Source organism: Dermacentor andersoni, chromosome 3 (genome assembly GCF_023375885.2).
Source record: "Dermacentor andersoni chromosome 3, qqDerAnde1_hic_scaffold, whole genome shotgun sequence".
Lineage (NCBI taxonomy): Eukaryota > Metazoa > Arthropoda > Arachnida > Ixodida > Ixodidae > Dermacentor > Dermacentor andersoni.
In genome coordinates this window covers 43,934,026-44,222,383 of record NC_092816.1, presented here as the reverse complement: position 1 = coordinate 44,222,383, position 288,358 = coordinate 43,934,026, and the positions used below count along the sequence as shown (strand labels likewise).

At 46.1% G+C, this 288,358-nt stretch overlaps 6 protein-coding genes across 7 annotated transcripts; 2 read left to right on the top strand and 4 right to left on the bottom strand.

Annotated features, from left to right (window-relative positions):
• Window positions 1-33,099: 33,099 nt before the first annotated feature.
• LOC126516651 (uncharacterized) lies at window positions 33,100-43,121 on the bottom strand. The gene is made up of 2 exons (XM_050166757.3): window positions 42,977-43,121; window positions 33,100-38,825 (listed from the first exon to the last, which is right to left on the bottom strand). The coding sequence occupies exon 2, from the start codon at window positions 38,794-38,796 to the stop codon at window positions 36,067-36,069; it is 2,730 nt and encodes a 909-aa protein (XP_050022714.1). The 5' UTR covers window positions 38,797-38,825; window positions 42,977-43,121; the 3' UTR covers window positions 33,100-36,066.
• Window positions 43,122-53,662: 10,541 nt separating this feature from the next.
• Window positions 53,663-120,937, bottom strand: Klp3A (kinesin-like protein 3A). Of its 2 annotated transcripts, none has more exons than XM_055064223.2 (26): window positions 120,664-120,937; window positions 117,637-117,880; window positions 114,620-114,810; window positions 114,155-114,244; window positions 107,468-107,729; window positions 106,420-106,530; window positions 105,832-106,007; window positions 104,108-104,332; window positions 103,563-103,621; window positions 102,278-102,359; window positions 100,887-100,931; window positions 93,054-93,329; window positions 87,972-88,066; window positions 86,098-86,257; window positions 84,233-84,526; window positions 82,838-82,975; window positions 79,582-79,693; window positions 77,750-77,829; window positions 75,661-75,831; window positions 73,690-73,779; window positions 72,123-72,200; window positions 68,598-68,684; window positions 65,154-65,276; window positions 62,586-62,636; window positions 56,425-56,556; window positions 53,663-54,472 (listed from the first exon to the last, which is right to left on the bottom strand). In XM_055064223.2, exons 2-26 carry the CDS (start codon window positions 117,866-117,868, stop codon window positions 54,392-54,394), a joined length of 3,441 nt encoding a protein of 1,146 aa, XP_054920198.1. In that variant the 5' UTR covers window positions 117,869-117,880; window positions 120,664-120,937; the 3' UTR covers window positions 53,663-54,391. The 2 variants fall into 2 exon arrangements, with proteins under 2 accessions (XP_054920198.1, XP_054920193.1); XM_055064218.2 differs by having other exon boundaries at window positions 120,673-120,937.
• Window positions 120,938-124,323: 3,386 nt separating this feature from the next.
• On the bottom strand, window positions 124,324-149,330 carry LOC126516679 (uncharacterized). Its single transcript, XM_050166779.3, has 9 exons — window positions 148,505-149,330; window positions 146,987-147,083; window positions 144,024-144,140; window positions 142,532-142,735; window positions 140,428-140,649; window positions 133,242-133,313; window positions 130,853-130,951; window positions 128,472-128,583; window positions 124,324-126,215 (listed from the first exon to the last, which is right to left on the bottom strand). Exons 1-9 carry the CDS (start codon window positions 148,700-148,702, stop codon window positions 125,672-125,674), a joined length of 1,665 nt encoding a protein of 554 aa, XP_050022736.1. The 5' UTR covers window positions 148,703-149,330; the 3' UTR covers window positions 124,324-125,671.
• A 165-nt stretch (window positions 149,331-149,495) lies between these two features.
• On the top strand, window positions 149,496-151,102 carry LOC126516689 (macrophage migration inhibitory factor homolog). The gene is made up of 3 exons (XM_050166788.3): window positions 149,496-149,691; window positions 150,316-150,488; window positions 150,963-151,102. Exons 1-3 carry the CDS (start codon window positions 149,584-149,586, stop codon window positions 151,030-151,032), a joined length of 351 nt encoding a protein of 116 aa, XP_050022745.1. The 5' UTR covers window positions 149,496-149,583; the 3' UTR covers window positions 151,033-151,102.
• A 516-nt stretch (window positions 151,103-151,618) lies between these two features.
• Window positions 151,619-175,752, top strand: LOC126516699 (ubiquitin-conjugating enzyme E2 G1). Its single transcript, XM_050166800.3, has 6 exons — window positions 151,619-151,743; window positions 152,999-153,101; window positions 154,543-154,640; window positions 160,459-160,637; window positions 171,762-171,867; window positions 173,320-175,752. Exons 1-5 carry the CDS (start codon window positions 151,698-151,700, stop codon window positions 171,843-171,845), a joined length of 510 nt encoding a protein of 169 aa, XP_050022757.1. The 5' UTR covers window positions 151,619-151,697; the 3' UTR covers window positions 171,846-171,867; window positions 173,320-175,752.
• A 26,571-nt stretch (window positions 175,753-202,323) lies between these two features.
• LOC126542881 (carbonic anhydrase 2-like) lies at window positions 202,324-211,985 on the bottom strand. The gene is made up of 7 exons (XM_055078242.2): window positions 211,837-211,985; window positions 210,726-210,803; window positions 208,874-209,035; window positions 207,839-207,987; window positions 207,125-207,214; window positions 205,527-205,772; window positions 202,324-203,321 (listed from the first exon to the last, which is right to left on the bottom strand). Exons 1-7 carry the CDS (start codon window positions 211,925-211,927, stop codon window positions 203,061-203,063), a joined length of 1,077 nt encoding a protein of 358 aa, XP_054934217.1. The 5' UTR covers window positions 211,928-211,985; the 3' UTR covers window positions 202,324-203,060.
• Between the last annotated feature and the right edge of the window lie 76,373 nt (window positions 211,986-288,358).

The window sequence follows — 288,358 nt, the reverse complement described above, 5'->3', positions numbered from 1 at the left end:
GTGAAGAAAAAAAAAAATGAAATCAGCCGATCCCACGCACCGTGGGAATCAATATAAGCGAAGCTTTTTATGCTCTTTGCTTTGATTGGCGATAATAAGCGGTGACGTTGGCGGCGAATGTGCAATTTCTTCAACGTTTAGTCCAATACAAGAGTGACGAGTTGATGGTTCACTTTACCTTGCGTGCACCACTGCTGTTTTGTCTGCGTAGTCCACAGAACGCACAGGGAGACGTGCTTGCTTGAGGCGTTGTTGTGCCTCATTGTTCATGATGTCCGAGAGGGTTGAGCATTATCACTGCCTCACATGGCACATCGCAAAGTGGCGGAAGTGTTGAATTTTAATTGAATCATGTGGCCGTACATTATTCAGTTATTATCATTCGTATGTCTATATTGTACACACACATTCGCGGACTGCACCACGCTTCGCTGCGCAGCGATGACGCTCCTGTTCCGCGCTACGCTTCTGTCGGGCCTGCATGTCCTCGACGCTGAGTGCACGCTTGGGAGCCATTTTGCTGGTGCGGGTTTACGCGCTCCTCCAGCATGCGTGTCCAGCACGCTACACAGAAGCCAGCTACAAACACTCTCTTCAGGCTATGGACGATTGTCATGTCTGCACTATATCACAGCCCACCAGCCGACCTCCACAGCCCAGCACTTGCATTTTTGTCGCGTAGGAAAGCAAATACAGCACGTGCAATACGCGCAATCTACGCATATGTCGGCCCGCCACGGCGCTGTTCGCGGATGGATGGATGGATGTTATGAGCGTCCCCTTTGGAACGGGGCGGTGGCTTGCGCCACCAAGCTCTTGCTACTATGCTGCCTAATATCCTACCTAGGTTAACCAATGAAGAAAAAAAAAAACACTATGAACTACCACGTCCAAATTTTCTGATCCCCTATTGCGAACTGTGCTTTTGTACGTCTCCGTCTTTTGTAGTTTCCCTACTTTTCTTCCACCAATCCTCCAATCGCTTCTTACTGATGTCTATTGCGGACCTGTTTGCTTTACCACTGCTCCCGCTGAACCCAAGTGCTTCAAGGAGGCCAGTGGTGCCTAAATCGACCGCTGGGTACACGTCTTCACATTCTAATAAAATATGCTCCGTCGTTTCCCTAGCTTTACCGCAGCAAGCACATGCTTCTTCTTCCTTCTTATATCTCGCTTTATAGGTGCGTGTTCTAAGGCATCCCGATCTCGCTTCGAAAAGTAATGAGCTTCCCTTTGAGTTATCATAAATGGTTTCTTTCCTGATTTCGTTTTTTCCACTTAAGTAGTTACTCATGGCAGGTTTCTTTTCCATTGCCGCCACCCATGAGATTAATTCAGCCTCTCTGACTTTCCGCTTGACCTTTGTTGCTGTGTTGCCCACCCCACAGGCCGCATACTTGCTGGTAAGCTTCCTAGTTCTTTTCCGCCACTGTGAATCAATGTTTTGCCTGTACAGATACCTGAACACTGGATGGATGGATGGATGGATGGATGGATGGATGGATGGATGGATGGATGGATGGATGGATGTTATGAGCGTCCCCTTTGGAACGGGGCGGTGGCTTGCGCCACCAAGCTCTTGCTACTATGCTGCCTAATATCCTACCTAGGTTAACAAAAAAAAAATACCACTATGAACTACCACGTCCAAATTTTCTGATACCCTATTGCGAACTGTGCTTTTGTACGTCTCCGTCTTTTGTCGTTTCCCTACTTTTCTTCCACCAATCCTCCAATCGCCTCTTACTGATGTCTATTGCGGACCTGTTTGCTTTACCACTGCTCCCGCTGAACCCAAGGGCTTCAAGGAGGCCAGTGGTGCCTAAATTGACCGCTGGATAGAAGTCTTCACATTCTAATAAAATATGCTCCGTCGTTTCCCTAGCTTTACCGCAGCAAGCACATGCTTCTTCTTCCTTCTTATATCTCGCTTTATAGGTGCGTGTTCTAAGGCATCCCGATCTCGCTTCGAAAAGTAATGAGCTTCCCTTTGAGTTATCATAAATGGTTTCTTTCCTAATTTCGTTTTTTCCCCTTAAGTAGTTACTCATGGCAGGTTTCTTTTCCATTGCCGCCACCCATGCGATTATTTCAGCCTCTCTGACTTTCCGCTTGACCGTCTTTGCTGCTGTGTTGCCCACCCCACAGGCAGCATACTTGCTGGTAAGCTTCCTAGTTCTTTTCCTCCACTGTGAATCAATGTTTTGCCTGTACAGATACCTGAACACTCTCCCAGCCCATTTACTTTCCTCCATATTCCTCAGCCGTTCTTCATACTCAATTTTACTGCGAGCTTCCCTCACTTCAAAACTAGTCCAGCCCATATCCCCTTGCACAGCTTCATTTGTAGTCTTCCCGTGAGCGCCCAATGCGAGGCGACCCACTGACCTTTGGTTCCCGTCGAGTCCTGATTGTACCCCTGATTTAAAGCAAACAACCGCGTTTCCAAAAGCAAGTCCTGGAACCATTACACCTTTCCACATATATCCCGGAGCACCTCTTACCTATTGTATCTCCATAGCGCTCGGTGCTTCATTATGGCTGCATCTATCTTCCCCTTGACTGTTATGGTTTTTTCCTGTGTTTCCATATATCCGTCGCCTTCGTTTATCCATATTCCAAGGTATTTATATTCTGTTACCCGAGGTATTTCTTGGCCCTGTATCTCCACTGTCTGTTCACTGTTTTCATTGAATACAATAACACCTGATTTTCTAACACTAAATTTCAAACCTAAATTGTTGCCTTCCTGTCCACAGATATTAGCCAGACGTTGCAAATCACTTTGCTTGTTTGCGAGCAACACAATGTCGTCCGCATAAAATAAACCTGGGAGTTGCTGCTCTATTACTGTACCTGCCTGTTTGTATGAGAGATTAAACCCGATATTACTTCCTTCTAGCGCCCTCTCCATCCTCACCATGTACATCATAAACAGCAGCGGGGATAAAGGGCACCCCTGCCTCAGTCCCTTGTTGATATGAACTTTCTCCGCGCTCCTCATCCCTTCCCATTCAACGCAAACAGTATTTTCTAGGTAAATCTCTCTCAAAAGCTGCATACAATCGTTACCTAAGCCTTCCCCTTCCAGAATATCCCACAAAATGCTGCGGTCTAAGTTGTCGTATGCTCCTGTAATGTCCAAAAAGGCCACATACAACGATCTGCTTTCTGCTTTTGATATTTCAATACACTGAGTAAGAACAAACAAGTTATCATCCAAACGCCTACCTATTCTAAAGCCATTCTGAAGCTCTCCCAAAATGCCATTCTTTTCTGCCCATGCTTGAAGCTTTAATTTGATTGCCTGCATTGCTAGCCTGTATATTACCGATGTAATGGTCAACGGTCTATACGAGTGAATTCTGTCTTTCTCCCCCTTACCTTTATAAATTAAATTTATTCTACTTTGTCGCCAACTGTCTGGTATTCGTCTATTTTTTAAAGTTTTTCAACTGCTTTCACGAGAGCTTCCTTACTTTTTGGTCCCAGTTCATTTATCAGCCTAACGGGAACCTCGTCGAGCCCTGTGGCTGTGCGCTTAGGAATTTTCTCTTCCGCTTTCTTCCAGTTTAAATTTGTAAGCACTAGCTCCTTTCCCCCTTGGGTCTCTTTCATGCTCTTTTTTTCTTCAAATACAACCTCGTCCTTGCCTTGGAAAGATTCGGCTGTTACTTTTTGGATGTAATTTATTGCTGCTTCTCCTTCCAGTCTGTTTTCATCTTCGTCTAGGATATGTTGTTGTATTGTTGTTGACTTCCTGCCTAATAATTTTATGTGATTCCAAAATATTCTAGGTGCGGCCTTCTTTTTCTCACGTATTTCTGACAACCAACTTTCACTTTCACCTTTTAATTTTGCTTGCACCAGTATTTGAACCATAGACTTTTTCTCCCGGTATATTTCCCATTTACTGGTTACGTCATCCTGTGGCAACTGCGCCTTCTTTGCCTGCCTGTGCTCTCGAGATGCTTTCCGTCGTTCGGCGATCGCTTCTCGTATCTCCTTGTTCCACCAGCTTTTCGGTTTCTTTTTTCCTTTCCAATGAACATGTTGTTTCTCTTTCCGTATTTCTGTCGTTACTACACTTAGAAGCTCACCATATTCCCACCCCTTACTTGGCGACTTGCCAATTTCTTCCTCCACTCTAGTGACTATATTTGCTATTTGTTCAGCGTTCAAATTTGGACTGGCCATTTTGCTTTCGTTGCTCTCTTTCCCAACTACATATACCATTTTCAAAATGATGCGTTTATGGTCCCTCCCTATGCTGCTAAACCCTTCCTCATCGATGACCATTCCTCTCAACTTATCATGAATTCCTTCTGTCATCAGACAGTAACCAATGGTCGATTGCCGGTTTCGCACTTCCTACGTGATCTGCCCTTCACACTTAGACCCTGTATTCACGACAACGAGGTTATGTTGCTCAGAAAGGTCTAGCATTGACTTTGCGTTATTTTCGGTATAGCGATCTAAATGCCGTATGTGGGCATTCATGTCACCTAATAGGACAATTAATTTCAGCACCATTCCCGAAACCCTTAATATCAGCGCTTATGCATTCCACTAACTCTTTATTCTTCTCTGTGCAATTTATTCCGCTCCACAAATACGTAACTCCAAGCCAAGTTTCTTTCCCACTCATTGTACCTGATAACCAAAGATGCTCTTGACATTGTGAATTTACTCTTTTCCATTTGGCTCCCTGATGGATGAGCATTCCGACTCCCCCTCCCTTTCTTTCCGACTTAGTTCTGTTGCACCCTTCCCATACATAATTCTCAATAACTGGCGGCTCTTCCGAGTCTCTAAGGTGCGTTTCTGTAACCGCATACACCCCTATTTGTTCTCTATGTAACTGCTCCTCAATCTCTGCCCACTTTTCCTTTCTTCTGCCGCCCTGCATGTTTATGTAGCCTATTGCATGGCGAGCTCTTGTTCTTGCTTTCCTCCTTTTTCTGTTATCGACGGCGATGCTCTTCTGATGTTCCCCTAGGGGACCTTCTTCATTACTATCTACTCTGGCCTCCTGAGCGCCTGCGGGCCCCCTAAAAAAGCAAAAGCGCAACCACCAAGTCGGCAGCCCACTTTTCGTGCCAGCCTTTAATTGAAGTGGATCCCGTCTCGTTTAAAACCACCGCAACTTCTTACTTCCCTGTTTACTTCGACAACCTCGAAGGCTTTCTCTCGGCTCATTTTCCATATTGCCTCATTAGCAGCCACTACGGCTCTTTGTACGTGACTGTCACGTACAGGCACCTCCGGCACCGTGCACACCACGATCTGCACCTGGGGGGATAGCTCGCGCAAGTCGTCCACCCCCTTCGCCAAGCGCTGGGCTAGTCCAGTCCCTTGCCTGTTTAGGAAGTCATTTAGCCCACCTGCTACTATGAAAAGGTTGCGCACGTGGGCATTTTTCGTGAGCTTTTCTTTTGCTCGCTCCATGACAGAACCCAGTGTGTGCCCTGGAAATGTCCCTACCGCCACTCTTTTGTCGCCTTTCACCCTCTCCACAATTGCTTTTGAGCACCCAGCCATGTTTGAGTCGCCAGCGATAATCACCCTTTCACTCTCTCCTACCTCTCCCTGCTTCCCGGCTTCCTGTGGCTGCAGCGTCGCCTCACTCGGGGCGTGTTGCGCTGCTTCGCTATAGCTACGCCGATTCACCGGCGGCGAGCTGGCGACCGCTTGCTTTGGCTCCCTGCCTCCCACTTCGCCCTCGCTTTGGTGTCCTGACCCGACATTATCCGCTGCCCGAGTCTCAAGAGCGTCGAGCCGCCTTTGCAGTTCGGCGCTCCTTTCTTTCGCCTCCCCAAGCTCGGCCACAGTTCTCACCAACTGCGCGACCTGGGCCGCCTCCACCTTGACGAAATTTTCAACCTTCGCCTGCAGTGCTACCCGCTTCTCCTGCTCCTCCCTCAGGTTTGCCTTAAGCTCTTCAAACTTAGCCGCCTAATTCCCTTCCAGTTTTTGGACGGCTTCCCTGACGCCCTCGCACGACCTGCACGTGAAGCTAGACCCCACCGCGTCTGCTAAATTCTGGAATTTAGTCTCGTCGAGGAAGCACCAGCGCAGGCACTCGTCGCACTGCACTTGCTCCCCGTCCCCCGCGGCCTTCACGTTTTTCGATTTCATCGCTAGGCCTACGTCCCTAGGCCCAACGAGCAAGTTCGCCAAATCACTCACGCAAACCCGACCTCGACCGCTATCCCAAACAAAAACAAAGAATTATCACTCCCTACTCCATGTAAGAATCCGATGAGCTAGCTGAAAGAACTACCCCCTAGGCCTAACGGGGGAGCCGCCAGACCTAGACAAAGCCGGTACGTTTCCTACTCCTACCAAAAATTCAAAATTTGCGCCCCTACTCCATGCAAAAGAAAACACTTCAAAACACTAGCTAATAAAGATAAAAGAGTACTTAGCTATGAACGAAGTCGCTGAAGCCTCGTCCACAGGAGCGTCCGCGAGCCACGACCAACCACCACACTCTGCGCGAAGCCATCTGGTGGCGTCGCATGAAACCCAGTGGCACGCGCGATAAGACCATAGCAGCAGCAGCGCCCGGAAAGCCGGGAGAAGAGGCAGAGAAAGCTTCACTTTAGTAAAGACGTATGCGTGTCAGTTAGCATTCCTAGGCGCTCAAGACGTGCATGTACTTTTCCTTAGATGGCGTTTTAGCAAGCGACCCCCCCCCATGCTGACCACAATGACAGACGTATTGCATCAAAAGAGACGGTTTCAGGCATATTTACCTTGCTTGCTGATTTGTTATTTTAAAGGATATGAAGTAATCATGAAAATTGATGTCACTAACTTATTTTCATTAACTTTGCTTGCACTGAAAATTAGGCATGAAGAAGAAATTTGCAGACCAGCCAGAGCAGGTCCGGGGCCTTTTCAAGATGTCGTATATTTGCAGTCTGCGTATATTCGGCTCCATTGTAGAGAAGTTCTGCAGAGCTAGAAGTCCAGGGACAGTCCCTTTGTGTGTGACGTGTTAGGAATGGCCGTAGGGGGTGGCAACGTGCCAGCTTTCAGCCCGCTGCACGTGTTCCAAGCCCACCAGACAGGGAGCCCTTCCGAGAACTGCGGATGACCGGCAGCCACGCGGCGCGCGGTCAGCTCAGGAATGTGGTACTCCGCCGCGCCACCCGAGACGGAGCACAGTTCTACGAAGCCCTCGGTCGTCGACTCCGGAGCCTTCGTGTGTATGGGCTCGAACTTGTGTGCATTAGTGTGTGTGAGCCATACTGCGGGGCGGCGGCAAGTTTACAATGATTGGACGAACATTCCCGACCATTCGTGCTCCGTCCACGCCGAACGATGACGTCGAACTATGACGTCAAGCGGAGAGCTTATAATCAGCGTTTGCCGGCTGCTAGAGTGTGCTCGTGTCGTGCTCGCTGTCGGGAGCTGAGTGCTCTTTGCAATGCTAGAAACGTAAGTGAGCTGTGTGCTCGTAAGCTGTTTCCTGTATGTTAGTCTTGCGGGCTCCATATGGGAGTCGCGCTAGACTGCCAATGTATCTTGCTTAAACTGTTAATATGTAAATAAATCCTGTTCACCGAGTTCCTGTCTACGTCCTTCATCTCCTTCAAATGGTGGCAGCGGCGAGATAGTCCGACGACTCCTACATCTGGTTGACAGCGGTAGGATCGTCCGCCAAATCTAATAAGCGCGGCATTTTTATTAACTTCCTTGTTAATAAGCGAAAAAAGCACGAGTTGCGCACCTTACTCGTACGTACAGGTGTTTGTGTTGCGATAGTTGGTGAACCAGGATAGTGCGGGGAACCCCCGAACGCAGGAATGCCTGGACAAAAATCTATCGCTCCACACGTCAGACACATGAAAGCGAAGCTGTATAAGAGACTTCCCAGGCTCTTCACAGGTACTATGTTTGTTATCAGTTCTGATTACGTTTCAACAACCGACTACGACTGCGCGCTATCTCCGTGGTCGTTTCGTGGCTCCCACGCGGACGGCATTGCTGAATAACGCCACGATCGTTCACTGCCGCAGCCGCATGCAGTCTCCCAGACGACCTCTAATGTGGAGCCGGCGAAATGCGACGGGAGAAGCCACAATTACGCATTGCTGGAAAAAAAAAGGGAAAAAAATGGTACGCGACCCTAATCCTTGACTTGGGTGTCTCTCGGTGGCACCCGCACCTCGCCGTTGGTGTTCTTTAGATTAAATTTAGGCAAACGCAACGCACGAACCGAACTCGGAAGCTTTCCATTAAATGCCCGGTTAAATATCACGCCACCCCTCGTGTGTGACGTCATTAATTTCTACTCCCCGGTTTCCAGGAATTTCGCCAAAGTCGTGCTCACGTGGTGGGGCTCCAAAGTCTAGGATTCAGTGTTTTGGTCTGCGGTAATCATCGTCATCATGAGCCTGGTTACGCCCACTGTAGGGCAAAGGCCTCTCTCTCCCATGCTTCTCCAACTACCCCGGTCATGTACTAATTGTGGCGATGTCGTCCCTGCAAACTTCTTAATCAACCTCTGCAAACCTCTGTTATTAAATGCGTAAGCACTGCTATGCCTACCCAACAAGACATTTGTTCGTCACGCAAGATAATGAATGGCTCATACCCCCGTTAAAGAAAGGAAAGACACGGCCTCACCATTACGGCGACAGTCAGTCTACTGAACTGTTTTGAACTTTGCTCGCTTCAATTTATGCGACAAAATTATAGAGGCAAGCCGTGCACCTAGGAAGCTAAGTGATCAGTCTGCATGGCAATGCGTAAAAATACACCCATGTTCGTAATCGCATTTAACTTAGGGAAGTGCCGGTGAGTGCGGCTGTCAGCTTTCCGTCGAAAACGGCAACGTATCGACATCGATACTACTCCGGATTGTCACTTCTCGCTTTTTGTGTGTTCACTGTACGAAATGAGCAATTGTTTACTTCAAATCCGTGTGGTCAAAACTGAACCACAGAAGCAGTTTTCTTCATCCTGATGGCTTAATTAGCTTCAGGTCAGTCGCTCAGGTCCGCCAGCAGTAGACGCACGAACTCCGCGACTGTGACATATATAGGCTTAACCTCGGCTGAACGCGATCGGCATCGGCTCAAACTGTGTGTGCAGATTGCGAGGGCTGAAGTTCGTGCAGCCAACAACGTGACTCCGATTGCCAGCCCCCATCACTTGGCCGTTTACAATGAACGCAACTTCTCGCGACAGCAACTTCTCACGCCATGCACGAGCTCACCAACGTCTCCTCGACGCTCTCATCGCTGTCGTCTGCATGATCCCGGCATGCTATGCATGAAACACTCCTGACGTCGTACACAATGTAGTTTGTAAATGAGGAGGAGGTAAGGCAGGGTGTTTGAGGTAATAAATAAACTTATTTGTCAAAAATCTGTGCAACTCTCAAACCTGCTTTTCTGATAATTCTAGTCAGGGAGATGGATTACTCAGATAGGCGGGCATTACTTGCACGAGTAATAAAACACATTGAACTAAATACAAATGACTAAATAACTTCCTTATTAAGTAGTTTACGGCACACGTTGCAATTTACGAACTGCAGCTGGCGAGTTTGCAACGCGTATCCACTTCAAACGCAATTCCCGAATGACACCGGATTGGATACGTGCATCATCAAACTCGCCGTAAAAATGCACTGTTGTTCCGCTTACCTTTTTATCGAAATTATATTCTATGAATTGAATCACAGAAGTATACTGGAACGCCTATGTATTTTGTCCCATACTTCGGGAAATATATCGAAACTGGTGTCATCCTTGAGATTCAAGTGGATACATTTTGCAATCTAACTGGCAATATGCAATATGTGCCGCAAGATAATTCATTACCAACCTAATTAGCGAATCTTAATTTCGAATCTTAATCTGATTTCTCATGCTCTTATTGTTCGCCCTTCGTATATAAGAGAGCAAGGACAAGAAGTATGCTATCGGCCCCTGGCGACTGTTAAAAATACCGGAAAACTTGGGTATAGCTGTCACTTCAGCAAAAGCAGAGGAGGACAACCCTAAAACAGAAATGTAGTTCAAGGTACCTCGCCAACACATTCATGCTGTCTGAAGCCACAGAAGGCCATGCGCACAAACTCGAGGGCACGAAGTTCCAAGTTTATATGCTTATAAACATCACAACAGATTCGTTCAAGTTTACACCTTTGGCGGTTTTACTTCCAATCTCCTCCTCCCTCATTACATCTGGCTGATACAATCAGTACAAACGCTCAGCCGCAACAATACAAACTCCTCTAGAAAATTTTCTTAACATTTGGATGCCCTGCATGGAATTGTTGGAAATGACACATTGAGTTTGAACAGCCTTCTCCTCAGCTCCAGTAAATTATTTAGATGGCAAACGTCTAATGCATCAGAAAATTTCCTAATGGCCGTTTCACATGAAGACACAAATTTAAGAAATATGGCTAGATGAACAAGGTTCTTGTAGACTTTTCCCTGCGTTCTGGGTTGCTGGCAAATAAAAGACATCGGTGTCGTTTTTCCGTTGAGCTGGTGCACAAAGTGCGCAGCAAACGGGTATGACGGAGTATTTTTTGCGATAACATCGTCAAGCACCTTTCATCGCATCTTGTGAGCCTAAAAAAAAATCAACTTAGTGAACGCGTGCGCAGCATCGTTGAAATAACAAATACCAGGCAAGAGGACCGCGCCGCGCGGACCAATTAATGCACTCGCATGTACAGCCACTTCAACAGTTCCGACACAATATGGCGGACGTGCGGGGCAGGCATGAAGAAAGGGCGTCACCACCCTGAACCGAAGTAACGTTGACCCTGAACGGCGGGAGGTGGCGCTGACATCCAGGCGCCGTTAAGGTCTTTAGGCGCCGTTAGTGTTCCTGTATATGCTATTCGCCAAACGCTATCACGTGGCGCAAAATGACGTCAAATGATCAACTGCGCCGCTGCGAAGCCAACTTTACGGATACGGCGCCGACTAGTTTCCGGCAGTGCCACCTAAATTGCAACCAGCGGAAAGTCGAGCGTGCGTAGCAACGATCGGCTCCGGGTTGCAGGTGCGGTATTCGACGATTAAGTTAATTAGTTTGGTCAAGTGCTACGAAGCACATAATTTTGACACTTGTATTGCAGTATGACGGGTTGCAGCGCACCAAACTGCACAAATCGCGCGGAAGGTGGCAAATCTTTTTACGCGCGGTGACGCGTGCGGACGGAGGAGACCGGCCGGCTCCGAAAGGGACCAGAATATGCGAGGTGCGTTCGCCTTGTTTACAGAGGCGAGTTCGGCTTGTTTGCTCTAAAGCAGCATTTATCTCAAGTAACACTCCTGTGCACGCTGAAATGCGTATACGCCTGGTATGAGAGATTGTTCACTTGTGCAATTTTTGGTGTATATGTGCATCGCGACGCAGCATAAAGAAAGGACGACACGCCTGTGTTGCGCTGCGCATATACGCCAAGAATGTTAACTTACCAACTTACCCAATTTGCTTTGTTGCTATTACGATATTGTTCTGACTGTGCGGCTCTACAACAGCGTGTTCAAAAACAAAGTAAAGACTAGCAGATAGAATTTTCCCGCTGCACCCTGGCTTTCTCTACTCTGTTATATTTTTAATTTTTTTGTCGGCCTTCTGATTTTTCATGTAAGGTCGATTGTGTTGGCAGGCCGGCGATTCGGTAACGAAAACGGTTTATTCATGGGAGGGAGCGATTTAAGTAACAGTAACAATATAAGTAGCAGTGGTTGAATGGAATCATCTAACCAATGACCAAGTTTCAAAATCATCACTTTCGGCGTTGGTTTCAAGTATTGAGTAACAATTTGTTATCTTGCTGTGCCACTGCTATGTTCAAGCTCTGTTAAATTGATTTGTATTGTTTTCGATGCCTATGCTATAGTGTTCTTTATATATGTATTGTTTCCCACCCGGCTAAAATCCCCAATGGGGATTGCAGTATTGATAAATAAATAAGTACACTTGGAAATGGGTGACGCAGACGTCACGTCATGTGTCCCAAGTAGCGAACCTCCGCCTGCAGGAAGGTGCATTTTTTTCAGGTAAAGTCGCAGATTGTACTCACGGCAGCGCGTCAGTAAGAGTGTCGGGTTGCAGTCATGCTCATCTGTTGTCTTGCCCCAGACTATCGTCCATTACAACTGCGACACCGGGTAGACCGTCTAACAAGCGATGCATTGCAGCTCGAAAAATTTCTGGGGCTGACGATATTCCAAAGGGCAATCGGAGGAAGCGATAGCGCCCGTGTGGCGTACTCATAGTGCAGATTTTTTGAACTTTCTTCCGTTAGTTTAATCTGCCAAAATACCGATGCTGCATCAAGCGTAGAAAAAAAAAAAATCTTGCTCCGGACAGCCGCGGAACTGTCTTCTAAAGTTGGCATGGGGTAATTTTCTCGAAGCAACTGTTCTGGGCAGTTGGATCGAGGCAAATACGCACTTTTTCTTTTTTCACCACGGTCACCATGTGGCTAGACCCTTCGGTTGGGTCAATTACCTTTGTAATGAAGCCCTGCTGCTCCATGCGCTGCAGTTCTACCAGAACTTTGTCTTGCAGTGCCACAGGGACCCTCCTAGCAGGCACGATGGTTCCCGCGCTGCCGGGTTTCAACTTCATGGAGCGCTCCACGCCTTTCAGTTGTCCTAGTCCACTGAAAACATCTGCGAAAGGTTGGGCTGGGGGATATAGTTCTTCACTGGCGATTTTCTGTATGCGGTACATAAACCCCAGGCGTTCTGCGACTGCCCCGCTGAGCGTGACGAACATCGTGCTCGACGACGAAAAATTGTTCTTCGCATTTTTTGTTGTTAGCGTAAAGCAGAAGCTTGATTTTTGCTTGTGACGTAGTCCTGTGACCAAAGAACGCTGTTAGAGTCACCTTGCAGGCTTCCTTTGGTTTAGCAGGTAATCTTTCCAGCTCGTTTTTGGAGATAACGCAAGAGTTTGCTCCTGTGTCCAGTTTGCACGTGAAAGGTTGGCCTTCGATGTAAACTGTTGCTGTCCATTTATGAACTTCAAACGAGTTCATCGCTAGTCCCGCAAGAAAGAAATCGTCTGTCTCGGCCCGTACCTCCCGCAGCTCTTTTCCTTGACGGCTGGCGTTATGCGTGGCCCCGACTGATTTGCAAACCTGGGCAAACTGGTTCTGTGCGCCGCACTTCCTGCAATTGTTTCCTCTCGCTGGACAATTTCCACCACGATGCATCTGGTAGCCGCACCTAATGCACAGCTTCCTTTCTGTCGCAACCGAGGCTACAAGAAGCATTACGCCGCACGGACCAGGCGGAGCAGCTCTGGGCTGTCCAGCCAGCCCTGCGGCCAGGTATAGTTACGACTCCCGGTCCCAACGTGGGAGTAGCCCGCTCTATGGGACCTTGCGCCCCGTAGCTCGCAGGACCTTTCACTGAAGTTATTCGATCCATCCAAGCGATTTCACTATCGTAGTGTGCACCCCGCCCGTTGCTGCGATTATATCTTGGAATGCTGCTTTCCTTGCTCTTCAATGCGGCAAACTTTTACCGGTGTTTGGTAAGAAGGATTTTCCGCTAACAGTTTCTGCTGCAAACGCTTGTCGCGGACACCTAGAACGATACGGCTGCGTAGCATGCGGTCTTATAGAAGTCCAAATTCACAGTTCTTGGCTAAAGTTTTCAATTCGATCAACCAGTCATCAAATGGTTCGCCTTCTTTCTGGTCCCTTGAACCAAAGCGGAATTCGTGGAGGGTTAAGTTGCTTGCTGGCTTGTATTAGTCCTCGAATTTCTTGATCAAGACTTTGACGACATGTCTGTCCTCGTCTGCCTCAAACTTGAAAGTGCTGAATGCTTTCCTGCCTTCTTCGCCTATGCTCACGAGAAATGTTGCTGCCTGCACATTGGTTGGCTGCTTGGTCAATTGAGTAACAGTGGCAAACATTTAGAACTCACTCTTCCATGTTCTCCAACCAAGCCAGGCGTCGTCTGACGTATCCAGGGGTTTCGGCGCCGGCATTAGAGTCGATGGAACTGGCAGCGTCGTAGGTGGGGGCGGTGTCGTCGACATCTCAACTGGGCACCGCTGCCACCATGTTGGCAAGCCGGTGATCCGGTAACGAAAACGCTTTATTCATGGGAGGGAGCGATATAAGTACACTTGGAAATGGGTGAAGTAGACGTCACGTGTTAGCAGTCGGGGCGCTATCAGGATGACAGCGTGATATGGCCACAGATTGATGTACTGGTGTTCATTGTTTTGTATTAAGCGAAAACATCGTGTGCTCCCTTTGATGAGACACTTGTGATAGCTTCAGCATTTACCGCCCGCAATATGTTGCTTGTTCGATCAGCCTTAATTAGTCGACGTGAGGAATGTGAAATTATTTTTGTACGTTTAATAAGCGCTGCGTTATAGTAAGTTAACCTGAGTAGTATGAATAGATAAAGAAAGATGTGTTGTCATATTACAGTCTGCAACGTTCGAATAATTTCTTTACAAGTTTGCCGTCTTATGTGATTAGTTCAATAAAAATAACCTGTTGTTACTCTTAAAAACTTGTTGCCTTTTTAGTGGCTTTGAATTCTGCCCCTTAAGGCTCCGAGAACCGGCACTCAACCTCTGCTGCCACCAGCCATTGCTCATCCATTATCTTTTGCGAAATAAATTTGATCTAAAAGCTCCTGCATGCATCTTGAATCTTTTTCCACTTGCAGATTTGCTGCTACGAAGCTGCTGTTAAGCTTGCGGTATGAATCGTAAAAGTAAGCGTTGCGTAAAATGTGCGCATGTGACCATTTGAAATACGTATAATCTACGTGTCTGTAGCGCATGTGCCGAAAACGTGCAGCAGCTTAACGGTCACTGACATAACTGCAGGCATGATGGTTCTCTTGGCGACGATCATTATTCGTCTGGTTTCGGCAGCCAACATGTGCTCACATAATTGTCCACATAATTGTGTGTGAAGTTTTCTTTAACCACCCTTTAAAATGTTTCTTGCCTTCCGGCCTCCGCGAGAAAACTTAATGTGCATGCTGAAAAACATTGCACCGCTTTTTGTTGCAAGGTAATGCGCGTTTTTACGCGAATTTTCGAGCTGGTCGAGCCACGGGCGTGCTGAGGATTTTATTTCGAGGGATCGAGGGGGGCCCTACTCCTATATGTACGTTCGTGCGCGTGTTTGTATATGTGCGTGTATCTAACAAACTACACACAAACTAAAGATTTCGGGAGGTTGGCACCCTTCCGTCTACGCCATTCGTTCGAGCGTAGCCTGCATTAAAAAGTTTCATCTTCCTCAGCGCTTGCGAACAATTGCATATGTATGCTTATGAGCTGCTGCTGATTTTGTTTTACTTCCTCGTGGCTTCCCATGAAACAGCGTCCTAAACTTCCGCTCTTTACTGTCATTGCACAAAAGAGGCCTCAGCTGCAGGCGGCCCTTACCATCGGCGACCGCACTTGGTTGCTGCCTGCCCTTGGCATTATTTGCATTGGCTTCATGTCTAATAGTGGAGTAGACACAGTTCCATGAGCTAAATGTCGGGTCATTAAAAGTATTTTTCCCGGTTTTAGAGGTCAATGAACAGTGAGCGACTTTGAACAGTGAACAATGGACGATTAGCGACAATGAATGAGTGACTTTCATGAGATATGTAAACCTACAGCGCAAAAACCTAAGATGGACCACAAAAGGAAGATACGACACACACTGGCGCCACTGTGTGTCGTATCTTCCTTTTGTGGTCCATCTTAGGTGTTTGCGCTGTAAGTTTAAGTTCAGAATTATGTACGAACAAGGCCCAAATGAAGTTTTACTGAAATTCATGAGATATATTTGCGGTTTCGCTTATTTTTCGTCTGTAGTTTCAGCCTGTGAGGATTATTTACGCAATCATGTTTTAATACATTGCATGCATTGTGATGAATACAGTATCGCAGCCGCACATTGAGTCGGTAACGGAATTAAGCAGCTCCCATCGTAGCCTCAAAGCCAGTATCGTATTCAAGTTGCAAAGAGGCAAAAGGAAAAAAATATTGCTAACAAACCTAAAAACTAGTCAATAACTGCATGAACGCGACAATCCGAAACGTTAACGAATCCAAAACGTTCATGTCGTCCAAATCGTGCAACAAGATTTCAAGCTAAGTAGAAACCCTTCAATCATATAATGAAATCACTTGCCGAGCCGAAATAAAGTGGTGTTGTTGCTGCTGTTGTTGCAAACACGATCCGAAGTTCACCACTCGGAAACTATCATCACTTTAGAGGGACACTAAAGGTTACCATGAAGTCAAGTTAAAGTGATAAAGCAACGCTCTAGAAAGTCCAAGGCGTCAATATAATCGCGAACAGAGCTTTAGTAACCGAGAAATTGAGGTAAATGCATGACACGATTTGAGACCCCCCAGCGACATTCCGCGGGTACTAGCCCGATGACGAAGGCACTCCTCATCATAATTTATGTCACTAGTACTCAACTACTCGTATTAAAAAGATCATTTCATTAGGCTATAAGACGGAAGAAAATGCTACTTGTCTACTTCTGTTCGAGTCTAAGAAAAAATAAATTTTATACGTTACCTTTCAGTAGTGTGGGTGGTCGAAAAGTTTCGTTTTCGCTCGACTCTGCGCCGCGCGCGCTTAGTTGTTTCGTTATCGCGTCGTGCTGCTCTGGCTCTGCTGGCTAGCCACACTTGCATTTGGAACAAGCAGCGAGAATGCCACGTCCATGTGATGTCATGGGATGCGCGAACGGTCCGCGGAACTTGGTGAAAAGCAGTTGCAGCGGCGAATGCAACGTTACTTATCACTGTGTGCCAACGAGTGAACCTCTCCGTTCGAAGTGGTGAAGTGCCGTACCTCTGTCACAGCGCGTTGGTAAAGAGCCGAAAAATCGCATAGTGTGCTCGCTGCACGTTCGTCCAGAGGATTACGAGTTCAACGCCGACTAACTGAAGTCGTGTGGAGTGCCTTTCAAATGCTTTCCCGTAGCGCTGTTCCGTCGGTCTTGCCTGCATTCTCCGAAGCGCAAGAACAACTGCATGTCGCAGACGGGGCGGTGAGTGCGGCATTTGGTTTTCACGAAGGAAAAGCTGCAAATGTGCGAATATGTACAGCCATGACATACAGTTGCCGTCGTAGTACTACGCAACGATGCCGGCAGCGCGAGCCTCAGCAGCAGGTCACGTTCATCAATGCTTAAATCGCTGAAGTCGAGCCCAGCATCGCGAGCCAATGTGTCGTTGTCAGTGTCGTCCATTGCAACGAGCGTCAAAGTTGGCGTCATAAAATAAAGAACCAGCTTATTGTCGCGCGCTTTCCCTTCCGCTAGCCACCATAGTTCCGCTTTCGCGCTGCTGTCGGCTCTGTCTTGGCTCTGTTTCTGGCCGCGCGTTTGCGCTTTGCGCAGAAAAGCCGTAGCGCCGGCTGCGGGCGCCGTTTTACTCACCGACGGCGCAACGTCACTATGAGATCTTGACGTCACCACTCCTCCATCGGAGGGCGGGCGATTTGAACTGCGCTAGAGGTACGCGGACGCTTCAGAACGCATTTTCTCTTAAAATAAGTCTTCTTCGCGTGAAACAAGCGTTTCGAGGTTTCTGGGATGGTATTTCAACAGTCCATATTCACTTAATATTAACCTTTAGGGTCCCTTTAAGCAAGCGAACTGCTCGAACGAGCCGCCGTCACCGTTGCCGAAAGTTTCAATATCGGCAAAAAAGTGCGCGAAGCGGCACCATCGCATGCGGTGCCACCTTCGCTGCCGGCGGTACGCTTGAACAAAGCTGCGTAATCTTTTTTTCAAGCTTACACTTTTTCACTTTAAAACAACTTTAATGCACAGCTATGTTTTTAAACAGAATACATTTTATTTTATTACTCGCTCTTTATGTTCATCTTAAGTTGCGCGCCCACTTTGCGAGCTGCAGGTCGCAGCATGCTATCAATGTGGAGCCAAATTTGAACCTGCGAACATGTGCGCTTCAAAGCGTGCGTAGAAAATCTACGAAGAACCGCTTTCCGTGCGCTCCATTTGTGATAATTGTGCTACAAAGGGTTTCATATATGCCCTATCAACGCAAGTATCTCCTCACTTTTTCATAAGCATGCGGGCAACTTCCGCGCTTACAAAATTGACCGTGCCGCCTCCCCTCCCGCCCCACTCCGTTCACTTATAGGCGAGCTCCCCCTACACAATGCGTTGAGGCATCTCTGAATTCTCCTTGGCAATGCCTTCGAAATTTCGACACTTCTTAAGTAATTGTCTTCACAATGGATAGAAGTATATGGCTTGGAGACGTCAAGTGCTAGCCATCTTGAAGATGCTAAACTATGGCTTGACATAGCTATAGCTGCTTCTAAGAAGCCTGCCCAAGCTGTATGAAGCTAGCTAGTAGCCAACCTGTGCTTCCTGGGAGAACAATCTAAAACTACAAGAGAGGGAACAAGGAAATAGTCTATGATAACTCAATGTGCAGTGCTCACTCAGGCTAGGACAGGCTGTATGAGAACACAGCCAAAGGATTTAATGAGAAAGATTGCCTGAGCATACTATCCAAAAATACTGCATGCGGAGACAATGGCACGTTTCTTCGAACGTTAGTGTGTACATCTACAAATAAATGTAAATGGGATTAACTCTTTCCGTACCACGCCCACTGAACATCGTTAGCCTGCTAACGATGATTTCGAACGCCGTTTTCAAGACCTCTCGTGCTGCTCACGGCTCACTGCGGCATCGGAGGTGAAGTATAGGAGAAGAATATTTTTGCTTTCCAGTCTGTTCGCATTTTTCCCGCTTGGCGACGATTTTTTATCGCGCTCCGAAGTTTCGCGATCGTCGAAGCAGAAAGCCAGTATGGGCGCCTCCGGAAGCGGCGCGCGTGCGCTTCGAAATATCGCAGATCTCGCGATTCCACTGCGTCTGCGGCCGATATTATCGATGAATCGAGCAGCAGCGAGCCTGAGCATGGTGCTTTTCGTTGCACTTTGAATCGGAGAGCGACAAAGACGCAAACCAGCCTGGAACATGGGTGGCCGTATCCCGGTAAGTTTCACTTGTTGCTTCGGCCCGTCTTTGTTGTTGTTTGGAGTGCCTGATTTGTGTTCTTGATCTTATTTATCTCGTTGACAGAGTAGCCGCATCATTTGGGCACAACTCCTTGCCACCTGCGCAGCAGAGGGGGGCCGTTCTGCCCGGCAAGGGAACTAGGCATTAATTTCGGCATGCTACTCCGCAGCGGCCCTCGCCGTTTGCTTCGAGGGCTATGATGATATTTATATGCGTTCTTCTATGCATGGGAGTGGTTGCAATGAGCTGCCGCAGCTACACCTTCATTGGAGCGCATCAAGCTTGTTTCCTGGTCTGATTCCACAGAAAATACTGCCAAGAAGACGTCTCTGAGCACTGTTGGGGATGCTGCACGTATCTGACCCGGACAATGACGTACGACGCATCGGGACGAACTTCGACAAAATTTCGTGGTTGCTACAGCACATGAACGAACGATCAGCGGAGTTTTTGTAAATGAGTGGTGCCTGTGTGCTACGCGTATGCCTCGCAGATAATGAAGTGAACCATTATTGCGTGGGGTGGCTTGGCTCGCTATCATTTGACCACGTGGCCGCGGGATCGAATCCCGGCCACGGCGGCCGCATTTCGATGGGGGGGAAATGCGGAAACACCCGTGTACTTAGATTTAGGTGCACGTTAAAGACCCCAGATGGTCAAAATTTCCGGAGTCCTCCACTACGGCGTGCCTCATAATCAGAAAATGATTTTGGCATGTAAAATCCCATAATTTTTTTTTTCACTGTCATTTGACTCGCCCTCGTGCATTAGAAATGCGGAGATACAATGGAATATACAAATGCGAAGACACGGCTTGATAAAGGGCAAAAAGGTGTCACTGGAATTAAAGTTCACTGCAATGTTGTGATCGGCCGTTCGCCCCGCGACAGCCTTCGGTCACGGTTCGCACAATTATGGGGAACGGGCCGACGGCCTCGTCAAAATGGTTCTCGACACGGATGAATTATGGCCAGCGCGGGAATACCTCGTTCAGGCGAGGTTTGAGTAATTAGCGATGATGCGGCTGTCACCTGTCAGCAGCACAAACTGACGTGTCCAAGCCGAAGACACGCTCAGTGCGATGATCCGGCCATCACCTGTCACAGTACGATTGGAGTTGGCGAAAAGGGCAACCTACCTCCGGATTGGTGGAACCTGATGTCAGCGGCCTCCTGACACCGAATTGGGGAAAGTGACTAAACAATGATCACGCAAGGCATAAAAGGAGCTACGGATGGCGGAAGTGAGCAGCGACTACCACTTTATCATCAACCTTTCTGTATTGCTTTGCATTTTCTTGTACTTATGTAAATATGTACGTGTTTATCACACGTCCTGAATATCGGACCCAGCCTCCCGTTCACTCACCCCTTCATGAGGAAAGAGGATCCTACGTCTTCGAACCCCGAGTCGCAACAGCACGTGCACACAAAACCTGGCAACAAGATATTTAAATATACGCATAAGTGTCCAATAAATCTACGTATCTAAGAAAAAGTCACCATACACAAGGCGTCAAACATCCAAATAAGCATGTTACCAATCACACATTCACAGATCACAGAATCGTAAGGCCCGCCCCCTCACTCCCTCCGGAGGCGGGAAGGAGGGCGGCGCCCCGCTTTCACTCGCACATAGAGCATGCGGCGCGCGGTCACGATGTTATCGCCCTTGGTCTTTATACGGAACACGAGGGCGACGGCAGGAATGCGCCTGGAGTGTCCATATAATTGTCATCGCAATAATATGATAAGACTATCCGGCAGTTGAAGCTTCCCGTGGGCCACTACTTTCCGCGAAAGAAGAAGTAAAAAATCGCACTTTCACCATGCGACAATTCGCCTTTCACGACAAGGCGAGGTGACCTTAACAAACTTCCGTTGTAGAATTCCCCGCCTAAATTTTTGCCTCCATAGATCTGGTTTGTCCTTAATTAACCTCTGCTCTTTTTGCAATGAACCAAACCCTATGGACCATTCCTTTCTTTCTTGCCGCAGCTTCTCCGCCCTCCGCAAAATGTTCCTTGTTCCTCTTATTTCCAACTAGTAAGCTAGGCTTAGCGCTTACTACACCAAACGTCTTGTCCTTTGGCGCCTGTCAATTAGGTACAAGCCAAGGGTCAATTATTTCTGCCGTACACAAGTTCATTGAAGCGTCAGGAAGGTTTCGCTGCTAGGGCAGCGGCTGTGGGACGCTTTACTTTATTTTCATTTTATCCTAAATTTATGCATAGGCCCTCTATAAATTTCTGTTAGCGTTCTGTTGCCTATGGTGCTTCGTTTTCAATGTGTGCCTTTACCCCCTTTTGATACTTTATTAGATGCATTTTTCAATCAAACCAGTGTGGCCAATCCCCCCGGTGGGTACAAGCCATGTTTGAGGCAAAAACAACAATTAGGTGCGCCGCATCATGTCTCTTTTTGCGCACTGTTGCATGTTGCGTGCCCTCGCCGACTATCGTTCCTTCCTGTATTATTTCTTTCGTTTTTAATTCCTTTTTACCCTGGCACGCTTCTTCTTTTCCTCTTTCGCTTGTAGCACATCCCGTCAGATATTTTCAATTCAGAAAAATTCATATTTTTCGTTCGTGCGCGCCGCTTGTTCGTTATCGAATGCCTCGCTGGTGGAATATATTTCTCATTAGAGCCCCGCCGTGAAAGCATGCTGGCCAAAATCGACCACCTACTTTGGGCACCTATAATGTGGCTACCGGAGGGATATCGAAGACGTGAGACGTTTGGTCCACAGAGAAAGATACGCATGCTGCTCGGTATCCTATACACCGACGAGACAAGACTTTCCGGAGAGGTTGCACTCAAGCGAACGCATTGCAATCCGTTGAGTTCCCACGGTGATGCCGGCGAGCGACCATTGTTTCTTTTTCTCGTCCGCTAGCCAGAAAGCGCCCAAAACTGCACCAGGCGAAAATTCACGCGGCCAGAGAAAAGCGAACGCGCACTGAAGTGCGCCACGCGGTGGTCGGGTTAACACGAGAAAAGCGCATGCACTTTGGCTGGCTCTGGCAGTCCGCGGGTAACGAGAACAAGAAAAGTGAAGAAGCTCAATGAGTCCTCGCGAATAAAAGTCAAAGTAGAAAAATGAATAAGAGCGTAGTTACCTTTGTTGGCTTTAGCGTCTTGACACGGATGCTTTGGCGCATGTGAAAAAAAACATGTCGATATTTTTTCTGTGACATGACGGCACAAATGAACCGCCACAACGCTTCGTCTCATTGGACCTCGCTGCATTCTTTGTTAACTTGTCTGATAGTGTGTTGATTTGGCTTGTCTCGTTGTATGGTCCGATGTACGACTTTATAAAAGTCAATGCACTTTTGGCGTCAAATGTTCTAACAACATTTAACTCACAAAGTTCCGGAATTGAAAATTTAAAGCATGACTTTGGAAATGTCACTGCACCCCTTTCGAATCAAAAGTTTTTGAGAATTTAAAGTTCCATAAAGTTTCGGAATTGAAATTTATGCCCTTCGTAGATACCGCGGCCTCCGCGAGATTACGCGACGAGCCCGCTAGCCATCAAAACGCCCTTGAAACTTTGTGCTCGCATAGGGCTTCTTGCGTCATGCGACTCCCGGTGCATGGGTGTTGCCGCAAAATCCGGCCCGAGTTCGCAATGCTCGCGCTGAAATGTCGTTTCAAACGTGAAATAGGCGTTTTAGACAAAATTCAGAATGCTCTCCGGCGCTGAGGGTTGTTTTGGTCGGCGGTGCATGTCAGCACAACAAAATTTCGGGTGGGGAGGGGGGGGGGGGAGGGCTGAAGCCCCATAAGCCTCCCCCTCCCCTGGCTACGCCCCTGATGCTTCTACACACCGACCTCGCTGTTTCGGTACTTGCTTGAACGCAAGACAGTCCCGTGTGGAACGATACGTAAAGACCACCGTGGATTTCCAATAGAGTTGCAAGACACCAGCTGGGAAAAGAAGGCCAAACAAGGAGATGTGCGCTGGCTCCGAGACAGTGGTGCTCTTTACCTCAAATGGAAAGATCGACGGGTGGTGAACATGGTGAGCACTGCGCATACGGCAAACGAGCACATGCTTGCCAAACGACGAGAAAAAAAAAATAGATGAAACATGGGAGCAAATTTCTATGAAACGACCACAGTAGGTCAAACAGTACAATGCAGGAGTGATTGGCGTTAACAAGTCGGACCAGTTTATTAGTTCGTGCAATATGCTGCAGAAGTCTTTTTGTGGTGGAAAACCTCTTTTTTTTTTCGTGGTATTTACATTGCTTGTGTCAATAGCTTTATCATTTTTGAGGAACACAGGAAGCTACATCCTAAGATTGGCGAGCTCAAACGAATTGCCCGCTATGACCAACTTGGATTCAGAATGGAGCTATAGTAGGATACAACTTAAAAAGAAACAGCAGTTGGCAACCAAGGCACACGGACCGCGCGGCGTTGTGTTACTCCGCTAGCCAATCACAGAAGCAAACAGTCTTCATGCGACGTTTTCAAAATGGCGTCGTAGTTGATACCTCCGCAGCGTCTAACGTTCTTGAATAGTCTTTTCATTGGAGGAAGCGATGAGGTGTGCAACATACATGGATAAAGTGCATGGAGCCCGAGCATTTCACCCTTCAAAAGTCCTCGGTGCCGTTCATTTCATTGCTGAAATCGCAGTAAATAGTTGCAGCGAAGCAAGCGTTTTATTTCAGTTCAATAAACAATTAGGCTTTGCCGTTCCACTATAATAGACGAGTGAAAACGTATAAAATTACGCGCCGATAACTTTATTTTTGTGGTTACCGCCTTATTCAGGTGCAGGAAAAGCTTGAAGTACGAACTATTTGCAGCCTCGCGGAGGAACAGTGGCTGGCGGTTATGAGGGCGTGGGCGGGGCTTCACTGCAGACTTTAGTTTTATCCGACTATAGTGAAACAGCTCCTTGAACTTGAGGAAACGCCACCAGTTCGTTCACCCCCACCAGTGGCGTAGCCAGAAATTTCGTTCGGGGGGGGCTCAAGTTGCAGCTCGGCCTCCTCCTCATGAGGAAGCATTAGCTCGAGTGCTCCTATCTAAATACATGTAAAAGGAAAATTCGTTTTTCTCGGCAACCACAGCACCAAACTTGACGAAGTTTGTTGCATTTAAAAGAAAAACTTAAAATCTAGTGACTGTTGGTTTCGAATTTTTTAGTTAGGTCGTAAATTTTTTATTAAAAATTGGCAAAATCGAAAACTTTCAAGAAACGAAACTATCAAGTTTACAACTCTCTAACTCAACAACGAAAAAGGTTAATTCAATTCTCTAAATTGCATCTGATAGTACATCTAAAGCGGACAAAATTGATATGTTACACATGAATATAAAAAAAATTAATAATATGGCAATACAGCTTTTGCAGAACCCTTGTACCCAACGTAACAAATTCACGTAACATGCAAAATGACATATCGAATTTGTCCGCTTTGAATGATCTCATGGATGCCATTTACAGAACCGCGATATCTATTGTTGATGCAAAGCTATGAATTTGTAAACATCGTACTTCTATTTTTTTTTAAACGGTCGTATATTTGAAAATCTTTTTAACAAAATTCAGGCCCTAACTCGAAATTCCGCTTCCAGCAGTCGCTACAACTTAACTTTCTCTCTCAAATCCAACAAATTTGATTAAAATCTGTCCAGGGGTTATCTCAGAAAAACGTTTTTGCGTTTTTTATGTATTTGAATAGGCCGCGTCAAAGTTGGGCTCGAGCTAAAGCTTCCTCTTAAGAGGAAGCTTTAGCTCGGGTGCTCGTATTTAAATATATATAAAAGTGGAATTCCTTTTTCTCGGCAACCACTGCACCAAATTTGACGAGGTTTGTTGCATTTTAAAGAAAACTTTAGTTCTAGTGACGGCTGGTTTCGAATTTTTCATTTAGGTTGTCAATTCTTTATTGAAAATTGACCAAAATCGCACATTTTTTCGGAAACGAAACTACCAAGTTTAAAACTCTAACTCAAGAATGAAAAATGATATCACAATTTTGTGAATAGCACCTAATAGTACATCTACAGCGGACAAAATTGATTTGTTAAACTTGAATCTCAAAAAAAGCTAAGTAATATGGAAATGTGGCTTTTGCAGAACACTTGTACACAACGTGACCAATTGATGTAAGATACAAATTTACACGCCAAGTTTGTCCGCTTTGACTGTTATAATATATGCCGTTTACAGAGCCGCGATATCTGTTCTTGATGCAGAGCTATTAGTTTGTAAACCTCGCGCTTCTATTTTTTTTTTAACTTTCGATTTTTTCAACATATGTTAAACAAGATTCAGGCGGTAAATCGAAATTCCGCTTCCAAGAGACACTAGAATTTAACTTTCTCAAATGCAACAAATTTAATTAAAAGCGATTCAGGGGTTATCACAGAAAAGCATTTCTGCTTTTTTCATTTATTTGAATAGGCCGCGTCGGAGTTGGGCCCGAGCTAAAGCTTGCTCTTTGTCAACAATTTGTCAAGGGATCAAATACATGAATAACTGCACTGCCATCGCCAAAGATGCTGCAAACGAATTCTTGAACGCTACGCAATGTCAAAAAAGTAAAATATGTATTTTTTCATAAAAGAATATACTCGTATGTGCCAAAAATTGTGCCCAAAATAACTGATATCAATGCTCCATGTTTTTTGTCTATTTAATAAGTAAAGAAAATATCACACGAACTTTAGAACTATATCAGTTCGAAACCAGCAAAGCAGTGCATGTAGCTGATATGAAAAATGTAAAGGCCATGAAATGAACAAGTTGAGGACAAATATGTTAATGAAACTGTCGTTCAAGAACCGCGTGTTTACGTTCTTGTACATATGCAACGACCAGTGAAAAATCTCAATGACAACGTCATTTTTCCAATGTATTACGCAGGATTAGCTGTCACCGGTCGAGTATCGTAAGTAATTGCACCGAAATTATAGTCGCAACACAGAGCACGTATAAAAAGCAGGAGTTCTGCAAAATAAACGAGGGCGAGTCAAATGAAAGTGAGCCAATGCGAATATATGACAAGCGGGGTACTTCATTTAAAAGTAGTCTCCATGAGCATTTAGACAATTGTCCCATTGACTAACGAGTCGCGTGATTCCCGTCTCACAAAACGTGCTGGGTTGCTGCTTCAAAAAGTCTGCAACCGACTCTTTCACGTCATCGTCCGACACGAATTTGGTTCCCTTTAGCTGTTTTTTTCGGTTGGGCCATTATGTGGAAGTCGCAAGGCGACAAGGTCTGAGCTGTATGGCGGATGATGCAGCGTTTCCCACTTGAACTTTGCCACTTTTGTATTAACCATATCAGCGACGTGGGGACGGCCATTGTCGAGGAGCAAGATGACCTCCTTCGTCAATTTTTCACGTCGTTTGTTCTTGATTGCGACACGCAGCCGTTCCGGCCTTTCACAATGTCGGAAACATTTGATAGCCTCTCAAGATTTAGCAAATTCTATCAGTAATGGTCCCTGACGATCGAAAAAAAAAAAGTCAACAACACCTTCCCGGCGGAAATGACGGCCTTTGCTTTCTTTGGGCGCGGTGAATTCGAATGTTTCCACTGTAAGTTTTGCCGTTGTGTTTCAGGCTCGTAGTAGTGGCACCATGATTCGTCCCCAATCACAATTGCAGACAAGAAGTCGTCACCCTCATTGTATTACGGGATCAGATGAGCCAAGGCAGCGCCGAACTGCTCCGCCTTCTGGTGGTGGTTCAAAATCTTGGGCATCCGTTGCGCACACAAGAGCCGATAACCGCGATGTTCATTAATTATGTGACTTCCGGTACATGGGCCTTGGCACGAAATCTAGCCTGAGTTCGCAATGTTAGCGGTGAAATGTCTTTTCGAGCGTGAAAAAGACATTCTAGGCAAAATCCAGAACGATTTTCCGCGCCGGGGGTTGCTTTGGTCGGCGGTGCATGGACAGCACGAAAATATTTCGGGGGGGGGGGGGGGGGCTGAAGCCCCATAAGCCCCCCCCCCCCCCCTGGCTACGCCCCTGACCCCCACCATCTGAAGCTATTGAGCACCAGCCTGCCAAGATGGAGACATATAGAAGCTGTAAGTGCTACCAAGACAACACAAGCCAGCAGAATACAAGAGTTTACTGCAAGACATGCAACGTTCCGCTATGCTTTACATCGAGGAATACGGTTTGCAAAAATACTCTTGTGCATGCGCGAACACGGCTGTCACGAGTGCATGGCTAGACGCGAGAAGCAGACGAACAACCAACGCAGCCCTAGCGCGCCTCGAGACGCCGGTTTGGGGTGGTTTTGATCGCGGTATTCTCGTGAAAAGGCCGGCTAGTTGTGTTGCGTATTCTGCACAAATTGCTTCACTAGCAAACGGAGCGCGAGTTTATTTCGGTTCCCGTCGGAGACGAGCTATACGGCAAGGAAAGCAGCATGGACAAGCGATGGCCGGAGATTCCATCACATGCAGCACACAACTTGCTCGCTCCTCGCAGAGCCGGTTCTCATCGCGCTACTTGCGGCTACTGAATTGTCATATGCCAGCGCCGCGAGGTTATTTCGGCCTGCAAGCTTCGAGACGCCCTTAAACGCAGCCGCATTTTGCCGGAATGTGGAAAGCTCAAGATGGACGAAGACGGACAGCGCTTGCGAAAGCGCAGTGGTGTCACTGAACTGTCGCTGACATGTAATTATAGTAAATATTACGAAGTGCATGTCGAAAGTGCACCTAATGTGACAATCAGCGTCCAGTACTACGCCACTTAAGTGATCGAAACACACCATCCGAGGGCAGTTCGTGTCGCCGACGGGCAGCGCGGAGCGACCACCGTGCGACGGAGTTCGCCTGGTTTGCTCTTTTCTGCCGACGTTGTAGAGATATCCAAATGTATTTTTCATTTAGCCTCTTAATATTCATCTATGCGTTAAAGAATTCACACACACACAAAAAAAAACTATGCTTTCAATTGCTAGCAGAAGCTTCTTCGTAACCGGCGACACCCACGGCCACCGAGCAAGACCTACCGTTTTCATCGGTGGCATTTAGTGCATACAGTCGAGAGAACGGCGCGCCGTTTGAGACTTTTCCGTACGTACCATATACGCGAAAAAAGGACCGTCGTAATAAGGCAAACAGCTCCGTGATATTTTGCTTTGTTGCAGATGGGCCATATTAGTACGGTAAACTCTCCTAAGCTGAGCGAGCCGAGTTTGTCGGCAGCCGTAGATCGAGCCGGTAGGCCTAGCTCCCGGTCGTCGAAGCAGCAGCCTACAGCGCTTGCAATGAAAACGCCGCGAGTCATAAAGCGTTTATTTTCGTGAGCATTTTAGCGTCTGGACAATTATGTCGCGGTTAAATGAGCAGAGAGTTGGTTCTCTCTGTACTCTGTCGGAAGCAAAGAGCAAATAAGGCGAGCCGCCTTGCCCGGCGGTCTGCGAAACCAAGTGTGAACACTCGGCAACACACCGGCAGCGTGTTCGACGACGTGAACTCCGTTCTTTATTGAAGGAGTGCATGTCGCTCGCATCAGTCCCGTGCTGGCATCAGCGGCCTCCGAATATACGATATATTTAACGTAATCTTCTTCCTTCAGTGCCGATTCTCGATGAGCCTAGCGAATAGCGGCAGTTATAGAAAGCAGATACTGCCCCACGCGATCAGTTTGAATGGTACGCTTCGAGAATTCAGATGTCAATGTCACGTACGAAAACTGGAACGGAGCGACGGCGTCTTCAATTTTTTGCCGCTGTGAACATACGCGGTTGCCGCGGCAGAGTGTCAGCCAGAAGCCGAAAAACGAAACGCGCTTTTTAACCACATACTCTCGCACGCAGAGCGCTGCAGCTTTGCCTGTTGTGCGCCAAATGGCGCTCACTATTTTGCAAACCCACGGACGTGTTTTTCCGGGGCTTCGTGGCGGCGACGAAATCGTAAGTTTTCTGCGCATGCTTTGAGCTTGCTTCTGTTATTGATTTGCTGATTTATTTTTAGCCTTTAAATAATAATTGGATAGTTTTTTTTCTCTCTCTCTTTTTTCGTGTGCGCGGGTGTGTTTAGTGTATATTTGGTTCTGCAGGATAGTCAGTGCGTCCTCTCGCGGCACGTGCTTTAACACGTGCAACCGAGTGGTACGTTAAGTCTTTACAGCCTTTGGAAGTGGCAAGACTAACAGCGATTAGTGGTTTTACTGTGTGTGCTTTGGTAGGAAAGTGAGCGTGGCCGCGTGGTTGAACACGTGCGAAAACGTGTCATACCTTAAGTCTGTGCGGCATTGATTGCCTTTAAAAAATTCGTGGAAATTTGCGGCATTTCAAGGATTTAGATTCTGTGCGTATCGGTTTTTGCTAGAAGGCACGTGCTCTGCATTATTATAATATAGTATTTGCATTCGAAAAAGCAGTGCAATACATGGCAAGAAAGCCGGGAAAGCGTGCAATGTACGGGGGGTCCCTCAAGACGTACGAGGGGACGGATGAAAATGGAGAGTGAATCGAGTCAATCGGCACACACTGTGATGTCGATGCTAGGCTGAAGGAAATGGAGGCTTTCCAGGATGAGCTTGTCGAACAGGTCGAATAGCTCAAAAATGAGCAAAATATGAAGCGTGATGCATGGAAGGCAGTGGAAAAAAAGACTTCAAGCAGCCGAGGAAAAGCTGAACAGGGCCATTGTGAACGAAAATGGTAGTGACAATGGAACGCAGTCCTCCCACTTGAGAGGAGAGGGAACGTCAGCAAAGCACGTGGAATGCGTGCAACATGGGGAGGGGCTGGCTGGAAAGAGTGGTACCTACTTTGAGGCCGCCACACAAAAATAAAGCAGGAGCGCGAGGGTCAATGCCCCTTGTCAAGTCCGAATCACGCGGAAAAGGACAAAAGCAGGGAGGTGGGAGAGAGTGAAATTGTGATTATCGCCGGCGAATCAAACCTGGCTAGGTGCTCAGAAGCAATTGGGAAGAGGGTGAAAGGCGATAAAAGAGTGGTGGTAAGGACATGTCCAGGACAGACATTGGACGCTGTCATGGTGTGAACAAAAGCAAAGCTCGCGGAAAATGCCCACGTGCGCAACCTTGTCATAGTAGCAGCTAGGTGGGCTAAATGACATCCAAAACAGGAAAGGGACAGGACTAACCCAGCGCTTCGCGAAGGGGGTGGATGACTTGCGCGAGCTGTCCCCTCAGGTGCAGATCGGGTGCGCACGGTACTGGAGGTGCCTGTACGTGACAGTAACGTACAAAGAGCCGTAGTGGCTGCTAAGGAGGCTATATATGGACCATGAGACGAGAGAAAAGTTTCGAGGTTATAGAAGTAAACAGGGAAGTGAGAAGATGTGGTGGTTTCCAACAACACGGGATCCACTTCAATCATAGGCTTGGACGAGAAGTGGAGTGGCGACTTACTGGTCGCGCACGTTTGCTTTCTTGGGGGGCACCCGGGCGCTCAGGAGTCCAGAGTAGGTAGTGATGAAGAGGGTACCCTAGGGGAACCTCAGAATAGCATCGCCGTCAATAACAGAAAAATGAGGAAAACAAGAAAGAGAGCTCGCCATGCCTATCCTTGACGAAGATGGAAACTGGAAGGGGAAGCAGCGTCAAATTACATCTGAAATATAACAGCCGCATCTTTCCAAGGCAATGGCGAGGTTGTATTTGAAGAAAAACAGAGCATGAAAGAAAACCAGATGGAAAAGGAGCTCATGCTGACAAATTACAACTGGAAGAAAGCCAAAGAGGAAATTCCTAAGCGTACAGCCACAGGGCTAGACGAAGCTCCTGTTAGGCTGATTAATGAACTAGGACCAAAAAGTAAGGAAGCTGTGGTGAAAGCAGTGGAAAAAACTTCAAAAGATAGACGAATACCAGACAGTTGGCAGCAAAGTAGAATGAATTTAATTTATAAAGGTAAGGGGGAAAAAGATAGAATTCACTCATATAGACCGTTTGTCACTACATCGCTAATCTACAGGTTAGCAATGCAGGCAATCAAATTAAAGCTGCAAGCATGGGCAGAGAACAATGGCATTTCGGGAGAACTTCAGGATGGCTTTAGAATAGGTAGGCATTTGGACGATAACTGATTTGTTCTTACTTAGTGTATTAAAATATCAGGAGTAGAAAGGAGACCATTATATGTGGCCTTTTTAGACATTACAGGAGCATGTGACAACGTAGAACGCAACATTTTGGGGGATATTCTGGAAGGTGAAGGCTCGGACGAAGATTGTATCCAGCTTTTGAGAGAGATTTACTGAGAAAATGCCATTTGCGTTGAATGGAAAAGGATGAGGAGCACGGAGAAAGTTGATATCAACAAGCTACTGAGGCAGGGGCGCTCTTTATCTCCTTGGTTAAAACACGTTGGTAGGCTAGTTGGTTAGAATCCATGGTAGAGTGTATAAGCGCGACTGGACGAGGACATAGAAAGAAACAAATACACAGACACAGCGCTTCTCCACTGCTGTTTATGATGTAGATGGTGAGGATGGAGATGGCGCTAGAAGCAAGTAATATCGGGTTTAATCTCTCATACAAACAGGCGGGTACAGTAGTAGAGCAGCAGTTTCCAGGTTTATGCGGACGACATTGTGTTGCTAGCTAACAAGCAAAGTGATTTGCAACGTCTGGCTAATATCTGTGGACAGGAAGGCGAGAATTTAGGTTTGAAATTTAGCGTTAGGAAATCAGGTGTTATGGTATTCAATTAAAACAATGGACAGTGGCAATACAGGGCCAGGAAATGCCTTGAGTACACAAATATAAATATCTTGATATGTGGATAAACGAAGGCAATAGATATGTGGGAACACAGGAAAAAACAGTAACAGTAAAGGGGAAGATAAATGCAGCCATAATGAAGCACAGAGCGCTATGGAGATACAATAGGTAAGAGGTGCTCTGGGATATATGTGGAAAGGTGTAATGGTTCTAGGACTTGCTTTTGGAAATGCGGTTGTTTGCTTGACATCGGGGCTACAATCAGCACTTGATGGAAACCAAACGTCAGTGGGACGCCTCGCAGTGGGCGCTCATGGGAAGACTACAAATGAAGCTGTGCAGGGTGATATGCGCAGGACAAGTTTTGAAATGAGGGAAGCTCGCAGCAAAATTGATTATGAAGAACGATTGAGGAATATGGACGAAAGTAAGTGGGCTGGGAGAGTTGAGGTATTTGTACAGGAAAAACATTGACTCACAGTGGTGAAAAATAGCCAGGATACCAGCAATTATGCAGCTTGTCAAGCGGAAAGTCAGAGGTGCTGAAATAATGCCCTGGGTGGCGGCAATGGAAAAGAAACCTGCCATGAGTAACTACTTAAGCGAAAAAAAAAACGAAATCAGGAAAGAAACAATTTATAACTCAAAGGAAAGATCATTACTTTTCGAAGCGAGATCAGGATGCCTTAGAACACGCACCTATAAAGCGAGATACAAGTAGGAAGAAGCATGTTCTTGCTGCGGTAAAGCTAAGGAAACGATGGAGCATGTTGTATGTGAATATGAAGATATCTGCCCAGCAGTCGATTTAGGTACCACTGGCCTCCTTGAAGCCCTTGGATTCAGCGATAGCAGGGGGAAAGTAAATATATGTCCGCAATAGAGATTAGTATGAGGCGATCGGAAGATAGGCTAGAAGCAGGCAAACAACAAAAAACAGATACGTGTTCACAATAGGGGATCAGAAAATTTGTTTATGAGAATTCATTGTTTATTCTTTATTTTTCACCTAGGTAGGACAGTGGGCAGTATAATAGCAAGAGCTTGGTGGCACGACCCAACCACCCCATTCCAAAGGGGACATTTATAACACCCATCTATCCACCACCCATTGCTTCACCACATGGCACGGCCAACTGTAGTGTCTGCAGTTAAATTCTTGTAGTTGGAGACTTAGCCAATTAATTTTTTTTATCTCAGAGATACTGCCTATTAGACGGCACAACATATTGTATATTTGATTTTCGAAACGGTTTTTATTTGTAGATGCAAGCATGTCTCTACAAATTTTCAGTCTGGTAATTTGTATCTTTTTTACACACATCTTGTTAATAAAACCTTTGTGGATGAAAAGTGCATTCATTCTGCTTTTTATTTATGTATTACATAAAATATTGAGCGCAGTAGTTCCGACAGAAAAAAAATTTGGCATGACATACAAAAAACACCCATTTTCCCCATGCTGGGAAAGAGTTAATCTCCAGAAGGTCAAAAGTGTAATTACAGCAACGGGAGAATAAACATTGGCATAGTGAAAATAAGAGAAGTTTGAACAATTCGTGACACATACAGAAGTAGAGATGTAAGTTGGAACATGGCAGCAGGATGGTGATAGTGCAATTAGGAAGGATTGTAAATAAATTTAGGACACGAATGAGGATATTAAGGCACTGGAGTGTAGTGGCACATGCCACCTCATTGCACAGGAGAATCCACTTATAATTATCAGTATAGCTTCCACACCAGCACAAGACATTGCAAGACACTTCTTCATTAACTAGGCTCTTTTTACTTTTGAACCAACAAATAGGGTGCTTTCTTTTCCTTCTACGAGGGCGAATCACTCTGCCCCTATTTTCCATTAGCCAAGGTACATACAGGTAATTACAAATATACGCACTATTCTACATACCTTACACTATTTTCCGACGTAGTCCCCACATCGGTTCAAACTTTTGTCCCATTGCAGCACTAAATTTGTGGTCGAATTTGTCTGGCTGACTGTGAAACCACTGTTCCAATGCCGCCTTGGCTTCCTCGTTGCACTAAATAACGCTGTTCTGCCAGGAACTTCTTCAGCAGAATGAAAACATGGAAATCACTAGGGGCGAGGTCCGTACTGTATGGTGGGTGGTCCAGACTCTCCCATTAAAGTGACCGGAGTTTGTCGGCAGTTCTGACTGCCACAGTGACCTCGCATTGTCATAGAAGTTCACCACATTGTCCACATCGAGAATTTTTCAGCGTTTTTGCCTGATGGCAGCCACCAGACGTGACAGTGTATCCACGCCATGCTCTGCTGCTTCGATTCCAGCGTGAAATGTAGTATCCATGTTTCATTGGCAGTAACGATGTAGTCCAGGCAACTTTCACCCTCCTTGGCATACCATTGCAGATAATTCAGTGAAGCAATCATTCACTTGCCTTTCACCATGTCATGAAACTGCTTAGGCACCCCACCAACACGAAACCTTCTGGTATCCTAAGGACCCGTGAACAATGTCGTGAACACTCATTTGAAATGTGAAGCTCCCAGGAAATGTCCTTGAGGTGCACATGCTGACCTGCTTTCACCATTGCATCCACGTGGGAAATGTCAGCCAGCAATGCATGCGGTTTCCCCAAACGCTCATTGTCATGCAACTCTTCAATGTGTGACATGAACTTGCATTACCACCACTTCACACTTCTTAAAGTGAGACACCTTTCCCCATATGTGGGCTGCAATTCCCTGTGCACATCGATCAGCGTTCGTCCCTTGCCCCATAGAAAACTAATCACTCTTCATTGCTCGTACGCCATGGACGTGTGAAGCACAACCACTATCTTTAACACTGACAGCAGTGCCGTGCCGCAGAGCTACTGGCAGATAAGGTCAGGCTGGTTCAATAAAGGTTCACCACTGGGAGTGGATATGTTGACTTCACATTTACAGCAGTAATTTGGAATTAAAAAAAGAAAAGAACCAAGTGCAAAGACTTTCCGATTCGCCTTCGTAAATATGGCACACACCATATTAATATTTGAACAGGTTTCAAAGAAAACTTTATGGGTTTATAAACCATAATGCAAAAAGGGGTAAGGTGTACAGACACAGACACAAGAGGAGCGGACAACCTTACCAACTGAATCCTTACCAACTAGCTCAGCTTTCTGTCGTTCTAAATTACAAACCATGTTCACTTTTGTGGTGTTTCGAGCAAATGACCTATTAAAGTGTGGGACATCAGGGGACTTGCATTTTTATTTTGCAGCATCAGAACCAGTTTGTGCAGTTTTGATTGCAATTTACAAAGAAGAAATGAATTACCCATCTTTTTGCAGTCTCCCTCGCCTGCAACTTCACAGACTTCCAAAACAGCAACTCTACTTACACCAGATGTCTTCTTACAGCTCAAGCATTCCAAGACATGATACATGCGTTTTGGTCTTTTTTCATACAAATCTTTAATATACAATATACACTGCTTGCAGTGTGCAATGTGGTAAATGCCACACACCGGCGATATTCCATGCATTGATCATGAAAAGCTGCTGCTCTATTTCTCAGACAGCTAATAGTGCAAGAATAGTTTTGTTTTCCTCATGCTGAGACACCCAAGGTTCCCTTGTGGCTACTACTGTGTGAAACCACACCAGCAAGTCCGTCTTCCGACGCAATGTATATACATATGTGTATATATATATCTAGACACACACACCATCCGACGTGGGCTTATGGAGCTACTTAATTCGAGAATTCAAAGCTAAGAGCTTGGGACCTCCATGACTCATAAGGATAGTGAATGCGGGTTCACAGGATAGTTGAGAGAGATTGACACCCTTCAGTATATTTCATACTCAAATGTATGTCAGAGTGCAACATCTGGAGCAACAAGGGCAACACAAATTTTCACATATGGAAGCGTGCTGACATTACACACTAATCAAAGTAGTATTTCTCAGTGACTGGTATACAGTAAATTAAAAAGTGGAGTCATTTGGAAGTGCATATGCCCTTACGGGTACATCCAATTGCTTTCCTGAACATGTACACAGAAACCCACATAATGCAGCATCAAACTGGATTCGCTGTTTAAATTAACTGAATAATTTTAAAACTGCACAAACATGCTGACAGCATCTAAGCTATCTAGTTGTAAAGACTACAACACAAAGTGCTCAACAAAATAGGAACAGCACTTCATATGCATTTTGCTGGCCTGTGGCGCAATAAATTCAACACATTCGAATGTTGAATAAATGACAAGCATTCAACAAACAGTATGAGATTTGTTCAACACAATGATGTAACCAAGACAGCAAATGTTAAATTTACATTATGATTTCCTTGCGCACCAGCACAATAGGACAAACATTGACAATGCCTGCCAACTGGTAGTACACAATGCGAAAGTCACCATCGTAGAATCGGACATAAATATTTTCAAAGTCAATAGGTTCCACTGGTTTCCCATAGTAAGAAAATCCTTCACGACTACTAAGTTGGGAGGCACTACAGGCTTCGTCATCCTCAGATTCACTATACGCTAATTTAATGCGCCGCCATTTTTGTTTTACCTTGGGACTGGGACTTTTTTGACTTTCACAACTGCTCTGTTCAAAGTCAGCATCGTCAGCGTCATCACTGCTAGGCACTTTACAAACCTCCTCCCCAACTAAAATTGAGTCCCCTGGCTGGACATTTTTTGTAGTGGCCATGTCTCTGTACTTCTTGACTACATCATCATTTGTGATGTCTTCTAGCTTTTCCATGTGCAATTTCCTAATGGCAAATGGCAGTCCACAATGAACACTTTTTTGGTGTGTTATAAGAGGCTTCAACAATCTGTAACTTTTGAAGCAATGGCCACAAAAGAAGGATGGTTTGCAATCGCTTCTGGGTTGTCGAGCCTTTTCCGCATTTTCCTGTGATGGGCCTCTCCTGTGGTGGGCAGAGGCAGTGATAGGCGATTTCCTGGCTTCCATTTGTGGAACACTTGATCCACTGGCACATGGAGAGACAATGGCACTTCTGTTGTTTTCAGGCTTTGTCTGATCTGTCTGCCTAAACTCATCAGGATGTTTTTGTTGACCAACTATGAAGTAGCTTAAATGACCCTTGTCTTTTTTTTGCTGACTACAGGTGGCATCAATTTTCCCCAAAGGAATTGGCTGCAGAAGTCTGAATTTATCTAAATCATGTTTGGACCCCTCTGACGATGAGAGCAGAGTTTTTTTGTGAGTGCGGGCATAATGCAAAGCTGTCGACAGCGAAGAAATGTGACGCTTGCGAGGATAAATTCTTGTTGCAGACCTCGACGCTGTCATCCTGAAGCCACGTTTGGAGGGCTTCATGGCAACTATGCTTCTTGCTGTATTTCCGGCAATCTTTAGTTCTATATCCTTGCTTTTTGCCAATTTGTTCTCCACTCCACCCTGCCCTTCATTATTGCAGTCCGACTGCAATTCTGAAGTTACATCTTTCACCTTGTTTCTCTCAAAGCTCTTCACTGAAAGCTCCAACTCCGAGTGACAGCGGCTGTGGTGCATCATCATCTGTTTCCACAGTTTGTAGCCCTTTTTGCAATGACCACAGAAGAACTTAATGCCATGACCCAGTGACATGTGTCGAAAATAGTCTAATGGCTCCATTTCAGTCTGGCAACAGAGGCTGCAAGTATAAACAACACCCCTTTCTAGGAGGTGCTCATCTTTTTTTTCAGTACACTCAAGAGAATCCGGACATGCTATGCCACTTCCGGTGTGGGGGTAAGTTTCTTCATGATCAGCCTCTGTGGCTTCCTCTTGGGGCAAATCGAAATGCTGGTGTACTTGTATTACATGGTCGTCAATACCCTGCTGGCTCTCACCAAGAAAGACACAGCTCTTGTAGCAGCAACGAAGAAAGGCAGTGTGCAAGTCCACAAAGTGTGCAAACAAATCATCCACAGAGGCACATTTTAGGTGCACACACTTGGGACAGTCAAAACGATGTTCCAGCACATGTTTCTCAGTCAGGTGTTGAAAAAACATGGCAACATCATTGAAAATAGCACTGCATTTGCATTTGGTTTCTGACATAGCGAATACAGATTTAAGCCCGTCCTTTCCAGTGTTGCCATATTTCCTTAGCACATCATTTTTAACTGGTACTTTGACATCAACATCCAAGTCGAGATTGGGTTTCTTGTCTTGAGCACTTTGTTGCCATTCATCTTTGAGACTGTGAGGTGGCGAAAGGCTGCTGAAACTGGCAGGAATGCCATCGTTTATGTTTGACCTTTCTAGGTCTTTCAGTGTCCTGAAGGATGGTGGCAGCTCCTTTCCACGGCAGAAAATCTTGAAAGGTTTAGCTGGATGGCACATGGTCACATGGACAATCACATCCCAGTCAAATTGGCTCCCAAAGTCACAATAAAGGCAGTGAAATGCATGTATGTTGTGCATTTCTGTATAATGGTCAATGAGAGAGTTTGGACTGTCCATTTGTGCAGAACAAACATGACAAGGAATAGTAAAAAAACCTGAATGAATGACTGCAAGATGTTCAAAAAAGCGTTCCGTGCAGTGGCTCTTGAAGCTGCAGTCCTTGCACATGTAACCACCAATATGGTCTTTTTCATGGCCAGCGAGCTTAGGGTTGAGTGGTGCCTTCTCCTTGCACATGTACCAGAACACAGCCTTGGAGCTGTGCACCATTATGCCATGGACTCGCATGTGAGTCACTGTCTGTGACCTGTAAAAGCACAATGCACACTGGAATCTGCAAGAACCATGTTCTGTTACCATGTGCTCAACCAGCTGTTGCTCATTCACAGCAACCTCATTGCAGTAGGTGCAGTGTGCAAGGTCGACATGAACACGCAAATGATCCTTGAAGTTGTCTTCCTTATCAGTGCAAAAGTCACAAGAGCTTTCCATGCATTTGAAGAACCGCACAACATTTTGAGGGTCCAGTTGGCTTGCAAATGCGCTGAGGCTCTTGCTGAGTTGAGATGTTGTCAAAAGGTTGAGCATGAGAAGTTTGTCCTGCAGCGATTGCACATTCTCCAAAGAGCTCATCGTGGCTGAGGCTTGCCGATCACTGGCACCTTCAGCAGGAGAAAAGGGAGGGAAAAGTGATACATGCGCAGCTGTTACAAGTTTGCAAGTTACAAGTCAATGTTACTAGAGTCATACCAGAGACTATTTCAAGTCTGTGCACTGCATATCTTTAACCTAAAATGCATAATAAAGGAAGCAGAAACAAGATGTATTTTGCTTAGAACAAAAAAGCCCAACTGCCAGTAGCGACAGCCCACACTAAATACAGCATATCTACAGACCTTTAATACGATTTCTCTTTCCCCTGATTAGACCTCCAGTTTTACAATTTCTTCCCTCTTTTCATGCTCAAGATTACAAAAAGCGAGTACAAGGTCTATAAATGTTCTTGCAGAAATATCTAGCTATGTGCAAAATTTATAATATCAGAGCAGCTTCTGTCTGCATTACTACTAATGAGAACAATCACATGTATAGGCAGATAAAAAAAAGTTAATGTTCCACTAACAAAACAACTACCAGTAGGTACAAATCTCACCAGCAAAGTCTACCTCATATATACAATGTAATGATCCAAGCACAGGCTTCCTGTGGTTGGCATGCCAACACCACTGGATGATGAGAGGCAGAGTGCTAATGACAGCAAACTGGCTGTTCCTTTGTGACGACAATGTTTAGGAACACCTTTAAGATGCACAAGGGTGGCAACCAATGCACACCTTAAGAGATATAGAAAATAATGATATTCAATGATACAACCTAGCTGAGACACAATCTTGTGATGGCAAGTGGCACTGGCTCATGAAGCCTCTTAGCCTCTTGTATTAAACAAGAAGAAAGGGGGTTAACCAAGGGGCCCGATTTTTTATTAGTCATATTATAAGAAGCCAACAAACACTGACACCAAGGACAACAGTGGGGAAATTACTTGTGCTTAATAAGTGAAATAAAGAAACAATAAATTAATGGAAATTAAAGTGGATGAAAAAACAACTTGCCGCAGGTGGGGAACGATCCGACCTGGTAGAGCATCACACGCGAAATTACGAAGGTTGTGGGATCGTTCCCCACCTGCGGCAACTTGTTCTTTCATCCATTTTTATTTGCGTATTTATGCGTGATGCGTATTTATGCGTAATACATAATGCGTTTTTATGGTTCCTTAGATGAGGTGTATAACCCAAGAGAATAAAATCATCGCCCGAGAAATTGGTGTCTCCACCTCAGCAAGCTGCATTTCAAGCTGCATCTCATGCACGCAATGCCTGAGTGTCCATCAGCTCGCAGTCAGATATTTCGGCTGCTTCCAGTGATGACAGAAAACACAGGCGCTGCACAAAGAGCAGGCCTTTAGCAGGCTGAGAAAGGCCTGCCGCAGCGTTATGTTTCAGGGAACTTAGCTGGCGTGCTGCGTACGACTGCATCAGGGCAGAGCTGGCTCGGAACTTCCACACCACTATGGGCACCAGGCACTGGCTAGGTGGTGTTGTAGTTGTTCCAGCTTCCTGGATGATTTGCTGGCACTAGCCTCTTGAGCTATGAAGAAGACTACTTTATCCTGAACAGCACTGAATGCACGTCCGTTTCCTTGCCCGATTGAACTTGACAAGGGAAGCATTGCCCAATCCATGGCAGCATTCAAAATGCAAACGGTATGGTCCATTGCACACATTGCAGGAACACTTGATTGAGATCAACCATGGCTAGAGAGCATTGTGAACACGCAACATATCATACAAGATATGTTTGCTCACTAGGACATGTGATCTGGCGTTTCCTGTCAGAATGGAAAGCTTTCTACTTCATCACTGATTCCACATGAGAGCCAACGAACCAACATTTTTCAGTTTCACATCAATCATGCATATCTGTTCTTTGCAACAAGCATGGAAAGCACGTCCACATGAAGAAGCTCAGTCAAGAATTCAGATCTTTGTCTTTAGGAGTAAGCAATTATATGCTGATCGATGGAGGGCAAGCGTCCTGCAATCCGAACACAACCGTGATGGTGCAGCGCAATGTGACCACTTCTCATGCTTCCCGGCAACTGCAGCTTATGTAACCTTATGGCTCATTCACACCGGAGACTTGAGGAGGTCGTGCGAACATTTGCGACTCGTGACCAAAAAGCAACCGAAGGCGGCTGATGTTCACAGCGGCAAGCCCAGCTGAGCGCGTCGCAATCCCGGAGATTATTGTACTCAGCGAGAACTCTCGGAATCTATGCAAAATATGCCGCGACGTGGGAGGAGGCCGGATGTAAACACATGAAAGATCACTTCCGGTGCGCTGCTGATTGGTTTATCAGTTTTGCGACCACGGTTGCGCGACTGGCCTAAAATGGTAAAATGCAAATTGTGGACGGTGTGGCTATTGCAGAAAGGTTTATCAACCAAGATGCCCAGTGTGGGGCAAGTCTTGTACCTTATGCAAGGGAAAAAATAACTTTGCCTAGTGCTGCAATAATGCCAGTGTTGATGAAGTTAGAACTCCACACTCCTATGATTCAAAGCAAGCAGCAAACAACTCAGAGGAAGACTTCAATATTTTAACGGTGTGCATCAACAGTGTATCAGGTCAGCGAGATTGGATTGTGAACAGGTTCGTGGCTAGCGTCCCGACGTGGCTCAAGATGGACACAGGGCAAGGCCTGTGCAAGGCTGCTGATGTACTGGAGAGGAATGCATGCGGACATAGCGACATTGGTTAGTCAAGGTACAACTTGTCAGTTTGCATATTGACGACCAGCACTCTGACACTAAGAGAAGCCTCAAAGCTACCATGACAACGAATTTGCAGTTACCTTTGCGAGTACGGTAGGTGGAACTACCTGGTTCAATAACAAGCTTACTCGAGCTTCCCCGAAGTCAAGTGCTTGTCTCAGACAACAAGGCAGTAGTCACCAAAACTTTCTATGATGTTTGCCCACCATGGGATTCCGTTGGAAGTTTGCACAGATGGAGGTCTCCAGTTTGTCTCTCGTGACTTCAAAGCATTCGGAGACAAGAGCGACTTTGGCCATACAACAAGCAGCCCACAATTCCCCAGGTCCAATGGCTTGGCTGAAAAAGGAGTTCCAAGTAGTGAAACGATTGAAAAAAAGTGAGCAGGCAAACGAATATTTCTGGGTGGGACTGTTGAATTACCAAACCCCACTGGAGGATGGGTCAACGCCCTGTCAGCTACTCATGGGAAGACAGCTTCATGGAAGGCTGCCAGACTTTCCAGCCCCCACTGGAAACCTGTGATCAGGCACCCTCAGAACTTAACACGTGATCGACCTCTCCCAATGCTACATGAAGGAGATATTGTGAGGATACACCACGACGGGTGGTGAGGTCCAAAGGCTCAAGTGGAGGGCTCTGTGATACCAAGGTCCTACAGGGTTTGCACGGAAGAGATCAACAGTACTGAAGAAACCGACAACTAAGAACGAATGGGCACATTGAGCCGGAGGTGCTCCCGGGAGATGACCTTGTGCTAAGTGCAGGGCCTCGAGTGGTTCCATCGTGCCCTGCAAAGGCAATCTCCACAGGGCCCCGAACCTGCAGAGCCATCCCAGGAGCGACGACCCCACCTCTGCGGAGAGCACAGGAGAGCACAACCCTACCTCTGCGGTGTCGCCGAATACGAGCCCTACAACTCCGCCCCTGCGGCGCTCTACTCGAGTGTGAAGACCTCCAGGCCACCTGCGGGACTATGTGACCTCCATGCCTTGGGCAGCTTCTCCAGAGAAGGGAAGATGTACCGGTAGAGGACCGGGCGGCAAGGACGTCTGGCAACACAACCACTTGAGAACACTATATAACGGCGAGCGCCTAATAACGAAGGCTTTTCTCACAGTTGCAACGATGTGTGCGTGTCCCTGATTGATAGATACATTCACGACGACGTAGCGGCTAAACGAATATGCCAAGCACAAAAGTGTTCAATGACGCTAAATGCTTACGCGCTAGTATTGGACGATCATGAATAACCAACCAGCCCGAATTTCACCTCTATTTAACGGGTGAGCCACCTGTTACAAATCAACGATCGCATTCGAATAAACACAACCCGTGTAGTTGTTTCTCAAACACGAATTCGGCGTTCCCACTCGTCATATTGCTCACGACTGCACGCCCCGTCAAATCAGGCTGCACTGAGATCCCAGGCCGCGCAATACGATCCACAAGCAAGGGTGCTCTGTAGGTCTTACCGAAAAACGTTCACCAGTGGCAGAAGGCAAGGATTCTTGCAAAAGGATGTCCACAAATCAAGCATTCTTCCATAGATTCCGCCGCCACGCTCCACCAAAACGCCGTTCCGTAGCGCGCGCAATAGACACAGACGATGATGCTTACGAGATACGCCGCTAGGAGCACGAAAGCCAAGTAAAGCATACTTGTTTAAAACCGAAACTGTTGGCACCATAATGTTAGCACCGAATCTTAGCACCGAATACTTATTTGCTTGAGAGAGCGCTTTACATACGTATATATACAAACTTTCTATCACTAATGTTATGACGTGTTTTTGGCTTAAGTAGTCCATTCCGGCGCATACAGGTAACAAAAGCATAGCCTTCGAGATTTGTTTTTACTTGAAGAAAACGTTGCTAAGGCATGCATTTGAAGACTACATCGTGGGCCTCTTCGATTACGCATTCGATCCGAATATACATAGCAAGCTAAGTAAGTTGTGTATCGGATCCCGCAATTGCTTCCACCGCAAACAGCCAGCTAAAGCATAGCTTTTGAGATATTTATCTGTTACTCGGACAGGGAATCGCTGGGGCCGAGGTTACGCTGGAGCGTGGATTTGGACCACGACCTACTACAGTAGGTCGTGATTTGGACTCAAATGCCAGCTTGTCTCTAATGATTGGCCTAGAGCAGGCCCGGAGAGATGCTACGGTCTCTCCGATTGGTTCAATCCTTCAGGCGCGCAGTACACTGCGCGCCTGAAGTATTTGGTTGTTGCGCTTATTACAGTTCATAAATGAGTTACTCCAATAACTGCCGGGATCCACGTTGCACTGCTTTATCGAAGCTCTTTCCACAGCGAACACTTTGATTGCAGTGTCTACGGCGGAGGTGGTGTGCGCAAGCGAGCTAAAGGAGTTTTTTCTCGAATGGCGCCTTTTGATCAGCTTTTGATCAACGGCGCCTTCTTTTCATAAATTGGAATAGCATACACTTTGTATGTGGATATGAACCATATATGAACCGACGGTGGTGTACTGCTTCCATAATCTGTCAAAGGCGCGTTTGCTCGTACTACACGAAGGCCTGGTAATGCATTGGGCCTTAATTTCTTGATGCCGTAATGCCGAATGATTCGGCTTTCAAATTGGTCTTCGGTGAAGTGATCCTAAGAGGAATAGACTTGGTGTGGCACAACTTCTTGAGAAATGATACAAGGCACAAAAGAAAATACACACCTTGACATTTCAGGAATAATTTCGAAAATGAGAACTGTTGATATGTCAGCCCGCCGTGTGCGTGGCCATAACAATTTTATCAACGTCGAACGTTGAAAATGGTCTGGGTCATTGCGCGTCCCTTCGTTAGAGGTTTCTTCTACGTGACCTATCCGCGTTAAAAATGCTTCAACCGGCTTAGATTTGCACGACATCTTCGAACCCAATATAATTTCGGCTATGTTTAGCGGATGTCTGCGTTATGATTTATTATGCGCGCAGATATGGCGTACTAAGATATAGCTGCCGTTACTGTGCCTATATAGGCACAGTATAACTGCCGACTTTCATAACAACCCCGCAAATACAAATATAAGTGCACCAAAGCGCGCTACATAAAAGCTAGACCTGCACCACGAGTAGCATGAACAGTGGGGGCTCAAACGATGAGAACCGCCGTTTTAGTCTCGAGTTCGTCACCAGAGTCCAACTTCAAAAAAAAAAAAAAAAAAAAAAAAAAAACTCTAGCAATGCGCGTCACTTCAGTATGTAATACGCGTTACTGAACGGCGGGTTCCACTAATATATGAAGCGCAACTTTCGTGTCAGAGCCCAGCAATGGTTCCAACTACAACGAATCGAGTGCGCCATGCAATGTGCGCAACATCAATCATAATGTAGCCTGCCGAACCAGAAGCGTGAATGGCGATCGAGGCTCAGACAAATGGCTTTCGTAGCAGCGAGTGAACGTTTCCAACTACAACCGTGCCGAACGTTATTTAGTGCGAAAGGCTGCAGATGCTCGCGCTTCTCAACAAATCGTCCGAAAAGATACGAGTGACATCTGATTAACGGCTACTTTTCTCACAAAGGCACGGGTCCCGCGCATTTTCAAAGTTAGCCCAACCGATCCTGTGCAGCCAAATCTTTCGGCGAGCCGCGCGTTGCTTCTTCCGGATGGAATAACGAAAAGTATCTTCCCCTAGCCTCTTCGGTTGTTGCATCCATAGGCACAGTAAAGGCTAGGCAACGCCGCGATACGTAAACGGCGCCAGCGCTAGCGAAATGCTTCCCGCCAAAACTCCACCGCCCGAAAACAGCGGGCGGCGCGTTTTTCATGGCGCTCGACGTTTTGGCGTAGACGCGAGTAAAACCTGGGGCCTTTGCTTCTTGAATATGTGAGTCTGCCTAGGCACAGTTGAGGAGGTTTCTTAACGCGTGTTGTATGCGTTTGTCCCTAGGCATGCCGGCATTGCGGAGTGCGCTCGAGTTTGTCCCGCGCGGTGAGGCAGTGGGCACGGACAAGGGCAAGGTTCTGACTGGTGTTGTATAAGTCGCGGGTCGCTTTTTTAGTCGCGACGATAGATTGAATTCTTTACAAGCACTGCCCCAGGAGGGCACATGTAACCGGCAAACGGAGGCCTCAGAAGAGCGCACCTGATGTTATACTAAAGCAGGCGGCGCAGGATCTCCGGGGCACCCAAGCGGTAGCGGGGGGATCAAAGCTGGAAGCAAGGCGGCCCGTGGGTTGGGGCCGCGGCGGCCGAAGCGTGCCAGGGGCTGTTCGCATAAAAAATTGGCTGTCCGCCACACAGCCGATCTTATATTCCCCTTTCACGCAAAATGCCCTGGTACGCGAAATAATGACACGTCGTTTTAATTAGTAAAACACACGATTGAATAAATATAATTGCGTCGAGCCGCCAACTTGCGATGCTAAGTTCAGCACTACCGCGCCCCACGACTTCTGCCGGCACGCCCAGGGACAAACGCAAGGGGCCAGGGGGGGGGGGGGGGGGGGGGGGGGGGGGTGTCATATACGTCTGAAGACACCCCTCTTTCCGCGGGCTACACCCGGAGGGGAAGGGGGTGACAGAATACCTATGGGCCCCGGGTGCCAGACGACCTAGCGACGCCACTGGCACTGGCCGCAATTCTGAGCCCGCGCCCGGTCCGGCCCGACCTGCAATAAGGCGACGCCGACACAAAAAGAAACAATATCAGGAAAATCAGGAAAAAATGCGGCAAGTTGAAAAAGTTCACCCATTTCTAAGGTGCTGCTGAAAGAAAACAGCGACCTTTCTAGCATGGCCAGTGACGATGTGTGCTTCCTGTCGACTTCGGTCAACGACCAGTCTTCAAGGAATACCACTGCCCATTGGAAAAGTCCCCTATACGCCGCCGCTTGGCTACATTGTATGTGTGGCAAAGGCGACCCCGCGTGCGCCATACACAGGATTATCTTCGCTTCCCAAACGCTTCCCTTCTCAGCCTTTTTACTGGGAGGCACCTGCAAGCGGCGGCTTTTCCAAAGCGCCGGTACTTGGTAGAACCGAAAATGCATTCAGAGCCTCCGCCAGCTTTCGTTTGCCTTTTGTTAGCGTTTGTACTTTTCTCCCGTGCCTGTAGATTCCATTTTTGATGAATAAGTACATTGCACTTCCTGCTGTACCTACATGCGAGACGACAAGCATACTTTCGCATAAGGTATGCAGTCGAGAACGGGGAGCCCGACCGGTTCGTCCCGAGACATAGAAAGCCTGGCCCGGGCCCGGCTCGCGGGCCGGGCTGGGTCCGGGTTTTCGAGCCGGCCCGAGCCCGTGCACAGCTCTAAAGTGCATACAACACGCGCTAAGAAACTCCTCCATAGTGCTACAGTGCCCAGGCAGAGTCGTATATTCACGGAGCAAAAGTCCCCACATTTGCTCTCTCGCACCCGCTCTTAATCGCGCATGCGCGCAAACATCCGTCGTCTCCGCAAGTACCATGCCCCGCTGTAGCAATCGATCTCTTTCATTTTCCTGTGCTGCCCTCTGCCGCACGCCGCTGAAAATGTTCTGGAAGAGTCCCAGGGCTTTCGCCAGTTTTGTGTATCTGTGCCCACGTTGAGTGCGCGTCGGTTGTGCGTTTCGGTGATCGCGAATCATTATTAATGGCTTCTTCAGGACAGCATGTCGTTCCTGAAGCCATTTAGCACTCAATGACTACTGGGTGAGCAGGCCTGAATGCGCTGTTCTGCAAACAGTGCGGCCGATAAAGGCACGCTGAGTTCCGTTTGGAGGACGAATTTCAACCTGAGCCACAGGTAGCTTGAGGTGAAGCCACTTGCAGTTGTCTGTCCGGTGTTTTCCCCCTGTTGATAAAAACGTTCTGGCAAATATTTTATTTTTCTTGATTATGCTTATTCCCAATGTGTTTTATCGACTTAGGTAAAAAAAAACATTCTTTGGGGGCATTCATATGCATCATCATTAAAGGGTTAAGCAAACATGACATGATGTACACAGTTCACCAGCACTCTTCACGCACTTTCTAGGGGCTAACTGCCTACCCATTTATGCTTGTCTCCAATCGTTTTCGCGACCTGGGTCACTGGGTAGTCCATGGTTGAATGGTTAGCACATAGGGCTGCTGTGCTGAGGTAACAGGGTTCGAAACCAACCGTTGCACCAACTTGGGTCTGATTAAAGCGTTTAGCTTGTATCAGACCCAAGTTGGTGCAACAGTTGGTTTCGAACCCTGTTACCTCAGCACAGCAGCCCTATGCGCTAACCATTCAACCATGGACTACCCAGTGGCCCAGGTCGCGAGAACAATTGGAGACAAGCATAAATGGGTAGGCAGTAATCAGACGACTTATAAAGACTGCACTAGGACTTCCCATCAGCATGGCCAATGATAGCTTACTGCACCTAGGGCTGCATAACACACTAGAGGAGATAGCTGAGGCTCAAGAGGTGGCCCACCAGGAGAGACTAATGGGGACACGACCTAGGAGGGCGCTACTTGAAGAAATTGGCATAGAAATTAACAACCACACCAGCGAAGGAGAATTATTAACACAATTGCAAGCGGGACTAGGAGAAACAATAAAGACGACCCCGTTTCTTAGGAACATGCACCTGACACATAACCTTGAGAGACTGAAGGCAAGGGCGAAGGCACTCCTTCAAGACATAGATCAACATAAGCAGCAGTCGGTGTTCGTTGACGCGGCCTGGGTTAAAAATAAGGATGCGTATACCTCCGTTGTTGTAGACACTCAAGGTAACATATGGGACGCCATCACCGTCTATACCAAGGACCCAACAGTACCAGAACAAGTAGCAATCGCCTTAGCCATCCGGGCTAATCGGTGGACACATATTTACAGCGACTCTAGAACAGCCATACGCAACTTTACCAACGGATATGTGACACGGATAGCAACAAAATCACTAGAGAAGGTCAACAGTGAGAGGATTGAAATCCGCTGGTTTCCTGCACATCTGGGGGTGGTGGACGTACCTCAGATAAACCTCAATGAAGTGGCAAATGAAGCAGCACGAGGACTTTCTAGCCGTGCTCTTCAAGACCGAGCAACTTGCACTTCACCTGGGGAACACAGGGATCGATTATTAACATATAACGAAATCACGAAGCATTATTATTTAAACAGAAGGGAATACCCATTGCCACACGGTAAGCTTTGCAGAGCCCAAGCGGTCACATTACGTTTGCTGCAGACAAGAACATACCCAAGTCCAGATTTTATTAACAGGATCTATCCGGAGAGGGAAACTCAAACCAACTGTAATGTGCAATGGCATCATTACTCTTGACCACATGCTTTGGCAGTGCCCCGCGGTCTTCACAGACTGTGACAAGGAACAAGAATGGTGGCGGGAAATGCTACACAGTGAATCACTCTCTGACCAATTACGGGCAGTCCAGAAGGCCCACGATGTGGTTGAAGGGCTCGGCCTGACAGTCCCAACGTGGGAGCGGCCCGCGTCAACGTAGGGTTGACCTTCAGGACCCAATAAAGTTCTCCATACCATACCATACCAACTTGGGTCACTGAGTATGTGCCATTGTGTACATACGTGCCGCTCTTCAACAAACCACACCGACACGGGCACTGTGGATGTGGGACTTGGGAGGCACCGCTGTTCAAAAAAAACTCTGCATTCACTGAACACTGGTCAACTCCCACTAAAGTATTTTCAGCCTGCCCCAGGAAGATTTTAAAGCGAAAATACGTTACAGTGAATTATTACAGTATTAACCTGATGGTATCGAGCACCTTTTAAATTCAGTATAACTATTTTAAGGTGCCAAAGAACAACACACAGCACACATGAGAAGGCAATGAGACAGTGCGCCACTGTCTTGTTGCCTTCTCTTAGGTGCTGTGTGTTGTTCTTTGGCACCTTAAAATAGTTATAATGAATCGATACCAACTTGCCCACCAAGGTCCCTTAAGCCAAAGTTCTCTTGTGCTTTTTAAAGCTATCTTAGTGTACTTTTACAGGTTTGCCGTGGCTGCCTGGTTTTTGGGTTAGTTGCTATCTCGCCAGATGTATTTGTGGATGCACATACAAAAGTTATACGAAAGTAACCGCCAAGTGGCTTATATAACCCTACTATGCTTACCAAGTATGGCCACCTCTACGTTAAAAAAAAAAAAGGAGTCCTTTATAAAACCTGAACCTATAATAACGCCACTTACAGGCATTACAGGCACACCAATCTGTAAATGAAATGAATCATACTTAATGGATCCCTCAACATATTTTGATTTAGCCAATCAGTGTGTCACTGGATCTGCACCCGGTCTTGGACAATTCTCCAAAATGGGTATTTCCCATTATAACATAAGAAGTACAGAATCCCTAAATCTTACTTGATATATGTCATAGTTTTTCGTGCATATACCTGTCATCCCCATGCTTCCCTTGACAAGTCTCATAACCTTATGACATTGCTGCATAAGTGTTTCACACTGTGCAGCGATATGGTGCAATAACGTGCTAACTTGGGCTGGTTGGTACATGTCTGAAGAAAATGAGTAACAGCACTGGACAACGTGACGTGACTGAGACAGATAGACAGATGAAGCGCTGACTTTCAACCAATATATTATTGCGCACGCAGCAATATATCCCCTTCAGTCACGAATTATGTTCGACTGTCGACAAATGTGTAAAATTTACATAATTTTATGCCAAGGTGCTGGAGGCTCCATAGGAAGCAAGTCAAGGTGGGACGAGAATGATTGTGCATTTTATAGAGCTACCATAGTTACATCGTAATTATATATTCATTTATTGTACAGTTAGTAATGCTGAGTCTCTTCATTAAAAATCTCTTCATTGAATCACTCGCTCGAATTACATGCACATGTTAATTATTTGGCACAAGCATTGCAACAAGGGAAAAACATCTTTCGAAGTGACTAACGAAACGCCCTACTTCAGATGTCCCGTCAAACACGGTAGAGCCTTCACCAAAGCAATCGTCTAAAGCGATAAATTTCTCTCAGAAGCGAAGTGGGTGTGCTTTAGGAGAGCACAATGTTCTATTTACTCAATGCTTAATGTTCGTTGTCTATTCCTTGCAATCACAGCACAGTAATGGCAAAAATAAGTCGCGTCCACAAACATGTACGCGTGACTGAAGGCGATATACAGGGGCTTGAATAGGCACGAGGGAGAGGAGAACATATCATAGTAGGAATACACTGTCAGGAAGATAGAGATGATGGAGAACGTGAAAACAGCACAACAAAACAGTCACCATCATCCATGTGTATAAGATATGCGAGTTCCTTCGCGAGATAAGAAACACACAAAGAAAGCCTGTTGATTGCTCCCACAAGGTAGCGTACGAGAGCCCCCTCGAGTGCGGTCTTGGCTACATCAGCCAAACTGGCAGTTGTATTATTGACCGCCTCAGAGAACATTCAAATTTAATGAAGAGGTGTGTTGGCAACCACCTAGCCGTGCATAGCTCCCATTTTGGTTGTCAAGCACTGTTTGACAGATGCAAAATACTCTGGTGCTATGGTGACCAGCGTGCGCGAGGTATACGAGGCCTTTTGCATCGAGAAGAAAGGCAACATGTACACGAGTGTGCCTTCGGTATCGCTCCTCACGCAGGAACTTTCGTATCTTACACATGGATGATGGCGACCGTTTAGTTGTACGGTTTTCATGTTCTCCGTCGTCGCTGTTTTTCTCACAATGTATTCCTACTATATGTTCTCTCCCTCATGTCTATTCAAACCCCTGTATATATTGCTGTGTGTGCAATAAAATATTGGTTGAAAGTCAGCGCTTCGTCTGTCTCAGTCACGTCCTGTTGTCCAGCGCTATTACTCATTTTCTCCTGATATGGCGCTTACATTGGGCACAGCTTGTGAGCAATGCATAAAAATTGTATGCCAATAAAGTGTTGACCTTTGTGGTCTATAAACAAACCTATGACATTACATGCTGCATAACATGTAAGTAAACAAAATTTTACAATTTAACAAAACTTGCGAGCTAGTTGGTTCACGAGTTAAAAACAAAGGTTACGGTGCTATGCAGACAAGGACGAAGTGACACACAAACGACACATACGGGCACCAACTTCGAACTGTTTATTCACTCACTAGCATTAACTGACAAAGAAATGGCATTCATAAATTACAGCCTGTGATCACCGCTAAGATTATAATGTGCAACTGCCACACCTGGTTGGATGCTCGGATTAGGCCTGTAATGCGCGCGTGCTCATATGTACCTGCCGTAATTCAATACAGATCACTTGCCTACGAGCAGTGTTAATTCATATCACCCCTGCCTATCACTACAGCGATCAATTTTTACTTAAGTTTCTTGTATAAATTTGCATGGATTCTGGTGAATAAACAGTAGGAAGATGGCGCCCGTATGTGTCGCTTGTCTCACTTCGTCCTTGTCTGCTTCTCGTTTCTTACGAGTCAAAGCCTAACGAAAGAAATATTCGCGATGTCAGCGCCACCTATCGCTACAGGCGGGAAATAGCCGCAATGACGGCATATGGCCTCCGAGATCGGAAGATATCGCCGGCCAACTAAAACTGTTGAGAACGTGCGCTGCTTAGCGTATGCTACACATAGCGTATAGCGTAGGCTAAACTAAAGCTGTCTATTAACTAAAATAGTCGACATTCTCATTTGAATGCGTTGTTACTTCCTATTGTTTTCTGCCACCAAAGATAGAGAGTGCCACTCTCACCAAAGGTCGTGGGTTCGGATGGCTTAATTAACTCTTAAATGCACGCTAATCAATTTCACCTTATTAAACAGAAAGGTTGTGGGTTCGACCATCAATGGCAGCACCATCAATTTTGGTGACATTGAATTTCGATCCCACCAAAGGTCAAAGATTCCAGTGCCTTTGCCTTAACTCCCACGAATGGTCATGGGTTGAAATACCATCAATTGTCGTAGGTGGCACCATCAATTTAGGTGCCACCGAATTTTGGCGCCATAACGCCAGACAGTCAATTTTTATATAACGCTGGACAACGAATTTTTTCAATCCATGAGCCACTTCAGGCTTTTGCCTTAAGGGGAGGTTCTCCTCGAAAAATGATTTCTTTAATATTTGTACCAGAGATTTGAAAATACTCACTTATATAGCCTTTCAAGCAGATTTCAAATATGTCATTAGCTTTTGTGTAGACGCTGTAGTTCTTGAGTTATGTCCTACACAATGGCAAAATATAGAGATTTTCCGGGCACCTTATTGTGCAATAAATTTTACCAAAAGCTTTGTGCTTTAGCTTATTTAGTTCTTTGTAGACTGCAAAGTGCCGATATCTATCCAAACAGTACGTAAAATTACTGGAACTACAAAAAAAATTAGAACACTTCAACAAATTTTTTTCACAATCCCAAGAAAATAACTTTCTACACTTATAATTGTCTTATACTAACGAAATTTGGAATACATACTCTTAAAGATATGTACAGTACTGGTATCTACTTGAAATTGCAATATCTTTGTCCAGTAATATCTTTGTTGCAGTAGTTGCAAAAACGCGAGATTATATTTCAGGGAATTGAGAAAGAAATATAGTTGAAATGTTCTAATTTTTTTCCCTAGTTCCGGTAAGTGTGCATGCTGTTTGCCTAGATATCGGCACTTTGCGATCTACAAAGAGCTAAACAAGCTACAGTGCAATGCTTTTTTTTTTAACATTTAGAACACAACAAAGTGCCCAAAAAGATGACTATATTTTGCCCATGGGCATCAAATAACTCAAAAACTATAACAGCTACACAAACACTAATTACATATTTGAATTCTGTATCGAAAATTTTATAATTGGCTGAGTTTTGAAACCTCTAGAACAATAAAAAAAAAGAGTTGTTTTGAGGAGCGTCTCCCTTTAAATATGGAAGCTCGCCTCGCCATCCAAGAGGTAACCTGCCACCGTGATGTGGACTAAGGAAGTTCATACCAAGTAGGCAAGCAAAAATGTGAAGTGTTTTGCTGAACAAAGCAGGCAAAAAAAAAAAAAATGCTTGTTGCAAAATTTGTGATGACAAGGTGGCAGTAAATGCAACTCCTTTTAAGTCTGTTTGAGTAAAAATGCAGGCCAGGGCATACAAATGTGCTCCGTCATCATATCTGTTCACCCTTCGGCTTTAAGGGGTCAAGACTGCCGACACCATTTAGTCAGTGACTCTTTTGAATTTCTGAACACATTTATTCATTTGTACATCCACATATTAATCGCTAAAAAGAAGCCCCAAGAAGACGCCATCCAAGGCATAAAAGGACAATGTGCCCACACATATTTTTGGCAGGTTGTGTAACTTGTGTTTTGGAAGTACCTCCACGTAAGCCAACAATGGTCACTCTCCACACACACACGCAACATGTACAGGCATGCACGGCACAGAAGACGAATATTAGATGGTTTACTTGTCCCAGCACCTGCCTTCCTCTGAAAAACGCTGCATGGATCGAACCTAATCCATGCAGCTGAATGAATTATAGAAGGGACATAAGATGCCAACAGTTCCTGTGCAGGCCTCAACCACTGTAGTGCCCCTCAGTTCACTATGACACTTGTAGATTAAAGTTACCTTCTGGATGTCACTGCCATGCTGTCTTGGTGGCTGTCAAATGTTTGTCACAAAACACATCATAGGGTTGAGTTGTCAGACACAGAGCAATGTGATGAATGAAGTAGAAAGTGACAATAATTATGAAATTAAAACACTTAAAATGAGTGGAGACATTGAAATGGTCAAAATTAAAACAGCGAGTTCATTACGAGAGAGCGCTAGCTGTGTTCCTTCAGAGGCGGTAAAAGAAAGATGTAGAGCGGCCACACAAATTTACGTCATCCAATTCATGAAAAGTTCGTACAGACGCATATAAATATATAATATGTACACAATGTGTCACGTCACTGTTTGCTTCTAAGAGAGAGCTGCTTTTGTGGCAAGCTTTCGGTCAGTGTGTCCTCTGGAATGGCCAAATCGGATTCCTGAAAGAAGAATGCAGGGCAAAAGTAAAGAAATATAGTCGGAAGTCTAAGCCACTTTCAGTAACTACAAACAACTTGTTTGTATTATTTTTTAAATGAGCACCTCTGGATAAGCTGCAACACCTTTATAAAGTTGCTGCAGCTTATCACTCACTCAGGAGTGATAAGCACCCACTCAGGAAAAGAAGAATGGAAATTCTGGGGGTATTCATGCCAAAACCACAATCTGATTATGAGACACACCATAGTGGGTGGGATTCGGGATTAGTTTTGACCACCTGGGGTTCTTTAGTATACCTAAGAACAGGAGCGCTTTTGCATTTTGCCCCCCATTGAAATTCGGCCACCGCGGCTGCGATGAACCAGTAAACTTAGTAGCACAATGCCATAGCCGCTAGCTAAGCTACTACAGTGGGTACCACTCAGGAACAGTTAAAACCCAGACCACTTCGGCACTTTTATGAACATTCCCCTACAATATGTATTTTAATAGACAAAATAACAGAGGAGTTCTGCTGTTCTGAAGTGTACAGTGGCACAGGGTGTTTTGCAGCTGCCTCCTCACAGCATTGCTTAGCATTATACCATGTGGCTGCCAATGAAGCCTCATGGGGATGGATACGGGCTCCTGCAAGCACTTGAGCAGTGCTTGTCAAGTAATGAAGCGTAGATTTCTTTGGCTCTTTCTCGCACAGTGCGTGGATGGCTGTCTGGCTGGGTGGACGGTGCTGATCCCAGAGACAGCTTGAAGAGCCACTAAAGAGAAACCCTGAACGAGTTTAGGCTGGTGAATTTTGCGGTAACAGGTTTATTATTAGAAGAATGTGAATGTTAAAATTGAATTTCTTGAATTTTGAGCTCATACCAACCTGCCTTTAACACCGTCCATGTGGAGTCAGATTTCAAAGTACTTAATTCATATTTTGTGCAGTTTTGGCCCAGTAAAAGATCCTGAATCTTGGCAAGGTCAGTTTACGTTTTTTTTTTTTTTGTTTTAGAATGCAATGCAGTCTACGTTTCACCAATAACTTAACTAGGCCCAAGCAGGTGACATCACTGCGAGCTGGCGTCACCACCCACATTTCGTTTTGGTGTTTTTTTCTCACTTATGAACTTACAAAGACTCTTCTCATGGTAAGATCAATCAATTTTTCGGTATTGTAGAAGCAGTAATTTGCTAATGCAGCTCGAATAATTTTTCTTTTTAGTGTTCCTTTACTCTGAGGTGGTTAATTGTCGTGGCGATCCTGATACCAGCTCAAAATGTGCGTGCTCGCAAAGTTTTAAATGCGGTTTGTAGCACTCGCTGATGCTGGAGGCAGTGCAATGTACCCACGCATTCACAGCAATCACCAACAAAGCACCCACGCACCTCATAGCAATGACCAATAAAGCTGATGAATAAGCGTTCCCAGCTGAAATTTCAAGCAGAAGCCTGCCCGCCCTTCCTTTCAAGGGAGCCCTGCTTCCAGCCAGAGAGTCAGTCACACACACGAATGCCTCCACCCAAGATGCACTATCCACAACGTCACCTATTACAATACGTGAACTCGGTAAATCATCCAATGCAGAACATGCCACACCACCATTGAGGGTGTGCCACGCAGCAAAACAGGAAAGAAAAGGAAAACAAAAAGAGGTGGGGCTCGTGACATAAACGTGATGTGGCCTTACATCTTTGGTATGGGAGAAGGCAGGGAAGAGGTATCGCAGAGGCTAGCCGAGGCAGAAGTAGAGCGTGTCCGTACCGGCAGTGAAGCTTGCCATCTGGCAGCGTGGCAACGCAACATTTAAAATTTCTCCCGTCTCCACTAATAACGAAGCAAACTGAAAAATTCTTGTGGTAAAATACATAACCAAAATTTCTAATGGGGACCCGTGGGGGGGGGGGGGATTTAAGGCAATTGCTGCTACCACGGTGGCTCTTGCCACGAAACTGTATTACTACTTACGGGGTGCTGCGCCACGGGACACTCCCCCTTGCAGGAGCACAGGGAGGAGCAGCTCCTCTGCTTCCTGGAACATCCACAGCGTCCCGAGCGGCACAGTCCTCGGCACTTGCAGGCAGCCGCCGATGTAGAGCGCTTCAGTAAACAATAGCAAGCAATAGCACTTAAAGACCAACCGCAACAAAATTCAGGACATCCAGAACAAGCATGTCTAATCATGTATATAGCCCGAAACAACCTAAAAATGCAGTAGCAAGTACACCACTGTCACACTCAAACAGTACAAGTATAGATGTGCCAACCAATTCACCGTCATCATCAGCCTATTTATATTGCAGGATACAGGCCTCTCTTGAAGATCTTCAATTACCCCCGTCCGCTGCCAGTGAGCCCCTCTTATGCCTGAGCATTTCCAAATTTCATCGCATGAACTAATTCCCTGCCGTCCTCGACTGCAGCTCCCTTTCTTCTGGCACCCATTGTGTAACTCAACAGACCGGTGGTTATCTACGCTACGCATTACATGGCCTACCCAGCTCCATTTCTTTCCTAAATAATGTCAACCAGAATGTTGGCTAACTTTGTTTGCTCACTAATCCGCACCGTTGTTTTCCTGTTTATCAATGTTGTGCCTAACATTTTTCGTTCCATCAATCATTGCGCGGTACTCAACTTCATGTTTCCGTTGGTAAAATGCAATGATTGTGCACTTTTAAAGGATAGCAGTAAGCTGACTTGGTTGGAATGCATATGGCGGGCTTTACCCATTTCTGCTCTTCCAACCAATTACGTTGATTCATTTCTGTAATCTCACAGTGGCGACAAACTTCCTTCAACATTGCTCTCTCCTGCCAACTATGTTTTCCAGTACAGAGGGAAAGTTCCGTGCAGTTTTGTAGGCGGAGCCTGTGCTGAATTATGGAGTATAGATGTTTGGTATAGACGTGAAGCAGCCTTTGTGCTAATTTGACGTATGAGTGGACACGCCACATAAAGCTTGCGAAACTTAATGGTTTTGACAACACAACTCAAAGACCTAAACCATGAAATGTTGAGAACCAGCGCCTGCCTGGGCAGCCAGGTGTCCACAGCGTGACAGCATGCGTGCATGCAGTTCAGGGAGTTGTGCAATGCCCGTTTACTACCAGTTGTCCGTGTCATCTGCTAAGGTACTATTCAAAGGCCGTTATGCCAAGGTTATATAGATTGTTTATATTACTAACTCGTAAGCAATTTAACGAAAGCAAAATTTTGTTGCAGTTGCCCATCTAAGGCCCCTGGAGCAAGCCTTCACGTCCAGTTTAGAGCCCTAAGACTGTGTACTGCAAACAATATTTTTGTACAGCTCTATTCATTTCTTATACACTGCACTTACCGGCTTATCTTAGCAATAATAGCATCACACTGTCATGCAAGTTATTAATGAAGGACAAACAGAATGGAACAATTGATTGTTACAAAACATAGCTCTTGAGAGGCATTTCAAAGTGATGCCATCTTTATTTTGCTTCATTGTATGTGCTACTGCTGTCCACAACATTAGGATGAACTCCTCACTTTGATAAATTTTGGCAGTTTTAAGAAACCACATCTCAATATAATGAATGGCTGGAACTAAATTATACTTCTGGAACCAAACAAACAAACAAACCATAACATTGTCTTTATCACATTAAGAGGGTTCATTAAGACAAAGTATACTTCATTTGGCGTGGCCTTACATCTAAAAATCTACACAGGGAAGGACTTCATGCTTATTTTGAGCACCCGAGGCAGATGCATTTCTAAAGATCACACACAGCCATTTCTGCACTCTGCTTTCTTCAAAATGCAGTTACGACAGCTTGAAATCAAATCCACAACCTTTCGATCTTAAAATACCTGCACGTTCACTCGGGCAATAAAATATTTGCAATGACTTGCGCCCATTTATGCGGTAAGTTCTTGATTGTGGGTGCTCCTAAGCTTAACAGGAAATGTGTGACCACATCTGCTAACACCGGGACAGAGAGCTCAGAAAACAAAGTAGTTTTGAAATTCACACAGCCATTTTCTAGCCATTTCTTAGCCACAAATTTTAGCCGCTTGAAGGACAAACGGAGCAGGGACAGCTGAAATGAACGGCCATGATCGTTCAAAAACATGAATACCTAATTTTGTAATTTCTAGACAGTGTAGCAATCTTGCCTGTTTCAATACTGCGGTAGACTTTGTGAGGAACCTTGTATGTCAATGTGTTTTTTCTTAACTGCTGTTCAGCCTAACCAAAGTTCTAGATGTACAGGAAATGAGAAAGGCTTCAAAAATGTTTAGCTTAACATTAAGATGGCTTTTCTTAGAGTTCATCTACTGCATTAGTAACTTATGTATCAGTCTGTTGTATTAGTAACACTGATTAGTAACTAGTAAAAGATTAGATTAGTAATTCGTAACACAGAGACACCACCACTGGCCAATCCGGCATTCACTTTGGAAAAGCTTATGCCATTTTGTCAAAGTCTCTTCAAGCAAACATAATGCAGACTTATTTCATTTTGCTTAAAACAAAGCCAGTGGAATAATTAACAGAAATAAAAGTGTGCTGTTTACAGCCTGTCCATTCTGCACAAAAGAAAGTAGCATTTTACGTTAGGGCACGGCAGCAATTCAAGGTGGGCACATGTATGTTTCTGGACACTGATGCTACTGATAAACATTTTCTCTTGCATTGCATTGACTGAAGTTATTAAATGAGCAATACATACAGTCCAATTGAATTCTGGGGTCTTATGTGCCAAAAACATGATTTGGTTACGAGGCATGCCATAGTGAGGGACTCCCGATTAATTTTAACCACCCGAGGATTTTTTAACCTGCCCCCAATGCATGGAGCACAGGTGTTTTTGCATTTCGCCCCCGTCGAAATGCGGCCGCCATGGCTGGGACTTGATCTCGTGACCTCGTGCTTAGCAGCGCAACACCCCGGCTGCTAAGCAATCGCGGCCGGTATGCAGTCAAACCTTCTTTTAACAAGGACACATCCAATAAAAAAATACTTTCTTTTTAATCTAACATTCGCTTTAAGTTTACACACTAGTATCAGCAAGAAAAAGAAAATATATATATATATACATATATTGTAATCGAGTCTATTCAGAAGAAACGAACGTGTGATGTCTCCCATGGGCCAATTGTGATGGCCCATCAGTGGCTTGTCATGTAAATGCATGACAAGTGAGCAATGCTAACCCTTTGCATGGTCTTTAATAAGCAACCACGTGATCACTCAGGATTGGCATATGGGCTTCCCGACTAAGGGGCCAGCCAAGTGAAGCTTCTGGACATGCGTCCGGAATGTGTAGTTTTAAGTTGCACTTACTGCGTACTTCACATTCTTATCACCAGAATACATATTTTGAGCTGTTGGCTAACAAATATTCATTTCAATGCACCCAATACTGCCTTGGATCTTGAATTTTGATTTTATATACAGTAGTAGAATATTTCTTGCAATAAAGCATGGCCAAGGAAATTTTAAACTTACTTCGTTACATCCAAGTATTATATCTGTGTTCCTCATGTAAAAGTTTTACTATCTAAAGAACTGTCTTTTACACACAGCTGACTGCTGTCTACAACATGCCCTCCGGATATACAGTAGACTTCCTCTTATTTGACTCCAGTTAACTTTGTTTCTTGGCTAATTTGATCCTGACCAAAAGTCCCGGCTGGCGTCTATGCATATTTATGGGCCCAAATTTTTATTTCAATCCTAAAATTGGCTTTTGCCAAATAATTCGAACTTGGCCAGTACATATGCCTAACCTCTATGGTGACTCCAATAGCGACTCCCTTACTGGCAGCGTCTCTTGGCAGAGCTTCGGGGACAATCAATGCGTTAAATGAATGTCATCCTCCCATACAAAACGCTCACTTTTTACGTGCTATAGGAAAACTTTTCAAGCAATAATGGTAGCACAATGTCCGGTTACGATATTTGCCTTCTTTTCTATCCCAGGAAAATTGGGCCAAGAATTGCGTTAGCGATGCTCGTGTGCTTTGCTGCATAAAGGCCAACTTTCATGAAGGGATCTCTAGCACCGAATTTTGTGCAGCGAAAAATTCAGTGCGAAGCACCACCGCATATTTATCACCCCACACTCCATACAAGCTAGAGCGGGTTAATGCTGCCGACCATGTAGCTGACACAGCCCGCGAGGAGTTATTGTGGCCAGACTAGGTCTATTTGAGCATCAAATGGAAGCAAATGGCTGTGCTACTTTCTCATTGGTCCATACATTGGTCCAAATGAATCAGCGACGTTTTTTTTTACGTTTTTTTTCTGCATGTTGTTTAACTCGACTCGCTGGATAATTGGATTAATTTCGTTGTTCCTGGCAGGGTCGAATTAACGGAAGTCAACTGTAGTCGCTGCACATAAACAAGAGGAGGTGAGAGAAACAGCACAACATCCATACCACAAAGAAAATTGGAAAATCAAGAACAGCGATTTCATAAAACAATGAAATCATAATCTACAAATTTTTGCCAGTCCTCTTCTGAAAAGTGCCAGGTGTTGTGCAGGAGTTATCTATACACACATGCATGCCAAAAGCGATTTCCTTAACTCCATTAAAGGGCCCCTGAAACGGTTCAGACAAGTTTCATAGACGCGTAGGGTACAGCTTAAGTAGAACATTCGCACCACAATTTAAGTGAAGCTATTACAAGTTACCCTCCTCCCTAGCCATGCTTTTCCTCCACAACTCGTTCGCCGAGCGATCGGGGCTAAGCTCTGCCTTCACTGGTTCTGCGTCACGATGTGACGTCACATCGTCCACTTCCAGCTGCTTTGGAGCCCGCCCCCGCCCGCGCGAAACGTCTCCGCTAGCGACTTGGCTGTCAACCACAAGCAAGAGCTATCGAAGCAGCATGCATTGCGAGCATTCTGTCATAGCGCCGAACGTGTCTGGTATTCCGGTAATCACACACTAGCAGAACGTTTCGACGGAACGGTGAAGGCATAAACTCAAGCTGATGAAGGAACTTTAGCGTAGACGTACGTGAGCTGCCTGATCGGTCTCCACGGTCCAGCCACCCGTTGGCGTAGAGCTTAACCAGCCAAAGAAAGAGCTAATATTGCTCTAACCAAGTGTAAAACATTTTAAACATTTACGAAAACAACATGCCAACGATTACACTCCTGCGAAAAATTTACACCAGCAGCAAAGAAGAATACATTTTGTTACTGCTACTGTGTGTGGTTGAGCTCTATGCCACCAGGTGGCTGCACCGTGCAGACCATTCACATTTGCGCTTCTGTTCATCCCCTGAAACGACACGCAAGGGGACACCGCCAGGCCCTGTCCCCTTGCGCTTGCGTTTACCCTAATACTGGACTCGCTAAACGCTATTGCGTTAGTAATCTTCCGGTGTAAAGTGACGGCCACAATCGCGCAAATCCTGGCGCCCATCGGATAGCGGCTGTCCAATGCGCTGCAGCCAGTCCGCTCGTCTACTGGCTTGCACAAGGACACGATGTCGCAGCTTGACATCGCTATGTTTGCATTTCACAACGCAACAAAGTCGAATCATAGCAATCGCGAAAAGACAGACCGACACTGACGGCGGAGCTCTCGTCAAAGACGGTGCATGTTGTAACACAAGCAGACGACAGTTGCTGTGTGCCGTAACTGCTTAAGTGTACTGAAATAAAACACGTTGTGGGGCTAGTTGGTGCATAGTTTTCAATGCAAACTGGTGAAAAATTACTGAAAAATTGTTCTGGTGCATTCTTTTTATGTTATATTCTTTTTATAAAAGCAAATTAACATTCCAACTATTATGAATATCATTTGTTTACCATAAAGTTGGAAAAATTATCGATCACATGCCCTGGTCAGCCAGTCGGATAGCTCGCCTCACTGACGTCATATGGGTGATTTCTGTCACAGGGGTAGGGGCGGCTTAAAATTCCGCCGAGCAGTGTGCTGCGATCGGCAGCGATGTGCATTTTTAAAACCTTATAATAAATTACATGCATTACACGGAGCACTTAGATGTGTCAATTAATGATCAGAAGGACCTACTCCAACGATTCAGTGTGTTTGCAGAATATCGTCAAAATCGTTTCAGGGTCCCTTTAATGAAGTCCCCCTTCCTATGCACGGAAGAGCAACACATACCTTCATGGATTTAGGCTTCTCCTCCTCCTGCGACTTCCGCTTGCGGCTGGCCTAAAGGGAATAAAAGAAGAGTGATTCAATTCAACATCACAAACCAACACAAAGGCTACGAGAGGTGCTGAAGAGAAGGGCTCTGGAGTAATTTTCACCGCTTTGGGTCGCTTAATTTGCACCCAAAACATGATACACAAGCTTTTATCTTTTTCCCATCTTGTCCCCACCGAAATGTTAAAATTAGAATTAAATTCTGGAGTTTTACGTGCCAAAACCATGATACGATTATGAGGCACGCCGTAGCGGGGGGCTCTGGATTAATTTCGACCACCTGGGATTCTTTAACGTGCACCCAATGCACAGTACCCATCGAAATGCTGCCAGCGGCAATTGAACACGCGACTTCTGGTTAAGCAACAGAATGTCGTGGCCACCTTTCAACTGCAATGGCAACACCGATAGGCCTCATCCATGCTCAACCATCACAGCATCCAAGATTTCAATAAGAAAGCGCAATGCAGAGAGGCAGTGCAGTTTAGTTCAATCTGCGGAGACCACCATTGAAGGAGACCGCAGCCACATTTGGTGTGGCAGTGCCGGTGGTCCGGCATACCACTCGTCCTTGGCCGCAGACTAGCTGGTATTCTTCCTCGAGATTTCATCTTTCTTGTTATCTTGGGGTGCGGCTGATAGTGGCCCTCATCATAGGTGCCCTCCCTCTAATGCAACATGCAAAGTAGTTACATTATGTACAGTGTGCACAGAGGTATTACATGTGCATGCCCATGGTGAGGTGCGTAGAAAGAATGAAGTTGGCATGAAGAAGGAAGTGGGAATTGATGGACTGCTTACATGCAGTTGCAATGATTGGATTTTGGCCTTCAGCTCATCAGAAGGTGCACATTCAGAGTAAAGGAAGATGGATTCAGCCAGGAGATTATAACTCTGGGCCAACTCTCACTTTCGTATTTACGTGTGAAGTACTGCAATGCTCTTGTTAGACAACTGCCGAACGAGTATGAATGAAATTTGCTGCACATGAGAGAGCGGAATTCTACCAACCATAAGAAGCAAAATTTCACCCTAGGGCCTGAAACCTAAATTTCAAACTAGGGCCTCAATTTTTTGTAAATAGAAATTACAGAAGATCGATAAGTTGAGAAAGAATTGCATCTGTCATAGCATCTAAAGTGGACAATATATAGCAGCTGACATGAAATTGTTAATGATAGCGATGGTTTTGTGAAAGTACTTGTGAATTAGTGGAGTTTTTATAGTGCAGTACAAAACATCAATTTTGTCCACTTAAGATGTCTAACAAGTGCAGGCTACATAAGTTATGTTTCATTATGCTTAAGTTAGAGTTGCAAGCACAATGCTACAGTTATTAAATTATGTGATTTTCAACAATTTGTTTAAAAAGAAATGGTGTAAAATTATCTACTCCTTGCAGTTTGGCAGATTTTAACTTTCTTCCATATGCAACAAATCACATTAAATGTGGTGCAGTGCATGCTGAGCAAAATTATTTCTTCATTCCCATGTACCAGGATAGGAGCTTCTTGGGAGAAGCTTCCCCTTAACTCATACACACAACAGTGCTTTGAATGACACTTCTTACATGGCAGCTTACCATTTCTAAGGCCATTCACAGAGGTGAAAAAAATTCACTCACGATTACAATACTCCCCAATGCAAAATTTGAACGCAGCTCTATATGCATTTTCATTTCGCGAAATATTGAGGCAAGGGATTTGAGGGAGACGTGTAGCAGAGTCGGCAGTTATCGAAGATCTGTTCAGTGGGTCAGGCATGGACAGGGATGGTCCTCACCAGTTGTTCCCGTACCCCTGCTAAGTCTCTTGCTTTTATGAGAAACTTGCTGCCATACGATATGACGCATGCAAAAATAGCGGTGTGGTTGACTACGATTCTCATGTTTCACTCCTTTATCTGCGACTCAATGGAAACTGGTGCACTCTCACATGGTATACGACGCGACTCACGTGCCAATTGTCTCAAATGGTTTGTTCCGTGCTGTACGTCACAGGAGGCCAACAGTATAGTTGAGAGAAACTGATCCCATGGCTATCACCAGCTTCAATTTTTTTTTAGTCCTTTCTCAGGTATGAATCCTCAGTTCACAGTAAGGCCCAACCTATGAGCGATTCCATGTGAGGGCACCCTGGGCAAGGGTAATGGGAAGGATTGGGCATGCCAGTAGAGTAGGAAATGAATGGAGGTGAGACACGTCTTGCGTGTGTGTAGCTAGAAATGCACATGCGTGAATGTGATATTGTGGAACATTAATGTTTGGAGTTGGTGACGAATTTCCTTTGTCCATGGTGTGACACGAATGGCAAACTAGGCAAGTGACCCTGAATAACATCCGTAAATATAATCCAGCAATCTAGCCTCACCCATTCCTTTTTAGCGGCCCTGTAGTTGTGATGAAAGAGCCTCATAATTCTGTTTCACAACAACTGGTGCAAACATCTGAACATTGCATTTGTTGAGCACAGGGCAGATTATTGTGAACTTGCCCAGAGTGATGAAAGTGAAACGTGCGGTTACCTGGCGCAGTTCACTGCTGAGACACCAGTCCGGGTCGTTTTCAACATCGCTGTAGTGTTCGCTCTCGATGCTCGACTCCAGGTCTTGGAAAGTGAGGACTTGTGGCTTGATGCCCGTTTTCGTCTGCAACAACGCGCATGCCGCACAAGGTGTCACAACAAAACAAGGTGCTGTGATAGTGACATGGTGAGGTTTCATAAATGTGTGGATATTGTTGCTGGGTTAGTTGATTGGTATGTAGGCATTAAAACTGCGTAAATGTACACACCATGTAAAGAAAAACCTCCACATAATGAAGTTGGTAATATCAGCAAATTGCTTTGTTATCAAAATTATGTTCTATTGAACTTCAATATTTTACGCAAAATGAGTACAGTCACAGATGGACTTCTCTTACATGGAAGGGCCTGCAAAATTTTCCGAATTAGTACGGAATTGGCAAAAGCAAGTTTAAATGAGAAAAAAATTGTTTTGTTCACTTTGAGAGTCGGCAACGAAACATGCGGTTTCCTGCCGTGTTGACGGTATCGTCACATTGGCAGTACAAAGCAAAGCCAGCCATGCTTTTATGTACACTCTGCCCCCGCGGCTGATAGTGTTGGTCACAGTGGGGCGATGCCATCATGAAAAACGCCAGCAGCCGGGAGACAAATGCTTTATCTGCTTGTTGCTTAGATGCATCTTCAAAACTCGAGATTGCGCAACCTCCATCACTAAAAGAGGGAAGGCCCACTGCCATGCCATCTCAGCTCGCCCAGTCTTTGCATGTGCGGCAGGTTACCTCAGAAGCAGGGTACACAGGCTGTGCATGCGGTCAAGCCACACTGACGGCCATGCACTGCCACAGCTGCGCTAGAAAAGGAGACGCATGTTAACCCCTGTCCCACTCACTCACGCATTACTGGAAGCTCGCTCCTTTCCCCTTCCTCATGCGGGAAGACAGTGCTCATCAAGCGAGCATCCTTCTTGGCTCACCCTCTCAACTTTTCACTTGTACCTAGAGCACACAGTGCTCCAGGTACATGGGGCGTGATAGATCACCCATGGGGCGTGATAGAATCTCGTTACATTTTCACTTCATACGGAACGTGACACTGTACCGCTTTGGTGGCCGCTCTGGGTTGCACGATTGTAGAGGCAAGTTCTTAAGCAGCCACATGTATTTCAACCATTTGACCAACTGAGTCCTCAGAAATTTCTATTTACTGCCTCGGTATTCCTTCACAGTAGCAGTGAAATTTCGTTTTATTCAAATTGTGTATAAACACACTTCGTTATGCTGAGGTTCAATATACATAGTGTTCATGGACAAGAAATAATAGAATGTTAAATACTTCATTACATCTAGAATTTCATTATATTCAAGTTAGTTATATCGACATTTAACTGTATATTACTTTCGTTTTATTATTGGTTATAATGCAAGTACCGAGCAGAGAGACAGAATGATACACACTGATACACTAGCCATGGAATAAGCCAGGGGAGCAATACAGAAATAGCACAGTCGAACGCCGATTTAACAAGCAAAAATGTCAAATTATTGGATATAACAAAGCAACTCTAGAATGTTGTCAATATCAGTGTGTACCATATATATATATATGCCAACGAATATTGGATACAGGGTTTGCAATAGCTCTTGCGTACAAAATTAATAGGTTTTCATGGCCTTTAAGTACCCCAACAGTACATCTATAAGAAATAAAGCACCACATAATGCATGAAATCTTCAAAGCAAGACATTGTGTAAACAACAAGCAAACTTTTTTTTTATTGCTCACAAATGCTCATTAGGCCTTTTGCACATAAACCTCTGCCTACCACTACAAAGATGCTAATCAGGTTCAACTGCTTGAAATTACAGCTTACGAAAATCTCATGGTCAAATACACAAATAAAATTAACTAAGCTTTGCTGAAAGCAAAATTCAAGAATTTATAAGCACTTCGTAAAACTTAAAGGGACACCAAAGGCAAATAGTAAGTCGAGCTAAAGTGATAGATTAGTGCACGAGAATCTCTAAGGCGTTAAAAGTGTCACAAACAGAGAGCCTTAGTAATTCAGAAATTGCGGTAAATGCAGCAGACGATTAGACTCCACCGATGACGAAGGTACTGCTCATTTAATCTCTGTCACTAGTTCTCAACTACTCGTTATAAAAACACCATTGTATAGCTTTATAAGACAAAAGAAAATGCTACTTGCCCAGTTCATTTCATTATTTTTTAAAGAATTGATTGACATCACCCTTGACAACAACACAGGCGGTCGAAAGGTTTTGTTTTCGCTCGACTCTGCATTATAATAAACACTTTGAGCGCTAAAAACACACAGGAACTACAAAACGCTAAAAGCACGCGCCAACTAGCCCACTTATCCATCCTTTTGCTCGACTCTGCACTGCCCGTGCTTTCGTGTTTCAGCAGTTTCGTTATAGCGTAGTGCTGCACTGGTTTTGCTGGTTTGCGAAACTCGCACAAACTGCAAGTAGCACAGAACTCCCCTTCCATGTGATGTATCAGGAAGCCCGAACTGTCCACGCCACTTGACAAAAAGCAGCTGCAGCGGCAGATCCACCGCTCTGTCTTGGCTCGGTTTCTCCATGGCCGTGCATTTGCGTTCCATGCAAAAATTTGTACTGCCGTCTGTCGGGTGCCGTTTTACTCACTGAAGGCAGCAAAGGACGGTGATGGCACATGCAACATCACCACTCCCCGCTTGGGTGGCGGGATATTTGAAGTGCGATAGAGGTATTCGGACCCTTCAGATGCAATTTTCTCGTAAACTATGTCATTTCTTGACATGAAACAAGCCTTGCGAGGTGTCTCGAATAATATTTAAACAGTCCACGTCGACTAAGTATTCACCTTTAGTGTCCCTTTAAAAGCTTTGGAAGACTTAAACATGAGTCTCATTCCTTCTTTTTTTTTTAATTCTGGGGTTTCATTTGCCAAAACCACAATCTTATTATGAGGCACAGTGTATTAAGGGACTCTGGATTAATTTTGACCACCTGAAGAGCTTTATTGGCCACCCAATGCATGGCACATGGGCGTTCTTGCGTTTCACCTCTATCGTAATGTGGCTGCCATGGCAGGAATTTGATCCCACGACTTCATGTTTAGCATTGCAACATCATAGCTGCTAAGTCACTATGCCGGGTAAAACAGTTTCACTTTCAAGGAACACTACAAAACCTGCAGATAAACTATGACATTTTTCTATCGGATGAAACTGTTATAAGATGCTTGCATTATCTTCTGGGGTTAGTAATAAAGCACTGTCGAAAAGTGCAACAAGGTGCACTACAAAAAAGGGATGCCGCATTATGCGTTTCCCTGTCTTTTTGCACCGTTTACCAGCAATGAGCAGAAAAGCAATGCAAGGGAGGGTGGGGGGTGCACCAAATAAAATACCAACAGGATCACAAACAACCCTTACGGCTAGAGGCTTCCGCTTGTTGATCTTTTTGGCAGAACTGATGTCTTCGAAGAACTCGACGCGGCTGCCTTTGACGTTTGCGAGTGCCTGCAAGCAATGAACAATGCCTTCACTTTACCGCATCGGCAGTGGGTGAATTACCTCGTTCTTCTCACTGCTGCACCACTCTCAGCCTCACCCTAGTGATTCACGATCATTCCACTCTGTGACCCCTTATGAAAGAGGCTGAGCTTCAATTAACTTGCCCCCCACAAGACCTTGAAGTATGCGAGCTTTACACCAACGCAATAGCTTTTCTAAACTTTTCTCAGGCTCAAATTGGCATGCGACTTTGAATGTAACCAATGTAAATAGCAGATTTAAATACAGAAGAGAAATCATAACTATCTCAGGATTCTATTGATTGTGGGCCTATTATGTGCCAGCCAAGCGTGCTACTATGATTTAAAGCTACATTAGCTGCTACACAAATGCCACATAAAACTATATAAAACCGTTCCAATTTCTCAAAAGGTGCAATAATAAGATGATACCAATAGAGTTACTGTATAGTACAATGAGCGAAAATGCACATGAGCGAAGAACCGAAGCTACTGCAGACTCGCCAACCTTAAAATTTTAACAATGCTACATCCAAAGCAGTGAAATACTAAATTTTCATACAAACACTAAAAGTTATATTACTGTATCAGTTCAGTTTTCTTTTTTCTTATACCACAGACTGCTTCATAAGGACTTTGAACAGGTTCTCTGCTTTACAGCTGATGCCAGAACAGCAACAGAGACAAACAAAAGGACAATTTATAATGTATACTCATGAAACATACGTGTAATGGCAGCTGCAATTTAAGTTTCTGTTAAAGAATTGGTTCTATAACTCATCCAGCAGGGTTTCTAGCATATCCCAATAGAGATGCTAGAACCTTTCTCGTATGGAAGGAAAGTAAACGCAGTTACTGTATTTAGTGTTCATGCTTTTTTTTTATATGTCCAACTGTAACGCACACCGAATTCCTTACGACCAGAAACGAAATAGGCAGTTGCCCTCGATAAATGCACACCCGAATTTTCGTACTTCAGAAAATTAGTAACGCAATACCCTCGATCGTTCCCTCATCAGATTTTCACAATAAGAGACAGAAATAGCATTTTGCATTTCCAAGCCATCTCTCACTTGGAAAAATGGGATAATACTTGCACTCAATTGGCGGCCGCCATCATCGGCAAGCTCCAATTTCAAGACCGCGGCAGCACCGTCTGTATCAAGTGGTTCCCGGCGCACGCCGGCGAGTGTGCATCCTCACCGAACCACAACGAGACGGCCCATTCGGCGGCGCGAGCGCTTACCTTCCGCGCCCCCGAGAGTGACCGTTCCGTGTGGTGGTTCGAAACCAAGGACAGATTGACTAGTTATGCAGAAGTAACCAAGTGTTACCGCTTAGCTCGACGGACAATGCCGCCTCCCCACCCGGCACTCAGTCGGGAGGAGGCCGTAATCCTAAGACAAATACAGACCGCGTCACTCCTCGCCCCCGCAATGCTGCACGTGCTTCACCCAGAGCTCTATCCGAGTGGGCTGTGTGGTGTTTGTGCAGCGGGTCCGGCGGACCAATGGCACATCATGTGGGACTGTGCCAGGTTCCCGACGGCAGCTACCTCCAGGACTTACCCGCCAGAACTTCAAAGTGCACTGCAGTCTACAGACAAGGACTCACAACTATGGGCCGTCCAGCAGGCCCGGGGTGCGCTCGAAAAGCACAAGCCTCGTGACCCACTACAAACGGGCCCAACGGGGCTAGTGCAGAGTAGAGTATAACCCCGGGTCGACGCTTGGCCAGCGTCACGACTCGTTAAATCGTCGTTTGCCGGCACTTTATTAAAGTTATTCCTATCCTATCCTATCCTATGGAATGTATTGCATCCAAGCCACAGTGGACCGAACATCACTAGTGATCACTGTCCGAGCCTTTATGACTATTGACTGCCCTGAGACTGTTATCTACAGTGCCATACATGGCATTTGAGATCCATTATTTCTTTAACTGTGTTGCACACCATAGTAGACGGGATCTAAAATTGGGGGATGGGATGTGGACAGCACCTATTGTAGTTTTGGTTTCGTACTCGAATCTAATGAGTATGTCATATTTTATAGAACTTTTCTGGAAAGAAAAAAAGGTGCCCTTCGAATAAACAGTCAAAGTGGGAGGACAAATATATCGGGGTTAGTAAGGCTGCAGCTATTGGTACAAGTGTACGGCGACTTGCTCAGGAATGGTATAATATCCCCTTCAGGTGCTGCACACTTAATTGTGCATGTCTGCATAGTGCATCAACACTTTGATAATGTATTTCAGAGGTGTCCATGCATTTCGAACCAATTCTGATTGCACGTGTGCTGCAAATACGCCAGAAAAACGAGTTGGAAAGTAAACTGCTGGATGCTATCTCTTGGTGTCAGTGTGTGATCACGTAGTGGGTTCACTTGTTCCATCATATTTCTCAATGGTCTACATCAGGAATATCTTTCACGTGGCTGTACTACAGGTATTTTTCATGTATGTTCGAAATGAAATAGTTAATGTACGTGATACTCAGCATTCCTGTAGAGTTTTTGCATTGAATCCAGATTCTGTAAACTTGAAGGAACTCTAAGCATTAAGAATTCTTAATTCACTTAGCAGCTGTACACCTTTGATGGTTATGAAGATGCAAGAAATGTGGTAAAGCTAAATTCTTATGAAACAGAATTGGCACCTGAAGGGGACATACTTGAAAGTAGCAGCTGCACGTAAAAAAAGTGTGCGGTGCAAGAGCAATGTGAACAAAAATTTAGCTTACGTCCCCAATGACTATGGACAGAAGAAGAGCAATGAAATTAATCCAACATTCTTTCACCTGTGCCAATAGGCTAACTGCCATTGTATGTGATCAGTGTCAGGCACTCATATTCCTATCACGATTTACGTGCCACTTCAATAAAGCAAACCTTTCTTTCCAGAGTGGAGCGAGTTTTCATGCTTCAGTGGTTGGACTGTGAAGAGGAGGAGGAAAGCGTGGAGAGGAAGACAATGGACAAGATGCTGAGAGATGGAGAGGAGGAGAGGATGCACGGGGCACGAAGCCCGTTTGGTTGCAGCAGTAACAACGTCACTTCCATTGCAGTGAATGCACACCTGTGCTCGTTCGTGGAAGAAGGGTTACAACTCAGTGACGTAGGTTACACCAGTTCTCTGTGTTGGCATGCATGGCGAAATACTAGAGAAATGGCTGTAAATGAAGTATTATCCCATTGGTTAGTGCAGAGTGACACACCACACAAAGCTGCTTAAATCCAAAAGACTAAATGCTCGACGGCAGTGACAGGTTGCACAGACAGTCAAACTACGAGAAGCCTTGCGTAAATCAATCAGCTTCGAAGGTTTCTGCATGATTTCTTTAAACTTGCGTACGGCACCCTGTGCTACACAGGACTCGGACAGCTGGCGGTCAGCATGCAAAAGATAAATGAAAGTGGCATCCTACCCTTTCCAAGGTCTCCACTTCTTCAGTCTTTCTCTTCAGCTCGTCATGGACATATTGCAACCTAGACAGTTCCAGGACCTGCGTCAGATGCACCAGAAAATACCTTTCTCTTTTCCTTGCAACTGTACTTGTTTATCTCATGCAGAAATGCTGCACTCAAATGCCCGCTAGCCTTTATGTGGGCAAACTATTACCATGGGTTGCACAAATGTATGTGCGAACAGTAGCAGAGGCCAACTCATCCAACACCTGCTCTCTTTTAGGAACAAAACAATGGAAGGTTCAGCTTATGTATGAATGCCATTGCTTGTTACCAGGATCTTCAGAAAAGGTCAAATGAAGCGAAAAATTTAATTAACCAATGCGCAATGAATGAAAATTCCCCCAGATAACATGTTTGTTGCCTCTATAGTCCCTCTATAAAGATAGGCATATTTGATACGACCTGCATGCCTTCTGGCAGCTAATTGGTTCGATCTTGGCACATGCTTTCGCGCTTTCCATACACACTAGGGCAGCTTTCTCGGTTGATGACTTTCTGAGACCATTTCCTTTGCGCATTATGCCTGGCACTCTCTGCATGCATTGTGGGGAGCCCTAAGCAAGCTGTGAGCAGGTGAGTTGGTCTGTGACAGTCGAAAGTGCAACAACCTTCACTAAAAGATTTGCTTCTTTGCTTTTCTTGGTTGCTACTATGCTTCCAAATTAAAATTCAATTATCACCATCATCATTCAATTAATAGTCGCTTAAAGGTCCCCAATTGTAAAACTTAACGTCTTGGAATTGCAGTGGTTTACTAGGGATGCCTCAGTGGAGGGCTTCGGATTAATTGTTGCTTCCTTGTGTGGACCATCTGGAATTCTTTATATTGTGCACTTAAATCTAACTAAACGAGCATTTTCGCATTTCACCCCCATCGAAATGCAGCCTCTATGGCTGGGACTGAACTCTGCAACCTTGTGCTCGACAGCAGAACGCCACAGCGGCTGAGCAAATGCGGCTGGTGCTGTGCTCCAGCTGCCTTCGTGCAGACAGGGTCAGCAGTTCAGTGCTCTCTGCTGAATATTTCTGTAGCTTTTGCTTCTAGATAAACGACAAACACAGGGATCCTGGCAAAAGACCCCAAGCAAAACTGACTGCAGGCCTTATTAGTGCCGTCACATTCACTTCCAAGTTTACTTTCCCAGATAACATGGAGGGAGCAGCCACACAAAAGCTACCGAACTGAGCACCTTGACAGAGGTGGTGAGCCACTTCTTCGGTGGCAATGGGCCACTTAACTGCAAATATGCTTCAGAGAGGCATCGAATGATTAACGAAAAGGTAAATATTACCTTCTTACACGCACACATGTACCTATGCGTACAAAGTAGGTGTATGCAGACACTTACGTTCAAAGCAAACAACAGCTTCAGTAAGCACGAAGACAGGTTTGAAAACTAATAAGTTTAGTTGACTTTAGCACCAGACCACTGTAGCACCACTAGTAATATCTTTACATTCTCTCTCTCTCTCTCTTTTTTTTTTTTTTGCAGGCAGCATAATCAAAGCAGACCAAAGCAGTACCTGGCTTTGCAGTTTCTCCACGAGAGAAGCATCCATATCTGGATTCGATTGGAGCGTTGTGTTGGCGGAGTGCTTGAGCAGGACGAGTTTCTGGAATGAGTGCAGTAAGTTCTTAGTCTTTTTTGTTTAGTCAAACACACAATATGCTTCTCTTATACCTTGTTCTCAAGTAGGCCTTAGTACATAACAGAATACAGTTTGCTGAATGGTGTAAGCTAATGCTACTAAAAGTATCGTGAGGTGCCGCCGCCCATGAACACCTGGCACACTGGCTATTGGTATTGGCACACGCACGCTAAGACATGCATCCGCATAAAAGTCGATGCCTGCATGCCTAGGGGGTTGTCGTCTGGTCGCGCTATGCGCCAACTCGGGGGTTGTTCACCCCACGGTACGTACTACGAAAAACTGACAATCTGTTTCTCGACCTTTCTTTTATAGAGTTCACTTCACAAATGGAAAGCGTTATTGTTATGCATGTTTATACGACAACTTCAAAGACATCTGACAATTAGTGGGAACTGAAGTGTTCTCAAGTGCATAAAAAGTGCTCGTACAATCTCTAACTTTAATTGGTCTCCCTAATTCGATTAATCTGTTTCCTTGTATATAACAACCATTTTGTTCAAATACTGTTTCTGTCTTGATTATTTATTCACAAAATATTGTGCATAATACAGTGGAACTGCGATTAGACGACTTTCTTGGACCACACGAAAACGTCGTTTATTCTAACCAACTACAATTATGGCCATAATACAAGGCTTTGCACGAGAGAGTAGCAAGCGGCTTCAGTTTAAGCTTTATAGGCTAATACTTTGCAAGATTCAGAAACCAAAACCACTTTTTTTAGCATACTCTGTACTATGATCCGTGCCTGCCAGCATGCTAAAACATTCTTTTCTCATTTACAGACCTTTAATATTCAGTAAATTTATTATAGACTGTCTTTGAGTCACACAGCAAAAGTTGTTTTTCAAGAGCACCAACATCCGCAAGAGGGTCAACTACGGTATCGTCACATGCAGATGAATTTCCGAATGTTGCCAATGCTATTTAGCACATCTGCAAACTTAGGCAGAAGCACGGCAGCATCTGTGGTGTTGTCGTCATTCGAGGTGGCAGCCGGAAGTGTTGGCAGAAACCCAATGACAGATGCATGAGAAGTCTTGTGTTGTCGTGTAAACAAAGCTCTGAACTGCATACACAGGCACAGATGCATATCCGATACGATCTGCGTGTCTTCCGGTGGCTAATCGGTTCGATCTTTGCACACGTTTTCGTGCTTTCCCTACATGCTAGGGCAGTATTGTCTGGTGATCACTTTGGAGGTTGTTTCACTTGCGCAAGACTTGTCGATGGATGCGTCGAAATATGCAGCCGACAGCGCTCTTAGCATTGTATGAAGATAGCAAGCATGGCACAGCACCACAAACACTGTGGGCCGTATACCTGAATGCGTCCAGTGACTGGCGCAGGCACTGCTGAGAGAAAGAGCAAGGAGACAGCAACAAAGGGATGAAGGTGGGCACCAGTTGAGTGACGTGAGAAGGGGGAAGGGAGAGTGAGTCTAGGAGGAACCCCAAAAATCTGTCAGAGCTCTCCGCATGCACAGGGACGCTCTCTCCTTCCGGATGGTGGTATGAGGGAGCTGCCGAAAGCTGGAGGCACTTCTCGCGTGTCTGCCGTTGATTTCACAGTTTTGTGCGGGTTGTCATACGAGACAGGACGTGCACAATCTCACGTTGCATAATCGAGTTTTTTTTTTAATGCATTGTCTCTACAGGGAGTTCGCAGGGACTGCGTTAATCCATTGTAAAATCTCGGACATTACAGAATACGGGGACAAATAACCAGGGTTCATTGTACTTCCAGTGTTGCTTTCTTTTTGCCATTCGTACATATTCAAAAATTACACACGCATAGATCGCAGAGATTGAGAAAGAACAATAAATGCCAGGAGAAGCCAACCTCTTCCTGGTGTTGCTTGTTGAGGTCGGTTAGCCTCATGTCGAAGTCCCTTTCCATCTGCTGCACCATGGCCTCCAGTCGCTCGATCTGCTTTTGGCGCTCGTCCAGTGCCCGCTCCTTCTCGCTCAACTTTGACGTCACCATGTAAGCAGTCATGTTCTCGGACACAAGCTGCAGGGAAGTCAAGAGTCGCAGATCCGCACACACTTATTTTATTGAGACTTTGGAACCTCTGCGGTTTTCTCAGAACCAGAAGAAAATAGTGGGCAGGACACAGAAAGAACGGGACACGACAGCTCACATGAGAAACATGATGTCGAGCAGAATGTCCTATTTTCAGGTGCTTAAGAAAAAGATTTGCTGATCTAATCAATCTTTTGTCCATTTAATCATCCTTATTCACCCCCATCCCATACCCCTGTATGGCCTGAGGCATTTACCCTCGCATTAAAAAAAAAAAAAAAAAAAAAAAAAAAAAAACCATGGACAGGTGTGTACACACATGCACCTCTGATTGATTCAATTAATTATTTCGATTCAATTAAATTATGTTGTGTCCTTTGCTCTTGTGTTTGTTGCTGCTTTTTACTACTAGCCCTGTGCAATGCTTTCCCCTTCCCTTTTTGACCTGTATATTTTGCATTTCTTATAATATCCTTGTTCGTCCCCCTTATTCAATGGCCTCTGGGCCCTGTAAGGTACTGTAAATAAATAACAGCATCCGTATGGTCCCCATATCGAAACTACTAATAAACTTGCTAGGATCAGTACAAAATAGAGCTGCTCGCTTCATTACACGTAACTACAGTCCCCTTTCGAGCGCAACACAGATCAAACTTGATATATCTCTTGAACCATTACATATTCGTCGTTCCATCACTCTTTTATGCTTACTTCATAAATATCGCCACTGCACCAGGCAATCTGCATTACCTCTTGAAGAGCCGTCACGCATTTAGAGCCGTTTACCTAATCAGTACAGCATCAAGCACATATACGGAAGAACACAAGCCTTCAATTCATCAGCCCTTCCACGTGCCATCGTTCTTTGGGATGACCTTCCCGATAATATTGCATCCATATGCAACCATCAATCATTCCATGATCAGCTGCGCGAATACTTTCAAGTGACATCGCGATGTTAAACCTTGTATAAAATGTCGCGCTTTTTGGATATTGTGTTTTTGTTAACCCCTGCTTTATTTTTTCTCTTTAGTCATGTGTCAGACAGTTGTGCTGTATTTATGTACTTCAATGAAAGCAAACAAACTAGAGATTCTGCGAGAAAGATGCTTTTCTTCTCTGCCTGTGAAAACGTAACATGAAGACAAGCACTGCAGTCCAAACATAGTGCTGTGAACTTTACAATGCACTCGTCTATCTGAGTTTGTGCGTCTGAATTATGGAAGAACAGTTTTCTTAGCAAGCCTGCAATCTGTATACTTTTGCTCACGGGTGTACAGGCCACACACACATGCACATAATAGTAATGCAATACAATACAAACAGGATACAACATAGTGGAATTCCCCTCGATATCCTCTTAGAGCTTCACAGTGCAGCACAAGCAATAATGGATACCACATAGTAATGGATACACTATAGTAATTCTGGTTCCCCCTTCAACTTCGTCATAATGGCATACCATAAATATGAACTGGAAAATAGGCCACTTTTAATAAGAACAGGAGTCCAGTATGCTAGAACAAGCAACCTTTTGCTGAGACATCAGATATTACGGCAAAGAGTGGCTACGACAAGTTACTGTTCATTATCATTATTTTTTTTTATAAGTTCAAGCGAGAACATATCGTGGACTCTCTCAGATAGGGCACATACACATCAGAGCCAATATTTTCTAGTGAGAATTTCACAATGCTGAGGAGAGTTGGAAAAGACAAACCAAACAAAGTGATGAGAGTGCAGGAACTGATATTTTTTTACACCACTACAACAGCACAATATATAACAAACAAAAGTTATCTGCTGGTGAAAGTTTGCAAGCAGGACAGTAACTATCAAGAACGACCCTGAAGTGTAAGTTCCAATCAGCTGCATAATTATTCAAGGTGACCAAGGGCAGCCTCACCATTTCGAAGAGGCTCGTTGCAATAACCCTGCTCTCGACGATGTCCGTCACATTTGAGGCAAGGTTCTTTATATGTCGCTCTGTGAAGGAAAAAGAAAAACTTTCAACTTGCTGGTGGATTCGTGGAGGTTGATGGTATAAGAAACTCCAGGGTAATGAAAGATGCCATAGTCGAGGGCTCTGGATTAATTGATGACCACCTCAAGGTTCGTTAAAAGGGCATCTACTTAGTTTAGACTGACAAAGTATTCCTTTAACACTCCTTGCTAATTTTGCAGTAAAAGGTCAATTATTAGAAGAGAAAATGTGGGTCAAAGTTCTGTTCATTTGCATTTTGCACCGAAACCCCAGTGCCTGTATGTCAGTGTGATGTCACAGATTTCAAAGCACATTTTCGTACTTGGGCCACTGTGGCACAGTAAAGATTTTTGAAACTTGATGCCAAATTAAATTTTTGGCTGTCAAGTTTGATGCAGTTATTTCAACTGATAAAAAATTACTTATGCCTAGCAGATGGTGTCAAAACACACGGAGTCACAGTGAGCTGGTACTGGAATTTCAAGGTGGCATTGCCACTTGTATTGTTTCTACACCATTTTTAATTTACTGAGCTTCCTCCCATGACAACAATGAATTCTTGGTATTGTGAATGGGCAACTTACTCATACAGCTCTAAATTACTGTATATATGCTTGACTAAGGTGTTCACTCCTTTTGCACTAAGAAATCAGGAGTACTACATGGGGGAGTACCACACACACACACACACATGCACGCACGCACGCGCACACACACACACGCACACACACACGCACGGGCGCACACACACGCGCGCACACACACACACACGCACGCACGTACAAACACACACACACACACAGAGTATTTTCACTCTAGTGTTACTTTGCCTGCATCGAAACATGGCTGCAGTGCCCGGGAAATAAATCTGACCTCCAGCTAGGCAGGGGAATGCCACAGCCACCGAACCACCTAAGTGGCCAGCATCATTCATCAATGACTAAAGACCATCAGGATATTTTTCTGTTATGTATTTCGATACCAATCCTGTTCTTCTACGTCTGAATTGCTTTCTTGCTTATGAAAGCTGTTTCCCAGCCAAAGTGATGCCTCGGACATCTTGCGACACTCGTCTATCATGAACTTTGCTTTAAAGGTCTTTGATGTCTCTGTAAGGCCGTACAAGAAGTTGAAGAGGACTTGTGTCGTGTAACCTGAATTTGCAGATCTCTTTTCAACACTGCGCATGTAAAACGGTGGTATGCCGGACAAGTCTTTTGAACAGAGTGATTCATGTGAACAATGTGAGGAAATTTCACAGAATTAGGATCATAGCCCCTTGAGGTGCTGTGTACACAATTGTGCAAGCCAAGGTAGTGCCATCAAAAGTGCTAAATAATGGTATTTAAAATGTGTCACGTACATCTTAAACACACTTCTTGTTTGACATGTGCTGCAAGTTTGAAAAATATGTGTAAAGTGTTTCAATAAAATGAGTTCGACAGCAGATGGCTAAGTGTTTGCTTATGATGTCAGCTTGCAGTCATGTAGCGGGTTCATATTTTTGTTTTTCACAATGTTAAACCATCAGGCTTATTTTTCAAGAGTGGATTAGTAGTTCTTTCCAAGTACTAGACATGACATAGTTGATGTTCTCATATCTGATATACCTCTAGAGATCAAGATGTTATGTACTTTTGAATAAGCATAGCATAACATATTGTTACGCGTAACAATATCATCACATACTATTTTCAGTGTTTAAGTATACTGCAGATTTGGCATCAAAAGCTACGGGACTGTGCCCAACTCACCAGGCTCCACATCCAGGATTTTTCGCTGGATTTCAGCAATCTTGTCATTGTGCTCTTGCAGCGAGCGCTTCAGCTCTTGGAGACGTGCATTGCATTCGGCCTCGTGTTCAGCCTGAAGTGCAACAAAGGTATCTGACTGGCAAGCATGATGTGTTAAATAAGCAGTCAAGAGATCAGATGATTAACTAGAGCAGCGAGGTTGCGAAATTTGTAGGCATAGGATTTGTTGACAAGACATGGGTAGCTGATGATCCCTAGGATGCACCTCCGCCTTGTAGTGGACTTTGCGGAATAGCTTCCTTTAGAAAACACTTTTAGCATAAATAAGATTTTGCAGAAATATACATCAATGACCAGTGAAGTCGTCAGACTTCCTTGTCAAAGAGGATCATGCCACCACAATAAACTATGCTCTGTATGCTATTTCATTCCTGTTGATTGATTGATTCATGGAGTTTACTGTCCCAAAGCGACACTGGAACTTCGAGCGATGCCATAGTGGGAATGGCCTCAAAATAATTTTAACCACAAGTTGAGTTCCTTAATGTGCACCTTATTTTAGGCATATCAGTGTTATTGCATTTTCGCATTATCAGAATGCGGCTGTAGCAGCATGGAATTGGATCTGCAACTTCGTGTTCAGCAGCAGAACGCCACTGCCACTGAGCCAACATGGTGACCATATTTCAATTCTGTGACACGTGCTGCATACATGATGACGTCTGCTGTGCCACTAACACAGTTGAACATGTTCTCAATTTTGTAAAGCAACTTTTGTATCTACGTTGGCTCATAGAAGGATAAGACTACAGCCGACTCTCCTTACGAAATGTCAAGGGGCCAGAGAAATTCATTCCGTTTATCAGTAGTTCCATTTACTGAGAGACATTGCAGAGAGCATCGCATGAATACAAAACCAACCAAACGTGAGGGTGATGTTCCATTTAAGTGGCAGTTACGTTTAAGCAATTTCCGTTTATTGAGATTCCACTCTATATCTGTGCAAAGCTTCAGCTCTATACCTTCGTTTCCTTGCTGTTGTGTCACTGGTCCCGTGGACAGTGTATAAGGGCACTAGAAATTTCAGGCATCTTATGGCGCTCCATTCGATAATTCATGCCTGTACGAGAAACTTTAAACAGTGCCAGCATTGCCAAAGCGTAGTAATCAGCCATGTTGCAGGCATCTTCCCGAAACCAAAACTAGCGAAGTCTAGTTTATCCAGCACTGACGGCACCCAAAGTGCAGGACAAGTGAAGCCCAGCAAGCTTAACTGTAAAGCTGCATCGTTGTGCGAGTTCCACAGATGTTGGTTCTGCATGTCCAGCGTTTGTTCATTCACATGTTAAAGTTGGAGCCTTGTTAACCCCTTATAAGCGTTTCATTATGCTGACAAAAAGTGACCGTGCGTTTAGGAATGGGCGAACATTTGCATTTTCAAATACGAATAGTTAGTGTGTAGTATCTGATTCGGATTCTAAAATCTCAACTACTTGGTATTTTCGAATGCTCCAAACTGACCAGAACATTCGGAACAGCAGACTGTTTAAGCCTCGTTTCTGTTCTCCATCCGCTAAGCAAAATACAGTCGACTTCCGTTAATTTGACCTACATGGAACCGACAAAATTCATCGAATTATCCGGCGGGTCAAATTACACAAGATGCAGGAAAAACTCCAAAACACAACACTGGTTTATTTGCCATTATTTGCCCAATGTTAACACACCCCCGAATCAAATGGGCACCCATTTTCTATGTGTCCAAAGTAGAGAACACAAATGACATTAAAGCTCCTAAACACAGAATAAATCTAATGAGCACCAGATTTTCTAGCAATAAAAATATGTGTTGCACAATGGCGACCAGTTTCTTATCAGCTTCGCGGCAATACATCAGTGTTATGCGATAAAGCATATACACTCCGTGAAGGCGATTTTGGTTTCGTATCCGATAGCACCGCGCAGGCAGTTTTCAGCCCGATTTTATTTTAAGAAAAAAAAAGAAAAAAGAAAGGCGCGTATTAGAATCTGGTAAATACGATTATAAGATATTGTGAACTACTGTTATTGCTTGACGATCTCCCCAGGGCAAGTCAAAAATGGCCGTTTTCGGTGGGAGATAACATGTATTCAATGCATTTACTGTCTCCTAAACTCAGCCGAAACAGACGCTGCCACTAAAGAAGTCAATATTTGGGTCAATACAGGGGTCAGGCACATGCATGCTGAGTGGTAAAGTTCGAATGATCAGGTGAAGGCCAATTTTAGGGACAAAATAACAAAAGTTTGGGCCCATAGAAATGCAAGGCTGAGACTTTCGGTCAGGATCAGATTAATCAAAAAGATCAACTTAACTGGAGTCAAATAAATGTAAGTCAATTGTGTCATTAACCATAAGTGTGACGACAAAAGTTTTCGAAGCAATGCAGAAAAAGAAGGGTATTGCAAGTTCTGTATTCAGTTTTGCGGCAGAATTCTACATCACAATCTGCAATATTTGCTTGCAGTCTACCATTTAGTGTTGTCAGTCTAGCTATGTAGCAGTTTAATCTTGTTCGCTAGAGCCAGTGATGTCTTTGGTGCAATGGGCTCCTTTATGTGTCCATGGCCCACAAGTCCTTCAATAACTTTTTGCACAACTTGTCTTTTTTTCTTGGTAACAATTTTTTTCAGTGCTTTTGCAAAGCTAGTCAAACAGCAGTTATCCTTCCTTGGAGAGATTGTTTGCAACCAGGCTCTAATGTTGTTGAGAGGCTATCCACGCAGTTTCTTCTTTTTTTTAATGACAATTGGTGATCTTGTGTTTAAAACTGATCATTTGTAATTGATAGTTGTCTATTTTTGCACTAGTCAGTACAGGCATTGTACATAAATATACTGAAAAATAAATATTTTGCAACCACAGAACAGAGCACAAGGCATGGTCTTATCGCACTTAAACTTTATGTGGAACCTAGGCTTCTTTTCGCACAAGCCGCATGCTAATGAAGGAAAGATAAGGCGTATTCAATGTCAGCCTAGTGACTGTTTTCAATCGGCTCGATCAGGCGCTATACTTAAAGGGGCTCTCCTTAGTTCGAACTCCATTTATTCTAATAAATTTCTGGTCCCCTTGGAGCTCGAATTGACGAGATTTTACTGTACAGCTCAACTTATGTTTCTCTTTAAACAGCAGATTGCGTACTTTACATAGAGCTTCCGCTGCTGCCCGAGTGGCTAGCATGCCGGCTGGTGAAATATGTCGACAACGCCTTACCATGTCGGGGTCCTTCAGCTGCTTCTCGACCATGTGGGTTTCGATGGCAATGGCCTTGCGCTCCTCGATGAGCGAAGTCAGGTGTTGCTCCAGCTTCTTGCTCTCGGACACAACAAGAAGCTCGCTTCGCAGCCAGCTCTGCAGCGAAAGAGAGAAGAGAGCTTAGGAGCTAAACAGAAACAGCCAGAAGCTAAGCTGAACAGAACAAAAAAGTGGCTATTGTTGGTGAAAACCTAGGAATTACAGAGCAACTCCACCACTGTCCAACTTGTATAGATATGCCAGCCAATTTGCTCATTTTCATGACACCACAGTGCAGGAGAACTACTTGCAAGATGGCGTTTGTTAACGACAATGAGGCACCAAGAGACTTCCTATTCTTGTGTCCACTAAGCCCTGTTACTTCATGCAGTTGTCACAATGTACCTCAGTTTTCGGTCTTGGAAGTTGTCTTGATGCAGTAAAAATTTGCAGTTGTGTTGCCTTGCCAGTACATACGCATGTGCTTGCTCAGTGTTTTCACCCATAGTCGTTTTGCCAATGGCAACTTGTTTTTCTAGTCATCACTCGGGCACTGCTTACAGATTCACCTAAACATAGCGGCGGTCATCAAATCCTTTTGCGTTCATTAGCGTGCAGTGACGCAGTGATCCCGTGCTCATCAAAGCGTTGAACATAGTTGGCACAATGTCGCATGCTAAAGTATAGTAAGAGAATGCAAGATTCAGGCAGGAGCAGTACATGCATGTACTTCAACTTTGTCTAGTGCGTTATCTTCTTGCAATTACTGTATGCTCTGTGCCAATATAAAAGAACACTTTATTCCAGTTCGAACAGCAATTCTTACAAAAATGTAAGTGAGAACCTCACTCACTGCTATTTGCTATATACTAGTTCTCATGCTGAAGAATCATACTCATTAAACTATATATCGGCACACACCAAAGGAAAATTGCCAGCTTTAAGCGCAAGTGTGGTATAGCTTTTGACAAGTCTTTCAGCACTCTAACAAGCACTATTCTTGTTACTGATGTTCCGATGCTACGCTGCGGCATTTGATTTCCCTCTGGAAATATGCATAACCACTATAGGGGCTAGCAATCGTATATCATTATGAAAAGACATTGATGGCTGTCTACAAAATATAGTTGTAGCTGTATTAAAGCAAAATTGCATCACAATGCACTTTTCACCCTATATGTTGGAGCAAAGTAATGTCCACTGACAAGGCAACCCCTAACACCTGGGGTCAGCTTTCTTCCATAGCGAATGCGCTCTGTTGTCAAGTCAAATGCAATAAGCTTGTTAGCAGTCTCCTCTACACGCAAGAAAATGCTTTAGAATATGCACGCAAAGGTTGAAGAAGAGAGAAAACGAGAGGGAAATAGTCCTTGCCTTGACACGTGCTGCCATGCTGTCAAAGCCGTGGCCATTGGCACGATTCTCCAGGCGGCGACGCTGAGCGGCCTCGAGGCGGTTCTTGGCCGCCAGGGCCTCCTCCACACGCCGTTGCAGCACATTGATGCGCAGCTCATTTTGGCGCGCCATGCGTGCCATCTGTACCGACTGCTGCTGCTCGCGCACCTTCAGGGCCCGAACCTCACGGTTGCGCTCTGTCTGCTGCCTCCGGTGGCGTTCCGACTCCTCCTTCATACGCTTCATGAGCTGCACCCGCGCCTGCTTCATGTTCTGAAGAGGAGGAACACAAGAGACCACTGCTATGCACTTCGCAAGTGAACACCGGGTATTCATCGAAAGAGCCACATTGAAATTCCCACCTCAGTTCGCTGTAACAAGTGTTGACAAGTGTCTGCTCGAGCCTAGTTAAATTTTTTTTTATCGGTGGAGAAAGACTACGTCGTATTGTAGAAGAAACAACGACTGAACTTGGCAAGTTTTGTTAATTTCTATGCTGCAACAGTCGAATTACGAGAAAACACTTTCAAAGGCGTGGCAGTTTGGGCGAGTTGGTATGTCATGACTGATTTAGGCTTGTAGCACAGCTCAGGAAGAGCAAAAAAGGAAGGAGGTAGGGGTAACCAAAGGGAACGGAAAACAGGGTGAGCGCTCACCCTGTTTTCCGTTCCCTTTGGTTACCCCTACCTCCTTCCTTTTTTGCTCTTCCTGAGCTGCGCTACAAGCCTAAAACACTTTCAAACCTCTGACATCACACTGATGCAACGGTGCAGAACTCCAACGCAGAATTGAAATGACTGAAGTTTAGCAGAGTGATTGAAATGCGGGCGAATAGGTGTGGATTCATAGATTTGCCTGGGCAGTGCAATGCAACACTGAAAAAAAAAAAAGAAAAAAATTAGGGCAGGGTATGCCCTGCCCACTTGCTTTGTCCTTTATTTTACCTGTTTTGCATGCTGTTTAGGCAACGCTACGAGGGGACTCAAGTTTAGTTTACCCTTTATTTTCTCTTGTAATAATCAACCCCTACTTAACACCTATAGTGCAGTTGCAAAAATGTGCCCTAAGAATAATTACCTTTTCCTCTGTTCATCACCCAAGTAGCGTTCCGTCTACTGACCTTCATATTCATTCTTTCACGGAGTTAAGAAATTATAAGATCACTTGTTTAGTTCACAAAATACTCAACACCAACTTTCCCTTACCCAACACCATATTTAACTTCCCATGTGCAAACACCAGGCAAGCAACTAACTGTAACTTAAACCTTCCTTATTGCAGCAATGTATACGGTGAACAATTATTAGAGTTCTTTGGCGCTATAACTTGGAACACTGTGCCTGTGGAAATAAAAGTAACCAGAAATTTTGATCTTGTATGTAAACGCTTCTTGTCTAGCCAAACGTAATAGCTCTTCCTTAAAAAAATAAGAAGGTACTTGTTCATGTAAATAATGCTCTTACTCATTGAGCAGATATGTATTTGGTTGACCTGTATGTGTACTTTTGTGTATTGGACCAGCTACTAGCCAGATAGGCTATCGGTCCAACTATATTTGTACACATTCCTTGACTTGTTTAAATGAAGCTCGCTTTTTGATTGATTGATTGATTGACTGATTGAACCCCTAACCACAAAATTTAAGGCCTTTGAAAGAATACTTGATCAGTATAAATTGAGTGAGTGTTTTTCCTCGGTATCCGTTGAAAGTAGTCCCAGAAGGGACCGCAAAAATGGAGTAAAGTAACTGCCGCAATAACCCAGTCCAGCCACTGTACCCAGCATCGAAATTCTCCCGAGTCCACAAAGAAAGCATCCCTTCAAAACTGTGACGCAAGACCTACCGTGATCTCCTGCTGGAGCTTCTTGGCACTGCGTTCCGCATCCTCCTTGAGTCTGATCATACGGGACTGCTCCTCAACCTTCTTGTGCAGTTGGCTGACGCGATCTTCCAGCTCTTGAATGCGCTTGCGTCGTTGCTCTGCTACCTTGTTCCCAGCCGCACTATAAATTGGCAACAAAGATCAACAACCAATTTTATTATGTCATCATTTACTGTCAGCCGATGTTTGGTGGGAACACACTGCTGGTAAATGTTGCCCATCACGAGAATGGGCACGCTTATGGTAGACTGAGGAGTCAAACAAGCTCCCGCAGGTACAGCTACTTTTGCTCAGCGAGGTGCTGTGGATGTATCAATTTATTTAATACACCAAACAAGCTTGATGTTAAACCTGATACAGTATATACCCGAACCTAAGGCACACATTTTTTTCAGAGAAATTAAGTCTGGAAGTCGCATGCACGTTACAGTGGGATAGGAAACCAAAACGTTTGCGGCGCTGGCAACAGTCCACTGTCAGAGCCGTCCGAGGCAGCGTAATCACCATCACAAGATGGCGACAGAGCACATTTTCGTGAACGCTGCTGCGGGTTCATTTCGTGTTAAACTACGACCTATAGCGGCATTCTTGGGCAATCAGTGAAATTTTGCACAAATAGGTGCCAGACGCATTGGCTTAACCGGGTGCCAAGCTCACTATCTGTGCACAGTGCCGGGAACGCTGTCAGCCACACATGTCTTCGACAAGTCCAGTGCAGAGTCGGGTAAAATCCCACGAAAGTGACAGTCGTTATCTCTAGAAGTGATTGCTCGAGAATACTGTACCTGTGTGCTGGGTATCTGCGGCCACTGAAGCACAAATGGTGACGACTGCCACATTCCCTATGAAAGCTCACTAAAATAAATTTTTGCTTCTGCGACGGTAAATTGTGCAAGTCTCGTTCTTTGAATTGAATGTGTGGCGTTTAGTGGCGCAAGGGCCAGGTACGGCCAAAGAGCGCCAAGCCAGTGTCGCTCTTCTGATTGCAAACGAATGAGTATGCTACATCTTTATTTTATACATTGGCGGCAGGTTATATTCAGATGCACCCTTATTTTTTCAGTACCTGTGAAAATTGGGTGCACGTTAGATTCAAGTGCGTGTAAGAATCGAGTAAACACAGTATGAAATCGAGTCTCTACAATTCATTAGACAACGTCAGCATCCTTGTTTCTGGTGTACAAAACCATCTCTTCTTAGTCAGAATGATATATAAAGGAGCTAAAACTTGCACAATCCCGACAGCTGCTAATCTATTGTAGTCGAAGTGTTGTAGCCCTAGCCGGAAGTGCATCACTATGGCTAGAAAGAACTCAAGGGGTCCACACAGCCCAAACATGGGGTGGAGGTTTTATGGGCAAGCGTTAGCGACATCAGCATGACAGTCATGCAACATCAGTGCGAAGCTGTCGGCGAGTATGTCAGTTTAGAGGAGGCACAAGCGTATTGCATGACCCCGGCACATTTCTTCGTAGGCACTCGTGCAGCTAAGCCTTCCTGCAGGGTATCAAGTGCTAGGTTTATTGAAGAGAGGCCTTTGCTGATCAGGCCTCCCTAATATCAATGAGAAATTTATTTCATATGAAGTTTATACCATATTATGAATTGAATATTGTGTGATGCTACATGTCCTGTACAGCCTTCAGTGAAATAGTGCCCCTGTGATAGAAAGATGTTAGGCAAGAAAAGGTAGTTTTGGCACTTCATACATTAGTGTGTTTTGTACTACCCCAATGCTGATTATCTTTACTTTAGAGCTCAAAGAATAAGAGAGAGCATATAAGTTCCACATGAACACAAGCGTATTGTGCTAACGCAAACATGCAGCAACTAACCTTTTAGTGTTTTGCTGGCTTGATAGGATGGCAGAGAGGTCATCACGTTCTTTCTTGAGAGCAGCTATCTCATGCTCAAGATCACGCTTGGTTGCCTGTGTAAAACAAAGAAATGGACAAGAAATGTTATGAGATAAACGCAACTGATGAAGCACAGCTACACTTGCCAGCTTTTGCTTCAGTGCACAAAGGGGGGCCACTAGTTTTGCAGGGTACTTGCAACTCTCCACGCTATTTCAAAAGCTTGAAAGCACAAACATAATGGTATAATGAATATATAACATGGGAGAGAGTGCCGATGGCTCTGAAAATAAAATGCAGTTAAACCTCGATATAATGAAGTCCGTAAAATCGGAAATTCACTTTGTTATAATGAATTTTGATATTTGAAAACGGAAGGAGACACAAAACTTTCCGTATTATTGGAAAATCTGAAAGAGCAACTTTTACTGTGGGGAAAAAAACATTTCGTAGAATTTGAGAGTCGACGACGAAAGGTACGGTTTCGTGCTATGTCTGTGATATCTTCATGTCGGCGGTGTGAAGCAAGACCAGCCACGCTTTCCCATCCACTCCGTCCCCTGTGGCTGACAGTATCGCCGGCAGTGCGGGGAGCGAATGCTTCTCGCTTCAATGTGTCTCTAAACTCAAGGTTACGCAACCTCTCGCACTAAATGCACAGGAAGACAGCGCATGATGCCATGCCGTCTCAGCGAGCTTGCCTAGCCTCTGCACGTGTCGTGCATTACCTCTAACACAGGGCATGCAGGCTGCACGCAGAGCCCGCAGCCACGCTAGTGAAGGAGACATGCGCCAACCTCGTACAACATTGTACCGCCGAAGTGAAGATGTCATTGACACAGCTTGAAACCGTAGCGTATTTGCACGATTGTAAGTCGACCTATTTCTTAAAATTTGGAAATCTGAAGTGGGGAGTCAACTTACAATCGAAACCAAAACAACGCACCGCAAGAAAAGCGAGACCAACAAGATATCAAGGGAGCTACAACATAGTTACAATATTATGTTTCCTCTATGGCCCTACCTGTAGCTTTCCGCTATCCCGGGCCTTTGTTCGCTTTTTAGAAGGGTCTTTCAACATTTTTTTAATAGTTTTACAGCACACACAGCACTCATGGGGGGTTGTTGACAGTTCGTGGAAGTGCCGCTGTTCCATTTGCGGTGGCACCCTCAGAACAGCGGCGCTTGCGGCAAGTATCGATAGCTCATGGAAGAGCAGACACCGCTTACATGTTTCTCTTTCCGTGCAGCTCTAGTTTCATGCGGTCGATTTGACTGCCGGCCACGTGCTACTTCTGTGCTTCCTCAGTTGTCATGAGTGCTCCGAGTCCACTAAACATTCCGGGCTCATCCACAGCAGCATTCAAGAGGGCTGCCATCCTTTACACTGAAAAAACAAATAACTGCGCAGTGGGCCGCAAGCTTGATGTTCCTTAATGGGTGGTGCGAGAGTGGAGACTGCAGCGAAGCAAAATTTTCACCTGTGACGGCAAGCTAAGAGGTTTCCGTGGGCCAAAGTCGAGACGCTTGGCCTCCAAAGCTGGAGGCCAAGCTTGTGGCGTATGTCGCTGAAATGCGTGATCGGTCCCTGCCAGTGACGTACGACATGGTCATGATCTTCGATCTTCGATCAGGATCTTCACCTTTTAAGGACTTGCTCTGCCATGAGTATGAGTGGCTGGCGGCAGAAGACTGCAAACTTACGCCAACTGGACATGTCAAAAAAGCCTCCCTGATGGCTGTGTGTGGTTGGGTGGTTTCGGCGTGGACTTATGTATGTATGCAAAGGCACTTATATATGCAAATGCGTAATTTCGCTGGACAACGCCGTGCTGTGGGATCGTAGCAGCAATGACCATGGCAGCGCTAGCGAGGACGATGGCACAAGTGAAGACGAGTAGTCCAGTGACCATGCCAGCTACTAATAAATTTTCATCATGGAATGTGCCCGCAGGTATGCCCTTTATTTCCCCTGTCACACGCGATATGGGGGGGGGGGGGGGTCGACTTACAATCGTGTAAATATGGTATCTTTCATTTCAAATTAAACAAAAATGAAATTTTTTTTTCTCATCCAAACTTGTTTTTTTGACTGCTCGATATTGCAGGAAATTTTGCGATCCCTTCAGCGTAAGAAAAATCTATCGGCAACTGTACTTATTTGAAAAACAGTTGAGAAGGACGACATGTGGGCCATAGCAACAAAAAGCTGTTCGAGATTGACTACAATAGACACTAGCGTAAATAAATTTCCATTCTGAGAGCATAAACAGCAGACACATTTCCGATTGCCAGAATCAAAGGCTTGCTACAAAAAACCATAAACACTGCACGCACACTAGATTTAGGGGCACATTAAAACTCGGTAATTACCACCAAAAAAAGAAGGAACAGCAACATGTTCGAATGTTTTTTTCTGCGTCTTCTTATAGCTTGACTTGCTGGATAATGTTACTAATTTTGCTGGTCCCATCAGGGTTTAATTAACAGAAGTCGACTGTGTTAGTACTTAAACACGAACTACCAATGAGCAATGCAACCATGTTCATGGGTTCATAATAGAGCTCCTTCGCACAGCGCAATAAATTATTTGTTACTGTGACTTGCTTATACGCTGCGATGGTAGATGAACTATGTTCAATAAATCATTCCCTCATTCCTGCGTCCTTGGCAGATTGCCGACTGAGTAAACTGACAAGCCCTTGACAGTATTAGTTAGGCGGCAGTCTAACATTGAAACAGGATGTGCACAATCGCTTCTTTAAAGCAAACATCTGAGTATGGTGACAAGAAAGCTTGATTTGCTTTAGTATGCTTATTTTGCCACAATTCAATGATATAAGGGGCACAAACTTTAGAACAAACTGGCCTGTATAACGAAGGATATTCCTGGTTCCTCTGACTTCGTTACAGAAGGATCTGACTGAAGTACAAATCCAGCTGAACCTTGACATTTGGCAGGAGGGCCATCACTGGAAGCGCTGAAGCTGTCATCGTTTTTGTGTGGAAATTTGGATCAAACGTCATCACTTCAGCGCAGCGAGACTGAGTGAAACAGTGAAAGGGCCATCATTTTATCCAACAATTTAGGAGGTTCATTTTAATTTCATTGTCCCATACACAACCATATGTTGATTAATATTTCCGATTCCCATAGTATTAGCCGCAAGAAAAGTTGCTCGGTGCCTTCTAGATGCTTGATACGCTCATCACAGCATGCATGTAAGAAAACACGGGATTTGCATCTTTTGGTCGGATTCATTAGAATGCAAGCACAAGCCCTCTTCTGCGCAAAATATGTTCAGAGCTTTTCTGGCCATACTGAGTGGGTTAAACATACCTCCTCGAAAATTTGTTATTGGGAAGTTAAAGAAAGTGGCGAAAATTGGTGCGCGGCACTTTTTCATGTATCACGGGCTTTCTTTCAGGCTGGCAAGAATTTTATACAGCCCGTATTGAGCAACGGAAAGCTGAAAAAGGATTTTTTAGAATGGTTAACAATTTTCTCGCCGACACTTTGATGCTCCAATTATAATATTTGACAAGTTGATTAACAATAACTGATTACGTAATTAGATGAAATACAAAAAACAGTCTGACTTTCTCCAAGCAAAGGCAAACAACATCACGTGATCTTTTCTGTCCAGGTACATGGCACTTCCACGTTAAAAATTTTGGCGCAAATTATGTAGGACATATGGTAGATTTAATAAGAAATGACATACAACAAAGTGTGTCCCTGTCAGATGTGACTTTTACAACATACAACCCCTCGTAGCAAAAGCCCTCTAGCTCCCGAGATCCAGTTATTCTGTTCGCTCATTCTGCAAAGTTAACGCCATTGGCATTCTGCCGCACATAAAAATAAAAATTATGTAGATCCCACGCAATGTGGGAATCGATGTAAGAGAAGTTTTCTGTGCTGTGTGCTCTGATTGACGATAATTAGCAGCGATGTTGGCGACAAATGTTTAACTTTTTTAATGTTTTGTCCAACACGAGAGTGGTAAGTTGATGTTGAACGTTACGTTGCATGCACCACTGCTGTTGGTGTGCTTAGTACGTAGAACACAACGGGAAAGGTGTTCGCTTGAGGCGTTGTTGTGCACCACATTTTATAGCCTCTGAGAGGGTTGAGCACTGTCATTGCCTCACATGGCACATCGCATTGTGGCAGAAGCACTAAACTTCCATTGAATTGTGGGGCTGTACGTGCCAAAACCACAATTGGATTACGAGGCAAGCCATAGTGGGCAACCCGGATTAATTTTGGCACTGTGGTGCTCTTTAACGTGTCCCTAAATCAAAGTGCACGAGGATTTTTTATTTTGCCCCCGTTGAAATGTGGCTGCCTTGGTCAAACCCACGACCTCGAGCAATGCCATAGCCACAAAGCTAGTGTTGATTTGACGTGCGACCACTTCGGCTGTGTCGCCTAGACCCCGTGGCGCGCTTTAATTAATGTGGCTCTGCTTCTGCAGGCCCTGCGTAAGTGCATAAGTTCTCCGCTAGACACATTTGCATAGTCTTTTTCAGAAATAGCAGAAACGCACTGTACCGTACCTTGAACTTATCCAGCACTTCCTTGCCTTTTCATTTCACTTTACCTTTTCCCTATCCCACCCTCCCCTTGTATTTGTATGGGAATTGCGAGCGAAGAGCGGCAAGGCTGTTATTCACTTGTTTCGCGACTGCGTCGGTTGTACCCATTCCCTGCCCCCTCTCCCCCTCCTCCCTTCCATTCTATCTAGCTTCCCTCTGGACTTGCATGTTGGTAGAAAGGTAAGCGCTTACTGTAAGCTGTCAAGAGGCTAATGTGGCGACCACCCGGGAGCTCCAGAGGGCATTGCGCACATTCGATGCGGTGCGGTCCAAACGAGTTCCTCACGTCTCTTTTCTTCTCTGCCACATTTCTTCCACATATATACACGCTCTGAACCACCCCTCGACGTGGTATGCCGGACAGCAGCAGCAGCAGCAGCAGCAGCAATGGGAAAGTCGCAGGAAAAGTCAAAGAAACCTTTGTTTTAAGAAAGCACGCGCACAGGTGCATGCACTAACCTCATACTGCAGCTTCACGACCTCAAGGTGCTGGTCATTCATGGACATCTTGCTGGCGAGCTCCTCCTTGGCTTGGAGCACTCGGTTGAGATCATCAAGCTCTTTGCTCAGCGCGGCACGTCGCATAGTCGCCTCCAGACGCGACTGATTGAGCAGGAACGTCTTCTGCAACTGTTCAGCAGCACCCTTCACGGTGCTCTCGCCAAGAGATGTATCTGAACTTTCCTCCTCGATGGTCGTCATCTCCCTGTCATCTTCTGCAGGTGGCTTGTCAACCTGAACAAGATAAGAAAGGGACTCGCTTGTTAAACGGCTCCCAAGTTTGCTGGCCACCGAAACCCCACAAGCTAAACGGTAGAGGCAGTCACGCATGTACAGTCACCCACAGGAGTTTACAGGGCACAGTAGGTGTGAAGAAGCCAAATTCCAGCAACAAATTTGAAATTTCAACCTGAAGCAGCTTGAGACTTGCACAGTGATCCGTTAAAAGTACAGGAATTCACATTTGTTGTGGAACCACTGTCACGTAAGATCTGCATGGCCGTCACACTGTGTGTGAAGGACCACTCATTATGCTCACTAAAATGGCTATAGTATACTTCATTTCAGATGCAGCAGGCAAAACTGTTAGCGATTGCTCTACTTGTCAGTGTGCCTGAATTTTAAACTAAAATTGTGGATCAGGTGCAATAATTGCTTTATCAATTAAAGCTACTATTTTATTAATTATGATGTCTAAGACTTTGCGTATTAAAATTTATTCGCTGTGAAACAAGTGGAGTGACAATTTTACAACCTCTCTGTATAGCTTACACTGTGCATCATCCACATTCCTGATGAAATCATACTGCGCTACATATTGGAAGAAATATACAAAGATATTATACAACATTAGTTGCATAATATGCATGCAACAACTAACGTATGCAAAATTAGTTGTACACTTTAGTTATAATGCATGAAGTGATCCTTCATAAGACTTTACAGTTCTTTACAAAATTAATGGCAACAAGTACCTATGACCACATAACCACATAACCAGCATAGGTATTGTGGCAATGCCTGCAATGTAGGAAAGGGAGCTAGAGTCAATTACTGAATCTTTAGACATTCCCGATAATTTGAGCACCTTCATGGCATTACCATGCACACCATAGAGCCAATGTATAAGAACACTTGAAATTTCAGAACTTGAAATCAATGCCGCCATTTTTATTGTCTTGCTGCCTAGAACCAGTGCTCTTGTCCATCGATTCGCTGGCAGCTGCAGTCACTGCTGCGGCAGTGCTGAGGCCTAGCTGCTTTTAACGTTAGCTACCAAGCTTCCTGTTTGGTTTTTTATTTTTCATAGAAAGTATTCGGCGCTGTCAGAAATGGTGCTGACTGTCATTCTCGCCGATGAGCTTCGAAGAGCTGAAAGCACGACAAGATCAAATGTTGCACAATGCCAGTGTCAAAAAGTCAGCTTCGCCGCAATATATAGGTGTTTCGCAATGAAGCTTACGCGCTGTATTGCAGTGAAGCATACCAAGAGTGAAAAGGGGGCCACCGTTACGGGACACAATATGCAGTCCTTAATTAAACACGCATTCAACCCCCCCCCCCCCTTCTGTCACGTTACGAGCACCAATACACCTAATATGTGTAGTGGCAGGCCTTCAGAGCAATTTCACATGTGCCTCTAGTGATTTGAGCTCTTGGGAGCAGTAAAAGGCATGCATTCATTTTTTTTTTGGACTGCCAGATTTTTCGGACGCATCCCGACCCCTAGGGGGTCCAAAATATCAGACATTGACTTTGTATGCGAAAGGGGGAACAACAACAGCCCACACACTAGCGGATGCCACACACACTGCTTACTTTAAGCAGAGATTCAATTCATCACTGAGGGTTAACTAATGACCATCCGTAGCAGAATTGCAGTTCTAGACTTTTGTTGACCTCTCAAGTGCGAGCATTAAATTTGACTGCAACATAAAAAACAAGGTATTTCAGTTCCTATTCTGCCTTGCTACTGCAGTCGCACAGGTGTACAACTGCCAGTAAAGTGGGTCGTCAATCACACTCACTTCAGACAGACTAGTTCTGGTGATATGTATGACCTGACTGCAGGAACTCTTGCATAGATTTCTGGGCTGTCTGAAAAGACATTGCGTGTGCACTCAGTGTCAGTGCCTACATTTCGCGCACTGCCGTTGAGCAGAGTACCTACCACATTGTTTGGTTGACATTCTTTGTCCTGCAAGAAGGACAAGATGACACCATGAGATTGGATTAGATTCTCAGGTTTTATGCACCACAACCACCGTTTGATTATGAGGCACGCTATAGTTGGGGGGGCTCTGGATAAATTTTGACCCCCTGTGATTCTTTAACATGCCCCCAATGCACGAGACACTGACGCTTTTGCATTTCACCTCCGTAAACAAAAATAATACAGTAAAACTTCGATATAACAGTATAAAATCGGCAATTTGCTTCTTTAGAATGAAATTTCATTTTAGTGAATTTCTATCTTTTATGCAATAAGCACAGTCGCCGATCTGTTTTTCTTACACGGAAGGGGCCGCAAATTTTTACCAATTGTCGGGCAGTCGGAAAAATTAAATCTTAATGAGAAAAAAATTAATTTTGTTAAGTTTGAGTCTTTGATGAAAGATATGATTTCGTGCCGTGTCGACGATATTTTCACATCCGTGATATGAAGTGAAGCCAGCCATGCTTTCAGGACCACTCCACCCCCAGGGCTTATAGTGTCACTCGTCGTGGGACAACGCTACCGTGAAAACTGCCCGCAGAAGGGCGAAAATGCTTCGTCTGCCTCATGCTTCATATCGCCGAAGCTTGAGATTATGCAACCTCCAATACTAAATTTGCAGGAATACAGGGCACATGATGTCACACCAACTCGGCACACTCCCTCTTTGCACACGGCAGATTACCTCTAAAACAGTGCTCGTGGGCTGCGTATGCGATGACAGCCACGCGCAGTCATGGCCGCACTACAAAAGGAAATGCACGCTAACCTCGCACGCCCAGCCCTTGGCAGATTTTCGAACAAAAACAGCACCTCACCGTGAATTATTACCGTAGTTACCAAATCCTACCACATGCTTTATATTCCCAAGAAATTTGGTTCGAAGATAGCCTGCACATTACAACTGAACACAAAACAAAACTGCGTTTACGGCATTACAAACAGCCTACCATCTAAGCCAGCATTGCTGCCATCCCAAGATCCCTCTCACCCCACTGCAAAGGGTACGACCACAATCACCATGGCGGAAGAACAAGTTTGTGTGTTGGACAGAGACGGCAGTGTGCGATTTTGAGGCCTCAATCACAAAAACAGAATAAAAAAATAAGTTATTTTACATGCTAAGCTCGTCGCAGCAGTCTCACCACGTGTTTACAGTGTTTCTGAGACTAAGCGTCGCAGGACAAATTGGCCGCGTGGTAAATTGTGTTTAGAGAAACGTGGGATGTAAACGCAATGCACCAAAAGTGTATGTGTTCCATAGACAACAATAAACCGTTATCTGAAACTGATGATGACTGACATTAAAGGGCCCTAAACGGTTCGGACAAATTTTGTAGACTCGTAGGGTACAGCTTAAGTAGAACATTCGCATCACAATTTAAGTTAAGAGTTACGTATTAATGGAGCTACAAGCTATTACAAGTTACCCTCCTCCCTAGCCATGCTTTTCCTCCTCAACTCATTCACCGAGCGATCGGGGCTAAGCTCCACCTTCGCTGGTTCTGCGTCATGATGCGATGTCACATCGTCCACTTCCGGTTGTTTTGAAGCCCGCCCCCGCCCGCGCGAAACCACTCTGCTAGTCGCTTTGCCGTCAACCCCAAGCGAGAGCTATCGAAGCAGCGTGCGTTGCGAGCATTCTGTCGTAGCGCCGGCCATGTCTGGTATTCCGGTAACCACAGGCAAGCTGGGTGTTTCGGCAGATAGCTGTAGGCATAAACTCAAGCTGATGAAGGAACTTTAGCGTAGACATACCTGAGCGGCCTGATCGGTCTGCACGGTCCAGCCACTTGTTGGCGCAGAGCTTAACCAGCCAAACAAAGAGTTAATATTGTTCTAACCAAGTGGAAAACATTTTAAACATCTACAAAAACAACGTGCAAAAAATTTACACCACCAGCAAAGAAGAATACGTTTTGTTACTGCTACTGTGTGTGGTTGAGCTCTACGCCACCAGGTGGCTGCACCGTGCAGACCATTCCCATTTGTGCTTCTGCTGACCCGTTAAACGGCACAGTCAAGCGGCCAGGCCCTGTCCTCTTGCGCTTGCGTTTGCCCTAATACCGGACTCGCGAAACGCTATTGCGTTAGTAATCTTCCGGTGTAAAGTGACGGCCGCAATCGCACAAATTCTGGCGCCGATCGGATAGCGGCAGTTCGATGCACTGCAGCCAGTCCGCTTGTCTACTGGCTTGCAGAGAGACACGATGTCGCAGCTGAACATATTGCCAGTCGCTACGTTTGCAGTCTACAACACAACAAAGTTGAACCATAGCGCTCGCGAAAAGACAGACCGACCCTGACGGCGGAGCTCTCTTCAAGAATGGAGCACGTTGTAACACAAGCAGACGACACATGCTGTGGGCCGGAAGTGCTTAAGTGTACTGAAATATTGTTCTCGTGCATTCTCTTTATGTTACTTTCTTTTTACAAAAACAAGTTAACTAACACTCCAACTACTATTACGAACATCATTTGTTTACCATAAAGTTGGAAAAATTATCGATCACACGCCCTGGTCAGCCAATCCGATAGCTCGCCCCACTGACGTCATATGGGTGATTTCCGTCATATGGGTAGGGGCGGCTTAAAATTCCGACGAGCAGTGTGCTGCCATCGGCAGCGATGTGCATTTTTTAAAACCTTATCATAAATTACACGCTTTACGTGGAGCACTTAGATGTGTCAGTTAATGATCAGAAGGACCTACTCTAACGACTCAGTATGTTTGTAGAAAATCGTCAATATCGTTTAAGGGTCCCTTTAATCGTAAATAAATTTCCATTTTGCTAAGGTAAGCTTTGAAGGTTTCATTTTTTCCCAATGCCAGTACAGCAAAAGCTAGTTAATTCACAACTTGTTAATTCGATATTTCGGATCGTTCAAAGGAGCCGCTGCGGTTCGTCCAGCAATGTATGGAAAGCAATATGTAACACAGCCAGCTAAATCACACTGAAATCCGCACCGCCACCGATAATTCGAACTCCGCGCCACAGTGGACGGGGAGAGTGCTAGTGCGCAGGAGCACATTGGCGACGCAGGCGTCATCGTGTGGGCCGTGCAGCTTTGCTTTTTCCATCTGCAGCCCTTTGTTTAGGCCTGACCGGACAGAGATGCATTTGCCAAGCTGGCCAGGCATAGCCAGGCATGGTCAACGCCTCTGTTGCAGGTCGCTTCTCTCTTGTGAGGTTCTGTATAAAGCTCAAGGGCGATAAAATCATCACCATACGCTGCATGGTGTACGTGCAAGCGAAAGCGTGCTAGGGTGAGCCGGCGAACATGGCTCAGTCACGTGTGCGCGAGCAAGGAAGGCGGTGTGGAAGCGAGCCTTCTCCTGTCGCATGCGAGACATGGGCATGAAGTGAAGGAAGGGGACGGAGGGAGAAAAGGGGGGACATTCTCCGCCGGCTCCTGCTTACGGCGCGACCATGCGGGCGCCGTATCTTGAAAGCAATGTGCGTCGTGGCCAAAGTGCATGCCCGCGTGGCCTCATCTTCAACGTGATCTGCGATGCTTGCAGAGCCGGCAGCTTCGTATGCAATGTGCTTTCTGCGTTTCGTTTGCGTTGAAGCGAGAGCTGTACAAAGGTTGATTTGCTCGCTGCTGCTGCCGCGGTTCCTCACTCCAGTGTTTTTCAGCAAGTTTCTGCAATCATCGAGTGAGATGTGTTCATGTTCACTTGTGCGCGCGTGGCACCATACTTGTTAATTTGGTTAGGAAGCGAATATGTACAAGTTTACACGGCCGGTAAAACTACTATCCTTACTTCCTATAGCTATCTACTAATTTGCTATCGCAATCGATGCTTCGCTTTTCAGGCAAAATTGCTGCTTTCTTTTTCTCCCTGCCAATCGGCTCGATGAACGCGCAGATGGAGCAAGAGCCATCTCGACATCGGGCACGTCGGACTGCGTCAGCCGCGTCCGGTTATGTTGGCTGTGCCAGTGCTTCGAAGCATAGATGTTGTTCACGCCAACGTGATGTAGCGTATGTGCGCACGTGCTCACGCCACGTTGGACTATATACGTGCGTAACCAAGCGATTTTTTTTCTGACTTTCATTAGTTCGAATTTTGTATAATTCGGATTTTCGTAGCATCCCCGCAGAATTCGAATGAACTAGCTTTTACTGTATCAGAGGCAAGCTAGGTTAAAGAAAAGACGTTAAAATCGGGTGTACATTATTGTGCGTGCATAGCTTTCTACTTTGAACCCATAACCACTGGGTACATGTTAGAATCAGGTAAACACTGCCAAATGAAGCAGCAGTGCATGAATGCTTTTTTTCTGCCCTCTTTATTCCAACTACCAAATATATAACTCCATCATTTCCATGGGTTCTGTCAAGACCAAATCAATGGAAGTCAACTGTATGGGAAAAACTAAATGTGCAGCAGGCACTTGGATTGGGTTTAAAGAAAAATATGTCTGTATAAGTAAGGAAGTGCCGAAGAAAAGATAATTGCTGTAGCAGCAATGAGGTGCGTCGTTCTAGATGTAACATGACAACAGTGCACTCCATATTGGCAGTTAGCAATATTCCCCAAAGACATAATAACGTATGGCACTTTTTCTTTACTGGTACCACTCACAAGTTAGATTCCAAGATTTGTTACAAATATCCTTGTCAGAATTTGTATGTGTAACTTATTCACCAGTTCTCGTCAGTTAAAGTAAAGAAACTGCAAACATTGAGTTTCTGGTAAATTGAACCTCCCCTATACTAAATGTGTCTTCATTCCACATCTATGTACTGAGCGTTGCTCAAGCAACCACTTTATTGAAGTACGGTAGCTAACTGGGCAAGTTGGTACAACTGTATGTTTACTTACAGCCCGAACGAGTTTATTTTATTTATGTGGTGTTTGTAAGAAATAAACTTTCAGTCGTGAGTAAGCTAACAGTACATCTTTCTGCTTCGTCCTTACTGGTTCGTTTGCGCTGTAAGTAAAAATGCATTCCATTAAAGCCGGTGCCACATTTGACAGGATGTTCGATGTACCACATTGCATCGGCAATGGTGACAGAATCGTTTTTGCTTTCTCATAATGAATGCGGCCAGTAGATAAAATGTGCATGTGCTCGAAGAAAGCGATTCAAGCTTTTTTTTTTTTTTGTACAGAAATGAAGCATGACTGACTGTCCTGTATATCTAGATTTAATTATACTATGTAATTTTGAGGACTCATTAGAAAATGCAGAAAGCTTCATTCCACCCCTTTCAATTTCTTTCAATAAAGCCTGCATTGTCTTTCGAAGAAATTGTGTAAATGACGTTTATCAACTGTGCACTATAATGCACAACTGAGGGAAACAAACATAGTCAGTCTATTATGGGTTAGTCGGTCCGTATTTTTGAAACAGAAGTTAGTGAATACGATGTGTACACGGAGAAAAGGCGGATGGGCCACACTTTGGGCTCCAAACTACAATTAGTCGGTCGAAGTACAGTGCTTGTCCCATTCACTTTGCTTGGCATATTTCTCATTTGCTTTAACCACTGCTTCTCAAATGTGATGAAAGCAGGGCAATAGAACACAGAAATAGCGAAAGCCAAGTCAAGTTTGACCTCACCTTGAAAAGTGACTCACTCAGCTTGCGCCTTTTCTGTTCACCAGCCTAGAAAAAAACAAGAAGAAAAACCAGACAATTGCTCCCTTTATGCAAAGACAACGTAATTACTACTGTATTTATTTTCCCTGTAAGATAAATACTAGGTAAATGGAGATGGCCTCTTCTAGCTGTCTCCATTTAGTACAGTGTTTATTATTCACTTGCACTACAAGCCTTTTCCAGGCTTTTAAAGGGACACTAAAGGCAAATATTAAGTCAAGCTAAAGTGATAGATTAGTGCTCTAGAATCTCTAAGGCGCCAATATTATCGTGACCAGAGCCTTAGTAATCGAGAAATTGAAGTAAATGCAGGACACGATTAGACACTTCCCTGGGACATTCAAGTACTTGCCCGATGACGAAAGCACTCCTTAGTTAAATTCTGGCACCAGTACTCAACCACTCATTGCAGAAAACATCCTTGTATTGAACTATAAGATGAAATAAAATGCTACTTGTCCAATTCTATTTCATTTTTAGAAAACACAACTGAATTTACCCTTGACAACGATGCGGGCAGTCGAAACGTTTCGTTTTCTCTCGACTCTGCGCCGTCCACGCTTTCGCATTTCAGTAGTTCCGTTATTGCGTAGTCCTGCGCTGGTTTTTGCGGGCTTGCAAAACTAGCACAAACTGTGAGTAGCAGAGAATTCCACTTCCATGTGATGTCGCGGGATGCCCAAACAGCCTACGCCACTTGACCAAAAAGCAGCTGCAGCGCCGAATTCACCGCTCTGTCTTTGCTCGGTACCGCCGTCTGTCAGGCGTTGTTTTACTTACCGAGGGCAGCAAAGGGCAGCAAAGGGCAGTGGTGGCGTATGCAATGTCACCACTCCCCCGGTCAGATGGCGGGAGATTTGAATTTTGAAAAAGGTATTCGGATTCTTCAGATGCAATCTTCTCGTATCATAAGTATTTTCTTGGCATGAAACAAGCATTGTGAGGTTTCTGGAGTGGTATTTAAACAGTCCATGCCGACTTAGTATTTGCCTTTAGTATCCCTTTAAAGGTAGCAGGTAGGGACACACAAAGCAATAATCATAACAAGAATTGTAAAAAAAAAAAGCAAGCAAAACAAATTACCAAGCCCATGCTATGCCTGAATCTTTTCTAGTCTGAGCACTATTTTATCCACTGCCACCGTCTACCGTGTCTATCCCTTGCAATTCATTGTTTGAAGTCCGGTATTGAAAACGCTACTCATATCAAAGATGTGAATGCAGATGACAAATACACTTTTGAGAATTTGGCTAGAATGTGAAAATTGGCGCTCTAGGATAAGGAGTGCACACAAACTCATTAGTCACTGTGTCAGTGCAACGGAAACAAGGAGGAACAAGCGCAGGACTCACCGAGAACTCCATTATGGAGTTTTGAAGGTCCCTCAGGAGGCTGGTTGCGTGATCACCATCAGCTTCACCAAGGTGACTGCCGCTGTCATGAAAAATAGAAATTACACAACACGATCATCTCTGTGATGCAGGCAGCGATGATAAAATGTTATGAAAAGCCTAGCAAATTGAAACATTATTGCTATCCTAATCAAGATAAAACAACCGTTTCACGATTGTTGCCAAGCGCCAACAATGGGTAATTTGAAAACAAAAAATCATGGATACACAGCAATGGCAGAAATGATAACGTGTGCGAGGATTGCCAGAGGAGTACTACACGTTCTTTGGCTTGCTCGCGTGAGTTAGAGTCCCATGCTTGTCACCACTGAAGCAACGGAACATAACCGGTGGTAGTGGCAAAACAAGAATCTTTATGCCTCTGTGTTAGTAGCTTAGGTAATGGACTGAAACAGTCGCATGACTGTTTCATTGCTGTATCATTGCCATGACTGGAAATGATAAGCAGCAATGCGGCACATGTCAGCGGTACTGCGTGTGCGATACATCACCTCAGTACGTGTGCTCAGCAACACTGCACGTGTCTTGATCATTTACAAGAAATTCAACAGCCCTGTGGCGTTTTGTTGCTATGTACAATCGAGTGTAAAAGTTTAAGGACCACACAGTTGACCCTAAACTTCTTTCTTCTTCTCAGTGAAGGCGTAAAGGATGAAATCAAGCGTACTGCCCACGTGCGCCTGCTTGACCAGCTGTGCTAGAAGATTTTTCTTTTTTTTTGCATATCCCATGGTCTCTAGACTTTTGTACTCGACTGTACACATCACGCCTTCACCTCCACCGTCACCAATGTGCACGCCTGCCTTGTAGTAACAACAAATGCCTCTCAACTTTCAGTCGTTCTAAATATTCTTTCAGAACTATCTCTTTTATGGCACTGCAGAACTTAACTTGCTAACACAGCTGAACTTTCTCTTTAGCGTCTATTTAAGCTAGGCATCAAATCAAAATGATGCTCACATCACACAAAGTCACGAAGATAGAAGCATAGGAACACAATCTGGTTAGCCCTAATTCGCTCATGTTTCATTTGTCCACGACAGTACCATATAATAAATACAGATAGAGCATGTTGCACAGATCGCTATATCATAACAGCTAACATCCTGCTGAAGTGGAATTTATGTTGCCTTACGAACAATAATGGAGAAACCACATAAACAGGAGTCAGCGTTGCAGCTCTTCCTTTTTAACCAAGAAAGTAGGTGAAGTAAACCATACTTACTCTATCTTTTCGGACAGTTGAGTAACAAGCTCCTTCAGCTTCTGGACCTCAAGCTCAGTCTGAAAGACAAAACAATATATAAGCATGAATTGATTAAAAAAGTTCAAGGACGATAACAAATCTAGGCTTGCAAGACTCTTGGGAGGAGGGGGGTTAAATTAAAGGAAGCACTAATAGGCAAATGTTGAGAGGTTTTCCTACTTGCAATTTTTTTTTCACATCTCGTTTAAAAAACTTGGTCAGGTTCGGCACGTGTTCGGCATCTCAACTGAGTTATCTATGTACTCATGGATAACTATAACTGCATTCTTTCTACTACAATTATACAATGCGCGTTCACAACTCAATCATTGTGGTGTTACAAATTTACTTTACATCACTGCCTCTTCTCACAGCAACACTTCCAGTTTCTTTGCACTGTAAAGTTGAGTAGGCTCACAGCTATTTGCCACAGACGTGCTGTTTCACATCATTACTCTTGTGCAAAAGGCAGCATGACTTAATTAAACGTACTTCTCAACATAGAATTTTAACACTGCACTCACAATGATGAGCCGTTCAGAGTTCTCGCCAAGCTGGTCAAGTGCACGGTGAAGCTCCCCGCTCAAACGCTGATTTTCGTTCTCGAGTTCTGCGTTGCGTGACAGCACCAATGCCAGGTCTTTCTTAGATTCACCACCATCTCCCCCGGCCTCGTCGCCTCTGGGCTGGTCTCCTCCGTCACCTTGCAGCGTCCGGCATCTCATCAGCTCAATCCTTGCTTCCTGGAGCTGCAGGTCAGCATAAGCAAGAAAATACCTTACAAGGGAGATAACAAAACAGAAGGTTTTGACGGTGTATCCGCTAACATTCTAGGCTAGAGATTTCAGTGTTGCAACAGTAGTTGAGGATGGTTGGTGTGGGAGTTTGGGGGAGGGCAGTGTCAATTAGAATAGCTAAGGCAAAGGAAAGCTGCCTCCAAATTATGATCGACAAATGCTGTTAGGCTTATCTTGCGAAGGTTGAGATAATATGAAACTTCCACACCTGTAGCATCCCTAAAATGTCCCTACACGAGCAATAACACATCTCTTGACCCGTCCATAAAGGGAAAACTCCAAAAACTGCATAAGAAGACTGGCAGACCCATGTGCCCGACTTATTAACTTATTTATGCTGAAATGTGACGAACATCAGACATCTCTTGCTTTTTCACATTTATACATTTCCCTAATTATGTCAGCAACCTCAAGATGCGTAGTCTTGTTTTTCATACGTCTGCTTTTGTCCATTTATTGTTTATTGTTAAGAACATTAACTCCTTAACAGTTCTGGAAGAGCTCGGCTACTCCAAGCCCTCACATCTCCAAGGTGGTTAGGACGAGTGCTGCTCGTCCTTGCAGCAATTGTTCTCTCCGCGAGTGTTTTGCAGGAGAGAAACTCGTCCGCAGCTTGATTTGTGTTTAGGTTGGCATTTCGCAGCACGTGCCTGGTTATTTCTTCTACATCTGGAGCATGTTTATCATGCAGCAACCGGTATTTCCAAATGGCGTCCGACGGAGGCAACGCGTGTGTTGCCAGCCCGTCTTCCGGAAAAGGGGGGCATTTCTTCGTAGTCTTCCTATGATGATGGTTCAGACACCGAGGTCTACATCACTGTAGGAAGCGAAGGCAAAAGTGACGATGACTGAGTTTAGCAGCTCCTTGGACAAAGAAGACAAAGGCAAGCTTGCAGGACGACATCACAAGTTTGTGTCTGGACTAGGATTGATGTGAACAGCGTTTCGCTCCACTGTATCTTTCTTTTCTGTACTCCGCAAGAAGTTCACCGTAAGCTCGCCAGCTGAATTATACAGAGTGTTTTCTAGAAGAGCTGATTTTCACGATAGTCGATGAAATCAATCAAAATTCTCAAAATCAAAATACTCAAATGCTCAAGACAGCGTAATCCCTATTTCTGAGCTGTACCACACTCTGCTAAAGCTCCCTTAGCCAAACAACATCCTGTTAGCATGAGCAGCTTATGTGATATAGACAAAAAAATTCCCTTCCACAATTTTTGTTGATTACTAGAAGGTGGTTGGGGCACTTGTACTATGGCATAGAATACACTTCAGTAACCAACTTTTATTCATTCTATGGGTCAATTATGTTTTGCTGCCTCAAAAACCTACTCTTTATGACAAGGCTTTTGCAAGCAGCAATTAAAAAATAAGAATTCCGGGTAAGAAATTTCTGGATAAAACAAAACAGTTAAGCGTTAAATGTTGCACATAGAAGGGTGACTTGCCTGCTGACGAAGCTGAGCAACCTCAGCCTGCACTGGATCGATGTTCACAATAGGCTTATTCTTTATCTTCCTTGCCCGGTCTGCATACCGCAGGGTGTTCAAGGTTTCCTCCAAGTTACTATCTGCTGGGCTAACGCAGGCAATCATCACAGTGTGGCTGTTGCCTCCCAAGGAATCTATGTGAAAGACAAATGGATTTGGAAGAAACATAACTCCAAGAAATTATGCGTTGTCATGGTGTAGTTATGGCACACAAGCAGAAACGCTATCCCAAACAATGAATTATATAAGTAGGACTGTTTTAGAAGGTAGACTTGTGCCCACGAAGCAAGGAGAGAATTGCATGTTAATCACAGCAGCGAGCATGATCAGCAGTTGTCAAACCTAAACTGTGAAGTCCAGCCGCTGTGTACACATCTGTCATTGCACTTCTATATTCAAAAGCCGATAGTGGTGCTCAGGTTAGTCGAAGTATGTACTACGGCACTTGCGACTAGTGTATGACCTGATTAGGATTAAAAAACTCCTGAAAGAACTCCCTACCAGTCATTGAGTACATGTTACATGTGAGCACAGCATGTTACGCACCCTGCAGCAGACGTGTCAGCTTTGAATTCCGATACGGCACATGCGAATTGCCATCACAGAGGGCACTGATGACATTTCCAAGCGACAGTAGGCCTTGATTGATGGTGATGCCTGCACAAGGACAAAGAAATAACAGTAAACAAATCTTTCCATTTCAGATATAAAAAGAAAGCAGGAAAGAATAGGTATTTGGAGAGTGACGGTGTCAAAAAACAGCAATTTTTTAAAATGCATTACCTAGGACAAGACATTCCGAATCAAGCCTAAGCTTGCTGTAGACACAAACGATTGCAGAGTTGCGATTTCAGATTACGATAAGCAGTACAAGAAGCAGTTGGCAGATGTTCACATGAGGTGGCATCAACAAAAGCCACACAGAAACAAATTTATTAAAAGGTTACACATAAGTGTTAGCATCATCACTAATGTGGCAAGCTTGACTTATCTTTCAAGGCTGCCTTCCCTTTTCATCGAACTTGCAAGTTTTTTGTGGGCAGTGCACAAGAAAAAACAATGTTAAAAATTTAGAAAACCTCAATGTTTCACGAAACATGCCACTCCACAACACTACTTATCCCTTTCAGGCACTGTGGGCACAATGAACGAAAAGGTGCATCAAAAGCAAAAGCCCTGATCAAAATTAATGATATTTCAAACGTCTAGCATACATATTGAAACACTTCCGACTGGACCAGTGGTGCAAGTTTGAATAATATATGCAAGATGTTTCAGTAAAACAAGTTGGAAGGTAGACTGTCAGCTGGGTGTTTGCTCTCAGCATCAGTATGTTGTCATATAACAGGCTCACTTCGTTCACTGTTTTTTCGATGTTTTACATCAGGCATATATTCAATGGCTAGACAGGTGCTTTCCCAGTATGCCAGACATTAAGTATTTGAAGCTGTCATATGTGACATTCGTGCAGAAAGTTCTTGCATGTAGTCTACATCAGCTAAACTTGTGAAAGCTCACTGAAGAATTTATCAGTGAAGTGCATAAAATCAATAAGATCAATGTAAAAAAGAAAAAAAGAGTCAAGCCAGTGAACCTTCTTTGAGCCTTTCGCCAACTGCTTTGGTCTTTCCAGCCCTTTCCGAGCCAGCGAGGTCAACCAGATGGAATTTCGCCACCATTATGGCACCACCACTGGACTTCTCCTGCTGCTCCACAGTCAGTGTGAAGATTGCGTGCGAACGAGATGAGCGCGCGTTCATGTTGGTCGAGGCGGTGCTTCGACTTGCAGAGCCAACCTCCAGAAGACGGATTGTCTCCTCGGGAGTGGTCACGTTCAGCTCCGTCAAGTTGAAAATCTGTGAAGCAAGAACATTTTGCAACCGGATGCTTGAGAACGACCACCTGTCAACACAATGCAGGCTGACAAACATGCACAGTGATATCTGCTTCAGCCATGGTGTACAGATTTGTGTATGTGACTTGCCTTTGCTGGTTCTGTCCACTGGTGCAAAGGAAAAAGAAACCATGGGCATAGAGCGTTGGGTGAAATGAATTTTTTTCGTACTCTGTGGGTCCGTTTCACCATATTGCGCTATGTGTTGCTTAAGCGGACGACATTGCTGAAGGCATTACCATAGTTGACATGATGTTCAACGTGTCACACTCTGTCAGCAATGGTGAAAGAATAACTTTTTCCTTTTTCGCAATGCTTGCAGCCAATAACCAACTCGTGCATGTGCTGCGAGAGCCTGTGATGCAATTCTTCTAATGCAATTGGCATTCGAATACTTCGCCCACATTTTAGTCTGTGTGCCCATGTCTAACCGTTTTCGCCCGAACTTCAATTAAAAAATATTTATAGCTACGTGACTGGATGGAACCCGGGTCACACAGGTTTCCTGAAGCACAGGAATCCGATGCTTCAGTGCACTACGAATGCTTGCGGGGAGGGAGAGATTAGTGGTATCTTTTGGGCCTCTATGTGTTGTGGGGATGCGAGACTCTCACGCATCCCCTGATATGCTGTTTTCCCGCACGGCTCGCGTGGCCTGGCGCCCGCGGCGGTCGGCGTGGTACAAGCGCGGTGCGAGAGATGGCGCGACAGTCGCGCCGCGGCGGGGTTACTCGGGCGCCGAGGGACAAGGTGCTGGCTTTTTCCCGGCGGGTCGGCGAACAGCGTGGACATTCCGCGCGCGCTGCGACCATGCTTCTGCGAGACCGCCTCGCGTGGCCGCCTTCGAACGCATGACCGTTGGCGTGACCGAACACGCGAACGACCAGGCGTTGGGATCCAGCATGGGGCGAACATATTCGCTCGCAATGCGGTCACGGTAAGTCGGACTTCTAGATATGTCGCGCGCCCATCGGCATGTTTTGGGGATAGCAACTCGGCTAGCAGGCATTGATCTATGAAAGGTGCAATAAATGCCCTTGTGATTGTTTGCACTACTGTGTTGTCGTTCCTTTGTCCCAAAAGTACGGAGGAGGAGAACCCCATATCTCCCACAGTGTTGATGGAAGCGCACTCCACAGATGCATATTTGACTGATAAAAGCGAGAAGACGCGCTATTCTAGCTGACAATGAATAAATGTTTTAGGCTTGAAATATGCGCCTATGCAATCATGCCGTAGTTCATTCCAAGTCAGATATGCTGAACGCTATCTCTGCACTGCCAGCTGGACGAAAGAAAAAATAAACTGGCTGTAGCTTCAAAACGAGATTCAGTGAAGCTTTCTTTGTAGCACCTTAACATATACATACCGAGTTCCGTGACGGCCCTGTGGCGCATGCATGTTGTATTAATGCAATTAACATTATTAGCCTACTTACCCCCACTACAGATTGTAAATAAAAGTCTTCAACACGGTTTGATGCTACACATTGTTTCAATGATAATGGCATTAACATCGACAGACATTGTAAGATGCATTTTGTGGAATTTTTTATGGAAAGAATGTAACATGACTGACAACAAAAATTATTAAATAAGTATGTAAAATTGAGGGCTCACTATAAAATGCACCCATTATCCTAGCACAGACTTTCTTTCACTGCAGAGATGACATCCCATGCAAGTATACGCATAATATTTCAGGACATACCACATTTGCTCAAGTAAGGCCCCGCCTTGTGTAAGGCCCGCATCCCCACTTCACAGTGCGATGAGTTGAAAAAAAAAAAAAAAGGCCAATCTGTGCCGAATCCAGGAGATCGCAACAACACCTAGCAGGGCTGACCCAGTCCAGATCGATTGACAAAAAATAGACATGCTCCAGCAGAAAGTACAGCGGAAGCTGGGCCCCACATCTACCCGCCATATCAGACAACACCTCAAAAAACTGAAAACAGCCGAGCTACCTGGCCAATTGAGAAGTTACGGCAACGCGTTATCGGAGTTCCGGTGAAATCTGTCTCTTCTCAGCAGATTCACCACAAGTTTCCCGTACATACGCGCGTGCTGGTGAATGCCCGCAAACCGCTGCAAAATGGCGCTAGCCTGCATCTCAAAAACCGGTCAGTGACTGTAAATGTGTTCGCAGTTGGCCGCCAGTAATTTCATTTATTTGTATAGCAGTCTGGGTATAGTAGTAGATTTTAGTGAGTGTCCATAAGCCTGCCTCGTGTAAGGCCTGTAGCTCGCAAAAATTCACAAAAAGAAGTGCGGGCCTTATAAGAGTAACTGCGGTATGTTCTGCTTAGTTGGTGGAACCTTTGTGGAACAAGGTCAAGATGTTCTACTTAAACACATGGAACGAAATTAACAGTGATATGTAGTAGGAGTGACAAGAAGCTCCACTGATTTTTGAGCTCCAAGCGTCCCACAGCAAGCTGACAAAGTTTCAGTGCATTCGGTGCGGTGGAAAAATTTTATTCCAATTTGTTTTTGTAACTAAGTTGAACTGTAGAGTAGTCTGGCAACGCTGAGTGGCAATGAAACGAATCACACCCCAGGAAATGGCTTTTTTGAAGTAAGAGAATGCAATGTCAAAGGCCATGCCTTTGTGTACTGCAAGTACAGAAGCGATTGCAGAAGCACAAAATACGTCATGATTGCCATGCATTGTTTTGTCTGCGTGCGAGCCTCGGCAGTCTGCTGCTGCTTTCTTTCACACGAGTGAAGGGTTTCTGGTACAATCCAATGGCGACGCCTGTGCTGCGCATTGAGTGCCAGAATGTGTGGAGCAAAACATCCAATGTGGTTACCAACTGTCAGAACAGACGACATAGCGATCGCCCCTCATTTCCTGACATCACACAGACCATGCCAAAATGGCCGTTGCTATTGGTGGGAGAGATTTAGAGGTAGCGATTCCAAATAGAAATTTCAAATTAAAATATGCGCTGAGAGCCCGGTGTTTCTGTATGTGGAACCATATTGTGCCCTATACTCTCTGTTACAATGATAAAACTGAGAATAGTCAGACAACCATGTCATGGCCCTACATCCGTTTTACATGGGTTCAACTTAGTAGAACATTCTGCAGACATGTTACGCTTAGTGGAACCTATGTGGAATGAGACGGTGTATAACTGACAGAAAGCCCTATTAGATGTCAAGCATAAATTCAAGCTGGGTGGATTGTATGATCCTTTGGCCCAAAATAAGTTTGCCAGATCTTCACTGCAGGCAGCAGCGAGTTCCACTTGCTCGGTGGAGCTTGAGGTGTGATGGCAAGATTGACATTTTTCCACAGCTAACCGTTGTTCTGTCAAAGCTACAAAACTTATTGCCCACCTAAATTTGACTTCGCAGGGCTAGAGCTCACCGACAGCTTTCTTCAAGATGTGCAATTCAAGTGCACATAGAGCCTGTTCACAGTCTGGCTAGTACAACATGCCTACACAAACAGTCACCAAATTTCAGGCAAACCAAACTTAAGCTCTATCTTGTGACACTCTGGTGTCAGTTATTAGTGGGACGTTGGCTCCTTTGCAGACTATGCGACAAAAGCCCACAGAGACAGTTGTGTTCTTTCTTTTTCTTCTCATATTTCGCACCCCTTTCACCATTACAGTGTAGCAAATTGGAGATATCATTTGGTTAACCTCCCTGTCTTTACTTTGCTTTTATGTCTCTCTCTCTCTCTGCTGTCAGTGTAGCATATAGTGCTGTTCACAGAACAAACCTTTATGAAAAGAACATGTACATGACAAATGATCAAATATAGTAAAGCAAATCAGAATGTTTCTCAATGATATTACTATGTAACAAATACATATATGCTTAAAACAAATATTGGATATATGGAAGGTATTGTTGTGCTGGATGTGACTTCATTAAAACAAGGCTCAACGTTAGTACAAACATGCTTGCTAAGAATCAGAGTGGGAGGGAGGGAGGGGAGACATCCGGTGGAGACAGAACTACTCTGTGGTGGAAATGCATCGGCACTCCATGATGTCAGCACTAAGCATTGGCAAATGTTCTACCTCTGATGGACTGCTTAGCTTCAGTAACCCAAAAGAACTGGCATGTACAGCATCACACAGTCACAGTCCAAAAGAGGCACTGCCACTGTAACATTTGCTAACCTGCAGTTACATTAAGCACAAGAGCTCACGAGACATCCCCACAAAGGAATACCAAATTACAAACCACATGGCAGTATGCACTAAGAAATGTTTCTTTGCAGCTGATGGCAGTACGCAGATGACAGCTTGCACTAAGAAAAGCTTCAGCTTTGTTTTCACACAGTAACCTTTTAACCTTCTGCTACAGTGGATCGGATATGGCATTCTACTGCTAAATTTAACAGCCACGGGATTGGAAGTGTAACCGTCTAAAGCCATGTCAAGCCATCGAAAAGCAAAGTAGTGGTGTTCTGCAGATCAAATTTAACCACCTGTGTCTTCCCAACCTCAGCTATGCAAAATTGTGTAGGCATTTTTAAGGGGGGACACGGGTCTTTGCGGCGAAAAAATCGCGAAAAAATCGATTTTTTGAAAATGAAATTTTCGAATTCTACAGCTAATATTCCTTTAATTCACCAAGTTTCGAATCTCAGGGACGAGTATTTCGTCCGCAATATCAATTTATAACATCACTGTGAGCTGAATTCCGCGCAAAAACAGCCCTTTTTATCGCGGCGCGTAGCTCTTTTTCTATGCGCGCGATCGCAGCCATCTTGGTCTCGTAGGAAAGAGGAGCCTTCCTTCTTTAATTTCCCGCCAAAAGTGACTCCGTCGGTACGCCAGTGACGTTGAAATCCGAGGAAGAAAAAAGGCCGAACGCGTGATCCGATTCGTTGACTAGCGCACGTGACCAAAAGCGCGTGCTGTGGTTGGCTGCGCGAGGTTCCCATCGTCTGCTCCACTCCGCAGGCGAGGCGACGGCGCGTCTCGTAGGTTTGTTGGCACATGCCGAACGATGTCCGATCCACCGGGGAAGTTCGGCAAAACGAAGAAGCGATCAGCTTATAACTTTCAAAAGCGCTCCATTCCTTCTGAACGCATCGAGAGTAGCTCGCCGCCAACCGCAAATGATACCGAAGCCGCGGACGATGACGAAGTAGGCCTAGCCAGCTCACAAATGAGTGAAATCGTTACGGACAGTGGCCGCGTTCGGCGTGACGCTGCAATGTCGCGGCGTGCGGATTTTTTGCAGAGGGAGATGAATGCTCAAATAAACTTCAAGTTCTTGCGTCAACGCCAGCAACAAAGCGGGTGTTGGATTTGCTCACTCGCGCCGACGGCGCTGCAGCCGCGCCAGTCGACGCCGAGGCAGGCTTCGCTATCCTCAGTAGGACTCCGTGAACGCACTGATGTCGTTTGTCAAGCGCAAGGTGTGCGGCGGCAACGTCGCAGGAGGCAAAAGCGAACGGTAATTTGGCCTCGCCATAAAGATCGTTATCACGTGCGCGTGTTGCGGCGATATCGCGTCGACGTGGAGCTCGACCCGCGTGAACGACAACCTTGCCGCGCGCGCGATGCAAGCCACCGGGAATCGGCGAAAGGTGCCAAACGATGTTTTTGCCGCATTTGGGTGGCCGTGGTCAGGCCGACTACATTACTGGTGGCTTTTAGCCACTTTCACTGCAAAATTATTTCTGTACTTTTGATTAAAAATGAATGTATTCCTTTTTTCTCGTTTTCTCGAAACGCCGACTTTTGACTTGTTGCTGATTTGCCGCGGCGATACCTCTGCCTTCAAAGCAGATAGAGCCATAATTTTTGTTGTGGCTTGTAGCTGAGTGTGCAAAGTACACAATGGTAGGGTCAGATTTTGGAATTTATGCTTTAAAAATTTTCTATTCTGTTTTAGAACAGACAGTGGGGTAGCCACAATTCGGACAGTAAAGATTGAATTGCTATAAAATTGCTAATATTTGATGTATCAAAATAGTATTCCTACCATTGTGTTCCTTATGTTTTCTAGTACCCAGGCATGTGCCAATATGAATTTTGTAGCGCATTTTTTTCCCCTTATTGTTTGTGCAAATTATGAACAATGAATTTCATTTATCTTCATAACTAAATGGCCTATTGGAAAAATAATTACATATTTGAAATCAGCACAAAAGTCTTAACAAGAATGGAAAGTTTCATGAATATTGATGGAAAACATCATTAACATTATTTGAAGAACAGTGTCCCCCCTTAAGCGTGCAGTCATTGGAATACAACCATCATGGCCAGGAATAACAAATCCCACCTAGTGATCAAAAATTAATATGGAGCCCTCTGCTGCAGTGCACTCAAACAGCAATCACCCACATCGGTTTTACTAGCTGATGCAATGTTGTAGAAAAGGAGTTGTGCACACGACAAAGCAACTTCACCTTTATGGCACCATTCTGGTCTTCTCGAATTTGCAGCGATTCTCGGTCTTGATTTTTAGAGAACAGGTCAAACACGTCTTCTTTGTATATCTGCAAGAGAGGTTAGCAACTTAACACTGAATAACCAAGGAATCTGAGTTCTTGAGCTAAACACAATCCTACATCATTCGCACAAACTAAAGGCCCTATGCAGCATTGAAGAAATGCGCTCGCACCACAAATGTTCATGTAAGAGACTAACTTAAATAGTCTATCAAACTGCAATCTGCAAGAAGCTGTACTCGGTGACAAGCTAAGCAGCCAGAATGAGCTCCGCACACAAAACCACACCACACTTGTCCCTTTGTGTCACCAAATACGCCACCTCATAAACTGCCTGCATGAGTCATAAATGCCAGTATCATTGCCACTCACTCCTCCGCAGGTGACCACAGCTATAAAGCAGGTGCAAATCAATGTACTCACCTCGAGGAAAGACGCTCTCACAAGGAAGATTTTCTCCGTGTTCGCCGAGATGTGCTTAAAGATATCTTGGACTGCCCTCGGGATGATGCCAGCATCTTCGGACCTGGCACAATTTGATGAGCAGCACGTGCCCATTGTAAATGTTTTGCCAGATCCGGTCTGGCCGTACGCGAGGATGGTGACGTTGAAGCCTGCACCATGGAATTTGCATTTGAAATACAGTACAGGCACAACCCTCAAGGATGCACAACTAAGTGTTAAAAGAAAACAGCAAGTGACTTTCATACATCAGGGGAAGATGGTGAATTTTATCAGCTCTAATCTACAGTCTTGTTGAGCTCTAAACTACAGTCTTGTTGATGGTTGGCAACATCATACTGTGAAAAGGCTTGATGATGATGATGATAATGTATGTGGTTTTTATGGAGCAAGGGCCAATGTGATAAAGCTTATAGGAAGCTTGGTTAATTAATGTGATTAGCATTCTTGGGAAACTTTACCCATTTTGTGGTATTAAGTAAGTAAGCAAGTAAGTATGTACGTGGTACAGCTGTATAGAACTTCTTTCATGTCACTCTTATATTAAAAAAAAAATACTTCAAAATTTATCAAGTGAGGGGAGGAATCGAACCTATGTCACATGGGTTTCTCAAGCACAACAGCCTGATGCTTTAGCACTGTGTCATGAATGCATGTGGGCAGTAAGGAAACAATTCTTAATGTTCATGTGCACCATGCATCTTAGAGGCTATGTGCGAATATCATGGCTGCGCCGCACTACATTGCAGCCGAATGTCATCGCCACTAAGCCATTGCAACCTTGTGTCACCATTTTGTTTTGCAGATGCAGTATAGTAGGATTGATTGTGAAGCCTGCTTATGAACCTTTACTTGTCTCGCTTGATTCTGCACAATACCATGCACATTTCTTTACAACACTGAAGAGTTTTCTAAATATATAAATGGCTCGGATTAGGGCTGCACAATTGATTAACTCTACCCTAAGGAAGACGAGTTGCGTTCGTCAAGCACTTACTTGCAAAAAAGACAAATTACAAACCCAACCAGTCCAGTACCATTTATTTCTCATCCAGCCCTCAATATGACTTGAGCTCGTCAGCTGTTTTGTGCATGTCTTAAAGGGATACTAAAGCGAAATAATAAATCAGTTTAGACTAATGAAGCATTGTTTGAGAACCCTGCAGGCAGTCATTTCAAAAAGATAGTTTGATTATTAGATGAGAAAATGAAGGTCCAAGTATCAGTATTTGAATTTCGCGCCTAAACCCCAGCGCCGATACGTCAGCGTGACGTCAGGGATTCCAAAGTATATTTTCGCATTCGGGCCGCGTTGGCTGAATAAAAGTTCCCGAAACTTGCCATGTTTAATATTTGGTTCCTTTAGAACACAATATAGTCAATCTGTACCACTATATATAATTGGTAGGCATTAGAAGATGCCATCAAAATCCACGACGTCACAGCCCCCAGGTGCGGGAACTTAAGTAGGCATCGCCACTCGTATTTCATTTTTGCGCTTTTTCTGGCTTACCAAACGTCTTATCGTTGTAAGAGTGGTGTTTTTGGTGTTGTAGAACGGTAATTTACTGATGCAGAAGAAATCATTTTTCACTTTAGTGTCCCTTTAAAGGCCAGGTGGTGCAAGGAGCCTGTGGAAGAGTGAAGTTGTGAACATACTTTTTTGTTTTGTTGTGATACCCACCAACTATTTCAAAATGGCCTGTTCTGTAGGACAAGTGAACGCTCCGAGTCATGTTGAAAAGATAAGAAAGCGTAGTGTTTCGGAGAGTTGGCTTCCTATAGTGACAGCAATCTTGCAATACAAGGCATTGAGCAAAAAGAGAATAAGATGAAAGCAGGAGCCAATGTTTCGACAAGTAGACTTGTCTTCTTCAAGGCAAGGCCTTGAAGACAAATCCACTTGTCAAAATGTTAGCTCCTGCCTTCTTTCACTGTGTTCTTGTTTTGCTTATTGTTTTGAATTTCTATCTCTCACGTTCCCCCTGTTTCCCCTGAATACAAGGCGTTGTATGTTGAACCATGTAAATAAGAAAAGTGAAAACATGCTATGAAATCCAACTTCGTTGCAGCGTAAAAAAGTTTATAAGCTTCAACTTTCTTCACAAACTTTTCACTTGGTTTTGCTTTATATGGCCAATAGAATTGTTTGCATGCAAAAAGAATTATTTTCTTGCAAGTTGCTTTTCTTTTTTTTTAGAGTCCTCAAAGGGTTACCCTCTAATTAATCAATGAGTATATTCACAATAAATTTTTTGAAGGCGAATAATCAGCTGACATCACATGAGCAAAATCAGGCAAGTATGAGGACGGGAAGAAGGGAACCACAGATCAAGCACCTGTGTGCACGTTTGTGAGGAGTAGGGGCAAAAGCCACCTATGCGCACAGCACTTCAAACAAGCAGGACAAATGATCGAGTGAATAGCCTAATTGCAGCTGGATTAATAATTACGTCTAAGTGAATGGAATGAATTCTGGGATATTACGCACTGAAACCATGATCTGATTATGAGGCACACAGTAGTGAGGGACTTTGGATTAATTTTAACCATTTTGGGCTCTTTAACATGAACTCAATGCACTGTACACGCATGTTTTTGCATTTTACTCACATCAAAATGTGGTCCCATAGCAGAGATTTGATCCCACAACCATGTGCTTAGCTGAGCAATGCCATAGTCACTGAGCTACCATGACACTTAATTCCATCAGAGTTACATGTCTGACATAAGTACACTGAAGAAAGGTGTTGTTTACACGACACTAAAGGTAACTGTCTGTTCATGTATAATATTGTAATTTGTGTGTTAATTTTTTACGTTTATCTACTAGAATTACCAATCTTTATTTTAGCTCACGAATGCGAATCAAGGAATCCAATTAATCCATTAATTTATCAAGAATGTCTGATTAATAAGGTCAACATTTTTAAATTGTTGCTAGTGTATAATAAATTAACTGACAATAGTTCACTCACCTTCAAATACTTTAGGCAGCAGCTTAGACACACATGCATCGTATATTTGCACTTGGCTTGACTCCACTCCAAAAACGTAGTCATAAGAGAACGTTTTGTCTCCACCAAGTACAATACTCTGATTGCTCGGACATGTCCGAGCACAGGCTTGGCAGCCCTCTATCAATTCTTTGGACACAAGCGGCCGGCACCGCACAGCAACCCGCACTGGAATCACTTTGTCGGACTCCATGGTGCAAGAGATCTGCGGATAATGGGGACGAGATTATTACTAATACTATTCCTTTTATTACACCCTCGAGGTATTGAAGAGGGAAGGGGGCAAAGAGCACTTTCAGACTTCATCAAATGCACTTTAAATGTAATGGCTCACGGAAAATAGAGAACAAGAGCACGATTTGGAAGGTACACAAAATGCTGAAGGTGGTCATAGCGCTGCAGAAAAATTATGAGGTAGAGAAAATGGATGAAAGCTACAGCACATATGGAAATAAACATAAAACCAAAACTGCCAGAAGCTTTGTGGAATACAATATAACCCATTAAAATGTTTCCTTGAGGGATATGAGGTTTGTAATGGTGATCAAAGTGAGGTAATATGAAGGAAGTGATAGGAAGATGCAGCACACCAGATAAAGAAAAGCTTGCAGCAGAAGAATGGCCAGCTTCTTTTTTTTGCCAACCAAAACACTAGCTACCTGATTACCTTACAGCCACAGGTGGAGTGCACCTGATAGAGAGCGCTGACAGTGTTGAGTCAATCAACTTCAATGCACCTTATTGGTTTTTTTTTTGCGCTCATCAATATCACGACATCTTTAGTGTTTGAATTCGTGGCAACTTGGCCCTCTCAGTGGCTGCAGCAGTTTGCGTGGGGATTAGGCAGGTTCATTTGACCAAAGTCACGGCGTCGAGACGGGGGGGGGGGGTCTATGTAATGGGCCTTGACCCTCTCCTAGTGGGTAACCTTGTGCACACCTATGGACGTTGCCTTTGGTTGCGCATACTAAATACTGCTCACAGGGACGAAACTGTTGTGTCACGAATGTTTTCACCAGTTTTCGTTTTGGTATGGCCACTACATAACACCTTTAAGCCGAACCTCTGTAACATTGTGTCACACCTTGTTACATTACATTGATGTATATAATCCATCGTGTGTAATTAAACTTTCTCCACTCTCTGACTGCACCTGGTTGCTTTGGAATCGCCTGAGCTTGTTGTTTAGGCCTTCCCACCAGGAAGGCCAAACACACTGCAATAGAGGTGTTAAAGGGACATCCTGCCATTGGTTCTCTACATTTGTTTATTGCTCTGTGTAGCCATCATGAAGTGAAAATTCAGCTCTGGTCTTCCATCATATGTTGCTACTGTTTTTAAAATTTTTCACTGAAGCTGTTAAGGGGAATTTCACAGCTTTTTTTGTGCAGCGGTGTGCTCAGTATTAACCGTTAAAGAAAAGCCGTAGTCCCAAATTTTTGTTTTGAAGCGTAATTATAGACAATTACAAAATAAAAGTTGCCTTGTATCCTTCATACCTCTTTCGAATAGGCATATGCCTCCTTTGAATAAACGACTTATATGTGCATCTTTTTGGGCAGTAATTTGCAATTAGTTTTTCACATCATCTCTCATTGGCTACGTGAAGGTCAGCTAGGAGTTTATACAGCTAAAGATGTTAAAGCTGATCTCCATGAGAGCCGTCAGCAGCCAGCGAACAGACCCACAATTCTTCTGAATGGTACGAGAACTTCTGTTAATAGCTTGGCTGTCTTCAGTGAATCAATTGCTCAGACTGGCACACATCAGCGAGGTAACTCTTTCACATTGTCTATCCTCCATTCATGGGGGCTCTGTCTTGAAACGGAAGCCTTCTTGCAGAAGGTGTGTAAATGCCCCGACTAGCAGCTGTGATAGCCACTAAAGCCATGCAGTACACTACTTCACAGTGTTACTTCCAACTCACGTACTTGTCTGTTTCATTCTCAAATGTTCCTTTACTTCACACTACCATTCTCCACAGTAACATGACATACCAAAGTTCAATCTGCTACCCATCTCTAAGTTAAACTTTTTAAGGTGTATCTGCACTTGGTTCCATCTGTATACATGGCAACAGGAATAAAAAAAAAAGATTATTATAGCTGTCGCTCTTCAATAGGCATGTTTTGTGCGGTAACTGGGGCACATTCTTTCGGTTTAGTCCGAAAGTCAAATGTGAAAAAAAGAATACATTTCACTGGGAGCAGAAATTACTTTGATTTATCTTAATGAACTGTAGGAATTTTCTAATGGTACAGTTGCCTGGGTCATCAGAAACAATGTCTCGGAAGACATGTGTTGAAGCCATTAAGCCGGCAGGCACTAACTCGAAATAAATTTTGCTGGCAGCTCTTCCGCATTGGTTGGCTTCGCAGCCATCTCATGAATGCCAACATATCTGTGGGGTGAATTTATTTCCAGAATATTTCGCGGTAGCCGATAGGCGCTCTTTATACATTGATATCGGCTGAATAGCACTCTGCAACAGCCGCAAACGGCTGGGTTAACGAACAGAGCCCAGTCTCGCGCAAAATAAAGACAAGTGGCCGAGACGACAACTCACAGTATCCGACATGCTACCCGTGAACGACAGGCGGCAGTGCCCTTCACGATTGATGGAAGAGCGCCAGTAAGATCTTCCCACTAAAATTAACGGGGCGCGCAGAACGGCACCCGTCGCCTGCCTCTAGCAAACAGATTTAACTTATAAGCACTGTTTGCCGGTATTCTCTGGGGGGCAATTTACGGCACATTTTGCCGGCAAATAGACTATGAGGACAGAGCCTAAAGCACTAGTAATAGATTTTGTTGGTGTTAACCTGAAAGCCTCTGGCAGAAACGGACACCACGAACCAAAGAACTAGAGTGGAGCAACGAAGTGCTAACGGGCGTGACAAAACACTGTCCTCCGGGCACTTATGAACAGCTAGACGACGTAGCAATGAAAGTGCATGACTAGTTCGCAGGCGTAGCGCTAATACAGACCACTCGTACCGTACAGGCCAAACGCTCGTACAGTTCTTGTCTCCGTCCCTTAGCGAGCCGCACACGAACAACCTTTCAACTTGCACACCTCTTCATCATTTGCGGCCGGAGGAGGACCTACCGTCGACGTTCAGTCACCGAGTGTGGAAAGTGTGCTATGCCAGTGAACTGAACTGAACCTACTATGGAGGAGAACACGATTTTCAAAACTTTCACGCTTGGGAGGCTTGAGATTCTCCTTTTTGAACAACGAGTCTCACGCGTTTGTACGCTTGCCATTGGCTGGCGAGCATACGGTTGAGCCGTTGACTATTAACCCGCACTATAGTACTTTAAACACACACGCGCTGATGTACGTACACTAACACGTGTATTTTTTAAATTAAAATATCGTCTTAAAATATTTTCGTATGCGTTATAATTAGCTCAAGTTGTGACTGCAGCAGAGATGTGAAGTGTAAACAGCGGATTGTGGGATTTAGGCTCTGCGGTCCGGTGATCAGGCTGTTTCGCTTTCGGTTAGAAGAAGCGCGCCGCATAAAAAATTCCGAAGTGGCGCGAAAAAGGAATTGGTTTAAGCAAAGCACAGTATTTTACGGCTGCTTGGGAGACAGTTTCCCTCCGATTTGCTGGCAAGTGTTTATGTTGCGTTTCAGGAGATTTATTATCAGTGGCGTAGCAACGGGGGGGGGGGGGGGGGCGTGTGCTAGGGGCCAGCGGGGGGGGGGGGGGGTGACATATAAGTCTGAAGACACCCGGAAATTGTCGATATCCTCACCTTCCTTGACTACAAACGGGGGGGGGGGGGGGGGGGGGGGTGACAGAAGACCTATGGGCCCCGGGTGCCAGACGACATAGCTACGCCACTGCCTATTATGTTCTTGAGTTAAGCTCACGCAGATGACATCTCTGCAGTGACTCGAACAATGACGTCCTATCGACATTCAGTCAGGACATGAATATCCTAGGGATGCGTCGAATACGTCCCACCGATGTCTCTCACACGACCGTTTGGCCACATTTTCTGTCTCCTGCGGATATCCCTTGCATATCTACGAGGGATATCATGAGGGACATGATGCACACATTTTACGAGTATATGCCAGGGTCTTTGCTATAATGTCTAGCTATTACGTTCGCAACACACACTTGTAAAGAGCCGCGATTTCAGACATACGGGACGTGACGAAAGAGTGGACAGGACGAGCGGCCCTGTCCGCTCCTTCGTCACGTCTCGTCTGAAGTCGCGGTTCTTTTCCCGTTTAAACATGTCGAACCAACTGGCCCAAAGTTACCCCTTCACACTTGTAAAAGATCCAACGGGCACGCATCAAGAACAGATATATTGCGTGCACACGTTCCACGCGCACGTACGAAAGTACAGTATGTATGTATGTATGCATGTATGCATGTATGTATGTATGTATGTATGTATGTATGTATGTATGTGTGTATGTATGTGTGTATGTATGTGTGTATGTATGCATGCATGTATGTATGTATGTGTGTATTATGTATGTGTGTATGTAAACGGTTTTACTGAAAAAATATTGTGGCAGAAGCTATCAAAGATGACTGTCAAAGTCAGTGATAGCTTTGTTGTGCAGCCTGCTGCATATCCCCATGCCATCCGTGAATCGTGTAACCTTGAGAACATCAGCACACACAATTAAGGTGACAGGCTTGCTGCCAAACACGATGCCAAATGATGCAACACTGCATATCTTGTAATCACAGCGCCCAAAGTTGCAACTTGATCCACAGCAGCCCTTACTTACCCTAGTATCCTGGCAGCGGATGGGGCGCTTCATGGCTGGCAAACACTAAATCTAGTGGCCTTAGTGTGCGCCCTCCTCGCCTCCTAGTGCTCGACGTCTAGGTACACCCAGTGACCAACGTTGTCTGCTCGGCAAGGAAGCAGCAGCTGGTTGTCTGTCTGGGTTATACCCATTGACCCATGTTGTCTGCTCGACAGGACAGCAGCAGCTGGTTGTCTATCCTGGTATAACCATTGGCCTACATTGTCTATTAGGCAAGACAGCAGCTAGTTGTATGTTCGGGTATATCCTTGTGACCCAAGTTCGATATTAGGCAAGCCAGCAGCTGGTTGTCTGTCCGGGTATACCCAGTAGCCCATGTTGTCTGCTTGGCAAAACAGCAGCAGCTGGTTGTCTGTCTGGGTATACTCCGTGGCCTATGTTCTCTGCTCTGCAAGACATCACATACCTAGTGGCCCAAATCGACTCTTGCATTTTATTATTCAAGATTGGCCAATGTCCATCCAAAGTGGGTGAACTAACTGAAGAAAGCTATCGCCTTAAAACGTGCCTATAGCATGCAGCAGTACCTAGATTGCCACCTAACCAGTTTTCCACCAGCAAAACTGGTTTTTCCCTCAAGTTGCCAGGAGCCGAATCATCCTGTAACACCATGTGCTGGTTCTCAATTATAGGCTCCATGCAAGCACTCTTTAGGGCATTCATACAGTTCATACATAGCACACAAGTCGATTGTCACAGACAAACTTATTATTCAAGATTTTCTGAATTCCTTAAGAGGAAGCTTTAGCTCAGGTGCTGCCATCTAAATACATGCAAAAGGAGAATTCGTTTTTCTCGGCAACCACTGCACCAAATTTGATGAGATTTGTTGCATTTAAAAGAAAAACTTAAATTTTGTGACCGTTCGTGTTGAATTTTTGAGTTAGGTCGTCAATCTTTTATTAAAAATTGGCAAAAATCTAAAATTTTCAAAAAAGGAACTATCAAGTTTACAACTCTGTAACTCAACAACGAAAAATGATGTCACAATTCTGTGAATTGCATCTAATAGTACATCTATAGTGGACAAAATTGATATCTTACATATGAATATAAAAAAAATTTAGTAATATAGAAATAGAGCTCTTGCAGAACACTTGTAACCAATGTAACAAATTCACGTAAGATGTAAAATGACATACCGAATTTGTCCGCTTTTAATGATTGAATGGATGCCATTTACAGAACCATGATATCTGTTCTTGATGCAAAGCTATGATTTTGTAAACATTGTGCTTCTATTTTTTTCAAACGGTCGAATATTTGAAAATTTTTTAAAGAAAATTCAAGCCCTAAATCGAAATTTTGCTTCCAACAGTCACTAGAATTTAACTTTCTCAAATGCAACAAATTTTATTAAAATTGGTCCAGGGGTTATCTCAGAAAAACGTTTTTGCGTTTTACATGTACTTGAATAGGCTGTGTCGGAGTTGGGCCCGAGCTAAAGCTTCCTCTTAAGTACATTGTTGCCGTCTAGGCTTCCACTGTTGTTTGTATATATAAATTATTATGTATAAGTTATTTGCAACAGCACGAATATTTTGAATGTGCACCAAATTTTATACAATGACTTTCAATAAATTTCAACCATGCAATATTTGTACTTCGGGTGCAACTTGGTTGCCGTTTTGCATTTTTGCGTCAGTTTGTTGAACACCCCACCCCTTTCCTTTTACGTGTCATTTTTATTTTCTCCTGGAAAAGGTCGCAACCTTAGCAGTACCTAGGCCTACATGGGTGAATTTCATGAAATGTTTGGTTCGAAACAAGTTGCTGCCGCTTTAAAAAAAAAAAATATTGTGACACGAGTATCCATGCAAAACAGAAAAACAGCATAAGCTGCCACCATAATGAGCTTCTTTATTTTCATATTAAACATGAAATGTTCAACAATGACAAAAACATTTCAAGGGAAGGGAAGCATCCAGGCCTGCAAACATCTTGCGTACCTTCGGCAACATGCAACATGACACTTGTAGCGCGTGATGCCTTTTGAGAAGGTATTTAAGGAGCTGATGACATGTGCTGCCAGCCGGGTCAATTCATCAAAATGACAGTAACACAAGCTCAGAAACAACATAAAAAAATCTGGTAACGAATTTCACGATTGCCTCACAGGTTTACTTTTTTGTTGTGATAAAAGGAAAACATATGGAGAACAGAAATACCTTTAAGTCGTTTATGTATGCTTCGGCTTTATAACAAATAAAAGAAAACTTTTGGCAGTTTAGGTTTGTGCACCACAATCAGTCGACGTTAAAAAAAAAAAAAAAAAAAGCTAAGAAGCACCATTAACCAGAGCGCAACTACATTGCAACATGGTGCAACACTTGAATTATGCAACCTCAGATTTGCAACATACCGGTCAACCAAACTGCGCCAACTTTTATACTGCAGTCTCTTAGACGTAAATGAAATACTAAACAACTGAACTGCTTTGAGCAGTACCCTCTTTAGGCGTCTGGAATTTCCACCAGCACAATTTGAAACAAGACTTCTTCAAGCGGTGTTTCATTTTTGCAAGTTACTTGCAGCCATTCGAGTGTAAACAATAAGCTCAATTTTATTGACACATCAGGACTAACTAGCATATTAAGAAACAACAAAAAAAGGCAACTGCAAACAAGGAAAACTACAGTGGTTACCGAGACATCGCATGCGTTGGGAGCACATGCCATTTTCACCCACTGCCCTAGGGTCTAGCTTGGCAGTTGCTCATACAACGCTTAGTGTCTATCTGCCATGACAGTATTTAACCTTCTGACTAGCAGCTTATTGGGTGCCTAAGCACAAGCGCTCAATCTGAAAGAGTGGTTTCACAGCTGGAGGTGCCCCTTGGGTACACAGCAGAATAAGTTCAGTAGACTTGGCCTCAAAACTGCAAGCGATGCGAGTAAAACAAAGCATTTGTCGACCCCCTGTGGAGTGACTGTCACTGACGTTTGCCTCGGTTCCCATCTTCACGCGAGTTCTCACATGATATTTTCGAAAAAACAATGTTGCTACACAAGAATGAAAACCTTTCAGCAAGCCGTTGCTTCCATTTTACTGCTCAAAGAGCAGCAATGGCAATGTTCCGGACTATGCTCCCGGAAAGCAAGTCCTTATGCCCTCATCGAGACACAAAATCCCACCCACAGTGTCTAACCCTCAAAGAAATCCACAGCACGGCCACATCTGCCCTCAAATCAAGGTGCCTCGTTGGACACGGAAATTCGCAGTGGGTTCATACGTTCCGGTGCTGACCGGCTCTGCCTCAGCTTCTCTAGCTTGGACCTCAGATCCGTGCCGGGCATTCGAACAGTTGACAGAAGCCGACGCGCGTCTTCATCGTCGCCTTCGTCATCCTCATCATCTCTCCGGGTGTGGCCACCCCTTCTAGACCCGTGACCCGACCTGTCCTCAAACCCAAAGTCGTCGCCGTAGCCACTGGCACCGTAGCTGTCGTCGGTGGGATCGTAGTCATCACGCAAGCTTGGGTCGTCCAGGTCGACATAGCGTGACCGTCTGGGAACCGGAAATCTATCTTGTTCATCGTCCCCATACTCGTCAACGTCTTCGTGGTCCTGTCTAGTAAACAGGTTTGCTCGCCCACCAGACAGCCGGTCCCAGACGCTGCTGCCGCTGACGCTGATGCTGAGGGACCGACTAAAGGTCTCCTCGTCCGAGGTCGGGGAGTTGCCTGGCGTTGACCATGGCGTGGGAGGTGTTGGTGTGCCCAAGGCCCCAGGCCTGTTCAAGCCGGAATGAAAAAATAATGATGTCATTAATAATTTTTCTGTATGCCTAAGACATTTTCATCGCATCCAAACAAGTACATCGCAGCCCTTGGTCTATGAGAAAGTTCCAAAGTGTCCCTCAGGTGCAGTAGGATTTTAAACTACGCTTGTTATTGTTACACATATTTTTTAGGACAGTGCAAGAGCGAGAAAACACTTCCAATGCACATTTTGAAATGGTGAAGCGAAGCTTTCATGAAGCAGTTAATGAAATGCTGTAAATTTGCCTATTTCAATTCTGCGTCCTTGGCATAAAGGAAACTGGTGCATGTGCTCTGCATGTATTTTGCAGGCGCATGTGTATGCAATGATTCTGCAACTACTGCGGGAGCTTTCTGAAACAGGAGATACTCAGTCTGCCCACTCCATCACAAGGCTAGACACTAATAAGTGGGTTATCTATTATGCGAGACACAGTGCCGACCGTGCTGCACACGTGGCTCTTTTTCTAGGCCCACAGCAGCGAATTTTGATGAAAGCAAGCCACAAAGGACACAAACAAATGGTGAAGGAAGAAAGTCTGTACTTAGCAAAACACTGAATGCAGCCTTACATGGATATAACGAATTATAAAATACGATGAAGTCGATCTCAAATTTATTTCGCCAAGCTTCATTTCAGTGAGTGTTCTCTATAATGCAACTGTGAAGGATGCAAGGCTCTGGACAATATTGACTACAGTAAAGCAAATATTTGTTTCCTGATAGTGCAAAGTATGCGTATAGTGTAGAAGTAGATGTTGCTGCGCTAGCTGGTCATACTGCTCAGTTAGAGGCATTTCACATTAAAGAGTGAGGTTAATTACGCATTAATGACATATCAGTTTTACTCTTGAATGCAGAAAGAAGGTTTTTTGATAGATGGCTGTGATTAGGGTATTGCGCGATTGAAGCTGTTTGGCATGCTGCATATTCGTTCATGTATATGTATTGGATGGCGCTCCCCTTGTTGGGCACTCCCCACCATAATTATTTACGGTCTACTGAGCTGTATAGTGTAGGCTTGTGCGAATAACCAATATTTTTCAATATTTAATTGAATATTATGCTACTTGTTGTTTGAAGTGCCATAAATTTTAGCGTATAGGTCTCACCATTGTATAAGAGGCACCTTTTACTTCTTGCAACTTTTGAAAAACAAATTGGTACATTAGAGACACTCGTGTATAAGGCGTACTTATTCCGACTCGGTCGACACGACGAAACGCAATTAGACATGTCTGCATATACATCGCAAAATATACTCACCCATTCCAAGTGATTACAACGCCGTAAAACAAAATTTGTATGACCTGTAATTTCTAGAAGAATAAAACTTGAACTAATGCTTCTATTATGCACAAGGAACCAACATTTATTGCACACCACCCTAAGGCCTCGTTCTCCTCTGGCGCACTATCAAAAGTTCAGCTACTTCTGCCAGCAGTAGCCAGCCAGTATCGGAATAACTTTTACGTCAAGTTGTAAGCTCCTTGACACACGTTGCTGGCATTGCCTCTGCAGCATGGCGAACTTGGGACAAACTCTACGAACAATGATCACATCACGAATGAACGCATGCGCATGCATACAAAAGTGAAATGGCCACCGGAAGCCAGAAGAACTGCGACTACTGCTGGACAACTAAACTACACGTAACAGCAAACTATAGTATGCGTGACCTCCAATCATGGAATTTTTAATTCAACTTTCCAGTATGCTGAACCACAACACTGAGCCAACATCTGTAAACACATTCTCTGTAGTGCTGGCATTATCAAAAACATTCAAATTGTGTTTTTGCATAAAAATATCTCAATAAATGCACTTTGGAAAGAATGGGGTAAAAGGGGGTGAAGCTCTCTTCGTCCTTGCAAAGGGCCTTGTCTTTTTTTTATTATATTTGTCAACTTCTGGCTGTTGTATCAAGGTTTTATGCATGTCACACAATCATTCAAACTACATGCTTCAAAATTATTTGACATCGTTAGTATAGTTGCTTCAATTTCATTTCAAACCAAGAAATTGGTAGTACTCGCACAAGCCTAATAATCTGCCAGAAGAATGTCAAATACTCAGCAAGACCAACCTGAAGCGGCGCATTTCAAATGCGCATGCTTGCTTTTCTGCCAGTGGCTTCGTTTGGCTGGCCCACAGCCGAAAAGCCGCGGGCAAGTTAGATGTGCAAGAAAGCCTGCTGACGGGAACTTCGCATATAATTTACAGCTCACCTTTTCCCACGCCGCTGCTTCTCTTCCTCTTCATCAGCGTACATCCTCATGCGCATCCGTTTCACTGCTCGCTGCCTGGCCCCCAGCAGGGAGCGACCTCTGTCACTGTCATCTGCAATGCGCCACAAGTTATTGCATACAGCAAAGCCATGGCTACAACAGTTCGCAATGGCAACATTAATTCCTGGCAGACCAATTCAACCTGTATGGCTGTCACAATGTACAATTCTTGTCATGCATGCAAAAAAATGTACTTAACCAAAACTAGCAAGAGACAAGAAAAGATGAAGAAGTGAAAATTGGTTTGTGCCATGGAGTGCAACTGCTATTTTCCATACCCCGACAACTTGGTTACCGTAGTTACTCGAATCTAATGCACACTTTTTTTCCAATAAATGGGTTCAAACATTGCGTGCGCGTTAGAATTGAGTATGACCCTAAATCTGCATTACCATATCACCATCGGCATTTCAAGATGGCTGCCTCGTACGCGTTTCGAGCCTAGCTGCCGTAGCTTTCTCTATGTGCTGCAGTACGGGTGCTTAGCCAGTGCTTCCTTTGGCTTAGATTAATGCACCGTCCATCTTCCCATTTTCTGTGTTTGCTCTTTCAGCATGCAAGTGCCGACTACAAAGACATGCCAAGTTCATCATGCCGCCGCAATTAAAAGGAAAGCGATCATGTGTGCGGAGACGGACGGAAATCGGGCCGCGTCACAGGTGTTCGGAGTTCCCGAAACTTGCATGCAGAACTGGCGCAAACAGAAGAGGCGTTCTACACCAGCGGCTGCTACATACGGCATGGCCACACGACTCCTATGTTGAAAGCGATCTGTGACTGAGACAAGAGTCTACGCATCTAGGCGCACCGCACTGTGTTCTCGTCGCTTAGTTCGCGTTGAAGCGAGAGGCTGCACAAAGGTCAATTCTCTCGCTCCTGCTACTGCACTTCCTCCCTCCAGCGTTTTGATAAAGAGTTTCCGCGGTCATTGAGTGAGACGTGTTCATGTTCGCTCGTGCACACGTGACACCATGCTCATTAATTTAGCTAGTCAGCGAATGTTTAAAAGTTTATACTGCCGATAAAACTACTATCCTTACTTTTCGTATAGCTGTCTACAAATTTGCTATCGTAATCGATGCTTTGCCTTTTGGGCGAAACTACGACTTTATTTATTGCAACTTTAGTGCACTGGGAGTAAATCTTTGTTTTTTCCAGATGAGAGAAAGTTGTATTTCTTATGAAAGAATGAGGTGCGTGGCACTGTAAAGGACTTCTTTTTTGTTTGAGGTCACGGCAAACGGGTGTGTGTTACAATCGAGAGCGTTTCTTTTTTCCTTTTTTTGGTCACGTAAAACGGGCGCACATTACAAGTGAGGGTGCGTTAGAATCAAGTAATTATGGTAACCAGTCCTTTCGTTATGTTTTGAACCCATGGTGACTAGGCGTATTACAATGGCATCATAGAAGGTAGCACTTGATCCTCAAAAATGCTTGCCTATATAGATACTGCAAGTGCTTTACAATGAATGAAGAAACATTTAGCTAACCTCCATGCAGGTACATGGATGAACAACAGACGTTGTGTAGGTTGCTAGATTTAAAATAGATTACGGGATTTAAATCCCAAGAAATGTACAGGATGTTACGAGGACTGCCATAATGGAAGGCTCTGTGTTAATGTTGACCCCCTGGGGTTCTTGCGTGAACGCAAGAACTTTTGCATTCTGCCTCCATAGTCATGCGGGTGCCACAGTTGGGAATTGAACCCTCAACCTTGTGCTCAGCAGCATAACGACACAGCCACTGATCTGCTGCAGTGGGCGGTCACTAGATTTGTGGCATGCCCAAGATGAACGTACGGAAACGTAGAGGGCTCCAGGAATTACCAGTGTTGAAGAAGAAGAAGAAAAAAAAAACATTATTTCTATTAGAATTTATTATTGCTACTGGTAGTACTTTACAAGTGCTACAAGTTATGACGAAAAATTTGGACAACTTCATGCTGTGGGGCGACTCTACGCTTTTGCATCTCCCGAACTCCCCTCGATTCCTTAGCATATATCATTCCTTGAGTGTAATGTGGCTAGGAAGCAATCTTTTGTAAGAATGTGCAATAAATGCCCTTTTGTTTCGGCACTACCGTGTGTTGTCATTCCTTTGTTGCCAAGAGCACATGACACCCTACGATGGAAGTACCCCTAGCCACTATGAAGGTCGTAAGGAAGCTAGATTTGTGACATGGTTTATGGATGGATGTGTGGACGCATCAAGACAGAAAACAGACCCGCAAAGCTAGCGCTGCCAAAAAAAAAAAAAAAATGAGAGAGAGAGAGAGAGAGAGAGAGAGAGAGAGAGAGAGAGAGAAAGAGAGCGCACACCTTCAGTGTCCATGGACCTGGCACTACCAAGCGCAAAAGAAGCACTCTTTGCCTCCCGCATTCTGCGCTTTCTGGAGTTGCTGATGAGGCCAGTCATTCCTGGAACAAGCCGAGTAAAGAAAACAATCAATCAACCACTGTTGGCACTGTCTGCAGTGACAACTGAGGCAACTACAGTCGAACCTCGATACTCTCTCGAACAGCGTTGTGATCACGAAATAGTTCGATATGGCCAGAATTCAATATATAAAATCCCGTAAAAAAATGCGTAAAGAACTTGTACAAATCAGTCAATGAACCAATTGTGGCGCAATAATTACTCACTTGAAGCTTCACACAACATATTTATTTCTTTGCTTGAAAGTACTGCAGCAGTGTAGCGTGCTTCTTACTGGCAGCCACGCGTTTAACCATGGCATCCTCAACATAGTAAATGATCCACAAGCGATAGGTCGGTGCCTTCTATTGCGCCGCAGTTGGACAGCTTCAGTTGAAGTTGGGAGCGAAGCAACATTAGCGCTTGCGGGATCAACCTCAACAGCATCTTCGTTTGGCTGCTAATTCCGCTGCGATCTTACCGTCCGTCAATCGAAGCATTTTGAAACACTGTCAATGACAAAGCATTAAAGGGGTGGAGACACAAAATTTGCGTTCATGCGTTTGTTGATTCAAACGTTGCGTCATGCTTCAGGGAGCACGATACACACAGCGGGATTCATATACATCCGATAAATAATTTAATAATAACATTATTATACTGAGCGATTTCGGTTTCGGTTTCTGGGCTCCGGGGGATGCTATGAGGTCACAGAGGAGGAAATGCAACATGGCTTGGTCACGTGGGCCACAAAAAATAGTGACGTAAAACGATGCTGCGTCGTCTGCTCGCACGTACGCTTGCTCTCCCAGCAGAGGTAAACAACCGGCGATTCGAAGTGCATGTCGCGATTATTATAATTATTGCGAAGAGCGACAACAACGGTAAGAATATATTGCGGCTTGTGAGAGTCGGTGATTCATTCCGAAGCGCCGTAAGCTTTAGCTTTGAAGTGAACCGGAAAAGGCCTAGCGACGATATCGGCGGCGCCGAACGATCAGAGGCGGTGAGGCTGCCGTCGGTGCCAGAGTGACCACTCCTCGGTCGCTGATTGGCCGTTTCGCCGTACGGCTGCCGCACAAATGGGTCCCGGGCCCGTCCTCTCTACAGCAAGTAAATCTCGCCGTTCGCGAGTAAAACCGCTGTCGCACGGGGGCCCACGAACGGCAAACGGCGTGCGGCGAGTCTCCGTGCCGGTAACGTGGATGGGCCCTCACATTGAGAAAGGCCAAGCGAACGAGAGACTGCTCCGAGCTGCCGAACTATACAACTATGCGAGGAGAGAAGCAGACAACACGAACGGCGCATATCCTGGTCCCTTTCGGAGTCGGCCGGCTAGTGTTACTACACGCAGTTTGCCGTTCGCAGGCCACCGTGCGGCGTTCGTGTTGTCCACTTCTCTCCTCTTGTGTCCGTGTCTGCACGCCTTACCCCTTCTTTGCATTAAGAAATGATTTCTATATGCCTGTAGCTCGGTCATAGTGGAGGCTATGCTCGGTCGCACGGCTCAGCAGGCTCCGTAATCGGTATTTCATCGCTACTCATCATACGTCACGTTTTTGTGCTCGTGTGCTATGACGTCAGTATTTTCGTTCCTCCTCTGTGACGTCATAACTGCCGCACTAGCGATGGGTCTCGACCACGAGAAGGAGTTTTTAATGACTTTTTGGAGCTGAACTAAAATTATTTCGAAATGTTTCCAGCGTCCAATACCTCGTTCTGGGTATCCTTGCATATGGAAGCAGCCTACAACATGCTTTTTATAGCCTCAAAATTTGGTGTCCCAACCCCTTTAAGTCGTGTCTGCCATGGGGTCTACGAGTGAGCCCAGTGAATGCACGCTGTTGAGCATCTTCGTGGAAGGAAACTGCCATTCCTCACGAGGTGCAGCAGGCGCAGAGTGCGACGCTGAGGAGAAGCCAGTGCGGCAAATGCAATGCATCGTTGACATTGTCAAACTAGCCACGCTGCCACTTGCGTACGCCGCTACGTTCAAATGGCGCCCTTGGCGCAATCGATGTTTGCAGCTATAGTGCGCAGCAGCTGGGAATGCCCATCGTGCCACCGCTATCTTCGAGGGTGTTGTGGAAGCTCGCCGCCTGTCAATAGAGCACATGTGGCCTGGGGTGGCAGAGTTCGACATATCCATGTTACGTCTGACCCCGTTCGAAATAAAAAAATTATAAATGCATGCGATTTCTCAGGTGATGCAGAAAGTGTTTGATATACGCAATAATTCTATATATCCGTGTTCTATGTATAGAGGTTTGACTGTACATGCACCATACGCACCTCCATAATTAGGGTTCCCATACTTCTTGTAGAAGTCACTGTGCTTCTCTGCTCCAGGCATCTTCTTGTCATCTGTTGGCAAAAAGGTTACGCACATAATTCAAATAAAAAGCAGACATAAATAGAACATATTACTAAAGTGGTGTTGCTCCCCAGCACTAGATGGTGCCACTGTCTCAACAGGCATAGGAGAGTAGTTTCTAGTCCTGCTAGAGGCACTGCTGAAGTTATGACATCCTAAGAAACCTGGCCAATGGCTGCCATGCTTACTACAGTCGAACCCTGATACATCAAACTCGGATATATAGAATTATTGTTTACACTGAGCATTTGTAAAATCCCCTTAATACCCCAAGCAAATGTATAGTGATGTACCGGGCCTACATTGAACAACCATTCACCGTCACATTCAATCTATCAAACGGTGCGTTGCACCTGCGTGTGCACTTCTCGTGTCGTTGGAAATATTTAAATGCCCGCAAATCTGAAACGGCACTGTTTTGGTAGATGCCGTTAAGAGATTGAACATGGAGGGTAGTACCTGCCATGTAGCAAAAATGAACAGGGCGCTCTCAGTTTCGCTTGCTGTGCTTATATGGATGGCTTGTGCAAATAGCAGCCATTCATATCAGAGAGAGCAGATCGCCACTTCGCTTTAGGAATGTGACCAATCCGATATACGTTCCACTAAAAACGTGGATGATGCTCAATCTTTTCAATGACAGGTGCCAGACAGGGGATGCCGAACTGGAGATGCTGTGCCAGGTTTGTCTTCTCGTAGACAAAAGGCTTTCTGGGAATGGCACTTCAGATTCTGCGAGCAGCCAAAACGAATCCTATCCCAACCTCCACTTGGACGGATCTTTACATTACAGTTTGAATTTAGCAAAACCCCCATACGCCACATCCACACTTCGCGGATAGACCTTTGTGACAGCGGTGAGCATCGCTGTGCGATTTGCAGGTCTGCGCTGAACATGTTTCATTCATGCTCACATGATTCCTCACACGTTCCCTTTGGAAACATTTGGCTGAAAATGGATTAGGATGTTCTGCAACTTGACAGCCACTTTTGAAACTAACAGTGTATGTGTAGTGCCGGCAGTCACCGAGACAGGGGCCAGAGGGGAAGGGCCGAGAACAAAGGGACATAATGGCCACGAGGCGTCAGAGCGCTGAGCGAAACGCAAGGAGAGAGGCGCAGATTCTTTATGGCGGTCGAGAAGTGAGGACGACTGCTTCCAACTGGAAGTTGGTGCTGAAACCCGACACAACAGTCCGCATGGCGATAATAATAGAGTGCTTAAGGGGGTACACGGGTCTTGGAGACGAAAAAATCACTAAAAAGTCGATTTTTCAGTTTTGTTATTTTCGCAATCTAGACGTCATCACGCGCTTGTCGACAAAAAATTAACGCGAAATGACGCGTCTTTGGGCAAAAGAACGCCGTATTTATCACGCGAGACGCTCATTTTCATCTGCAAGACGCACCGAAAACGCCCCATCTTGCGCCGCTCGCAGTTTCGAAACCGCTCAACGGAGCGCCGCCATTTTGGTCTCGTTCGAAAGCGTGTGCTTCCCGCTCCCTTTCCCGCCGAAAACGGGCATTCAAGGTTGCTTCAGGAGGGAGCAACCAGGCAACAACGAGAGAGACAATCCCGCCATCCTGTTGGTCCGCGACCATCACGTGACTAAATAGCGCCTTCTGATTGGAGCGCGGGAACGCCGGGCGTCCGCGCCGGCGACGCCATTTTGCCTGGACTATCGCTCAGCGTGAACGTATTCAGTCAAGATGCCAAACCGTGCACGGAAATTCCGTACAGTGCATAAATTTGGGAAGCGTAGAAGAAAGCGCGCGGTGCAGCGAAAAGATGCACCGGAACTTCCAGTGACGTCTGACGACCTTATCGGACCGGCGGACTTGCAGACGCCGCGGAACAGCGGTGTAACTGAGGAGTTGGGTGCAGCACAACGGGAAGAGGCGATCGTGACGGATGACGGCGTTGGCGCTCGGCCTGTGCTACGGAAAACGTCGGTGCCGCTCGCGATGTCGACGGCGGACCGTGAACATACAGCGGACACCCCTGATTGCGGAGCGGCGGTCGTCACGGGCGCGTGTGCTACGGAGATGCGCACTCGGCCCGACCGCGCGAGAATCGACACGGCGTATCTCACGGCGGTGGAGCGAGATCAGATCGCGCAACAAGCACTGGAAAAAATAGCGGAACTCTCCTCAGTTTCAGCGACGGAGCGCAAAGTGAAGTGCCTAACAAGCGAGCCTCGTCTGGAAAGTGCGTCGACAAAAACGTACACCATCGTCGACCTCGACATGGTGAACTGTTTACTAAAAGTTGCTGGTTGCCGAGTGTGCCGCGGAGCGGTGACTATCGAGCGGGACTCGCGGGAGTACGGCATTGCCGTGAAGCTGAAAGTTCTGTGCAGCAACTGCGGCGAAATTGACACGAAATGGAGCTCGCAACGCGTTAGTGGCACTGCCAAATGCAATCCTTTCGAGATCAATGTTCTCGCGGCGCGTGCCGTACAGAGCACGGGAAACGGGCAGACTGTGCTTAACGATATTTTTGCCGCTATCGGGGTTTCGCACAGAGGCCTTCACAAGACCTATCAGCACTATTTGAAATCAAAACTAAACCCAGCTGCAACAAGTGCCTGCACTGAGAATATGGCTAAGTGTGCCACTTCGGTGAAGAATGTATACCGAAGCCTGAATTTTGGAAATGCAGGTAATATTGCAGTTTCTTTTGATGGCACTTGGCACACTCGGGGACATTCATCTCACATAGGAGTGGCCACAGTGATAGAGCTTTTTTCAGGCTATGTTTTGGACTATGTTGTCCTTTCGAATTTCTGCCTTGGCTGTGAGCTTGGCCCGAAACCAGGAACCCCAGATTATGCTCACTGGAAGTCGCAGCATTCATGCCAAAAGAACACGTCTTCCAAGGCAGGCCAGATGGAGGTGGAGGCAGCACTAATTTTATTTCAGCGCTCGCTTTCCCTTCATGGCCTGAGGTACACAACCATGCTCTCCGATGGTGACAGCAGATCATTCAGTGCCATTGATGAAGCAAAAGTCTACGGCTTCATACCTGTGGAAAAGGAAGACTGCACAAACCACGTGCAGAAACGCATGGGAACGGCGCTGCGGAATCTTGTGCAGAAGCAGAAAGCGGAAAATGGTGAGCGCATCAGTGGTAAGGGCCGCCTGACAGGAGACCTCATAAATAAGCTGACAAGTTATTATGGTTGGGCGCTCAAATCACATTCGGGAAATGTGGATGAGATGCACACAGCAGTGTGGGCTACATATTACCACGTAACCTCAACTGATGAGAAGCCCAACCATAGCTTTTGTCCCCACGGCCCTTATTCATGGTGCAAATATAATGCAGCCATTGCAAAGAATGAGCCCCCCCAAAAAAGCAGATACAATCTGCCATATGCTGTAAGCAATGCACTGCGGCCAGTGTATGAGCGCCTCTCTGATAAGAAGCTCTTGCAGAGGTGCCAGAGAGTGAAGACACAAAATGCCAATGAATCGCTGCACTCGATCATTTGGAGCCTGGCGCCAAAAGAAAAGAATGCATCACTGTTTGCTGTTGAGGCTGCCGTGGCAGAAGCTGTTACGCGGTTCAACCTCGGAAGCCACCAGTCTAGCTCGCACATACTCAGTGAGCTGCATGTGCAACAAACTTGCGCAGGCAGTAGGCGAGCATCCGAGAAAGACAGCCGCCGTGTGGCCAACGCAGACAGAAAGCGCACATCATCGGCAGCATTCCAGGAAGCCATCAAGAAGAGACACAAAGAAAAGCCTGCTTCGGACTATTCTCCAGGAGCATGCTGATTCATTGTAGTGGTGAATTCTATGATTTTGTCCCATACAAAGTATTTTTCACATTGCTAAATGTTTTTTGCGTTTTTCTCAGATCATGATTTTCGCATGCACGAAGATTTGGGATGTGCACTGTGTCTCTGTTAGTTCTTCGATTTGCACGATTCTTTTTTTTCCTGAATGCTAAACAGTCGGAGAGTGCAAGAAAACTATAATATAGTATGCTAGTGCAATGCAACTTTTTCAAATCTTGCAAGAAGTAACAACAAAAAATTTTCTTCCAAGGTTGCTAATTCAAAATTTGATAACGTTGGCTAATATGTAGATAGAGATACAAAACTTTATATGTGCACTCTTCAAACATTCAGGAACATACCCAGTTAATTTTAGGTCTCTCAGTACAATAAGTTTCTTGAAAGTCACATCCCAAATTTATAATACTAAAGATTGCATAACTTTTTTTTCATTAAACATAGAAAAAAACTGATTGCATATTTGCAATCAGCTCACTAAACTGAATATAAGCTGTAAGTTTCAACTCTCTAGAGTTAACAACAATAAAGCTCTGCTCGTGCACCAGGTCCCCCCTTAAACAATGTATTGTAATGGACACACTGCCGGACACGGTGCATATCCATACAGGCTAGTTTGCTTCTGTGGTGCGTCCATTTCTACCTTCTTTTGAACAAAAACGTGCAACAAGCAACGTGCAACAAGCTTCTAGGGCGAATGTTGTGAAGACCATTCCACAGTGGAAGCAACTTGCAACGTTCGCGATCAAGAAAGAAGTCAACTTTTGTGCGCTGAACACATTCTTGGAGAAGCAAATCGTTAAGTTCCCTTTGGAAAATGTCCGAGACTTGCGGAGATCTGAGATAAGCTTTAGATTGACATATTTTATATTTTGAATGATCGCTATCTCCTTAGAGTTTGATATACCCAGGATTGACTGTACAGTGGAACCCCGTTCATACGTTTTTCACCGGACCGGGGAAAATAAACGTAACAGCCGGGAAAACGCAACAGTGAGGAAAGCTCCGAAAATGAATGAAAAAAAGGGCAGCTTCAACTATAGACAATTTATTTCCACAGAGTGCGCTTAGGACTTAAAAAAAGTCTACAATGGTGGCTTGCCGTTTCTTTCGCTCGCTAGAAATCGCCACACGTTTCTCAATAGCCTGGAAGACCGCATTGCTGTCAGCGTCGCTGTGAGGTGCGACGTACCTGCGGAGGAGGTCTAGAGCCGCGACGGCTTCTCCAAAGCTAGGATTTGGCCACTCCCTGGCATCATGCGGCTCGTGCTCCTCGTCGTCACCGCGCCACGGCAATGGCAACGGACGAAGGAATATCCGCGGGAAATTTTGCCCTCTTTGGCGTAATCATGCTAACCTGCTAACGATTGTTTAGTATTGCTGCGGAGCGCGCGCGTCCGAGCAGCCTGGTTGCGCGCGGCGCGGCGTGGGAGAAATGTAAACAAGAGAGGATAGCTGGCCCGATAGGCGGAGCAACGCCACGGGCAACGCCAACTTCCGGTTTCACTTTTGCTTCACAAAGAGTGACGTGAGGGCCTCTCCCGAGTTTCCTTCCTCCGTTAGTCGACCCGTCCAACAACCATGCGGTGACCGTAATCACAGTGATGATAATGAGAGCATTTTTCACGAATGACCACTTAGTGGCGGCCTCTCGAACTGGCGTGCGGCTTCTTGCAGCCAGTTCCATAGCCAAGCCCGGCCAAGCCCAGCCAAAACTCGTCAAAAGCCAAAATGGCGGTTGGAGCGCGTTGCCTACTTTAGCCCAGGCGGGTTCGGGGTGCTAAGTTGCGACGTATCATGCGGGAACGTTTTCACAGCTACTACGTAACAGCGGGGTTCCTTATACATTGGATCCTATGGAAGCTATGCCGGGACCGGATGAAAACGACGTAGCAGCCGGGAAAACGCAGCAGTGAGGAACGTAACAGCGGGGTTCTACTGTAGTGTGTCATAGTAAGAGCTTAGAACTGACAGAGGTTTCAAGAAGTTGAACCCTGATAGGGTCAATTTTTTTTGCAATATGCTCCCCCTGTAGTCATTTTTTAATTGCAATTTCCAGTATCAGAAAATGATTGAGAACTCACGAATACAGTAAAAATTTATCGCAAGCAATATTTTGTCTCGGAAACGCTTTACTCGCACCGAGAGTATACACACAAATACGCTGCACAGTGAAAGACTGGGGGGGACAGCTAGCAAAATTAATAGGTATCATATTTTGTCTCAAAAACATGTTTCATCAGAAGAAGAAACGCATCAGAAATGAGCCAAAAGAAGAAACGCTTTAAACAGTTGCCGCGAGAAGAGGCATTGCACACAACAGCTGCACACACTGTAGTCTACGGGAATACGCAGGCCCCAACTAGAAGGTGAACCACAACTGAAGGCAAAGAAAAAGAAAAATTTTGTGGTGCAGGACTATATCTAAGCTACCAGAAAGATGATAGTGGTGGCTGTAAGGAACGACATCATCTCCTCCAAGCACGCCTTGAAGTGGCAGACAATTTGCCCACGAGAATGTGAGCAAGCAGGCAGAGGTGAACAATTCGAGTTGTGCAGCCCGGCGAGAGAAAAAACAATTTCACATTATTTTGGACGACTCCAGAGATGGCAGTGCCTCCAGTGTTGTTGAATATGCGCAAATATCTAACATAATACCGGCGCCGTACATGTGCGCCAAAAACCCTAAAAATAGGGGATGAAGAGGCAGTCTTTTGAGTAAGATCACAGTCTCCCAGCTGTTACAAGTACTGATATATTATTTAGCTCAGGGGTTGACGTGAGCTTGAAGACCAGGCTGCTCTAAAGGCGAAGAGCAATGAAACTTTGGCATGCAACCTTGGCAAAGCTACAGGGCTGGTAACCGTCCAACTTTCCAATTAACGGCCTTTAAATAGCATGTAAGTAGACGACGGGGACACCTGGTGGGCAGCAGATATGACGCAAATACCAGAATACAACCTCCGAAATGTTCCAGAGCACCAAGAGGGCTGCCTGACCTCAGAGGTCACGCCCGGGCATCGCGCTGGTTCTGAATGTTCCCAGTTCTGCATCATTTTTTGTGAGTAATACGTACTAATGGCAACACTTTTTCTTCTTACAGTTTCCGTGTCAGAAACATATATTTTTGTGGAGCTTTTTGTATCACATACACTCACATTTCGAACGCAACATTTTGCACAGAGGCTTCAATATCTGAAGCAAGGCTTCTTACACAGTAAAATATTTCATTGCCTTTGGCCTTTAAAGGGAGGCGGCCCTGGTCTACAAAACACGGGAGGCAGAAAGAGATGACAGCACTTACACTTGTTTGAAAAGCGTAGGAGTAGCATTTTGGCCTTAGGGTGTGGCCTGACGGCTCGGCGCCACTCTCCGGGAGGCACTGGAACCCCAACTTCGGAGACGTCCAGCTCCTCACGCTCTGCCGCAGTGTTCTTGGCGGCAGGTGGCTCGGATGGGCCCGCATCGTCGGCGAATTCGTCGTCCGACATCACCACAACTTCTTCGCTTCCATCTCCCGCACCAGCTGCATTTTAAATGTACAAATGGATAATTCTCAGTTCACTGGACCAAGCTGATTGCGACTGCATTTTTCTTGTAGTTACGTAACCCATGCGAATAAAGTTAATAAAACTTGGCTCATGCTTAAAAAGCACTGTGCAGGTCTTTGCTCGTACCAATGCCGGGCTTAACCCTTTAAGGGTCAAAGACGTCAATATATGGCACCGCGGGCAAGTCCCAAACAGTCGATGCCATATATTTATGATGCCGTCTATATATTTGAAAAACGCTGCGATTTTTCAACTCTCTTGTTGCCTAGCAAGTGCTGCTATCCTGCATGAATACAAGAAATGTTCTTTTTTTTTTTTTTTTCGTTTCATAGTCTCTTGGTTTTAATTCCACGACTCCTTTTTGCCAGTGCCTCAACGACTGCTTGCGCATTTGTGTGTGCACAGTGGTTAGATTTAGTTTCGCCCCGCGAGCTGTTTCCGTTTGGTGTGCTTTCAAAATGTATGTCTATCTGCTTTCTAATCTCTCAAAGGGTCACCGCTAGATGCTTGCTCGTTTAGTGCTCACAGGGGTGCGATTAGATCTGTTCACAGGTGGGCATTGGTAATGACAAACGGTGCTGCCATTTACAAACAATGCTGCCATATATGCTTATGTTTCTTTCCTTGAGGCTCACGAAAGCCGATTGCCACTTGTTGGCGATGAAACGAAAGATTACTTCAAGTTTCCAACTCATTCAGTTTTTTCTGATGGGCACACAACCATAGTTTTCTTGCGCACACTCACATACACAGTCTGGATGTGCATGCCAGTTGCTCTTTTGCAAGTGAGTCAAACGGTGATTACTTCGATGAGGACGACTGTGCAAGTTTCAAATTGGAATATAACAATTCCAGTGTATATATATTTTTATTCTTATAATAAGTATTTACGCAAACCTATCTGTATTCATGAATAAACAATGGATATTTACCTACAGAAAATGTTTTTTGTCACTTTATGGTCACTGAAAAAAAATTGCTGTAAATTTTTTCCAAATAGGTCAATCTTCTGTAAAAATCCCAACAAGGGATTGACAGTATTCCGAAATAAATAAATCTGAAGATATTAAATCTGCATATCACGAAATCGACCTTGGGAGGGTTGCCCATGGCGAAAAAAAAAGAAAAAAAAAAACTGACCCTCAAAGGGTTAAGCAAGTTTGCTGTTATAAGCATACCTGCTGACCTTAGAATATGAAAATATACTACCACAGTCGAAGCCAAAAGATACTGACATTTCATGAAATATATTAAAAATTGTTATTGCTTAACATGCCGCATGATTGTTATTTAGAAATTCACAGACACTATTGTGTAAGCACACGGCTAACCAGCACTCTGCTTATATAGTTGCAGCAGGAATGATCTCCACTGCAATCAAAATGTTTATGAAGCTTACTTATGAAATATGCACATAACTATGACCAAAAATTTAGGCTGTTGTTATACATGTATTGCATAACTTGGTGTTGCCACTGCAGATGGCTCTGAATTGACGGCTTGCTCAGGAAAATAAGCGAGGGACTATTTGTTCTTTTGAGACCAGTTCCGCCTAACTAGACAAAAATAAAAAATTTGCATAAAAACTTTAAAAGTAGAGCATTTTATGATAAAATTGCAGAAGTTGGCAGGTATGTAAATGGCAAGAAATATGAGAAAGGATAACACAGCTGTGGGTAGCAGAAAATCAAATTAACGATGAGATTAGAAAGTTTACATTCACAGGGTGAGGATAGATTGAGAAGGCCAGGGGGCATGGCTGATGGTGGTGGCGCTACAGTACCATCAGACAAAGGAAAAAGTGTCATGACACACCGACCATGCTCTTGTAAGATGACGGCAGCGCCTGACACTCACTCTCGGCTGACTGCTGACGGATGATGCTGCCGGCTGCTGTTGTCAGCTCGGTCCGATTCAAAGGCGAGACGCAGATGGGAGGGGGCTTTGATTCCAGGGTGGGCGAATCGTGTCCCTCCCGGACCTTGGGTTTGACCAGAAGTGGCCGGCTCAGCTCCTCCAGAGCACGGGCAGCATCCTGGTTCTGCTGCCAGACCACGTTACCTGAACCAAAGTGACAGTGTACGATGTGACATCGCTAAGAGAGACACATAGCTAACTTGATGTGCTAGTACTATCGCATTTGCCGTAAACAAACTGGAACTATCTATTTATCTTGAGACCAAAACTTTGATTCATTCATTTGTTTCGTGATACTGTCACCTCTATGTTGTGCTATTATGGGGGTTAATACATACAGTTATTAAAGTACACTCGGTATTCATACTGGAAAGAAAATATTTCTTAATAACAATAAAGAATACATAACTTACACATAAAAACTACAAGGGATAGTCAAAGCGGAGAGTCAGAGATTATCAAACTGTTGATAAAGTAAAAGAAATATCTATAGTAGGTGTGTTAATCAGTGCATCTGGTAACATCTTTCATTCTGCAATAACTCAAGGAAAAAGACTACGGAATTCTTAAAGTAGTAACATTGTACTATCGTGGAAGGAATCAACATACTATAATAGTGGCAGTAACACTATTAATTTTAATTAAAATTGAACAATTTTCCTTACAAGTCTTAATCTGAGATGGAATAAAGGAGACCGAGGAGATGGGATGACTCATTCCAGTGGAAGTGCTTGAAAAGTTACTACATTACCGCCGTACCAGTTATGTAGCAGGAAGCGTTACCGGTTAGCACTGGCTACAAGAGCATTGCCGTTCTTGCTGATAACAGCCATTTTTGGCTGTTATCTTCCAAGATGAGCTGTGCACAACAGACATACTTTTGTTTGCACTAAAATCTCAGAAGATGTTGCCACCGGCAATGGTGCTTAAGCTATAGCTGCAAGAATAAAAACACACGATAAAATATGACTACAGCACAGCGCAGAATGCAAAAGCTTGGAGACTCATCTTACTTCAAGATATGCAAGTCACAACAGTCTTTTCTGCTGTGATAAATAACACGTTACAATGTATACATGATGTAGACAGCAAAAACACTAAAGCAGGTTTGAAACAGCCACATGCATTAAATACCTTTTGCATTTTTGCATTTAGGCCTACACTGGCTGTTGTACTGGCAGACAACGTTGAGCATTACAATAGCGCTTAGCAACTGCTTTCACTAATCATTGCATACAATCTTTTGAAATACCACAGTTCAAAATTAACTATTATAAATTTATTATCAGAATATTAACCAGTTTAAACCATACTCATAACATCGTGATTGAAGTAGGTAGCAATTGAGATATATAGCGTTCAATGAACTGCCACGTCCTGTTGCAGTTCCACGGAGATCTTGAATCGTGGCATCAAGGCGAGTGGGACTCACAAGCATAGTCATTGATCCAGTCAACAGATGCAGGGCTGTAGTCTTTGAAGTACTCCAGCACGTCATCGGTGGCCATGTCTGTCACGCCCCTGACATGCACAGCATTCAGTCTTGTTCCTATAATAATGATAAAAATTTTAAAAATAAATGACAAACACAAACATAAACAGAACTCGCTGCAGGAAATAACAGAACAACTTTTGGGTTAAGGACTTACTTAACCAATAATTTCATCTTTCAGCAAAAGTTATGGTGACTAAAGAAAACAAGCGGTAGGTATAAATATTTTTGTGGGCATAATAGTAAAAAGCCAGAGTCAAAGTCAGAGTTAAAGCCAAAGTCAAAGTAGGACACATGTTACAGGCAGTAGCTGTTAGATGCATGTGTTGTAGAGACCTGCTATTGTTTTGGCAGCAGAAGGTGCAAGACGCCCTCAGTCAATGGCTACTGCACGTGGCCAATACTATGGTGACAGTGGCTTAGCCAGGAATGATTTGATAAGGAGTGTGGTGATATGAGCAAAAAGTGTAATATCAATGTCATGCTTAGCGTTTTTGGCCTCTGTAATAAACTAGAGGGAGCTGTATCAGCACCACAAGGCAAGCATTATGGTGAATTTAAGGTTTGTTCAATCTGACACGAAGAACTTGTGGCACCCTAGTCTACAGCAACAGTTTATCTACAAGAGCGATTAGCTTAGAGATAAATCTGAAGTAATAATATGCCCATCCGTGTTACTAAGAAATGTTTTCAATGGATGTTTTTTTTTTTTACATAACACACAGTAAGTATGTTGCCGCATCCATGAGTTTCGCACAGAGTTAGGTAAGGCTTGTTTAAGCATTAAGGCAACAATGAGGCTATGGGGCTTTTCTCATGGCTTGGACTTATTATGGAAACCAGAGCCTTATATAATGTGATAAGGTAAATGAATTTTAGTGTAAATAATTTGCCACTTTAGGTTTTTCTTGATTATGTTCCTTCTGATAGGCTGGCATAAGCATGCTGAAGATAAAATACAAGCCAATGTCGCTCACTAGTAGGCTTTTGAGGTTTTCAAGTTCCATGCTACACTGTCGACTCAGCAGACTATTGCACTGATGGTCGGTGAAGTGCCCACATAGCAGAGCTCATTTGGCTGTCAAGCCGATAGACTGCAGGTTTGAGGTCCTAAAGTATGACTGTGTGACAATGGTACAACAGTCCCCCTGCAGGATCAACAACAAAACTTTTGGTGCAGAGCAAATTTCAGCCTCTTAGAGCCGTTTACCACACCACCATGTGCTCAGTCATCAGACCACTCAACATAGAAAAAAAAGCAGATACAAAAACTGGAAGCATGGTTAATGCAAGGTACTGTTTCTTGTGCAACGAATGTCGTTTTGCCACCTATTTCCAGTTGTTTTTAAAAACATTTACCTATGTATTCAAGGCAAAAACAGCAACTGTTAACAAATTCACCCATCCCTCTCTGTCTCAGTAGGGTGGACATCCAGAGCTATTGGCGACATGTTAATAAATTCACGGCACAATCGGTCAGCTACACTCGACTTCTTTACTACATGAGCATTGCAGTTTTGTGCCAATAATTATGTTGAGCGTTATCAACCTATTGGGTCACTTTCAGCTTATGTCGAAATAAATATACATGCAGAATGGACGAGAAATGATGAAGTAATAATTGATGAGGCTCATTGTATTAAAGCCACAATTTGGCTATGAGGGTGGCCATTGTGGAGGGCTCTGCATAATTTTTGACGACCTGGCCATCCACAGTATGCATTTTCATTTTAGTGCATGAGCATTTTCACACCTCATCTCCACTTAAGCCTCTTCATCCACACGATACCACCGCTTTTGCTAAGTAGTGCCAACTTTTGATTTGCGCCACTGTTCCCTGATTTGTCGCACACACCAGTTCCACTTCCGCGCTTTCTGTTTACGATGTTTCCACTTCTGGGCTTTTGGCTTACGCTGCTGCAGCACGGTCGCAACTCTGTGGCAGCAGGGTGGGGTACACCCCCCACATACACGCTGAGGTGCTGGCGCGTGGATGGGGGGGTTAAGGGCGGGGTGGCGGTGTGGTGTTAGTATGTCATTGTAACTGGTATAAAGTGCTTGAAAAGACGGGGGAAGGTCGTGTTCTCCCTCTTCATCCCAGTCTCTTCAAGCACTTTATGCCAGTCACAATAGCAGCAGTGGCAGACGGCACAGATGTCGTCTATGCTCAAAACCAGAAGTTGACAAGACGCAAGTTTCACTTGACCCAGGAAGATGAGGTTCTGAGAGAGAGAGGAGTGCGGAGAAGGTGGGTATGTTGGCAGCATTTGGCCTGGTCGGCGGTAACGTGTATGGAGGGGTTCTAGTCCCCACTGGAAGGTAGCAGTGGTGGCTGGAAATCGAAGCGGAGACCTCGTGCTCAGCTGCAGAATACCATGGCCACTGAGCCACCATGACAGGTGGATGAGGGCATTCCACCACGAGTATCTTTGCTGAAATTGCAGATAAAGTTGAATGCCAACATAACAAACTATTGGATATAACAAAAATAATATAAAACAGTTATCCCAAGTACCACCAATAACAAATATACGCTTGTAATGAGGGTATTTTTGTGTCACATGTAACTTTGCTATAATGAAATTTGATTGATTAATAAAGCATCATCTCAAAGCAGCAAAGGGGCTACGAAAGGTGCTGAAGCAAAGAGCTACACAAAGTTACGTAATGTCCGACCAAACAGCTGTACCCACACTCTCTCTCTCTTTCTTCATTGCGTCCTCATTGAAATGTAGCTGACAGGGCCAAGGATTGAACCAGCAACTACTGAGCATCCACTGAGTTATTGTGGCACATATGAATATGAGTTCAGCAAGCTAGGTACACCTGATGGGTGATAAAATATAATTGCATGTCCTAAAATAATGTTAAAAATAAGGCCTGGAATAGAAATTGTGTCAGACCTCCGGGGCGCCTGGGGTCAACACCAAGACTCCGGTACAGCTCTGCATACTGGACCATGTAGGCTTCAGGGTCGTCCACGTCGTCTGCTGCCATTTCCTGGTAAGAAAAGGAACATTTGCCAAGAGTGACTTCCTTGAAGCCATCAACCTCAAGGTCATCAAGATCGAGCCATCAGGGCATTTCCATGCCCTGATGGCTTACAGATCATACAAAGGCAACCAACAACCAGTGTCAAACGGCAAGCAGCTGTATTCTATACTAAGGTAAAATATTTTGGGAAAAGAAAAAGAAAAGGGAGGAGGAGAAGAAGCATGATAGGCATTCAAACCTTGTGGACATGGATTTCCAAGGACTTGGGAAAATCCAGTTACTTCAGCAGTCCTCATCCTCAACATTCAATTTGAATGTTTAGCAACATAGACACATTTAGCAGCATAGGCATGCTATGCTCGCTCAATCAACTTGCTGTTTGACTGTGTGGTGCAGACACACCCAGCAAATGCAGACAATAAATAAATAAATAAATAAATAAATAAATAAATAAATAAATAAAAGGTGGCATGCTAGCACTGCAGTTAAGAAATAAGCCTTCAACACACCTACATCATAACCTTTTAGAACATTGTACATGGGCCGAATTTGTGCGCAATGTTCACGCAATGAACACTGCAAAATGATAATATCGATCACACACATTTGGAATCAAAATGAGCAAACTATCTCAGTACTATACAACACATGTTTATTTTATGACACCTATGCATCTGAATTGCGCCGTATTAAAATGCGGCTGTTCTAACTTATGCTATCGCGTACGTTCCCAACATGTGCAGATGGAAATCACAAGTTGAGCTTGAAATAAAGGCCAATAGTCGAGCGCAAAAGCCAAGCGAAATTAATTCTGCGATAGCTTTCACCGTACCAAGAAGTTATGCCCTACCAACATCTTTTTCCCGAACATAAACGCGACCTTCGTTCGGTGTTAACATATTACGTAACCAAGCTCAACCGCTGGCCAAGCAAACACCTATAAGAAATAACGCTCACAGGAAGCATCAATGGGTGTTCGATACGCGGAAATGAATGGACGCAAAGCGAAAAGCGTGCGTCCTCCGTAATCCAACGCAGGAAAACGCAGCGTACGAAGTCGTGTGTATAAGTTGGCTCGCAAGCACGGTCGAGCGACGGAGGAGTCGTGCGGTGTCCTGCGCAAACCACGAAGATTTTAGCGCGGCTGCAACGAAAGCTGAGATACAAGGGGCTCCGCTTGCGTTTAAATTTCTCATCTTACGAGGAACTGGCGATCAAGAAGTAGCCCGAAGTAAATGGCACGCACTGCCTCGCTGTGGCACATATGGCACTGTACTCTCGCGCACCACGACGGCTCAACAGCGTGTGCCACGGGCAGCCGAAAGCGAACCAGCGCTGTTAAGCCGTGATCCGCTTTACTATTGCAGAAAAAAAAGGAAAGGCCTCGTCGTTACGAATCAAAATACGATAAAACAAAAGCTACTCACGTCTGAACTCTTGCGAGCGCGGTCGGCGATTCGTGCGGGCACAACGATCTGCGGCGGCTCCGTGATGTCGGCGCCTCTCTCCGTCTTCGTGTTCTCGTCTAAGTCCATGCAATCATCATTGTCAGTTTCCAGCAAGGTGTTACTGTCCACGGCAACCTTAAGGTTGGGCAGCTCGCGCTCAAGCAGGAAATCGGCCATTTTTCTTCTTTCTCTTTCGAGTGTACTGACGATCAGCGTGCTGCAGCTCCGGCAGCTACAAGGAGACGGGACCTCCGTGCGACGGCCGAGGAGGTGGGGGATCACTAGGCCGCGCTGGGAAGGCACACCGGGATCGCTCTGAAGTGCAACCACAACATCGCCGTCTCCGCTCGCTAACGATAATATGAAGGCTCTCTGCGAGAGTGCTCGGTTAATCTAATTCCGACCGGTGAGGCAGCGTACGATCGAACGGGAAGCTTAGGTTCGTACCACGCGAAGACCCCGCAAAGCGCACGCAAACAAACAACAGACGCCACCTTGATTTCTCGATGTCGCTTATGCTTGCTTATGCCGAAGGAGCACGTTGCAGCACCACGCAGCACGCTGAGAGGAAAAAAAGAAGAAAGCCTACAAGAAGTAATGCGAATTGGCCCTTTATATCAGGTTATGGTACATTATGTCCCATGTATTAGATGCGTTATTGGAAATAAATAGCTTAATAGTTTTCTAAAAATTTAACATTAGATGTTTCACCTTAGAGAGCGTCGACGTTGTGTTGTCAATCTTGAAGGCTATAATAAAGCATTTGGCAAAAGTTGCAGATTGTCCTCGCAACTCGACGCTAGTGTGCAAAAAAAAAAAAAAAAAAAAAGCGGGAGGAGAGAGCACGAGCATACTTTCATCCTCCTTTCATTTATTGCGTTTACAGTACTCTCCTCACTTCCGTCCATCCCGCGCTCTTTGCTTTGTAGGTTTTTTGTTCTTAGCTGTAGCACCTGTGTTAGCACTTCCTCCGTGGCTGTTAGCCACTTAGCACGACTTGGGAAGACGTGTAGTGTGTGCCTCTGTTGCGAGTACTCTTTGACGACTCAAAGCCCAAAATGCCAACTCTTACGATCAACACAAATCTCCCCGCAAGCAGCATTCCGAACGACTTTCTGAAGACTACGGCGAACGTTGTGGCGGCCTCTTTGGGAAAACCGCTCTCGGTATGATAACGGCGCCGAATGCCGGTTGCGCGTTTTAACCACTTTTTTCCAACCTGCTTTTAACGAGCCTTCCTTTTTCCCTTTTTATTCTAATATTTATACACGTAGTGTATGCAATCAGCACTACGCCAACTTATGAAAGTTCAGCGCTGCGTTGTTTTTCACTTCTGAAACCATTCGATTAGGGCGGCGGTCGGGTTCAGGCAATGCCTTCAGTTAATCACTGAGCGGGGTCTAAAAATTATCTACTTTTGGGTCAGTAACATCCACTTGGTTTGCACAATAGGTAATCGAGAACCGAACTCGTAACTAAAGCATGATACTTATGCTTATATAACAGAATAACCTGTGTAAATGTAAACGACTACACCTGTTATCGCGATTGCTGTCGTGCGTTGCTAGGCGCTTGAGATTACTGGGAAGTCGTTCTTCTTTTCTTAATTCTGTGTGGTGAAAAGGCTCACTCGCGCAATGTAGTCACAAGATTGCGGCAGACAGCAGTAAATGGCTGCAAGCGTTGCGCAGTCTAGGAGTCGCAGCTGTGTATCGCGGAGCGATAAAACCTATAACCTCCCCATTGCATGCCTTCACATGTCTGTTTGGATGTGTTTTCTTTTGTTTCAGTATGTTGTGGTGCACATCAGTCCTGGCCAATTGATGTCATTTGGAGCCACTGACGAGCCATGTGCCATTGCAAACCTGTACAGCATTGGCTGCCTCTCTCCAAAGGAGAATAAGAAGCATTCAGCTGCTCTTTTTGAGCACATTGAGAAGGTATTGGGCATCAAAGGGAACAGGTATGCACTACATACAATAAATATTAATTTTCCCCTTGTTCCTACTGACACGTACATTGCTCAAAGTTTTTACAATATAAATATCCTCTGCAAAACATCGAATGCAACAAATTCAAATGACGGGTGCCCACCTTTTTTGTGCAGGGAAGCAACCAATGCAAAGTTTCAGTTTGACAGCAGCAGATATTTAACACAAGGCACAGTTACCACACGATACTGTCCCTAAAATTGTAGGTGGCGTCAGCAATGTAAGCTTGACGACCTTTGTCAGTTCTACCGAATGCTGAATTTTGGAGCTATTTTTAAAATCTTCAGATTACTATATAGATCAGTTCTAGACCCCATGAAAGCCTACTTGGTTTATGTCCATTTTTTGTTGTTATTGAAAAGACCGGTTCTCGTATAACTGTCAGTGCTACCTGTACTCATATAAGACCTGTGAGTGCATCGGAACAACCTGCAATTTCATTTCAGAATGTACATCAACTTCATTGACCTGCCAGCAACAGATGTGGGCTACAGTGGCAAAACTTTTGCTGGATGAAGCTCCTGTTGTGGCAAAATGGAGAGAAGTCTGCGCATCTCGAATTTGAATAAAGATTCACGTTCTGTTACGAGTAGAGTTTCCATCTTTGAAGCACGACTCACATGCATGACATCAGTTAAGCTATGCAACGAGGAATGATCTCATTTGGCATTGGTAAAGGAATATATGGGGAAAATTCTGCGCCGTGCAACAATAGGTGCACGCTAGCAGGGCTATGCTTCTTGTTATCGGAATCGACCGCTCTGTGGCAGGGACAATAAATAAGAGCACAACAGCGTCGGACAAGAAGAGTCCTTGTACACCTGCCGCGGTTGCTGACCGGCTGACCGTGGCTGACCGGCTGACGCAGAACACCTATATGGCTATGACATATAGCGCTGCTAACACTTTAAAAATATTTGCAAACTACGTGTTCTGATGAACTTTACTGATCAAGCCAGTAACTAAGCGCGTGTACGCCTCACAATCGCTGAAAGCCCTGTTTATCAGTTTCACGATAGCTACCATATTTCTATGGGTAAGCTCGAGCACAGTAAACATCAGCGCGACGGAACCGGAAATCGAGGACCATATGGTTTGAGCGCATGCTCAGTTAGTGCGAGGACAGCCATAGTTGCCGTCAGTTATTGTTCGCGTGAAGAGGAACGATTGATATCGTCTGAATGGCAGATCAGCAGTCGGCCCTGTTGCTACGAAAACAGCTAAACGGTAACGTTCATAACTTCTGCAATCCTTTCATGTGTCGCAAGCCGGGGTGCAGTGCTTACTTTCCGCCCGGCCCGTTCCGGTCAGCAGTGTGCCGCCTCGGTTTTAACTGCTTTCTTTTGTCCTCGCTTCCCAAGGCTATGTGCTGCGTCCGCAGGATTCGCCTTGCGTAGCGTGCGTCTTCCCGTCGCTTGCCCCTTTACCACGCGTTTTTAGGGCCGTCAAACAGCTCGACATTTTGCGTTTAGCTCGTTTCCGCCGCATCAGTTCTTTTAGAAGAGAAGAAAAAAAAAAAATTACCCCCCTTCCTCCCGCAAGTCGACGTTTTCCCTCTCCGCTTTTGTTCATTACTTTTTCGCCGCGGGCCAACCGTAGCTTTGGTACCGGCGCACTCGATGAAAAATTTTTTTTTCTCCTTTTGTTTCGGCAGTGCTGCCCGTGGTCCCTTACTTCAAATGGCGCGTAGATAGCTGCGCACCTATCAATCTGTTGAATGTCAGTGGCAGCACGCTTTCTTGATTGCGCAATAACGACCGCTGCTGCGAAGTGAGAAATGCTTTTGAAATCGCGAGCTCACTCGCGCGCCTCTAATGGTCTTCCTTCCTGGAGCAATGACGTTTACACTGTATTGACCCTGCTGCTTTCTTTTTTCATCGTCTGTATCCGCTGCAGTATAACCTCCTCGCGCTGTAAACTCGCTTCGTAGGGGCCTTAAATTAGTAAATGCATTTTCATTTCTGCTAGCGTTCGCTTATGACGCATCTACCCGGTGTGACTGATCTCCCTTATGACGAAAGCTGTGAATGCCCGCTGCGCAGGTCACACAATGCGCATAACTAGGTGGTGCGTCTATTGCTTGCTCTCTCCGTCGTTTTATCTTTCGGAAGCGTCGAATGAAATGCTTTCAACGCGCGGTAAGGGCCGTGTTGTTGGTCGCACTGACGCCATGAAATGGCACTCCTTTGCAGCAGCGCTTGCTCCTTCTCATCCACTGCCGCGGATTTCTTGTTGAAAAATAAAGCGTTGATGCTATTTGAGTATATCGTTTATGCGTTGGTGCGCTCTTAAGAACTCCATTTTTAGCGACACATTCGGCTTGTCATTAGCGGGACATCCTATGGAGTGTCTCGCTCGGGACGTGTCGCAGGCGACAAAAGCCCCACTTGCGTCTTGAAACTCGAGTTACGTGTTTCATATGCGGTACTCTCTTAACGCCAAAGATTGTAGCTTTTTCAGAACATGCTATTTCTGTTTGCAGAGCTGAAGAAAAATCCCGTGGAAGGCTTCTCTGCCGGGCTAATAGACGACAATGACATCTACAAGTGGGAGGTGCTCATTATTGGCCCACCTGACACATTGTAGTAAGTGCATGTAAATTTTTTTACGCCCATGTCAATTTGTTCTCTTATGTCTGGTGTAGCTGTGGGTGCAGATTTCCTTATCGGGAGGGAAGCTGACAAGCCTTGATGTGTGGTTCATAATGCAAGGATGAAGTGTCACTAAATAGCACATTATCTTTTTTAATCTTCCATGTTTAGGCATTACTGTTAAACATGTAGTGACCAAACTGGGCATCTGAATACATATTTATGCAGAAGTGTGGTACTTGTCTTGGAAATGCTGCTTTAGGCTGTTCAAACTTCAGTGCAGAATATGGTCAAATGTCTCAGTGACTTAACAGTTTCAGTTCTGGGACTGCAGAGTTTGTATTTTGCAGGTTTATTATATTGAACTCTATAAGCAAGTAGAAGTTATGTCTTAAGTTATGTCACACGCTCATGATGGCGTCTTCTATTTAGGTTTGAACAATTCGGTGACTTGCAGCATACCCCAGCTTCGCTTTGACTTGACATTCCCATTCCTTTTGTGTATAAGAGATGTCATATCTGTGCTTCGCGGTACAATCACCTGTTGCATTAAACTCTGTTCAGAGATCTCCACGCACAGCATGCACTGTCTTGTCGTATCTCTATTCCATTGTTGGTTGTGCATGTTCTATTTAGCTATATGGTTTTGTGTATTCTCTTACTGGGCCACTTAATAGCTAATTGGCAGTCTTGGTGTGACAAAGATGGTAATTTTACTTCCATGTTTCAACTTTCGAGCAGAGTGGTATGTGTTTGGTGTGAAGTTACGTAAGCAAAGAAGTAATAAGCTTGTAATTGGTGGATAGACTTAATGCGACTGTTTTTAAGGTCTGCTGTACCTCTTGCAAAAGTTCCCCGGACTAAGTATGGGTTAGACTATTGATGCATTGTACTAAATATGAACATGCCACAATGCCTTTTTGCTTACATTGCTGACGGTGCTGGAGATTTCTGGTCGGGATGCCCACTACAGTGTGCCTCATAATCATATTGTGGTTTTTGCACACAAAACCTCAGATTTTAATTTTTAGTCTAGCCCTATTGTCAGGTTTAACCTGTGCTTCACCAAAGCCTCTGTGCACATTTGTAAAACATGGAAGTGTCAGTGTCTGTAGCCAATGGTATGACACAATCTTGTCTGGTCAGTAATTGATAACATGTTCGATTGTGGTCAGAGTCAAGTCTTGCCTAGATGATTAAGGTTTATGAATTGCATGTATGTTTGTTGTGGAGAAAGTCCTAATGCAAGTTGCTAAGTGAGAGAATTGTGCAGTTATTCATTAAAGTGCTGGCACCATGAGAAATCTGATTCAATCATATCATCCTGGACTTCTTTGACTGTCAGTTCTCACTAAGCCACTTTCATTGTTGCAGCTTTTATTGTGACATGTAAACACTCTGATCCACTTCGCCATTATCATGTTTTTTTTTGTAGTGAGGGCGGGTTCTTCAAGGCACACCTGTACTTCCCGAAGGAGTATCCGCTACGTCCTCCGAAGATGAAATTCATTACGGAAATATGGCACCCAAACAGTAAGTATGGGCATTACAAATTTAACCTTCGCACACACTGTAGGAGCTGTGGTAATCTGATTTCTCAGAAACTGGTAACAGGCATACTGTTGCAATTTTTTAGTTTGCCCAGTTCTGATAAATCCAAAATATAATGCGCTCATTTTTCATTGATTCAGTGTAAGAAAGTAATCTGTGCCTGAATCTTACAAGCAGCTGCTCTTTGTGATAAAGTAGCATGCTCTTGATCTTTATGAGCATAAAGTAATGTAACTTTCAGCATTTACATTTGCGTAATGAAAATTTGTTGACTATGGGGGGGGGATGCACTGTCATCGTCAATGGTGTGGGGCATGTGCCTGTGGTGCGTGCCCCAAACTTAAATGTTTGCGTGTTCTTTGTCAGGTAGCTCTTTGTCACTGTCAGAGGATCATGTGTCATTGTGTATTCCCCATCGCATTTCTTGAATAACTTTGCAACAATTGCAAATAAGGCGGTGGCTTATGTCCCGACCAGCCACCTGTGTTCGTCCAGAAACAAGCAATATGTGATTGTTTCTGGAATGGGATAAACGTGGGGCATGGCTCTTTTGCCACTGTCTTTAAGAATGTAAAATAACTCTTCTTGTGCACAAGTTTTAAAGCGAAAGCTTTACTACGCCAGCCAGCGAGCCATTTCGACTCATCGCGCCGTATGCCGGGGCGGACGAACGACCTTGAGCCGCCGTTGCCTAGCAACGCCGCAGCCGTACTCCAACAGATAGCGCTGCCGTCGCCGCGCGCTCCGCCAGATGTGCTCCGCTGGGGCAGAGGGAGAGGAGGCATCGCCTCGCGGGCAGTATATATAGATGCGCTTCGCCTCAGTGTATTTAGTCGTTATGGAAAGTGCGAAAGAGATGCAACAACGACAAAACGAAGTGAGGAAGAGACAACACGGTCAAGAGACGCCAGAAGAAAGTGCCGCACGACTCGAGAAATGTTGTGAAAGCCTAGTCACCCGAACAGTGCGTCTTGTCCTGTCTATACAATAGAGCTAAACCAAACGCTTAACCACAAGCACAGCCATGCAGCTCTTGCTTTCGCAATCCATCTAGGGTTAACTAAACCACAGGCAACTTTTTGTAATGAGTGGCACTGCAGCATTGCCACTTTAAAACGGAACCATGTTGTCGTATTGGGATGGCAGTGTTAATAGGTGGGCTGTTGGCGATGGCGTGAATGTGTTTGTTTGATATCTGATATTGATGTGCAGCCAATTTTCTGACACGTTTTCTTTTGGGGGGGGGGGGGGGGTAATGCGTAGTAAAGTTGAGCAATCATGACAAATGTGCCCTTCAGAGCATTTCAGGCATGTCCTTTTCTTGGCCTTGTTTTGTATGGTACATGATCTTGGGGTTTAGGGCTTGTAATTCTGTAACTCCAAGTTTTTGGCTTGTTAACTTGTTTGAAGGCTGTTACGTGGCCCTGATGCTGCTTTAAAGCGTTAGTTACCAAATACTGTCATGCATGTCGCATGGCCCTCAGTTTTGGTTATTTTCCCCCCCATATACACACAGTGCAAATTTCCACTGTTGCACTAGTTACGTAATGCTGTACATAAATAAATGCAAGAAAAGCAAGCAAATAAGTTTCGTTTGCAATATGTTGCAGCATTTTTCAATTCAGAGCCTTAACTATAAGTCAGAACCATTTTAGTGCTAGAAAGCTGGAGACGCTTGGGCACTTGAAGAGCAGCACCATGCTTTTAACACTAATCTATTTTAGCTTTATTCTGCTGCGTTTCTCGGGTAGAAAGAATGCGGCAATAGTGCTCACTCTACTCACTTATCTTGCTCCTGTGTACGTGACATCGCCTATGCCAACCAATTGCACACTTCCCTTTGTCTTCCTCCTCTACTCCTGTGCTTCCCTCTTCTATCCTGGCTCCTTGTTACCCTCTACCATGTGGTATAGCCCCAGGGATGAATCTCCGCATGGCTGCCATTGGCTGTTTTTAAGCAGACGCTCTTTCGACACTAGCGCCAAGGCCCCCTTCAGTTACGGCCTTAGCAGGAGGGCGATACTGTGGCAAAATGGCGACGCGCACTATTCTTTACGTTGTCATGGCAACAGAAATTGCAGCCGTGCGGCGCCTCCTCACCCTAGCGCTCCGTCTTTTTTTCGTATTTTTTTTTTTTTTTGAATGACGATCCGCTCCCTCTCGACCCTTCCCCACGCTGCGCACCTTCACTTTTGCTTTCTTTTTGCCTGTTGCGGCGCATTTTTATTGCGCTCGCGCACGCTACCCCAGGCATTGTGTGTGAACTGGCGTATGGTGCACCGTGGGTTCTATATGCGTTAGCACGCATGCAGTATTGTCAATACTTTGAGTCTGCCAGCATGTGCCAGAACGTATGTAAATTCCACTTGCAACACAACAGATCTTTGGCCTCGTTTTACTGACTTCCATTTCTAAAAACAAATACTTTCGCTTAACTTGGTATGATGCGTGCTCAGCAAATGAACAAAAGAGAAATGCATGACATGTACATGACTACTAAACGACACATAAGTTCACAGACAGTGAAATAACAAAAAAAAAAAAAAAACTCAAGAAAACGTGAAGGCCGTTTCATGTACACACGTGTAAAATATTTTTATATGATGCCCTAAAGACCAAAGTGTAGAAGAGCTTCTGATATGCACACTGAGAGTTCTGATATACTCACTAGGGTAATGCACAAAACTGGATTACTTATATGACGGTCATGACAACTAAAGAAAGGGAAAATTAACTGGTAATGGCAAAAAACAATGACATGCAAAATACCTATAAAATAGAATAAAATGCTAAGATTGATTTATTGATAGCCATACCAACAAAAAAACAAACAAGAACTTATAAACCTGCACAAAAGCTTATGAAATGAGTAACATGTTCATTAATACTAAAAAAATGAAAAAGACATTGGAGATCAAAAATACGATTGCACTAAAAATGTAAATACACATTATCACATTCTCTTGCACTTCGACATAACTTCAGTAATGGTGGCAAGGGGAAGCAGGAGGTAGTCTGCTTTGGAGCAGCACATGGAAAAAAATTGCAGAAAGGCCTTTTCTTCAATCAAAGACCAGGTGAAATAAGCCAACACGACTTTTCTTTCATCGTGAATGCAATGCTTAGCAGTAAAATTACGTCACTTAAGGCACTGATTCATACCTACCAGGCACTCCTTTGTGTAATAAACACGGAACTGCAACAATCTGCACAGAGGATACCTGCAGTGCTCATGCTTTCCAGAAAAAAAAAAAGAAAGCACATCATGCCTACACATAAAGATTGTTTGCCCGGTTTTCCCATCAGCAATTACTGAGATAATACATAAACACGGAACAGTAGTTTTTCAGCTCTTAGTACATTTGTAGAACCGTGACGCACAGAAAAAGCACTGAGGGCGGGATGGAAAGCTGGGTGAGTTACTGAAGGTCCAGAATGAGATTTGGCACAGAAAAACGCAAGTCCTAGACAAGGAAACAATGAGGAGGAACATATATTGGTCAGGTTTCTCTGCCGGTAAGAGAGAAGTGTAGCACAATCGAGGTGCAACGACGTCTGTAGACTCATGGAACACACTTACATAGGGCCGTGTTCATGTACTTGTCTTCTTATGTCCTTGGGTCTGCGCGCCCACTTGTTGTCCTTAGGCACTCGGAATAACCTTGCACGGCTTGTCTTTGAGGTATTCGTACACCACTGCACGATGCACGAGTGGTGCGAGTCGTGAAACAGGTGAAGCATCGCGAAGCACAAGCACACAGCTATCAAGGACCATGAAACTGACGAAACTGCCCGTTCCGGTCAACGCACAGCAGCACATGCTTCCTGATAACAGCAGATAACGAAACATGAAACTTCATGCAGCAGGCTAAGCTGGCGCCGGGCCGGCGCACGTGTGTGGCCGCAGGTGCAAGTGAGGGAGTTGCAAGGGAGGGCAAGAGGGGAGAGAAAGGCCTCCTGGATCTAGGAGGCCGTGCAAGGGAAGCGGAGTTGCTTTCCCGCCCTCCTGATGGATGGCGCCAATTATTCCTGCCAACTGTGACAAATCCTTCATAAAATTACGAATTTGCGCTCGTTCTGTGATATTCAAGTTATGTTGTTCTTCAAAAAGTTGATTTTATATAGAAAATGTCTTTTAATATGTTGAAGGGTAGGGGTGGGGCATACCGTAAAAACCGGAATATAGGTCGAACTTTTTTTCAAAAACCCATCGCGAAAAGTCGACCCTCGACTTATATACCGGACATTGGCGGAAAAACTACGGAAGTCTTGCAACAATGGGCGGATAAAGTAAACAGCCGCCTTCGCCATCGCCATCAGCAGCATGGCGGCGTGGCGACGCTGTGGCACACCGGCATTTTGCGTTTCCATTGTCGCAAAGTTATATTAATTAAAGGCTGCACTTTCATTTTGTTTCAAAATGAGCGGGAGCGGAAGCCGACGTCAATTCACCGTCGCCTTCAAGAAAAAGGCGATTGAGTACGCGGAAGCCCACGGCAACCTGGCGGCACAGCGCGAACTTGAAGTATCCGAAAAGAGCATTCGGTAGTGGCGGAGGCAAAAGCAACGTATTACAACTTGCAGCAACCAAAAGAAAACGTCATTTCGTGCCGGATCGCAGTGGACTGCAGAACTGGAAGGCAAGGTTGCGGAGTCCGTCCGCGAGCTGCGTGTAAGATCGCTGCCTGTGACTGCCGAATGCATCCGTTTGAAAGCGGTAGAGATCGCACGCGCCTATGGACTGGGCAGCGAGAAGCACTCGTCATCCGACTCTGATCAAAGGCGTTGCTCTGATTCGGAGTAGCGCTTGCGCACTTCGTGCCCTTCTGTGTACTGTACACCCGACGAACTTTTAACAGTATCGCGCGACCATCGACCCGCGTGTTTGTCAGCACCTTATCATCACGGCACGGAGCGGCGAAATAGCGAAAGTAAGGGCATGTGTACACATGCGCGTATCTCGTTTGTTTCGCTGCTCAGCGCCATTAATAAGGTGTTGACAAGCACGCGTGTCGATGATCGCGCGAAACCGCTAAAAACTTGGCCGGGTGCACATGCGAGCAGCATTTAAATAAATACTGTCACCATTGTGCAACCCCCCGAGTCCGCATTTGTTTCAAGGTAAGGGTGTCATGTCTTTCGGTACTTTTGCCATTGAAAAGGATATTTTTTTTTTTTCATTTTGAGGATTCGTTAGTTGGGGGATCGACCTATATTCCGGTCCGACCTATAGTCCGGTTTTTACGGTAATTGCAAAATATACATGCAAAAAAGAAGTGGTATATTACCCGCGTTGCCTTGCTGTAGCTTGTGACAGTGTTAGCAGTCATTTGCCAGTGGGGTAGTCTACTTGGGTTGAGCAAGTTAAGCCAAGTTCCTGAAGCAGGCCGACTTAGCAAACACGAAGTTGCTGAAAAGTCATTCAAATCTAAAAACAATGCGTAGCTTGTCAGTGTGTGACGTTCCAAGTTTGCTACTACTCATGCACTGCATCTAAAGGTAAATCATTGTTAAAAGTGCCCAAACATTTGGGCCATGGAAGTACTAAAAGAAATGCATGCTATTTCCCCTTCCCCACATTTTGCCTTTGTGTGTGTTTGCAGAATTTTAAGGTTCACAAGTTGGCAGGTATGCATTTGCCAACCATGAGCACCTGTCGTACTAGCCGAAGAAAGCCTTCACTTTTGAGTTTTGCCTCTTATGTTAGGGCAGTGTCTTCATGGGAAAGTAAGGATAGTACGAATGAACCTATGAACTTTGTCACTTCTGACGTCTAATGTCGCTGCCTCATCTTTTGCAGTTGAGAAGAACGGCGATGTTTGCATCTCAATCCTGCATGAGCCGGGGGATGACAAATATGGCTATGAGAAGGCAAGCGAACGTTGGCTTCCTGTGCACACAGTGGAAACCATCCTCATCTCTGTCATCTCCATGCTGGCCGACCCCAACGATGAGTCCCCTGCGAACGTAGATGCAGCGGTGAGTGTTCACCTGTGCAGTTTATAGGTTGGCAGAATAAGCCGCTCCTCACTCAGTCACCCATATTTTGGCAGGCTATGTACTCGCAACACACACTCGTCGGCACTCGCTCGCTTGCACAGTTGCTTCTGTTCACGCTTACTGGCTCCCACTCATGCTCACACTCTTGTCCTCTCCCACTCACCAGCGCTCACTTGCATACATACTCGTGCAGGGGTCTCCCCAGAAATTTTAAGGGTGGACATTCTGCAGCGAAGAGGGGTGGGGTGCGGGGGAACAAAGCCGCTTCGTACATGTTTCCGCCGACCAGGTTAACCTGGTTGGCGGAAACTATTGGAATTGTTGGTCCCTGTAGCAGTGACTGTGCTTGATTGAAATTGAAATATTTGATCCGGTTGGGCGTGACCTTGACTGAAAGTGAATGTGGGACACCATGGTGGTCTAATGTTGTATGTGCTTCATTGTCTGGCACGGCACGAAGCAAAATCTTGCGGTTTTGAAGCAGTTGTAAGCGCCATGTCATGGCTTATTGCCGAACACAGAAACGGGACCTACTTGCCAACGTAATCGGCGCCACTATGAGTCACATCGCGGCTAGTGAAACAAACAAGCCTTTATTTATAAGGTCTTTTTATTTCTCAAATTATTCTCATCAGTTTGTCGCACTTTGTAAACATCTGTAAAAAGCGTCGGGTTGTTGTCGGGATGACTTTCAATTGTGCTTTTTTCTCCATTGATGAAATGATTCGTTCGGGACCCATTCGGAGCGATCTGCAGCTGGAAAAACTAGATTCATTAACCGCGCAACCTGAATTTATGACACCAACGTTAGTTTTTCATCATGTACAGTAAACGACCGATTTTTCGGACCCTCTAGGGAACGTAAAAACGTCCGAAAATTCAGGCAGTCAGAAAAAATGAATGCATGCAAAAAAACGCACCTCTTTTCTTTTTTTCTCGGATCTAGAGGTAAAGGGCGAAGTACCACGCTTCCGAAACCCTGCCAAAGCATCAATGAACGTGCTATAAAAAGAGGCGTTCAAAAACTCTGTATGCAGCCGACTGCCGGTTTATTATGTACATGTCCATCGTCGGGCAGCCAGTGTTATTGCTGCAGTGGCTTGAAGAACTTGTTGATTGTTTGGACGGCGTTCCGGTTGCATGCGATCATATTCACCTCGATCTGAGCAAGGGTCATGTCAGCACTGTACACCGATGAGAGTCAACAGTGCTCGCGTCAACTCGGCGCTTGTAGGCGGCGCAGGCATTGGCTCCTCATTTTCAACATCGGAGTCTACTGAATCAATCCCCCACAACCTGACGGACTATTCCCTCGTCAGTCAGTTCTGCGCAGAAGTCGAGCTCGTTGTCAGCGTCAACAAACTGTTCAAAAGTTATTTTCGTGGGTACGGTACTGCTTTCCGCGCTTCAATGCCATCGGCGAGGACGACGAAGACGAAGTGGGGGCCATCGAAGCCAAGCGAAATCCTCAAGTTGCGAACAGTGGAGTTCGCTGACGAGCGTCGAAGCACCTAGGCCTAGCGTCGCAGAGCACACTTGACACAACAGCACAACCACACACCACGCTAGCCAAAACGTGGCCTGCGCAAACAAACGAAATAGCACCACAGAACACCTATATAGCGCCGCTCCGGAAACTCCGCCGGAGGCGGAAGTGCGGCCATTTGCGGCGATGAACATAGCCAGCGTGGCCAGACCAAATAGGTGTGTGACGTCTAGATTCAGCTTGTTGTGGTTCAAAGCGGTGATATGCTTGGGCTGCAAGTCGATTTCCTTCGCAAGGGCGCTGTGCGAGGAGCCAAAAAGTCCGGAAAATTGGACGGCTGGGGGTTCGAGCGTCCGAAACTTCAGATGTCCTTATACATTGATTCTATGGGGCTCGTGGCGGTGCCGCGAAGACGTCCGAAATATCAGGCATGTCCGAAAATTTGGGCGTCCGAAAATTCAGTCGTTGACTGTACAAGGAATGAGGTTCATTATGCCCTTTTCACAGGGTCTGATTTCGCTTGAGAATTCCTTTGCTTGTACATGCGCTTTGCGCTTGCAGTGTGATTTCGCAAATGTAAATTCGCAAGAAAAATTGCGCCATGTGAAACTGCGCCTCTGATGCCAGCGGCCGAAACGAGTATCATCTATGAATTAGCGCTCGCCAGCATAAGATAAGCTTCCTCGCCATAAAATATTGCTCATCCCACACTCCATTGTAATCCTGATCATACCAAATGCTGAGGCTACACTAAGCAGTCGTCAAATCAGCGCAGTCGTGACAAATGTTTTTTAAATGTTGAGCAGCTGACCTGGCCATGACTGCTGGTGTTGTACAAGCTGCGAAACACTCACGTGTAGCATGATTTACAAAACAAACCTTTCTACAACAAATATGATGAGATAAGCTGACTTTTCTCTGCTCACAGCTGTGATCCATTTCTTTCACCATTCTAGTTCGTAACACCTGCCAGGAAACCTGTACAAACTTGTCTTGCACTGGCCTTCATGTCTGTGAGTCTCTTAGGCATCAATATCGCCTGTTCCACTTGTTCCTTTTCGCACCTCCTCCAACAGTGACATTGCACTGTCGCAAGACATATCCGAAAAAAAGGCAGTGCTAATGAACAGTGCAAAACGGCCCCCAATAGCAGCCGACACGAAGTGCAGTGTGCGTGAAGGAATAAGCGTCAAGCGTACCGCGCTGCAGAGCCACGTTCGCAATACTGTTGCGTTGCTGAAGCAGATGGTGCCAGAGTGGCCGCAAGCTTGGCTGTATGGAGCCTGTAATATAACTTTGGAACTATAGCAGCTACTCAAACTAATTGCGTACTTGAAATCTACATGAAAAACTCGTTAAGTGGATGAATTTCCATGTCTTTAGTACAAGTAATAAAAGAAAACTTGTTTCAAGGAGTGTCTTCCCTTAATGTATTTTACAAATGTATGCTTCTTATGATTCCGAAGATGAAGAAATGCGGTTCAAGTAATTTTTCGATCAAAAGAGGTAATTTGCACCTGAAAGGTTCAGGTACTTCGAGCCTGCCCTCCTCTGCGCTCCTCCCTTGCTCATCCCCTTGGCTTCAGGAGTTCAAGCGGAGCCCCACTTGCGGTTCTGAGTGGAAGCCATGTCACTGCTGTCTGCTACTGCTGCGTAGAGGTGTGAGCTTTCAACAATTGAAAATTTTTGAACCGAGAAGCCGAGATGTGGAACTATTGAAAACAAACCACGGAAGCGGAACTAATGTGAACGATGAATCGGGGCAAGTGGCCCACATCAAAAGTTGGTGCTACTTAGTAAAAGTGATGGTGGTACAAGGATGGAGGGACTTTTGGAGGGAACACATGTAAATAGGATTTTTTTCTATCCTTTTGTTTTTGCAATACCGTTCCATTTAATGGTCCATTCTGAAATATTGCTTTTTAAACATGAGCTAAAATACTGTGAGCCAGCAATGCAGCCTACTGCAATCTTGATAAATTGCTAGGATAAAAAAATTTGCACAAATCGGTGCTGTGAAAATGCATGCAACTCGAGCACTGTCGATTCAGATCTGCATCAGTCAATAGGAGCACTTTCTGTGCACATATGGCAGCAGTAACAGTTTATTTTTTCCTTCTTTTGTTGCTTCTTTTGCTTTAAGCTTGCACGGCGAAATACAGCACTGCAGCTATCTGAAGCTCGGATCTCACCTCTTTACGAGGATACCAAGATGGGCGGCATTGTATCAACAGAATGCTACATGATCCGCGGTGCGATGGCACGTCTTGATGCCCGTCTTTCGTCACTACGCACTAGAGAAGTGCGATTTTCTGAACTCGTACTTGAGATTTCTGTCAAATATTTACCCCATTAATAAAGAAATTGGGAACCTTGAAAAAGACAAAAAACGAAGCATCAAATACTTTGAATGAATTGACCATTATCATTACCAAGTCCCCCTTCAAAGGGGTGGGTGGTAAACTAGAGCCGTGGGCAGCATTTTGCCCACCACCCACCGTTGATGTGCACTCGCTGACCGTTGTTCACATTAATATTCATGTAACTGAAAAATCACTGTCACTAACATTCGTGTTCACATTAACTGGTGCTTGCACCTGTTTAAACACATGCATTCGCTTACCGGCACTTACTTCCGTTCATGTTCCCATCCACATACAGCTTTCGCCGTTCACTAAATCTACCTTACGCTTGGGAAGTTGGTTTTGAGCCAGTATGAGCTGATGAGCGACTATGCTATGCCTGTACTGTTGAACCCACTTGTAACATATTCAAATGCCACGAAAATTCCATTGTTATAACCGAGTTGCATGAAAAAATGAAAATGGGGGATGGCAGAGCTGATGTGAGAAAACAGTAATGTCAGGGAGGCCAGTGCCTCTCCCCAGTATCTTCCTCCAGCCGGCTGCTGATTGTGTTCACTTGTTTCCCTGCTTCCTGGGTGCTCCAATCGCGTGTAGCAAGCCGCGGCTGTCGGCGTTAAAGAATGGCACTGCTTTAACTGCAAACAGTGTTCACGGGTGGCAAGCGATGTGCGAGTACTGCCGAGGCATCGCTTTGGTGGCCCCAAAAAGGGCCTTGTAAAAATTGCAAGAAGGCTGCTGCAGCAGCCTGTCAGCTTGAGAAATCCAGAAGAAACGCTGAGGAGAGATCGCCACAAGCATCTCTCCATGTATTTGTCACTGGCTTGCACGAGAAAAGCTTATGTCCGTCAGCCTTGCATGCTTGCCGACATCCTTCTCCAAGGCATCCAAGTGCTCCACGTAGTGCAGCGGAAGGTACCTCGTGAAAATGAAGCCCCTGAGTGACTGTCATCTGCTGGACCTCCTGTAAGGACATTGTTGAGGCAGCCTGCCCTGCTGTGTCATTGCTGCCGTTGTCGCTGTCGCTATTTAATGCAAGCATGTTTGTGGCGATCGTCTCGTCGGTTAGAAGCACTTAGTTTCCAAATCTATGGCTGTGCGCTTTCTTTTCACCGGCAACATCAAGCATTGCCAATTATCAGTGGGCAGATCAGCCATCTTCCGTTTCAGCGGCGAGTCAAGTGAGGGTGGCCAGGAATGACTTCGGCGCAATCGACAAAGACGAATGTGAGCGATTAATCTGTTTGCAGAACTGCGCTGAATGAGGATCCAGCAAGCAACATGAGCATTCTGCTTGCGGAGCAGTTGGCGCAGTGTCAGGATTGGGGGCTCAATCCCATCGCTCGAGATCCGTTGCCAAGATTGGAGTCCGGCATGAATTCGAAGGTAGCTGGCCCATGCCGTCGTCCAACTTAAACACGCTGAGGACGTTGATGAAGGGAAGAACTGCTTCTCATCGAGAACGAGGAAAGTGGGTTTATTTACAGAATTTAAATCAGTCTAACATGACTGCTCAAGAGAAAGTGTGACAGTCCAACCTGACTGCACGAGAGAAGTGTGTCGAGCCTCCGCCCAACAGCCGTTTTTAAACATTTGGTCCTCCGGCGATACAAGGTCGTCGGAGGGGAGTCGTTCCGGGTACCTCGGAGACATTCTGGGTAGCTCGTTGTCCCGCTGCGGCTTGCTCACGCGTAGCAAATCAGGTCGGCGCTGGGGGCCTCGGGCACAATAGTTCGTCCGTCGAACCCGTTTCGTCACAACGGCGATGGGGCTGGTGGATGGAGGCGGTTTTCAGCACAAAGCCCGCTTCTTCGAACGCAGCCTAGCTGTAGCGACTGAGAGTGGGGGATGCGCGCCTTGTCCCCCAGTCGTAATTGGGTGGCAATTTTTCCTTGCAGCTCGCCATTCTTAATAGCAGTCCATTCGTGTTTTGGAGGGTGGCGCGGTGTAGAGCTATGGGCGCAGCCCATTCGTGTTCGGAGGGGTGAAAGGGAGACGGGGAGAGAGCCGCGCGGAGATGGCTGGAAAATGAGTGCGCGGCTGCTGTTAGAGCAGCAGCTCATCGTGCAGGGGCTTGAATTTCTTGTTTTTTGTCTTTTTCAAGGATTTCTCATTTCAAAACCTTTCAGCTAGAACACTCAGCAGCCAGACTTCATCGTTGCAACCGATAATGCGGCATCTGGGCATTGTAGTAAGCAGGTTATTTAACCATGGGAAACATTAAAAAATGGATGGTGCAGCAGCTTCTCATTGTTATAACCGATATATTGTTAAAACCGGTATTGTTATAAGTGGGTTCGACTGTAGTACAGGCGTAGGTCAGTACTACAGTGAATACGAATAACATTAACGAACTTCTTAGATTGATGAACTTTTCAGAAATATCCAGCCGACTTCTTACGGTTTCATTGTAAAAACATTTCAGTACTACAAGCTTCAGAATAACGATCCTTATTCAGTTTCTGTATCACATTAACAATGCCTGAGTACTACAAACTAATATTCAGAGATCTGGGGATTCTTCGGTTTTCGTGTATCTTTCACGGCAGCCGCAACAGCAGCCTTGCAGACAAGGCGCAGAAAGTGGACACCGCAGCACATGGGTTCGGAAAACCCGAGACGGTGCCTTGCAGACAGGATGTTGAAGCAGTTGCTCCTGCTTGAAAATGACGGAGACAACACCGATAAAAAAAAAAAAAAAAAAGCTGATTTAAAAAAAATATATCTATTCCTGGGGTGACAATGCATCGGGTTGTGCGAGCAGATGCTCCGCCCAGGCAAATGTCACCTGGCAATGGAGGCACATCTCTTCTTTCTTTTGCCATCTTTCTGCGGCTGTACTAGCTACGTAACCTCCATACTTGCAGAGATGCCACATGGTTGCACTGTGCACTTTCCGGACGTTGGCGCTTGCGCTTTGGAATAGTTCGCCTCGAGTAAGCTGGTGCGGTGTCTACGGCAAGGAATGTGTAAAACAAGGAAGAAACATTCTGCTTTGGTAGTGGCATGGATGCTTCTTTTGTGTCAGTAGTTTTCTTAGTGTCAGCGTCTGCTTTGCACGCGTCACTCTTGCTATACGGTGTTTCAGTGGTGTGTGGCGATGGAATCTATGAAAAATAGCAACAGCGTGGGCCGAGAGCCAACGACAACGTTTTCGTCGATAGCTGGAACGGTGACAACTTATGAACTGATGAGTGGATGGGCAGAATAGTGAATGTCACTATAATGACCTCTCAGAATAACGAACAATTTTTGGCAGGGCCGCATGATTTGTTATATCGAGATCTGACTGTATTATGAAGTGCTAATGTGGTAGAGTGCATTTTCCATTACACACTTTGCAATGCAAAAAAGTCTCTTTAAACTGACTGTTGCTAATTATGAAAATGAGATAATTTGGACTTGCGCTATGGTCCTGGCAAGCATATGCATTATCCAGTGGCATCAAATACTTGTGAATTTGTATGTATTTTGCCATGCACTGGTTAATTTTCACTAATGTCCCTCCTTGACATCTTCTGCCAGGTACGTTAAAGGGAAGCTGAAGGGTCTGTCGAATTTAATAAGACGCTCATATATGGATGTGGGAACCTTATAAACCATGGAGGTAAAATTTTGGGAGGATATTTCACTTAGAAGCAACGCAATCGTCGGTTAAAATTGCGTTAAAATTTAGATGGTTAAAATTAAGTGTGCTGCTGCTGACGCTGACGATGCGAGCGGAGACCGGAAACCGCGGCGTAATGATGTCAGCACTGGTGTTCCGCTCCGCAGTCTCCGCGACCGTGCCTGACTGGGCTTATTTCTGCATGTGTGCCATCCTAATCTGCTTCGCTCGACTCTACATTCCTTTGTTTGTGTGTATATAGGAGTGGTAGTTGATGTGCGCAGCATCAATTGAACTTGTAGGCTGATCATGCTGGCGTTCTGTGCAGCCTACGCTTGCACGAACACCAGCGGCCGCGACAATGTTCCGATGTTCCATTAGTTCCTGCAAGACAAGAAGCTTTCAGCTAAGTGGGAGGCTGCTGTTAAGCGAAAGAACTTCAAGCGCACAAGAACAGTGTTGTGCTCTAACCGCTTCCGTGACGATTACTACCGGAGTTTATTAATAATGCGTGCTTTGGGTTCTCGTAAAAACAAAAAAATAATTAGCACGCTGAACGGAAGGTGCATGTTTATCTCCCACCCTTGACGCAGGTTTCATTGCCAAGTGCCGCAAATTTTCTATTCGCACGTGTGTTGTGAAACAGCCTGCATGCAGCTACCATAATGCAGTACAAGCGTAAAGTTTACATGTGTTGGAACGCCTGCTCACGCCAGGACACTGCACTCCCCCTTCTCTCGCACACATAGAGAAACCGACCATCTCACATAGCCGATGAAATTCGCCAGTTACGAGTAGCGTGCAGATGGCGCGCTGATGAAGGTTCTGTACTACACGTGCTACAACAGCCGGTAAACTTTTCCCGCGTTTAAACCGTCTGTGTAGATTGCCGACAGCTTTGGGGCAGCGCACAAATGCCGAAGATCGCATCACCGCTTACGTTCTACGAGGAGGCATGCAGGAACATAACACTGCAGTTGTTTGCCCGGAAACGTACTCACTGGAACGCTGAATGCAGCTTAGCGAAAAACATACTCGCCAAAGAACCTTTCCAACACAAGGAGATGCTAACACTTCGCCTTCGTTCGCGTGGAAAGCAGTGCTTGCACCAGCATTTTTTGCTTCTTCGAGAGGCCGGCTCTCCGCAATTGGCTCGTACATGTAGGGAGTAAAGTCTAAACCCCTTACAAGTGATCTTGCACGCGACAAGCGAGGCGATGGCTGTCGCGTTCACTCGTCGCCTGCAAGCCGAACTCCACGTGAGCGACGGCTTTGAACGACGACTTCCCGGTATGAGGGCCGCAAAATACGCGCCGAAACTATCGTGACGCATGCTTTATCAATTTAAATTGATGTATTTTACTGAAGAAGGAGCATAAAATATTTCTGAAGGTCTTGCACTAGGTTCTTACTCTTGCACGTGTAAAATTCAATAGTTTGCTCGTTCTGTGCGACAAACAGTAGTATTTGAGTTATGTACATCCAGTTTCGGCTTCGCACTATTGGCTAGTCGCTCATAGCATTTCCGGGCGATGAGCGACGAGTTCTAGATTTCTAGAAACGAGCGATCGAGCGACAACACCGAGCGATCTGTTCAAGCGACGGCCAGTTTTGTGGCTCGAAGCTGTCGCGCGCAAAATCGCTCTCGTGGAGTTTGGACTTAACGCCGAACTCCTCAGAGAAACGCAAGCTCTCGAAATTTTTCATGACCGTCTCGGCAAAACAGCACCAAACTACCTTGCACCGTGCTTCGTGTGTAGCGGCAGTAGTCGGTTCGGACGAACACCATTGTTGACGTCACGAGGCGCCCGACCAATCACAGACGGAAACGAGGCGCGCGAGCTGGGCGTTTCTGCTGCTGCACTTTTCGTCGAAATAAAATATGTTTGCGCTTTCTTTCGCTCAATTTCGATGCGATATTCGAATTCAGAGGGTTGAAAAGCACGTTGTACTGCTCTTCACTCATTTTTTCTGGAAAAGCTTTCAGCTTTTCTTTAATTTGGGGCTTTACGAAAAGCAGTGACAGCTCACATCAGCATAATAATGGCAGGAATTGTACAGGAACATGAAAATGCTTCACGTCGTCATCTTGCATTTACCATTGCGCAAGACACTGTGTTGGCTGCATATCTTTTATAACTTCAAGGTTGCCACCAATGATCACCCAAATAGGGTGATCATTGATGGCAGCCTTGCATAGGGTGACTTCTGGGCAAAATATAAGCGGGGGTTCTAATTTCTGAATTTCAGCACTTGAGCAAAGGCATGTTGTTCACCTGCAGCAGTTGTGGCAAGCAGTGGTTTCGTTTTGATTCAGTGCAATGTGTGTGTGGGGTCGCAAACATGGCAAAAATTGGTGATAAGAGATTCTACTACGGCCTGCGTACTCGTGTTGAACTTGCCAGCTACATCGCAATGGACAATTAGTTGTGAATCAACTAACTCACTGGTGACAAAATAACCGGGCTGCATGCGCAGGGGTGAAAAGCATGTCTGCTCAGATGAACAAACATGTCTCGCGCCATTCTCGGCACTGTGTAGCGAGTTGTAAGGCCCTCACAGCTGCGAGCGCTTTTCGGTCACGGGATGACAAGAGTTGCAGCTTCCGTGCTGACTTCAGGGCAAAGTACAGACGAGAGTTCTAATTTCTGAATTTCAGCAGTTAAGCAAAGACACGTTGGTATGTTGATATAGCAAGCATTTCATTACTGTTTTCTTGACAACGTATTTACTCGATTCTAAGCACCCTCTTCTTTTTTTCCGATTGCGATACCCAAAGTGAGTGGGGGTGCTTAGATTTGAAAAATCTAAAGCGACTCTCCCCCTTTTATTGTGGCTATATCTCGATGAAACAGGTGTGAGGAATGACATTTAATTTGGCAAACATTCAAAAGAAAGATGCCTGGGTGCAGACAGCGAACCCACCGGTTTTGTGGGTTCACTAAGCAACGCGCACCCGCGATTCCCGTGAAACTTGCAGAGCGCCGCCATACGGGGAGGAGGGGCTTTGTTTTTGGCATTCTGTGCGGCCACCTGGATTGGTGCACGGCGGCGGCGAAACCCCGCCGTGCGTGACGATCCAGGCAGCTGTGCGCAAGAAGTGGGGGATTGGGCCACTGACACCATGCCACCTTGGGACTCCGATGACTTTGGCTCGCTGACAGATTGAGCAAGAGCACTTGGCAGCCTTGGCTACGTGCTTTTTAGCGAAAAAAAAAAAAAGGGGTGCTTACTATTGTGTGACACCTTTTTTCCAAATTTCCCTGCAAAAATAACGGGGAGTGCTTAGAATTGTGGAAGTATGGGTACATTTGATACTTTGATGTCCAGTTAATTCAAAAATTTCTTTTCAGTCCCATGAAACTTCAATTAATGAGGTTTAATGTATTTATGGTAGTGTGATTTGCTCACAGGCACACTTTTTAGGCTACAGCCCATTTAAAGCTGAGTTCCGTATTGCAGTTTTGAGTAATTGAATGCTGGAAATAAATTTAGATTGTAAGCATCTGTAGTTTTAACCATACCCCCATGTGTGTCGCAACTTTGTATGAGCTAACCTGTGAACTTCAGTGTTTACAATATTTGGTTTATGTCAGTATGATTGCCTTCAGATAATCTGACATTTTGATTTTCTTTTTCTTTTCCAGAAACAGTGGAGGGAAAACTATGCTGACTTCAAGCGAAGAGTGGCGCAATGTGTTAGGAAAAGTCAAGAACCTGCCCAAGATTAAATTTTCATTAGTTTAACTTCCGGTAAGATCTCCCTCTTGCTTATTTTTTAACAGTTGTAACTATAGCACCAATGTGCTGCCATCTTTAAGCTTGAAATGTAAATGTTTTCGTTCTTGCATAAGGGGTAATATCCCTTATGTGGGTAGAATTTCCGTGCCATCTGCACTGTTCAACAGCCTGAAGCTCTCGGAAGTGTATGAACAAAATAAATATGCTTGGGTATGTAGGGGGCGTGCACTTTACGTCTTTCAAGAGGAGCAGTAGTGTTTGTACGGTTGAGTTGAGGATTCTATGACATTGCCATCAATAAGTTGTGGGAAACGGTCGTTACCGCTATTTTCTGACCGTGCCGGCACGTCCACATAGTGCTGTTCTGCCATTTCTGCAGGAGTCGCGTCTGGCAAACCCATATTGTGTGTTGACCTTAGTGCTTGATGAAACCTGGGACCATGTACAGCTGCTGGCCAATAACACAGAATTGACTGCTGAAAATTCTGAATAATTGGGAGTCTGAAATATCAGATTTACCTGAAAATAAGTTTTCACAAGTGGCCAAAAAAAGCTTGTCGGCGCATTGCTGTGTGCACACACACACTTGCCTGCGATCATGTCAGTTCGGTCGACGACTGTCATATTGTCACTACAGGTAGGCGAAAGTACGGTCAGCGCATGCACCGAATCTTTGTCTGCTGGTACATAACAGGAGGCGACTGTGCTGCGACAAATGACCGGTGGGCTTCTTCACAACAGTTATTGCTTCCCTCACTTAGCCGGTGCAAACATCGAGCCACTTGAAGCTGTTTGATGATATTGACAAAATTTCATAATAGCAGTTAGTGAAGTCGCCCAGCACCGTGTCGTTATTCAAATAATCATGCTGAATGCAAGGAGCTTACACGACAAGCTGCAAATGCAGCCTTTGGGACATAGTGGCTTGTTTTGGCTTGCTCCACCCTATGAGCATGGCCACTGACTATTGGAGTTATTAGGCTTTGCTAGTTTTGGCTTCGAGGAGGTGCTGGCAACATGGCCAGCGACCATGCCAGTGACATACCGAAGCCAAAATGTCGCCATTTCTGCCCGACTGGGTGGTCAAATTTGCACATGGTCGTAGAGGTGGAGTTTGAATTACCCAATGGCTTGCTGTAATCTGTTAGAAATTTCAGTTCTCCTCGTACATTAACTCTGTGGGACTGGTGATGGCGCTGCAAAGCCGTCTGAATAATCGAGCGTGTCAGTTCATGGCCAAGGATTCTTCTTGTTGAACTCTATTAATTTATCACCTGTTGTGGTGAGCGGCTGATCAAATCAATAGCAAGTGTGGCATCATGCTAGCCAATGAAGAGCAAATAGAATGGAAAAAGAATCATCGCAAAATATGGCTGCAGCTGTATTTTGTAATGGTTCAGTACTACTTTCTTTTGTTCCTTTTATCAGCAGACTCAGTACTGTTCAACGTTTTTTTCTTTCTAGGTACAGGGAGATTTGCTTGTCCGCACATCCCGTTTTTCAACAAGTATCTGCTGCAAAGAATAAGAAAGGGTTGGAAAAGAGAAAGAGCAAAAAAGAAAAAAAGAAAAAATAACTGCACCCCTGAAGCCGCTTCGGGACAGTGAAATGTGTGCAGGACAGTTTTTTTTTTTAAAGAGAGGGACACTGTTGGAACACTGTTGACGTTGTAGGTGGGCCTATGGTGTACCCACGAAAAGCAACAAAAAAAAAGGAAGAAAGAAATTGGGTGGTAGTTTGGGAAATGGCGGACGAGGCGTTCCCTCTGGTGTCCTCGAGGCGCAACTTTGACTGCTCCGGCAACTCCAGTGGCTGCTCCTCTGCACTGAAAGATGAAACTACGCCGTCGACAAAATTCTTTTTGTACTGCGCTGTCGTTCGCCTGACGGAAGTGGGTGGACCTGCCGCCGTCATTTCCCTTTCCTGCTGCCCCTCCCTCTATTTGAAAATGAGTGATAAAAAAAGAGAAACTGACTGACACTCGCTTGATACTTCTTATGCATGACCTCTTCCCTCCGTTTTTTAAAATGTCATCCGGATTTTTTTTTTTTTTTTGTAGAATGGAATGCCCATAAAGTGTGAGTGCGTTGAATGTTCAGTTTTTACGGCATGCATTTTTTTTTCTGTGCCGCAGTTTTCTTTCCCTGTTGTGTGCTTTGAAATGGTATGAAAAAAGAAAACTTTCGGCCTTTGGGTAATGGTTGGAATGTTAAAAATGTGGAAATTGTCAAGAGGTGATGCTATATTTTGTGCTTCAGTGTAGTGTAAAAAAGAAAATTGATTCATTGAAACGCTGTCCTAGCTCTGGGAATGTCCGATATTCTTTGCAGTGTCATTGGTGCTAGGTCAGAGCTTTGTGCAGTTTTGTTCAGGGCTATGAAGTTTTCACTTATGTACAGTATGCTTAAATATTCTGCAGACCATGTGTGAGACACTTGTTAGTGAGTGTTGGCATTGGCAAACTGCTTGCTGCACTTCAGGCACCATTACAAAAGAGAGCACCTAATTGATATTTAAACAAAGAGTAATGCAGAAGCGCGAGTTAGAATACCACTCGCTGACGCACATTACGTAGTCTTTGTCTTTAAAAAAAAAAATGTGTTGTAGTACTTTTCTTTTCACTGTTTCAATCTGGTGTTCCCTTTCATACTGGTGCCTACTGTGCGTACACAATTGTAACGTGCAGTTGTCATCTGCAAGCCCTACTGCTGTGCCTCTTCCTGCTGACTTTCTTTGTTTTTTTATAAGTTTGCTCAATCTGCGGAAGGAAGCTAATTGTGGTCGAGAATTTTTATTCAGATCTGGCCCAATCACGATGGAAAGGGGCTGATAATAATCAATGCAGTGCTTTTTCATCCTTAAGCTGAATCAGCCTGGCATAGCACATGTGGAGGCCAGCGTGTCACTGAACAAATGAGTGGAACCTTCTTTACAGTGACACCTCAGCCAGAAGCATTGGAAAGTGTCAAGTCTACATTTGTATGTTTCTGATAAAATGTAAGCTTCTTGTGGTTTTCGTTCAAATTTTAGTCTGATTGATTTAGAGGGCTACAAGCAAGGCTTATGGCTATCAAATCAGTTGCTGTTAAACACTTTCCTTTTAATTTACTTCTGTGTGCATATTGGCATTGGGTACTTCTCTTGTGTGCTATTGAAGAAACAGGCAACACCTAAATTCAAGAATGAACCTTGACTAGTCTCGTCTGAGACTCCACCGTGTGGATGGCAGTGGCACTTGTTGATTGAACCTGTTGCAGTGTTTGTGTTGCTTCTTTGCGATACCTGACCTACAATATTGTGATCAAGCACTTTCAGCATGCACTGGAAAGTACTGAAATGGAAGGGCATTTCTCAAGCAACACCACTTCATGGTAATTGGCAAGGGGCATTAACGAAGTTCAGTGCCCTCTCCCCAGCTGTTCGGTGGAGTATATTAACGAGTTGCAGCATGTTTGAGTGCAGTTGAAAGAGCCATCAGCAGTTTGATAGTCCGGTGAATGCAGTCGTTGCCTGCCAATCTGCCTTGTCACACAAGTATGTTTGGCAACTACACCTTTGCTGCCTGCACTGTGTTGCTAAAATTGCCAGAGTGTAACTGGATAATATTGGAGCTGTATTTGAAAAGTGTAATCAATGAACCTTTGCTTCTGTTCTTGTTGCCTTCTCCCATGTTCGTTTTGATTGTGTACGAGTGAGCCGTTTCGATACTCCGAGGTCTTTGGGATGTATTTGTTGCCTTATGTTTACAGCCCTGTGAGAATTTGTGCAACTGCCATTATTATCCCCAGTCTTCTTTTTTTATTATTTTCTTGTTTGAAGATGCGACTGCAGTTATTAGACACCCTGTGAATTTTTCTCAGCTTTGTACAGTTGACTAAATATATTTTCATCTCTTTAGCTGTTGCGTTGTTTTTTTGGTAATCATAGTTGATACGTGAATGGTAGTGCAATGGTTGGCACTAGCAGGTGCTGCATGTATACAGAACAAAGATCCAAACGGGATTGGTGGGCTTGAAATATCAAAGCAGGTCAGTGTAAATACGAAGGGCCTGTTAAGCTAAGCTGCATCGCTTCATACGTATGTGTATTGCACAATAGAGGAACACGGTTATAACAAGTGCCTTCAAATGGTGGATTCGACCGTACTCTGTGTTACGAGCACCAAGCAGCATAGCTAAGTTGGGTCAATCAACTTGACAGCCAACAGCATTTCACAGAAGGGAGGACTGCTTGCTCATTGCTTGCGCGACTGACACTTCTGTGAAGCTTCCCAATAGTTGTCTCGCAGAGGGTGTTCTGTGGCAGACAATGAAAATGTGCTGCTTCTGGTTCTTGGTGTTTGTTGGCTGATGCAGCTTATAGCGCTTGAACTATGTTAGTATAGGTTGAGGGGAAAAAACTCAATCGGGACTGTGAAATGCAATCGCGACACCTCTGATGAGCCAGCAAAGGATCTTCTGCGGACTTTGATGACCCATTGGCAGATTATTGTGGCCAAAATGTTGCATAGGTATGCAACATTACATATATGCAATTCATACCGTTACTTGTGCGCAACCCTGTCATTGGTGTAGCCTCACAGGGTTAAGTTGCCTTCCTGGCTGCGGGCCAGACAAGCTTCTGGTTAAACCACAGGCACATGCATCCCAAATGCCATTTTAAGTTGAGTACTGTTGCCGATCAACAAGTGAACTCAAAATCCACTTCTGTGGCCACTAGTCTTGTCCAAGAATGGGATCTCTTCTTTTTTGGTGATTAGGTCTGCTAAAATATATTGCTGGTGAGCTTCTTGCGACTGCTTGTCGCCAGCCACTCTTACCGGCCATTGACGAATCTTCCATCACAGCCCTACTGTCCAGTGCCACTTTGTGGGCAAGCAACGTTGTGGTCCCCAATTTTCTGTGGTTTACGAATTTGGGTTCATTGAATGGTTTTACTAATGTCGTGTGAAGTCTTGCGGAAAATTTGTTTGCAAAAATGTTGTTCATCGGTCTCTAACATAACCGTTGGAAGTCCTCTGTTATTGAACTGTCTGCAGTAGCATACTGCTTCGAACAAGTCTATGCAAACAAGATCCTGAAGTGAGCAAAACTGGCAACACCAAAGTCGATAATGTCGCTGTGATCTGAAAACATTGTTGCTTGCCTGTCTGTTCCAAGTTTGCTGCCGCAGCTTGTGCGCCGCGTCGGAAAGCGACTCATCATTAATGAAGTGCATATGTATCCCAAAGAATTAGTGCGCTCAGAAAAAACTAAAAAACACTGCGTGTATTCTCCCCTCCTCAGTATCGTGTCTGTGGTATCTTTACGAATGTTCACAGGTTAGCAGCATTCAGGGCAAGAATGCAGGAAAGGTGATGGGCCTGCCATTTATCCTGCAGACCTTCAAGGAATAGTTTTGCAACAGTGTGAAGGCTAATATTTAGAACCACAAGTATAATTTATGCATGATGAACATTACTCGCATTTTTCTTAGGCATTGATTTAGAGTAAAATGTTAGATGTCAGATATTTTTTAGTATTGTTTTCTTGATTTGCCTCTTGCCACCCAGCATATCCAAGCAGCAGCTTCTGCTGCGGTACGTTCTGAAATAGCATGCAAGGTGCATGCAACTTCAGATTTGCGAAGAGGCTTGTAGGATTGTGCAGAGGTTTCTTGGAAGTGACGTAGCACTGTAAAAGCTTTCCACAAGTAGTGCAGTGGGAGTTTTAGTGATAATGTTCAAATGGCACGACATTTTGAGGTGTCAAAGCAGGCACGTACCCAGGATTTTTTTTCGGGGGGGGCCCACCACCTCCATCATCATCATCATCATCACCACCAGCCTGTTTTATGTGCACTGCAGGACGAAGGCCTCCCCTGCGATCTCCAATCACCCCTGTCCTGCGCCAACTGATTCCAACTAGCGCCCGCGAATTTCCTAATTTCAGCGCTCGACCTAGTGTTTTGTCGTCCTCGATTGCGTTTCCCTTCTCTTGGAACCCATTCTGTAACCCTAATTGTCCAACGGTTATCTAACCGGCGCATTACATGACCTGCCCAGCTACATTTCTTCCTCTTGATTTCAATTTGAATATCGTCTATACCCGTTCGCTCTCTGATCCAAAGCGCTATCTTTCTCTCGCTTAACGTTGTGCCTAGCAATCTTCGTTCGATCGCTACTTGCGCTGTCCTTAACTTGCTCTCAAGTCTCTGCCCCATATGTCAGCACTGGCAAAATGCACTGATTGCACACCTTACTTTTCAATAATAATGGTAAGTTTCCAGCCAGGAGCTGGCAATGTCTGCCGTATGCGATCCAACCTATTTTTATTCTTCTGTGAATTTCCCTCTCATGATCAGGGTTTCCTGTGATTGATTGACCTAGGTAAACGTACTCCTTCACAGTCTATAGTGGCCGACTGGCGATCCTGATTTCTTGTTCCTTTGCCCGGCTATTTATCATTATCTTCATCTTCTGCATATTAATATTCAACCCCACTCTTACACTCTCTCTGTTAAGATCTTCAATCATTTGTTGTAACTCGTCTGCATTGTTGTTGAATAGAACAATGTCATCGGCAAACCGAAGGTTGCTGAGATATTTGCCGTCGATCTTTATTACTAAGCCTTCCCACTTTAATAGCTTGAATTCTTCTAAGCACGCAGTGAATAGCTTTGGAGAAGTTGTCTCCCTGTCTGACCTCTTTCTCTATAGGTATCTCCCCTGCTTTTCTTGTATAGAATTAGGTAGCTGTAGACCCTCTGTAGATATTCTTCCGCGAAGGACGAGTCAGTAAGACGAGAAACTATTTACAGATTATATTTACAACAGCGGTTGCAGCGCTGACCGGTTAGATTCACAGAGCGAGCCCAGTTCGTCCTTCCTCCTCTTTTCTGGAGTGATGGCGCCTACGCGCATCGTTCAAACAAACAAATACCACACGCATGTAGCAATACTTTCCAAGCTTTTTACGTAAGCGTTCTGTACTCCTTCATTACGTAGTGCTTCTATGACTGCTGGTATCTCTACTGAATCAAATGCATTTTCGTAATCTATATAAGCTACATAGAGAGGCTTGTTGTACTCTGCAGATTTCGCGATAACCTGACTGATGACATGGATGTGATCCATTGTAAAGTATCTCTTCCTGAAGCCACCCTGTTCCCTTGGTTGATAAAATCCAGTGTTGCCCTTATTCCATTGGATATTATTTTGGTAAATATTTTATATAACACTGGGAGCAAGCTAATGGTCCTATAATTTTTCAATTCTTTAACGTCTCCATTTTTGTGGATTAGTATAATGTCTTCATTCTTCCAGTTTTCTGGGACCCTTGCAGTCAATAGACACTTCGTATAAAGAGCCGCCAGTTTTCCAAGCATTATGTCTCCTCCATCTTTGATTAAATCGACTGTTATTTCACCTTTTCCTCCTGCTCTTCATCGTTTCATGTCTTGCAGGGCCCTTCTGACCTGATGGCTAGTTATAGGAGAGTTTCTGGATCCTGTTCATTACTGTTTCTAAGTGAGGTATCGTGACTCCTCTGGGTACTGTATACAGGTCAGCTTAGAATTTTTCCGCTGCTTTTACTATATCATCGAGATTGCTGATGATATTATCCTTCTTATCTTTTAGTGCATACATCATGGTTTATCCTATGCCAGGTTTCTTTTTTACTGATTTCAGGTTGCGTTCATTTTTTACGGCTTCTTCAGTCTTTCTCATGTTATAGTTTCGAATATCAGTTATTTTCGCCTTGTTGATCAGTTTTGACAGTTCCGCGAATTGCGTAACGCTGTGCGGCCGCCAGTCCCATACAACCGCGTAGAGCGCAGGACTCTGCGATTCTAGACGTACTGCGCTCACCGCGAAAGGTTAGAAAAACACCCACATAAGCACAGCAGAGAAGTGACTAGGTGAGGCGGTTCGACCGATAACTGTAGAAGCGTCATTCAAAACAAGTAATTGTTCTCCACTTCTGGCGGCCTTTTCTCTACTTCCTTTTTAAATAAAAAGATGTTGATGCATAAATATTCTCATAAACAACGGTTAACTTTATTTATTATTCGCTTTTGCTTGCAGTTTAGTTGTTGCCTTGGCTCTCTCCCTTAGTACATCGCTTAATTTCTCAACTCCTTGCGATTTTTTGTTTCCAGTTGCCAATTTTGCATGAAAAGTGCTGTACAATTAGGGAAAAACAGACGAGGTAACGGGCGACAGTCATCTTACTTATGGGTTTAAGGGTTATTGCAGGGTTTCATAATGGACGCTCTTGCACATTATTTCATTTCCCACCTTATCTAATCCATATCACGTGTTTACGTTTCCGGGCATCTGCCAGCGTCGCGGCGAGCCGTAACTCGATGAAATAATGAAGCAAAGGGAAAAGTTAAACGCACTTGGCGTTTTCTCCGGCCGCAACTCGTTCCATGAGAGTACAGACCAGCTGAGTAACAGCCGCATCCCTCTCCTGGTTCCAGGATCAGCCTAAACAAAGAAGGTTGAACTAACAAAAGCAACAGCTATGCGCGTGACGGTTGAATTGATGGTGGCAACTGAACGCATCTCGAGTTAATCGCACGGGTGCGGAATCTATGAGAAAACTCCTTCACATTACAAGAGATGCCGATAACTACCGCCATCTAAAAGGAGTGAAAAAGGCAGCATAATGCTGACCGATGAACAGCTGCCAAGTATCAACATTGATCTGGCGGCGCTTTAGGAATCTGTGAGGAGTGGTGGCGTGGGTGGGGAGGGGGGGGGGGTATGCCACTTGATTTCGGGGGGGGCCCGGGCCCCCCCGGGCCCCCCCCTGGGTACGTGCCTGTGTCAAAGGCTCGCATGGGAATTTGTTTAACCCCCACAAAGCCAAACATATAATTCTTGTCCGTCGAGTTCGAAGACTTGAAATTCTGGTTTGAGTTTGGCAAAATCAACGCAGTCTATAATGGCATTTTCGATAGCGAGTTCTCAGTTGCGGATAGTTCTGAAAACAAACTGCTAAATAAATATTTGTTGTAATTTCCTGAAGTGACATTTCATTGTTTCTGTTCTACGAAGGTATACTCTCCGTGGCCAGGAATAAAGGTAGACAAATTCTAAGTTCCCTTGATGGGGAATGGCGTTTGGGCTTTGTGGGCTTAATGTGCTATGAAATGCTGATACCGCCGCCTTCGCGGTTTCCCCCTCTTTTCTGTCTGCTGCGCTCGAAGCAGTGCCACCATGCTCTCGCCGAACGACGCGTACCGGATTCATTACAAATCATTCCGCTTAGCTTGAACTCGTCGCAGAAGAAAAGTGCACGAGTGAAAGCGACAACGCGAGAAAAGGTCTTTGATTTCCGTGTCATTTTAATTAGCGCCATTCTTATGTGACCCCAGGATTGTGTTGTGTTCTCTGCCATTTAAGAGGGCTTTAGCTTTAACCTCCTATATGAATACAACAATCGAACCCCGGCCCTCAGTCCCCAGCAGCCGCGAAGCAACTGACCACGGCGGCGGTCAGATCTGTGACGCTGCAGAGGGTGCTAAGAATACCTGGCTCCGGACAGGCCGCCATTGGAATCTGAACCTGGCAACGTTTAACGTTAGAACGCTATCTAGTGAGGCGAGTCTAGCAGTGTTATTGGAGGAATTAGAGGGTAGTAAATGGGATATAATAGGGCTCAGTGAGGTTAGGAGGACAAAAGAAGCATATACAGTGCTAAAAAGCGGGCATGTACTGTGTTACCGGGGCTTAGCGGAGAGACGAGAACTAGGAGTCGGATTCCTGATTAATAAGGAAATAGCTGGTAACATACAGGAATTCTATAGCATTAACGAGAGGGTGGCATGTCTTGTTGTGAAACTTAATAAGAGGTGCAAAATGAAGGTTGTACAGGTCTACGCTCCTACATCTAGTCATGATGACCAGGAAGTCGAAAGCTTTTATGAAGACGTAGAATCGGCGATGGGTAAAGTCAAAACAAAATACACTATACTGATGGGCGACTTCAATGCCAGGGTAGGCAAGAAGCAGGCTGGAGACAAGTCAGTGGGGGAATATGGCATAGGCTCTAGGAATAGCAGAGGAGAATTATTAGTAGAGTTTGCAGAACAGAATAATATGCGTATAATGAATACCTTTTTCCGCAAGCGGGTTAGCCGAAAGTGGACGTGGAGGAGCCCGAATGGTGAGACTAGAAATGAAATCGACTTCATACTCTGCGCGAACCCTGGCATCATTCAAGATGTAGACGTGCTCAGCAAGGTACGCTGCAGTGACCACAGGATGGTAAGAACTCGAATTAGCCTAGACTTGAGGAGGGAACGAAAGAAACTGGTACACAAGAAGCCAATCAATGAGTTAGCGGTAAGAAGGAAACTAGAGGAATTCCGGATCAAACTACAGAACAGGTATTCGGCTTTAACTCAGGAAGAGGACCTTAGTGTTGAAGCAATGAACGACAATCTCATGGGCATCATCAAGGAGTGCGCAATAGAAGTCGGTGGTAACGCCGTTAGACAGGAAACCAGTAAGCTATCGCAGGAGACGAAAGATCTGATCAAGAAACGCCAATATATGAAAGCCTCTAATCCTACAGCTAGAATAGAACTGGCAGAACTTTCTAAGTTAATCAACAAGCGTAAGACAGCGGACATCAGGAACTATAATATGGATAGAATTGAACAGGCTCTCAGGAAAGGAGGAAGCCTAAAAACAGTGAAGAAGAAACTAGGAATAGGCAAGAATCAGATGTGTGCGTTAAGAGACAAAGCCGGCAATATCGTTACTAATATGGACGAGATAGTTCAAGTGGCTGAGGAGTTCTATAGAGATTTGTACAGTACCAGTGGCACCCACGACGATAGTGGAAGAGAGAATAGCCTAGAGGAATTCGAAATCCCACAGGTAACGCCAGAAGAAGTAAAGAAAGCCCTAGGGGCTATGCAAAGGGGGAAGGCAGCTGGGGAGGATCAGGTAACAGCAGATTTGTTGAAGGATGGTGGTCAGATTGTTCTAGAGAAACTGGCCACCCTGTATACGCAATGCCTCATAACCTCGAGCGTACCGGAATCTTGGAAGAACGCTAACATAATCCTAATCCATAAGAAAGGGGACGCCAAAGACTTGAAAAATTATAGACCGATCAGCTTACTGTCCGTTGCCTACAAAGTATTTACTAAGGTAATCGCAAATAGAATCAGGAACACCTTAGACTTCTGTCAACCAAAGGACCAGGCAGGATTCTCAACAATAGACCATATTCACACTATCAATCAAGTGATAGAGAAATGTGCAGAATATAACCAACCCTTATATATAGCTTTCATTGATTACGAGAAAGCGTTTGATTCAGTCGAAACCTCAGCAGTCATGGAGGCATTACGGAATCAGGGTGTAGATGAGCCATATGTAAAAATACTGGAAGATATCTATAGCGGCTCTACAGCCACCGTAGTCCTTCACAAAGAAAGCAACAAAATCCCTATAAAGAAAGGCGTCAGACAGGGAGATACGATATCTCCAATGCTATTCACAGCATGTTTACAGGAGGTATTCAGAGGCCTGGAGTGGGAAGAATTGGGGATAAAAGTTGATGGAGAATACCTTAGCAACTTGCGATTTGCTGATGATATTGCCTTGCTTAGTAACTCAGGAGACCAATTGCAATGCATGCTCACTGACCTGGAGAGACAAAGCAGAAGGGTGGGTCTGAAAATTAATCTGCAGAAAACAAAAGTACTGTTTAACAGTCTCGGAAGAGAACAGCAGTTTACGATAGGTAGCGAAACACTGGAAGTGGTAAGGGAATACATCTACTTAGGGCAGGTAGTGACCACGGATCCGGATCATGAGACTGAAATAACCAGAAGAATAAGAATGGGTTGGGGTGCGTTTGGCAGGCATTCTCAAATCATGAACAGTAGGTTGCCACTATCCCTCAAAAGGAAAGTGTACGACAGCTGTGTGTTACCAGTACTCACATATGGGGCAGAAACCTGGAGGCTTACGAAAAGGGTTCTGCTGAAATTGAGAACGACGCAACGAGCTATGGAAAGAAGAATGATGGGTGTAACGTTAAGGGATAAGAAAAGAGCAGATTGGGTGAGGCAACAAACGCGGGTAAACGACATCTTAGTTGAAATCAAGAAAAAGAAATGGGCATGGGCCGGACATGTAATGAGGAGGGAAGATAACCGATGGTCACTAAGAGCTACGGACTGGATTCCAAGAGAAGGGAAGCGTAGCAGGGGGCGGCAGAAAGTTAGGTGGGCAGATGACATTAAGACGTTTGCAGGGACAACATGGCCACAATTAGTACATGACCGGGGCAGTTGGAGAAGTATGGGAGAGGCCTTTGCCCTGCAGTGGGCGTAACTAGGCTGATGATGATGATGATGATAGCATGTACGGTATTACGGTAAAACGCCCAGTCCGCTTGCATTTACCGGAATACCGGACACGCTAGAATTCGGTGTCACTACCGCAATACCGGAGCATCGACGCATTTGCGTACGACTGTGCACTACTTCGTCGCAGGTGACGTCAGAGTCCATGTGTGTCTTGCTCACACCGGTCCAGCACCTAAGCGGAAACCAACAATGGGGATTCCGTCGCATGGTCGGAATGTAAATCATGTCGCCGTCAGACAGCTCCTAGCATTACAGAAAAATTTGGAGGACGCTTAAAGGGCCCCTGAAACGGTTCTGACAAATTTTGTAGACCCTTATGGTACAGCTAAAGTTAATCATTCGCACGACAATTTGTGTGAAGCGTCTCATTAAGAGAACTACGGACGATTACAAGTTACCCTCCTCCATAGTGTTGCATTTTCTCAACTCGTTCACTGTGTGATCGGTGCTAAGCTCCGCCTTCACTGATTTGCGTCATGAATGCACGTCGTGTCGTCGACTTCCGGTTCTCTGGGAGCGAGCGCGCGAAGCCTCTCCAAGCTCTCCGCCAGCTGCGGGGCAGTTCGACCAATGGTTCGACCCCAAGCGAGAGCTATCGAAGCAACGTGCTTTGCGAGCATTCTGTCGCAACGCCTAACGTGTCTGGTATTCCGGTAACCACAGGCGAGGTGGGCGCTCCGGTGGATGGCTGGAGGCATACTCAAGCTGATGGAGGAAATTCAGCGTGGTCGTACGTGTAAGGTCGATCCAAATAGGTCGCGAAGCTTCGGGCGAAAAGCGGTTCAGTACAAGTTGTCACCGACATCAGCAAGCATGGTTATGGGAGCAGCGATTGAAGCGCGACTATGTTTGGAGGGAATAAACATGGGGAAAGAAAAAAAGCGTTTTTAATTCTAGCAATACACGGATTCATTCTACGAAGATATTTCTGGTCAATTTTATATATTGTTGGGGAGCTAAGAAAATACAAGTTTATTTCATATTATTATAACATTCATTTCAGCGCCCATCGTTACAAGGGCCATTGACGCCGCTATCACTCGCAATGCAGTGCAGTTCTTGAAATGTGCAAGAAAGGCGCGCTCGTAAAGTTCACCTGTTGAAATACGCCCCCCTCAACGTCGTGCTTTTTTTCTTGTCGACGTTTATCTGAATTTGGTGATGCGGGTAGCTTCATCGCTTCTTAACCTGTTCAGTCAAAAGTAGTGAGTTAAGACCGCCAGATAATTGTTTAGTTTTCGTGCGACTGCGCTGGCCGATGTGCTTGGCGTCCGACGATAGGACCAGCTCTCGACACATAAAGCTTTCGTCGGCCTCCAAAGAAAGTATGTTCTGTGCAGGGGTGCGATTTCGACAACCGTACGGCTGGCCTTTTCCTGCATCACTTTCCGCGCTGAAAGCTCGAAACGCCCATCAAGTCGAGTGGCGGGGCATTTGAATATATAGCTCTAAAGGCAGGCCAACAAAAATTTTGCGCCTTGAAAAGAAAGTGACGTCATGTGTGTTCTTACCGGATATGGCGGCACATTATTTTTTTCTTCCGACGGAAGTGTTCCCTCCACATACAAATGGCGCTAAGCCCCATGAACCGCCATGTTTTGAATGTATGGGCTCCTATGGAAGCTTCGCTGCCAAGTATATTTACCTTGATACGTCAGCGCAATGAGAAAACTTGTGAATGAGAACGATTCGCGTCCGGCAAGTTAGCGGGCTGGGGCACCCGCCGAGGTTACGACCAGGAGTTCTTGCCTCTCGGCGGCTTCCTTGGCCCACTGGACTGCCCAGAGTTGTTCTAGGTTTGAGCTGAGCAGCGCGACCTGCCATCGCGCGCAGAGGCTGTCGATGGAGGCTGCGCTTGCATTGTCCTGTATTAGTTCCTGGCATTCCCATAGCATGTGTTGTAGCGTGGCTCTGGTGCCACACACTTTGCATCTATCTGTCGTGTATATTTCTGGATAAAAAGCGTGCATTAGTATGGGGCTCTTGTAGGATTTCGTTTGTAGTTGTCGCCACTGTACAGCTTGCGATCTAGTGAGTTGTGGATGGGGTGGGGGGATAAGTGCATCTTTGCATCTTGTAATGGTTGGTGATGTCGTTGAACCTGGTCAATCTGTCTTCCTATTCCCATACTTCGGAGGTCTCTGTCGAGGGGTCTACGTTCATCGCAGCTCGGAAAGTCGGTCTTCGAGCTACAGTGTGTGCCGCCGCGTTAGGGTTGTCCTCTCCCGTTGAGTCGGTGGTGTGGGTTGGTATCCATAGGATTTGGACGCACCTGTCTTCCCTTATTGGTTTGCCTTTTATGAGTATGTTTAGCATAGTTTCCTACAATAATTATTGTATGAAACTCCATGCGTGAGCGGCCTTGTCGGTCTGCACGGTCCAGCCACCTGTTGGCCAAACAAAGCTCTAATATTGTTCTAACGAAGTTTGAAAATTTTAAACATTTACAAAAACAATGTGTTCATGATTACCCTCCTGCGAAAAATTTACACTAGCAGCAAAGAAGAATACATTTTGTTACTGCTACTGTGTGTGGCTGAGCTCTGTACCACCACGTGGCTGCACCATGCAGACCACTCACATTTGCGCTTCTGCTCATCTCGTGAAACGGCACGGTCGAAAGGCCAGGACCTGTCCCCTTAATTGCGCTGCGTTTACCCGAATACCGGACTCTCGAAACGCTATTGCGGTGGTAGAGACTTCTAGCGTGTTCGGTATTCCGCCAAGCGCGGGCGGTTTGCCGGTTTAGCGGGGGCGTAAACGTGAGCGGCCAGATTGGTGGCGCCAGCTGGTAGTGCAAACTAAACCACACAAACACAAAGCTAATTACTATATTCTGCTTAGCTGCTGGTGTATATTTTCGACAGTGGCGTAATCGTGTTTGCAGTTACGCCGCTGCCAAAAATTTGCACCAGTAGCGAAGCAGGATATAGTGGGTTACTGCAGTTTTAGCTGTGTGTTTGTCTGGTTGAACCCTACGCTACCAGGCGGCTGCACCGCTCTGGCCGCTCACGTTTTCGCCCCCGCAAATCCGGAAATCTGCCCAAACCGCTCCCGTTTACGGGAATAGCGGACAGGCTAAAGGTCTCTAGTAATGCTCCAGTGTAAAGCGACGGCCGCAAATGCGCAAATCCTGGCACCGATGCACTGCAGCCAGTCCGCTCGTCTGCTGCCTTGCAGAGGGACACGATGTTGCAGCTTGACATATTGCCAGTCGCTACTTTTGCAGCCCACAACGCAACAAAGTCGAGTCATGGTGCTTGCGAAAAGGCTGAGACCGACTCTAGCCGCTGAGCTCTCGTCAAAATGGAGCACGTTGTAACACAAGCAGACGACGCTTGCTGTGTGCCGAAGTCCTTAAGTGTAGTGAGAAATTGTTCTTGTGCATTCTCTTTCTGTTACTTTCTTTTTATAGAAATAATTCACTAACATACCGACTATTAAGAACAACAGTTGTTCACCATAAAGTTGGAAAAATTGTTGATGACGCGCCCTGGACAGGCCAATCGGATAGCTCGACCTACTAACGTCATTGGGTTAAATGACGTCAAATGGTAGGGTTGGCTTAAAATTCAGCCAAGCGATGTGCTGCGATCGGCAGCGATGTACATTTTTGAAACCTTATAATAAATTACACGCTTTACGCGGATCACTTTTATGGTGTTTTCCACTGGTAGATTCGGAGCAGGATTTTTTGCTCCGCGGCAACGAATCCGAGTTCACTGGTCGATCTGGAGCGGTTTCGCGCGTTCCACTGGTCGTTTCGGATCAACTCGCTCCGCCCCGGATCGCTCTCACTTGCTCCGCCGCCGAGGCGCGGATTCGGGCGGAAATAGCTCGCGTCACTTCAGCCTTTAAGCGAAATCGGTACTCGGTTGGTACGCACAACCAGTGCCTAGGCACTGGCACAACATTGTGTTGCTTCACAAAATGGCTGCGTTCGGTGCTGCTGCAGAGCTCGCGTTTAGCGATGAGAGCTCGGACGACAGCGATTACGAGGTGACGCAGGTGCTGTACGAAGCCTTCTATGCACGTTGTCCATGCACAATCCTTGCGGGCGCGACGTGGAAATGACGGACTCTGTGAGTAGTCAAATTACGCACGGGGGACGGCGAGTTTGGTTGCCGTGGAAACGCATACAGAGCGGAAGTCGTGTATGGTTTCCGGAACCGGTTTGTGCGACGTGTACGCAGACTTCCTGTGTGACCCCCGCGGAGCGTTTTTGCGCTCCGCTGGCCGATTCGGATTTGTGAAACCCGAGCGGTCGCTCGAGGATTTCGGCGGCCGCTCCAGATCGACCAGTGAAAAACGCCTTTAGATGCGTCAATTAATGATTAGAAGGACCTACTATAACGACTCGGTACGTTTGTACAAAATCGTTTCAGGGTCCCTTTAAGCTTCGCCTTGAAGAATGGAACGCGATAGCATTCAAACATCCCTGACTGCTTCTCGCTTCCCCGCAACTGCACCTTAGGTAACCGTAATGTTTGCCGGGAAACGCTGGCGGCGAACTCTATGCACGAAGGCGAGCGGGCGAGCTTCCTGGTAGAAACGCGGCCTCTTGCGTGGGCCCCGGATGTGCAGAGGCAAGCGCCGCCTGGATAGTGTTACAATGACCTGAGCGCAGCGCGCCGCTCTATGCATGGCAGAAACGCTCAAAAAAGGGGCTTATGTCTTAATTTCCGCAAAACAGAATTATGTTTTCTGGTACATTCGAATTACAGTCCGACGCTTTCATGTCTGTAGATTGTGTTTAGGCTTTACGTTACGATTTTTCTGAGGCATCCTATTTTGAGGATTTAACTTAGTTCAGTAACGCCTCTGAGCCACGCGCAGGGCCGGCGTGGTTGTAGTTCGGAATGATTTTTCGCTTAACGACGTTCGACGCAAGATGCCGATACGGGATTTTGTGCGACACGGGGCCGGTTACGCTCTCGGGTGAAATGCCTGGAAACGTTTTGCGAAAGCCCGGCTACCTATTGTCAGCTACCTGTAAAACGCTTCGCATAACTGATTCCCACAGTGCGTGGGATCTGTTTATGATTACTCTCTTTCTGCCTCTTTCAGAGACACCGCTTTGGTGTAGGTCTCATCGTCGTCATCATCCTACTTTATGTCCACTGCAGGACATAATACTGCAGGTGTATAACAGGTCTACAACATGCAAACATGGCGTAGGTATATACGCCATGTTTGCAAACAACGGTATAGGTGGGTTCGAAATGCGAAAACACCCGTGTACTTAGATGTAGGCGCACACTAAAGAGCCCCAGGTGGTCCAAATTTATGGAGTTCCCCACTACGACCAGTCCCCCACTAACTAGATCGTGATTTTAACTCTTAATACCCCGCATTTTTTTTTTTTCTGTGTGGCCGACATATTCTAGGTCCCAAAGCGCCGTCGCGTAGTGCGCTTATTTTTGACAGCACGATTAACGCGGACATAAATGGTTTTCTCGGCGTCGTCGGTGCGAACAGCTAACGAAACGTATTGCAAGCCAGCCGAGGCGCCTCGCTGAGGCGGTCGCTTTCTGTCTGCGAGACGAAATGCCGTCGGATCGTCGTTCGCGATCACGCCAGTGGTTTAGTATTGGGCGCTGCTCTCCTGAATTTTGGTCTGTTAAGTACTACTTCATGTCAAAAAATAAACCTGTAACCGATTTCTATGTCGCCGTGAGCGGCGACGGGAGAGATCGCCTCGGCTGGGTGATGGGACCGGCGAGGCGTGCCTACGGCGAAGTCGGCTGTGCAGACCCTCGCAACCTGCGCTGTTGGCGGTCGCCGTCCGATCGCTCCGCGGCCATCGTACGACGATGTCCGAGGAGTTGGTCGTTCGTACGGCGTTCGATCCGAGGTAGCATTTCTGTCGTAATGTCTTGGAAATCGTTCGGGTGATTTTTGGGACAAGTCGGACGCCGGATCACACCGCGTGTCTCCTGTTCCTACGGATAAAGCATATCCGCCAAATTCGCCAGCGCGAATTGCCATCTCTGTGCATATTATTTCGCGCGCGGAAGTTAACATGTACACCCGTGAGCAAAAGTGTACGGACCACAGGGTCGCCGAAAAAACGAGATTTATTCGTAATTAACGCGCATAAACGGAAACTGACGATTGCACTAGAAAATTCGTAATTCCAAGTTTGAATTGCAGTCTTTCATTTCAAGTTGCACTCACAGGGTAGATGAGATAATTAGTTTTATCGCGCAATACCTGGCCCCTGTGCTTTTTTTTTTTTTTGCTCGCAGGTGTATGTTTATGCGCGTTTACGACACCCGCACTGCAATTAGTGCAGCTGTGACCGTGCTGCCTGCACATGTGCGAACATGGGCTAGGCTAGGCTAGGCTACACTGCTAATGTGACGTACTTTGAGGTACTTCTGCTCGCTCGATGACATTCAAGGCTAGCCCTAATCCAGCTTTCCCACAGTGCGGTAAGAATTTGTGATGACATGCTATTAACGACCTATAAGCACCCTTGTTGGTTAAAGCACTCCACGCAAAGTAACAAAGAAGCTTAACTGTTACAAAATGTTTGGCACATAATCGATTAGTTACTCTAGGAATCCATGCTTTCGCCTTTTACCGCGGCGGCCCATTGCTTGCGACAGTTTTCGTGGAAACAGGGGACGTATTCTCGGGCGATCGCTTTTGGCGATAGACAGCTTTAGTTTAACGTTAGCGTAATACCGGGGTGAAGGGAAATAGCATTACCGTTCCGCAAATGAACTTTGCAGAAAGGGAGTTTTAGTACAGCGTAATAGCGTAGCTTACTTACGGGACGCTATTCCATTACGCTCTAAATTTTGCATAGTTGTATTTGTACTTTCAATGTTTGGCAGTCCGCGGTGAAATCAGTACAAGCTGTCGACCATAGCCTCCGAGACCTGATCTCGGAAGTAATATGCTTTCACGCCTATCTCCCGATTTCGCCGATAGGTGGCGCTGCCATCGGAAGTTTCGCCGATGGTAGAAGAATGAAGAACAAGCATGTGCTTGCTGCGGTAAAGTATAAACCCCATGCAAGCGATCTCGCGCACGACATCGACAAGCGACGCGATGGAGATGGCTGTCGCATTCGCTCGTCGCCTACAAGTGGTACCCCATGCGAGCGACGACTTCGAGCGACGTCTCCCCGGTGTTGCCGGTATGAGGGCAGCAATATAGGCGCCGAAACTAGCATTATATATATGCGTGCTTTATTAACTTAAGTTGATGTGTTTTACTCTAAAAAGCAACGTAAAATATTTCTGAAGGTCTTCCAGTTGGCTCTTATCCTTGCACGTACAAAAATTCAATCGTTTGGTCGTTCCGTGCGACAATCGGAAGTACTTGAGACAATCGGAAGTACATCCAGTTCCGGCTTCGCGCTATTGTCTAGTCGCTCATAGCACTTCCGGGCCACGAGCGACGAATGCTAGATTTGCAGAACCGAGCGATAGCGCGACAAGATCGAGCGATCTGTTCAAGCGACGGCCCGATCCGTCGCTCGAAGCCGTCGCTGTCGCGCACAAGATCGCGCTCATGGGGTTTAGCCTTAAAGCTAGGGAGACGATGGAGCATGTTTTATCAGAATGTGAAGATATCTGCCCAGCGGTTGATTTAGGCACCACTGGTCTCCTTGAAGCACTTGGGTACAGCGAGAGCAGGGGGAGAGCAAACATATCTGCACTAGAGATTAGTAAGATACGATTGGAAGATTGGTGGAAGAAAAGTAGGGAAACGACAAAAAACAGAGACGTACAAAAACAAAGTTCACAATAGGGGGTCAGAAAATTTGGTTATGAGAATTCATCGTGTACTTTTTTCCTTTCCTTTTTTCTTTTTTACCCTTGGTAGGATATTAGACATTATAATAGGAAGGGCTTGGTGGCGCAACCCGCCACCCCGTTCCAAAGGGGACGCTCATAACATCTATCCACCCAGCCATCCACCTCTCGTTAGGCTTCGACGCGCTCGAAACGAGAAGCGATCTCGAAAACTGCACAAGGTTATCCATAATACTCCGTCGTCGAAGCGGCCTGAGACTAAGCGAAAGCTGTTTACACAGTCATCGAATACGAAGGCAGTGAATTCTACAAAAGCAGCGCCAAATTCAGTTTGAAGCGGGTGGCCGGGACTGCCGCCATGTTTTACGTAAACTATGGGCACCACGAGACGTTCATTTGTGGGATCGCCAGCCGTTTGTGCGCGGGCGCGAGTAAGAGCGGGCGTGAGAGAGATAATTTTTTGGCTTTTGTTCCTTGAATATATGACTCTGCCTAGGCACTACGGAGGAGGTTTCTTAGCGCGTGTTCTATGCGTTTGTTCCCTAGACATGCCGGCATTGCGGAGTGCGGTCGAGTTTGTTTACGCGCCGCTGCTGGCTGCGCGCGCGGTGAGGCAGTGGGCACGGACGCCCCATTTGGTGATCGCTGTGTCTGAAGGGGCAAGGTTCTGACTGGTGTTGTATAAGTCGCGGGTCGCTTTTTTCGTCGCGACGATAGATTGCATTTTTTACAAGCACTGCTCCAGGAGGGCACATGTAACCGGCAAACGGAGGCTTCAGGAGAGCACCTGACCCACGGGCCGCCCTGCTTCCAGCTTTGATCCCCCTGCCACCTGCTTTACTATAACATTTATAACAAAATATCGGTTGTCGTTTTACGCTGGCTTTATGGCGCTTTTGACGGAAACGCGAGTTAGCCCGAATAATGGAGCTTATTTAAAATATTGGTCAATGACGCGGACCGGAAAGCAGCTAGTGAACATTTTTCATCCCTTTGTTGTTTTCAAAATATCTTAGAGCTTTTTCTCGCTCAAGTGATGCGAGATACCGGTAAACGCGCAATGGCCAGTACGTCACTTTACATTTATTCTGCGGCATTCTAAGATTTTGGGGTTTCACGTGCCGGAACCAAGATCACTAGGCTCGCTGTAGTGGGGGACTCCCGGTTAATTTTGACCACCTGGGTTTCTTTAACATGCACCTAAATCTAGGTGCACGGGTGTTTTCGCCTTTCGCCCCCGTCGAAATGCGACCGCCGTGGCCGCGATTCGATCGCGCGACCTTGCGCTTAGCAGCCTAACAACCTATGCACTAAGCATCCACGGCAGGCATTCTGCTGTATTCTACTATTTTGACTGAAGGTCGCCGAGAATTCAACATTACCAGAGGGCACTGCGCGAACGGCGTTCACTGCAACTTGATGGATGTTGTTTATGGTGTGGTATGGTATGAAAAACTTTATTCAGGCCCTTCAGGCCGCGCTATAGATTCCTAGCCCGAAGCGGGCCGCTCCCACGTCGGGACCGAAGGCCTCTCGGCCGCATTGCGGGCCTGATGGAATGTCCACGTCTGTTCTTCTAGTTGGGGCTAGGGAGAGCCGCGTCCCAACACTCTCTGGTGTTGTCCTTGTCGCTGTGTAACGCGGAGCACCGCCAGAGCATACGTTCTAAGTCTGCTACGTTGGTTCATGGTGGCCACTGCGAATGTTTCTCGTTCATTGTGGACGAATACGTTTAATTAACTGAATTTATAAATTTACCTCATCGACATGATGTCTATGAAAAATTTTTGGATGACGTTGACAAGTGACCGATGACAGCATTAAAGCAAGCTAAGAATAGTGACTACTACTTTTTAACGGGAAAGAAAGCCCGTGAAGTAAATAAAAAGAACGAAGAGAAAACTCTGTGACCGCGACAACTTTAGAAAATTCAAAAAGTAAAAGCACAAATTCACAGTTCAAATCTTACTATTACTATTCATAATTTAACTTACTCAAGTTTAAGTATATCCTTTTTTTTTAACATTCCTATCAACGCAAGGCTTACCATAGTATTGATCAATACTTCATCTCATGTATTCATAGTTCATTTTATATCTTGGATTATTTGTTTTCCTTTCTTTTTTCGAGCTATTTATTTATTAACCAATTTATTTTATTTTATGTATTGAGTCATATTACCACCCGATTCGTGGCCTATCCCCCTCAGTGGGTTTGTGCCATTACCTGAGGCTTCATCATCATCATCATCAACGCTTCTGCGAGCCATAGATTGAATCAATCTCTACGCAAACCTCGTCTAACAGTGGCACTGGGAACGAGCGGGCGTGTTTTTTTTTTTTTTTTCGCCGCGTCAGCAGTGTTTGGCGCGCATCTTCGGTCCCCATCATGCACGCGAAATAGCGCGCTCTTGTAACGGTTCGCTTTACGAACCTTCTTCAAGGGGCCGTATATGCACAGTACACTGATAACGTTTACGTCCGATACCACTTATATTGCTGGTACCCGCCGTGGTTGCTCAGTGGCTATGGTGTTGGGCTGCTGAGCACGAGGTCACGGGATCGAATCCCGGCCACGGCGGCCGCATTTCGATGGGGGCGAAATGCGAAAACACCCGTGGTGCTTGGATTTAGGTGCACGTTAAAGAACCCCAGGTGGTCGAAATTTCCCGAGTCCTCTGTACTACGGCGTGCCTCATAATCAGAAAGTGGTTTTGGCACGTAAAACCTCATGTTTTTTTTTATATTGCTGGTGCGCGGACGCGTTGTCACGTGGATTAAAAAGAAAAGAAAATTCGCAGGCTTTTTCATGCTTTTTTTGGGGGGAAGAAAGAAGGGCCGCACTACACATAGGCCGATATATACGCTGTTATCGGTCACGACGTATTCGACAACGTTTGCATTTGCACCTCAGTGAATAAGTAAGGTGATCAGTGTTAATTAAAATTAAATATTAATTCATTGTGTCGATGAAAAAAACAGAACAAGAAATCACTCGAATAGCATAACACAAGCCTAAAAAATGGAAAGCCCTTGGTTTTTTTTTCTTCTATGCCACATTAAGTTGGCCACATCCGGTATGTCATTTTACGGTGGCTTCTGAGAAACCTGTGTGGGCTTCCTTGTAGCTTCACGCTGCAGTCATGTGGACGACAATTTTTCCTGTCATGAATTTTGCTCGCCTTGCAGGCTTCCGCAGAACTGATCTGCCGTAACCTAATTAGTGTTCTGCAAAGTCAAATAAGGAACATATTTTCTTCGTATGCCTGTATTTTACTCATTCATATCTACTAAGCTGCTTCAAAACGTGTGTTTACTGCTCCAAAACGGACAATTCCTGCTCCAAACCTGCTCCAAAGTGCGGAATTTGCTTCTCCCAGAGCTTCTCCAAAGCCTCCTTGGCCGCTTCCATCCACGATAGTGTTCGCCAGTATTGTATAAAACAAAATGATAGAGAATTGCAAACAGACGACACATTTTTCGTTTGTTTTATGGGGTTTACAATACGATATCGTGGTGTGCGCAGGAAAAGGAAAAAAAAATGGATACACCCGAGTAACCTAATTGCAATAGACAGTTTCGGTTGCCGAGCAATGCGCTCGCATCCGTTTCATGGCGGCTCGGACGGGGCGTCGTGTCTACAACGGACGCGGAGGCTGCAGTGCAGACAGTTGGCCAGGCCACACGACGGCGGCGACGGTGACGTTTCGCGGAGGCGGAGTAAGCGATCGCTTGTAGTTGCTGCTGACGATCACGTACGCCATGACGATGGCGATGATCAGGATGGCGCCGCAGGCGACAATGGCCGCCGCTGCGACTCGCCGCTGGTCCCGAAGCTGCACGAAGTGGCGCGCCGTCGTTTCGCGTTTACACTACATCTCGTAAGTCGTTTTTGCAGCACTGTCGAGGGTACGAGGCGTATACACACGGACAATAGAGTCATTTAGCGTGTCTGCTATTCCGGCAAACGGGGGTGGTTTGGGCGGATTGCCGGATGGGCGGGGGCTCAAACGTGAGTGGGGGGAGTGGTTCAGCCGCCTGGTGGCGTAAAGCTCAACCAGACAAACACAGAGCTAAAGGTGCAGTGACCTACTTATATTCTGCTTCGCTGCTGGTGCAAATTTTCGGCAGCGGCGTAATTGTGAACATGATTAAGGCTCCCCTGAACGCGATTTTGTGCGCGACAGCGACGAGCGACGGCTTCGAGTGACGGATCGGACCGTCGCGTGAACAGATTGCTCGGTCTTGTCGCCCGATCGCTCGGTTCTGCAAACCTAGAATTAATCGCTCGTCGCCCGGAAGTGCTATGAGCGACTAGCCAATAGCGTAAAGCCGGAACTGGATGTACATAACTCAAGTACTTCCGATTGTCGCACAGAACGAGCAAACGATTGAATTTTTATACGTGCAAGGATAAGAACCTACTGCAAGACTTTCAGAAATATTTTATGCTGCTTTTTACAGTAAAAGACATCAACTTAAGTTAATAAACCACGCTTCACGCTAGTTGCGGCGCATATATTGCTGCCTTCATACCGGCAACACCGGGGAGACGTCGCTCGAAGTTATCGCTCGCATGGGGTACAACTTGTAGGCGACGAGCGAACGCGACAGCCATCGCGTCGCTTGTCGCTGTCGCGTGCAAGATCGCTTGCATGGGGTTTATACTTTACGCCGCTGTCGAAAATATACGCCAGCAGCTAAGAATAATATAATAATTGGCATTGTGTTTATGTGGTTGAGCTTTGCAACACCAGCTGGCGCTACCAATCTGGCCGCTGACGTTTACGCCCCCCGCTCATCCGGCAAACCGCCCGCGTTTGCCGGAACACCGGACGCACTGAAATTCTCAATTATCCGTGCGCAGCGGGCGTAACTGTCTGATGAAAGCGGGTTTAGACGGTTTTGTTTTTTGCTTCGTACATGCCACGTTTCAGCGATACGTGACATGTTAGGACACTTGCGGATGCATTTGCGGACACTGCGAATTCAGCAGCCGCTAAGCAAACTCAATTGGTAGAGCATCGCACGCGTAATGCGAAGGTTGTGGGATCGTTCCCCACCTGCGGCAAGTTTTTTCATCCACTTTCATTTCCATTAATTTATCGTTTATTTCATTTATTGAGCAAAAGTAATCTCCTCTCTGTTGTTCTTGGTGTCAGTGTTTGTTGGCTTCTTATGATATGACTAATAAAAATCGGGCCCCTGGGTTAACCCTCTTTCTTCTCGTTTATTAATTAACGAGGGTCTCGAATCCGGCAACATTGATGCCTTCAGGGAGCATGTGTGGCCTTATTGACCGGTTGCCTTCACCCAAAGATAACGTTCTCGTGACGCCTGCGGTAGAAAGGATGTTCCACATCCGCCGCCAAGGTTTGTGAGTAATGGCGCTGGCTAACACTGCCACAATTCTACTAGAAAACATAAATACCCCAGAAAGTGGATGGGGAAACGGCGGCGCGGCAGCTCAATTAGTAGAGCATATATATATATATATATATGGCTTGAGGAAATCACGCTGGCCCCGGTAGTAAAATGAAGAAACAAGAGTACGACGTACATTGAATAAGCATAGTATATTGCACTGACGTTTCGGCTGGTGGACCAGCCATTGTCAAAATAACATGTATACGTGCCTTTGGTCTTCCTTATAAACCCGCGATACATAAGATAAAGTTGTACGCAATAATAACGACAAGAAAAACAACATAAACATAGCGATACCACTGGCGATAGCCATACCAAACACATGGCGCACAGCGCAGAATTGAATCGTTCGTTTACTCAATATTACAATGTAAACCACTTGAAATAAAAAAATAAAGAAACATACAATAAAAAGAAACATGGAGATAGTAAGGCACCGCGCGATAGTACATTCAGGGTGCAGGTGAATCGCACTGCTCTGTAGTTGTCATAGCGAGCAGGATGAATGATCAGGGATTTTATTGGCATGCGTACGGTGGAATACAGTGTCGTTTGCAGAAACGCCAGTGCAATATATTGTGCTTATTCAACGTACGTCGTACTCTTGTTTCTTCACACACATATATAAGAAACACGTGCATGTTCTGCTGTACTTATTTTCTTTCTGCACACGGTAGCTTGCATATGGTAACTGTGAGTCCTGACGCACCATAAAAGCTTTCAGCGCGTGCATGATTGAAACGTGCAAATATACACACGCGCAAGTGTGCGCCAATGTCGGCTTTTCCTTATACAAAGAGTTCGGAAGGAGAAACCCGCTTTACAGCCTTCCCATTGATCGCTGGAGACTCGGTTGTGGGGGTAAATATTGCCGCTTGAGCCTTTCATAGTTGGGCTAATTGGCATAGAGACATATTATCAGGAAGGGTAAAACAAACGCTAGACCATCAACTAGACGTTTACTTCGAAAAAATGGAAATAAAAGAGTAAGTAAATGCTTACACGAAAACAACAAAAACAGTGCGGCCACTTTACACATGTACCGCAGTCGGAACAAGCTGCATACGTACAATTACTCAATCAATCAATCAATCAATCAATCAATCAATCAATCAATCAATCAATCAATCAATCAATCAATCAATCAATCAATCAATCAATCAATCAATCAATCAATCAATCAATCAATCAATCAATCAATCAATCAATCAATGCATTCTCCAGGCACAGGTTGGATATACTGCCGTTTTTGTAAGTAGACCACTAGCTGACAGTTCAACGTTCGTTCTGCTCTTTCTCTCCATGTTCACATTTTTGACAGCTCAGTTAGAAAAATGAAGTCTCTCAAAGGGAATCGTACCCGCGACCTCGTACTCAGCAATAGAATGACAGCCACTGCGCTTATGCAGTGGGTCATTAACTATCAACTGCTCTCTCCGTAATAGTTCAGCGGCTTCGCGAGCTCGGACCGTGAGTGAGTGAGTGAGTGAGTGAGTGAGTGAGTGAGTGTGCGCGTACGTATGTGCGGCGTGCGGGGTGGCGGCACGGAGAGTGTGGCGGAAGTGTGGCACCTGTGAGCGTTGCAGTTCATCGATGATGACGCTGGGCGAGCGCAGTTCGGCTGCCTGCGTGGTGCTGCTACCGGGCCTCCGACTGCTGCCGGGAGCGTTGCCGCCCGAATTGCTTCCGCTCAAGTCGGGCTGCCTGCAGGAACCACCTGCCACGGCGGCCGGTCGCTGCTGCCCGGACGCCTGTTCGCTCAGCGTCGACTGCAGGAAGCTGGGAACGTGGTCCGACAGCTTCACCGCGTCAGACGAGTGGCTTCCAGACATGGCGGTGCCTCTTCTTCTTTCTTCTTCACTCGGCCCTAGCCACCATGAGGAAACTCGCGATGAGCTAGATGGCTGACGGTGGTGACGATGATGATGGTGATCACCTCAAACAATGGTGCATACTCGCAACGGGGAACTGGCCAACGTGCGGTTGGTAGGACGAGAAAACAAAATGCACGCGGAAAACCATCGAAGTTGATTATTTAAACAAGCAAATATCTGGCTGAGCTATTGGCGCAGCAGTCAATGGCGTCAATTTCTTCTTAGATTATCGAGAGCAACTGTCTGAGAATGCAGAAAGAAGTGCGTTTGATTGGAGCCGCAGCCGACTGTATGCGCATTTCCCTCGCCTCGCCTGAACCGTCACTCACAAAGTGCTACTCGAAGTATTTATTTGCAGCAGCAGTCGAAAATCGTTCTGACCGTTCCGCGCCCATGTTGGTAGCATAACGTCGTCGAGCCATTTCGGCACGTAAGCGACGTCGCTATGCCAATTCTTCTGCGCCCAGGATCTGTTTTGGTGACATTTTTAGCGCGCAGTGGTACTTCGCCGCAATCGTCGTGGAGCCACCTCCAGCTGAGCAAGGGAGATACTGGACCGACGCAGCCCTCCTCCCCAATTTTCGCTCCACTGGCTCCGCCTTTACTGAGGCCCTCTCCACCTCAGCGTCCCACTCTTGGTGCGATGTTGCTCGGTTAGGTACAGGAAGCGCCTTGTCCTGTCTTTGTTCCTTCTTAGTGTGTCGTCAATGCTGGCGCTTCATCTTCTGAAAGCTATGCATCAACTAGCCCCACAACGTGTTTTACTGAGATACGAAAAACCAGTCACGGTAGGCAAAGACAGCTATTCGTAAAAAAAAAAAAAAAATATGTAGGGCTTCTCGTGTAGCTTATTAACACTGGTTCAGGTGTATGCGGTAGCATTGCACCACTCGGCTACGAGCACGACGCGCTCCCGCGACATGAAAGTACCCAGATACCTAGTTGTTTATTTCTCGGCAATACTTTGGGTTTTTATTTATGCGCTAAACGTACCGATCACTGCTCTGGAGTCTCGGCCACTCGACGAGCCCTCTCCGCTTGGGTCGCGTGGCAGCGTTAGTCGGCGGCATCGGCGTCGTTCAGAACCTTCTTAGGACGAGTCATTCAGGTTATTACGTCGCTTCGCTTCCAACGCTACCGTAGCATCTGCACCGTACCGAACGATATACTGCAATGACTGCACGAGCCAAGCTTCCACGTTTACACGCCACAGGATAAGTATGTTTCTCTGTTGACTAGCATTATCGTATCAGTGTTTTACAGCGAAGCTGTTTATGCGGACCCTGTGCCGTCGTTGTCGGAGTTCGCTAAAACTGTCATCATCAGCAATGGCTGGAGCGTCGTCGTCTTCTTCCACAGATGGCTCCATTGCCGCTCGTCATTCCAGCGTAGAATTTAAGTTCTCTTCTGTCGTCGTAATGGGGAGGCCGCGTTTACGGGGGTATGAGCCATTGCTTTAAGGGGGTATGAGCCATTCGTTGTCTTACGTGACGGAAAGATTTAATTTTGAAGCACTTCAATTTTGAAGAATCGCAAGGGGCAATGCCGGGCGGATGCTGCTATCACGCCACCGAGCGAATTCGAGACATCGAACGAAAGAGACAACGGCGGACTGCGGGCATACCGTCAATGGCGTCGTTCTCTCCTGCGCAGTCGAACGTGTGTGAAACCTCATTAAGAAACACAATGACGTTAATCGACAAACGAATCCAAGAAATCGCCAAAACGATTGCAGTGCCCGCGTCTCCAGTCGTGGGCCTTGCGCACAATATACGGAGCTTTCGATTAATTGTTCCGCACATTCCATCCCCCAGCTACAACTATGGGAAAACTACGGGGCGGAGCAACTTGCACGCGAAAAAGAAAAGCATGACAAAATAGACACAAACTTCACGCGCAAAAAAACGAAAAACTCTGGGAGAACCGCAAAAAAAAAAAAAAAAGCACTCCTATAGCATGTTCACGACGCGAAGCACGCAAAAGCGAAAATGAGGCTAAAAGAATGGCGAAACAAGATATTTACAATATGGACTTCTTGCGAAGTATGACTTGCATGGTGTAACGCTCGGTGTAACTAACACAACTTCGCTGTTCGACCATCTTCACGGATTGGAAGGGGCGGCGAGTTTTTTTTTTGTCGCTTTCATCATCCTCCGCTTATCTTTTGTTCCCGCTTTTGTCTCCCCAGTGGAGAGTAAAGGTCAGAGGACTGAATCTCGGGCCAACTTTTCTACCTTTCATTTTAAAGATACCTTTCTATATATGGTGGTGGTGATAACTTTATTGTACACAGGGGAGTTGCGGACACGCAGGTCCTTGGGCCTGCGAGCTACTATTTGACGAGAGACGTTATGTACTTACGCCAAACACAAGGATGTTATGCATCACCAATACTATCTGAAGTAGAATGCCAGGCGTATGGAAAGTACATCCAGCCAGTCACTCCAGAATGTATCTCTTCCTCTCAGACACGGACGTGTCAGGCAAAGGAAGCACATCGTCAGTGACAAATACACAGTTGATCATACCGAGTGACCCAAGCTGCCTATATGGCTACATACGTCACTTGCGTACTTACACCAAACCCCGGGGCTTTAGGCGCGTAAATCGGAAAATAGGCGCATAAATGAGGAAAAGATGAGCTGCTCTACTGGGATCGCTCGATCGCTTATATGTCTATGAGTAACGCAAATACATAAAATTTATTCAGCATTGTGTGACCTCTCAGAAGTAAAGAACAAGTAGCCTTAAGATATGACGGCGCTGTTTTTAGGGGATGATCGATGCAACAAAATGATTCGCAATCGTTGTTACCAAAGGCGTATTCTCGGACGGTCACTTTCGGAACTGTCTGCGCGCGCTGTTTGGCTGGTTGAGCAAAGCCGGTTGCGCAAAACCAATCGAATCATCCAACCTGCCGTGCACTACGTCACGCGAAAGTGACAGCACCGCCGAAAGTGGTCGTCCCAGAACGCCGCGCTGGAGCTGCGCAAGCTTCACCACTTCTGTAATGAAGGATGCTACAGCTTGCAAACCGAGGCTGAGCGTTGCGATTGATCGGTGAAGAGGAAAAAACGCTCGTGTAACGAGCTTTGACTTTACACCAAAGAACGCCTGATGGTAAGCCCTCAGCGCCGGCGTCTTCGATAGCCCGAGTTGCTTTGACGCGGCAAATCACATGAATCAAAATTAACCCCACTTCCTTGCCCCTACGCGAACTCGTGTAGTCGCAAATATGTATCTCGCCAATGCCTGCATGTCCGATCGGAGCGCTCGCAGCCGTAGTACGAACAGTAAGTGGCTTCTATAATCCAGCGATAGCACCAGAAAGGAAACAAACTGATAGCTGCGCTCGTATACGTTTCCCTGTAAGAAAAGTCTTTACCATCCGCGATTGCATACATACATACAGACGATTGGCTATCGGGAATTTCGGCCGTGGAAATTGTATCAACGTGATAAACGTGCGGCTTTTGTAGCACTATACGTACGAGTCAGTGAAGACATTCGCATAAAACATAGCGCAAACGCAAGGACAAAAAAAAAGAAGAAAGAAAGCAAAGCACATTCGCCCGTAATTGCAGGGAATGTGTTGCATCCAACAGGAATACAAATACAGCAGCCGTTAGAAGGCTACGCACGCCCGACAATTGACGAAGTTTTGAACGTTACAACGACCGTTATAATTAGTGCGCAACGCAATTGCGACAATCTTTTTTTTCTTCCCCCGGCGCCTAAATCATGCGTAATAATGTCTCTTATGGAAGCGGCCAGGCCGTGTTGGGCGGCGTAGCTGCGGCCTCTGCGGCGAGCAGCACCGCGATAACGGCGAGGGCGACGGCGGAGGGCGCTGCGGGCGCGGTGGCACCCTGGCGGGTCATGAACCGGAAGTTCCGGTACACCGCCCGCGTCTCAGCCCCCGTGGTGCTGGCCACGAGCTTTCGCACGTTGCCGGCCACCGTGGCCGACGAGCACGGTTGGGTCTGGAACCGCCACTTCAGCTTGCGCAGCTCCGCTAGCTGCACGACAACGGTATATGGACGGGATTTTGGAACAACAACAACAACAACAACAACAACAACAACAACAAAACACCCGTGTCGTCCCTGTAAGCCGTGCGCTGAATCCCAGAATCAGCGACACGGCAGTGTTAAAGGGACATTGTTGTTGCTAACTGAAAGACAGACGTGCAAACGCGAACGCAAGTAGAAAAGGCACAGGACAACGAAAACGTCATGCAAAATACAAGCGCGGCGCAAGCAACACAAACAGCAGGAAATCAAAACAATAGGAACAACGGCAAAGGGCAAACGCGGCGTTTTGTGTTGTCTCCTTTGTTCCTACACTCTGGGAGCGTCGAGGCAGCGGCTCCGACAGCCTGTTGTCGTAGCGTCCTTTTATTTTGGCTTATCAAGTCTCCTCTCATGGAAAGAGCGACTGTTTTGCTTTTACAGAAGCGTAATATAAAGATGCGTATCAATTTAAGTTTCCTGTTCATTGTTCTATTAGCATAAATTCAAACGAGAGCAGGTAGAAAACCACTCGAATGCGTCGTTGCATTTCAAAGTTACCCGTATTTGCATAACAGTGGCGAAATCCCGGTTTGTTTTGAAGAATGCAATGCTTGGAAAAGAGTACGCATTTGGGCTGGTTGGTTCACGATTACGAGCAATAAAAACAGCGCAAAACGACGGGACGAGTGAGGGGACACAGACAACAGCGCTGACTAACAACCAAAGTGTCTTTATTCTTTCAGTCAGCATATATATGCTCCGCCGCTATCTAGATAGATAGTAGTTAGATAGATAGCGGCGGAGCACATATATGCTGACTGAAAGAATAAAGACACTTTGGTTGTTAGTCAGCGCTGTTGTCTGTGTCCCCTCACTCGTCCCGTCGTTTTGCGCTGTTTTTATTGCTCCCAATGCTTGGAGCCTGGCCCTAGAGCGACTATAGACGTCATACTTCTATGTAATTACGGGAAACAGTAGCACTGGTAAACCATTTTTTGTTCGCTCTTCGAATTAATCTGGTGGCACTTTGACTCAGGTCACAATGCGCAACATGGACCGACACAGTGAACTAAGAAAACCGGATGCTGTATACCCGCCGAGGACAAATTAGAAGCGGGTTCCCCTTTCTACTTCATCATGTCGTGCAATTGTGCTCATTTTTGTCATCATTATCGCCATCGTTTACTGAGTCCAGTGCGATTCAAGCCTTCGTGAAGACTAACGGCATGATTAATGCAAGATTACTACAAGGTTATTGCGTGTCAAAGAAATTCCATTTGTTCCTTGTCCACCGTCAGCTAAATCAACGAATGCTTATTGTATAGCCACAGTCAAGTTACCCTTCGATTGACGCGCTAAACGGGTATGCTAACTCTTGGAAGCTGCTGGTCATGACATCACGGGAACTACTTGGACGTATCGCATGTCATAAGTACCCCGCAATGAGCTCGTAATGAGCTTGTGTAAAAATTGACTGTGGCGCCATTATGTTAATATATTGTGTCTCTTTAGACAGCTGACCTAAACGCTCGTCGTTCATTCATTAGCCGCGTTTACGCAACTACGATACTATGTAGCACATCGTTCTTCCTAGCGCGTCGTCGTAATGCGATGTGCCAACGTTTACAATGCGCATCAAACATCGTGCGATGGCGTGAGAAAGGAGCTCACGCCTGTTGTTTAAAGCGAGGCTGAGTGCCTCGGCTCGACCCGCTAGCGCTTACGTTAGCCCCGACGACCGGTTCTGGGGCCCGACAAGTCCACTCGATTAGACTTTACCGGATTCGCGTAAATGACGAATGACTGTAAGCTACGTTGTAAATTCCAAATACAGCGCAAAAAATACACATAAAAGCTGCATTTGGAATTTACAATGTTAGACCAACTAGTCCAGAGGACGGACCTTCTGACGTAAGCTATACGTCGGCGAATTCAATGTTTCGACGAACATTCGTCTAGTCAGGCAATGAAGTAAAAAAAAAAAAAAAACACGTTTGCAGCCACTGACCAAGTCAAACGAAAAGAAAGACGTTTCGGAACCCGTACGGTTTCCGAAACGTACGGTTTCTGGTACGGGTACGGGTACGTACGGGTACGGGAACGTACGGGTACGGGTACGGAACCTGTACGGGTTCCGAAAAGTCTTTCTTTTCGTTTGACTTGGTCAGCGGCTGCAAACGTTTTTTTCACGTGGGCGCACGAGCACTGCACCTGGTCCTTGCCGATCTCGACGGAGCGGCTGAGCACGACGTTGATGACCCGCTCGGTGCAAGGCGGGAAGGTGAGCGAGCCCGAGTAGAGGTAGTAGTTCTCGGTGCTGGCCGGCGTGAAGTAGGACATGAAGAACTTTGGCACCGCCGAGCTCGCCTTGGGCGACGTCTCGTTGGTGCCCGGCACATGCAGCTCGCGCACCGCCTTCATGAAGCCCGACAGCACGGTGTTGTTGTTCTCCGTCTCCTGCGTGCGTAGTGGGAGGAAAGAAAATGGCCGCCGGCCCACTCGATACGGTAAGCGGAGAACGGAACACTGAGAGCACAAAAGTACTATTTCAAAAAGAAATGCAATCTCTATCTATAGCTGATGCTCGAGTTATTTCCAGTCTGCAGATGTTTGCGTGATCGCCGGTGTGGAACCTACTGCCGATGGCGATGTCGCGCGTCCCAAGCCGCGCGGGCCACGACCGCCGCATTCCGACGGGAGCCATTTAGATTCACTGTTTGGCACGCTTGATGGCTTTCAGCGGGTTGTATTTCCATGGCGTACGAGATAGCGAGAGCAGGTGCGCGCGATCTCCGGGGTCATGCTGTTTCCCGTGTGTGTAGCGTGAAGCCGGACAGTTCAAACGCACGACAGAAAAAAAAAAGAAAAGAAAACATACGTTACTTAATTTTCCCGAGGACCGCATAGCCGGGCACACGACAACTATATATAGCGCCGGAGGCGATCAGCCCTCGTAAATATATAAACTCACGCCAACGGCGCGCATGTGGCGGCACAGATAACAATGGCGAGCAAGTGTGGGAGGCGTCCACGATCGAGGGAGTGCCGTTACGGCACATGCAAAATTTTACTTCGTTTCTGAGAAATCCCACTTTCGTGCTCCTTCTCGTCGACCCGAGCCGCTCGTTTAAAATTGCCCGTGGTATCCTGTTCCGCAAGCCGGGATGATCTCCTCGCAGCTGACGCTGTCACGCGCCACACTTTCTGCAACGTGGGCGCGCACATAGGTCACCAGGACACATAAAAAAAATTAAATTTAAAGATGACAAAAAAAAAACGTTTTGGTAATCGTCGAGATAGAAGCAAATGATAATTTGAGAGGTAACGGTGTAAAGAGGTAAGCTATACCTCCCCATGGCAGAGGCTTTTTCTCGCTGACTGCTGCACCCGTAAGCGGCATTCCTCTCCTGCCCTTCTTCCACAGTATAGTGGCCTCTCTTTACATCCTCTTGCCTGACTCATACACTCTTAAGCAACATTGCACCCTTTGGGTCGTATCTTGCAACACGACGATAATCGTCGTCCGTCTTGCCCGCATTTCCTTTCTTTAACGCTGCGAGCCCGTTACTTCCAAGTCACGAACGGCATGCGCGTTGTCAGCACGACAGAGCATTCTCGACAGGAAAGTAGCGAGCGCAGCGTTTTTCAGGAAAGGAAACGCAAGCAAGACAAGATGACGATTATCGTCGTGTGGCAAATAAGACACCCGAAAGAGTGCACATTTGTCTAAGAGTGTATACAAGTGAAGGAGCTAGGCATTTTCGTTCAAGATGTCTGCCTCATCTTGCCAGTCGTGAAGTCGCACTCACCTTGAAGAGGATGACGAGTGCCAGCAGGCCGTTAACTTCCTTGAGGCAGTCGATGTCGATGTTGGTCTCCGTGTAGTGGATCAACTGGAGCTACGAAAGCGCGACGCGAGTCCAAAAAATAAAAAATAAAATCAGTGCATTTGATTTTATTGCATTCAATATTTACTGCCTAACATCGTTTGACGCTTATGATTCGTCTTCGAGTTAAGTTGCATAAATGGGTAGGGGTATATAGTCGTTTATGTGTGTATATCCTAGGCATGAATTAATATATATATATATATATATATATATATATATATATATATATATATATATATATATATATATATATAGACACCATTGTTGCAATCAAGGTGGTCAGTTGTTCTAAATGGTGTGCTGTGAGAAAAGAATATGAAGGTACCAGTGTTTCTAACGCTGCCTCTGCGTCTTTCCTCAAAGTAATTACTGTTGCAGTCGTGCGGCTTTCCTCACTAATGACAATTTTCAGCGGGGGGAAACAGCAGACGTGTTCTGAAAGCGCTTTTGAGACGGCTGGTGCGCAACTTGGTGGTGCTGCCGCCGAGACAAGCGCGAGCCCTGACAAGGGCGTCCTATCGAGCAGTTTCAAGAGCTCATCGGCCTCCCCATCTGGAAAGCGCCACGGGCAGCATACGCAGCGAGGGAGCGGAGCAAGAGGGCCAGCGCTCGAGCTCTCCCGTCGCGGCTCACCTCAGCCGCGTTGTTCTGCTCGTCGATGTGGTGCTCGGCGCCCTGTCCGCTGCCGGTGCCGAAGTGGAACACTCCGAGGACGAAAGTGTACTCGACCAGCAGGGGACCGCCGTAGACGGCCACGCGAGAGTTTGTCGGAGACACGAACACTGGTGAAACGAATGAATGAATGAATGAATGAATGAATGAATGAATGAATGAGGAAGTCTATCTACAATGCATTATTACTACCGAACCCAAGTCCTAACGCTTTCGTGTATTATTTCTAATACATCTGTGTATACTCTGTGTGTGTTCTAATCTGTGTATGTTCTAATCTCTGTGTATACTTCCCGTTCTAAGATTTGATGTCATACGTGGCACATGTGTTCTTCGCAGAATGCGTGTACATCATTGGTTGGAAGTTAGCGCTGGGTTTCGTTTGTTCGTACAGATTTAGGCTGTCGGTATAGTCATAATCACAGAGCCCAATCAGTGACCCAGTCTGCCGTAAGCCAATGAGCAGGTCAGCAGCTGACTCGCTCGTCGGGCACTGAAAGAATAAGTCAATCAGGGACTGGCTGACTGGCTAGTTCGTTCAGTCATTTCACTGAGACTGACTGACTGACTGACTGACTGACTCACTCACTCACTCACTCACTCACTCACTCACTCACTCACTCACTCACTCACTCACTCACTCACTCACTCACTCACTCACTCACTCACTCACTCACTCACTCACTCACTCACTCACTCACTCACTCACTCACTCACTCACTCACTCACTCACTCACTCACTCACTCACTCACTCACTCACTCACTCACTCACTCACTCACTCACTCACTCACTCACTCACTCACTCACTCACTCACTCACTCACTCACTCACTCACTCACTCACTCACTCACTCACTCACTCACTCACTCACTCACTCACTCACTCACTCACTCACTCACTCACTCACTCACTCACTCACTCACTCACTCACTCACTCACTCACTCACTCACTCACTCACTCACGAATTAATGAATGAAAAGATATGTCTCTCACGGTTCGCGCCCTTGACCTCGACGGTCAGGACCATCTCGGTGTCGTAGTTGAAGAAGTTTATGGGCGGCATGTCCTTGTAAGTGGACTGGAGGAAGCGCAGGTGCAGCGGCGACTGCGACTTGCCCTTGCAGTCCGGGTACTTGGTGGGCCACGTCTCCTGCGCTGCAGGCGGCGAGTGCGCGCTTGAGGCAGCCGCGCGGCAGGCTACATACCTATAGAGATCACGGAGCGCTTCTCGCGGATCGAGTGCAAATTCCTAGCGAAGTGCGCACTATACTAAGAATTTGCGTGCGAGTACAGCGAAGTACGGGCCCGTTTTCTGGTTCTGTCGCCCCTGGACGTCGCGAAAAAATCCGTTACTATAAGACTCTTCCCTTATTATATTTTATTACCGAGCTGGACCAGACACTTCGTTATTATTCTTATACATCTACACAAACATTTTCAGAACGTTCGCGACGCCAAATTTTTTGTCCACGTTTCCATACTCCTATCGCCAAGGCGTCGGGGCGATCTGCACGCAGCTGCACAAAGTGCCAACATAGAGCCCCCCCCCCCCTCCCCCCGAAAAAAATAAAATAAAAAATAAAATAAAGAGAGAAGTGTGCTTTAACTTGCGTTAACCTTGACTGCATATGCCTTGACTGGGCTGGGGTGTGTTTGGCAGGCATTCTCAGATCATGAACAGCAGGTCGCCATTATCCCTCAAGAGAAAAGTGTATAACAGCTGTCTTACCAGTACTCACCTACGGGGCAGAAACCTGGAGGCTTATGAAAAGGGTTCTGCTTAAATTGAGGACGACACAACGGGCTATGGAAAGAAGAATGATGGGTGTAACGTTAAGGGATAAGAAAAGAGCAGATTTGAGTGAGGGAACAAACGCGAGGTAATGACATCTTAGTTGAAATCAAGAAACGTAAATGGGCATGGGCACGACATGTAATGAGGCGGGAAGATAACCGATGGTCATTAAGGTTTACGGACTGGATACCAAGGGAAGGGAAGCGTAGCAGGGGGCGGCAGAAAGTTAGGTGGGCGGTTGAGATTAAGAAGTCTACAGGGACAACATGGCCACAATTGGTACATGACCGGGGTAGTTGGGAGAGGCCTTTGCCCTGCAGTGGGCATAATCAGGCTGATGATGATGATGACTGCATATAGTATTACACATTGTCCACGGCTTTCCTTCATACTTTTTTCCTAACTTCAGTGCTTCCTTTAGCGCTCCAAAAACATAACTTGAGGACTACGTAGACAAAGACGCACACTGACGGACGTGTCCTCTTTTGTCAGCGTAGTCCTCAAGACCTACATCTCCGCAGCGCTAAACGGTATCCTCCAAGTATATTCAAGGATGGCTGTCTGGGGGAATTGATATTCAATGACGTTTGCTTGCCATTAGCGCAACTCTGGATGTGTGAAGAAAAACAGGAGGCAAGCGGGCGCGGGGGGATGGGGGGGGGGGGGGGGGGTTAAGTGACTGAATTATGCGACACCTGTTACAGGCATAAAAACAATTCACAGGTGTCGCGCAACGAGCTTTTGCAAGTTTTGTAGCCCGGTGTATTCCACTTCATCTCGTTTCTTTTCCATCACTGCTCTGAGTTGCGCTAACGGAAATGTGAAATCCTAGAAGTACGTTCCAACTGACCCGCATTGAATTGTTGCTTGCCCTAACAGTTCGACATAGCCTTCGGTAACGTTCACGTGCAGCCCGTGTGAGCGTGTTTGAAAGGCTGTAGTGATAACTCTCCTGTCTACTGCACTGTGGCGACGGTTGGGAGACAGAAGCGAAGAACGACACGACGCCAGAGCAACGTCTGTTGTCCCGATGAACGCTGCTCAACTCACCGTGGATGCTTGAGCTGATGCTGCAGTTCGAGGGAACAGAGTAGACCCAGTCGTCCACGTCGCACTTGCGGAGACTCGCTGCAAAGCGCACACGGTGGCATATGTACATTGCATCGACTTATCTGTGGCTCATTTGCATACCGGTATGCAAATGAGCCGGACACCGACCACACAAAAACACCAGGCCTTTAAAACAAAAGACGATTCTTGCGCGGAAACCGAAATGTCTTTTGTTCTTTCTTTATGTCGTTGCGTGTCCGTGTTTTTGCGCCTCAACTGCACCACGACCATTCCTGTCCAGAGAAGCTTTCGTAAAACTTTAACTCTCATTGCGTGTCTGTATTGAGTGAAATGGGAGCGAGGACGATGATCTAACCTAATGTAACCGCGAGAAAAGGTGCCGGTTTTGGAGCCCTGAACGAATACGCACATTAGTAGCAACTTGCTTAAAAGACGAAGAAGAAGAACAAGAAAAAAAAAAAGCATAGTGCAGAAAGCTGAGTTCTGAAATTCACCCACGTACCTATATGTATACAAAATACTGATTGCCTCATCGATCGATAACAATGGAGGCGTGGTTGGGGCACGTCGGACATGAATAAGGTAATTAGATTAAAATTGACATCAGCGTAATTAGGATTTAGGTTAACGATGAAACAGCCAGTCGTTGTTTGTACGAGCAAACCTACACCGGGGATACCGGTTGAGGCAGAGCGCCGTAGAGATGGCGAAACGAAACCGGGCAGTATTTTTGCTTTTCCTTGTAAGTGGTATTCTGAGCGTACTGCTCTTTTTGTAATCTTGGTTTTATATAGAATGTCTGTAACTACTATTACTGACTTTGTGCTTCCCAAGTCCTCTGCATGTTTTGTTACGTATTAAATGCTGATTTTACAAGTGGTCCCCCCGACAGTCTTTACTTCGGGACTTCATTTTTTTTTTTTGCAAATTTCTTTCGAGCAGTTTTAATAACATAATAGTGAGGAATAAACCTTAAGCAACTCGGCGTGCGGTTTGCTGGCGGACTTTTAAATCAGTTCTGGGACACTTCGTCGAGAACGTCGCTTGCTTGGGCGTTAAAAAGAGTTTTTTTTGCTCTTGTCAAACTTACCTACGATGGTGCTTGGCTCGAAGTAGTTGTGATTGTCCGGCGCTTGTATTCCCCTTATTCTCGCGAGCGGACTGTAATGCGCGGCTGGCATCGGGAAGAAGCAGTAAGGAATCGCGGTTAGCGTGAGGCAATGGTCAACAACGGTAAAAGGAAAGAAGGAAGGAAGGAAAGAAGAAAGAAAGGAAGAAAATCAATCAATCAATCAATCAATCAATCAATCAATCAATCAATCAATCAATCAATCAATCAATCAATCAATCAATCAATCAATCAATCAATCAATCAAAAGCAACAAAAGAGCACCGGTTTAGTCATCGAGATAGGAGAGACGAAGTTCATACTTACAACATATATTCACCGAGATAAGTAGACTGGTGAACGGCAGCTTCAAAGAGAAGGGCGAGATTGCAGTGAGAAAGTTTTTTTTTTGTTGGTAAATGAGGAGGGAAGTCTCTAGACAGCAACCGCGAACACGAGCTTCTCGAAAACAAGTGGTGCTTAACTGTTTCATCGCGATGTTGTAACACATACACGACAGAAAACAGTTTCGCTGTCACATATTCATGCGGTGTTTTCTCCAGAGAAAAACATGTCACTTTCGGAGGAAGGAGTGAAGAACTAGAAAGAAATAAAGAAATAAAAGGAAACAAATCAAGCAAATAGAGGTGCTATGTGAAAAGTAAGAATGATCTATGTTTCACTAATTACAATCTTCGTCTATCTATAGTTGTCTCGCGACAATTATAGACCGATGCTTATCAGGTACGAAAGGCACAGCGTACTTAGCTACACAGTCACTATAGCATGAAAGGAAATGACTAAGTTGGCTTCGGAAATGTAGACTGAATGGCGGTGTAGCTCTATATGAAGTAATTTAAACTATAAAAAAACCTAAAACTATAAAAGACCCTAACCAATGCAATCCAGGTTTTGCTTAATGCGTACCCCACAACCCTTCATTCTACAATATAATGACTATTGGTGAATGTGCAGGTTGCGCGACGCGGAGTGGTAGTTCAGACGGGTGGTCCTCCTGCCTTAGTGGTCGCTTAGCGGTCTCTCTGCACGTGCGTCGTTAATAATGTGCGCCGACTAACCTTATAACACCAAGGTAACATAATTTGCTACGCTGACTTTGATATTTCTAAACCCCAATTTAAGTGCGGGATACTCAATACGTAGCGCATAGTAGAGTATTTTTTTACGCTAGAGCAAACTTTAACTCCTAGGTAGTTTAGGAAAGCAATTAGAAATTAATTAATTAGCTATGTTATGCGTCTTACTCAGTGTTGCTTTATTGTGGAAATGTACTCTGTGACCAGATGTATATGCCAACAATATTCTTTTTTTTTACTTTCCTTGATTTAGAACTGGTGTAGGATGTTGTATCCTCAGCTTCGCTTAAAAGTGTCTGGTCACTAGCGCCACCACGCGCTCAATGTTGTATGGCATTAGGTAAAGTCTGTTGGCGCCAGTGCTGACCACTATCGAAGATGCATGTATTTTAGTATATCTTAGATACTCTTTGGGCATCTTGTATATGTACCATAATACGTCTGACAAGACGTGTATCAGTATCTATATTTCCGATACATGAAACGATGTACCGTGTATATTAAGGTATAAGATAATGGGGCTATCGCAACATCACCGTGCGAAAGTTATAAACGTTGGCTGAGCTCCGTTTCTCAAGCCGATACTGCTGCCACTAAGCCACCCGAGTAAAAACTAAAGGCAGCGACACGCTTTTATCTTTCCGCGAGAGCCCTCCAGCGAGGGCAGGCGATGTGGTCTCCGCGTCCCTATTGGTGGAGCAGAGTCACGTGGTGGCGCTCGTGACGTCTCGACAAAAACAGGAGTGCGAACGTATGCGCGCAACTGACCTTTTCTTTTCTAGATCTTTTTTTTTTCTTTTGAGTTGCCCCGCTGCCATGAAACTTGCTCGTAGCCGCCGTTCTGCTCTGCGTACCACCAATGCGTGCGGCGTCTTTCGCGCAAATTCTGATGCCGCTACAGTGCAGTCATCGAAGTTTCTCTTGCGGGGTGCTGTGTTACGAAGTCTGAAGAATGCAAGAGCGTGGATGCCTTGCGTCTAGTGGGTTCCACACATTGTTATGGAATGAAAATATTCCACTTTGAGCAAGAAAGACCGAACTTTTGAGATACTAACAGACATCTTGTTCAAATTAAAAAAAAAATGTTGGTCGCAGTTCAGAAATTTCCAGGCAAACATTTTTGTGCATACGCGTTTGCTGCTTCATTAAATGGATCTATGATAAGAAATTTGCGAATATATCAAAGTATCTTAAGATAAAAATGGACAGTATCACATCTGATACAATTATCGCGGTAGTATTTTGTATCTGTATCTCAAATACTTGTTGCCCGAGTATCTTGTATCGTATCATGATACATTTGCAACGTGTATTTACCCAGCCCTGGTTGGTGCAGTGTACCCCGCAGTGCACCCCCCCTCATCTTTGCAGGTTGAATAAAGTAGTTCAATGGGTTCTGTGTCTGTTGGTCATCGATCAAGTGGTCGTTCTCTCTGCAGTGCTCCGTGCCACCGGCCGTTAGGCCTCGCTCCGTAGGCCGCGCGTCCGGCCGCCCCGTCGGGCTACTACATAGGACACCTGTAGGGTCCACCGGTCACCAGCAACTTTGGTTATTGAGTAGACTTGCGACCTGTATACCGCTGCGAATCTATATACTGTGTACATATTGAACGTGTTACGACGGACGCCGACGACGTCGACTCCGGAAACGCCCGAGCGATTCAGGAGCATCGCTGAAATTTTCTCGACTGAGTGGACAATTTGCAGATAAGATATGGCTCAGGAACTCTAGGTTTGTTTATCTTTCTCACGCAAAGCCGCTCTCGACTATCATATACGGGTTATATACAGCCAGCAAGATCCAGCGCCCTCGACGTGCCAACGGAGTTAAGCTACATATGTGACCGGTCCGGCAACAGCGGGAAGAGGCTTTTTGGATATCATGGAACAAACATGTCTGCCTGTATTGCGTTCCGCATGTGTGTTCATAAGCGGTAACCGAAGCCAGCCAATGCGTCCTGGAGCGCGTATCACGAACCCACGCATAACATGGTGTCAGAAGTGGTTTCTCCGGTGGAAGGACAACGTTACCGCCGTTGTAGCATTTCACAGTGGCATATCTGCACCTGCAACGAAGCTGCGAGTAAATAAGCACTCACCCAGAGCTGCCGGGAAGCCGCGGTGGCCTTTTCCTTTCGCGTCGCCATCAAACGGTGAAAGAGCGAAGCAAGCTCAAGGGGATGACGTCTAAGCACCTTCTCAGCAAAAGCTCAAAGAAGAAAAGCTGACCGAGAGTACGTTGCCGACAGGCGAACGAGCAAAACCAGTCCGCAATGCGCGTTCGTTTTCTTCTTCCTTCTTCTCTCTTGATTTCTTAGCTCGTGCTATTTTTGTAGCTTTTGTCTTCTTCTCTGTTCAATATTCATTTAACTGAAATTGGTTCTCGAAATTATTTGTTAATGCAGTCTCTGATCTCTACTTCATTAATGCCGCTTTCATATTATTTTTAAAGTTTAGTCTGGCTGCTCGTTCGCGCACTGTTGCTTCTCTTTGGGTCTTTCCGGTTGTATTTTTCGTGTCTGCTTTTAGAATACGCATTTCTCGTACGTTGCGTCCTGCCACCTGGTACTGCCCCTTCTCCCTTTGTGGTTGCGCGCCATAAAGGCGAAGCATTATCGTCGCCACTACCACCGCTACCACCACAAATCGTCGTCACCATCACCGCACCACCACGACCACTACTACCACAACAATCATAATTATCATCGCCACACCCCCTCCATTCCTATCGGGGTGAAATGCAACAACGCCCCGTGCCCGTGCCCCTATGTACCGTGCACTGGATGCACTAAAGACCCTTTAGGGTTCACGTTAAAGAACCCCAGGTGGTCAAAATTATTCCGGAATTCCTCACTAAGGCGTGGCACGCAAAACCCGAGATTTTTAAGGCCGCAGGTCGCATGTTTTGAAAACATGCGTTCACTGGTCTGAAAAAAAAAATGATGACGATGATTTACTGGCATCCCATTTGAAACGGAGCGGTGACAGTCAGGTGGCCTGCTTGAGTTAATTAGGTATGCTATGAATGCTTTTGATGCTAACATTTTTTTGTATACACCTCCTTAACCCCTCTTCTCTTCCTTAAAACTTCTTTATCTGCCATGTATCGCTACCTATGCCTGTAACGAATCCGGTCGATCACTCAGTCTCTTCCTTGCTTTTTTTTTCACCAGCACGAAGTAGGAAGCGCCACCTGAAAGCAGTTGCGCATTCTTGCGATCTCACGACGTGGGTAAGAAAGTGCCTCCGTAGGGACGTGGCCAGGGAATATAGGCAGGGCTAACAGGGACTAATATAGGCGTGGTGTTGAAGCATCTTGTTTCGTCACCACGGTGTGGATGAAAGATCGCTGTAGTTTTACAAGGGAAGCCTTCATAAAGCACGAAAAGCGCTTTCGAAGATACTGCTGACACACCGTTTAGGCCAACATTTGCAGACGATCGTTTGGCGTGGGAACAAAAATCCTAGCTCATTCACGGTGCCAGCACTCAAGCAGAAAATATTCCTGAAAAGCCAGAGCTAACGTATTGTTAGCTGTCATATGTTTCGTAGGCGGGTGTTTTCAATAACTTTCAGGAGTAACAGGGGCAACCTTGAAGAAAAAACGTACTGAAAAACGAACATAAGCAGCCGGAGCGAAATCGCAAATTGCAGAACGTGCCATTTTGTTGCTCTGTGTATGTTTTCTATTCTGACTGTCTACGAACGTTTGCTAAAACTGATTTATGCAGGAATACTTTCGTATCACCTTATGACGTCATTCTTTAATCATTTAACGATTCTATTGTTTGCGGAGAAACCGCCGACGAAGTAGTCACCAACATTTCCAATCAATCAATCAGTCAATCAATCAATCAATCAATCAATCAATCAATCAATCAATCAATCAATCAATCAATCAATCAATCAATCAATCAATCAATCAATCAATCAATCAATCAATCAATCGGGTAACGACCCATTGTCACGACAAAGAAAACCGCGCAACTCCTTAGTTATCTTTTAAGAAATCTTAAGTGCGATCAGCATTTATAACAGATTTCAGCGTAAAGGGCGCTGAAATATCATTTCTCATTACTAGCTATCCGCACCGAGTGGCTGTGTCGCGTCATAATTACATTGCTTTTAGAGTTTGCACGTCGCCGATGCTATTACATTACTCAATGAAGTAGAAATTAATAGCGCATGACGGTGATGTGTTTGAGTGAATTTTTGATGCCAAATAAATTTAATAAAAGAAATCAATGGAGGAAAAATGTACTGAAGCATGCCTACGAAATACGTAGATATGAAACAGTAAGGAGATTTAAACATTTCGACAAGGACACTTTCAGGGAATAGACGTTGCAATTTGAGATAGCTGCCTAAGGCCTTCACAGAAATTTGAGGGCGTTTCATGAAGCGGCTTCATCTCCTTATGCAACGATTAGTGTTTCAGTAAACACTGGTTGAAAAAATAAGTGGCCCGCGATGTTTGGCGTAGGCGTTGCTTATAGCGTAGAGGTTCACAAGCTGCTGGTAACACTTGGCTTGTCCTCTGTGCGTCAAAACTTGCGCATCTCACTCTAGGCGCAGCCTTTTTTTTTTCAATCACAACAGCTTGCAGTGCTTCAGTGAGTGAGAGCGAGCGGCTTTGTTGTGCACGTATAGACGGTGTCGTTGGCTTTGCTCCGGCCGTACTTGTCGTGCGCGTGCGAGCATCCGCGAAATTAATAAGCACAGCGAGTCGTCGTGCTTCGAGAATGGCGAGAGGATGCGCGACACATCCTTCCTCATAGATCCCGATAATTTTAGGAAGATTAGGCCCTCTAGACTGCAAAGTAGCCGTGAGGCGCACATTACGCCGTAGAGACGCTCCTGAGAGACTTCGCATCTTGTGCCAGTCCTCAATAAGTGGGCGAATGTCTGCTTAGTTAAGAGAAGATCAGCATAGCGGAGCCGAATAAGGGTAGGACGTCTGTAGCCTATGCTATAGGGGTGTAAAGCCGAGCGCCCAATGGAAGGCGGAAGCTCTGCTCGCCGTAGTCTTTATATAGGACGCACGGCTAGTGCGTCCTATGACACTGGCTGAGACGAGAGCCAGGGAAGGGGGTATGTAGACTCGGCGGGGGCCTGCGGGATTACGTTTTCGCAAGAGTTGCGCATTCTCGAAGGAAAAGGACCGGGGCTTCGGGGACCCTCTTTAGGGGGACCCGGAAGGTCAGCTCTCTCGCTACAGCCTTTAGATCCTCTTTTGCTCGGGAATTATGGCACCATCTTCGCTTGTTTTTCCCATTCGCGTAACACCGTTCACATCGACTCTCCACAGGGAGCTTCGGCTTGCCTACTTATATACCTTAGTTGTCATCACCTCGTGCGGAAAAGAAAAGACGTTCAGTGCGGTGTCGTAAAGAACATGCGGGATAATGATGACGTAGTGGGACCCGGACGCGAAGCGATCCTGGCCCTGCCGCACCGCACTCGCACGAGCTGCGACCAGGAAGTGGACTTATACCACCTAATCGCGAGAATATCTCGCCGCCATAAGTTCTAGAGACACTAAATGATGTTTTGGTTGCTCTTTTGCGTGTCGTTAGCATCTGCTTCGGTATGGGCACGAAAATAGTTGCGATAGCATAGGAGTAGTAAGCCAGGTGCATATTGTTTTTCATTATCTTAGTTTAAGCAGACGCCTTGAAGATCGTAGGCGGCGTTTGGCTGACCCTCTTGTATGACGTGCTTAATATGCAGCAAGTCCCTCAAGTAAAAATGAAGAAAGAAGGCTTGTTCAATGTACTCGGGAAATATAGTTCTAACGAAAAGGAAGTGGTTGTAGAATATATATTTATGGCGAGGATGAGGATCGCGTTCCAGCTCGTTATTTTTCAAAATGGAAAATCCAGGACTGCGAACCTGTGCGGTAGATTGGTGGTTCGTACGTTCTTTCGCGAGAAGTGTCCTTTACAGTATTCAACGCTTTCCGAGTAGGAATAGCTGAAAACACAGCGTGCCATAAGTGTGGCCGCGAGGGAACCCTTGAACACGTTCTTTGTAACTGTGCTCGCTACAGTGAACAGAGACGATCGCTCGCAGCTGCGCTTCATGACTCGCGTTGATCACACACCATTGTCAAAACAAGCCATTTTGGAATGCCGACCTCGTAAGTTGTGTGCAGCGGAGGGTAGCGAAGGCTCTGCTACCATTTCTAAGGAGAACAGACCTGCGCAAACGGTTTGATCCTTGGTGGGTGTTTAATGCATAGCACGTGATCTTGTGCTCTCATAGTGTGCGGTGAACCTGCTGGCTATTAACATGCGTATGTAATCCTCTGTATATCTCCCCTTTTCCCGTTTCCCAGGGTAAAGTAACAAACTGCAATTTCCGTTCGGGTTAAATTCCCTGCCATTTTTCTTTCTTCGTATATTTGCTCTCTCTTGGCAGTACAAAACTAAAACAATTGCACGACGTGTTGTTTCAACTAGAACGCGAAATAAGAATGATCAGCACATCGTAAATGTGTCTCAAAATATCCACACAGCAGTACAACAACGCCATGACAACATCTGTAAGCGTTGAATGGTAATCGCAGGATTGCACGCAGGTAACATAAGGCAAAAACACGAGAAGAAAATAAACCAAAACATTAAACTAATAGACCCATAGGAAATAAATAAATAAATAAATAAATGAATAAATAAATAAATAAGGAAAGAAATAGAAGCACTAGAAAAAAAAAGGGAGAAGCAACAGCTCTTGGTTCTTCTACGACACTTGTCGATTGTCGATTACGGCACATGTGATGGAATTGCACTCAGTCTCAAATCCGATTGCTGCCGATGACTGTGTCCTCTATCGTCCTATTGTCTTACTTCCGATCCACTAATCCCGCAATCCGATTTCAATTGGAATAAATTTTGCTGCGGTTCATGACTAACGTCCCTCAATGCCTCCAAAACTGCCCATATCCCCTTTCACATGTCCTCTTTCAAACCTGTCCCTAACACACGAAATTAATGGTGGCAAAATTTCCTGTTGCGCTAACTTCAAATAACTGGGCATCAGCTTCACTTCATACCTGTCGTGGTCCTTCCACGTAACGGCTATGCTGAACAATGCTAATCACCTACTCGGATATCTGCGCCGTAATTTAAGACTCGTCGCTCCCTCCGTTCAAATACTGTCCTACAAAACCTCGACCAGAACTATAATACGCCACTCCTATCAGGAATCCATGCCATTCTACCCATATTAACTTGCAAGACGCCGTCCAAAATCAAAGTGTTAGGTTTGCTTACTCTGATTACACCTACTTCACTAGCGTGTCCGCACTTAAATCCAGGTGCTCTCTTGGACCCTTAATCTGACGACTCAAGATCTCTCGCCTCTGCATTTACTATAAGTTCTGTCCTATTTCACGTGCACTTTCGTAATCATTCCCTCTTATCGCAGCTCTCGCCGCATAAATCAACATAAAGCTGTTTGACGCAGCCGCCAGCACGCTCCTCGTCGCACTCGGACTCATTCTTCATGCAAACAACACGGGAGTTGAACGCATTACCCGTAATGCCGTAGATTGCACCGAAAACATGGAATTCAAGCACATCATCGAAGATACAATCAAGTGATTTTGCCTACACCTCATCTACTGCCCCTTACGGGGCCACTTGAGGAAATATATAAATAAGTAAAAATCAATAAATAAACTTGAAAACGATATCAGATTACCACAGTTTAATTAAATTATGAGAAATACGCTACGCTTGTTGCTTACTTGAGTGTCTGAATTTACTAAACCACTAGGGTGAAAAGCTACGATATAACTGAGCCACTTTTGGATCATGGGAATTTCTTCAAATATTACATGTACAGTGTAGGCGAATTGCGCACGTCTGCGAAAAAAATAAAATTGACACCCAGCTGAGGAAAAGCCGAAAATGCAAGGGTAGCCCATGAATGCACACGCGATTACTTCAAAAAGTGCAACAGACGCGTAATGGACACTGCGGGGCAAATGTAGCAATGACACTGTTTTTCTGAACAACAGTTCGCAGGCCAGGATAGCCTCATCTCGGAGACAACGTTTAGACGAGGATTGATTGCCAGTACGTTTTATTTCCACTTTTTTTTTTCGCAAGTGCGTTAGTGCGGGGGCGTTAACATCGGTAAAGGAAAATGGGGGTTAACTATTGTCTCCCACTATCGACGACCCTTCAGAGGGGGTAGAGCGAGAGGCGTTGGTGGTGACTCGGGGCTTGGCCTTCGAGACGGGCACCGTTGCCGTTGCGATCTCTGTGGCCACGCTGTCATTGACGTAACCTGACACAGACGCTCGGTGGTAGCGGATTCTTATAGCTGAGTACTCGGTGACAGATACAATTCCCGCCCAAGGTCGCAGTATTCGAGGCTGAATTTTATTTCCTTTCTGCTAAAAACCAACAGAAAAGAAAGCTAGGCAGGTGGGTGGGGGCGAGTGATGAAAAAGCGCTTGGGTTTTGAAACTGCGGCCTTTGATCAAAATGGTCTTGTTTGCCGTAAAATCCCATCAATGATAATAGAGAGAGAGGGAGAGAGAGATAGAGAGAGGGAGAGGGAGAGAGAGAGATAGAGAGAGAGAGATAGATAGAGAGAGAGAGAGAGAGAGAGAGAGAGAGAGAGAGAGAGAGAGAGAGAGAGAGAGAGAGAGAGAGAGAGAGAGAGAGAGAGAGAGAGAGAAAGAAAGAAAGAAAGAAAGAAAGAAAGAAAGAAAGAGGGCGAGAGCAAGGTTGTGGGGGAAAGGTGACAGGTCGACTTGGCATATCAAGTTTCAGTTTGCTCTACTCAACACTACACTGGCCTAATAATAGTTTTTTCAACGTATATTCATTTACGCGAATTTGAATAACGTTTTGAATTCTCACATTCCTTTCGCGCGTCGCATCAATACAACGCACCAATCATTCAAAAAGAAAGACAACAAGACGAATAAAATTGTTATAAGTGAGGACTGCACAAACTGTTTCAAAACAATTACGGCACTCGCGACCGTGTTTTTATTACAGAAGTGGTATTGCTGCGCGAACTAAGCAGCGACGATTTAACGAAAATAGATTAGTGGTTAAACAAGCGACACAAAATTGTGGCACTCACCGTAATTTTACGAATACTTCCGGAGGATCCTGCATCAGGACAGCTGCGGTAATTCGAAAAAAAATCAAACCGCAGGACCTCGAACTCCTGAGCGAACGCGCGGGACGAATAAATCGTCCGTGTTCGATAAGTTGCAATATTGTAATACAAGTGTCTCGCTTCAGGGAAGCCTGAATACGAAATCATTGTCTCGAGTTTTGCGTTTGCGTCAATTGGAAATGATATGCATTGCTGCAGCGTCCCACTTATCTCCTTAAGCCAATGCAACACTTTTAACTGTGTCGCGGGACTTTCTGCTCCATTGTTTTATTGCGCTCATTCCTGCAGTGAACGGTATAACTAATACCAGCTGTTTATTATTTACAAGTTCCTCAAGGGACCGAAGGTCCAGTAATGAACAGCTTAACGTGCATGTATCAGATATTGTAAATAAGCTTCAGGACTCTTCACAAACGTTTGATTTCACTTTGCTTAGAAAAAGAAGAAACAGTTTTTGAATCGTTATTTAGAAATTACTTTTTTCTCTCGAATATGCCTATCCGATACGATTTGGACGCTTCACTATTCAAACACGCCTATTTATTATTTTTGAAGGTAATTTTACTACGGGTACTTGCATCGTCAAGAAGGTACTGTTGAGTAGGGAGGTTGCATTATGGCGTTCGTATATTCAATTTTCTTTCTGTGGTAACTCATGTCAGAAAAGCATTGTGGTTTTCTAGATAAATGTTTCTATGAATACTGATTTGACTGGGATACATCTGAAAAAAGAAAAAGAAAATAATGCGTAATATTTTTCTACGCTAAGCTAGCACCTGTCAGCCTTTGGTTATTAACGTGTGATTAAGAGAGTCTTACACCTCTAAACTACCAAGTAAGTATAAATTCTCTTGTCTGTATTTCGACATTTTCCTCTTGACCAGTGAGCTAAGCTGACCCGATTGTGTGCGCGGAAACAAACTCCATTGACAAATTAGCTTTTTCGCAGCACATTGTTACCTAACAGAAAAGTACGCTTTACAGGCACCAGCAAGCCAGCTGCGAAGTTGTATGAAGTGGAATAGCGGCGACATTTTCCTATCAATTACATATTTGGAGGTCTCTATGTCTTTCGAGCAAGCTGTTAGAGTCTTCGAACCGTCTGTAGATTGTACTAGAATAAAGTTGACTGGGACGAGCGATCGGAGCAGCGTATGCTTCACATTGAGGCGCCATTCCGGCCACGGCGACCGCATTCCGATGGGGGCGAAATGCGAAAACACCCGTGTGCTTAGATTTAGGTGCACGTTAAAGAACCCCGGGTGGTCGAAATTTCCGGAGTCCTCCACTACGGCGTGCCTCATAATCGGAAAGTGGTTTTGGCACGTAAAACCCCATAATTTTTTTAATTGAGGCGCCCGACTGTGGCGGCGCTGCGATCGAAGTGGACTGGGCGGCAGCAAGATGGCGCCGTTCGGAACTGCTGGCGATTCTGCTCGGCGAGATCGTTCGTACGGCTTCGCGCGCTGCTATTTGCGATCGCGCCGCTCAAATGGTGTTCATAATTACATGCGACGTGTATTTATGTGCTAAGAATAAATGCCTTTCTTTGTTTTTTTCTTTTTTAATGCCGCACAGTGACTGCGTGGGCATTGCTGCCGCATAACCGGCTTTCATTTTACCATGTTAATGTAGTTGCCTTGGAGAACAAATGTTTTGCTTGTTCGTCAAGCAGCATGTGTCTCTCGTGCGTATTCCTGCACATATAGTTTTCCATCGGTAGGACTTGCGAAACGTAGACGAAAAAAAAAAAAAACGTACATGCTTGCTGTTTGTCACTTTAACAAATAAAACGTATCTGTCTCATCCAACGCCCTGTTCGCCTGCAAGTGTGGAACATCGTAACGCACCCACAACTCTTGCAATGCATCGCAAGAAAGCCACCAGCCACGTTTTCGACGTGATAACTGTGCTCGCGCAACCTATAGTTAAGGCAACGGCCAGTTTGCCCAACATAGCTGCGACCACGTGACAACGGTAAGCAATAAATTACACATTCAGCCCGATCTACAAACTTTCGCGATTCTTTTTGCAAACCAACATTTCTGTGTTCATTTGGTGTGCGCGTGTACGTGTACAGCTTTCATTCGTCTGTGTTTTTCTTGCGCTTGCAGTTCTTAAAATAAGATTTGACGAGAATCTTTCCCGGAATTTTGAATTATGGGGTTTTACATGCCAAAGCCACAAGTTAATTATGAGGCACGCCTCATTGGTGGACTCCGGGTTAATTTTGACCACCAGGGGGTCATTAACGCAAGACACTGGCGTTTTTGCCTTTCGCCCCCATGGAAACGCGGCCGCTGCGACTGGGATTCGATCCCGCGACCTGGCGCTTAGCAGCGCAAGACCATAGCCGCTAAGTCACCGCGGCGGGTTTTCTTGGAATTTTCACACCACAACGTTAGTGTCTGACATGAGTGAAACCGTTGGTTGTCTGTATAAAATATCTTATTTGATGCCCCCCTGGTTAAAGATATCGATCTATTACGCACTCGTACACTCTAGGTTATCGCATTGCATTCTTGTTGGGGGAACTACGGCGTCCAGTAGTTACTTTTAACTAATTCAACACAGAAACGCGGTTTGCGTGCTGCAGAGGCGTTTTATGACAGACTTTCAGATTTACCTGCGTTCGACTATTTCAGAAACGTGGCATAATTAAAGCGAAACAAGTATATAATTTCAACCTACTTAAATACATCCTTCGTCATCGGTTCTATTTTTCTTGTTCAGGTGAGGCCAGAAAGCCGATATGCTTTCCGCACGAAACGTAAAATTGTGCCAATCACGAGCACCAATTACGGCTAGGAAACACTAAGCTACCAAGTTCCCACAGTAATAAATCAATTTCCTTTTGAAACTCAATATTACCTTCCCAAAATCATTTAAATCTATCGTTAAAAGAACGTCTAATTGAACAAACGGAATTAGATATTTATTTTATCGATATACTCTAGATTTATTTTGCTACCTTTCAGATGATTTTCTCTTACCTGCATGTTGCCAGGTTTGTAATATTGTTATGCGTCTTATGACTGACATTTTTTATAAATCTGTAAAAAGCAATTATTATGTATCTTTGTTTTTATCGCCCATGCGATAAGTTGTGCATGCATTCAAGTTGTATTTTGTTTTTGCGGAAATTTCATGCCCGTTGACTTACTGGGTCATACTGTTTACCACGCTTGTAAAATTCATTGTGAAATTGTTGTGAACTGCTTGTGCACAATACGAACAATTCTAGGGGCGACCAGGACCATGTCAAGCTCTTGCCTTTTGTCCTGGCGCCCTCCTTCTTTTTTTTTTTGAAGAGGACTAAACATTTACTTTTACTATACGGGAAGCACGCGACAAGCGCATCTGAACTTGCGATTTGCTGTTCGTGTGCTTTATAGCATCAGGCCTAACCGCATGCTCAGTGCTGTCCGTATACCATCGTTTCTTTATCAAAGGGAGCTCCGCGAATGGAGAGGCAGATAATCACGGTTACCTGCATGGTGTGCATTTGGACGAGTTCGGTATTTCACAAACTTTAAAGCTGTATTCCTCGGCAAGTTCTGTCTTTCTGGTCAATCACGTTTTAGCATGTATTTTGTCGCCCCGTTTCTCGTTTTATTTCTTATTTTTTTTTTGCCTCTACCAAGCAAGCAATTTTCTGCATAAATGTACGTGCAGTGTTCAACGAACTTTAGTCTGAAGTGGGCACTCGACCTTGTCACGACGTGTGTATATCTACTGTTAGTTTTGAGCTTGTATACAGTTATGAAGGTTGGAACTTTAAACCACATCGACGACCGTACCACCAGGGAGCTCATTCACAGTATCGCCCTAAGTATCCAAGAAGAGACAAGAGGAGTTTGCAGATGAGCTGATGCGATAACGCGTTGTCGCCGAACGCTACAGGAAGAAAATTAGAAGTCAGTAAAAAAAAATGTTAGTAAGAAAATTAAAGTGGTAGCGTTCCCATGAGTCAGAAACAGCTTAATGAGAGCCGAATGGCCTACATATCCGCAACAAAGAAAAAAGAGTATTCTGAGTCAATAATAGCAACAGTTAAAGGGAAGACAAAGAAAAAATGAGAGGCATTGTGGCTTCCGTGAAGCACTGTCCAAAAAGAATAAATTAACTACAGCTTATTTGAGAGAGAGATAGAGAGAGACATTGAAAGATAGAGAAATGATATTATTTGAGCTTGGAACTTTTATAAATTCTCGCGACGCTTTTACGTATGCAGTAAAAGCAGCTAGAAGTGGCGAAGGGCCTGACAGAGAAATACTTTATTTGGTGACAAAAATATCCCCCAGCTCAAAAAAAAGTGGTAGGTCCGTCCACCGTTACTAACCCAGGAACAACACTTAAATAAACAATTATTCTAATAGCGCGAGCGGGAGAGCTGGCGGCGCTAATGACCTCGGGCGCCCACCAACCGCATCGTCGCAGGGACAGCTCAGATACATTGTCCGCTCCGATAGTACGCATAAATATTAGATAGCCATTACAGACGAGGAAGAAAATAAATTAAGCGATAGCTGGAACTATCAAATGGGGGAAGACAAGACGAAGGCGCTGTCACTGCCGCTGAATGAGGCTTCCTTGGATATCTGTCCTTGAAGTTGTCCGACCCGTCAATCCTCGTGCTGCGTGGCGAAACCGGATATCCCTTTCGGCGAATCTGCACTTCCCTGTCATTGTGTTGGTGCGAAAGAACGAAAACACACACACACACACACACACACACACACACACACACACACACACACACACACACACACACACACACACACACACACACGCACACACACACACACACACACACACACACACACACACACACACACACACACACACACACACACACACACACACACACACACACACACACACACACACACACACACACACACACACACACACACACACACACACACACACACACACACACACACACACACACACACACACACACACACACACACACACACACACACACACACACACACACACACACACACACACACACACACACACACACACACACACACACACACACACACACACACACACACACACACACACACACACACACACACACACACACACACACACACACGCACAATCTGTCTCGCGTGTGTACACACACACACACACACACACACACACACACACACACACACACACACACACACACACACACACACACACACACACACACACACACACACACACACACACACACACACACACACACACACACACACACACACACACACACACACACACACACACACACACACACACACACACACACACGCACACACACGCACGCACGCACGAACGCACGCACGCACCATTGTCCGGATTTTTGCTCAAGCGAGGCTTTCGGCTGTGTCTCGTTAGTGTTACCTCCCTTCTTTCAATTCACGGAGCGCCTCATTCCTCCCCCCCCCCCCGTGTTTCTTATATTGCCCTCCCCCATCAGTAATTCGTTAAATATTCAGGACTGGGTGTTGAGTTAGGCGATGTCTTTGTTCTTATACTTTCCTAAATTTTCTTCGTGCATGGTGCAAATAACAAAGTATTTGCCTCTCTTTGCCGACTACCTCTGTCTTTCAACCCAGTTAAGAGAGACTTACTGTTAGGCTAGTTGGCCTTGCATTCTGTCTAATCTATATTTGCGCAAAATACTGAAAGATACGCAGAGAACAGAAAAGGATAGCCCTGACCCTTGCCTGTTTTGCGTTTCTCTCTCTCTCTCTCTCATCATTTTGCGATAACCTAACTAAGTTCTAACTTACAGTCTGATGCAGTGTGACTTGACCTTAACTCTAATGAAAAAGAAAAAAAAGGAAAAGAAAGAACGCACTAGCGACATGTTTCTTCATTTTTCCGTGTTAAGAGCTAATAACGCATGTAATCATTGAATTGCACCAGGAGAATGGGGAGAGCTGAAGAGTAGATATTGTGACATCATATATGAACGGTCCTGCCTGGCTCTCACGTCATTTGCTGTACCAGAGACTGAAATTGTCTCACGTCTCAAGGCGTACTTCCTCGCTGCTCGCTCTTCGCCGTAAGACCTGCCTAGAGGGTGCTCTTGCCGCTGGGGTAAGTGCGACGGGTGCTTTGTGTCACGATGTAAGCGACGACAACGGCTTCGCCGCCGGTCTGTGAATGCTCATGCTGACCTTAGCCGTAGCTGCAGTGATGTGTCCTCCTGCCAGTGTTGTTAAACACGCTTTTGGAGGCACAATCTACTCGCAACATTATTTAAACTAGTAATTTCCTAACAACGCTAACAAACTCCAAAACAGAGTGACGAATACGGAGGAAACGAACTTCGTTCGTTTAATAATTATAGCGTTTTATAACTTTACAGGGGAGGATAAAGTTCGTTCGTGTTCGTACTGTTTAACGAAGAGAGCGAAAATGAAAATTGAATACGACATTGGAAGAAATAAGTTTCCTTACGCTTCAAGCGTTCGGGTTAAGCTTCAGTTGTCTTTGCATGGCTCCGCCATTGTAGACGAATTTCCGGAGATGCATTTTTCTTTAGTTGACTATATTTCATACACGTGTACCTCCTTCCGGCAGAGTACCGCTGTCGTCATTTGGAGCGGATAACGACATTTGTTCTCCTGCAAACGTATATGGTGCCTCTCTCTCTGTGTCTTTTTTGCCTGCTCTGTTGATTCTGGACGTTGGCGCTTCCCTTATTACGGGGATTTATCATCTCAGCCTACTTATTTTTTTCCCCTCCATCCTTTCTTCGACCTCGTAAAGTCGCCACGTCCCCCCGATCTTTCCTGCTTTGGAGCGTGCTTTTAGCGCGGGCTCTGACTCTTAAAAGCCTTTCATAATGCCTGGGATCCACTTCAAGCACGGTAGACATAGGACAGAGGGGGCGGTAATAAATACGGCGCCGAAATTGTATTTCTTCCTGGCGAACGTGACCCACATCTCTCCGAACTCGGATCGTCTCCGCTCCTTCACGTAGTACACCATTTCCCGTGGGATTCTCAGTCCGTGACTCGTCGAAAACACGAATTGTCCCGGTGCGCTGGAATGTGCGTTTTAGCGACGAGTGCGGAGGGTGGGAAATTCACTTGCGTAAGGTTGAGTGGCTAAGCGAATCAGTGAGCCTAAAGGGCACGTGCATAAGTTTGTTACCTGACAGTTCAGCCAAGTGTTGGAAAGAAAGCAAGTCGCTGAGTGATAAGTTGAGTTTGTCAGTGAGTGAGTGAGCGAGTTGAGAGAGCGTAGGAGGGATTGAAGGCGCAAGTGAGAAAGTGGGTGATAGGGTGACTGATTGCGTTCCCTTCTGGATGAATCCCCGTGAGCATTAAGAAAAAAATCGCCTACGATTACGATACTTCCTAATGCGAAATCTGAGCGCCGCTCTGTACGTGTTTTCATTTCGCTTTCATGTATTGGCTGGCGAGGACAATCTGTCTGGTGCGGCACGTTGCAAACGGAGCGAAGTGTGGCGCGACTGCCTCGCTAACCGGGAGATCGCGAGAGGCAACGCAAGGGGGACACGTAGGCGCTATTCACAACAGCCGCCACAGACAGACCTACACTCATGCAGCGCTTGGTTTCCATGTATAGTATCGGTGGACGCACTGGCCGCATGCCATCAGTGAACAGACGACGGCGCGCTACTCTACTGCCATGTTGTAGCGGTCGTCTCCGAAGAGTCCATTTTGCGCGGCACTACCATACGCTTTAGCCATGTACTCATCCGCTTTCCGCTTCATCCTTACGCTGCACCCTCCTACACCGCTTTCCTCCTCGCGCTCTATTCGCTATCGCCGTATTTCATCCCCCGCTGCACTCAGCGTTCGCTGTTTCATTCTTCGCTGGGCTCGTTCGCTCGGTTACACCGAGGGACGCTGACAAAACCGACGCTTAACGCAGACACGGGAGGTTAAGAGCTGAGCTATAAAAATGAGTGTTCAGACTGCGAAATTGAGATGAAATCAGATAGCTAGGAACAAGCTCTATTGAGATGCTGGAGATGCTAGCCTGGAGTTTCGCCTAACATGCTACTGCAGATGCTGTGTGATGATTATGATATATCGAGTGATAAATACTTAACAGCACACACACACACACACACACACACACACACACACACACACACACACACACACACGCACACGCACACGCACACACACACACACACACAAACACACACACACACACACACACACACACAAACACCACACACACACACACACACACACACACACACACACACACACACACACACACACACACACACACACACACACACACACACACACACACACGCACGCACGCACGCACACACACACGCATATAGGGCACGCTCGGGAAAACGCCGAAAACGACTGATTTCCATAGGAGAACAGCGTCTGGTAGGAGGAATTCTGTCCCTTATACTTTTATAGATTGGTGCCGCGCGAACATAAAGTTGTTTTAATTTTGTCGTGTTTGACGCCTAAGGTGAGAACGGACTTGACCGGATGAATTCGTGATTAGCGAGACGTATACCTTACTTTCAATGATATATATATATATATATATATATATATATATATATATATATATATATATATATATATATATATATATCTTCGTGCTGCCCCTCTCTTCAACGCGAACTACGCGCTAACAGAGCGCCCACTCGGCAATCAGCAGTCGGCACACTCTGACCCCATCGCAGACCACTTTCAATATAGGGCCCTCGTAATACGCAGCCACCGCCGGAGTGAAAGGGCCCCCACCCTCTAACTCCCCTCCCCCCGGCGCCTTGAGCACAAATGCGGACGACGCGCTTCCTCCCCGATTTCCTCGCTTGCGCACGCAAAATTGAGCCAACATCGTCGGCTCACCCTCCTACGCTTTTACTCGCACATACAGCATACGGCGCGCGGTCACTTCGATGTTATCGCCGTTGTACTTTATACAGAATATTACGGCGGCGCCGACGCCGATAACGATGGCAGAAATGTGCCTGAGTGTACATATATATATGCTATCGTAATAAAAATATTGGCATGAAGCTTGGAGTATAAACGATGTTCAGCAAGATGTACTGTTGGGGAGAAATGAATATGTGGACAGCATTCGAAGCTTAACGGTCTACATGAAGACAGGCCAACTAGAGAAGCGTAACAAAAAAATCTTGAGATCAAGTTGGGCAAGCAGCAGTGATGACGGACCTTTAGAGGCTGAGTTCTACTAGGGTGCACTCATTACAGAACTTTGATAGACTAAACGAATACACTCTTTTTCAACTTCAGTTACTGGCGCATGAAGATTTCAACAAAAGGCGATACGAACACTGAGTCACAATGACGGCACAATTACACCAGAACGATAACGTATACAAAGTACGAAGCATTGTATGCACGGCACGTTTTAAAGGAGTATCCGAGTCCTCACTCACTAACCTATAATCACATAGACCCACGGAAACGCACAGTTACACATAAACTAATTGTAACATTACAGAAAAGAATGTTGAATATATTAACGCGTGCGATTGCATTAACTCTTCTCTCGCCCCTCCTCTCGCGACAAACTGGTGGAGGTGCTGGGTAGACCTAGACGAAGCCCTATGCGATCTGGACCCCAAGCTGCAGACGCCACTAGCTTCCTCACCCCAAGTAACCTGAAGAAGCCGTCGCCTGCAGGGGCTGTCACCCGAGTTCCATCTGCTGGCAAGTTCATCAGGTAGAATGTCCACCGCTAAGGCAGGCCAGACGCAACAGACCCAAACTGCTCCTGTCCCGTTGATTTCATATGCGCCCCGCACGCCTAGACATTTCCACGGGGACGCATTCGAGGACGTTGAAGATTGGTTGGATGACTTGTTTTCAGAAAAACGTTTCTGTCAACAAAGGACGGTACAAACACTGAGTCACAATGACGGCACAGTTCCATTTTTTTAGAGGTTGGATTGCGCAACAAATTTGACGAGATACACGGAAGAGAAACACACACCATAGAGTGCTCTGTGCTATACCAACATGCCCAGTCTTCAGCGTTGACAGTTCCACCAGTACGATAACAAAGTACGAAACATTGTATATATTGCATGTTTTTAAAGAAGTGTCCGAGTCAACACTTACTAACATGTGACCGCATAGACCCACGGAAACACATACTTACATATAAAATAAATTTCACATGTATAAAATGAGGTTCCATAGCGACAGTGTACACAATGGTTATGTACAATGATGATCTGACTTTAGATAGCTTTGTAGCAATGCGATCAGATGTGTATGTACAGAGATGATCATGCATACGAGAGCTCACAAAAACCGCGGGCACCTACATACATGTATACTTAGTGAATACTTTTGATGGCCTGGCTACAAGAGCCAGGCTGGTCGAAAATTAAACCATACGCGTCCATCAGCCACCGACAGGAAATGGCGTGACCAATGTCGAAGGAAATCCTCTTCTCCAATAAAGAACAACTCATCTGACAAAAACGACAGTAGCTCAGAGTAGAGCCTCTCCAGAAGTGGAAATAGAGCGCGGTGACGATGACCCGCGGGACCTGCCTTGCACCGGTTACGCCACAGACAAAAGGCCCCCGCAGAAATTAAATGTCGCGCGGAGCGGCCACGTGAGCAGCTACCAGATGTAACAAAGCGGTTAACTCCAAGGCCACGAAATCCAGTATGTACGGCCCTCCAAAATAGCCTAACAACGACGCATTGAAGCACATGCTTGCTGGATTCTCGAACGGGGCAATTAAGACGCAGCGAAGGTGAGACTATGCCCCACCGCTCTAGTCTCACGCGTTGGCAGAACTTGCCACCCTAGACGCTACATGAAGTCGCGTAGTTGGCCAGGCAGAAATGACGCCGTTATCGCACCCCAAGACACATAATTGGAACGTGCGCGGCGCGCTGGAGGAACTAGAGGAAACAGTAAGGCTGACAATGTCTCCACAACACGGATTTCGAGAACGTCTACATCAGGACACACCTGTTGTATGTGGCGATATCATACCATGGTCGTATAGAGTGAAATGCAGGTGCATTTAACACTTGTGGTCTGCGATTTAAGTGTACGCCTGGTAGCACGTAACGAATTTTCGCGCCAGGGAAACAGCAAACTCGTGCCAAGCGAGTACACGCGCAGGACACTGAACACGCTGTAACAGGCGGAGCATAAATCGCACAGCGAGCACCCGGCAGCGGTCACACACTGATGGGAACGCGAACCCACCATGACAGCGCGGTTGCCCAAGTACCGCGCAACAGACCAGTTCTGCACGGCCCGACCAGAAGGAACCAAGGAGGGACTGCAAGGACCTAGTAACCCGTAATAATGGCTGTACAACGTGACAAACATGCCACGCACGGCCGCAAAATACAGACCTTGCTAAGTACCTTCTTTCTAATAGGGGTAAATCATACCCGTGAACATCCTCAATATTTCGCCTTACATATTCAAGAATTGAGAGCCACACAGAGTCTGATATGCCATCATAGGTGTAATCAAGGCCTAACACGCGAATAGGATCGCTCTTTTGAAGACCGAAAAGGGGACCTTGAGCGCGTCCCATCATTCTGGGTCATAACTAGAAACAGAGGCGTGCAAGACTCTTGACAAAGAAGAGTGCGAGCTCGCGTCATGTGGAACGCGGATGTCGAGGCGCCGAGGTTTTACTGATGAGGAAGAAGTGAAGCCAACTTCAAGCATAACTGGTCTGTGATCGGAAATATATACACGAGATAAAGGTAAAGTTATCACATCAGATCGGGTGACATACTGAGCTAAATTGCTTGGCACTTGGGCACGGTCTAATCTGCTTGACGACGCGCCGCGTCGCCACGTGCAGGCAAATAAAGAACCATGAGAAAGTCGGTATGTATCCCGCAACGAAAAGTGCTGGACGAGGTGACGCAACTCCCGGGCTTTCCAATCAGGGCGACACCAGCCCGGGCCTTGCACATCTGCTCGCGTGTCTGAAACGCAAATAATATCCCCAGCAAGAACTACGTGGTGACCGTCCAGGAAATGCACGTCCAGATCACGAAAAAAATCATTGCATTTAGTGGCCTGCGCGAATCCATAGATGCACAAAATACGCAACCTAAATGAAGATAGCACACAATAAAATGGCTATATCCGCCCTGTCCCATCCAAAAAAAAAAAAAAGAAAGAAAACATGATCTCGCAAGAGAGCTCTGTTGAAAATAATACCGGCTCGAACAGAGCATGATGTCGCGAAAGAGAAAGAACAGTCTAGTGTTGCGGCTTAAGGTGGTACAAAGGCAAATGAATCCACCAAGGCCATCGATGGCTGCGGCAGGTTGTAGGAATGAAGTAAAAAGGGTTTACTGGCTTTCTTACACGGCTCCAGTGCGTAAGCCCACTCCATGCAGGAGCAAGTTAAACGTCCGAGTTCACATGAGGACCCTCCGTCCCTGCTCGAAAAGTATCCGCTTTTAATACCATCGCCTTCCCTAGACGAGTCGACTAGAAAATCCGAATACTGTCCGGCAGCAAATCACAATCGTCGAATCCATTGCGATGCCACGCCCATGCTCGCATCACTACGGAATAGGCGACAGGATAGCAACCTGTGAATCTAAGGTCACCGTCGTTGTTCGATAGCATTCGATAGGGACCTCCCTTCATCCTTAGTTCAGGGTGTCAGGTAATGGTGGGGGTGGTGGCCTTTTGTGGACCCGTCCAGAGTCGGTGTCCACTCTGCGTTGACTTCTGAATAGACGCTGTAGTGTGGAGACGTAACACTAGGTTGAAAGTGCGTTTGAAAGCAAGAACATGTCCAGTGGTGAAAAAATGTTTCTTGCAAACACGGAATGTCACAATTTTTATCGCGGGGTGCGCTGACACTTTCGACTTGTTTTACATGACTTCGGAACTTTTGTGCGTTTAATGAAATAATGTTCAGGGTGTCAGCCATATTTAAATGAGAAAGTGCCATTGAACTGACCTGGTCGTGTCGTTGAAGTCGGGGGCCGGGAACAAGTCCAGGGGTTATGCAGCACACACGACACTTCTTCGACCCTCTCGAAGAAGGCCGAGGTTTCTTTGGCCACTGTAACTCGGCGCGGTGATCCGGGCCGCCGTCCGAGCCTGAGGCTGACGCATGGGCACGCTTTACGCCTCGTGGGGTCGCCATTTCTTTGTCGAGTCCATCCAGGCTTGGCGAGAGTCCAACGCTGCTATCAACTCCGGGACTGAAGCTGTTTTCTGATGAGGATGATGTCGGTAGCGGTAGGGCGGCGGGATTGATTTCATCGCCACCGACAACTTCGACAGCCGGGGACTCCTTCAGATGTTAAAGGATGCGGCGTTGTAGGCGATGTAATTGAGGCGGATGAAGCCACAGCAGATTTCGTAGATGCATCGGCTGTAGTAAGCGCATGGTAAGGTGTTTTATCTGTGTTTAAAACTGCGGTGCGATCAGGAGGACAGATGGTAGCAGCCGAAGTGAAGGCGATGTCGGCCACTGCATCCCTGTCCTTCGCTGCTTGGAAGGCCAGCGAAAATGGCGCGTTGCGATCCGCCACGTCACGGTATTCTTTTTGTGTGAAGTGATTTTAAAGAGAATGGAAGAGATAAGTGCGGTGCCGTAACTGTCTCTCACAGGAGGACACCTCAACAGCACTGCACGGGGAGAGGGGGGTAGGGAGAAAAAGATGAAGAGAGAGGAAAGGAGAAGGCGGGAGGGGCCAACCCTCGTGTGCTCGGGTACGTGGTGTCGCAACGCACCAAAGGCCTGCTGACGCAGGCGCCCCTGCGGGGATGGTATTCTTTTTCAGTAGAGGAGGCCGGCGAAAATGGCGCGTTGGGACTATTGTTGTTGTTGTTGCCTATCACGCGTGTGGGTCCTACCCACGATGGGGGATTGGCCAAGAAGTGGGTGGATTATTCCAAATTAATATGGAGCATTAATTTCCGAATATGTATGGAATTAGCACTGAATAGCGTAGAAGTACCTGTTAAAATAATATCAGGAAAGTCATATGGGAGGAGTAATACTTAATTTATGAGTAAAAAATGAATTTAGCAGGGCATTCGTTTAGATTTGTTTAGATTCTGTAAGAAATGTTTGGACAGCGAAGCAAGCATCCCTGTGGCTGAATCCCAAAGTGTACGCCCCGAACGAAAGAATAGCAGGTTCTGTCAAGTACATGCCAATTCTTCGAAAAGGTATTTCCAACAGTCTATGTTTTTTTGCCGCAGTAAAGCGGCGGCAAGATAGAAGAAAGTGATGTACCGTCTCCTTTTCATTACAAAATGAACAGAGGGTGGAGGAAACCAAACCCGACCTGTGTAAGTAGAAATTCAGGGAGGGGATGCGGCAGCGTAATTTGGTGAGGGAGACTTCAAGCCTCTTTGTGTTACAGGATTCGCTATGCCAGGGAAATGCCAGGTGCTTATAATTTGGAGAAGCAATCAGATCTGGGTTTTATAAGGCTATTCTAATTGATCGCATCCGAAGATCTAGCCGCCATGATATGTGTTGTCACTGGTTGAATAGGAAGAACAGGGCCGGAAAGTGTTGTCTTTGCCAGTGAATCGGCAGTTTCATTAAAACACAAACCTTTATGACCAGGTACACAAACCAAATGAACACATTGCACATGACTATAGGGACTAGCAAGTGGAAGAGTTTTAGCATGGGTGAATCATTAGTAGCGGTAAGGAAATAAGAGCACACAGAAAGCGAGTCAGTAAGAATAGCAGCTGTTGTAATCATTTGGTCTAATTTACGTAAAGCTAGGATTAGTGCTAAAAACTCGGCCAGAAATATAGGCACAAAATCAGGCAATCTAAAAGGAAAAGACCAGTCGAGTGCAGGACAAAATATTCCAATGCCAGTTTGTTCCTCGCGCTGTGATGCATCTGTTGCAATGGTAATGTGTGTTTCTAGGGTGCTTAGGTGGTCTTGCTTGTTGACGTTTAAGATGCCGTAAGGGAGTAGTTTCGCGTGGTTGGGGAAAATGTCATCGAACTTGATCTCCGGTACTGCCCGAGCTACATGCCTCTTCTTTTTCATTTGTCGACGCTGGTTGATGCGGTGCCAGGACAATTTTAGTTACTGCGTCACGCGCAGTCGCAACCGCAGCTGACGCCGGCGGTAAGGGGGCAAAGGCTCCAGCAGCAGCGTCCGAGTATGAACGCCGCACAGGGCACGCGACCGTAGGGTGGCCATCCCCGCAACGCCGACAACGACGGTCATATCCATCGCTTTCGTCGCCATGGACACCACAACGGCCACAGAACGCTGCGGTGCACTGTGCACGGTAGTGGTCGCTGGAGCCACAACGACGACATACGCGTTGCAAGCCACGGCAGTCAAACGTCACACGATGACCAGATACTCGCAGGTAATTGGGGACAGGGGTTGTGGCATTGATTTGCATCCGAATGAAGCGGGTGCCGGGGAACACGCCACGTCGTCTGCTTATAAGACCAGCGTTGACAGACAAAACCTTGCCGTATGGTGATAGTGCTGGACGAGGACTTCGTTCGCAACGAAGGACGGCAAAAGAGGCAGGTTACGTTGGTGACCTGCGGGCCAACGGGAGCGACAGAACAACGCTAGCCACCGATGATAAGGCAGCCAGCATCGACGATTAGAGTCATGGAAGCAATGCTCTTGACGGTGACTTGGAAGTTGAAGCCTCCTACGTGCTGAATGCAGTAGACGTCAGAGAGGCCAGCTATTGAGGCCGTCGCATCGACGACGGTCTCAGGACCATTCCCCGTAGGGACAACAACATCGAAGACTTGGGCCTTCGAGGAAGTCCACGACGCTGTAGGCACCATGGCGTGAGAGGTGGACGTCTCCGACGTGGAACACGCAAGGACGTCAGCAGAAACTGTTGTTCCGTTCTTGCGGGTGTGCTGAGGAGAGACGACAAGGAAATTTATTGACCCGTAGGCACACTTACAACTGTTGTATGAAAGAAAAGTACAATATAAAGTACATCACATGTAATGCATCATACTTGATGTAAACAAAACAGATTAACAAATAAAATAATAAATGGTGTCTGCTTGACACTGGCTTTGCCGCACACAACTACAACAACAACAACAACAACAAAACTCATTACCGCATCCACGCAAAAGCATTATTGTCGGCCTCGAATTTATGAAAGGTACCCGGGGCACATACAGATACAGTCTGAACTCAGGCAACAGAATTGAGCATTATTCTGGCTGTAGAAAGACTTTGCCACGGGAGACAGTTATGTAAAGCGTAGACCAGCGGCGAAGAAACTCGGCTTCACCGAGTTTGAACAACTGTTCTTGAAGATGACCCCATATTATCACCCGTAGTTTCCGCATTCTGGGGTACATTGCTCTATTTGACTGCCGAGATCGTTCTGCGATGTTACGGAAACACCACAAAATGTAGCTAGCGCTGTAGTAGACGAGACTCGCAAACCGATCTCGGCGCAGTGGTGGCCGCACGATGGATATTCCGAACATTCTTGCAACTAGCTTCCAGAAGGTGTGTGCTACAACGCAGTCCTTTACTACATGCGCGTTGGTCTCTGTTTGTGCGCAATATATGCATTTATCATTCGCTACCATATGCCAGCGTTCAAGCCTGTCTCTTGTAGGTAGAATGCCCCACTGATATTGCCAATGAAAATCCTTCACTTGAGAGGGCAAATCAGGAGAAAGCACAGCTTTCCATGTTTGTGTAGTAGCTGTCCGTGGAGGTACAGCTGTCTCACACAACATTTCACAAAGCCTGGAAACTGGTGTCGCACGCCACTTTGTAATTCTTAGTTGAACAAGCTGGCTTTGCAAGCGCGCAGCCGCCGTATACTGCGGTGCTGGCGTTACCGCCGTCGGAAGCAAGTTGCCTGTACTCTGCGGCATAAGCGTTCGACGGTAATGGCCCAGCCAATAAAGGAGCAGTGGCCTACCAGGGTACTCATCATCATCAAGTAAATCACATGTAGTCTTAGTGCACAACAGCCTACTGAATGTAACTATGCACGGCAAGCTCCATCCTCCGCTGGATTTTGGCAGACGCAAAAATTGCTGCGCTACGTATTGCGACTTGTTTAGCCAGAACCATGAGAAAATAAGTGAGTTTACTACTCGTACTGTTGGTGACGGCGGGAGAGCTACCCTTGCAGCAAACCACAGTTTACTGCACAATACGTTCTTAATGAAGAAAGCCCTTTCTGCCAGCGGCAGTGGCGACGCAGTCACTGCTTCTGACTGTTCTTTAATGGAGCTGACAATGTCTCGCCACGTGTGAGGTGAAACACCACTTGTACAAAATTTGATACCTAGTATTTGCATATGCTCGGTCTGTTTAATGTCCCCTGGTAGCGTTATTTCGGCGCGACCTAAAGTTAATGCTTCACATTTTCTCATATTTATTTTGCCCCCTGACATTGAAGCATATTGATTATAAATACGAAATACCTCTACAAGACTGTCCCCATCCCGCAAAAACAGAGTGATGTCATCTGCATACGCTGATACTTTTATGCACCCGGATCCCGGCATAGGAAGACCTCTTATGAGCGGGCTCTCGCTAAACCGCCTTAACAACGGGTCAATCGCAAGCACAAACAATATGGGTGACAAAGGATAACCCTGCCGCACTCCCCTTGTCACATCAAATCTAGGTGCTAAAATGCTGTTAAGCAGTAGCTCAGCTGTTGTTCGCGAATACAACATCCGCAGGATGTCTACAAACTCTTCAGGGAAGTTATAGCATCGTAAAACCTCAAATAAGTACTGGTGTTCTAAGCGGTCAAACGCTTTGGCTTGGTCCAAGCTTACTAATACTCCTGAAGCTTCACGCGCTGTTGTGTATTGTATGATATCACGTGTTAAGTTGAGAGACGAAAATATACTCCGACCCGGCGTGAACATGTTTGACGTACACTGACTATTTTCGGCAATAATATCTTCATGCGATTTACAAGAAGGGTTGTCAATATTTTATAGTCTGTGTTGAGCAGCGTTATAGGCCTCCAGGATGAGGGTTCTGCAAGGTTGGAGTCTGGCTTTGATAAGAGCATTACGCGGCCCCGATTAAACGATTTAGGAATACCTTCCCGTGCAAGAATGCCGTTAAGGAGCGACACTAAGGCAGTGCCCACTTCCTCCCAGCAAGATCGGTAAAATTCGACTGGTAAGCCATCTGGACCGGGTGTTGATCCGCTGTTCATCGATCGTATAACATCAAAAACTTCTTGCAGATTTGTTGGAGACAATAAATTCTGGCCTTCTGTATCTTCTACTTGAGGTAGGTTAGCGCAAAAGTCTGAAATTTCTTCACTCAATAGCTCTGCATTATAAATCTTTTCCGATGAAAATGCGTCTGAGAACCAGTTCCAAAAAAATTCGTTCGATATCTCGCCTCGCACTGTTCTCTGTGCCATCTTCTATTATAACCCTTTCAATGAAAGAGCTGCCATTCTGCCTCCTGCTGGACGCACGAGCCAGCCGCAGTACCTCAGGGTCGGTAATTGGCCTGTTGGTCATCCACGCCTTTGCAGAAGTGCGAGAGTACCAGCTCATAAGTCTATGGTAGCGTTCACGCTGATGATCTAGGTATTCGCGCATTAACTGTGTTTGGGAGTTACCGTCTCGTACTATTCTTATCCTTCTCAGGCACTCACAAAGCTGTTCGGTCTCTTTTCTTTTTCTTTCCCTGCTAGCTGCTATGCATACTGACCTCCACCTTTCCTTTAAAGTATCCCACGCTTCGATATTGCATTCATAATCGCAAACTGTTGTAGCTACTGACGCTTTTAGTTCGGTTAGAGTCGCCTGGTCACGCAAAGAAGCAATGTCTAGTCTCCACATGTCAGTGCGTTCACCTGGCCTTCCTTCGTGGTTCAATATGACAGCGAAAGGGCGATGATCTGAGATGTACCCGGCGTCCGCGGGGAGATCGAGGATGCTGCACTGGACAATTTGCGTTGTTAATTCAGGGGGAAAATACATTCGATCTAGACGACATTGCGATTGCCTTTGCTGCCATGTGGCGCCAAAACTTCCGCCATGCATATGGACCCAGGCATCCGATAAATTGTATTCTTTCACTATACGAGATAATTCAGTTGCGTGCGTATTGGAAGCGTATTGTCGTGGCCCTCGTGAGTCGCGCATGGGGTCGTGCATACAGTTAAAATCGCCAACGATAAAGAACGGGTGGTTGTCTAACAAAAAAGGGGAGAGTCGCACGAGGAGGCACACTGCTTTGGAGCCGAATTGCAGAGCACACTACTGCCTGGAAGCCATAACAAGAAACCCCCCAACTGGCTCGAAGTAAAATTGTCTATTCTGATCAACATTTTTTTAGTGTTTGCGACAATCTTTAAGCTTAAGTAGGATTCCTAAAGAGTTCAATATTGCTACGGCACAATATGCGCGATCACGAAAGGCCAGCAGTGTGAAGACGACGACGACGATTAGAAGCTAGCGCGGGCTGTTGCCTCTTGGCCAAGCGCAGCGTATTTTCCTTGTAAATATATTTGTACATAGCTTTTCGTCTGCGTCTTCCTACGTAACATATCTGGTGGAGGTGGACGTTCCCTGTACCTCGTCACGGAGCTTCGCAGTGGACGGTACGTCGAGCCTTCCTTCATGGCTCCCGGCGACGACAACCCGACTCCGCCGGCTCCGACACCTGCTGCCACTTCGACGACCTACATCACTCTCCCCGCTCCCCGTGATCCTGGCGTATTCTCGGGCCAAGATGGGGAAGACGTCGATGACTGGATCAGCCTGTATGAACACGTCAGCCGCAATAACCGGTGGGACCCTACTATTATGCTCGCCAACGTAGTCTTTTACCTCGGTGGCACACCTCGAGTTTGGTATCGCACGCACGAAGATGAGCTCACCAGTTGGGATTCACTTAAGACACAGCTTCGAGACTTGTTCGGCAACCCCTACGGTCAACAACAATATGCGCGATCACGAAAGGCCAGCAGTGTGAAGACGACGACGACGATTAGAAGCTAGCGCGGGCTGTTGCCTCTTGGCCAAGCGCAGCGTATTTTCCTTGTAAATATATTTGTACATAGCTTTTCGTCTGCGTCTTCCTACGTAACAATATTAAGCATGTTTCTTCTTACCTAATCGTGACTGCGTTCTTGTTCGAGACAACATATTTAAAATAGTAGGATAGTATTGCGAGCAGTGTTTCGTTTTGGAAAGTGTAGACGCTCACATTTTTTTCCCCATTTCTTTTTCATACTGGCTCTCCTTCCAAACCGGTGGCGTACGCATGTTAGTCATGTGAGTGTTAACACTCACATGAAAATGCTTGAAGCTGTCGCTGCAGTGGCCCCCCTCTCACGTCGGCGTCCAGGGCAACGAGGAGGCTGACGCCCTGGCAAAGGCAGCACACCATGTCACTGTACCCGTCAGCACCGCTGTAAGGGCCTTCGATTTTTATATGCAATGCACACGTCGCAGCGGCACCTTACGGTACCTCACCCGGATCGACGCGTCGGCAGCGGTCGGCCCCCACGTCCCCTTCCTGATCGCCGCCTCACAATGTAGGAGCTGTCTCTCCTGCTGAAGCTCCGGATAGGCTATTCTTGGACAGCATCCCGGATGTACAGCAAAGGTTCCCAGCCTGCTCAGCGCGCGGCGAGGCCGGAACAGTCGAGCAACTCCTATGTTTCTGCCCCGCTTTCTCCAAGATTTGAGGAGCCATTCCACGCTGCGAAAGTGTGTGACCATGGTAGTTGTAGCACATGAGAAAGGGTTAGACAAGGGTACGTATATTGATTTTCATCATTTGGTACTGGCAGCGACGATAGCTTTGTGATTAATACGATATACACTGATTGGCTCGGTTACAACCTTAGACAGAATCTAGGCAAAGTTGAATCTATACGCGACCGTTACAAAGTAGTTGAGCGACTTGGATTGGTGTGGCACTTGAAAGCAAACTGCTTTAGCACATTTGCTTCTAGCACAAACTGAACGAACCATTTCTTGTACGGTTTTCAAATGCCCACATTAAGGTCTCCAACGATGAACGCAGGGGTGGTGTCATCACGGTTAACTTTTGCAAAGTGCGTTGTCATGAACCTCTCGATCTCGCACTATGGTGAGCCTGGATATACACAGGGGATATTACAATTGCGTCTTTGGTTTGTAAGCACAGACATCCCCGCAGTCGGTGGCATTTTCCTCCAGCGAGTCGAGGGTGTATGGTTCTACATACATTTTGTCATTTGCGTATGTGACAATGCCTCCTGCTCGTGAGTCCATGTGCTGTGCGCAAACGATTCCGGCATAACCGTTGACTTGAAACAATGCATCTTGATTGATTTTTATTTGTTTATTATTATTATTATTATTATTATTATTATTAGGGGTGCAGTGCTTGAATCCTGCTTTACCTCCGCCACGGCTCTGCCCGATATCTCGCTACCTCCTGGATTGGCCCACGCATTTTACCACAGCCACGACGAATGCATCAGGAGGTGGTGGCGTACGGCTTCGTTGTAAAAAAAAAAAAAAAAAAAAAAAAAAAAAAGAAATCACGCTGTGCACCCCCAGGTCCTGCAGTGGACGAATAACGTGTCCCCGCATCTGATTCGTACATTGTACGGTGCTCACTCAGCCTCGTGTTGAGGCGTACCCGGTGTTGAGGCATTTCGCGACGTTGTGGCATTTCCCAGCGACCACAAGGCAGGGGCACATTGCAGGCTACGCCTGATCAACGCTTTACATACTGTCTGGTGTGACCTTCGCACTTCGTTGTGCTGGAGGTTTCCTGGTTTTCACGCCTGCACAGCCTACCAATTACGCTCACTCGGAGTCGTGAAAAATACACAAACGTCAAGTTTTCTTGCGCTACCGTTTTTATTTGGTGGGACGGGTTGTGAACGGGACTTCCGCTTTCTCGCCTTACTTGCAGCAGGTGGAACATTGAACCAGTTCCTCCACATAACGGTCTCGGTGACGAAATGCAGTCTGGGGCAGATGGAAGAGGCACTTCAAGAGGCTGCTTCGACATTCCAAAAATATGCCGAGGAGGGCGGAGTGCGCTGCTGTCCGGAAAAATCGGCATTTCTAATCATGTGTAGACGAGAAGATGAAGCCCCGGTCAAAATTAGGGTGCACGACGCTGCGATCCCTGAAGTGGAGACAGTGCTTATCCTGGGACTACTGGTTAACAACAAGGGTGTCAACGCAGCACTGATTGCTCAACTCCGTACGTCATGCAAACAAGTAATGCGAATGATCACACGTATCACCAATGATACGAGAGGGATGATGGAGAACGACACTGTTCGGTTAGTCAAAGCCTTTATACTCAGCCGAATTGTGTACGTGGCTCCGCACCTTCGGATGAGGAGGTGCGATTTAAAGCATTTCGATGTCATGCTCAGAACAGCATATAAGAAGGCACTACGACTGTCGGCCAGTACATCTACAGAGCGCTTGTCACAGTTGGGGGTGCACAATACAACAGGTGAGATAATTGCCAGAGTCAATGCCAGATTGGCAGGAACGAAAACAGGACGCAAGGTACTGGAGCACTTGAATATCAGCTGTCCTTACTATACGGCAACAAGAGAAGACATTCCGGAAGAGTGGAGGAACAAATTCGCGACACTTCCCCTTCCTAAAAACATGCACCCAGAATATCATCAAGCAAGGAAAAGGGTAAAAGCCAAGAAGATATCTATTCTAAATTAGAGGCAGCCTTCTTCGTGGATGCTGCGGGTCTGGTGGGAGGAGTCTCCACAATATTGGTGGCGCATCAAGGGCACATGGTCAATGGACTTCCTGTTCGGCACGGGGAAATAGCAGAATTGGAAGAGGTGAAGATCTCCATGGCGGCTTCGCATCCTAGCTCCGAATACATCATTCGAGACTCGCAAACTGCATATAGAAATTACACGCGGGGCCGAATTGCACCGTTAGCTTGCAGGACCCTCAAACAATCTGGGGTGTTCGCTTCGCACAAGGAGCTGATTTTGTTGCCAGGTCACGAGGGTGTAGAGGGAAATGAGTGTGTACACGCTGCCGCCCGAGCTTTTCTCCCCCGGGGTTCCTCCTCCCCCGTCCCCGAAGACTCGGACTTCCCAGTGCCATTAATAACTTATGCAGATGTATTACAGCACTTGCGCTTATCGCGACGAAAATAGCCAGGCCCGACCAAGGGATTAGATAAATCAGAAGAATGTCATTTACGAAGATTACAAGTCATTTAATATCCTAGTCAAGCTACAGGCTATGGAGCCACGGTCCTTTTCGGCCGAGTGTAAATATTGCGGCCAGAAAGCAGATTTGTGCCATATGGTATGGGCCTGCCAGGCTAATAGTGCCTTAGAAACTATACAACAGGCAACGTGGGAACGATGGGACGCAGCCCTGTCCACCTCAACCCTCGAGGACCAGCGAGCCCTCGTGGAAAGAGCTAGGGCGGCGGCCTTAGCCATCGAAATTCCGGAATAAGAATCCGACCAACCTTCTCCTAACTCCCCTCCCCTTTTCCTTGAAATAAAGCGGTTTCATCATCATCATCATCATCATCATCATCATCATCATCATCATCATCGTCGTCGTCGTCGTCGTCGTCGTCATCATCATCATCATCATCATCATCATCATCATCCATGAAACTCTGACAGAAGCTTCTTGACGACGCTTCTCTGTACTACGCTGGGAAAGCTGGCGGCGGTCGGTCTTCCTACTTGACGCGACAAGCTGAGCTCGCATTTGCACTCGCAGTTAGCTGACGAGCGCATTGTAGGGGCAGCCGTTGCAGGAGCTAGCTTTACCTCTTTAGAGTGCGCCGAAGGGCAAGGCAAGCGTACCTGTTCAGACTGAGAGGCATGGTAGTAGCGATGGTAAGCGCGAAGCTGAGTATGAGGAAGCGATCGGACGACGTTGGCGGAGGCAAACAATGCCTGTTCAGACGCTTCGCAATGCGGGGGAGCCATTGGCTCACGGCGGCGGCACCACGTTACCCCCGTCATGATATCACCATTGTTGCTAGAACATGGACAACCTTAGCTAGGGCTCGTTGCCACTCGGTGCCCGGTTGGCCCTGTCCTTGATTGGTTGATTGATTGAAAACTTTATTATTCCACTGAGCTGGGGTGTCCGCCTCTTCACCTACACGCAGGTAGGGGGGAGGACGAAGCAGTCCCCGTGCGTTGAGGACGGTGAGTCTTCACGGCCTCAACGGCCAGGCGGATTGCTCGACGCTGGTCGTCTTCAGCCTCGCTCTGGAGCAAGGCTTCCCAGGCTTCTCTACTGTAAATATTTTCCTTGGCCCCTGAGGAGCCAGCACACTACCATATTACATGGTCTAGCGCACCTTTCTCCTTCCAAATTTTGCAGAGGGCGTCGTTATAGTCCCTCATCTGACTTAAGTAGATCCGATATGGGAATGTATAATTGTTTCCCTGGAGGCGCCGCCAAATGCGAGCGTCCTCCGGAGAGAGAGACCGAAGCGGAGGAGGAAAGATTCTTCATTCGGCTTTGTAATGATCCACGATTTCCCTGTCGTGATGATGTTATCTTTCATCCCTGGAACTGGCATCTCTAGAGTTGCCCGGTGGCAGAGTGCTCGGGCGAGCTCATGAGCGGCTTCGTTACCTGGGACTTCTTCATGGGCCGGAACCCAAATAATAGTTATGTCCCTCCTAGGGGGGTTTTTGAGTAGAATTCGGAGGGCCTCTTCCGAGATGGTCCCTTTGCTAAAATTTTGGACAGCTAATTTGCTATCGCATAATATGACTCCCGCTTTTGTACCCGAGCGAGCGAGCGCTGCTGCAACCTCCTCGGCTGTGCAGGCGTCCCTCGTACACCACCGTCGACACCGCAGCCTCGCTGCTGCCGCAAGCGGCGTCCACGTACGCTACTTTATGCGCCGGTGTATTCTTAAGTTTATTTACTACAGCCTTAGCGCTGTGAGCTCTCCTCTCTTTGTTGTAGATAGGATCACACTTGGGAGCAAGGGGACTCCGCAAGGGTCGGTGCTCTCACCCTTCCTATTCAACATAGCGATGAGGGGTCTCCCGGCAGAACTCAATAAGATTAAATCGATGCAATTTAGCATGTACGTGGATGATAAGATCTGGGTTAACAGTGGGAGTGAAGCAGCCGCAACTTAAACTACAGATAGCGGCGAATATGGTGGAAGAGTATGCGGCCAGCAGAGGCTTGACATGCTCGCCACAGAAATCGGAGTTGTTAATCATCAAAGGGTACACGCTGGAAGCAGCAGACCCATCAATGTTTTCGTAAACGGAACTGAGGTTCCCAAGGAGGAGGAAATCCGAATTCTGGGCATGTATATCCAGAGAAATGGACGCAACCTCACGGCAATCAAGAAGTTAGAAGAGTACGCGGCCCAGGTGACGAGTATCTTTAGGAGAGTTGTACTCAAAGGCGGGGGCCTCAAAGAGAACAGCCTCCTCAGACTCATGCAAGCCTTTATTACCAGCCGAATAGCGTATGCCACACCGTATCTTGTGTTTAAACAAGAAGAAAAAGAGAGAATAGACGCGATCATTAGGAAGAGCGTTAAGAGAGCCCTAGGGCTGTCAGACTCGACCTCGACAGGCCCTGGCCTTGCCTTCTGCATGACGTGCGACCACGTACCAAGAAAGGTGATTGACATGACTTTAACCGCGCTTATATAAACTGTGGCTAACTAGTGGGAAACTTGCGCCTTCTCAGTGACGCCTGGTCTTGGCGTCATCGGGCTGACATTGAAAATAATGTAGGACGCTATGTAAGAACCAGTAAAACACGCCAAACTGACTCGTATTTTACTGTTGTTGCAGTAAAACGAAAAACCAAACAAAAATAACGAATTAAGAACGAAATAAAGAAAGAAATAAAGAAAGAAAGAAAGAAAGAAAGAAAGAAAGAAAGAAAGAAAGAAAGAGAGAAAGAAATACTAAGGCGGTGGAAAGCAACCGCATGTTTTAGGAAGCCACTCGTCGAAAACGACAAACCCAAGATCCGCTTATAACACGCGGAACAGGTCATTCCGCAGCAGCTTCCAGAGGAAGAGAAAGTGTAAGTTGTTTATCGCGATGTGCGTAAGCGGAGGCCCAGGGATTCGCTGTACGCCGTAGCAAACGCCTAAACAGCTGAGAGAGAGAGAGTGGTCTATTCATGCGCGGAGTTGCAGGAAAGCTTGCTCCTTGCGCAGTCGATCATAAGTAGTGTAGCAAATCTTTTCCAGAGGTTTCTGTGTGGGCAGGGCCGCAGATACGTCGGGGCCAAAAACTTTTCGTGATTGAAACGCTCCACTCCAAAACGTATTCCCCCCCCCCCCCCCTTTTTTTTTTCTCTTCCCGGGAATTCCACGGTGCGCGCGACGTGAACCACTACCGCAATCAAAATCTGCGTGCTTCTTGCGTTCGTGTTTAAAATATTATGTTGCGATTTTCTCATGCAGTGTTTGCACGGAGATTGAGATTGCGTGGTTTTGAAAAATGGCAATTGTACGACACGTGGACGCGAGATCAACGAAAAGGATAACGACGCTTCCTCTGCATTTCTCTCTCTCTCTCTCTATATATATATATATATATATATATATATATATATATATATATATATATATATATATATATATATATATATATATATATATATATGACTAGCGAACTAGCACTGCATGAAGCCTTCTGCACTACGCAAAGCGAATGGAGAGGTGGAGAAGCGGCCGTGTTTAAGAGTTAAGAGGAAGCTTGAGCTCGGGAGCTACTATCTAATTACGTGTGGACAGACAAATATTTTGTCAGCAACGGTTTCACCAATGTTGATACAGATTGTTGCAATTGAAAAAAAAAAACATGTTCAAATCTAGTGACTGGGGGAAGCAGATTTTTTAATTTAAAACGTCTTTATTTTTATAAAGAGCTGTTAAAATTGCGGTCTTACATATTTACAACTTTGCAAGTAGGCAACGAAAAAAAAAAGAACGATATCAGAATTCTATAAACTACACCTACTAGTTGACTTAAAGCAGGTAAAAATTGATATTTTATACGCTGCCCCAAAATATCTGTTATAATTTGTTAGTGGGGCTCGTGCAAAAACTTTGTCATTCAAAACCGTCGCAGTGAAGTTGCCTTGCAACAAAATAGAGTAGCAGTCAATCGAAGGCGCAGCGTAGAGCAGAAGAAGTGCAGACGGCAGTTTGAAAATTCAGTTGAATTCGTTGACTGCGCTGCGCAGTACAGAGGTGTAGAGTTTATCAGTTGTAGGCAGCTACTGGGGGGTGCTACGAAATCAAGTCTGAAGATTTGCTTTGCATGTTTTTGTTCTGCCGCTTAAATTTCTGTCGGCACACAACGGAGCATTACTTCTCGGTATATTTCCGAACGAGTTTCTCATCTGGTTTGTTCGTTTTAACGCATCACTATTAAAGTGTCCAACGATCCCCAAGACTTTCATATTCAGTAATTCTGTATATTTTATGGCAACATTCGTTGGGTTGCTATGCAGGCTCCCATACGTTCACGAGAGATCATCCCATACGAGGTATATTTGTTCCCAAGTCTTGCGCGAAAGCAGCCTCTCATGGTCGGGAGTATTCGCAAGTCCTCACATGCCGACTGCTGCGTACATAATAAAAAAAGGAAGAGTAAAAAAAAAAACACCGTGATAAGAGTTTCACCCCACTCGCTACAACGTGTTTCGCAAATACCATAATCCAGACGACAAACACATGGTCGTTCGTTTCGTAAGAATACGGACACAAGAACGACGTGGCGGCACGAATCTTGCACCGACCTAACAAGCCAGCATACCCAGAATACGTTGCTATGGAGACGAGACAAACTGAGCGCTGCGTAACAGTCAGATTCCAGTTTTATGCAGCGAGCAGCCGACTAGCGGGTTCCCAATTACGGTCGTCTCGGTGGCTATAGGTTTACGCGTTAATAGTGAATTCGTTAGCCAATGGGACCGGTGCATAGAAGTTCCTGATATAGACGTGGACAGGGGGTTGTACACCGACATGGACAGGGTTACAAGGCAACACAAAGCGCCTCAGTCTACTGGCGCCCCACAGCGCATGTCGTGAGCAAACTGGTTCCGACGCCAAAGCGATATAGACAAGTTATCTTTTTTCTGCAGGGGCAGAAAGTGAAATGGCACTCAAGTAAAGCGAAAATACATTATTCGATATACTTCAGTTGTTCCATTTGCAAAAGCAGTCGTTCTTCTGAGACGCTGCAAAATTATGTATGTGTGTATGCATAGAGTTTCCCACTATAACACCTAGAGGGAAATCTGGCGCCACCACCCACGGGAGTTTCCCAAGGGGCGCTGTGCCGTCATGGGAATCGCAGTATATGTGTCTGCGAGGCTTGTGTTGGCTGGTGTTATAAGAGGTTTCGTCTAAAACGTGGATATGGGTACACAAATAACGTGCCTTAAAGTAAAATCTTCATAAGATGTTTCCATTCACGCATATTACATCTTTACTCACCTACAATGCATGGTCAAGCGAAGAAAAGCAAGAACAGACGACAAACTGTTTCAAAGCGAGCGCAAATCTTGATGTCTGTCCTCCAACTTCAGCGGCCTGCTGATACTTTTTACGTATCCTATTGTCGTACATGCAATAACAAGTTCTCAAAGTTAAACAAAACATGTTTTTGTGTAATAATAAAGCTAAAAGAGCTTTTCATATGCTGTTTTAGTAGAAAATGAATCATTGTGACAGACGGAACGGTGCTTGCCTGGCTCTCCGAGAACCATGCCAATCCGAAGTCACAGTATACCGGCATTCCCTGCATACCACAGTGCAGCAGTGCCAGATTTCCCTCTAGGTAACATAGTGAGAAACTCTATGTATGTATGTATGTATGTATGTATGTATGTATGTATGTATGTATGTATGTATGTATGTATGTATGTATGTATGTATGTATGTATGTATGTATGTATGTATGTATGTATGTATGTATGTATGTATGTATGTATGTATGTATGTATGTATGTATGTATGTATGTATGTATGTATGTATGCATGTATGTATGATGATGATATTTGATGTTTTATGGCGCAAGGGCCAGGTATGGCCAAAGAGCGCCATGTCTGTGGTAGTGGGTGTGCAGTGTAACTATGATTGCTATGAAATTGGTGTGACGTGGCTGTAAAGGGGCCTTAAAATATACGCTCTAAAGTGCGTAAAATATGTGTAATAAAATTATGGCGATGACGTATGACTTGTACTATGAACATATAGATGCATATAAAAAGAATGATGCGATAGGTAAAATATATCAGATTATAAGAAATGCCAGAGCACTACTACCTCCTTAGAGCCCTTGAAGCACAAGGGCCTGGAGGCATGTGCTATTCAAAACAGTTATCGCAGTGGCATCCTCTCGAGAGAGGAGGCGCTACGAATTCATGGGACTAATAACATGTAAGACCACATCTCTAATATAATGTAGCACTGTGTCTGTATTAAAAAGCGGTTCTGGACCAAGGAGCATTGCAGGATGAAGAGGAATGTGCTGTCGGTATGCTAATGAAAAATGTCTCTTTCTCTCAGATTCGGCTTGCCGACACTCCAGGAGGACGTGGAGTACGGTCAGCCTCTGCCCGCATCTACCACAGGTTGGAGGCTCACTTCCGGTGAGTAGAAAATTATGGGTGCCAAACGTGTGTCCTATTCTGAGACGACAGAATAGGACATCTGTTCGGCGCGATTTTGTAGTAGGGGGCCAGAATCCTAACTGCGGTTTTATCAGGTGGAGCTTATTATCCGTTTCCGCGTCCCACATGCGTTGCCAGTGGTCTCGCAATCTCCTTCGCAAGAAAGGTCTCAGATCTGTGACAGGCACCGCAGCGGTAGGGTTAACAGCTTGCGATGCGATTGACGTGGCCATCTCGTCCGCCAGAACGTTACCCTCGATGCTCCTATGGCCAGGCACCCAGCATATAATGATATGCTGGTTAGATCTGTACGCTTTACACAAGACGGAATATAGTTCATTAAGTACTGGATTTTTGTGTGTATAAAGTGACATCAGGCCCTTCACGACACTTAGGGAGTCTGTGTATATCGCTGACTTTTGGAGTTTTGATTTTCTTATATGTTTCACGGCAGACAGTAATGCGTAAGCCTCGGCAGTAAATATACTTGTTTCCGGGTGTAGTACATCGGATTCTGAGAAGGATGGGCCGACAGCAGCATACGACACCCCGGCATTAGACTTCGAAGCGTCTGTGTAGAACTCTGCGCAGGAGTGCTTGTGCTGGAGTTCTAGGAAATGAGTTCGTATTTCGATCTCTGGTGCGTGTTTTGTTATTTCTAAAAAGGATATGTCACATTCTACGACCTGCCACTCCCAAGGCGGTAACACCTTGGTTGGATGCATTAGGCGAAGCTCGAGGAGTGGGACATGTATCTGATCACTAAGCTCCTTCACTCGAAGTGAGAAAGGCTTTCTTACAGAAGGACGATTATGGAATAGTGTAGAGCAGGTCATATCGTTAACAGTGTTAAAACATGGATGTTGACGATTGGAGTGTATCTTTAGGAAATATGTAAGGCTGATGTAAGTTCTCTGTAGATGGAGCGACCATTCATTTGATTCCGCGTATAAGCTTTCAATCGGGCTTGTTCTGAAAGCACCAGTGGCTAAGCGGATACCTAGATGGTGGATAGGATCTAGGATCTTTAGTGCGCTCGGAGCGGCAGAGTTGTATACGACGGCACCATAGTCCAATCGTGATCGAATTAGGCTCTTATAAACATTCATCAGACACTTCCTGTCGCTACCCCATGTTGAGTGGGATAGAATTTTAAGTAAGTTCATTGTCCTTAGACATTTTTCTTTAAGATATTTAATGTGCTGTATAAAAGTAAGCTTGCAGTCTAGTATAATACCTAAAAATTTGTGTTCTTTGTTTATGGGTATTTGATGTCCACACAGTTGAACACAAGGATCGGGAACCAGGCCTCTCTTTCTAGTAAAAAGAACACAAGAGCTTTTGTGGGGGTTGATCTTAAATCCGTTTTCGTCAGCCCACTTGGAAACCTTGTTCAGGCCCTGCTGTACCTGTCTCTCGCATACTGCGAGGTTGCAGGATTTAAAGCCTATTTGTAAATCGTCGACGTATACGGAATAAAAAATGGCCGGTGGCAGTGAAGCACGTAGTGTGTTCATCTTAACAATAAAAAGAGTGCAGCTGAGCACACCTCCCTGGGGTACACCGGTTTCCTGCGTAAAAGGACGTGACAGTGCATTACCGACTTTTACTCGGAAGGTGCGGTTGGACAAATAACTTTCTATTAGGGCGAGCATATTGCCACGGATGCCCATGCCCGACAAGTCTCTCAAGATTCCGTAGCGCCACGTTGTGTCGTACGCCTTCTCCATATCGAGGAACACGGATAGGAAATATTGCTTATGTAGAAAGGCGTCGCGAATGTTTCCCTCAATGCGCACGAGGTGATCAATTGTGGACCGCCCTTCCCTGAAGCCACACTGAAAGGGATCAAGCATTTGGTTTAATTCCAGGAAATGTATGAGTCGCCGATTGATCATTTTCTCAAACAGCTTACAAATGCAACTTGTGAGGGCTATCGGGCGGTAACTTGACGCTAACGAAGGATCTTTACCTTGCTTCAGAATGGGAATCACAATCGCTTCTCTCCATGCAAGTGGAAGATATCCAGCAGCCCAAATAGTGTTAAAAAGTGCAAGTAAAGTCAGTTGTGTATCAGTGTGTACGTTCTTAATTATGTCGTACATAATTCTGTCAGGTCCTGGTGCAGAGCTCTTGCATGTGATCAAGGCAGCTCTTAGCTCGGCAATGCTAAAGGGACGGTTGTAAGGCTCATTCTCTCGACCTTTTCTTGTTAATGGCTTACGTTCTTCTGTTTGTTTGTATTTGAGAAAGGATTGTGTATAATTTGTTGGGCTTGACACGTTCTCAAAATGCTCCCCAAGTGAGTCTGCCTGGTCTTGTAGTGTATCACCCTGTGTGTTTACTAGAGGGAGTGAGTATGTTTGCCGCCCTCTAATCCTATTTACTCTGTTCCAGGCTTTGGCCTCATCCCTAAACGAGTTAATACTTGATAAAAACTTGTGCCAGCTTTCTCTTCTGGCCTGTCGGCGGGTTCGCCTGCCTTGTGACTTTACTTTTTTAAAGTTGATAAGATTTTCTGCAGTGGGAGAAGCACGTAGCAGCCCCCACGCCTTGTTCTGATTCCTACGCGCGATCCTACATTCGCTGTTCCACCACGGTACACGTGGTTTGCATGCCAAACCGCTTACTTCGGATATGCATTTTGACGCGGCATCTATTATAAATGTTGTAAGATACTCCACCGCAGCATCAATTTCTAAACAAGAGATGTCAGCCCATGAGATGCTGGTGAGAGTTCGAAATTTCTCCCAGTCGGCTGTGTCTATGTTCCACCTAGGAGCTTGTGGAGGATATTCGTTTTCTTTAGATGTTTTTATTAGTACCGGGAAGTGGTCGCTCCCGTAAGGATTGTTTGTAACTGTCCATTCGAGTTCGGGCAGTATACACGGGGAAACTAGGCTGAGGTCAATTGATGAAAATGTTCTGTTGGCGAGAGAATAATATGTGGGTGCCTTCTTATTCAGCAGGCATGCACCAGAAGAGAAGAGGAATTGTTCAACAAGACGACCTCGCGCATCTATACGAGAGTCGCCCCACAGGCTGTTGTGCGCATTGAAATCTCCAAGTACAACGTAAGGTTCTGGCAATTCATCTATGAAGGACTGAAATTCATGTTTGCTTAGTTTGTACTGTGGGGGTATATAAATCGAACAAATAGTGATAAGTTTGTTTAGCAAAACAATTCGAACCGCCACTGCTTCAAGGGCCGTTCGTAGCTGTAAATGTTGACATGCTATGCTCTTTTGGATTACTATTGCAACACCTCCCGATGATGCGATGGCATCATCGCGATCTTTGCGAAAAGTAACATGCTGTCGGAGAAAGTTTGTGTGTTTGGATTTTAAATGTGTTTCTTGTAAACACAGCACTTTTGGATTGTGTTGGTGGATCAGTTCTTGTACATCATCGAGGTTTCTAAGTAGACCTCTGACGTTCCATTGTATGATTTGTGTGTCCATATTTAATGTAAATTAGTGCTGTGTTTACGGAAACGGAAGGGATGCCTTAGATTACAGAGCCCTTTCGAGGCCCTGTAATAGGGGTTTTGTTCTTTCTGGAGCGTTCGAGGGAGCCTCGCCGCTCCTTAGGCGCTTGGTGCGCCTTGAGGATGGGTGTAGTGTCCATTGCCTCTTGTGAGGCGCCGGACACGTGCTCTTGCGAGCGAACGGTTTTCAGGGGGAGTCCCGCCTTGGAGGGCAAGACCCCTGCGCCCACCAGCCCGGAGGTCGATGGGGCTCCCTGAGGGATTTGGCTGCGCTGGCCGTTGCCAGCGCTGGAGGGGGCCTCGGAGGTTGGGGCAGCCTCGGCTGCGCCCACCTTCGGGGTCGATGGCTCCACCTGCTCGGTTGGCGGAGCAGCGCTAGCTGCAACCACCGTGGGGGCAGATGGCGTGACTGCCGACTCACTGACTGTGGGTCGGACAGCCGCCGGAGGCCGTTGTGACGCTGCCCCCTGACGCGCCACATCGGCAAAGGTTTTCTTTGGCAGGTATACTACCCGCCTTCGTGCCTCTTTGAACGATATATTCTCTTTTACTTTTATAGTCACAATTTCTTTTTCCTTCTTCCAGGAGGGGCACGACCGCGAGTACGCGGCGTGGTCCCCGTCACAGTTTACACAGTGTAGAGAGTTCTTACATGCTTCAGTGGCGTGTTCAAGGGCACTGCATTTGGCGCATGTTTGGCGGCCTCGGCAGCTCTGCGAGCTGTGGCCAAAACGTTGGCATTTGAAACATCTCAAGGGATTCGGCACATACGGCCTTATACGAAGCTTGATGTACCCGGCCTCGATTGACTCGGGCAGGACACTGGAGTTGAAGGTGAGTATTAGGTGTTTAGTCGCAATTTCTTTTCCGTCTCGCCTCATCTTGATTCTTCTGACATTTATGACATTCTGTTCGCTGAAGCCCTCCAAGAGCTCAGCCTCAGTCAGCTCCAATAAATCATCATCGGAGACTACGCCACGCGTGGTATTCATGGTACGATGAGGAGTTACTGTTACTTTGGCGTCACCAAATGAATCTAGATTGGGTAGATTTTCATATTGTTTCTGGTTGCGGAGCTCCAAGAGGAGATCGCCGCTTGCCATCCTGGATGCTTTATAACCTGTACCAAAAACTTGGGTAAGAGACTTGGACACGAGGAATGGAGAGATTGTTCGCACGGGTTTGCCTGGTGTTTCAGAGTGCACTACATGGAAACGAGGAAAGGTTTCTTTTTGGCGGGCAAAAAATTCAAAGACATCATCGGTGCGCCCCCTCTTGAGGGAGCGTTCAGGTAATGTGGGGAAAGAAGAAGCCATAAGAGATTGTAATTTCGGCAGTAACGCCAGCCACCCACCGTGGAGTCCTACAAGGGGACGCTGCAGGATCCGTAAAACACGGCCTGCAAACGCCAGCAGTACGTTACCACTATAACCAAATACGAAATAACCTAGGTTGGCTATTCACACAAGGTTAACCCTTGCTGCCTGGAAAAATTGGAAGTAAGTGGAAGCTAGGAGAAGACAGGAAAGATAAAAAGTGAGAGAAAGACGAAGATTAGAGGAAGAGAGAGACAGGAAAAGGCAACTACCGATTTCCCCCGGGTGGGTCAGTCCGGGGGTGCCGTCTACGTGAAGCCGAGGCCAAAGGGGTGTGTTGCCGCCGCCGAGGGGCCGTAAAGGTCCAAACACCCGGCATTGGCTCAACCCCCAGGATCCTCTTTTCCCCGGACACGGCTAAGCCGCGCACGGCTACACGCGGGAGGGTCCAACCCTCGTGTGCTCGGGTCCGTGGTGTCGCAACACACCAAACGCCTGCTTGCGCAGACGCCCCTGCGGGGCATGTATGTATGTATGCATGTATGTATGTATCACATATTGGACAAGTTTTCCTTCCAACGTTCGTAACCTGGACGGCAGCGTCTCAGATGCTTCAAGCTGCCGGTTTCGGCGTGCAGGGCGAGCAGCGTGCTTCAGCGGGGAAGCAACGCACCTCGGCTGACCCGGCCCGTCAACAGAGCGGCGCATTGTTCGCGCGAAAAAAAAAAATGGCGGCATCCCAAAACAGGCTCGCGCTCGCGACGTTCGCCATGTTCGCGCAAGCGGCGTGTTTGTACGAACGCTTCATTTACAACTGTCGTGCAGCTCGGCTAAGCGACCACAGGAAGCAGCAACACCGGTAGGCAACACTCGTTGGCAACGCCGGTAGGCAACTGCAGGGTTCCATCCCGCGAGGCCAGTCATTAGGCAGTGCGTACTACTCCCCATACGGTTGGCGAGCGGACGGCATGATTTGGCGTTTTTTTCCGCCCTAATGGAACACGCCAGCAGCGAGTTTCATTTTAATCGCCGTTAGGGCAAGCGCAGCAGCGAAGGGCTGCTTCGTTCAAACAAAATAAATAACTGCAAACGTGGGGCAGCTTCGCTGCAGAGCTCATTTGAGCGCCAGAGAAGTTTCAAGGCCAACACTCACTGGGATCTGTTTATGCATTGTGAGCGTCGGCATTTGGAGCACCAAGTAGATTGCAACGATGTGTCACGCGAGCAGGATACACGAGGCAATTTCACAGATGCGTGTTACACCAAAGTTTTTTTTTTTTTAAATGAAGATATGCTTTCAATAGCATAGAATAGCTACAGACAGTAAGGCAGACAGTAAAACTTCATCTCAGATCTCAGAACAAAAAAGAAACTTCTGTATATTCAAGGCATTTGTTAGAGCTCACGCGAAGCGAAGGTTTAATTAAGCGGTTAATGAATTCCGTACAATTAATGGTGGTGCATACATTTGTGCAAGGCGAAAGCCTTTCTAGGCTCATGGTGAAGTTTGTGTCAGCAGACCTGACCGCCGGAGTGTCCGCAGAAGCGTCATCACGCCATATAAAGACAGGTTAAAGAATGAAAAGTGATTGATAGTGACAGTTAGTGAATGATAACGTTATAATAGAGATTTGTAGAGGTTAATAAATAGCAACTAGTAATGACTAATAATGACTACTAATTACTTGTAATGACTACTAATGACTCCGAAATGACTAATATGTCAACGACTGCTTCTGATGACCAGAATTGTTTAGAAATGACTAGAAATGTCTAGTAATAAATAGTAATCACTAAAATACTATTAAAGACATGTAATGGCTACAAATGACAACGAAATGGCCAATATGTCTAACGACGGCTTGTAACAACCACAATTGATTACAAATGACTGATAATGCTTAGTAGTGAGCAGTAATGACTAAAAGAACAGAAAGAAAAGAGGTAAAGAGAAAGAGGCGAATGATAAGAGGAGGAAGAGAAGGCTTTCGCTGTTCACCTCTTAAGAGAGATCTTAAGAGACCCTGTAATTTATTTCGTCCTATGCAACGCGTGAGCTCCGACAACCGTTATGATTATGAACGGCGGAGGTCGCAATTTATATGTAATTTCCATTGGCACGTACATGGAAATGCATTTGAGGGTTCTAGAACGATTGTGCTACGGTGGAACATAGCCATTCTAGAGTACAGTCTACAGGATTAGAGTCTACAGGATTAGCCACGAATGGGAACACGCTCAGCGGTACGTACTGAACGGACGAACTGTGCGAAATGACGGAATTCGAAGAAGCTCCTGAATATGAAGCGCTTTTACAGCGAAGCAGTATACTTCTAGCCCCTTCAATGCATTTGTCGTGTCCGTGGTCAAATATGTGGACCGATCCCGGAGGTAGTGCAATATCGGGCCAACCCGCGGTCAAGCATCAAGCACTCCGACTTTTAATAATAATAATAATAATAATAATAATAATAATAATAATAATAATAATAATACTCAAATGTGTTTATTAAAGTACCCTGGAACAACCTCGAGGCTCTTGATGCTGGCGCACGCGGCATAACAATGCACAAGAAAAACAGTGCATGCCCACACATTTATTCACTCGTGCGCACACATAAAAGAGATTAATGTCGCGAATATAGCTTTTAACAGAGCATAAAATGTGTACAAAAAGGCAATACAAAGCAAAAGCTGAGAAACAGGAAAAGATTACAGAATGACGGTAAACAGGCGAGAGTTTTAGTTGAATCATTGAAATTCCTCTGCAAATCCTTTCACGAAAATATTAAGATTAGACATGAAGATATCCCGGCACTCTGAATGGGCGTTATATGTCGACTGCACTCTAGATAGAGGGTCACAGAAATCGCAAGGCTGAAAGGCGCGCTGATTCCTTGTTCCTTTCTGCGTAATGTAAAGCGCACTAAAGAAAGCCACAGTTCACAGTTTTACCTACAAGTACCGCCACAACCACGGAGGCGTACTTAAGAACTGGAAGGCACACGTTTTTATACAAAGTTACAAATGTCCTAGTTTGTTAGAAGTGTCTCCTCACTTGACATACTGTGCCGAGCGTTCGAAGTGCAGGCTTCCTCGTCTGTTGAGCGCGGGGCGAGAAACTCGGAGAGCTGTCGAAGTACCCTCCAAGGTCCTTCGTTCCCTGGGCTCTTGGCAGGAGAACGTCTTTAACGCTACAGGGAAATAAGGTCCTGTTAGTCTTCCGCGTGAAGCTTACAATTGTCGTTTTTGGTGCATTTATGGCCGACCTCTTTCCAATGCACCATGACGCGAAATTTGCAATGTCCTACGGAAGCGCGGCGCGATCATCAAAATTATTTTACCGCTTTGAAAAGTTTCGCGTCGTCAGCATATAACAAAATTGAAGAGTTTTGAATGAGTGCCCAAACGTCGTTAATAAACGGCGAGATAAGGGGGGAGCCCAGGACAGACCCTTGAGGAACTCCCTTTGTAACCGCATAAAGTTCTGACGACTGACAATTTACGCTAACGTAGCAGTACCGGTCCCGTAGGTAGCTTCTTATCAGCGCTGTGACAGAGTGGTGCAGATCAAGTTGCGTAAACGTTTCAAGGGGTATTTTGTGGCATACAACATCAAACGCCTTACTGATGTCAACATGCATGACATCCACCTGTTCTGTCTTGTACACTGCTTGAGAGACATGCACCATGAAGCTAACGAGGTCGGTAGTTGTGGAGTGCCCCATTGAGCGCATTATTGAGACATTATTGAGTGCAGAGTCGACTCGAATAATTTATATGCTGTGCACAGGTGAGAAATAGGCCTGTAGTTACTCGCAGCAGTTTTTACCCCTGACTTAAAGACGGGAACGACCCGCGCTGCTTTCCAAGCCTTTGGGAATGTGTTCGTTTTTAAAGGAGAATTAAAAATACAGTAAGCACTGGAACAAGCAAGGACCCGCGCGTCATAATCGAAGCAAGTGGAATGTCGTCAGGACCACGCGAAAAATACGGTTTTAAGCGTTTGATGCTATTAAAAACTAGTTCCTCTGAGACCGATAGACTTGGGTCCAGGGAAGGCTGATTGGAAAGCTCACTAACTCCGATAATATAAGAATAGTAATTGGCACGCGTCGAAGCGTGGCGCGAGCACTGATATCTTCTCTAGACAAATATCGGTGCTCTGGCTGCCTCACAAAAATACGAAACGACGGCTACAAAAGCGAAAATGTGAGCCAAGTGGACGCGTGCTGGCGCGTCTTGTATGTTCCAACCGCCATTCCTCGCGAGGCACGGCAAACGCAAGGGGCGCAGGCGTGAGATGTCGTGTGGCGGCAAGCGTACGTGTAATTTGTTCTTTACTATTAACAGAGTGTGTCGGAAAGATGTAATGGGTACGCCACCCGTATTGAAGGAGAACCAGTACCGAAAAGAAAGCGAAAAAAAAATGTGCGAAACACTGTTCACAATAATATCCTACTATTATGCGTACGTTGTCTCTATAAAAAGAACGCAGTCATGATTAAGTAAAAAGAAACATGCTTGATATTAAACTTGTTAGGAACTCTACTAGAGCTTAACAGTTGTCGGAAGCGCTAATGAAAACTTTGATCGAAATAGAGAATGTTACTTTGAGCAGGTAAGGGGGTCTCTTCTTATGACTTCCAACCGTTGTTGCACTTCCAACTTTGGCTCCGAAGCAAGAGCTTCACCAATGCTTTTCAGGACCTGAGGACTCGGACATTACTTACGTGGAAAACGTGCTGAGTTTCGTTTCTTACATGTTATCGTACCGGTGGAATTGTGCCGTGATTGCGACTCAGTGTTCGTATCGTCTCTTGTCGAAATAAACTTTTTCTAAACACACAGGACCTAGCGACTGCGGTCACCCAGGCAGATCTCAAAGTTTCTGCATAAGAAAGAGCACGGAACAAGCGTTTCTACCGACGCCCCTGCGTGTTCCACGTCGGGGACGTCCACCTCTCACGCCATGGCGCCTACAGCGTCATGGACTCCCTCGAAGGCCCACGTCTTCGATGTTGTTGTCCCTACGGGGAATGGTAGTCTTTTTCTTTCTCTATGGAATGGTCCCGAGACCGTCGTCGACGCGACGGCCTCAATAGTTGGCCTCTCTGAGGTCTACTGCGTTCAGCACATGGGAGGCCTCAACTTCCAAGTCACCGTCAAGAGCATGGCTTCCATGACTAATCGTTGATGCTGGCTGCCTCGTCATCGGTGGCGAGCGTTGTCCCGTCGTTCCCGTCGGCCCGCAGGTAACCAACGTAACCTGCCTCTTTTTGCCGTCCTTCGTTCCGAACGAAGTCCTCGTCCAGGCACTATCACCATACGGCAAGGTTCTGTCTGTCAACGCTGGTCTTATGAGCGGATGACGTGGCGTGCTCACGGGCACACGCTTCGTGCGTATGGAAATGAGTACTACAACCCCGGTCCCAAATTATCTGCGAGTGTCTGGTCATCGTGTTACGTTTGACTACCGCGGTTTGCAACGCGTGTGTCGTCGGTGCGGCTCCAGCGACCACTACCGTGCACAGTGCACCGCAGCATTCTGTGGCCGTTGTGGTGTCCATGGCCATGAGAGCGACGGATGTGACCGTCCTTGTCGGCGTTGCGGGGATGGTCACTCTACGGTCGCCTGCCCTGTGCGGCGTTCATACTCAGACGCTGCTACTGGAGCCTTTCCCCCCTTACCGCCGGCGTCAACTGCGGTTGCGACTGCGCCTGACGCCGTAACCAAAGAAATTGCACTGACACCGCATGAAACAGCGTCAAGAAATGAAAAAGAAGAGGCATGCAGCTCGAGAAGTCACAACGCGCCATTTTCGCCGGCCTCCTCTACTGAAAAAGAAGACCGTGACGTGGCGGATCGCAACACGCCATGTTCGCTGGCCTTCCAAGCAGCGAACGACACGCGTGCTGTGGCCGAAAGCGCCTCCACTTCGGCTGCTACCATCACTCCTCCTGATCGCAGCAAAGATTTAAACGCAGATAAAACACCTGACCATGCGATTACTACAGTCGATATACCCGCGAAATCTGCTGTGGCTTCATCCGCCTCAATTGCATCTCCTGCAACGGCGCAACCATTACATCTGAATGAGCCTCCAGCTACCGAAGTTGTCGGCGAAGATGAAATCAATCCCGCCGCCCTACCGCTACCGACATCAACCTCATCAGAAAACAGCTTCAGCCTCGGAGTTGATAGCAGCGTTGGACTCTCGCCAAGCCTGGATGAACTCGACATAGAAATGGCGGCCCCACGAGACGTAAAGCGCGCTCATGCGTCAGCCTCTGGCTCAGACGGCGGCCCAGATCGCCGTGCCGAGTTACAGCTGCCCAAAAAACCTCGGCCTTCTTCGAGAGGGTCGAAGAAGTGATGCGTGCACTGCTTAACCCCTGGACTTGTTCCCGGGGCGCCGACTTGAACAACACGACCAGGTTCTGTTTAGTGATACCTTTAATTAAATATGGCTGACACCCTGAGGATTATTTCATTAAATGCACAAGGGTTCCGAAGTCCCGTAAAACGAGCCGAAGTTATCAGCGTGGCCCGCGCAAAAAAATGTGACATACTGTGTTTAGAAGAAACAAATTTTTTCACCATTGGACATGTCCTTACTTTCAAACGCACTTTTAACCTAGACTGTTGCTTCTCCTTCGCGACATCACGATCCAGCGGAGTTGGTATTATTATTTTCAACAGAGCTCTCTTACGAGATCATCATGTCTTTTATGATGGGACTGGGCGAATATTGGCATTTGATTGTGTACTATCTTCATTTAGGTTGCGGATTTTGTGCATATATGGACCCGCGCAGGCCATTAAGTCCAATGATTTTTTTCGTGACCTGGACGTGTATTTCCTTGACGGTCGTCACGTGGTGCTTGTTGGGGATTTTAACTGCGTCTTAGACACGCGAGCAGATGTGCAAGGCCCGGGCTGGTGTCGCCCTGATTGGAACGCACGGGAGTTGCGTCGCCTCGTCCAGCATTTTTCGTTGCTCGATACATATAGACTTTTTCATGGTTCTTTATTTTCCTGGACCTGGCGACGCGGTGCGTCGTCAAGCAGCTTAGACCGTGCCTATGTTCCAAGCAGTTTAGCTCAGTATGTCACCCGGTCTGATGTCATAACGTTACCTTCATCCCCTGTTTATATTTCCGATCACAAACCAGTTTTACTTGAAATTCGCTTCCCTGCTTCCTCATCAGTAAAACCTTGGCGTCTAGACATCCGCGTTCTACATGACGCGCTCTCGCGCTCTTGTTTGTCAAGAGCCTTGGGCGCCTCTGTTTCTAGATCTGACCGAGAGTCATGGGATGCGCTCAAGGTGCAGTGGCGTCTGCACTGTTCAGTTGAAGGACGTGCACTCAGACGACGTATGTCAGAAGAACTGGCGGATACTGCCACGAAGCTCCGCATCGCCCTTCGGGTCAATCAACTGACTCCGTTGATGCAGTCATGGCAGCGTAAGCTACGGAGGCGTTTCCAACGCCTCATCGCGGCGTCGTCTTTGTCAGCTGTTGCTTAGCGATGCAGACGTAATCCGTGTGCACACCCCGAAGTTCTGCGCTTTTCAAGAAACTCGCTTTTTAGACAGCCGAATGCATTCGATTCTGCGGCCCCAAGAGCACTTCCTGTTACACCACCTCCCACGCGTGATTATTCACTCTTTGTAACGCATTTTGAAAACATGGCGCGTACGATCACGCAAATAGATTCTGGCTCTCAAGGATTTCATACATTGCTTAGTGGGCTGCCTCAGGTTCCACCTGAGGTAGCTGACCATCTTTGTGCACGACCATCAGCCGAGGAAGTGAAGGCAGCATTATCTTCCATGAAGCGTGGCTCGGCCCCAGGGCCGGACGGGTTACCCGTTGAGTTTTATCTAACGTTCTGGGAAGATATTGGTGCCACTTTCGTATCTGTTATCAGCCAATGCTTTGAGAACTTTGATTTCCCGCTTAGTTTTCGGGACGGTCGTATTGTGCTAATCCCTAAACACGATCCGTCATCAGTTCGTCCAGAGGAATGGAGGCCAATCACGCTTCTCAACGTTGACTACAAAACCTTCACAGCTGTTTTCACCCGGCGCTTGAGAAGCCTGATGCCTTCCCTAATAGGACACCATCAGGCATGCTCAGTCCCTGGCAGAGAGATACACAGTCTTTCGTTCGTTACGCGTGACATAATGACATACACGCTCACCAGGTCGGCACGTGGTCTCTTAGTTTCACTAGATCAAGAAAAGGCATTCGATCGCCTCGAACATAACTACATTTTTAATGTACTGACCTCGTTCGGCTTTTCGTCAAATTTTGTTGAACTTATTAGGAATACCTATTCAAATATCCGAAGTATATTGTTCCTTGATGGTCGAGAAAGTGCACCGTTTCCCGTTACTCGTGGCGTTCGTCAAGGGTGCCCTCTATCCCCAGTACTCTTTGTGCTCAGCCTTGAACCATTTCTGCGCTCAATAGTGAGAGACCCTTACGTATGCGGTCTCCCACTGCCTGGTAGCGGTGTTGTGAAGGTGACAGCCTTCGCCGATGACATCACATTATATCTCAGGAATGAAGATAGCTTAACCCGTAGCCTCCGAATTTTCACTGCGTACGGAAATATTTCAGGTGCTGCGCTAAATTTTTCAAAATGTCGTTATTTTTTCATTGGTTCACCACTGACACACCTAAGTCCCCTTTTCCGTCTTCAAAAGAGCGATTCTCTTCGCATTTTAGGCCTTGACTACACTTCTAATGGCATATCAGACTCTGTGTGGCTCTCAATTCTTGAAGATGTAAGGCGAAATATTGAAGAGGTTCAAGGGTATGATTTACCCCTATCAGAAAGAAGGTACTTAGCGCAGTCTGTATTTTGCGGCCGAGTGTGGTACGTTTGTCACGTCGTACAGCCACCATTACGGGTTACTAGGTCCTTGCAGTCCCTTCTTGGTGCCTTCTTCTGGTCGGGCCGTACTGAACTGGTCTGTCGCGCGGCGCTTGGGCAACCACGCTCTCGCGGTGGGTTTGCCTTCCCATCCGTGTCCATCCGCTGCCGGCTGCTTGCTCTGCGATTTCTGCTCCGTCTGTTACAGCATGATCAGTGTCCAGCGCGTGAACTCGCTTGCTATTTCCTTGGCACAAAAATTCGCTACATGTTACCGGGCGTACACTTAAATCGCGGACCACAAGTGTTAAACGCACCTACATTTTACTGTACGGCCGTGGCATTTTATCGCCACATACAACAGGTATGTCCTGATGCAGACGTTCTCCAAAACCGTGTAGTAGATACTATGTCAGCCTTACTGCTTCCTCTAGTTCCCCCAGCGCGCCTCGCACGTTCAAATAATGTGTCGTGGGATGCGATAACGGCATCATTCCTGCCTGGCCACCTACGCGACTTCATGTGGCGTCTAGGGTGGCAAGTGCTTCCAACTCGGGACAGGCTTGAGCGGTGGGGCGTTGTCCCATCTTCGCAGTGTCCCAATTGCCCCCTTCAAGAATCCAATAAACATGTACTGCTGCAATGCGTCGTTGCCAGGATATTTTGGAGGGCCGTGCATACTGGATTTCGTGGCCTTGGAGTTAACCGCTTTATTACGTCTGGTCGCTGCTCACGTGGCCGCTTCGCGCGACTTTTAATTGCTGTGGGGGCCTTCTGTCTATGGCGTAACCGGTGCGAGGCAGTTGCCACGGGACGTCGTCACCGCGCTCTGTTTCCACTTATGGGGAGGCTCTACTCTGAGCTACTGTCGTTTCTGTCGGAGGAGTTGTTCTTCCTTGGAGAAGAAGAGTTCCTTCGACAATGGTCATGTCGTTTCCTGTCGGTTGCTGATGGACGCGTATGGCTGAATTTTCGTCCAGCCTGGTTCTTGTAGCCAGACTATCAGAGGTATTCAATTAATGCACATAGAATGCAGGTGCCCGTGATTTCTGTGTGTGTGTCCTCTCGTATACATGATCATTTTTGTATATACACATCTCGTGCACATCACTTCAAAATTGTGTAAAGTGTTCTATCACATCATCACTGTACACAACCATTGTGTACACTATATATATTAAAAATCATTTTGTACATGTGGCATTTAGTTTATGTGTAACTGTTCCTTTCCGTGGGTATATGTGTTTATATGTTAGTGCGTGAGGACTCGGACATTACTTACGTTGAAAACGTGCTGTGTTTCGTTTCTTACATGTTATCGTCCCGGTGGAATTGTGTCGTGATTATGACTCAGTGTTCGTATCGTCTCTTGTCGAAATAAACTTTTTCTAACCAAAGGAGTTCTGCTGTATCTTTCAGTTTCCGCGGAAGATTACATATTCTGCTGACTTCCCTGCGTGCTACGCGTCAGGTACGTCCACCTGTGATGCCACGGCGCCTACATTGTCGTGGATTTTCTCAAAGAACCAAGTCTTCGACGTTGTTCTCCCTACGGAGAATGGTGCTGAGACCGCCGTTGACGCCACGGCCTCAGTAGTTGGCCTGTCTATGTCTACGGCGCCCAGCACATGCGATGCCTCAATTTCCAAGTTTCGATGGTGGCTGCTTTTTCCACGGTGGCGAGCGTTGTCAGTTCGTTCCCGTCGGCCCGGGAGGAGAAGCTAAAGGGGCGTTTGGGAATGTGAAAGCACTCGCATCGCGCTTCGCACTTTCATGTTTCTTTTTCTTAAAATATGTCGGTGTGCTTTAGGGTATGCCTATGAGCCGACACTATGTGTTGATGTTGTATGTAGAAATTAGTTTTTTTTTTCATTACGCAGGATAGGAGTTGCGTTTACTCGCACTATACTTATTTGACAGTCAGCATACAGAATGATTGGAAGTCGCAGGGAGAGGCCTTCTTCCTTACAGTGGACATAAAATAGGTTGATAATGTTGTTGTTGTTGATGATGATGATGATGATACAGAATTTATATAAGCCCGTCATGGCAGGCTTACATGCTGGGAGCTGCATTCAGCGCGCTGATAAGCTTCGTATATACTGACACGTGTACTCATTTGTCCTTTCTTCCTGGGACTGTGTAACCCGCTAACCCAATGTTGTCGCTCAGCGCAATACGTGTCTGCATGCTTTGGAACTTACTTGAATTTCAGCGTTGATTCTATCTGTTGGGTATGTTCTCGTCGAACTTTGTATAATCACATTATATGCTCGACAGAATTATGTAGTGCTTTCCGGGAGAAACGTAGATGCCAGAGATTACGCTGGAACGTTCGACGAGTCACGTATAAAAAAAAGAAAACGACGCGCTTGAAACGCAGAACTACATTTTCGACGATCGCCGACTGCGCTCGCCACTGTCGTTCGGCTTCGAGTGTAATCGGTATTTGTGGGCATAGGCTCAGCCAATCAAAAATTAAAAGGCACTTAGTTATCCTAACGTGAATGAAAGTGAAAGCATCGCCACTACCGTGCGATGGCTATGCTCTTTCAGTCGTCTTGACTTACCTTCACCTTAGTTGGCACCAAAGGTCGTGGGTTTGACTCCCACTAAAGGTTTAGGATTCGACCGCCACCAAAAGTCGTGGGTTCGACTCACACTATAGGTCGTGGGGTCGAGTCCCTTAATAAACTCTCTTCTAGTTAGCTGTGCCTTAATTAAATTCGCCTTAATTACCACCGAAAGTCGTGGGTTCGACTTCCCCCTATGGTCGAGGGTTCGTAGCCTTTTTGGACCATCCTGTGGTCATGCCAACGCGGGATTTTCGGCCTCGTGAGCCGCATAATGCTTTCGCATTACAAGGTTTCGGGATTCACACTTTTCCTACTGAGTTCTTCCCTGTCGGTACAACGTGATATCTTGTGGAGGTGCTTCGTTGTGTAACAGAAAGCCCCTGTATGCCCGAACCGTTAGGACATCGTCAACGTCGCCACGGACGATCGAGATAACCGCAGGCTGCAAAGATTACCGCCGGAGCAAGGACTTCTACCGGAGACTTCCAGGACGATCAAGGCCAAGCCAACAGCCGAAACAACAGCCTCCGTGTCTGCAATCGTCGTGCAATAATCCAGGGAGCCACGAAAGCTGGCGGGAGACATTCGATAGGGTCGCGACGTTCAACAACTGGAACTCTCAGGAATAATTGCGTCTTGTGTATTAATCCTTGCAAGATACCCCCAGTACGTGGGCCGCTATCTTGTACACGTTCGAAAAGCCGACGTTCGATTTCGCCTCACGCGATTGGACTAGATTGGCCTAGGCCGCGATATCGGCGCAGCCTGGACAATCGCGCGAGGCGAAATCGAACGTCGGCTTTTCGAAAGTGTACAAGGTAGCGGCCCTGGTTTCAGAACCGAGAGTCGACACTAGTGACATGGAACCTATTTCGCAACGGCTTCTTACAGAACTTTACGAGCGGCGTGCACAAGGAAATGGCGGAAGCTCTGCTAGAAGTCCGAGTGCAGCTCACCAACGAGGACGTCGCCGTTTACACGGAGGAAACGACCCGTCTGTTCTGCCATGCCGACCCGAATATGTCTGGGAATAAGAAAGTTCATTTTCTCATGCGGGTAGTGAGGCAAGAACTCTTCGCCGGATTAATTCTCAGCGGAAGCCGCAGCCACCGAGAAGACGCTAGAGAAGCGCAGTAGTCAATACCATCGCCATCTGCTTGTGCCGAAGTGCGAGATCCAAGCTCCTGGCCCCGACGACTTGCGCGAGGTAATCCGAACGATTGTGTGTGAGGAGCCACAGAGGATGTTCCCAAGGCCTCAGCCTCAGGTGGCCTCGATCGCTGACGGGGTGCGAGAAGAAATCCAGCGGTCATTGGGAGTTCCCAAAGTGCAGCCGGAATCACCACAGCCCCAGCCTGAAGCGATGACCTACGCCGCCGTCGCTCACCTTCAGGTCCCGTCTACACACCCGTGCAGGACCCGGTCACGTCGCAATTCCATCGCCAACTTCTGCCACCGCCGGCTCCAGCCCTCCGGTCAGTGAGCCCGCGCAACGCCCCAGCAAAGACGGACGTACGGCGCGCTCCGGACCGCCGGCTGCTCTGGCACCACTGCAGAGAAGCTGGCCACGTGTACCGACGGTGCCCATACCGCCAGATGGGACGACAAAGGTTCGCCATCAACTCTCTGCATGGCGAGCGACCACGTAACATTGCCGACTATATCGCCGCAACGCAGTGAAAACCCCGACGTCCCTCCCGTTCGCCTTCCCCAGGACTCTACATGTCACCGCAGCCCCCTCAACCGTACACAGGGCCAGTCCGTGACCAGTCCGCTAGCCCATATCTGGAAAACTATAAGCAGCAACCGATGGAGGTGCAGGTGCTGTTCGTCGAAATGCCGAAGATCCGTCGCCGACGACGAAGACGCCGATAAGACCTTCTCGGCGAAGATGCAACGGCACTACGACACCCGAACGAAGCCTCGAAATCAAGAAAACGCCGCCTAAAGTAAACATGATGGCCTGACGTAACATCACGAGGACAATGCGACGTGGCCGTGACCCGACGTCGCGCCCTAACTGCAACGCGAAACAAAGAAACACCGACCTCGACGTGCTTCTCGACGGTCACGCAGCGACCGCTTTAATGGACGCAGAATCCGACTACTTCGTCATGAGTGGATTTTTCGCCGCCCAGTTGAAGAAGGTTACTTAAGACTGCATGGGACTTAAGACTGCATGGGAAGGCCCTCAAGGACACCTGACAACGCCGACTGGAATGTGCACGGCAAGATATAGAATTGATGACCGTAATGACAACGGGACATCTGTGACAATATATCCCCAGATATAATGTATCGGCAGGAAAGAGGCAAAGAACGCTTCACTAAAAAAAAAAAAAAAAAAAAAAAAAACGAAGAAAAATAGGAGTAGGAATAATGCAATCACTGGCATATTTCTTCTTTTACAGCTATTCACCTTTTCTTTGTAACGCAGCAATCTACTTCCTTTTCTTTTTGCGTTATACATACACTGGCATTCTTTCAGGAGGAATTATATTTATATTTAAATAGAAAAATAATCGAAAGCGCAACTCACATTTTGTTGCGCAATGATTGAACAATATTTCTTCTGCGTACTCGAACAATAATCATAGGAGTGGCGTGTGTAGTGTAAGAGGAGTCATCAGTCATTGTTCATTGCGACTAGGTTCTCAGTAGAGCATAGAAGCGGGATCTTCTGAATAGTTCTTAAATGTGTTAAAGAAGAAAAAAAAAAAACATAAAGGAACAAAAATATGCGTGAGTCAGTGAACTGATCGTAGAAAAAGAAAGGCTAAAAAATTAAAGCAGGGAAGTACACAGGTATATCTGGCGTTTGGTTTAGCATGCAATGCTGGAACCACAGAAAAGAAAAAAAGAAAACAAGAAAAAGCAGTCCAAGAAGAAAATAAATGGTCGGAGATGGAAGACAATGCTTGCACAAGGTCGGGGGGGGGGGGGGGGTGCAGCGAATGGGAATCTTCACTTTCCTCTGAGCCACGGTTACCACGAGCAAGAGAGAGAAAGAGATCAAAGAAAGAAATGAAAGAAGACGAGCAAGGCACCCAATGGTCCACGTATAGTCGCCCTCCCCTCAACGTCCATCCTGTGGAAACGCCAAGACGTTTGATCATTTTTTTTCTTAATCTGCCGCCGTTGACAATCCTTAAGAACAGAGGCGTTCTTCAAAGTACCGTTTCGTCAACTTAGAATAAATTTCCATTACGGCCATTTCTTTCTCTAGCCTTCTTTCTTAGACGCTGCCATAGGTATACTACCTCAGCCGTCCGGAAATTTCACAGCGAAGCTGTTTACTTGACTATGAATGAGTCGTATGCGTGATCTCGTAGAGGGGGGGGGGGAGGTGAATCTGGGCTGGCTAACGTCCGTAAAGGAAACAAAAAAGATGGCGGTGCTGCGTTGTCTCGAAGGGGGGGGGGGTGTGAGGTTATCTGGATTGGCCAATGTCCGTAAAGTGAACAAAAAAGATAACGAACGATAGCACGGCGGAGAAGAAAGAAAGGACGTGGGATTTCACCGCGCGCCGCACCTGCGCAGTGGTGAGAGTACACCCGCGCTAGCCACCGTTGCTGGTGGCTGCGTCTGCTGTCGTCTGCTGCCGTCTGCCCTCAATACAACGGCGCGGCAGTTGTGGCGGTAAGACACAGGAATGTGTGCAGCGGTAGCCGCCGCAGTGTGCAAGGTCCGGATTGTGCGATGCAGGGGTAGGCCGTTGCAAACAGCTGCAACTCCAACAAAACTGGGAAAAGTGGGAAGACCGCGCGTTGTGCGCACGGCTGAAGAACGAGCCGAGTACGAGGAGAGGCGTCGACAGCAGAGACGCGACCGTAACCTACGACAACGGGCCCGTGCGAAAGCGGAGAATGCGGCCATTGACTTTGCCTCCGAAGAACGTCAGCAGAGCAGATGCGAGACTCCAAATCGTCGGCGTCAAGCGCAAGCTACCGATGAAGATCGCGCACTGGAGGCCACTCATAAGCGTCAAGCTAGGTCGTTCGAGTCTGCGTACAAGCGGCCGAAGCGTGAGTTGCCACCTCCTTAGAGTTAAAAAAAAATTAGATTATGGGGTTTTACATGCCAAAACCACTTTCTGATTATGAGGCACGCCGTAATGGAGGGCTCCGGAAATTTTGACCACCTGGGGGTTCTTTAATGTGCACCTAAATCTAAGTACACGGGTGTTTTCGCATTTCGCCCCCATCGAAATGCGGCCGCCGTGGCCGGGATTCGATCCCACGACCTCGTGCTCAGCAGCCCAACACCATAGCCACCGAGCAACCACGGCGGGTCCCTTGGAGTTTCACCGAGGCGAATTGCAAATTCACGAGAATGTTTCTGAACGCGAAATTTGGCCATAGTTCTCGGTCTGTGATCGACTGCTTCGCTGGCTAATCTGCCACCATATATATGGTTCGGCCCATTTTCTTTTTTCTTTTTTTTTGAGATGGAAGTCTTTATAGCCTCTTTACACGGGTACTCCCTGCTGCCATCGAGCTGATGACAATTGATTTCAATGGCAGTTTGCTGAGTTTACACGGCGACTCCAACTGTCATCTACATCTTAACGATGGTTGGCCTTAGCGGAGATAGAGGGTCTCATTTGTCAGTGAGACCCTGACCAGAGACAGCGATTTGGGAAGACGGCAGCCTCGATGGATGAAAACGTGCTACCCGCAGCTGCCGATGCTGCGAAGCGTTTTGTGTGGACAAGGTCCATGATTGACCCATATTGATAAATATCTGGGAGGATCATTTGCCGCAAATGCGCGCGTTTATGACACCATGACGGAGCTTTTCAACAATAGCAGGGAAGACGTTTGGGCGTGTTGGTGGGATACATACAAACTGTTACATATAAGCAAACATACAAACTATACATACGGTACCTACAAACGATACATACAAACTGATACAAACTGTGTTAGCACGCCGTCTGTTCTTTTATCAAAGAAAGATCTTGAATTTTTGGGCGTAGTAGTCACATGACTGCTTTTCCTCCTTCCCTTCAGTGTGTCTGTTGCAGTGGCGTCCCAGTGAGTATATATATGCTCAGCAGCTGCGGTAAACCAATTGTTGAAAGTTAGCGCTCGTCCCGTGTTCCTGCTTCGTCCTTGTGCCATTCTTGCGCTCGGTATCCCAGTTTGTGTGCTTTTCAACAAGGCGACCGGCGGGACCTCTACGTTACGTCAAAGCAGACACGCCGCAAGATAGAAAATTTGGGGCAGCAGTACAGGTGAGACGATAATTGTCACCTGCACGGATGTTTGTCGCGCTAGACTTTGGTATGTGCTGTACGCCTTGGCGCAACAGTACTCGTAGAGGTTGCGATATGTTGAGTACACGCCGTAGTCGTCACACTGTCGCATTGTCGGTGCAGCATATTTAGAATGCACATTGCAGAGAATACTACACTCGTTCGACAAGATTCGTGCAGTCTACCTTTAGCTCATCAGCTTGTGCCGTGAATACAATGGTAGCACAGTGCGGCTGCAGGTATACACAGCGTGCACTTAAATTTTGCAGTTCAAGTTCCGATGGACGAGTGCTTAGACAAGATGCAGAAAGAATAACTATACACACATTGCGCCGTTATTCTCATTATTCTCTGTGTCTCGTCTAAGCGCTGGTCATCCAAAACTTAAACTGTTCCACCCCAAGCGGCCCAAGTTTCTACCGTACTAATTTTGCAACGCCGCGCATACAAATATTGCATGAACCAAACTTTGCGATGAACTTTTCAGGACGCTATGATATTGAGAAACGCTGTGGGCACTCAGCCGTATATCATTTGCTGACCGTTGTTACGTAAAACACGTGAAAGGTTTATTGGTATGCACTCTGTTTGAAAGCTTCAGTTTTACATGGTAAGTGCAGGAAAAGACAGCAATAATAGTAATCAAATGTTAAAAAAATTGCTCGCGAACAGTATGTACAGGCAACGTTTTTCGTAACTGCCAACTCATCAATTGTTACGCAGGGTGTTAGAAAAAAAACTCTATGCAAGAACTTTTGAATTCACAGCTGTGTCTCGCATATCACACGTGTGCTTTCTCGTTTCGTTCTTTTTTTACTTGTTTCAAAACAATTGCTTTGAAAGTTTCTCCGTACATTATCGCTATTTCTTTCATCCATTTGATTTTTTTTCTCTCAACGCACTGCAGTTATCATTAAAAAAAAAAGTAAACGTATTTTTCAATGCCAACGGAGTCTTGGCCAATCCCCACCGTGGCTAAACGTGTCATCAGCAGAGGAAAGCCAAAACAAAAGTGCGAATTGGTGGAAGCAATCAGCACTTCGTTAGTTTTCACGATCGCGCTATCGCAGCCCGCATGCTTAACCACACCCGCCGAAGCAAACTGCAGGAGAGAAGGCGGACGACTCGCAAGACGTTCACAATGCGGTCAAAGCACACAAAGCGCTCAATCGATTTGTGAGGAACCAAACTTTAGCGCGCGCCGCGCGCGCATTCGCGAGTGAAAGACGAAGAGCACGTAACACGGACACGCCGGCGCCAAACTTTTATTTAAACATTTAAACCCCGCGGCGGCGATCGAAACGCATTTCCAGCGAGCCGCCGTCGTTTAGAGGACGCGGCAGGCACTCGCCCCGTCCACGCTTCGAAAGTTGGACGCGATATATTACGAGAGAGCGAAGCGTCAGCAGAAAATTCGTCATCATTAGATGACAGCGCTATGGGAGGAAGCGGGGCTATTGTTCAACTTAGCGGGAATAAAGAACCCCAGGTGGTCGAAATTTCCGGAGTCCCCCACTACGGCGTGCCTCATAATCAGAAAGGGGTTTTGGCACGTAAAACCCCATAATTTTTTTTTTAGCGGGAAAGGCGCGCCGTCGTAATCCACGATGGGATCTCTCCTTATCTGTCCATCTCTCGTATACCCCTTTTGCGTGCTCCCGACTTTCTCAGTGTGTCAAGAAGAATCAAAGTCTGCCAAGACAGGCTAAAAGGGCCACAAGAGGGAAACATTTCAGCTTAGCTTGTACTGATAAAGCGTTCTTTCAAAGCTCTAATCTCGTCGATATCGCGTTAACAGGTTCATTAGTAGAACAGAAAAATGAAGGCACGCTGACGACGTACGATCGGAAGCAGGGGCGGTCGCAGAGGCTGCACGCTGCGTCAAATTCGTTCTCGACAATGTGCTTTTGAAAGTACGAGTTTGCGTCCCGCAAGTCCCGTTCCTCCATTCGGCGCCGCATGATCTTGGTTGCCTGTCACAGTGGACGTTAATCGCATCGTGTGCCGCGGTTCTTCGGCAAAGTATCGTTTCTCTTGTCGCTCGCGCTCTATGGCTGCGCGCATGTCGTCGTCCCGTAGATTCGCCTCCTGCCCCGCCACTTCGGTACACATCGGATGCCCGTGTAGTCTCTGCAGAGGTTTTGCAACCATACGCTTCCCTCCCGCGAAATGCTATCAAGAGCCCGCTGTTGTATCAGCAAGTATAGAGGCCCACGCGCAACATAGCCCAGCCAGCGCAGCCGAGCCACGCGCTCTCCTTGCTCCACGGCCGTACCGCCAAGCGGAGAAAGGAGAGGAGGTGCCAAGCCAGTACCGGAGTGCGAGCGGGCGCGTGGGACAGCGCATGCGCGTGGAGCAGAGAGGGGCCGAGCCAAAAGCGGCCAGCGAGCGGGTGCATTGGCGACAAACTCTGTGACCTTGGGCCGCCTCGCGTGTGACCTTGGTTGTGACTAGGCAGAACAATGATTCGTAATAAAGAAATTCACCGACTATTACCCTACTCACTAATGTGAAATTTAGCCCTCTAAATTAGCTCTTTTATTAGCCCTTTAAAGCAGCCCTTTTATTAGCCCTTTAACAGGGCTAATAAATTAGCCCTTCTTTCTCTTTATTAATTACCTATATACATATTTTCATGTCGCGATATATTGGCTGGCGCGGACAATCTGTGTCGTACGGCATGCTTCATACGGAGCGAAATGAGGCGCGACTGCCTCGCTATTCGGAAGATACCGAGGTGTGGCGCGTGGGTGACGCGTGGGCGCGATTCACAGCAACCCCATCAGACAGACCTCCGTTCACGCAGAGCTTTGTTTCCATACAGACGTGCATCTCCCGCTGCGCTCCGCGTCCTCTTTCATCCTTCGCTGTGTTCGTTCGCTCGGTTACGAGGGCAACGCCGTCACCTACTAAAGAACGGGCGCCTAAAGGCACGTTTATAGTTCGACGTTATCGGCGCGAGGGCGAGCGTCGTTCGCGGTCAGTCACGCTACGTCGGTTGCGCTGCGCCAGCCGAGATGCTATCCCTTCTATACTTCAACGCGCGCGCCGTCAGCTGATATCTTCGGAGCATGCGCAGAATGTTCGCCAAGTCGCGCGCCGTCCGCAAAAGCCGTCTGCGGAGTTGTGTTGGCGCCTTTTTCTTCGCGCGCAATGCATTGTGGTGCGAAGTTCCGCCGACTCCGACGCGCGAATGGCACAGGAGCCATATCGGCGCCGCGCCCGTCGGGGCGCGTCGGAAGCCGCCGGTTACGGTGGCTGCGCCGGTGCGCCCGACTATAGAGGGGTCGTTTTCGCCGACGTGACGTAGCGTGCGCGCGCGCGCGCGCGTTACGTCGGACTATAAACGGCCCTTGACAAAACGTCCAAAACCAGCGAGTGAGCAGCGTGACTAGCCGTTGCGGCAGTGGCTATATTGCTCACCGCATAATGATGAAGTTATTAGTTTTAATTTCCACAGCGCCATCTCTCGATCGTATAATTTAGTTCACGACGGCACAGCTACACATACTTCCGTACCACGGTGGTACAGTTGCAGTTTTCTTTTTCTGGGTCTTGTACGAGATGTGTGGCCTGGCGTTCAGAAAAAGCTGGTTTTAAACAAAACACTATACGAACACTGAGTTATAAGGACGGCGCAATTCCACCAGGACGGTAACATATACAAAGTACGGAGCCTTGTATACAAGTCACGTTTTTCCGACTCGACACTCACTAACATATAATCACATAGACCTACGGAAATGCACAGTTACACATAAACTAATTGTCACATTATATAAGATGACGTTGAGTATATACAGTGTACACAATGGCTATGTATAATGATGATGTGACCGGGACACTTTACATAATTTTGAAGTGATGCTATGAGATGTGTATATACTAAATGATCACGTATACGAGAGCACACAAAAACAGAAATCACGGGCACCTACATTCTAAGGACATTCAATGAATACTTCAGATGGCCTGGCTACAAGAACCAGGCAGGTCCAAAATTCAGCCATACGCGTCCATCAGCCAACGACAGGAAACAGCATGACCACAGTCGAAGGAACTCTTCTTCTCCAAGGAAGAACAACTCCTTTGACGGAAACGACAGTAGCTCAGAGTAGAGCCTCCCCAGAAATGGAAACAGAGCGCGGCGACGACGTCCCACGGCAACTGCCTCGCACCGGTTACGCCATAGACAAAAAGCACCCGCAGCAATTAAATGATGCGCGAAGTGGCCACGTGAGCAGCAACCAGATGTAATAAAGCGATTAACTCCAAGGCCAAGAAAACCAGTATGCACGGCCCTCCAAAATAGCCTAACAAAGACGCATTGCAGCACATGCTTGCTGGATTCTCGAACGGGGCAATTAGGACGCAGCGAAGGTGAGACTATGCCCCACCGCACTAGTCTCACGCGTTGGCAGAACTTGCCACCCTAGACGCCGCATGAAGTCGCGTAGGTGGCCAGGCAGAAATGACGCCGTTATCGCATCCCACAACACATTATTGGAACGTGCGCGGCGCGCTGGGGTAACTAGAGGAAGCAGTAAGGCTGACATAGTACCTACAACACGGTTTTCGAGAACCTCTACATCAGGACATACCTCTTGTATGCGGTGACAAAATGCCACGGCCGAAGAGTAAAATGCTGATGCGTTTAACACTTGTGGTCCGCGATTTAAGTGCATGCCCGACAAGACGCAACGAATTCTTGCGCCAATGAAATAGCAAGCTAGTTCACTCACGGGACACTGATCACGCTGTAACAGGTAGAGCCGAAATCGCAGGGCGAACAGCCGGCAGCGGACAGACACTGATGGGAACGCGAACCCACCGGGAGAGCGTGGTTGCAAGCTGACAAAAAATCTATTCACCCGTAGGCACGCTTACAACTGTGGTATGAACGAAAAGTACAATATAAGGTACAGCACATGTAATACATCATACTTGATGTAAACAAAACAGCTTAGCAAATGAAATAATAAATGGTGTCTGTTTGACACTGGCTTTGCCACACACAGCAACAACAACAACAAGAACGAAACTCATTACAGTGTCCACGGAAAAGCATTATTGTCAGCCTCGAATTTATGAAGGATACCCGGTGCACACACAAATACAGTCTCAACTCACGCAACAGAACTGAGCATTATTCTGGCTGCAGAAGCACTTTGCCTCGGGAGACGGTTGTGTACCGCGTAGACCAGCGGCGAAGAAACTCGGCTTCACCGAGTTTGAACAACTGTTCTTCAAGATGACCCCATACTGAAACCCGTAGTTTTCGCATTCTGGGGTACAGTGCTCTATTTGACTGCCGAGATCGTTCTGCGATGTTGCGGAAGCACCACAAAACGTAGCTAGCGCTGTAGTAGACGAGACTCGCAAACCGATCTCGGCGCTGTGGTGGCCTTACGATGGATATTCCAAACATTCTTGCAACTAGCTTCCAGAAGGTGCGTGCTACAACGCAGTCCTTTACTACATGCGCGTTGGTCTCTGTTTGTGCGCAATATATGCATTTATCATTCGCTACCATATGCCAGCGTTCAAGCTTGTCTCTTGTGGGTAGAACGCCCCACTGATATTGCCAATGAAAATCCTTCACTTGAGAGGGCAAATCAGGTGAAAGCACGGCTGTCCATGTTTGTGTAGTAGCTGTCCCTGGAAGTACAGCTGTCTCACACAACAGTTCACAAAGCCCGGAAACTGGTGTCGCACGCCACTTTGTATATCTTAGTTGTACAAGCTGGCTTTGCAAGCGCGCAGCCGCCGCATACTGCGGTGCTGGCGTTACCGCCGTCGGAAGCAAGTTGCCTGTACTCTGCGGCATAAGCGTTTGATGGTAATGGCCCAGCCAAAGGAGCAGTGGCCTACCAGGGTACTCATCATCATCAAGTAGATCACATGTACTCTTAGTGCACGACAGCCTACCGAATGTAACTATGCATGACAAGCTCCATCCTCCGATGGAGTTCGGCAGGCGCAAAAATTGCTGCTCTACGTATTGTGACTTGTTTAGCCAGTACCATGAGAAAATAAGTTAGCTTACTACTCGTACTGTTGGTGACGGCGGGAGAGCTATACCCTTGCAGCAAACCACAGCTTACTGCACAATACGTTCTTAATGAAGAAAGTCGTTTCTGCCAGTGGCAGTGGCGACGCAGTCACTGCTTCCGACTGTTCCTTAATGGAGCGGACAATGTCTCGCCACGTGTGAAGTGAAACACCAGCTGTACAAAATTTGATACCTAGTATTTGCATATGCTCCGTCTGTTTAATGCCCCTGGTAGTGTTATCTCAGCGCGACCTAAGTTTAATGCTTCACATTTCCTCATATGTATTTTGCCCCCTGACATTGAAGCATATTGACTGTAAATACGAAATACCTCTACAAGACTGTCCCCATCTCGTACAAACAAAGTGATGTCATCTGCATACGCTGATACTTTTAAGCCCCCTGTTCCCGGCATAGGAAGAGCTCTTACGAGCGGGCTCTCGCTAAAACGCCTTAACAACAGGTCAATCGCAAGCACAAACAATATGGGTGATAATGGACAGCCCTGCCCCACTCCCCTTGTCAAATCAAATCTAGGTGTTAAAAATGCTGTTAAGCAGTAGCTGTAGTGTTTAGAAAAAGTTTATTTCAACAAGAGACGATACGAACACTGAGTCACAATCACGGCACAATTCCACCGGTACGATAACATGTAAGAAACGAAACACAGCACGTTTTCAATGTAAGTAATGTCCGAGTCCTCACGCACCAACATATAAACACGTATACCTACAGAAAAGCACAGTTACACATAAACTAAATGTCATATGTACAAAATGATTTTCAATATATACAGTGTACACAATGGTTATGTACAATGATGATGTCGTAGAACACTTTACACAATTTTGAAGTGATGTGCACGAGATGTGTATATACAATATGATCATGTATACTAGAGGACACACACACAGAAATCACGGGCACCTGCATTCTATGTGCATTAAATTAATACTTCTGATGGTCTGGCTACAAGAACCAGGCTGGACGAAAATTGAGCCATACGCGTCCATCAACCACCGACAGGAAACGACATGACCACTGTCGAAGGAACTCTTCTTCTCCAAGGAAGAACAACTCCTCCGACAGAAACGATAGTAGCTCAGAGTAGAGCCTTCCCATAAGTGGAAACAGAGCGCGGTGACGACGTCCCATGGCAACTGCCTCGCACCGGTTACGCCATAGACAGAAGGCCCCCGCAGCAATTAAAAGTCGCGCGAAGCGGCCACGTGAGCAGCGACCAGATGTAATAAAGCGGTTAACTCCAAGGCCACGAAATCCAGTATGCACAGCCCTCCAGAATATCCTGGCAACGACGCATTGCAGCAGTACATGTTTATTAGATTCTTGAAGGGGGCAATTGGGACACTGCGAAGATGGGACAACGCCCCATCGCTCAAGCCTGTCCCGAGTTGGAAGCACTTGCCACCCTAGACGCCACATGAAGTCGCGTAGCTGTAACGACCTCAATGAAGCATTGCTTCGGAGCCGAATTCTCAAGAGCAACACTGCTTGGAAGCCACAACTAGGAGCCCCCTCACCTGCTCTAAGTAATAGTCTCTATCTATATCAGCGTTTTCGTTAGTGCTTGCGAGAATTATTAAGCTTAATTAGCATTCTTAACAATTACAACATTAAGCATCTTTCTTTTTTCTTAATCATGACAACACTAGTAGTAGTAGGATAAATAGTAGGATAATATCGGTGGACAGTGTTTTATTTCTGAAAAGTATAGAAACCTACATTTTTTCCCCCAACTTCTGTTCCGTACTGGTTCTCCTTCTAAATCGGTGGCATACTCATCACAAGAGAATCATCGCTCTTGCCATCTTGACACTCTGTTCACGGTAACACGGCAATGCTTGAAGCTGTCGCTGCAGTGGCTCCCTTCCGACGTCGGCGTCCAGGACAACGGGGAGGCTGACGCCCTGGCAAAGGCAGCACACCACGCGGCTGTACCCATCAGCACCGCTGTAACACGTGGCTGTAACGGCCTTCGACTCACAGGCTGCGGCGGCACCTTCACCCGCATGTGCGCGTCGCCAGTGGTCGACGCCCACGCCCCCTTTCTGACCGCGGCCTCACAAGGCAGGAGACGTCTTTCCTGGACGGCATCCCGGAGGTACAGCAATGGCCTGGCTCCATCGTCGGCCTGCTAAGCGTGCGGCGAGGCCGAATCAATCGAGCATCTCCTTTGCTTCTGCGCCGCTTTCTCCAAAATATCGGGGACCGTTCCAGTCTGTGAAGGCGGGTGACCAGCGAAGCTATAGCACATCAGGCAGCATTAGAAAAAGCGCGCATGTATTTATTTGCATCATTATTATAGGACTGACGATAGCTTCGTGATTACTGTGATATATGGTGACAGGTTCGGTGACAGCCTTAGGCAGAAAGTTGGCCAAAGTAAAATGTATACGGGACCGTTGTTGAGTGGCTGAGTGACTTTGATTGGCATTGAGCAGAACGAGAACAACGTCAAAGCTGGAGCCAGGGTTTCGACAAGCGGACTTGTCTTTTTCAAGGATTGGTGTGGCACTTCAAACTCTTCTAGCACGAACTGAATGAACCAGTTTCTGTCTGGTTGAACTGGAAACCATTTCTTGTCTGGTTTTGTCACTGTCCACATTGATATCTCCAAGGATGGTAACAGGGGTGGTGTCATCACGGCTAGCCCATACAAAGTGCGCGGTCATGAACTTCTCGCTATGACATTGGGGTGCCAAAAGATGTATACACAGCGGGTATCACAGTTCCGTCTTTTTCTTGTACGGCACATACATCCCCACAGAAGGTGGGATTGTCCTGCGAGTCAAGGGTGCGTGGCTGTGCATACATATTGCCATTTGTGTATGTGGCAATGACTCCTGCTCGTGAATTCATGTGGTATTCACAAACGACTCCAGTATACAGATTGGCTCGAAACGATGCATCTTGATTGATTTCTTTCATTTATTATTATTATTATTATTATTATTATTATTATTATTATTATTATTATTATTATTATTATTATTATTATTATTATTAGGGGTGGTGTTCTCAAGACGTGACTAGACGCAAAGACAATAATCCTCACGGCGTAGCCGGTGTGAGATTACGCCGCGCCACTCTAACGCTTTTTGCGCTAACCTAACGTGAAGTAACCAAACCTCAACCTAACCCAAACCTGAGCTAACCTAACCTAACGTGGGCAACACGCAACGCCAGTAATCTTCACGGCGTGACATCAAGGCGTCACCTGCGGCGTTTCATGCAACTGCGTTCAACCGCGTTTGCTACGGCTGCTAAGGCACTGTACGTTTATTTCTGTCAAAGGGGACCACTAAAAGATGCCCGTGAAAAGTCGCGGACAGCAGCATACGAAAAGCCTGCCAAGCACGAAGACACTGATCCAGGAAAGCAGGCCCGGCCTCTACTACGGGCCCTACTGCTCCCTCGGGAAAGTCAGCGATGTTTTTTTGAAGGTAGAGCACAGTAAGGCGGGAGAAAGCTATAATCCGGCATGACTTACTCAGCACCAGCGCTACAGGCGCTAGAAAGTCTGTCCGACGTACCTTTAGCTTCTGGGAGTCGCGTACGCCCGATGTACCTTCAGACACAGCGATCACCAAATGGGGGCGTCCGTGCCCACTGCTTCACCTGCTTCACGGCACTGGCAGCCAGTGTCGGAGCGTAAACAAACTCGACCCCACTCCGCGTTGCCGGCACGCCTGGAGATAAACGCATACAACACGAGCAAATAAACTTCTCTTGCGTAGTGCATAGGCAAAGGTAGATAGATATTCAAGGAGCAAAAGCCCCCAGATTTTCTCTCTCACACCCGCTCATACTAGCGCCTGCTCAGAAACGTCGGGGGACTCGCGAAACGTCGCGCCCCGTTGTACTTTCTAGCCACAGCCTACGGGATCGGCCCGCACAAAAGAGCAAAAGAAAAACGTTGTCAAGTCTGTTTGGTCGTCAAGTCTGTTTTGTCGTGTTCGCATTTCATTTCACCTGGATAGCACAATTTGTTTCGGACACGCCTCTCGCCACCACACATCTATTGCGAAGACGTGCGACAGGGCTGCGGTCGAAGGCATGGGGCACTGCTACGCGTATAGCCCCTACGACTGTATATAAAGAGTGCGTTTACCTCGATGAACCTCCGCACTAGAGATTATATGAAATAAAGGAAACAAAATTCTTTCTCGCGGCTTTAAGGGGAGCCCTGTAGCCGCGAGAATTTCGGCCTAAACGCTTTTGGCAGCAAGCTGGTTGTCCGGCAAAAGGGTAAAAAAAAAAAAGAAAAAAGAAAACGATACTATCTAACAACTCATAACAGCCCATTTCTGTCCTTGTCTGCTTGGTTACTGCGGTGCGCTCGTTGTTACAGCACCTAGAAAGGGTGCTATACAGTGAAAGGGTTCATTCCGGCAGATACAGGCCGAAAGAAGGACATTCCTCCCAGCGAAAGATGATAGGCCCAGCGGGGACGATGAAATGATGGAAACCTGTCTTGCGCCGCGCAGCAGCGTGAGGCACAGTCATCGTCCGCTCCGTACGATGTCTACCGGCGAACGAGGCAACCGAAGCGCTCCACACCCGCCCGACATCCCCAATTGCTCGCAGTTGATGACGAAACACGAGCCCATCGCGGCCACGCGTATAGGGCAGTTGCTCAAACGTTGCGACGCGCTGGAATGCGTCCTTCCCTGCGGCGTGGGCAGAAAGGTACCCGCAGTCTACGAACGGTAAAGCTATAGAACCAACGCATAGCTATGCGGCTGCGTGAGGCCATGGTAAATGCATTTTCAGCCCAGACCTTTAGCAATATCGCCGCATGGTAGTAACAAAGAGCAAAACACACGCCAAACTATAGCGCTGTCTAAAGTCGCTCTCGTCCGTTTTACGCTCTATGAGCGTAAAAATTAAATTGTGGGGTTTTACGTGACAAAACCACCTTCTGATTATGAGGCACGCCGTAGTGGAGGGCTCCGAAAATTTCGACCACCGGGGGTTCTTTAACGTGCACCTAAATGTAAGTACACGGGTGTTTTCGCATTTCGCCCCCCATCGAAATTCGGCCCCCCTGGCCGGGATTCGGTCCCGCGATGTTGTACTCAGCAGTCCAACACCCTAGCCACTGAGCAACCACGGCGGGTTCGATGAGCGTAAATTGCGGCAGACTCGAAACCGAAAGGCATACGAAAAAAATTAAGCCCCTGTGGGGATTTATAATGCGTTTGCATCGTTGGAGGGGCCAGTTTCATATCAGGCTTGTAGCAATCGTAATAAACGTTTTTTTTTTCTAAATGCGAACACATTGTATGGCTTAAGAAGCGGAAAATCCAGCGGCGGGGCCAGAAATGATGCAAAAAGTCACGTGTTCACAGAGACGCGCTTGTATCACTGCTCGCGCTTTCGTCGTCATCGTCTTCCACAGCTGGCTCCGATGCCGCTCATCATGCCGGCGTTCCCAAACTGCTCTTCCCTCTGCGAAGGCACTGACGGCACAGTCGGTGCGGTGATTTCGGTGAGTTCTGTCGTACGCTCCGATGGACGAACAATCGACTTCGACTTCTCAGTCAGTACATGTGCCCGGTTCCTTTGGACGTCCACGCAAGTACGCGAACGAGGCCGAAGCACGTGATGCGATGAATGATACAAGTCAGTCAACGTGCAAATAGTACCATTAAGTTTCGTAAAACGAGTCGTCATTACGAAGCCTTCACGACGCTTTCGCATTCATTCACGTAGGGTTGCCTAAATGCCCTTGACTTTTTACAGCGAAGCCGTTAAGGACTACTTTCCCCACTATCGTGTCCGCGTGTAGAAAAAGAAAAAGCGAAGATAGCGCAATCCCGGGCCGAGCGGCGGTGGAGGTGAAGGAGGCGTGAAGCACTCCCCGTACGTGGACCGATCCCGAAGACAGTGCAATGCCGGGCCGACCCGCGGCGGAGGTGCAGTTCGCCATTAAGGGACCCACATACACAGCTTCACTGATCATCCTTCTTCACAGAGTGGAAGGGTACCGAGTTTTTAATTGTAATTTTCTATATATTTTACTACTACTACTACTACTACTACTACTACTAATAATAATAATAATATTAATAACGGGGAAGCTAGTACTTCTAAAATTCAGTCTTTGCAGGCACGTGGATGGATGGAAACAACTTTATTTTGAATCCGGCAAATTTGACGACCCGGGCTCAGGTCTCCCATGAGGGGACTTCGAGGCCTTGCCTCGTCGCCGCCTCTCGGGCTTGCTGGACAGCCCACTCTTGCGTCTTGAGGTTGGAGCTGCGCAGAGCGGCGGCCCACTTCGACGCAAGAGCCTCCGGAGCTACTGCCATTGTAGCTGATGTAACACGACACTCCTACAACATGTGTGACAGCGTCGCTCCAGTTTCCTGACATAATTTGCAAAGAGCAGTCGGGTATTGCGCGGGGAAAATGTGCTGCAGTCGCACCGGACTGGGGAAGGTTTGTGTTTGCAATTTATTTATTTATTTATTTATTTATTTATTTATTTATTTATTTATTTATTTATACATACTGCAGCTCAATTTGCGCTATAGCAGGAGTGGGTTAAGAAAATGTACAGAAAATGCATAGGAGTATTCAGCGGTAAACACAAGTGAACACTTTTACAAAAGAGCACTGATTAAAGAAAAATACACAAGAAATTATACAAATGCTGCCAGGCATGGGTGAGCACGATTATGCATCTGGGATGGCGGTTGCAAAAATTTGGGATGAGCATGAGCGAATGGACCCAGGTAATGAATTCCAGTCTTCGATTGAGCGGGGAAAAAAGCTGAATTTGTCGCCAGACGACTGCCTGGCGACGTTTCAGCATGGGGTGAGGTGGGGGCAGCAACCGCCTGCCTGGCTGGTAGTGCTTGGTGATGTCATTGTACCTGACCAGGCGTTCTGGCGTGTTTTGAACCAGGAGTTCCAAAGCGGCGGTCTCCGATTCTGCGCGGCGGGTCAGTTCTCGCGCAGAGCGATGTGCTACCTCGTTCAAGTTAGGGGGGCCCTCGTCGGTGGGGGTGGCGACGTGCACTGGAAACCACATGATCGCGGTGTTATCGAAGTGCTGTCGACCAGCTTTCCTTAGAATCTGGAGAGCTTCGGAGGAAATGCGCCCCCGCGCGTAGTTGCGAACTGCGGATTGTGAGTCACTAAAAATTACCTCGCAGAGGGGGTCGGTAAGCGCAAGCGCAATCGCTACCTCTTCCGCTGTTTCGGGGTATTCCGTTGCGACACTACACGCGTGCGTAAGCCGGGAGCTAACGCCTACGACTACCGCCGTGAACCGGTGTTCTCGTGTGTATTCTGCGGCGTCTACAAAGCGCGTAGTCCTCTTTCCACCCAAGGGGCCATGGCGGCCGCATTTCGATGGAGGCGAAATGCGAAAACACCCGTGTACTTAGATTTAGGTGCACGTTAAAGATCCCCAGGTGGTCGAAATTTCCGGAGTCCTCCACTACGGCGTGCCTCATAATCAGAAAGTGGTTTTGGCACGTGAAACCCCATAATTTAATTTTTTTTCTTTCCACCCAAGGAGCGCAGCAGTGCCTTGGCACGGGCCTGGCGTCGGCCCCGATTAAATTCGGGGTGCATGATGCGAGGGATAGGCACGTTCGTGAACAGCCATCCAACAATACGAAATAAGATATCTCTACTTAGTTGTGACAGCCAACCTCTCCCAGATGCCGCGGGCGCCTTCGCCCTACACTTCGGTTCTCTGTACAGTGAAGGGTACAGGGACGGAGTTAGTCAGCTTTCCTATCACCCTTCCCTGCATTCAAGTCTATCGGTCTCAGGTGAACTTGCCTTTAAGAGCATCAAACGCTTAAAACCGTATTTTTTGTCTGGTCATGATGAAATCACACCTGCTTCAATTAAGACGTACGGTTCCTTGCTTGTTCCAGTGCTTACTTGTATGTTTAATTCTGCTTTAGAGACGAACACATTCCCAAAGGCTTGGAAAACAGCTCAGGTCGTTCCCGTCTTCTTATGTCAAGGGTAAAAACTGCTGCGAGTAACTACAGGCCTATTTCTCTCCTGTGCGCAGCATCTAAATTATTCGAGTCAACTGTGCACTCAATAATTTCATCCTCTATTGAAAATACTATCATTCCTCAGCAGCATGGTTTCATATCGGGACGCTCCGCAACTACCAACCTCGTTAGCTTCATGATGCATGCCTCTCAAGCAGTACACAGGAAAGGACCGCTGGGTGTTATTTATTTTAACCTCAGTAAGGCCTTTGATGTTGTATGCCATGAAATACCTTTTGAAAAGTTGACGCAACTTGATCTGCACCACTCTGTCACAGTGCTGATAAGAAGCCACCTACGCGACCGGCACTGCTACGTTAGCGTAAATGGTCAGTCGTCAGAACTTTATGCGGTTACAAGGGGAGTTCCTCAAGGATCTGTCCTGGGCCCTCTTCTTTACTCGCTGTTTATTAACGACGTTTCGGCAGTCATCAAAAACTCTTCAATGTTTTTATTTCCTGATGACGCGAAACTGTTCAAAGCGGCAACATTTTTTTTATGATTGCGCCGCTCTTCAATAGGACATTGCGAATTGTGTTTCAAGGTGCATTGGAAACAAGCTGGTCATAAATGCATCAAGAACGAAAATTGTAAGCTTCACTTGGAAGACTAACAGGACCTTATTTCCCTGTAGCGTTAAAGACGTTCTCCTTCCAAGAGCCCAGGGAACCAAGGACCTTGGAGGCTACTTCGATAGCTCTCCGAGTTTCTCGACCCACGCTCAACAGACGAGGAAGCGTGCACTTCGAACGCTCGGGAAAGTATGTCAAGTGAGGAGACACTTCTAACAAACTGGGACATTTGTGACTTTGTATAAGAACGTGTGCCTTCCAGTTCTTAAGTACGCCTCCGTGGTTGGGGCGGCACTTGTAGGTAAAACTGGGAACTTCTCGAAAGTGGGCATAAAAAGTTCACATCTATATTTAAACATCGATTCCGTCAAAAGCCTTGCATCTCCATAGAGCTAACACAGACACTCACGTTACCTACACT

Excerpts from the sequence above, each read along its gene's own strand:
- LOC126516651 (XM_050166757.3), bottom strand. The coding sequence starts at position 38,796 with ATGAGCTCTTTGGAGAATGTGCAATCGCTGCAGGACAAACTTCTCATG.
- Klp3A (XM_055064223.2), bottom strand. The coding sequence starts at position 117,868 with ATGGAGTCCGACAAAGTGATTCCAGTGCGGGTTGCTGTGCGGTGCCGG. Across the intron at positions 82,976-84,232 it reads GCATGGCAGCACGTGTCAAG|AGCTGGCTGCGAAGCGAGCT; the intron begins GCAAGGACTATT and ends CTTTCGCTGCAG. Across the intron at positions 73,780-75,660 it reads ACAAGCAACACCAGGAAGAG|AAACTCGTCCTGCTCAAGCA; the intron begins GTTGGCTTCTCC and ends CACTCATTCCAG.
- LOC126516679 (XM_050166779.3), bottom strand. The coding sequence starts at position 148,702 with ATGGCCGATTTCCTGCTTGAGCGCGAGCTGCCCAACCTTAAGGTTGCC. Across the intron at positions 144,141-146,986 it reads TGACCCCAGGCGCCCCGGAG|GAACAAGACTGAATGCTGTG; the intron begins GTCTGACACAAT and ends TCATTATTATAG. Across the intron at positions 126,216-128,471 it reads AAGCAGCGGCGTGGGAAAAG|GCCTGGGGCCTTGGGCACAC; the intron begins GTGAGCTGTAAA and ends CGGCTTGAACAG.
- LOC126516689 (XM_050166788.3), top strand. The coding sequence starts at position 149,584 with ATGCCAACTCTTACGATCAACACAAATCTCCCCGCAAGCAGCATTCCG. Across the intron at positions 149,692-150,315 it reads CTTTGGGAAAACCGCTCTCG|TATGTTGTGGTGCACATCAG; the intron begins GTATGATAACGG and ends CTTTTGTTTCAG. Across the intron at positions 150,489-150,962 it reads TTGGGCATCAAAGGGAACAG|AATGTACATCAACTTCATTG; the intron begins GTATGCACTACA and ends ATTTCATTTCAG.
- LOC126516699 (XM_050166800.3), top strand. The coding sequence starts at position 151,698 with ATGGCAGATCAGCAGTCGGCCCTGTTGCTACGAAAACAGCTAAACG. Across the intron at positions 151,744-152,998 it reads GCTACGAAAACAGCTAAACG|AGCTGAAGAAAAATCCCGTG; the intron begins GTAACGTTCATA and ends TTCTGTTTGCAG. Across the intron at positions 154,641-160,458 it reads GGAAATATGGCACCCAAACA|TTGAGAAGAACGGCGATGTT; the intron begins GTAAGTATGGGC and ends CATCTTTTGCAG.
- LOC126542881 (XM_055078242.2), bottom strand. The coding sequence starts at position 211,927 with ATGCCAGCCGCGCATTACAGTCCGCTCGCGAGAATAAGGGGAATACAA. Across the intron at positions 210,804-211,836 it reads CGAGCCAAGCACCATCGTAG|CGAGTCTCCGCAAGTGCGAC; the intron begins GTAAGTTTGACA and ends TGCGCTTTGCAG. Across the intron at positions 209,036-210,725 it reads CATCAGCTCAAGCATCCACG|CGCAGGAGACGTGGCCCACC; the intron begins GTGAGTTGAGCA and ends CGCCGCCTGCAG.